The sequence below is a fragment of the Oryzias latipes genome, chromosome 21 (genome assembly GCF_053564925.1).
Source record: "Oryzias latipes strain Hd-rR chromosome 21, Olatipes_Hd-rR_3.1".
Lineage (NCBI taxonomy): Eukaryota > Metazoa > Chordata > Actinopteri > Beloniformes > Adrianichthyidae > Oryzias > Oryzias latipes.
The window spans coordinates 14330003-14587603 of record NC_136257.1 but is presented as its reverse complement, the minus strand read 5'-3'; the positions used below and the strand labels follow the sequence as shown (position 1 = coordinate 14587603).

Below are 257601 nucleotides of genomic sequence, written 5' to 3'. Positions count from 1 at the left end.
TTCAGAAAATGTCTTCTTGTGTTATATTCTTTTGTTACTGCCACGTTAGCACAGCACACAAGACAAACAGGTCTTTCCTTTATATTCATGATGACGCAGTGTGGTGTTCTTTTTGTTCTGTTTCCTGACTGCCTCTGTGTTTTGCAGGTCAACTGTTGCTCCTCCTGGATGGCAAGTCCCTTTCCTGTCTGGTCCTCTCGGTGGAGGAGTGCACAGCTGCCTGCACTTGTCAATCATGCCTATTTAAGTTGATGTTACTCAGTCCTCAGTGTCAGTGTGTCCCAGTTAGTTCTGTGGTTTTCATGCTCAGCGAATGAGGTCTGTTTGTCCTCTGAACTTTTCGTTGCTTAGTTGTTCCATTTTTACCTTTTGCTAGGGATGGGAATAGAAGCCCCATGAAGCCTCATTGGGGTTCGTGTAATTGTGCCGGAAAAATGAACCACCCATTCAGGGCTTCGAAACCACACAGAGCAGCGGCATCTGGTGGCGGACTGGATGTATATCGACATATGTTTCAACAAAGTTCCTTGTAACACTTCAATGTGGAAATAATAAGGAAAAAACGTAAAACAGAAAAATTTCTTAATGATGATTTAAAAAAAACAACACGTGACGCTTTCTGTAAGAAGTGCTTGACACAGCAAAATACATATCACATGAAGAAAAAAATACACGCATAAAGAAAATGTATAGTGCCAAACTCGAACCTAAAACCTCTCACTGAACATGCCGTTGACTATTCCACTGAGCTATCTCTATTCACAAGTCAATGGCGTGCCATCATAGATTCATTGCAGTGTTTTTTTTTGATACACAACGTTCGTGATGTAGTGTTTTATTAGGAAAAACCAAGTTGAAATGATCCTGAGCCACAGAACGTTTTTAATAGGAGCCATGGTAAAGTGCAATGAACTGATGCTGATTCAAATTTCGGGGAAACAATGGAACTGGTCGGGAAACGTTTAAGATTCATATCGCATTTCTAGAGAATAGCGCGCCCAACTGTTCAAAACACAAGTGACATCTGAAGCGTGGTTCGACCAAACGAAGCATTTGGCACGTCAGACGTCATCCACCACGTGATCTGCGCTAGTTGACACACGCCCCGAAACATTGTGCCGAAACACTCTGTTTCATGAAGGTGAACCGCGCGCCGAAGCGCCGTGTCAAACTGTCCATCCCTACTTTTTGCAGTTTTCCCTCTCTTGAGGAGTTTTTGTGTTTTCGTGATCCCACCTTGTGGCACTTTCTGTTAGTATTAAATTGCTCCTAAGCGCATTCCTGAGTCTCAGCCTGATTCCTCTCTGCTCTTGGGTTTCCTTCCTTTCAGCCGTGACACGTGAACAGATAATCTGCCTCCCGCGTGTTTGAAAGCTCCTGTATTCCATTTTTGTTGAAGGTGAAATTAATTTGTCCGACGTGGCTGAGAGTTGAGAGTTTTATTAGTAAATGTGTACAAAATACTTTCAATTAGGGATGGGAATAAAAGCCCCATGAAGCTTTCCTACGGGTTCATGTAATCGTGCCGGAAAAAATTAACCACCCAGTCAGGGCTTTGAAACTACACTGGACGTATATCGACATATGTTTCAACTAAGCTCCTTGTAACACTTCAATGTGGAAATGATGATGAAAAAACATAAAACAAAACAATGTTGTTAATGATGATTAGAAAAAACAACGTAAAAAAACACCACATGTGACATTTTCTGTCAGAGGTGCTTGACACAGCAAAATACAAATCACATGAAGAAAATAAACGCAAAGCAGCAAAAAAAAAAAATAGTAAAACACCTAGTGTTGAAATCAGGACCTCTGGATACAATCTCCACTGACTGTTCCACTGATCTATCTTTACTCATACCTATATGGCTTGCCATTATAGATTCATTGAAGTATTTTTTTATCAACAATGTTCATAGTGTATTGTTTTATTAGGAGAAATCGAGTTGAAATGATCCTGAGCCACAGAACGTTTTTTTTACCAGGAACTATGGTAAAGTGCAATGAACTTCTTGGGAAACAATAAAACTGGTCGGGAAACGTTCGGGATTCATATCGTATTTCTACGATATGAATATCGAAACGGTAGAATAGCGCGCCCAACTGTTCAAAACACAAGTGACATCTGAACCGTGGGTCGACCAAACGATGCATTTGGAGCGTCATACGTCATCAACCACGTGATCTGCGCTAGTTGACATACGCCCCGAAACATTGTGCTGAACCACTCTGCTTCATGAAAGTGAAATGCGCGCCTAGCGTCGTGTCAAACGGGCCATCCCTACTTTCAATAATACAGGATAGTAAATGGTGCAGTATATGTTCCAAACAAATTTACTAAAAAAGGAATTTCCAAACATCGTTTGTTAACACCAGGGCCCTTGTTCATCTGAGTTTGTATTATAAAATAAAATAATTGAGAAGATTGGATGTTTTTCTATATTTCTGATTGCATTTGGCACTGGCTCCCAGAGACCCACGAGCTGGGCGCGCATGCATGCGTGCTGAGGTTGCAGCCTGGCCTCCGCCAGGCTCTGTTGTCACTGGCCCCAAGGTAAATTGTGTTTGAGATCCCTGCTTTATAGTTTATTTAGATGGGAAAAATCCATTGAAGCTCACAGAGTAAGCTTAATTTGGTCCGGATTAGTCCTGAACCTTGCTTTTGGTTTCCATTCAGACTGCCTTCAAGTAGACTTTCTTGTTTCGACCCAAAGCTTGGGAACAAAACCATGTGACTAAAGATCACTTTAGTCATTGGCAAGTAATTACAAGGGCAGGCAAAGCAATGAGGTCGAATTAATGGAAGTACTACGTTTTGCTGTCCTTATCGGGATAGTTCACTGATTCCAACTTTATTTCCAATTTTGAACGCCTGTGTCAACGCCAGGAACTACACTTTTTACTTTTGCTACTTTGGTCTGGCTGAGGCATGCTGCAAGGCCATTACTGGTGAGACGACAGCAAAGAACATCTGCTGAGTGTATTTATGACATATAGATTGTTGGAAAAGCTTAAAAGTTGTTTCAATGAGTTTGCATTCATCAGTCCAAATGATAGTGAGTTGCTGTAAAACCCAGTTGTTCTTCTCCAAGCATTGAGCTCAGTCTGATTGGAAACAAACCAATTAAAAATCGAAAGATGGGTCCAAGCGTTGTTTCGTGGTCTCGGACTGGACTGAAAATTTGTTCCGGAATATCGGGTGAAACAAACTCTGGTTCACTTCAAGCAAACCAAATGTGTCCAATGTGAATACACCTTTAGTCACAACTGCAGTTATGGGTAAATAAAGGCTGTCTGCAGGTTAAAAATGGGTAAGCCTGTACATTGCAGGTGGTACATGGCCTGCAAAAATCTTTTTGGCTGTGGAGTGCTCAGTTAGCCCGTAGAGAGAAAATTTTCATGCACGTTCTTTTTCTAATAGCATGCAACTCAATGCAGGGAGCCAGTGCTATTCACGGTATAGGTGTGTGCTCCTTATGTGTGAACTGACTGTGATTATGCAATCAGAATGTACTGTTTTTTTCACACCGGATATAAGGTGAAATGTCAATGAATGGTTAATATTTTTAATTTTATGTCATACATAAGGTGCACTGAACTACAAGGCTCATTAAGTGAGACAATAGACTCAGAGATAAGTCTGTCAATCAGTCAGACTTCTCTAACTGTGTTCACAGCAATTGTCGTTTGAACTCGTTTGAAACATGCTACATGTTAGCCACATTAAAAGCGTTGCCCAATACCTGTAGCTCCCAATCTTGCTTGCAACATTTAAAAAACAGACTGTCACCGCTAAAATAAACGTTAAGTAACTATGTTAACTCCCAACCTTGTTAGTAACGTGTAAAAGAAAACACAGTCAAACGTGTTAGCTACGTTAGCATATTTACAAAAACACCCTAACAAACATTTTGACACAGTGATGTTAATCTCTTATAGTAATTTCAACATCAGTAAACAAAAGCAGAAATAATCCATATTTAAGGCGCTCTGGATCATAAGATGCACTGTCTACTTTTGAAAAAACTGAAGCTTTTAGGTGCGCCTCATGGTAAATGGTGTTTAATTGTATAGCGATTTTCTACCTTCCGTAACCCCTTGTGCCATCCTAGGCACTTTAACATTGGGAGTTGGGTCATCTAGACCCACTAGACAGTGCTCTGAACCTTTTTTCTTCAATGATTTGTGATCTTCGCTGGTGTCCATGGATTACGTGAAATCCTTCCACTTTTATCCACCTTTGTCGTGGTAGGGAGAGCACGTCAATGTAAGGGTGGGGTCATCTAAGATAGCACAAGGGTTAAAGGCCCAAGCCGCTTTACAGTCACAGTCCCATTCACCCATTCACACATAGATAGCGGCTCTGCTGCTGGGAGCTGGCACCAGCCATCCACCAGGGGCAGGGTGGGAGTCGGTGTCTTATCCAAGGACACTTCAACGTATGAGTGGGCAAGGCAGGGATTGAACCTGTAGTATTCCGATTAGGGGTCGACCGCCCTCCACCACAGCCGCCCCATTTCCCATCTGAATACACTCTATTTACCTTGGGGCCACTGAACACAGAGTCCAGCTAGGCTGCAACCTCAGCACGCATGCACGCTCGCCCAGCTCGTGGCTCTATGGGAGCCAATGCCAATTTGAAATCAGAAAAATGTAACAAATGTCAATCTTCTGAATGATTTTATCTTATTCTATTTTATGCAGCCTTATAGAGCAGAAAATATAATAGTTTGTGTGGGCATCCCAATGGTGTCTTATGGGCACTTGCGTACCACCTGCACATCCCATGCGTTCAGCATTTTGGCACGGTCAGTAGGGGACCAGTACTTGTACCTTACTATGTAAGTGTTGCATAAAGGGATTACAGCATCCCTTATACATCATGAGTGCATGTAATGTCATGATCGGACTACTAGGGAGACCCAGATGCTGGAACCCGGAAGAAACTCAGGAGGTGAGGTAGAATCAGGATGTTTAATTTGAGATGGAGTGGACGTCGTGGATGCGGGAAACTGCTGGAGGCGAGGTGGAGCACCGAGGATGGTGTAGACAGCCTGTGACGAGGTTGGGCACCGAGGTGAGTGGAACGCAGAAGCCGGCGTAACAGGAACGGAGCGAGGAACCAGCATGACCAGAGAGGTGATGACCTGAAGGCGTGAGACAAGAACGGTAAGTACGAAGCTTAATTTTGCTAGAGCGAGATTACTTAGCTTGAGACCAGGTGTAAGCACCGGAGAGAGTACAACGGACTGGCGTAGAATGCTGGAGTGGATTTCCTTAAGACTGGTCTGCCAGATGAGGTGATGAAGGCCAGCTGGTTCCAATGAGAGAGCAGGGAGGGGGAGGCAACAGCCGGAGGCACCGTGACAGAACCCTCCCCCTCAACGACCGGCTCCAGGCGGTCCCGGGCGACGATCCGGGTGGGCCCGATAGAAGTCATCGACGAGGGTACGGTCCAGAATAAGGGAACGGGAGACCCACGAGCGCTCCTCCGGACCGTAACCCTCCCAGTCCACGAGGAACTGCTGGCAGTGTAGGCAAGAGCGCCGTCGATGACCCGGGCGGGCGGTGGGGAAGCGGACGGCGGGCACAACGGACTCTCCTGGACGGGCTTCAGCTGCGAAACATGAAAGGTAGGGTGTACATTCAGGGCCGACGGGAGCCGCAGCCGCACACAGGAGGGGTTTATGAGCTTCTCGACGGGATAAGGCCCGATGTAGCGAGGGGCTAGTTTGCGGGAAGTGGCCTGAAGCGGTATGTCCCGGGAAGAGAGCCACACTCTCTGTCCTGGCTGGTAGGCGGGACTCTCCACCCGGTGGCGATTGGCTATACGGCAGTTCTTCTCCCACGTGCGCAGGAGAGCGGCCCTGGCTTGAGTCCAGATGCGCTGGACACGCCGCAGATGATGCTGGACCGAGGGGACCGCCAAATCCAACTCCTGAGAGGGGAACAGGGGTGGAGAGTACCCGAGGGATGCTTCGAACGGGGACATACCGGTAGCAGAGGATGGATGGCTGTTGTGGGCGTATTCGATCCACACAAGGAACGAGGACCAGCTAGAGGGGTTTTGAGCGGCCAGACAGCGGAGAGCGGCCTCAAGCTCCTGGTTGGCGCGCTCAGCCTGCCCATTGGATTGGGGGTGGTGTCCAGACGAGAGACTGACCGTGGCACCCAGAGCAGAACAGAAGGCCCGCCACACCTGAGACACAAACTGGGGACCACGATCAGACACGATATCACTAGGTATGCCGTGATGACGAAAAACGTTTTGAACCAAGATGTCGGCCATCTTGGTGGCGGTGGGCAGCTTGGAAAGGGGGATGAAATGGGCAGACTTAGAAAAACGGTTGATGACTGTGAGGATGGCGGTGTTACCTACTGAAGGAGGCAAGCCAGTGATAAAGTCCATGGCTAGATGGGACCAGGGGCGTTGTGGAATAGGCAGCGGATGGAGCAGACCAGCAGGAGGGGAGTTAGATGATTTAGAGCGGGCACAGATGTCGCAGGCAGCGATGAATTCTCTAACGTCCCGTTCCATGGAGGGCCAGAAAAAACGGCGTTGCAGGAGTTTAATAGTCCTATGGGCACCTCCATGACAGGCTATACGAGATGTGTGCCCCCAGACGAGTACATCTGAACGGAGGGAGGATGGTACATATAGAGTGTTAGGAGGAGCCGGAGGATGATCCGGTTCCTCCCCTTGGGCCTGGATGACACGGCTCTCGATGTCCCATGTCAAATTCCCTACAATACAGGTAGGTGGAATAATGGGGGAACTTTCCTGGTCGTCCCCTGAACTGTAGAGGCGAGATAGGGCATCTGGTTTAATATTCCTGCTGCCGGGTCTATATGTGATGGAAAAGTTAAATCTATCAAAGAATAGGCACCAGCGGGCCTGACGAGAATTCAGACGCTTAGCGGAACGGAGGTAGGCCAGATTCTTATGATCAGCACCCTCGAGCCAGTGACGCCACTCCTCTAGGGCGAGCTTTGTGGCGAGTAGTTCTCGGTTACCGACGTTGTAATTTCTTTCCGCCGTGGAGAGTTTTTTAGAAAAGAATGCGCATGGTTTTAGTTTTCCTGTATTGACCTCACGTTGGGAGAGGACCGCTCCCACGCCCGAGTCGGAGGCGTCGACCTTGACGATGAATTGGGGGGGGGTCAGGCTTAACGAGGATGGGAGCGGTAGTAAATAGGTTCTTAAGTTTGTTGAATGCAGAATGAACCTCCGGAGTCCAGATAAACGGTATATTAATAGAGGTGAGTTCAGTCAAGGGGGCAGCAATGCTGCTATAATTCCTTAAGAAGCGACGGTAGAAATTCGCGAAACCGAGAAAACGATGGAGTTGTTTACGGGAATTGGGAGGTTCCCAACTTGTGACGGCTGTGATCTTGGCAGGATCCGGACGGATGTTACCTGAATCAATTATGAAACCGAGAAATGAAATCGTGGGTACGTGAAACTCGCATTTCTCTGCTTTAAGGTATAATTAATTCTCTAGCAACCGAGAGAGGACCTGGCGGACATGGTGGATATGTTGTTCCTGATTCAGGGAGTAAATAAGGATGTCATCAAGGTAGACAAAGACAAAACGGTTCAGAAAATCACGGAGTATGTCGTTAACGAGATTTTGGAAAATGGCAGGGGCGTTGGTGAGCCCGAAAGGCATCACCAAATATTCAAAGTGACCGAGTAGAGTGTTAAAAGCGGTTTTCCACTCGTCCCCCTCCCTCATACGAACCAGGTGATAAGCGTTACGAAGATCCAATTTTGAAAAAACCTGAGCTTCTTGGACAGAGTCCAAAGCAGCATCAATGAGCGGAAGAGAATATATATTTTTAACGGTAATTTGATTAAGTTCACGGTAGTCGATGCAAGGTCGTAATGTTTTGTCCTTTTTCTGAACGAAAAAGAAACCAGCCCCCACCGGGGAAGATGAGGAACGAATGTGACCCGACGAAAGGTCTTCCTGAATATATTTCTCCATAGAGAGTTTCTCCGGACCTGATAGATTAAACAACCTCCCTTTTGGCAAGGTGGCGCCTTTCAAAAGTTCGATAGAACAATCGTAGGGCCTGTGGGGAGGTAGAGAACCCGCCTTAGTTTTGCTAAAAACAGTTCACAGGTCGTGATAGCAGGACGGTACCTTGCTACAATACCTACGATAATCTCAGGATCCGGATCATGACGAGGAGGGACAGAGGGAATGGCGGAGCGAAGACAGTTGGCCATGCAGGTCGTCCACCAGTTAGTGACGTGGAGATTAACCCAATCGAACTGGGGGTTGTGAGCGCGGAGCCAAGGGAAACCTAGAATGATGGGAGACTGGGGGGATTTGGTGATGTAAAACTGTATGAGTTCGTGATGGTTACCAGACGTGATGAGATGAACGGGCTCAGTGCGATGGGTGATCTGAGTGAGGATCTGGCCTCTTAAAACGGCCGCCTTGATAGGAAGATCCAAAAGTTCTGTGGGAAGGTTGAGATCAGAAACCAGGAGGTCAAAAATAAAACTTTGTTCCGAACCAGAGTCAATGAGAGCTTCACCCTCGAAGGTATTTGACATAAAACTTAGCCTGACAGGAATATATAAAAAAGACCTCTCAGTGGCGAGAGAAGATTGACCCGCCCGCGGCCTGTCGTCTAACGGGGGGTTCGGGTGTTTAAACGAAGCTTACACTGATGACCGAGGTGACCGATTTGGCCGCAATAGAAACACGCCCCTCATCTCTTCGTCTCTGCCGCTCCTCAGGAGTGAGCTTAGAATGTCCAATCTGCATCGGTTCTTCTGTGGGGCGTCCAACAGAATCGTGAGACATAACATGAACATAGTTAGCAGCAGGGGATGGAGGAAAAACACTGGCAACGGGTCTTCTGTCTTGGCGGAGTCGCTCGGCCTGACGTTCACGGAGGCGAACGTCAGAACGTAGGGCCGCTGTAACTAACTCCTCAAAGGATCTGGCTTCGGGCTGGGAACATAAATTATCCTTGATCGAGTCATTAAGGGATTGGTAGAACACCCCTTTAAGGACCAACCCGCCTCAACGGCTAGAATCCGAAAATCTATTAGGTGGTCACTCACAGATTTGTGGCGTTGTTTGAGGGCTACCAGTCGGCGGGTGGCTTCCTCTTCCTTACGGGGTTGATCGAAAACCAACCGGAACTCCCCTAAAAAAACGTTCAAAAGTGATTTGATAGATGGGATTAGCAGTTAGGTAAGCCTGTGCCCATTGAAGCGCTTTACCCCGGAGATAGTTCACTATAAGGGTGATTTTGCTGTGGTCTGAATGATAGTGTCGAGGTGCCTGCTGGAAGATCAATTGACATTGGAGAAGGAAACCCACGCAGGTTCATACGTCACCCAGGAAAGGCTCGGGAAGCTGCCGGATGTTTTCGTTAGCTGTATTGTCTGTAGCGGGGCCCGGGCTTCCGGTGGCGGACACCGTGTTGCTGGCTGTGGCGTTAGTGGGTCTTTGGCAGGTTAAATCCATCAGAGTCTGAGAAATACCGTCCAAGCGACGGGAAAGGTCCTGCTGGGCGGTGGCCATCTGGTTGAGGGATTCAGCTTGCCGTCCCAGAGCGACGCCTTGATGAGTGACGGCCAAGCGGTGTCCTTCCGGGTCAGCTGGGTCTGGGTAATGGCCAGTCCGTTCTGTCATGATCGGACTACTAGGGAGACCCAGATGCTGGAACCTGGAAGAAACTCAGGAGGCGAGGTAGAATCAGGATGTTTAATTTGAGATGGAGTGGACGTCGTGGATGCGGTAAACTGCTGGAGGCGAGGTGGAGCACCGAGGACGATGTAGACAGCCTGTGACGAGGTGGAGCGCCGAGGACGGCGGGACCAGCTTGGAGCAAGGTTGGGCACCGAGGACGGTGTAACCAGCTTGAGGCGAGTGGAACGCCGAGGGCGGCGTAACAGGAACGGAGCAAGGAACCAGCGTGACCAGAGAGGTGATGACCTGAAGGCGTGAGACAAGAAGTACGAAGCTTAATTTTGCTAGAGCGAGATTACTTAGCTTGAGACCAGGCGTAAGCACCGGAGAGAGTACAACGGACTGGTGTAGAATGCTGGAGTGGATTTCCTTAAGACTGGTCTGCCAGATGATGAGGTGATGAAGGCCAGCTGGTTCCAATGAGAGAGCAGGGAGGGGGAGGCAACAGCCGGAGGCACCGTGACATGTAAGTTCCACCCGCCTTACAGTTACTTCATAATACACTAAGCCAGTGACGTGGAGTCAGGGGAGGCAGGTAAGGTTCTGCCTCACTTGCAAAATATAGCTTAAATAAAACATAAATCAAATCAAATGAATATTATTTTGTATTATTAAAAATAAAATATTAATATTTAGACATGTCTATTCTATGATTAAACTCCTCTGTGTGGATTTTCAATGATTCTTCGGTTTAAAAAAAGTAGTGAACTCCTGGAATTTCTGCTTAAAATAGACGAAAAGCAGCAGGTGAGGCATCAGCAGGCCGTGCCGCCCCTCCACCCAGACTGCGCCACACACCCTGACTGGAGCTGCAGCTGATGCATGCGTTTCACTCTTTCTGTCTTTCTGTTGTCTTGAAAGGCGCTTTATTTTTAATTACTTATTTTTTATATTTCGCGGCAACTATCTGATCACATTGGTGCCAGTTTGGGACCCATTTAGTCTTTTTTATGTGCTAAAAATGTGCATTTGAAACAAACTATGTAAAGCCTGCAGTACACATGCCTCAGGGCAGAGGGCGCTCGTGATCCTAGAGAATAAAATCAAGTGCACCTGTCCAGCTACTCTTTATTATTGTTTAACCTTTTTTTAAATGGAGGATCACGTGTCTAAACTCAGGAATTTGTGGAGAAATGTCACTGGCAGTGTTTTCTTTTGAGACAGAGAGACTGTGAAAACTGAACACAGAAAAGAAACAATTTTACAAGCAAGTTATCTGTGTGTTTCATCAGAAGGAAGTGAGTCAACAATACCATTTTGGTGAGTTTTTTCAATACTACAGTTTGTATACAGAAAAAAAAGGTTGAAATGAAAATTTGAACAACATACTTGAACTGTTGCCAATCAAATGGTGAATAAGCTATGCTGTAGGATACATTTGTTTCTAAATCTGACTGATGACATCAGTGGCTCACCAGCCAAGAACCTCACAGCATGGTGGCCTCAAGGGAACTAGAAAACACACCAGCACTCCTGTGACCCTCTTCGGGCCAGAAAACCCAAAACCTGCAGCACCTGTATGGGTCAATACCTGTATCGGTGCATGTGTCTAAAGCATTACTCTACAATAATACTGCCTCTGAATGATGTGTTACAGGACGTTTGCTTAAATTTTAGTAACATTGTAAAAGCTGCAGAAGTAGACCATAAAATTCAAAGTGACAAAGGCACTCCAGATCATTTTACGTTGAGATGAGAAGAAATTACAGGACTACCAACCATATTTTTGAAAACATTAAAAATCACAAGACTAACTGAACTAGGCTTGGTGATATAACAAAACTTAAAAACGCTTACGAGACAATGAAATAAAAGTGTTTTGGATCCAAAAAGCCAAACAAATATCACTCAGTAATTAGATTAAAGTACATTTTAAACAACTTTAGGTAGCTGACAGAAAAAAGTGATTATTGAAAGTTTTTATTTTTAATCTTTTAAAACTTTGTTTAAAAGTATGTATGTGTTACACATATACCGTAATGAATGCCCTCTTCATAATAAATAAAAGATAATAAAGATAATATATTTTTAAATGCTTTTAAGAACAAGCTCAAAGTATTACAGCTTGAAACAATAACGTGCAGCTACTTTTTATAACACATGGTTTCAATAATTCTTGTTTTTACAAGTATTTTTTGTATTGAAATGTGATGCCTTTTGGCCAGGACTCCCTTGGAAAAGAGGGTTTTAATCTCAATGGGACTTTCCTGGTTAAATAAAGGTTAAATAAAGGAAAAAATATAAATAAATGAAAACAGGAATTTCAGTAATAGTATGAATATATCAAACTAAGGGATGTTTGTTTTTTTGTTTTTTTTCAATTAATTTTGTTGGGCGACAAGTAAAAATCAGTTTGCAAGTTTCTTTTCTTGACTTGTTAACCCTTGTGCTATCTTAGATGACCCCACCCTTACATTGACGTGTTCTCCCTACCATGACAAAGGTGGATAAAGGTGGAAAGATTTCATGTAATCCATGGACACCAGTGAAGATCACAAATAATGGAAGAAACAAGGTTCAGAGCACTGTCAAGTGGGTTTAGATCAGTGTTTTCCAACCTTTGAGCCACGGCACACTTAACCTTGACAAAAATCCCGCGGCACACCAGCATCCAAAAAAAAAGAAAAAGGAGAAACTCATAGTCTGCATTGTCGATCTACAGTCCCTCCACAATCTCACATGCATTTTTGTGACAATTGTGGCAGAAAAGCTGGAACTTGCAGCTGGTTTTTTTTCTAAAAAATGTAATAACAGTTAAGTTAGAAGATTTAGAAACTGTTTGATGTGTGTTCGTTGTTGTTTCAAGACGTTTAGAGGAGAGACTCGTTGTGCGCCGAGAAGTTGTATCTTTAACCCAATGCATCATGGGAGATGTAGTGCACATGTCCGCCAAACGCAGAAAGACAAGCATCTCTGCGCTTCATTGTTTTGTTCACTTGTTCCACGGTCTGACACCGGATTCGGTGGAAAACTACACCGCTAAAGATGAGCTTTAGCTGGTATTTTTGGTGGAACTGAGAGACTTTATGAGCTAAATCAGGACAAGGAAGTGAAGACTTTAATCACTTCTGATTGGTCAGACTGATGACATATGATTAAGCCACTAAGAATGATTGGTGGAGACAGTTAAAGGGGCAGGACTTTTCAGAAAACGGCTTTAGTTGCTGCTAAATCGTGGTACCCTCATTCTTATAAAAATGTCTTTAATAGAATCAAATAAAGACAAAGAAAAAAGTATTTTACGATCTTTCATATTCCTTATTTCTCTGTGTTTTATCAGGGCCTGTTTTGATGAACAAAGAGCTGATATCTTGGAGATGGAAAATGTTATCAGTTAATGAGGGCAATTTCCCACGGCACACTGGTTGAAAAACACTGGTCATGGACTGTATTTTTAAAGTTGACTAAATATTTTACCTGATTTAAAGTTTGCTGTGTGTGTTTATGTGTGTCCAAAATAACTCACCTAGGAGCAATTTAGAACCATCAATGAAACTATGAAGCAGTTTTTTGGACCGTGGGAGGAAGTTTCCGGAGAAAACCCACACATCCATGAGGAGAACATGCAAACTCCTCAAAGAAAGCTGGGAATTGAAACTTCTCCTGCTGTGAGGCAGGAGCGCTAACCACTACACCACCATGCAACCCTCATCAATGTCATAATATTTAGTTAAAAGTTTTTTTGCAAGATCAAGATTCAGATCAGCGGTCTTGTGGAGGAGAGTCCACACTGAGACTTGGAGATTGTGGGTTCAAATTCATCCATATCAAGGACTCTAAAAATGGGACCCGGCACCTCCCTGTTTGACACTTAGCATGCATTTTGACACTTAACAAGCATTTTATTTGAAGCATCACGGCAACTGTCTAGCATGGAAGTGGTACGATGGTCTGTCACAACCTCGGGACCTGGGAAGATTTTATTATTATGTGTAAGCTTAAACTCTTTAAAAAATGAATCAATTTCACACTATCTTAGTAGGTTTGACAGGGAAATTATTATTATTATTATATTTGTTTTATGAAATGTGGTCAATAAAAGTTTTCTCAGAAAAGGATGGGGCAGGGGAGGCATCACTTGGCATTTTAAATCTAAAATACAGTTTTGCCCTCCACAAAGTTATGAAAACCTTATTGTCAGTTAACAATCTCAGTTATTATTCCATACATTTCAAAATGGAGATAAATCCCTTTTCTTCACAGAAATAGATGCAACGTACCTGCTGGAGTGCTTCAGCAGCAGAGAAGAGAGAAGTAAATAGTTCTGTGTGCGTTTTTCCCTTTGCAGTTTGCCGAAAAAAGCCAGAGCTGCCCAAACTAAACCTGCAGTCATCACGCACAGCTTCATTGTTCTTAAGCACAGCCTGAAAACGGGGTTACTCTCACCCATCATTCTCCTTCAGTCCAATGTCTATGCAACTAAAGAGAGCAACCATCAAAGAGTTCTGAACACCGGAGCTGTATTACAGAGCTGAGTCGTGGTGGGCTTTATGTGTGCTTGGGAAGCCGGCACAGGTCAGTGATTTTAATCCATTATGCAGCACAGAGTCATGTAATCAAAAATGATGATTGCAGTGAGTGATAATGTAAAAAGGGTGGAGATTAAGCTTTATAGCTGACAGGGGTCAAGTCGGGGTCACTCAAATCAAAACGTCTGACAAACTCAGCTGTCATAAGCTGCATTTCCAATGACTATGAATGAATATAACGCAAATTGGATTTGCAATCATAAATTTGCCTAATGGAAACACAATTTTTTTTAAATCGCTTGTATCAAAAAAAAGTTTTTGCGCTTGGAGGTGGTTGTTTTTCAGGCGTATCGAAATAATTAAATTATTCTCCAAAACAGCAATGGAAACACTTTTTTCTAATTAAATGAGTCCAACAACCGGATGGCAATGCGCTACTTGGTAGACTGGGGTTTCCTTTTGAGCATTGCATAGCGGGCGCCACAACAGGTCCCACAGCATCACACAGCTCTTCAAAAGTTGAGCGTGTCATAATGAATTGTTGGATCCACAGATCCTCTGTAAAATCCCCACACTCCATTTGGGCTTCATCCAAAGCTGCTCCCACGTTTAAGGAGCTCGCTGCTTGATGGCCTGCATAAAACGCAGATGTTTCCTTTAACAGATGATGAGCGCTAGTGCCGTAGCAGAAATGGGAATGTATCTGCCGTAAATCATTGTTCCTATTCATTGCTGTGTTTTTGAATGACTTATCGCGTGAGTTGGTTTGTGTTTATTTGCGTAATTATGATTTAATGGAAACAGTGTCATTGCAAAATTGTGTTTTTTTCGACATTTCTAGAATTTTGATAAAGATCTCATATTGTCACGGTTTTAGGTTTTTCTGCTTTTGTGTTCCAGTTGTTTTTTTTTCTGTGATGTTTTGAGTATAACTTCCTGTTTTATTGTGTTGTTCCCTGGTTTAGTGTTTTGTGTATTTCGAGTCTCTAGCCTGCCGTATGCAGTGGTTTTGTTTTTGTAGTTTTGTTTATTAAAGCCCTCGTTCCCCTGCAACCTCCTGCCTCGTCTCCTCTCTGCGCCTGGGTACTCCCTCATCTTCTCCCCGTAACATTATGGACCAGCCTAATCTGTACCCAGCAGAGAGGACCTGTTTCTGGTGGACCCCTGAATGGTCCCAGATCCCCTCCTCTTTTTTCGACGGGAGTGGTATGGCCGTGAGAGGTGGCCGTCATCGCAGCCGCCGCCGTCCTCATCGCAAGTCCTCTCCTATTTCCTGGATGGAGCCAGACGTTCTCCGGCATCAGTCCTTCCTGGACCCTCTGGACGATGATTTTTGGCTCTGGAAGGACTTTTACCGGGAGGATGAGGGGGTCGAGACCCAGTGGGCCTTGAACTGCCCCCAGCTCCCTGCCTCCATCTTTGACAGGAGTCATCTGGCAATAAGGGGGGGACGCCGCCGACGTCATCGCCGCCGCCCTTCTCGACGTCCCGTCCCGTTGAGACACCTCAACCCCTTCCTGCACCAGACGTCTGGCCCGAGCCCCCTGCACCGGACGTCTGGCCCGAGCCCCCTGCACCGGACGTCTGGCCCGAGCCCCCTGCATCGGTCGTCTGGCCCGAGCCCCCTGCACCGGACGTCTGGCCCGAGCCCCCTGCACCGGACGTCTGGCCCGAGCCCCCTGCACCGGACGTCTGGCCCGAGCCCCCTGCACCGGTCGTCTGGCCCGAGCCCCCTGCACCGGACGTCTGGCCCGAGCCCCCTGCACTGGACGTCTGGCCCGAGCCCCCTGCACCTGCTGCGGACCCTGAGCCCCCAGCTCCTGCCGCGGACCCTGAGACCGAGCCCCTTGCTGCGGACCCTGAGCCCGAGCCCCCAGCTCCTGCCGTGGACCCTGAGCCCGAGCCCCCTGCCGCGGACCCAGAGCCCCCTGCCGCGGCCCCGAGCCCGAGCCCCCTGCCGCGGACCCCGAGCCGCCAGCTCCAGACTGTGAACCCGAGCCACCAGCCATTTGCTGGTCGGACCCACCTCGCCGGACTGAACGGCCTCCCGGCCGTCCCCCGGACCCGCCTCGCCGGACCGAACGCCCTCCCGGCCGTCCCCCGGACCCGCCTCGCCGGACCGAATGCCCTTCCAGCCGTCCCCCAGACCCGCCTCGCCGGACCGAACGCCCTCCCGCCCGTCCTCCGAACTCGTTCTCTGGACCCCCTCCTCATGGGCTTAGTTGTGGAACCTCGGTGCGGTTCCTTGAGGTGGGGGTTATGTCACGGTTTTAGCTTTTTCTGCTTTTGTGTTCCAGTTGTTTTTTGTTCTGTGATGTTTTGAGTATAACTTCCTGTTTTATTGTGTTGTTCCCTGGTTTAGTGTTTTGTGTATTTCGAGTCTCTAGCCTGCCGTATGCAGTGGTTTTGTTTTTGTAGTTTTGTTTATTAAAGCCCTTGTTCCCCTGCAACCTCCTGCCTCCTCTCCTCTCTGCGCCTGGGTACTCCCTCATCTTCTCCCCGTAACACATATCTGTGGGATGGAAACACAGCTATTGTCTCAGATAAAAATAATAAGTTAATCTGGACGCAAATTTAAAAATTCTTTGTAAGATTTAAGGAATTTGCAGTAAAGGGAGGTGAATAAATAAGGGATACTGCCCTTTAAGCTGTTTGTTATCAGAAACTAATGTACAACACGTAAGCCTGAACCATCCAATGCAAAGTGGAGGACGGTTGCTTTCACAAAGTCGATTCATTTCTGATAATGAACACCTCGTCAGGCATTATTCCACGTAAAACATGATCTCTTACAAAATAAATAAATATTAAATCCTTTATTAGTTCTTTAATCTTTTAGGTGTAAATTGTTTTTCAAAAATGGGGAGTATTTAATACGTGGCGCGACACTTTGTCATGGCAGCAGACGGCAGCAGAACATCATGAGAAGTTAAACAAAGCCTCATTTTGTCAGGGTTTGGGTTTTTCGTCATGTTCCTGTTTCCGCCTCCGCCTTGGTCGTCAGCACCAAGGCTACATGTCTGACCCGCCAGCCAAATGCTGGTCTGACCTACCTCCCCTCTCGGCCAACTACTCGGCGGAGGCCTATGTTTCTGTTCCTGCCTCCGCCCTGACTGATGACTCAGCCAACTTTGACGACTCGGCCGACTGGCCTGACCCACCAGTGCCCGACGACTGGCGTGACCAGCGGGCGCACCACGAATTTACCACGCCGACCCCTGACTCCATGCCTGACCCGCCAACTGACTGCTGGTCATGTTCCTGTTTCCGCCTCCGCCTTGGTCGTCAGCACCTGACGACTGGGTCAACAGACTATATGTCTGACCCGCCAGCCAAATGCTGGTCTGACCTACCTACCCTCTCGGCCGAAGACTCAGCAGAAGCCTTTGCTTTATTCTTTCCGCCTTGGCCGATTCCGATGACCAGTCCGACCCGCTGGAGGATCCTGACTTTTCCACGCCAGCCCCAGACTTTATGCCTGACCTGCCAGGTCTTCGTCTACCTCGCCAGACAGTATGGCCTCCTGGCCGTCCTCTGGACCTGTCTAGTCTGATTTGCCCGTAAGTGCAGCCTTCCGGCCACCCTCTGGAGCCACCTCATTGACATCTTGGACAGTTTTGTCGGTGTGCCTGGTCTTTGTGGATTTTGTTTCCCATCAATGGTAGTCTTCCGGGCCTCATCGTCCCTTCATGGGACTGACTGTTCTGGAGCCTTGGAGCAGTTCCTTTGCCCCCCAAAGGAGGGGGGGGGTGTAATACTGTCAGGGTTTGGGTTTTATTCCTTGGTTTTTGCTTCTATTTTGTTCTGTCATGATTAGAGTTCTGTTTCCTGATTTATTTTGATTTTATTTTAGTTTCCTGCATGTAGTTGTTTTGAGTTTTACTTCCCTGCTCCCAGTCTCTCCTGATCATTGTCACTTGTGTCTTGTCAGTTCTGTTTGTATTTAACCCTTGTGCTATCTTAGATGACCCCACCCTTACATTGATGTGTTCTCCCTACCATGCCAAAGGTGGATAGGGATGAAAAGATTTCATGTAATCCATGGACACCAGTGAGGTTCACAAATCATTGAAGGAAAAAGGTTCAGAGCACTGTCTAGTGGGTCTAGATGACCCAACTCCCAATGTTAAAGTGCCTAGGAGAGCACAAGGGTTAAGTCTTGTCTCTGCAATCCTCTTCTGCTGGTCCATACGTCTTTTCCCTGAGCGTCTTCTGCCCTGTTTGCCTGTTTATCACAAGAGTTGGTTTTGTTTGTTTACCCTGCACAGCAGTGCTTTTTGCTTGAGTATTAAAACCCCTTTGTGTTTGGAACCACCTGATTCCTTGTCTCTGCATTTTGGGTCCTTCGTCAACCCCCCTACCTGACACATTTCAGAGGGAAAGTTCACCTCTTCCCGCCTGTTTTTGTCCAGATGATCAAGCAAAGGTTTGTTTCAACGAAAAAAAGTTAAAAGTCTAAGTAGTTTAATTCCTCTGGTGTCACCTCCTCATCTCCTCCTTTTTATACAGTATTCTCAGCAGGTTAAAAGAAACTATAAAACCACTCGAGTCTTTTCTACACGTGTCATTTCTGTTGCTCTGGTTGCCAACTGTGGATTAAGCCAGAGCAATAATATAGAACATTCAGGCTATGTGACCAGAATTTCTTCATTATCACTTTTTAATAAACACCCTGCAGCCAATCAGAATCCAGTTTTTACCAGGACCATGATAAAAAAATCTGTTGGTTTTTGTTTTCATTTCATTTTAAGTTCTTACCAGGGCATGACGTTATTCTCAGTACAGCAGCTGGTGGGGAAAAGGACAAGTCTCCCAACTCCACAAACTTTTCCAACAGGACCCTGCAGTCGGCTCACGGCCATCAGTGGTTGCAAAGAGTCGACTGAAGGAGAATGAAATGTAAGGTTTAAAATCCACCACCTTTCATGAAAACTCCTTTCCACTCAGTTCGGTTCTCTTCTCTTGTTTTTGATGTTTTTGCAGACTGTGCATGTTCATGTTGACTATTTAAAATGCACTCAAGGTTGCAAACAAACCCTCATGACAAAAGCTGCTGTCTGATTGGCCGGCTGGTAGAATGGAGGTCATTTGCTTCTTCCTGAACGCCACAAAACTGAAGAGATAATCAAAGATGATCATGTGGGCGACTGGAGTAGAGCGTGTACGTGTGTGTTCCTCTAATGTATGCAGGTCTTTGTTTGTCTAAAGGCAGCATGAGCGGAGCAGGAAAACACGAGGACTCGGTTCCGACCCTCATCAGGCTCACAGAAGGCTGAAACATGGATTTTGGGAGACATTTATGAGCTAGAGTTAATTAAATGCAAAATGTAAAACTAGGGGAAGGGTTTTTTCTGTGGCAAAACTAGTCACGTTTAAGCTTGGGAATTGTATTATTATTTATAATTCAACATTTCACTGTACTGTTAAAAACAAGTAAAAACACATTTTAAATTATATGTATTTTGTAATGGAAACCACAACTAAAACCACAACTGTTTTCCATTATAAAATGCTAACTTAGATCTAAAAAAAAGTAAATACATATAAATATGTGGAATTAAACATTTTTTCTAGATGTTATTATTATAAATTGGAGTTTCATTGCAAAACATAATGCGGAAAACATTTTAATAGTTATGATGTCATTTAAAAAAAACGAAAGCCAAACTGTGGATCACAAGATTAATATTAAAGAAGCTCCACAGGAAAACACACCTGCGCCACAACCATCTGCATCAGAAAGTGTTTGACTATGAATGGGAAATGCGATGAACCGATTCATGTGATTAAGGTTTATTTAAAGGGTTTTAAATGGCAAACTCTAGAGGGAGTTCGGGATAAAGACGAGATGCATGTTGTCTGACCTGAAGAGTCTTCACATGGCGTCACAGTCACAACCACCATCTTCTTGTCCAGACCTGAGCAGAAGGAGCCCATGGTCAGCGGGAGAAGGGCGAGAAGGACTCCTCTGGCTTTCATCCGCACGCTGCTCACAGCAGTTCTGTTGTCTGTGGATCTCTCTCCTCCAGAGAGTTGAGGTCTCTTACCCTGTACCCTTGTGTGAGCTCATGTGCACACGTGTGTGCGTGTTTGGGGGCGTAGGATAATGACCTTCCTTCACAAAATGAGCATCATCTGAAGGGGGAAAAAAAGCTGTTCTGAAGGAAATAAATCTGAGATAGATTGTTAGCATCTCAGCTGAGGAAAGACAAGCAGCTGAGACGTTCATAAGTGAGGTTTTACAAGAACGTTATGGTTTGAAAAAAACTATTACCTACTGATTGTTTTTTTCTAAAACAAGCTGATGAATGCAGCATGCACTGACTGGAACTCACACCCTAAACACAATTAAAGCTAAAGATGGGGTTTGTCAGATTTCCCCAGTAATGTGATCAGCTAAAGCAAAATAAGTTGACAATTGTTTTTTTTTTTTTTTTTTTTTTTTTTATTGCTTTGGACAATAGTGTGCTCTTTGTCCAAAGCAGGTCTAACAGGTTAAATGATCTGAATGGATTTCACTGATATAACTGTGACCATTGATTGCATATGAGAACTGGACTGAGTGACCCCTCCCCCTCACGTTTATTCAAAACAGAAAGCAATTGGTGGTTTCAAGAAGCCAAAATCCTGTGGACCTCTATAGAGAAATAAACAGCTATTATTCAGTCATTCTATTGGTCTGAATAATTATTCTGACTCTAATACCTTTTGTATGGCTATGCCCATATTGCAAAAATATATAAATAGACTGAATTGAATACACTTCATTGGAATCAGAAGAAAGCCATTTTCTATGGGTGACATCGTATACAGCCAATGCTGCAGACTTTATAAATGATGACTACTAAAATGTATGTAAAAGATTCTGGGCAACAAATGCTCCCCTCCAGACAGCATGGAAAGCTTTTATTTCATAAAGCATTTTCTTTTCTTTTAAACTGAATTAAATGACTTTTCATTTGTATGTGCCTGTGTGTGATTTAAGAATGTCTTGTCCAACTACTTTCAAATATTCCTACTTACATTAGATTTTCAACAATAAAACACTTTAAAAAATAAACGTAACCCCAAACGTTTCTTCTTGTGAACTTGTTTAATCCTTAAATATTCAAATAACGCTGGTAGCTCCTAAAACAGTAATATGTGAGGGAAAAAGCAGTGTTTTCCTTAAAAAGAAAAGCCAAAAAACAGAAAAGAAATAAATTCTGCACGAAAAACTTCTAATGAAAGACAAAAGGAGATAAATGTGTCCTAAAATCTGCAACAACAGAATCTAGAAAAGAGAAAACAGTAATCACAAAAATGAAAAGAAGAAAACTGAACTCTAGTTTTGAGATAAAATGTAATCAAAATGTTTCCATAACAGTCAGAAACATCTTTACAAACTACCCAGATGGAATTATTTCTGTTCTTCAGTGTTTAGATCCATTTAGTGATGGTGATTTGTAGTTTCGGAGTTGATCAAGAAAGCCGGGGTTTGGGGCGGATGCCGGTCGAACAGATTTGACCAATGAGAGGGCTTCGTCAAAGGACTGGCCTTCACATGACATCAGGTAGCCGATGACCACAGCGGGAGCTCGGGAAACACCAGCATTGCAGTGGATCAACACAACCCCTTTCTGAAAGAAAAACAGGGGATACAAAAGTTCAATCACTTAAGAACAAAAAGTCCAATTACATTTTTCTGTGTTTGCGCTGTATTGACAAGTTAATTATCAACTATTCAAGAAATTACTGAGTTTTCCAGTAAAAGTTTTTACACTTGAAACAGATCAGATTTCTTTATTACAGTGAAATTATCAGAAGACAAAACTCTGTCTCCCCCTCTGCTCACCAGAGTTTGAGCCACACTTTTTGGATGCTGCACACTTGATTTTCATTCACTCAATCAACCACAGCATACTTAAGCTCTGCACTGGGGTCAGTGGGAAGCATTGTTTGTGCCACTCTGCTGTTCTTACTGAGCGTTATATCTGGACCTGATCTTCTGTCTCCTGACCCTGTTTCCCTGCCCACTGCCCTGACCCTTACTTGGATTTTAACCAACCTCTCTCTCCTATGATGATCTCATGCTGGTTTTTAACCCCTGCCTGCCTGACCCTGATTTAACTTTGTGGACTTTTAGCTGAGGTAATAAACCTGCTGCATTCGGATCCACCTGTCTGCCTGTTCTTGTGACAGAAATGCATGTCTTAAAGAGTAGTGTACAGATGTATCACAAAGGGACCACGTTAAAACCATGGAAGATGTCCAAATAAAATATGCAAAGTACATGTAAACCCGTGCTTCGTTGAATTTATTCACTTTGACATTTAGAGCAGTGGTCCCCAACCTTTTTAATGCCACGGACCGGTATGACGTCACACAAAGTTTTCACGGACTGGTGTTTCAAAAATAGGCTGATGAGTAATAGAGCAACACTATGATGAAGAGGGAACAGAGATGTGACAAGACAAACCATGAGCTTTTATTTTGACACGCATGACATTGTACATCGCACAGGTGTGATCATCCTCTCCCCTTTCGTCACTCATGGCGGAAAAAAGAAGTGCTGTCTATTAAATGTTTTATTTTTTTTTATTTTTTGCTTTCTTTTTTTTCCCGAAAGACGAAGGCTCCTCTTCTGTCTCCTGGCTGGGCGTTTCCCCTTGGCAAAGAAACGTTACAAAGACATTTGTTTTTTACTCATTTTGCTAGCTGCTGGGTTTGAGAAGAGCGCCTTGGCCTGCGTCTAGAGCAGGGGTGGCGAACAAGTTTGACACCAAGAGCCAAATTTTTTCGCTGTGAGAGTCAAAGAGCCACACCACACACTGACCTGACAATACGTACACACACAAACACGCAATTAAAGCTGTATTGTTTTCCATAAAACACTCCTCTCCCTACAACGCAACAGCAAGTATTGTACTTGTGTTTATTTCAAGTTTTATTTCAGTTGCGTGTAGCATAAATTAATTTTAAACTAAAAAAAAGAATTCTTCGATAATTTTTTATCTATAGTTTTATGGTGGATCTTTGTCATGAAAACCAATTAATTGATGACATTTTTATGAAAGTTAAAACAACACAGCTTGATCACCACAGTTGGAAGCAAACAGGTATTTACCTGCTTCCTACCAGCTTAGCAGTGCATTTACTTGAACTCAAACGCCAGTACCCAAACATCATGAACCTCACTTCGGCTCATAGCCCCCTCACTAATGCGTTTACACCCAAGATTCCCCATTTCCCATGAGTCTTGGGGCTGAAGGCGGGGGCTAACCCCCCGGTCTAACACAATTCACACAGGCATGCTCAGTCAGGTGTCTGTGCACTTTGAAAAGCTTTAACTTGTTAAAAAAGGGGACAATTTTTGTCAGATCAGGAAGAGTTTTAATTTTCTCTGGGATACGTTTTGTTCTTTTCTGCCATGAACAATTTTACTGCTTCCTAAAGCACATAATAATAAACATATTGACTTGCCATTCTGTTCAGTAAAAAAGTATTAATCTTCCCATTCTTCCAGAAACATCATGTGTGTATCTTTATACTCTGAATTTCACCATTTTAACCAAAGGGGGTAACAGTCTGCAGGCACATCAAATGCTTAGTAATTTTTTCCGGCATTGGGCGTGACCCGCGCGAATGATTGGCAGTCACTTATGTGTCGGGAGCAGAATCAAACCACACACACTGCCCGGCAGTCTTTTTATTATTTATTTTTAATACTCTTTAATGGATTTGAGAGTTGCATAAAAGTGAATTACCGACTTCCGGTTGGGTGAGCATGGTGTAGTGACATTGTTTTCCTATCCCGCATTACTTTACCTTTTTAACGCACAGAAACGGCTTTTTTATGTGAATCTCGTATTGAGTGTTTAATCCTAAACCTCTGTCACTCTAATCGGACCTAATCATGCCACCAAAACATGCCAAATCGACCGACAAAACCCCGGAGCTGGAAACGCCGGCAGCTGTTAGCAGAGGCGACATAATAGCACTGCTAACTGAGCACCGGGCAACGCTGGTTGCCGAGCTGAAAATAACTTTTTTTGACGAAGTTAACAGCAAACTGGATGGACTCCAAAAAGAGTCGGACAGCCACGGTGAGCGCCTAACCTCACTTGAAGAGCATGCCGATGCAATTGACCAACGCGTGGCTAGCCTTGAAGCTACGTGCACCATGCTAAAGTCTGCTAACGACAAGCAAAAAGCTAAGCTGGTGGATGTGGAAGGAAGACACAGACGTCTCAATGCACGCTTGGTAGGCCTGCCGGAGGGGATCGAAGGGCCCCAGCCATCCAAGTTCTTCTCGCAGCTACTTCAGGACGCCTTTGGCCGAGAAGTTTTCCCCACTCCGCCGGAATTAGACCGAGCCCATCGCAGCCTACTTCCCAAACCGGGCTCCGGGGAGAGACCGCGGCCTGTCATCATATGTTTCCACCGGTACCAAAACAAGGAGCTGCTGATTCGGGAAGCCAGAAAACGAAGAGAAGTGAAATACCAGGAAATGGCTTTCCGAGCATATGAAGACTACAGCCCTGAGGTGGTGGAACAGAGGAAAGTTTATAAAACTGTGATGTTGGACATGTATCAGAAAGGCTTGCGGCCCTCTCTGCTCTACCCAGCATGGTTACGCATCATCAAAACGGATGGCACCCGTGTCATGTTCAACTCTGTGGATGAGGCTAAAAAGTTTGTGGAAGACTTTGGACGAGATTAAACTGTCTACTTCAGGTGAAGTATGGAGCTGCTCTAATGCCAAACCATTAGCGTGTAGCTAAGCTTGATGCTGCATGCTTCACGCTACAATCTGCCAATAATTGTTTACAATGGGTATTTCATAAATACTCTTTAAGATATTACGTCCATTCCTTACTTGCTGTTTCTGTGTGTTTGTTTTAAAGTTTACCTTGTTTTCTTAAACTTTATTATTTTTATTTTTTTTAATAGTTTAACTTACTATTTAAGTATTTGTAGGATAGGTAGGTTGAGTATGGAAGGTTTGCATTTAGATAAGGTAGGTGTGCTGCAGACCTTTGCAGCTAGTTTCACCTGTTTTTGTTTTGTTTTTTTTGTTTGTTGTTGTTGTCCTTTTGGGGGGGAGGGGGCTGTTTGGGGTTTGCTGTCAATGTTTCTAGCTCGAACATTGTATAAATGGTCTGGTGATCATTTCGTCCCTCCCTAGCAACACAAGTTGTAATGGCTGGTTCCATTAATATTATCACCTGGAATGTAAAGGGCTTAAATCACCCCATTAAAAGAAAGAAGGCTCTGACACACGTAAAAAATTTGAGCGCGGATATAATCTTCCTACAAGAAACTCACCTCAACATCTCGGATCATAACCAGTTGAAATGTGGCTGGGTGGGGCAGCTTTTTCATTCGTCCTTTCAAGGGAAAGCTAGAGGGACTGCAATACTTATAAGAAAAAATATCTCTTTTACATGCTCCTCTGTCCTGGCTGATCCGGCTGGCAGATACATCATAGTTACTGGCTCACTTTATGATCTTGGTGTTATTTTGGTCAATATTTATGCTCCCAATTGCGATGATCCTTCCTTTTTCTCACGGGTTTTTGGTCAGATACCGTGCCTTAACTCACATTTCCTTATTATGGGAGGAGACTTTAACCTATGCCTGAACCCTGGGCTGGATAGGTCGTCTGTGAAACCTGGATACTCTGTACCTAAATCTGTTGCCCATGTTCAATCATTCCTCTCCACCTATGGCGTTTTGGATATCTGGCGTTTTTTACACCCACAAGACAGGCAATATTCCTTCTTCTCAAATGCGCATCAGTCTTACAGCAGAATTGATTATCTCTTTACAGATAACAAATTGACTCCAAATATTCAGCTATGTCATTATCAACCAATTGTAATATCTGACCACGCCCCTCTTGTGCTAAAACTGAATATACCCGCTTCCTTTTCTCCCAGGAGACACTGGAGATTTAACTCTCTTTTACTGAGTGACGAAACATTTGTAGATTTCATCTCAGACCAGATCTCCTTGTTCCTGGAATTAAATCTAACATCTGATGTCCCTATTGCAACTGTGTGGGAGGCTCTTAAGGCCTATCTTAGAGGTCAAGTGATATCTTTTAAGGCCAAAAAGAAACGTGATTCTGTATCAAGGCAGAAAGATCTGGAAAAACAAATAGCTGATGTGGATCAAAGGCACTCTCAAAACCCCACACAAGATTTATATAAAAAGCGCTTGGCACTCAGTGCCGAACATGACAGGCTCACCTCACACTCTATTGAATACTTGTTAATGAAAAATCGGAGCAACATGTATGAACATGGGGATAAGGCAGGTGAAATACTGGCGAGGCGACTGAAAAGTGCGAGGGCCAAGCAAGTTATTCATGGGGTTGCTGCACCAGATGGCACAGTTTTGACTGACCAACAGGAAATAAATGATGCTTTCCAATCTTATTACTACAAATTATATAGCTCTGATAATATGTGCAACTCTAACCTTCTTTCTGAATTTTTTAGAGACCTACCAATACCCACCCTGAGATCAGAGGAATTGTCGAGGTTGAATGCACCTATACAACAGCAGGAGGTCTTGAAAGCAATTAGGGCTTTACATCCACACAAATCACCAGGCCCCGACGGTCTGCCAAGTGAGTTTTATTCTACTTTTGCTGAAAAACTGGCCCCTTTGATGACCACAATGTTTGCAGACTCTTTCTGCAAAGGTACTCTTCCTAATAGTTTGAACCAAGCCAGTATGACTTCCCTAAAAAGGATAAAAACCTACTAGAGTGCGGTTCTTACAGGCCAATTTCACTTTTGAACACTGACTATAAAATCCTGGCTAAAGTCCTTGCCTGCCGACTCGAAACTGTCCTGCCTAGTCTTGTCTCGGTGACCAATCTGGTTTTGTTAAGGACCGTCGGTCATTTTGTTAGTATTAGACGGCTTTTCAATATTTTATACACCCCTAGTGTGACCGAATCTGAATGCCTTCTTTCCATGGACGCTGAGAAAGCCTTTGATAGGATTGAATGGAAATATCTTTTTGAGACTCTAAACAAATTTGGGGTCGGGTCATCCTTTCTATCATGGGTCAAGCTTTTGTATACTTGTCCATCTGCTACAGTACTCACTAATAATACCTACTCCAAACCGTTTAGTCTGCACCGTGGTACCCGACAGGGCTGCCCCCTCAGCCCACTACTCTTTGCGTTAGCCATCGAGCCCTTAGCAATAACAATAAGGAAAAATAATTACATTTGTGGCATTTCAAGATGGGGTACAGAATATAAGTTAGCCCTTTATGCGGATGACCTCCTGCTGTTTATATCTAAGGCTAAAGACACTATCTCTCACGTTTTAGAACTGCTTGGTAAGTTTAACTATCTCCGGTTACAAAATAAATCTGCAGAAAAGTGAGCTATTGCCACTTAACATATCTGATTCAGCCATGATGGAAATTACTCTCCCATTTAAGATAACAAGAACTAGCTTTGTCTATTTAGGAATAACTGTAACACAAAAACCCTGTGATCTGTTTAAAGAAAATTTTGGGAAACTGCAGGTGACAATACAACAGGACCTGGCTAAATGGTCTCCCCTTTACCTCTCGCTAGTTGGGAGAGTGAACGTGGTTAAGATGTCTGTATTACCCAGATTTTTATATCTATTTCAGAGCATCCCCGTATATATCCCTAATAGTTACTTTAAAAAACTTGACTCTATTATCTCAGCGTTCATATGAAACGGCAAAAAACCACGGCTGCGCAAGGAACATCTGCAGAAAGCAAAACAACATGGTGGTTTTTCACTTCCAAATTTACGTTATTATTATTGGGCTGCTATTCTGTGTTGTGTGACATACTGGGCACATTACTCTAATGATGTTGGACCGCCGTGGGTGGAGATGGAAAAACTTTCTGCTGGACCTGGTCTGTTACCCTCGGTCGTTGGTGCAGCACTCCCACTGACTAAACCTCTGACTATTGATAATCCTGTAGTACATAACTCGATTAAAATCTGCCATCAATTCAGGAAACATTTTGGTTACTTAGGGATGAGCCTGCAAGTTCCAATAGCATCCAATACATTTTTCCAACCTTCGTTGTTGGATGCTGCATTTCAGAGGTGGCGGCGACACGGTTTGACGACCTTTAACGATTTATTTTTTGATAATCAATTTGCCACTTTTCAGCAACTGGTCGACAAATATAATGTTCCTAACTCAGATTTTTTTAGATACTTGCAGGTGCGTCTTCTCATCATGACCTCCATCACAGGGTTCCCTATTAAACCTCCTCAAAATACTCTGGATAACATTTTGATCTTCAATCCCACCCGGAAGAAATGCATATCTAAATTGCTTGGCATGATCTCAGCCATAGAGTCTTCCTCGATGCTAACCATTAAAACATATTGGGAGCAGGATCTTGATGCAACCATTAATGAAACAGACTGGGAAAATATAGTGAGGAACATCAACTCATCCTCGATTTGTGCAAAACACTGTCTATTGCAGTTTAAGGTTGTGCATCGTGCTCACCTCTGGGTTTTGAGTTTGTTTGTTCTATGTTTTAAAACTGAAAACTTAATAAATATATAAAACACTAAAAGTGAATTACCTATGAAATGAGGCATAGTATGTTGAAATTGTCACAACACTTTCGTGACAAATCCATCACCCGATTTTACACGATATCAAAGAGGAATAAGCAAACTCATGGGTAGTTTAAATTGCCCCTTTCCAACAATACGCCCCGAAACAGTCAAAGAGCATGGCTGTCAATTCTGCTAACAGCCCCCTGACTCATGGTGAGGAACTTTACACCCACAATTCCCCACTTCTCAGGGGTCTTAGGGGCCGAAGGCGTGGCTAACCCCCGGGTCGCCACAATATGATGAGAGGCAAAGAGCCGCATGCTCATTGGCCGAGAGCCGCATGGGGCTCGAGAGCCGCGTGTTCGCCACCCCTGGTCTAGAGTGACATAGACAAATGTAACAGAGAATCTGGCAATTTTTCAAAATAAAACATCTTTCAGATTCCGAAATAAATAAGACGGACGTAATGTAAGTTATTTATTCTTTCTCTGTGGCCCGGTACCAAGTGACCCACGGACCGGTAATGGGGACCGCTTATTTAGAACAATGAGCATAAATCACATTTCATCAGCACCATGGTCAATGTCTGCTTCGGGCCTTCATAAGGCTTTGTTTTAATTAAACAATGGGATTCCCTTGATCCACACCAGTTCTTAGTCAGCTGGCAGGCGCCAGTCAAGGCAGTCCACCAGGGGGTAGAGGTGGATGGACTGACGGACTCCCACCGAGACGAGGGATCTCTAGCAGGAGCCGCAGCTTGATCCCAGCCCACATCCAGTCCCCCCCCCCATGTTTATGTTTCACAGCGCTTTGTAGTTGCTTGCGTCACATTGGTTGCAAGACCATCACAGCTGAATATCCCTGATCACTGGGGAGAGTGAAACCTGCTGGTGACGTCATCCGTGACTGGAATTTTTTGTATGCAATTTTTGAGGTGTTCAAAGATTTTGAACATCTCAAAATGAAATTCACATAAAGAACCGTCGGCCCAAATATTCGACGGACACCGGCACTAAAGACATTTTTTAAATGAAATATGAATTATTTTCAAAGTCCTTTTTCCTATCCGGAAGTAAGACTATACTCGATCTCTGGGGCACAGCCTTTCGCTCCTTGTAGATGTCACCCATTTCATGACAACCTAGAGTTGGCTTCGGAAGCTTGTCTGTTTTCCGCACACGAAAACAAACTACATCATAACTTTTGCAAAGATAAATGTGGAAATTGACTCGATCACAGCTAACTCGCGGCAACACAGACTCTTCCTGGAAAGGACTGTTCTTCACTTAGGTACTGTACCTCACAATGAGCCAAGTTTTTAAAGCATTTTGTCCATTTTAAAACAATCTCAAAATGTTAAATAGATTTAACATGTGATGGTATGCTTGTTGACACTGCTGGACTGCTGAGGAACTAGCTGCAAATGGGTCAAAAACAGGAATTAGAACTGGCACCCACAACAGGGACGGGAGGCCATAGATGGAACCAGAACTGGCACTAGACACATTGATGGGACCAAAGGCAGAACTGGTACCAGACATGTAAACTGGCATTAACCACATTGGGAAGCCTACAAGCAGAAGAAGTGCCAGCGATGCAAACTAAACATCACTAACCCTGTGAATAGGCCTACAGCCAGAACTAACACACAGCCACTAGAATCGGCACTAAACACATAACTAGAACCAGAACCAACACGGGATACATGAACATTTCAAATCATTGACCTACATCATGCCAACAGAAAGCTTGGTAAAATAATGAAAAGGTTTTTAGGCATAACATCTCAAACATGCAATTTTTTTATTAGAAAGGGTTAACCTGGTAGAAAATGTATTTTAAAAAACGATTTTTACACTTGATTTTTCAAAATGATATTTAAACTGAAAATTAGAAAAATAAAAAATATGCCAAAAGACATTTGATAATTTCAGACACAAATAAGGAAAACGTATTTTAAAAAAGTAAAAAAGAAATCTAAAAACATGACAAAGAAACAAAACATTGGTGTAAACCATTGTAGAGTTTTAGAGAAGAAAGTTTTTTTAATAGTTTTTCATACACTTTTTAATAGTATATCTGAATATTAAAATCAACAGGTTTTTGTTGTGACAACATTAATATCTAAAAATCATTAGAAAGCTGTTTACTACTTGGGTAACATGAGAGAGTTTTTCAAAATAAAGGCATCAGTTTGAATATCAGGGCTGGAATTACCAAGCGCATATACATACACACACACACATTTCCTGTAATCATATACCACTAATGACTGCCTAATCACTGAACGATTGTGGTGTTGTGTTAAGGTGAGCCTCAGGCAGCGCTGCTAAAAGCTTGTATAACTCTGAGATCTGATCTGTGTGGGGATCCATAATACATGAGCAAAACTTAACATCTATTATTCAAAACAGAGGAGGAGAAGAGGAAATGGAGTGAGGATGTGAAGGGAGGAACCAAGAAGAGATAGCAACACATGTGGCAAGTTTCACCTCATCCTGAAGCCTGTATATGGTCTCTTTAATGAACACAAAATATTCTTTTATAATAACAGAGTAAACAAAGCATTTGCCTTTAACAAGTGAATCTGGCGGTGTGAAAGACATACTGACACGTCAAACAAATGGAAATAAAGAAATATTTAACTTTGTCAAAAGGACTCTAACTAAATGAGTTGCATGAATCCACAGTTAGGTCTTACCAAAAACTCTAAAATGAATGAACTTTATGCCTACTGCTTGACATTGAGCATCAAGGGTTGGATTGGGGAGTTAGACCACCAACTGGCTCTTGAACAGCCTAGACTGCAGCTGACTGCTCCCTCAGGGATGGGCCAAATGATGGAAACAATTCTTGCTCAGGTTTGTGGACAGTACAGTAAAGTCATTTTTCTTGAGCTGAGTACTACCAAATGTCATTTAGTATTGCCAAATTAAAATAATTTGGCTTATAGACTCAAACATTTGGTTGCTAAGGTTCAAACATTGCCACATATTTATTATCTACACATATTAAAATTACCGTAAATTCCGGACTACAAAGCGCACCCGATTAATAGCCGCACCCACCCATTTTCACGTGTTTAACTAATTTTATACATACACAAAATACACAAGCCGCGTCGGGGTACAAGCCGCATGAATTAGGCAACATTGTCATCCTGACGGATCACTTCCTGACTCAGAGTGTAAGTGTGATTTATTAGCACACAGTGGGTGGAGTCATTTTTGCCTCAGGCTCATGTCTTTGAGTTTATCTGCATCTGCCAAACAGTATGCACCTCTATTCTGTTCACAAGTTCCTCAGTTATGGTTTTTATTTTTATTATTTTTTTTTAACTTATTGACAATCTAGGTATTACACATAAAATTACAAACAGTAACCATATAATCAACATTACATCCCTCAGTTATGATGAGGAAATTTACATCCCCGATCCCCCATTTCCCATGAGTCTTAGGGGCTAAAGGCGGACCAATGCCCGGCTCGCCATACTGTTGTACGTGTTTAAGAATGAGCAGCAGTGCATGGAGGGGTGAACGGGTAAAGCTCTCCTTCCGCTTGTGTCGCGGCAGCGTTATGGGAGTAACAGGGCTGTTTAAAAAACACGCTAGTAAAATAAAGCAGCGACGACTGAAAAGCGCGCGCCTCAGCGCGATACGCGCGCCTCCTCGCGGCGCGTGGGTCAGACGTTTCCTTCCACAACAAACACTTGCTCCGCGGACGCCTCGAGTAAGCCCTGGCTGCAGCCTGCAGAATGGCTCGACGCCTCTGCGCTCCGCGCTCCCGCGCGCTCCTTGTCTCCCCTTCCTATCTACTCCGACAGCTCTGGCCAGCGCGGCTACAGGGAGGAGCGCTTCGTCCCCATTGCGCCGGTGGACGGAGCAAATCGTGTCTGTGCAGAGCAATCGGACTTAATACTGTACGTTTTGTGTATGAGGGGCGGATGCGTTGTTACGTGTGGGAGCCTTCAGACTGCCATCGGCCCCGCAGCTCACACGACACGCAGTCTCCAGCTCACACGGAGGCTGTGAGCGTTTCAATGCAAATCTCTGCTCAGTCCTTAGAAACCGTTAACACGACCACGTCAATTTGTGTTTCCAGTCGTGTCCCGACAAAATAAAGGCTGATATTATTGCCACATATTTACGTGCAGCCAGCCGAGTCACTATGACTCAGAGGTAAATGCACTCCTGAGCATGCGCTGTTCTCTCCGTCACGCAGCTGACCGGCTTTTCCAAACCCGTTGGTGATTTTTTCACGCTGCTTTTAACGATTGCTTTTAACTTGAAAGCTTCATCATATTGTAGCGGCGATCACGTGCACGTTGGGTCTAATGGCACCAAAGGATTCTGGGATGCGGCTGGACATGCGTGTTTCGTTTTGTTGAACCATGACTGAAGTGTCTAAGACCTGAAGTCAGGTCCATGCTGTTTGGCTGCTTAGAGGTGTGTTGAAAAACAAATGATTTGTGTTTGATGTTAGAGAATTCAAACCATTCACTGTGTCCAAAAATACGTACACGGTGGCCGCCAATAAAATCCAATAATTAGCCGCGGCTTTCCGCAGGACTGTAAGCGCAGGAAAAAAGTAGCGGCTTGTAGTCCGGAAATTACGGTAGTTTTATGGTCGGTATGGACCATAACGTTCTTTAACAGAACTTTAATGTTTTTCAAATACTCATCTGCATTGCTGCATCTGCTAAGAACTTAGTACTCTGCCCAATATTTTCATTGAAAAGTATCCAGAGATGAAATAAAGCTGTCAGAGACAATGTTTAAATGCCAGCTATGCTCTCGCCAATCAAAAGGGACCTTATTGGAAGTCCGCACTCCTGCCACTAGAAAGCGGGCTTGAAAGAATCTGCCAATCAAACCGTCACAAGAAGAGGCAGACAGCTGGATCTAAATGCAGCAGGTTCATTAGCTCAGCTAAAAATACATAAAGCTAAATCAGGGTCAGGCAGGCAGGGGTCGATAACAGGCATAAGATCATCAGATGAGAGACTGGGTAGTCAGAATCCAGGAGAGAATAGGGGCAGGCGGCAAGGACAACAGAGTGAGACACAGGGTCAGAAGACAGAAGATCAGGTCCAAATATAATGCTCGGTAAGGAAGGCAGAGTGGCACAAACAATACTTCACACTGAGCTAAATTCAGCGGTGCTTTGGTAGGCTATGGTCGATTAATGAATGAGTCAGGTGTGCGGCATCCAGGAAGTGTGTGTGCTGGGATTGCTGGGAGTTGTGGTGTGGTTAGAACTCTGGGGACGGCTCCAGCTCGTGACCAGAGGGTGAGACAGAGTTCTGACTTCTGATGTTTCAAATGGTCCATGTGAGACCACATACTTTGAGGCATCTGATTGGTTAGCCAATAACAAAAATAACTTTCACTACAGAAAAAAACATGAAAAAAATTAGGATTATCAAGAACATGTTAAAAAGGGTATCAGAGCGAAAATGGTTATTCTGATTAAATAGAATGAGTAATAGCTGTTTATTTCTCTATACAAATCTATGGAATTTTTGCTTCTTTTGAGCCCACAGGTACTTCCTGTTTGAAACATTGGGGGGGTCACTTAGCCCAGTTCTCATATACTGTCCATGGTGGGGGGAAAAAAACACCATCACATGTCTTCTATAGCCCATTTGCAACAACTGCTATGAGAGTTGGGATTTTTTCCTTTTAAAATTGTAAAAAACTCAAATACGTATTGAAGAATATTTTTCTAAACAACGTCAACCTATATTTGTACTTAAGCATCTTACTAAAAACTTTGTGAACCAGCTGTCAAACACAGCGGTGGAGGAATAATTATTTGGCTCTGTGTTCTGCAGACTTGGGGGTGAGGCATCAATCAGTCTTTGAGTCAACAATAAACTCCGGGGGGGCGAAAGTCTGGGTCTCCTTGTGCCGGTCCCTAGCCCAGATAAAATACAGGGTTATGTTAGAAAGAGCATTTGACGTCAAATCTCTGCTAAACCACAAATGTGGATCAGTGAAAGCTGATTTGCAGTGGATACTCCTGAAGGGATATGCTGAAATGTGAACAACAACATGAACTCCTGTTCAACAGAATACAAAGAAATCTATCCGTTCCTTGCTGTCATATTTGTGCAGTGGGACAGTGGCCCAAAACTTCAAATGTACCCAAGAAGACTTTTATAAATATATAACTTCACAAAATTAAAAATAAAGTGGTAAATGGCGTATACTTAAATAGCACTTTTCTAACTTCCTCGAAGGCACAGTCCCATGTATCCATGTATTTACACACTGATGGCGACTCAGTAGCGCCAACCTTCCACCAGAGGAAAAGTGGGGTTCAGTGTCTTTACCAAGGACACTTCGACACAAGGCGGGTATTGAGCCGATCCGATCAGTGGTCAATAGCCCTACCACTGCACCACGACCACCAGTGGCACCACAGCAGGAAATTCAAAACAACATAGGTTGTTTTCACTTCACTGGAACAGTAAAGAGATCTTTACACAAATGCAAATGAAAGAGGATAAAATGATGAGCTCACATCTAAATAATCAGTCATCTTTGTAGGACTCTAATGAGCCGGTTTAGTGTGACCCAAACACTTGAGCCAGAGAGACTTTCCTGGAAGGAAGCGATAACATCATTTGCCATGAAAGAGACACATGCCAGTTCAGTTAGGAGCTACCATAGGAAGTCTCAGGTGTAAGTTTAGTAATTTCCACAGAAATATTACAAACAGATAGTTTGCAATGGTTTTGTAAATGACACATAAACTTTCAAGACCCACCCAGAGAACAGATGTCAGATGTTTTCCTTGGCATGCATTCATGCGGTGGCATTTAGAAGGAGCTTCATGTTTTCTAAGTAGTTTGTGGCACTCGTCTTGCGTAGCAGCTGCTGATGCGCTGAGTGTGACCGGCTGCCATCCGAGACCATGATGATATTATCTCCTTTTCAAACGGAAACTAAATGAGGCCTGTACAACAACAGGTTCTCTGTGAAAACCAATTTAACTAAAGCCTGTCTCTGAACCGATGGGTTTGCTCTGAGACAACGTTCAGAACATTTACTTTTTTAGATAACAAGATGACCATAAAGCATCCACCATAACTATTGAGTTACTTGTTGTCTAAAGAGAGATTGTACAGACCTAAAGACACTTTGGATCAGCCTAATTTCTGGTTAATGTTGTTGTTAACAGTTTTACCTCTTTGTGAGCCTGTTGGATAAAGTCACAGCAGTCCTTGATGTATGGCAGCAGATCTGTATCAGGATGATCCAAAATGCTGACAGTTTTGTAGATGAAGAGGTCAGGGAACACGTTCTCCACTCCGAAGGCTACATTCAGGATGTGAGACACCTGAGAGTGAAGACGAGGAGACGAATTTTAATGCTTATGACACATAGGCAATGGCAAACTAAAATGTTCTGAAACTTTTCACATTTTTTTACATTAATACTATTAACTTTATTATGAGTTTGTGTGCATTTAAGATAAAACCTGTCTGCTTTTTGTCAGTACAACACTTTTGAGGTGAAAGAAACTTTTCAGAATTCAGTAGTTTAAAAGTGAAATAAATCAAAAGTATAGTTTTGGATAATTGCTCTTTTTTCAGAACCTAATCAATCTCATGCCACTGCATTAAGTGTGGATTTGTTTTTGTAATATTGCTCAATCTCTAGATTGTCCGTCAAACTCTTACACTTAATCAAAAGGGGCGGCCGTGGTGCAGCGACAGGGCGGTTGACCCATGATCGTAATATTGCAGGTTCAATTCCCGCCTTGCACGCCCATGTGTCAAAGTGTCCTTGGACAAGACACTGAACCCCACCTTGCCTCTGGTGGGAGGTTGGCACCAGCATTTGGCAGCAGAGCCACCATCTGTGTGTGCATGGGTGAATGGGCCTGTGACTGTAAAGCGCTTTGGGGATTTGAAAGAGGGTCAAAAGCACTATATAAATATACGCCATTTACCAAAAAGGTGTTGCATTGAGCTTTGCTTGACTCTGTTTTTTGTTAAGCTTATGTTGAAAGGCAGTTGAAGAGGCACTTTATAAAATAATAAATATAGTGTCTTTTGGTGAAAAACAAGGAGAATTGGGTGAAACTTTAAACTGTTAAGGCTGAAAGATCAAGCAGTGATGTCTGAATGTCTTATTTGTCTGTACCTGAACTAAAAGATAGGGCGAACTAAAACAAAAAAGAGATGCTCACCTTATGTTTTCTCAGAGTGCCAAAATCATGTGCAGCATCCTGAGAACCTGTCCGTGCAGAAAACACACACAGAAACCAATATTTGTGCTTATTTGGATCAACCTAGTATCCATCTTTGCAAATGTTGTATCTATTTCAGGTCAAAGGTTCATTCAAGTTTCACCTGTGAGCCCTGAGGGGTCACGTCTCCCCCACGTTCATGCTCATGTTACCGTCTGCTCTAAGCCAGAAGGTAACATCCAGAACGGGGGGGGTATATCTAGACCGCAAGTAAAGTGCTGCAGTACACTAAGCTGTGAAAAAACTATTCCCTGTGAGAAAATAATCATATGAATGCCAAGTAGAGGTTGAAAAGCCACACTTCTGGCAAAAAGTTTTAGAATACTCCAGTGTTTCCATTTGTTTTGGAAAATTATTAAATGTACTGACTTGTTTCCCTCCAAAATTAGTGTTTAGTACAAATAAGCAACCGGTGTTACAAAAAAATAAAGTACTGGAATCAAATTGTTGAACAAAAGCAGAGCTTGGATTCAGGCTTTGGGTCTTTATCTTGTTGTAGGATGGCCCCTTGATATTCCCTGAAGGAATTGTAAAATATTCAGAAATTCTTTGTGATTTCATATTTTGATAAATTAATGCATACCACCCTCTTGCAGTCTCCAGTAGTTGAGTGTTTTTTGTTCCACCTTCACAGTGTCTTCATTACTCTAACTTTTCCTGTCAGCTAACTAAAACTGAGAGCTGCTTACAAAGACCTTAAAATGCCGCATGGATTCAGATCAGGGATGCCATTCCTCCCAGTCACATCATTTCAGGTATCCTTTTCCCACATGGGCATTGAAATCTACCAGTAGAGCAGGAGTCTCTGGTCAGAGCACTTTCTTTTACCCTGGAGACTCCCAAAGGGCGGATACTCTGGATTGATGTTTGGCACATAAGCCAAGACCACAGTAAGAGACCTGTCCCCAAATGGACAGCACAGGGAGGAACCCTGTCATTCACCAAGGTGAACTTTAACACGTGACAATTGAGTTTAGGATCTATGAGCAAATTCAGAAATGAGTTTCCTCCGCAAGGTTGTCAGATGGTCCCTTAGAGATAGGACAGGGATTCTGTCACCTGAGAGGAGCTAGGAGTAGAGCTCCTCTACACTGACAGAGGCCTGTTGAGGTGCCCCAATCATCTCTTCCGGATGGCTCCTGGATGTCTCCCTGGAGAAGTATAATGGGCTTGTCCCACTGGGAAGAAGACCCAGGACGCTCTGGGGGAACTATGTCTCTCTGAGAGCATCTTGAGGTTCCATTGGCAAAACTGGAGGAAGTTTAGTTGTGGAGAGGGGCAGTTTGGGCAACCTTGCCTAGGCTGCTGCCGCTGTGACTGTGATCCCATAATCCGAATAAGTGGGAGAAGATGGATGGATGGTCCTATGGACCAATACATGGATGGCAACTGTACTTTCTTTGAAATGACTGTGCAAGAAAGGCCAACCTTTTCCAGGGCCATCATGGTCTGTCTCTCTTCCATTATTAGATGTATATTTCTTGCCACTTTCCTTTCAGCTGAGCAATATTGTTCAAAAAAACCTCACAAAGTAACCCTGGTGTGTTCCATCTATGCATCTATGCAGACATAGGAGGTTGTGTGTAACCAGTAAAAGTTGAAGCACCTGCAAGAGTAACTTGCGAGGATTGGACATTTTTTATTGCACATTAATAGTTTTAAATAGTTCATCTGTTTTGGGTTCCCCTATTCAGAATATGCACTAACTAACTTCACCTTTTTAAACTTCTGTCAGTCCACAACTGTTGTACCATTTCTGACTATATTATGGACTTCTAACTGGAAGGAATGGCTTTTGACAACTTTTGACCGGTGATGCTTTTAAACAGTTTTTCGACAAATCACTGGCTTTTTTCAGTCAATGTAAAACACTTAGAGAACCCTCTTTTCCACTGTAACACCCCAGGGCTTTGTTGTTTGCTTTAATGCTGATTTGCATGTGTTTTCTCATCTGCGTTCTTTGTGAACTTGATTAAATTAAACCCAAAAAGATCAGACAGATATTCTTTACAAAGTCTATACAAGTTAAGGATTTTACCAAACTCCCAATTTTTCTTTTTTCTTTTTTTTTTGTTAAAGAAAGCATAATAGTTTCATTAAAAAAGAACATTTAAAAAGTTTTCCCCTGAGGTTTTTAAATGAAATAAAATTTAGAAAAAACTGACCTTTAAAACAACTTTAAAGGTGAAGGGCAAAATTATTTCATAATAATATAATATTTCCTAGGAATAAGACAGTCTTTAATTTCATTTTTAGGGAGAAACTGAATTGCAAAATACCAACAAAAAAGAAAAAAACAGAAAAGTTAATTCCTTTTGTTCACAGGGTTTTTACTACTTGACTTTTATTTTATTTTATGAGCAACTTAAGACTCCACCATTCAAGTTAACTTTCTTGTCTCCACATATTTAAAAAGAACAGCTCAGAAAGCAGTTGGATCAGAACCGATGGGAACTTTTGAGCCTGTTTTTTTTTTCATTTTTCTTTAAATTGTTGGAGAGTAGCGAACAGCAGGATGAGCTGACAAAGTTACAAGGATAATGGGAAAAGACAATTTGGAAGATTATTTTCAAAATCCTGCTCTAAAAACAATACTATTTTAAATGAGAAGTTGGAAGCCTTCATGTTGGTTTGGATGTTTTGTTGTGACTCCTTATCAGGCTCACCCAGCAGCAGGAAGGGCTTGACGATGCCGACCTGCAGGTCCCAGGATGTATCAGGGACGTATCCCAACGTCTTCTCTGAGGGGGCCTGGTCTTCCACCACTGTAATCGTTGAGCCCTTCCAGGTCTCGATGATGCGGCGGCCGCTCAGGGATGTCACACGGGTGCACTGCTTCCGCAGCCTCGTCCTGGAAAAACTCTGGATCTCAGCGGCAAGAGACTGCATGGTCAAACCGCACTCAGCCTAAAAGAAAGACAGATATTTTTTCCTTTTATACCATTGCAAAATGAGTCTTCCACAGCCGCACAAATCTTATTTGGCCCTCTTGTGCTATCCTAGGCACTTTAACATTGGGAGTTGGGTCATCTAGACACACTAATCAGTGCCCTGCAACTTTTTTTCCTTCAATGATTTGTGAACCTCACTGGGGTCCATGGATAACATGAAATCTTTCCACCTTTATCCACCTTTGTCATGGTAGGGAGAACACGTCAATGTAAGGGTGGGGTCATCTAAGATAGCACAAGCGTTAAACTGTTATTTATTCATAAAATAGTTGCTTCAATTCAAACTTTATTTTATTACTAATAATTAGTACTAGATATAAAAATGAAAACTTCCAAACCATTAATACACACAAAAAGACTGATTTCTGTGTTGTTGTTGTTGTTGTTGTTTTCATTTTTCAGTTAAAAAGAAACAAAATGAAGTATTTCTTAAACCAACATTATTATTAGAGCCAACAGGTCAATCTTCTGTTTGTGCACCTTCTTATGGTTCCACTGAACCCAAAAGGCCCTGTTTGCTCTGACTCATCAACTAAATTATGTAATTCCAGATAAGAACCTCAATCCCACTAGGGTTGGAAACAAATGAAACTCTGAAGAAATACTTATGTGATGCTTTTCTTTCCAAAGGTTCAAAGCGCTTCACTGCAACAAATCCCCTTCACTGATGGTGACAGAGGTGCCATGCAAGGCTCTAACTGGACCGGAAGGAGCAATGTGGTTTCAGGAACACATCAACACAAAAACAGGCCCTTAGCAGATCCGCCACAATAGGACTGTTACCCTTACCGGCCTCCAGGAACTCCTGTGGACAAAGATCTTTCTTTTATGTGCTCACTAAAGCTTGGAATTGGTTCCTACAAGTCATTAGATTGACAATTTCATAATAGACAGATGCAAGTGCTGTCACTGAACTCCATACTTCAAACTCCGCTTATACTGCTTCTTTTGTGGTGTCTTGATTGTAGGATTTTCTGTCTTGTCGTGTGTAATACCATCTGTGACGTTGTGAGAGTTTTATATTTGCAGAGGAGGAAACTTCTGAAAAACAGCTTTGAACTGACTCAGGCCAGAATACTTTTTAATCTTTTCGTGTTCAATAAATTAAATTTAACTAAATTAAGTCAAAAATTCTTAAAGTTTTCTTTCTTTAAACCACCAAAGGAATCTCCCCATGGAGTGAGGAAAAATGGTCTTACCAAGAATTCTTATTTTAAGACAAAAAGCCTTGTTTTCTCAATTTAGATTATTTGAAAAACTTCCTTAATAAGATTATTTTTCTTCAAGACAGAAAAAGAAGACAAATTTTCTTGAGGCAAGCTCTTTTTGCTCTCTAAATATTCAGGTTTTCCAGTGCAGGCAGGCAAAGTGGGAGCCTGTGACATTCTGATCAACCGCAGTTGTTTAATACCATTCACTTAGGGATTTAAAAGAGATAAAGTATAAAAAACTTTGCATACTTTTTATTTGTGGGTTAACCTATGATGCTTTTGGGAACCAAAACAGGAACTGTTCGAAAAACCGGTTGGAACCCAACAACTACACACAATAGGTTCTCTCCAACAGAGCCTAAGAACTTGGAGGATTCATCATGAGGCAAAGGCAAAGGAAATCAGTCTTAGAGTCAGGATGAGAATTAGTTCCTGCATGTTTTTTTTCATGGTTAGACTGCTTTGGCTCCCACCCATCAGGCTGCTCCAGAACGCATTTAAAAAGTCTCCAGCTGTTTGAATAGATTGCAGAGTTTTGTCATTTTAAAACCAGAATACAGTTCACTCACAAATGCACCCTGCAAAAACAGAAGTCAAAAATTCTTACCCTATTGGCAGAATTTTTTATTTATTTTTATTTTACTTGTTTTCAATTGTGGTCATATTTTTTTATGCAAAATGTTTTTGCATGGTCCAAAAAATATTTTTGAAAACAACTGAAAGTAAATCAACAAGTTTGCAGTATACACTGAAAGACAAAATGTATCCTATGTTTTACTCAGGCACCTATTCATACCCTCTGAAGGATTGTCACAGTCATGTTTGCAGGTATGATGGTTTTTGGGTTATTTAGCTTAAAAACTGAACATAGATTCAGTAAAATGACCCAAAAATAACTGCAGATCTAAACGAGGATTCTAAAAGGAAAAAGTATTATTCATGCTCTGCAGCTGCACTTTTTAACACAGTTTTATGAAAGGTTTTAGACCCCTGTCACAAAGTAAACAAGAAAATCACACATGTCATCTGAAGGTACCTGTCTCTTCGGATGTCTGCCTCTTCACGGCACAGGTACCTGCTCCACTGAGGGCAGATTATCAAGTTTCACACCAGAAACCAGAAACAAAGGTGACCCCGCTCAATCTATGGAGGAGAAACACTCCTCTCCAGTCATCCTTTGCTGTTCCTGCAGATGTCAGGTGTCTGCCACCAACTCCCCCTAATTCACCAGGTCCAAAACAAACCTGTCCAGAGAAGATCGGCTTCTAAAAAGACTACCTCTGACAGTACCAACCCGCTCCGCTGGAGGTGAGCTGCTGTTATGGTGTAATTTGAAACCTGTCTGCGTTCCTGAGTTTCCTCAAAGCTCTCCAACACGAGAACATCAGCCAGGAACATTCACCAGGTCCTTTTTTATGGTGAAGCTGAGTGAATATACAAAGATACAAACACAATACTTTCCCTGCTGTAAATAATAACAGAAAGCAGTTTGAATGATTGACTCAGAGCTGAATGAAAGATTTCTATTAAAACCACTAGAGGGCGGCATATTCTTATTTTGAAAGAGCAATGGACAGGCACCAAAGGAAACTCTTTCAATATCAAACAATCGTTTAAAGCTGTTAAAAATAGACAGGTTTATTTTCAACATTAACTTGAACTATAATCACATTATAAAATTAAAAAATTCGGTTTACTTTCACCTTGGTTGTAAAATGGCACATAAATCAAGTTATTTGAGTTCTACTCCTTACCAGAGAGAGTTTTTATATTTCCTTGCTACTTTTTTTAATGAGTATCAAACGGAATAAGTACATTCCCTGACTCATGAGCCCCATGAACTTGATACTGTTATGATTTGCACTTGGTTTGTGATTTTTCATTTTTTTTTCACTTGGTTCTTTGGATTGTTTTTGTACCGGCAGGCTGTGGTTTCTCCTGGATGTTCTAACCCCTTTCTGTGGTTCTCTGTGGAGCAGTCAAAGCTGTCTTCACACTTCTTCTCGATTTTCAGAATTTAAGGAGCTGTCTCTAGTGTCATGCGTTTTGGATGTGTTCTTCCAAGCCTTTACATCCAATACAGACATTGAGGACTTTCAACTTTGAGAGTTGTATTTGTTATTTTTGTTTTTAGAGTTTTTGCTACACTTGGGGCAATTTCTTTCCATACAGAAATGTTGGACCCACTTTCCAGCTTTGTTCATGTTCCTCCCTGCTTGCCAGTCATACAGCCAACAGACACTTTGGAATTCAACCACATCTTTTTACAAGTTACGTTTTGTTTTATGTGCACTTGCTGTTAAAATTCATGAATAAATCCATACAAACTAGAATTGTCAGAGGCTGTTTCAGTAGGTTCTACTGTTGTTGACCTCATCAATCTTTCCTTGACATCAAGATTAGTCCCTAAGTTCTTAAAGCGTGCTTTTATAAATCCTGTTCATAAAAAGCCTCATTTAGACTGTCAGATCCAAAAAAACTTAAGACCAATCTCGAAGCTCCCTTTTATTTCTATCTTGGAGAAAGTGGTCGCTGTCCAACTAAATTTGTACCAGGAAGAACACAATATATTAGATTCTTCTTAGTTTGGCTTCAACCCTTGTGCTATCCTAGGCACTTTAACGTTGGGAATTGGGTCATCTAGACCCACTAGACATTGCGCTGAACCTTTTTTCTTCAATGATTTGTGAACCTCACTGGTGTCCATGGATTACATGAAATCTTTTCACCTTCATCCACCTTTGTCATGGTAGCGAGAACACGTCAATGCAAAGGTGGGGTCATCTAAGATAGCACAAGGGTTAAAAAGAACCATTCCACTGAGACATCTCTCCTAGGACTTTCTAACGATGTGCTTATGGCAGCTGACTCTGACCAGTATACTGTCCTCGTGACTTCAGACTTGAAATCTGCTATAGACACTGTAGCTTATAACATTTTAATTGAACGTCTTCACAATGACATTGGTGTCTCTGGGTCAGTTTTAAATTGGTTTATTTTGTATCTTGGGGGAAAAACTTTTAAAGTAGCTGTTGGGTTCTCAAGCACTGAAATTGAATAAACAACTTGTGGTGTTCTGTAATTGGCCCTATTTCATTAATTTTATGATTCCTCTGGGAAAACGTATTGATCAGTTCAGCAACATCTCATATCATTTCTATGCAGACGATATCCAGCTCTACTTTTCTTTAGTAAATGATTACTAAAAAACTACAAAATTTGTTGAATTGCTTGGCGAGCATTACACTAAAACTTGGCTGAACAATAATCATTTACTCTTACAGTTTTTCTCAGTCGCTTTAGTACAACTCTCAGATCAGAATTGAAGTTTACAAATACGTGTGTGCATTTCTCAAAACAATTTGTACAAACAGCAAAACACTGGATTTCTTGCAAAAGCCTGTAACTTGCTCAAAGTCTTTAGTTCATCTCTCAAAACTAAGTCATGTCATTGAACATGTCAGTGCCATCAGAATGTCAAGTCCTTGTGTCATTGTCTACGAACAAGACAGTCAAATTACTTAGTCATGTTGTCAATATAACTGTGTACTTTAGAGGGAGGTTCTGGGAGCCAGTTTAGCTCGTGCTGGTATGCACTGCCTTCCATCCATGAAACCAGGGTTCAAATCCAGGCTGCTGTTCCCTACTCTGCTTCTGTGCCGGTCCCAAGCCCGGATATATTGAGAGGGTTGCGTCAGGAAGGGCATCTGGCGTAAAACAATGCCAATTTAACCATGTGACACATCCTCAACAGAGAGGTTGTTTCACTGTGGTGACCCCTGATGGGAAAAAGAGAAAGATGAAGGCGAGGTTCTGATGTAAACTATGGCTAAAGTTGATAAAAAATATTGTAAAATGTAATTTACACCTTTTTTGTTTGATTGCAAGAGACTGGACAAGATTCACACTTACACTTTTATTGTTCATATTGTAATTTGTTGACAGACCATGTCATAGCAACATAGAAAAAACCCATTGCAAACAGTAACACAAAGGGAAAAAAAGATAGGACAATATTCTGTACAACAGTACAGGCAGTGCAGTAAGAATTGGTGTAGTCACTGTAGACTCAGTGAATGAGTCAGTGAGTGAGCCTGGCCGGCTGTGTGTGTTCTGAACCATACAAATAATAGTTTCCTTAGTGCTCTCACTATGAGATACAGTGTGAAATACGGCTAACTGCTGTTTAGGGGACACATTGGTTTTATTTTAACCCTTGTGCCATCTTAGATGAACCCACCCTTACATTGACGTGTTCTCCCTACCATGACAAAGGTTGAAAGATTTCATGTTATCCATGGACACCAGTAAGGTTCACAAATAATTGAAGAAAAAAGGTTCAGCGCACCGTCTAGTGGGTCTAAATCAGTGGTCCACAACCCCCGGGCCGCGGACCGGAACCGGTCCGTGGGTCATTTGGTACCGGGCCGCACAGAAATAATAAATAACATACTTTACTTCCGGTTCATGTATATCGGAATCTGAAAGATGTTTTATTTTAAAAAATTGCCCTATTCTCTGTTACATCTGTCTGTCACCATTAACGCTCTTCTCAGTCACGTGATAAGTTACCGGTAAAATAAAACCCAGGATCTAGCAAAATGAGTAAAAAACAAACGTCTTTGGAAAGTTTCTTTGCCAGTGGGAAAAGGCCCAGCCAGGAGACAGAAGATGAACTTTCAACTTCCAAAAAAAGAAAGCTACATTTAATAGACAGTACTTCTTTTTTGCACCATGAGTGTGGGAAGGGGAGAAGATGATGACTCCTGTGCGACGTTGTATCCATGCGTGTCAAAATTAAAGCTCTGGGTTTGTGTTGTCACGTATCTGTTCCTCCTTCTGCGTGGCGTTGCTACAGTAATCCTCCGCCAACATCTTAAAGACCGGTCCGTTAAATTGAAAATGTGCAATAAAGTTTATTTATTTATTTATTTATTTATTTTTCTTTTTTTAACTTGTTCTGTCCAACAGCTGAGCAAACAGATTAGAGCTGAAGGCTTTTTGTGTTGGACAGGTTTTACTATCACAAAAAGACGTTATATAGCTTCAAGAAACTAGAGTGTAGATTTGTATAAACCCCTTTTTGTCGTATTATTTTTTATTTATTTGTTACATTTAGTGTGTGTGGGGAGGGAGAGGGGAAGAATGTGAGGGGAGGGTGGAAGAGAGTAAAAGGAAGAAAGGTGAAAAGGTGGGGGAGACAAGCACTGATTTGAATAAGTTATTATTTTAAGCTGTAAAAATTATACCAGATCTGCTGGAAAGACGAATGTTACATAAAAGGTGAAAATCTGACACTAAGATGAGCAAAGAAAAATCTGTCCATCAATACACTGTAGGTAAGGAGGAGGGATGAAGCAGACAGGGTGCAGTGTGGCAGTGTGCACGTGCACGTGGGGGTGGAGATACATGCATGCTGCCGACGTGAACCGTGTGTTCATAAAGGGAGCCAGATCCTACCCACCCAGACCAGCCAGACCAGGAGAGGGGAGGAGAGCCCCCCAGGCCAGAATCCCCCCCAGCGTCCGGATCCAGGCAGCCCGGGAGGGGAGGAGGAGGGGACCGCCCACCCCACCAGCCAGGCACAGAGAGGGCCCCCCTACAGGGGCCCCCCCAATGCCCAGAGGCACAAGTGAACCCAGTGTCCGGCCCCCAGGCCACAAGACAGGAGTGCTGAGCCGTACCAGGCGGCAGCCATGGGGGCCACCGGCCGCCGGACACCGAGACAAAGGCCAGGGACGAAGCCAGGGCCCCCGGAACCCATGAGCCGGCCACCACCCGACCGGCGCCCCGTCTCCGCAAGCCAGCCCAGGCACGCGACCTTAGCAACCCAGGGATCGCCACGCACCCACAGCTACCCCCCATAACCCTAAAACCCTACGCACTACAACCCCCCCCTGCCATAATATCTGAGCCCCCCTCCCCAAACCTCTCAGTGCCCTCCCCTCTCTGTGATGGGGAGGGAAAGCCCCAGAGGGTCCCAGCGAGCCAGCCCCCAGGTCCGTCCTACCCATGCACTCACACACACATACTCACAATCATCTGGTTACCCTCCCTACCCCCGCCGCCACGCAGTAACCCCCCCCCCCCCCCCCAGCCGGCCGACCCCCAGCGCCGTATGCCCGACCCTTCCCGCAGCCGACAGGATACCCATAAGCCCGGCCGCCCTGAGAGGACCAGGCGGGTGAAGACCGGCCGCCCCCCCCTTACCCCACCCATGTATGGAGGTGTGGGAGTGCTGTGTGTGTGCTGCAGGTAAAATAGGAGGTCACCAGTGTGGGGGGCTCCACCGCTGCCAAGCCGCAAAGCCCCCCACTCCGGAGTCCCTCTGTGAGTGGTGTGTATTTGCTGTGTGTGTGCTGCTAGCATGCAGTGTGTGTGTCTACAGAGGAAGTTAAAATTGTGGGGGGGGGGCCAGCAAAAGGTGAGCACGGATGTTTCACCGTGCCCCCCTCCACCAGACCCTCTCCACAAGGCCCTAGATGAATCAGAGTGTCTAATATGCAAGTAAAAAGCGGGGAGGAGGGCGGGTGCCAACGAGAACCCAGAGAGGAGCATCCCCAGTGAGCCCCGCCAGCATACCCCTCCCATCCAGATCCCGGGGCCCTATGTGCCTGTGTGCAATATTTGTTTGGGTGAGAGCGGGGAGGAGCGGGCGGATGGGTACAACCGGTGGAGAAGGCTCCCCCGAGCGGCCGGCCCCCCAGCCGGCCGCGGTAGGCGACCCCCCATCCCAGAGCGGCCGGGCAGCCAGAAACGGAAAGCCAGCCGCAGTTGGAGGCCAGAGCCTCATGGCGCCGAGAGACAGCCAGCAAGGAAGGGTCCCGGTGCCAGAACGGAGGGGCAGGGGGTCCAGCCCCACCATTCATACCCCGGCCTCCCTAAGGACTAGCACACCGCCCCCCCCCAGCCCCCCCCCCCCCAAAATAAATAAAATAATAATAATAATAATAATAATAATAATAATAATAACAATAACAATAACAATAACAATAATAATAATAAAATAAATAATAATAATAATAATGAAATAAACCCACCCAAGTGAACCCATTAACCCCTGCTGTGACTGCGGCGTCGACCCCCGGGGGGCCAGGCCACGCGCCAACTACCGGCCACGGGCGAAACACCGGCCATGGGCAGACGACCCCAGGGCCCCAAGCCCCCCCCCCCCCAGCCCCCGCCACGGCGACCAGCCACCCAGCACGGCACCCGGCCACCGTTCCCGGTCAGCCGCACTGCCTACCCTGCGCCCAGAAGGCACCCGCCCACGAAACCCCTGCCAAGTTGCCGGCAGAGTGTGCGCCCCCACCACCACCCCACCCAGGCAACCAGAGCCCCGAGCCGGGAGAACGACAGGCCCGGCAGAGCTCACCCCCCCAAACCCACCCCGGCCCACCCAACCAGCCAGGACCCGGCTCAACCTATCACCATCCCACCCCTACTAGGTGATGTGACTAACCAGCTGGAGCCAGGGAGAGTCTGAAGCCGACAGGTTTTTTTGTGGAGGACATTATCTCTAAACTAATATGCTCTGACATGAGGTTTCTGTAGTGGTTGATCCTAAGATTATTTTTAGATTTCCTGTTTAGGAGGATAGTGTCACGGTGTGGGGTGGCTTGAGAGCCGGTTGGACCCAGTAGCAGAGGCGGAGGCAGACGGTTCAGGGACAAGGGGGTTTAATGCAAAACAAAAAAGCGCTGCAGAGCAGGATTACAGAACAAACAAAAACTTACTGTGGCATGGCGAGGGACATGGAAACATGAGCGTGGAAAACATGGAACATGAACACCATGACAAAGGCTAATGGACCAGCACAGGAGGAAGGCAGAGACAAGACTTATATACAGACAGGGCAGTCAAGACACAGGTGGACACGATCAGGGCTGATGGGGACCAAAGGAAGTAAAACTCAAGAAACAAGACAGGACCTTTCAAAATAAAACAGGAAACAGAAAACAAGACAGAATCAGAACTAAGACGAAAAACAAGACAACAAACTCAAAACCATGACAGTACCCCCCCCCCCCCCCCCCTCAAGGAACAGCTCCGAGGTTCCAAAAGTCAACTGAGGGGGGGGCCCCGGAGGACAAACCTCGACGGGCATAAAGGTCCAAAGAGTCTGGAGGACGGCCGGGGGCGGAGCGGTCCGGCGAGGCAGGTCCGGAGGACGGCCGGGGGGCCGAGCGGTCCGGCGAGGCAGGTCCGGAGGACGGCCGGGGGGCCGAGCGGTCCGGCGAGGCAGGTCCGGAGGACGGCCGGGGGGCCGAGCGGTCCGGCGAGGCAGGTCCGGCGTGGAGTCGTCAGGCGTGGAGTCGTCAGGCGTGGAGTCGTCAGGCGTGGAGGAGTCAGGTGTGGAGGAGTCAGGCGTGGAGGAGTCAGGCGTGGAGGAGTCAGGCTCTGGGGGGTCGGGCTCTGGCGGGTCGGGCCAGCAGTCAGGCTCTGGCGGGTTGGGCCAGCAGTCAGGCTCTGGCGGGTCGGGCCAGCAGTCAGGACATGACATTCTATCTCTAGTTGTAATCGGGACACATGCGCATGTTTGTCACTTGATATACTGTACATGCCTGTGAACCAGTGACAATGTTTTGACAGTAATTTAACAGGAAAAATTTCATATTCAAAACAAAGAAAAATTAAATGTAAAACCAAATGTTTTATTCATATGTATATCTTTTCTTAAAGAGCTCACGAATCTGTCTACGAGCGTACATGTCTTTTTGACAGTTATCTCACCTAAAAGTTACTGACATTGAAAAAAAGCTGTTTTAAGTTTGATTGTTTGAGTTATGATGCATCTGTGGTGCATCCCAAAGGGTTACAGGTCAAACAAATCAGAGCCAGGATATGAGCGTTTCATAAATAAAATTCTGAATTTTCTCAAGTTGTTTTATTTTTAATGAAAGCTATGTTCTAAAATTAACATTGACTATCAATCCTACTGAAAGATTTTTTACTTGTTGGTGGTGAGTCAAAGTTAGGGTGAGGATGCTGGATGTTGTAGTGAAGGGCTGGTGAGAACTTCAAACAGAGGAACCTGAAAACCAGATCTATATGTCACGGTGCCTGTCAGTTCACCTCCCCCTCACACAGCTCTCCTGCTCTCCTGATTGGAACCAGCTGACCTTCATCTCCTCATCACCCTGCCAGCCTTCATAAGGGAGATCCTCACAAGTATCCAGCGCCAGTCCGTTATACTCTCTCCGGTGTTTATGTCTGGCCTCTAGTCAAGTAACCTTGTTCTAGTAAATCCAAGCCTTGTACTCACTATTTGTCTCATGCCTTCAGGTCAGCTCTCCACTGGTCACGCTGGTTCCTCGCCTCGTTCCTGTCACGCCGTCCTCGGCTCCACCTCTCGCTCCAAGCTGTGCTCGCCGTCCTCGGTGCTCCTCTTCGTCCACGACTCTCATCTCAACTCTCATCTCCCCTCTCAGATTAAAACTTCTGACTCTGCCTCGTCTCCTGAGTTTCTTCCGGGTTCCAGCATCTGGGTCTCCATAGAGTTCGACCATGACAGAACGGACTGGCCATTATCCAGACCCAGCTGGCCCGGAAGGACTCCGCTTGGCCGTCACTCACCAAGGCATCGCTCTAGGACGGCAAGCTGAACCCCTCAACCAGATGGCCGCCGCCCAGCAGGACCTTTTCCGTCGTTTGGACGGTATTTCTCAGACTCTGATGGATTTAACCTGCCGAGGACCTACTAACGCCACAGCCACCAACACGGTTTCCACCACCGGAAGCCCGGGCCCCGCTACAGACAACACAGCTAACGAAAACATCCAGCTCCTTCCTGAGCCTTTCCTGGGTGACGTAGGAGCCTGTGGGGGTTTCCTCCTGCAATGTCGTTTGATCTTCCAGCAGGCACCTCGGCACTATCATGCAGACCACAGCAAAATCACCCTTATAGTGAACTCTCTCCGGGGTAAAGCGCTTCAATGGGCACAGGCTTACTTAGCTGCTAATCCCATCTCTCAAATCCCCTTCGAACGCTTTTTAGGAGAGTTCCGGCTGGTTTTCGATCAACCCCGCAAGGAGGAGGAGGCCACCCGCCGACTGCTAGCCCTCAAACAACGCCACAGATCCGTGAGTGACCATCTAATAGATTTTCGGATTCTAGCCGTGGAGGCGGGTTGGCCGGACATAGCCCTTAAAGGGGTGTTCTACCAATCCCTTAATGATTCGATCAAAGATCATTTATGTTCCCAGCCTGAAGCCAGATCCTTTGAGGAGTTAGTCACAGCGGCCCTTCGTTCTGACGTTCGCCTCCGTGAACGTCAGGCCGAGCGCCCCCGCCAAGACAAGAGACCCTTTACCAGTGTTTCTCCTCCTTCCCCTGTTGCTAATTATGTTCATGTTATGTCTCACGATTCTGTTGGACGCTCCACAGAGGAACCTATGCAGATCGGACATTCTAAGCTCACTCCGGAGGAACGCCGAAAACGCAAGGAAGAAGGTACTTGCTTCTATTGTGGACAATCAGGTCATCATGTGCAACAATGCAATCTGCGTTTAAACCCCAGAAGCCCCCCGCTAGAGGACAGGCCGCGGGAGGGTCTTCCTACTACTATCCAGGAAAAGAGTTTCCTCTATGTTCCTGTCAAACTATGTCACCAGTCTGTAACTCATTCATGTCAAGCCCTTATTGACTCCGGAGCCGAACAGAGCTTTATTGACAGTTTTTTGGTTGCAAAACTCAGTCTCCCCACAGAACCGCTGGACCATCCTGTTAAAGCTGCTGGCCTGGGTGGTCAATTACTCACCCGCATCACCCATCGTACCAAGCCTCTGCAACTGATCACTTCCGGTAACCACCACGAAATCATTCAATTTTACATTACACAGACTCTTCAGTCCCCTGTCATCCTAGGTTTCTCTTGGCTCCACAATCACAATCCCCAGTTCGATTGGGCTAATCACCACATAATCAACTGGAGCACTCACTGCCTAGCTAACTGTCTTCGCTCCGCCATTCCATCGCTTTCACCCGATCTCGATCCTGTTCCTGAAGAGATTGACCTTTCCAAGGTACCCCCCTGTTATCATGATCTCAAGACCGTTTTTAGCAAAAATAGGGCTGGTGCCTTGCCTCCCCACAGGCCTTATGATTGCTCAATTGACTTACTTAAGGGCGCTGCTCTCCCCAAGGGACGTTTATTTAATTTGTCCGGTCCTGAAAGGACCTCTATGGAAAAATACATTCATGAGTCCCTCGCGTCAGGTCACATTCGCCCCTCCTCCTCTCCCGTTGCTGCGGGTTTTTTCTTCGTTCAGAAGAAAGATAAGACCCTACGTCCTTGTATCGACTATAGACAACTTAACCAGATCACGGTTAAAAACAAATACGCTCTGCCACTCATCAATTCTGCTTTAGACTCCGTTCAAGAGGCGCGTGTATTTTCTAAATTAGATCTCCGCAACACGTACCATCTCGTTCGTATGCGAGAGGGGGACGAATGGAAGACTGCCTTCAACACCCCCTTAGGACATTTTAAATATCTGGTGATGCCTTTTGGGCTCACCAATGCCCCTGCAGTTTTTCAGAATTTGGTTAATGACGTCCTCCGAGATTTCCTCAATAGGTTTGTTTTTGTTTACTTAGACGACATCCTCATTTACTCTCCTAATCAAGAGATCCACACTCTCCACGTTCGTCAGGTTCTCGAACGCCTTCTCGAGAACCAACTTTTTGTTAAAGCCGAGAAGTGCGAGTTCCATGTATCCTCTGTCTCCTTCCTTGGTTTTATTATAGAGGCTGGCAACATCCGCCCCGACCCAGCCAAGGTTTCCGCTGTGTCCAACTGGGAACCTCCCAACTCACGCAAACAGCTTCAACGTTTTTTAGGGTTCGCAAATTTTTACCGGCGATTCATTCGCAATTACAGTACTCTCGCTGCCCCTCTCACTCAGCTTACGTCCATTAACAAACCCTTTCATTGGGGTCCTGAGGCTCAAGCCGCGTTCGACCAACTGAAACGTATGTCCATCTCCGCTCCCATCCTCATACAACCGGACCCGCAACGCCAATTCATTGTTGAGGTCGACGCTTCCGACACTGGGGTCGGAGCCGTTTTGTCCCAGCGCGAGGAGTTTTCGGGGAAACTCAAGCCGTGCGCCTACTTTTCCCGCAAACTGTCCACTGCGGAACAGAATTATGACGTGGGCAACCGTGAGCTTCTTGCAATCAAACTCGCTTTAGAGGAGTGGCGCCACTGGCTTGAGGGAGCTGATCAACCTTTTGTAGTGTTGACGGACCATAAAAATCTCCCGTATCTCCGTTCCGCCAAGCGTCTTAACTCTCGTCAGGCCCGTTGGTGTCTCTTTTTTGATCGGTTTACTTTTACTATCACGTACAGACCCGGTAGCAGAAACGTTAAGCCCGACGCTCTTTCCCGCCTTTATAGTCCCCATGACCAGCAGGAGGTCTCTCACATAATTCCTCCCTCCTATATAATTGGTAACCTCACTTGGGATGTCGAGACGCGGGTCTTACAAGCCCAAAATGAGGAGCCAGATCATCCTCCTCCTCCGGCAGGCACACTCTACGTGCCCACCTCCCTCCGCTCTGAAGTCCTAGTGTGGGGCCACACTTCCCGCATATCATGCCATGGGGGCGCCCATAGAACTTTTAATCTCATCAAACGCAGGTTTTTCTGGCCCAATATGGAACAGGACGTCCGGGATTTTGTTGCCGCCTGTGCTATCTGTGCTAGGTCCAAGTCCTCCAATTCACCTCCAGCCGGGCTCCTCCATCCTCTGCCCATCACTGAACGCCCCTGATCCCACGTATCCATGGACTTTGTTACTGGGTTACCCCTATCCGAAGGTAACACAGTTATATTGACTATTGTTGACCGTTTTTCCAAGGCAGCTCAATTCATCCCCCTGGCCAAGCTCCCCACGGCCACTGAAATGGCCGACGTCCTGGTCCACCAAGTCTTCCGACATCATGGGATACCTAAAGACATCGTCTCCGACAGGGGCCCGCAGTTTGTATCCCAGGTCTGGAGGTCCTTTTGCTCCGCCCTGGGTGCAACCGTCAGTCTCACCTCAGGTTATCACCCCCAGTCGAACGGCCAAGCCGAACGTGCCAACCAGGAGCTGGAAGCCGCCCTCCGTTGTCTGGCTGCTCAGAATCCCTCCAGCTGGTCTAGATTTCTCGTTTGGATCGAGTACGCTCATAATAACCATCCCTCCTCTGCAACCGGTATGTCACCTTTTGAGGCTTCGCTCGGCTATTCACCTCCTCTGTTCCCCTCTGATGACATGGATCTGGCTGTCCCCTCGGTGCAACATCACCTCCAACGCATCCGACGCGTTTGGCGCCAGACCACAGCCGCTCTCCTTCGCACCCGGGAGGGTAACTGCCGCGTGGCCAACCGACGCAGGAGAGCGGGGCCGGACTACCAGCCTGGGCAAAAGGTTTGGTTGTCTTCCAAGAATGTTCCCCTCCAGGTCACCTCTCGTAAGCTAGCAACCCGTTTCATAGGCCCTTACATCATTGAGAGGGTCATCAACCCGACCTGTGTTAGGCTGCGGCTCCCGGCTGCATTGAAAATACATCCCTCCTTCCACGTTTCCCAAATCAAGCCCTTCCAGGAAAGCCCCTTATGCCCGCCGTCCGCTTCCCCACCGCCCGGCCGGCTCATCGACGGCGCCCCTGCGTTTACTGTCAGTCGGGTTCTGGACATTCGCCGCCGGGGCCGCGGTCACCAGTACCTGGTGGACTGGGAGGGTTACGGCCCGGAGGAGCGCTCTTGGATCTCCCGCTCCATGATTCTGGACCGTTCCCTCCTGGACAATTTCTTCAGGGCTCACCCGGATCGCCGTCCTGGACCGCCTGGAGGCGGTCGTTGAGGGGGGGGTACTGTCACGGTGCCTGTCAGTTCACCTCCCCCTCACACAGCTCTCCTGCTCTCCTGATTGGAACCAGCTGACCTTCATCTCCTCATCACCCTGCCAGCCTTCATAAGGGAGATCCTCACAAGTATCCAGCGCCAGTCTGTTATACTCTCTCCGGTGCTTACGTCTGGCCTGGACAAGTAACCTTGTTCTAGTAAATCCAAGCCTTGTACTTACTCTTTGTCTCATGCCTTCAGGTCAGCTCTCCACTGGTCACGCTGGTTCCTCGCCTCGTTCCTGTCACGCCGTCCTCGGCTCCACCTCTCGCTCCAAGCTGTGCTCGCCGTCCTCGGCGCTCCTCTTCGTCCATGACTCTCATCTCAACTCTCATCTCCCCTCTCAGATTAAAACTTCTGACTCTGCCTCGTCTCCTGAGTTTCTTCCGGGTTCCAGCATCTGGGTCTCCATAGAGTTCGACCATGACACTATAAGTGCAACTCCAAAAGAGTCTGAGTTCTTCTTTGTTCTTGTGTGGGGGGAAAAAAGTTCCTCTTGAATCTCACTAACACACTGCATCATCCAATAGCCAAGCAAAGCTTGTAACCATAGGAACAGGCCCACCATGTGATATTGCAATAATCAATGACTGGTTGATTTTATCTCAAAGGCTCCATGATCCCGCTGCAGATTTAGTCCTAAAGTATCAACCCAGGGGCAAAAAAGTATAGTCATCCACCAGTTGTGGAAGTTCTCCCATTTACAAGATGAGAGAGTCCTGTAATTTTCATCATAGGTACACCTCAACTATGAGATAAAATGAGAAAGAAAATCACATTGTCTGATTTTTAAAGAATGTATTTGTAATTTATGGTGGGGCCGGTTTGGCTCGTGATGGTTTGCGGCACCTTCCGTCCGTGAAACCAGGGTTCAAATCTGGGCTGCTCCCTATTCCCTTCTCTGCTGCAGTGCCGGTCCCAAGCCCGGTTGGATTGAGAGGGTTGCATCAGGAAGGGCATCCTGTCATGGTTAACAAGCGTGGTCAACTCAGGTGCTGGAACCCGGAAGGAGACTCGACAGGCAGTGCGGTGAGTAATAATGAGGTTTTAATAAGATAGTCAGGATAGAGTTGAGTTCCAGAATCTTTCCAGATAACCCAAGGAGAGGTTGGAGGGTCTTGCTGGCAGCAACCGGGTGATCCGTGACGGGGCTGGAGAACGTCAGAGCGGGACGGCGAGAGACGAACCGTAATCGGGTAAGTTCCATAAGAAGGCAAGGTCCTGGAATGAATGCAGAGACAAAGAGCATGAGACAGGCGAGGGCAAGAATCAAAGAGAGGCCAGGAGATGCACCGTAGGAGTACAACGAACTAGCGTCGGTTACAGGTCCGTGGTCTCCTTAAGAGGCTGCTGGCTGACGAGGATGATGAGGCGCAGCTGGAGGCATCAGGTGGAGCTGATGAGGAGGAGGGGTTCGCCGGAGGCACCGTGACACATCCAGCGTAAAAACACTGCCAAGTTTACCATGCGACTCATCCTCGAGGGGGGGTTGTTTCGCTGTGGTGACCCCTGATGGGAGAAGCCAAAAGTGAAAGAAGATTTGTAATTTATGGTGGAAAATAAGTATTTGGTCAATAACAAAAGTTCAACTCAATACTTTGTTATATTACCCTTTTTTGCCAATGACCACAGTCAAACATTATCACAAGATTTTCACAAACTGTTGCTGGTAATTTGGCCCATTGTGGCCATAGTGGAGTTTGGAGTGTGACTGTTTGAGGCCGTGGAGGTATCCATTAAATAGATAACAAGTTCAAGCAGGTGATATTATTATAGGTAACAAATGTAGGACAGAGGCTCTCTTACAGAAGAACTTACAGGTCTGTGAGAGCCAGAAATCTTGCTTGCTTGTAGGTGACCAAATACTTATTTTCCACCATAAATTACAATTAAATTCTTTAAAAAAAATCAGAAAATGTGATTTTCTAGATATTTTTTCTATTTTTTTCTCTTATAGATGAGGTTTACATATGATGAAAATTACAGGACCTTCTCATCTTTTTAAGTGGGAGAACTTGCACAATTGGTGGCTGAAGAAATACTTTTTTTCCCATTGTATGTTTTTCTTCTAAGCATCCTTTCTAAATGTAATCTTAATGTGTCTTCCCCTTTAAATAGAAAGCAGCTGCAGTTTAAGAAATTATTAGATAGATTGCCCTTAATATTAAAAAACAAATGTATGGTGCAATCTTCCTTTGTTTAAGGATTAATTTTATTATTAATTTGTTGTTTTTTACTTTAAATGTCGGCCACAAGCTCTTTTGAACACGGTCACTTATTAATTCAAACGGGAAGTTATTAGAATATTCCTGGAACTGGTGGGATAAAATTTTTTGGTGATACATAATGCATTTGCTGGTGAGGTCAAAGGTTATATTTGAGTCTTTCATGTCATTTTAAGATATTTTCTCTGACTTTTTCTCAAACACCAACCTCTGGGTAAAACAGTCCCAGGGTCCGTTTTGAGACTTGAAGGGGAAAAAAAAATGAAATAATCATCATGTTTTATTTTCACTCTCTCAATACTGTGTGTGTGTGTGGGTGTGGGTGTGTGTGTGGGTGTGTGTGTGTGTGTGGGTGTGTGGGTGTGCGTGTGTGTGTGTGTAGGTGTGTGTCCACAGCTGCAGTCTTATTTTTGTTGGAAAAGATTCTGGCAGTTTCCAAGAATTTTTCCACACTGACAGAGAAGTGGTTCTCTCTGAGGCTGAAACTGAACCTTTTTTTCATTCCTCAGCTCTTAGGTTTAAACCCTTGTCTGTGCAGAAGTGACGAGTGACACAAGTCAGTTCCAAACACATCAGAGTGAAAATATCATCACAACTGAAAACTGGAGAAAGCTAAACACAGAAGAAGAGAATGTGCGAGGAAACAAGGCAAGAAAATGTCAGAGTTAAAAATGCAAACAACAAGAGAGAGGCAGTGGATTTCTGCAGAGGTGGAGTCTGTATTTGTGTGTGTGTTTGTAAAAGTGTGGGTTATTTCCTTTGATAAGATGTTCTTGCCAGCTGTGAAAGGCTAACAGAGATGAAATCATGAGAACAAGTAAATGGTGCCAAGAGGAGAAGTTGAGATGGAAAGAAAATAGTGCAGAAAGTGTGGAAGCAAAATGCTGAATCAGTTTGCTGTATGTTGATCCATGAGTCAGAAAACCCAGGGAGACGGTGGGAGCATGTGTTAACTGGAAGTCAACCTTAACATGGAAAATCCTCCAACATCTGACAGCCATTACTGCTATATCAATACATCCAAAGGCTTGTAGCTTTCTGCATCATATTCCCAATCAAGAAACCAACAACAAAACTGTCAGTGTGATCAATTATAAGGGTCAGAGGGTCAATCAGGCACTCAACCCTTTTAGTGCTCCTCCATGATTCTGCAGACTCACTGACTGTTAATGAGAGCTGGATCGATTGAGTATGACGTCATCCATAGAAAATGACTTATTCCGACTCCAACCATTTTTTTGTGATATAGACACCACAATTTTTTTCAAGGACAGCCCTTCACAACCCCAACGTAACATTACAGGTGCAAAAAAAAGGCAAGAAATACAGTTTTGAGTCAGATACCAGCACAGACAAGGAAAATGAAAATGTGCACGGACATGCCCCCCCCCCCCCCCCCCCCGTATTTTCTACATCACAAGTATGCTCTTTCTCAAACAGCATATTTTCCTTTGCTTCTAATAGCATAGAGTATAGTTTTGAAAAAAGAAATACTCAGAAATCCAATTTTAAGCTTAATTTTTTTTTTTAAAATGACCTCACAAGAACATGTTAAAAACACCCAAATCACACTTTTCATTGGGAGTATTTAAAAAAGATAGCGAAGCAAGAATTTAAATTCTGATGAATATGACTGAGAAATAGCTATTGTTTTCTCTGTAGAAGTCTATAGGATTTTGGCTTCTTGGAGCCAGTGGGTACTTCCTTGTTTGGAACACCATGGAGGAGGGGTCACTGAGTCCAGATCTCATTTATGTTCCATGGCTATGTCCAAATTCCCACCCTAATCCCTAACTACTAAAAAACTATAGTGTGGGTCTATCTTGTGACTTGGATTTTAAAAGCAACGGGCTGGTGAAGAGATCCAGCTGTGTCCTTCCATAGCGGAGGGGAGAGGAGGATGCAGAACAAGTTTAAGTCCATCTCACACCTGCATTTGACTGTGGCCCTGAGCTATGGTGGCCCTGAGGTACAACAAATCACTCATTACAAAATTACAATGCATTTTAAAAATCAAAACAAAATTCCAGAAACCAAAACATTAAAAAAAACATATCAGAATAAAAAAGTCATTTTCAGAAATCAAAATGGACTTTTCAGTGGAAGTGTCTGCTTGAATGCAAGTTGCTGAGGGTGGTGTGAACATAGCTTTACAACCACGGTGGAGGACAGAGGAGAATCACAGCTTCTTTCCAACTGCTAGCAGACTGCACTGAATGCGTGAAGTATTCAGAAATGGTGTTCACTGATCCTTTTTTCTGTTATTTCCAACCCATTGTGCTGCTGCACCAACGTCATTTCTCCAGACTGCGAACATTAACATTCGCATTTCCTGCTTATGCCCCGCCCTTTTTTAACCCACTGAAACACAATTTAAGACACAATTTCTAAATTACTTTCAAAGTATGTACTGTACATAATACTTTATTTGCCATTAGATTCATTGCTATTTTATATGTTCTGCTAAGGTAGCATTTTAATTTGTTATCCTTTGTTTGACCTTTGTGCAGGCTGGAAAGATGGTACCAGAGGCCAAACAGGTGTTTCGTCAGAGGAGCTTTTAATCAGTCAGAGTTTTTGATGCATACCAGCAGCTACCTTTGCTTTATTTACATTACCAAAGGTTAGCAGCCTCATGAACTGTGGGAAAACAACTGTAACAAATATTTTGTGAAGTGCACGGAGTGTGTGTGAGTGTGTGAAGGCATGGAACACCCAGGCAGCCCTGCACATGGCTGCAGTCCCCCACAGCAGCAAAGACAGATTATAGCATTTCATCTTTGCTGTTCAGTGGAAATCCATGAGAATCAGGGGTTCAAACGATCGTTTTCTTCCCTAAAAGAAACCAGAGGCAATTTAGAGGCAGAATTAGAAGAATACCCTGGCAGTTTCAGCAGAGCCAAAGAAACAGGGTTTTTCTTGCGTTACTTTGGTGATGAAGGCTTAACTGTAAAAATTCACCCCAGTCAGACTCCTTCCCCACACACTGGGGGGTCATTGGAATGAAATCGCACAGGGTGGTGGATATTTAGGAAAGGTCTTGAATAATAGTTCTGTGTTTTCAAACAGAACTAAGTTTGCAGAACAAAAAACATCGAACAGTCAAGGCAAAAAATTAGAATAAGTTGGAAAAATGTTGATATTTGAGAGCTCGTTGAGATGCCTTTAAACACCCAGGTTTATAGCCCCTAGCTTACAGCCTCTCATACCTCCAAACTGACATCAGCAGTGCAACAAAGATGGCAGGTAATACTGGAGCCATCCATATGTACAGTTTTGAACCAGATACCAGCTCAGAGGAAGAAAACAAAGACGTCCATGAATCTATGTGCCTGCAAGTGGATGCATCAGAATGGAGTGGAGCAGGGAGCTTAAGGCCTGCCAACCGTATTTTCTATATCACAAATACGATGTTCTTTCAAACTGTATTTTTTTGTCTGCTCCTAATTCACAACAATTTGAATACAAAAAATAAAAATAAAATAATTTTAAAAAACTCAGAAATTCAATGTTAGGATTAATTTTTTAGGCTACATGGTGGTGCAGTGGTTGGCGCTCTTGCCTCACAGCAAGAAGGCCCCTGGTTCAAGTCCTGGCTGGGGGACCTGAACCAGAACATCAATGGGGGACCTTTCTGTGTGGAGTTTGCATGTTCTCCCGTGCATGCATGGGTTCTCTCCGGGGTCTCCGGCTTCCTACCACCGTCCAAAAACATGTTTCATAGGTTAATTGGTTACTCTAAATTGTCCTTAGGTGTGACTGTGAATGGGTGTGTGATTGTGGCCCTACAACAGAGTGGCGACCTGTCCAGGGTGTCCCCTGCCTTTGCCTTCAGCAACCCCGTGACCCCAAAAGGGATAAAACGGCAGAAGAAGATGAATGAATTTTCTTTATGCATATCCTCTTTCAGAAAACTGCCACAATGTTAAAAACCTTATCTGGAGTTGGTCTTTAAACCTCTGTGATGAGCCTTTGGGGGCTGGCAACCACAAAGTTAACTCTCAAAATAAAGTCTCTTGGATAAACTGCAGCAGAATGGGTGGAGTGGTGCTTGTTGACGTTCCCATGTGTTGTGAGTAAATCCAGCACCTATTCCATGAAATAACAAGACAAATGTCTAAGAGCTTAAGTGGCTTTCGCTCTGTTGACTTTTCATCTAAAAGGAATCTGTCTTAACACGAAGGATGATAAGAGGGGGAAAAGGAGGTGAGGAAAGAAGCGGGGGTGGAGGGTAGTAGAAAAGAAGGAGGGATCGAGGAAGAAGAGGAGGTGGATGTGTGCATAAGAAAGCAGCTCCACCCTCCAGCTCTCTTGGACGGGACGGCAGCTGCAGAAAAGCACCAATCAGCAGGAATCTTGTCCTGAACGGGATCTAACTTTCCGTGAATGACTGAGCCGTCCCCGGACAGCCGTGTCCTCGCCGCGCACCCACCCTGCGTGAAGTCATGCTCCCCCCTGCGCTCTGCGTGTCTCTCCTGGCCGCGTCGTGCGCGCTGTGGCTGCCCGCCTCGGTGCTGGCGGCGTCCTGCGAGCCGGTGCGGATCCCCCTGTGCAGGTCCATGCCGTGGAACATGACCAAGATGCCGAACCACCTCCACCACAGCACCCAAGACAACGCCGTGCTGGCCATCGAGCAGTTCGAGGGGCTGCTGGGTGAGTCCCGCGCGCGCTAGAGAATGAACTCCTCCAATGGAGCCAGTTCCTGCGCGCGGAAAGACGCTGCGGAGGAGGAGGCTTTCACCTTCTAACTTCAGAAGATACCCAATAAAATAAACACTAATTGTTATAAACTTTTTAGTAAGTAATTTGGATAAAGTTTTATTGATGACTCACCCGTTCAGTTGATGGTTTAGTCAATTAATCAATACATTCTCATGAGAGAAATCCTCTGACAAAGATTTTCAATACTGTGCTTTTTGTCATTTGATAACATTTAGCTAAACACCAAACTAGATCTTCTTTCCTTTATAACCCTTTTTACCACCATACTGTACAGTGACACCAAGCTGCTGATTGTTTAACACAAACATACCCACAGCATTTTAGTTAAATGCACAATAGAACTTCTACGTGGTAAAAATCTAATAAAGCAACCTCAGCTCTGAAAGGATTTGTATGGATGCATTTTTACACATTAAACACAGAAGATTTAAATTCAAACAACTTCACAAGTCCGTACATTGTCCCATTAGGCATCTCATTTTCCATTTAATTGTTTCCAAAAAGTTCAGTTTGTATGTGTGTGTGTGTTGTTTTTTTATTGTGTTACATTTTTACCACTATATTCCACATCCTCGCCCCACAGATAGTAATGCACAGACTTTGTGGGGGGTTGTCTTTAGTCAAGGTTGTTGCAGAAGTTACAAAAATTCAAATGAAAACTAAGTGATCGTTTTAAATAACAAAAATAGATATTATGTCCTCACTATAGGAAAAGACCTCCTTCACAAACAAATCTCATGGCTATGCATATTTCATTTTTATATTGATGGAACATCAGTAAATAAATGCCTACTAGGACCAACATTGTTTGCAAATATTTTATGACATTGTTCCTGTCTGGGTTGAAAGGTGGTCAGTAGCTCAGGGTTTGACTTAATGTGACTGACTGTGTGACTCAGATAGATTTAACCTTCATTTAAGCTGAAAGAAAATGTTTAAAAAAAGTCAAATGAAACTAGATATAAGCCTCAGTTTACCCATGATTCCTGATGACGAATGAACTTGTTTAAAAGCAAATTGTCAGAAGACTATTTAACCCATCCATTACATTAAAACTGGTTATAAAAATGTATTCATCATCCACTCCTGCAATATTGAACAACAATAGCGTGTGTGCGTGTATATATATATATATATCATTTTTTTCTTTTTCTAATTCAAAAATGAATTCCTAATCATCATGTTTGAGCTGGACACAAACCATGCATTTTTATATATATGTTTTACAGAGGGATAGATTTTATTGTCTGTTTGATGTCTGCTCATTCTACAGATACTTATCTTTCAACATGCTAATAAAATAAATGAAATAGAATTATTAGACTAGATTAATAAATACATAAAAAATCACTGACTATCCCTATAAGACTTATTTTTTATGCACCCTCAAGTTCTTATTCGCATTTGCAGCGGGCAGAAGTGGCAAGTTGAATCCAGAAAGAAAAGAACAACAAATGAAAACAAAAATTTGCCACTCCCAATAGTCCTTTTACTGTTCTTTGTTTGAAAGTCCCACTCCAACCATGTTTTTCTTTTTAAAATCGTTTCCAGTAGTCCCTTTGATTATGATTGTGCAGTTTTTAGTCAAAGTCAAAAATACTCTCTTATTTTTTTCAAGATATATTTTATACCCAGTCGCAGTAGCTCATTAGAAAATGCAATTCTGGTTTGTGGTTGGGAGCTTTGTTTGCGTCCTCACGCGCAGGCTTATAGTCCCAAAGTAGCATTAGTGCCGAAAAAATAATGACAAGCAATATCGAATCAATCCAGTCGTACAGTTTTGAGCCAAGCAGACCTAAGGGCGAGCAGGCCAGGTTGTGCACAAGGGGGCAGAGGAACGGCCATTTCAGTAACTGTAATTAGTCTTAGCTTTTTCAAGCATCCGGTTTTCTGATCCAACGTGATTCAATTAAGAAATACTCAGAAACACAGTTTTAATCATAAATTATTTTATCAAAGTCCTCAAGTATGAGAAAAATGGTACAAGAAAGTGTTAAAGACACAAAAAAGACTATTTTTATTGGAGTGGGTCTTTGAAGACATTTTCACATTTTCTCTACTCCACATTCACTATTATGACATTTTTGGTATTCTCTGGGATTTCTAAGAACCCAGACTCTGATGTGGATAAGTGTGTGTTCATTTCCATCTAGAAAGGCATAAGGGTGCTCCTCGGCAGGAGAAATGGTCTGGAGAAGTGAAGTGACTGAAAGACTTTCTTGAGCCAAAATAAAGGAATTGGTTTCAGCCGTTGGTATCGTCAGTAGTTTACAACCGTTCCTCTTCTTCTCCAGGACAGAAGGAAAATGTAAAGAAAAATAAATAAAATTCATGGATGGCACTCAAACATACATGGAGTGAGACTGCATTAATGAACCCCCCTCTCCCCACAGGACTGGAATGCACTGATTTCACAATCTGAAGTATTTAGGGTGTTGATTTGCACGTTCGGTACACACACTGCTGCGTCACTATCTGAACTCTCCAGGGTTTTTTATCATTTCTGTAGCTACTTGGTATTTACCAACTCCTTCCTCTTAGATAAGCAAATGTTTGGTTTTATTCCTCAGGTTTGTATTGTTGGTCTTGAACCAGCCAAGGTGGATGCGTGGAGTTGGTGGACACATTCTCCCATTTGCCTTGAACACTGGCTCTGGTCTGGATTTCCTGTCTGAGCCTCAGGGAGGCTCCATCAGGGAGTTTCCAGACAAATGGAATACTCTTATCATTTCAACAAAACTACAGACTAATGTATAATTATTGACCATTACCCTAAGGGGCAAAATCCACTATTAGGTTAAAGCTTTTTTTTTCTGACCCTGCAGAGAACACAGACCAATGTGGCTCAAATTGTACTTTTTTATTTTGTTGAAAAATTGACATGTAATGTTTGTATTTTTACAGACATGTATTCAAAGCACATAATACTGTAATTCCTGCAATACATTTTATTTTATTTTTTTGCTTTACAACACAGATATGGTGCAGAGGTAGCGCGGTCAGCCTCTGACCGGAGGAATGCAGGTCCGGTTCCTGCCTTGCCCCATGTACTTGAATAGCTTTTTTCTACCTTGCTTTTAGACTCAAAATGCTTTAGTCACAGTTCCATTCATCCACAAACACACACACTTACACACTTATGGTGGCTCCGCTGCTGCCAACCTATAATCATCAGGACAATTTGGGGTTCAGTGTCTTGCCCAAGGACATTTCAACACAAGGCAAAGCAGGAACCAAACCTGGGATTTGCAGATCAGAGGTTGACCACTCTGCCTCTGCACCACTGCTGTCTCTCGATGTGTCCTTGGGCAAGACACTGACGCTTTGGGTCTTCAAGCAAGGTAAAACATTTGTGTAATATGTCAAAATATGTAAGTACGGGTGTAATTTCATCCATTGCAGTACTTCCTAACATTGATCATGCTGGGCTTTTGACCTTTGGGCGACACCTGCGACATCTACTGGAGTTTAGACAGACGTTGGAGAAAGGGATCCAGCTCACAGCCAGATGAGGCTTTTTAACCAGCTAATTGAAATCGGCTTCACTTTACTTTGTCATTTAGACTTCTTTCTTTTAAGTTTTTTACCTTCATAAAGTACCTTCTCAAGCAACCAAAATCTTCAAACAACAGACTGTTCCTCTGCCATATTTTAGTTCCCATGAATTTAACATTAATTCTGAACTGTAAAACCATGAGTAAGCGTGCCACGTTTGTCTTTTAAAGTTCAATGACGATTCCTGATCCAGACGTTGAAGGATTGGTAGGACTCAAAGCTCAGCTGAGGGACAAAGTGAGAAAGCTGCAGACTTTGACCAGAAAAATGTCTTAATGAAAGACCTGCAGGCCAAAACCAGGTTTCAGTTCACAAGTTCAATATTTCACTGAGAAGCAGTACAGCCAAACCTCAAAGCCTCCTCAACTATAAGAACATTGGTTGCTTCTTCTGACCACCGTTGACCTCTGTCTCGTGTCATCCACTGTGAAAGAGACGGTCGTATGGCATCTACATTATCCATTCAGATGCACATCTAATGTGTGGTCAGCCAGAGGTTCCTGAACACGGCGTTCCCTCACTGATGTAAGAGGAGTGAGTCCTGCTGAGAAAAAAATAACAACTCAAGTTCAGATGAACTGAGCTGAGACTGAACAAGCATCCTTTACTTTGTTGAACAGATGTGAGAGTTTAATGCTGCTGGAAAATGGTCTCCTTGCATTCCACCTCCTAAAGTACAGGTTTTACGCTCTGAGTGCACTTCACAACCCACTTCAATTCAGTGGAAAATACTGTGACTACATGGTAATTCATTTAATAGCATGGGTATGCTGTGATGTGTTTTCCTGACCTTTATTGTTTTTCGTAGACAAGATTTTCTTTGGCAACTTCTTTCAGACAAAGGCTTTTGCAACAATGATAGCTGTCAGAAAACCCACAGAGCACCAGCTGGGATATGAGCTGATTTAAAGTTGAAAACTGCTCTTTTAAACATGTTGTGTCAATAACACCAAATCCATGGACATAAAAGGAGAGAGCTGAGATTCAATTCAGTTTTATTTACAGTATATAGTCCAATATTACAACAATAGTAGTCTCAATGACCACTTCAAATTAGTAATTGTATAAGAACATGAACTTAAGTCATACAATTCAATAGGAAAAAAAAGGAGGTCATAAAATTCAATAGGTAATTGCTAAACTAAACAGGCTAAACTGGGCATCCCTGCTGTTAGACCCTCCTTCTTGGTAAGGAAAAACTCCTTTAAAAATGGATTCCAAGCGGGAAAATAATGAAAAACTTCAGGGATGTCCACATGAAGGAGGGATCCTCTCCCAGGACAAGCGATGTACCATGAACACAATCAAATCATGAAATCGATGACGGCTCAATCATCCAAGATGGTTCCATAGCAGAAAAAGTTTTTAAAAATTTAAAGTTTTTTTAATTTAAAGAGCCACTCTAATAATCATTTGATCTATGGTAAAAGCATTTCCAGTTGTCTTTTAATTCTTAGCCAAAACCAAAAAACCCGTGTTGTTTTTTAGGAACGGGTTTCTGCAGAGAGACTGGAGTTGATTAGAAATTCACCTTTGAGTTGTGGGTGGGACTTTTGGCAGGGAGAAAGCCTACCCCCATCCCCATCATCCACCTGTTTACACTCTCTCCCGCTAGCTTACAACAAAAATGGTGATCGATATTAGAGCTATTCAGCCGTGCAGTTTGGATCCAGATACCAGCTCAGATGAGGAAAACAAATACGTCCATGGATCTATTTGTCTAAAAGTGGATGCATCAGAATAGAGCGGAGCAGGAAGCTTGTGGCGCACCCAGCGTATCCTCTGTGTAATAAGATATTTTTTTAAATGTTTGGTTGGTCCTTTTTCACTGTCATTTGGGTTATTTTATAAGTTTTTTTTTAACATAACCAAGAGAAAGTCTGAGACAAATTGACCATTTTTAATAGATATAGCTGAAAATATCCTGCAGTTTTCAGGGGTTTATTTTTTAGAGCTCAGTGGGTTTCCTTGAGCTGCTGGAATGATCAAGTGTTGCTGAATGTTATCAGTTTTTACACAGAAAAATCTGAAGCGTGTCTGTGTTATGTCGCCTGTCCAGGAACCGGCTGCAGTCCTGATCTACTCTTCTTCCTGTGTGCCATGTACGCCCCCATCTGCACCATTGATTTCCAGCACGAGCCCATCAAGCCATGCAAGGCGGTGTGTGAACGGGCCAAGTACGGCTGTGAGCCGGTGATGAAGCGCTACAACCACAGCTGGCCCGACAGCCTGGACTGCAGCGAGCTGCCGCTGTACGACCGTGGCGTCTGTATCTCACCTGAAGCCATCGTCAAAGCGGAAGGACCAGGTAGTCGTCCCGTTCCTGTAGTTGTTGTCATCATGTAGCAGATTTTCAAAAGAGTCTTATTTCCTGTTTTACGTTCACTGTTTGCTCTAAGTTTAAGTGTTGAACAAATTCAAAGTTGTCTTTATCTTGTCAGAGCTAGTGGAGGAGATGGATTTTAAACTTGCTTAATGGTTTGCAGAATTCCTGATTAGAGTCACTGCCTCGTTTTACTTACCAACACACGCACTAAAGAATAAGCAAAGCCGGGGAGATACAGTAGCAAAAGCTACTGGAGTGTTTAGAAGTTTCTTTAGGAAATAATCCTGTGATGCTTTTACCAGAACTGTTTTGTGCATAGAATATATCCTTACAGATCTAATATTTACACACTCCAGAGCAGCATCCTTGACAGATACTCCTATTTACAAAATCAGGCTTCTGACACAATTAAGACTATCTTTCATTTACTTAGATGGTGAACTTGATTTTGTTTCAACATTATCTCTCAGACCTTGACAATTATTTAAATGATTTAAGATTATCATTTGAAAATTTTCAAAGGTTGTGTGTTTCTTCATGTGGCTCTTCTTCTCTTACATTCTGGCTCTCTGGTTAAATGGAAATCTCTGCCAAACCACCTGGTTAGAGATTTTTACGCCGGATGCCCTTTCAGACACAATCCTGCTGCTACATAGGCAGTAGGCAGTAGCACGAAGGGTCTTGCCCAAGACCCATGGATAAAAACTCATTGCAGGTGCCAGTCCTGCACGTAACCAGCTATCCATTCATTCATTTTCTAAATCCGTTTTGTCCCTTTCGGGGTCACGGGGCTGCCGGACCCTCTTTTCAGCGAAGGCAGTGTACACCCTGGACAGATCGCCAGTCTGTTGCAGGGCCACAAGTCACATACCCATACACGCTCACATTCACACAGGTTAGCGACAATGTGGAGTAACCAATTAACCTATAAAGCATGTTTTTAATATTATTTTCTAAAATAATTATTTTCCTCTGGTTAAACTAAAAGCAAAAGGTTAGAATTTTTAAATATGGAAAACTTTTAGCTTTTGCCCAAAAATTACCTGTAAAGTAAAAAGTTAATAAGTAGTAAAGTAAATAAAAAAGAATTAAAGTGAACTTAATCAAACTGTATTCTTTTTCTTTTTTTTTTTTAATTCAAACTGTATTCAACTAACTCACAAACAGGTAAATGACAGTACGTATCATAAGTCGAAGAAAAACAATTTGGCTGTCATGTACCACAGAAAATCAATCGGAGGTCAGTAAACACAGTCTGGTCTGATAAGGCACACCAGATTTTCTATTTTTGAACAAATTCAAGGATTTTAAGTGCACTTTTCTTTTGAAAAATACAATAAAGGTCGTTTAATTAGCTTTGATTTCATTTTAGTTTTACAAATCTCTGGCTGAGATGCACCACAAACAGTAAATTATTTATAATTCCAATCTCTGCTGACATTGTATTACCTCTGTGACACATTTTTAAAACAAAGTATGTGAACCTTTGTCAAAAGTTAAAAACTATTTAATATTTTGAAAAAAAGCTATTTTTCTCCATCTCTTAAAAAAAACATCATTTGATTTATATGTATCATATTTATTAGGCAATAAAAATAACATAAATACAAAGTAGTGTATTGTGCTTCTAAATAGTGAAAAAAGACTTTGTGGCTCCTACTGGGTTGTTGTCTGCAGGAAATTGACCCGAATGGCTCTTTAAGTGTTGCAGAGCCCTGCACTAGTCTTTTAAAGGGCAACACAAACTGTCCTTATGGTTCCATAAAAGAGTGAAGTGACAGTATGCACGCTTACTTAAATAAACTGAAAACTCTAGTAATATTTAAGGCTGAAAAGACTCTGCATGAGTTTTGTAGAAAACCTGATAAATATGAAGAAGAAAGCATCTTGGAGGTCCCTTTATGATCGCCGGTAATGAGAGTAAGCGAGATAAAGACACTAAAATGTTATATTTCAGTAGCAGGAAATCCATTTTATGTTGCTCTGCAGCTTTGCACGTGTTTTGCCATAATGTAATTTTAAATGTAGTTTAACACATTAACATAAAAGAAATCTCCAAATCCTCTTTCAGGAAAAGAGCACAAACAGGATCTGAGTGTGAGACTGGAGCTCCTATCCATTCATTCCATTCATTCATCATATTGTCAGCTGTCAGATGGTTTAGAGCTGAGAAGGTTTAGTAAACTATCGGCTGTTTGTTAAAAGCTAAAAGGATTTTAAGCCAGAAGCGGATTTGGTTTGTTGCTGTTGATTTACATTGTTAAAACGAGTTGAGCAAACATAGAAATCTCAGTTGTGAACGAACAAAAACAAAACACTAACGGTTTATTCAGACTTGAAAAATGCTTTGAGTCTTGAAGCTTGTGTTTGGTCTGTATTCAGACTGGCATTAAGCGGACCATTCTGTTATGGACCAAAGCTTGAAAACAAAACCACGTGACTAAAGATGTCTTCAGTCATTGGCCAGGAATTACGAGGGCGGGGCAAAACAACAAGCTAAAGACAAACGTGCTGATCAATATAGTAAAATCATTTTCAGGATAGTAAACTTATTAAAAACGTTATTTTTGGATTATCAGTTTTGAATGTCGGGAACAACACTTTTTACTTATTACTTTGGTACGGCGAGCCATGCTGCAAGGCGGTTACTGGCAAGGAGATGTCCCGTTTGTACTTTAACTCAGAGAATGCTAGAAACTACAGTGATGAGGAGACGTCGGGTATGAAGGTACGCTGATAAGTGTTTATGACATATAGATTGTTAGAAAAACAGTAAGAAGCAATGTGCATCATCTTAAAAGCTGTTTTAACAAGCCTGCATTCATTCAACCACATTTCAATGAGTTGCTGGGTCTTGTGGTTGTGATTCTGTTAAGGAAACTACAAGGTAGATTTTAGGATGATGTCACAGCAGCGCCAGGCACATCCAGCATAATGAGAGACAGAAAAGCATGTAAGAAGCGTTTTCAGCTGTATTCAAATAAATGTTCTAACAAATAAGGAGTTGGACCCTTTATTCTTCTTTGATAAAATGACAATCATTGCTTTACATTTGTCCGCAGCTCATCTGTTGCTGCATTCTGACTGTGTTTAGATCATGTGACTACTGGCCACAGTGGACGTTTTGGACCATTTGTTTCGCTTCCAGCATGGATTGTGTTCAGACTGAGGAATCTCAGAGCGAACTGAAGCTCAGTCCTATTGGAAATGAACCGAGACCATCTCCAAAGATGAGTCAAAGAGCGGTTTCTGGTCCCGGACCAGGATCCACTTGGGTGTATTCAGACTGAAAATTTGTTCTGTATTATCAAGGGAAACGAATTCTGGTTCACTTTGAGAAAACCAAATGTGTCCAGTCTGAATACCCTCTTAGATTCTATAAACTCTTGGACAAAGCTGAAGCATATCCAGACCTAAACATGGCTTGAGTTTATCGTAGTTTCAGAATAGTAACTTAATTTTTCTTTTTTTATTGCTCAGTAATGCCAGCTTCTTCAGCTCATCAACTTTCTGCTTATTTCGTTTATTCCTAAGGACCACGAGGAGCACAGAAACATCATTATCAGGGAAGTCGTTTAAAGCGCTCTATATGGCTACTGCAAAGTTGGTATTTGATTACATTTATATGGTTTTATACAGAAAGAAGGTGTTAAATCATGCAAAACACTAAAATGGAAAAGGCACGTTTATAAGATGAGGTCCTTGTCTCTAATTAAGACCACACTTTGACAATAGTGGGCTCAAGTATTGTGTTCAGATGTGCTCTGTTGGTGTTTCTCCTGAATTGGACTCTTACTTACACAGTTTGTCCATCCCAACGCTCTCTCTCTTTGTTCTCTGAAATTAGATCTTTCTGCTTGATTTTAGTTTGACTTTTGGCAGACCCAGCTGACCTATTACATTATCATTTTTCGAGGAATTTAAAGCAAGCAGCTGCAAATGAGAGCAAAGTGAATAACTCAAACTGGAAATCTGTGTGAGCTGGCATCTGGCTCAAAACTGTAAATTGCCAAATACGGCAAAAAAAAACAAAAATTGCCATTTTTGTTGTATAAGCAATGTTAGGTTGGGGTTGTGAGGGGCTGTAAACTAGCAGGAGAGTGTGTAAACAGAGAGCTCTTCAGGTGAGGGGAATGGGGGTAGGCTTACTACATGTCACTAACCACTGCACCATTGTGCAGCCCTCACAATAATATCTAAACATGATATTGTTAAACTGTGCTCTCAAATAAAAAAAAAATGATATTCACCTTTCAGCATATCCTTTTAGGGGTTGCAACAGCAAATTCAGCTTTAACTGATTCACACAGAGGGTTCCAGATGCCCTTCCTGACACAACCCTGTATTTTATCAGCACAGGAGGGGCCCAGATTTGGGTCCCTTTGTGGCTAAATAGTTAGGCAGTAACTTGAAGGGTCTTGCCCAAGGACCCGAAGGATGAAGCTCATCACGCCCCCTGGGAATGAAACCCTGGTTTCCCATGAACCTGGGAATAACCAACTGAGCAATCCAGTCGCTCAAATTTACTGACCAGAATTTACTCTGCCCAACAATGTGCTAAAAAAAGACCATCAGGAGGGACAAAGTAAAGAATACAAAGAATACAATGCAAAGGTTTAAGTTCCAATTAGATTAGCCCCTGCTACCCAAAGTTTGATGGAAACAAAATTCGGTTAAAACAGTAAAATATATTCGATGCAAAACTGTAAATGAATTTGTTTTAGATGTAAAATCACTATACTAATCAGAAGGTCGTGAACCCTTTTTGAAACCTGTCTCTGGTGGACTTTGGAGAAAATGCAACACGTTTGGAACAAGTTCCATATTAAAAGTTAGGCCAGGATGATATCAGCATGATTAAATAAAATCCAACTGCTATGGCATGCATTCACAGAATAAGAAATTGGTTCATAAACAGAAAATGCTTAAATAATTTGAAACAAACTGTGTCAATGACCTTTTAAATTGCTACCAGTCACACTTTTTCCCTGACGTGCTGATTTAAAAACATCCAAAAAACCTTTCATCTTTCATCATCTGTTCTTTGAAGGGCAAACTCAGGAACCCTGAGCATGCTCTGAGAAGGAGAGTTTTGGCTCCCAGCCTGACTGGATGAAGGTTTGATTCCAGTGTCAGCCAGAAAAATTTGTTATTTTTTCAAGTCAGTTCTGGTGGTTGAGGATCCCCAGTGAAAGCATGCTAAAGCCATGAGAGCTGTCATGCCAAAAAAACTTAGGTATGTGTATCTCAGATGCCTTTACAGAATTAAGAACTGCTGAAGCAAGTGTTGAATAAAACATTAACTTATAACCACACAAAAATCTTTGAAAGGAACATTAAAATATGTTTCCAGGCCGTTCCCACATGATCCTCTGTGCTCCGTCTACCCTGCCAAGTTGAGCCCTGTCTGTGTGTTCGGCAGTTCCTGCTCCCTTACACTGTTGCCGTTCCCTCACGAACAGATAGCGTGAGTCATTTCCCTTCTGATTTCACTCCCACTGACTTTCTCAAAGAGCGCCTTGATGCAAGCGGCCCACTCGTTTTACACCCAATAAAACCTTCACTGTCCTTTGCTTCTCCAAACAGGACAAGGTCCTGAAAAAAACAAAAAAAAAACTCTTCATCTAAACCCTCGTTGACCTTCCTATTGGCACACCCACGCATCCCTGAGCTGTCTGGGCTCAATTCCAATAGTTTGGGAGTTTTTCCTTTAGTGTTTTTTTTTCTTCTATCTTTTCTGATATGCTGAGTTTCCGGTCAAAATGGACTGAAGTTGATTCTGTTTCTTGAGAGACTTTGACCTTAATGTTGTTCAAAAGGTTTTTTGTTTTTGTTTTTTGAAAGAAAATCCAAAATAGCTTTTAATGTATTTTTTCACAAAAGGCACCCATCTCTTAGCTGTAAATGAGGACTGGACTGAGTGTGACGTCACCCACTAAAAATGGTTTACTTCAATGTTTCTATGGCAACTACTTTTGCCAATCAGGAGCGAGCTTGTTGGAAGTCCACACCCCTACCACTTGAAAGTGGGCTACACGAAATCTGTCAAATGTTTTTGAATGTTCAACATGAGATTAAACCTGATTGGTCAGTTTCAAACTTGAATAACTTGCTCTACAGAAAAAATGTGAAAAAAATGGGGATGATCAAGAACATGTTAATTTAAAGGTATCAGAGCAAGAAGGGTTATTCTGACCAGTAAAATGACTGAAAACATTGGTTCATTTCTCTGTAGAAGTCAACGAGTGCTTCCTGTTTGGAATGGCACAGGGGGAGGAGTCACTTAGTCCAGTTCTCATATGAAGGTTAATTCACCAAATCCGCAACAGTGGAAAAACCTGTGAATCTGAACGAAACTGTTCAGTGGCACTCGTCTGAAGCATGTTTTATTTTAGCTCCCTCTGAGTAAAGTAGGACATCTTGAAATTTTCTGAAGATGGCAAAAATATTCAAATTTCCTTTTTTGATTTTAAAGTGCCCCTTTTTATTTCTCATATTTTATTGACATTTTACTTATTCATACAAAATGAACTTACATGGAACAAAAAACAAAACGTAAAGCGATCTGCGCAAATAAAAGCAAAATAAAAGAAGCTAAACTAAATACAACAATGCAGATTTGTATATTTTACAGTCTTCTACAAAACCTGAGAAATATCCTAGTTAAAACTGATATCACAAAGCACACATATAGCAGTGTAAAGGTTTCCTCATCCCAGCAAACCTGAACCCCTTTAAAATACTTTTTTTAATGTCCCTGAAATGGGATGGATGGTTTCTCTGTTGTCTGCATTTTTATCTTTGTTTTTAGTTCTAGCTTTCATTTTTTCTCCAAACACGTGTGATCTACTGTCATTTCTTTTCATCAATCTATCCCAAGCCATCTTTTAAAAAGTGATCCACGACACAGAAAGTCACAGTTCTGAAAATAAACATGTCATCAAAAGAATTGATGCACCAGGTTTCCTACATTTTGCTGAAATAAGAGAATAATATGGAAGCAATTCTGTAGCATTAATAAAAAGCAAAGTCAAAACCAGAAATGCTTTTTCATTTTCAAAATGAAACTGCATTTTTTGACTCAAAAATAAAATGAAAAAGCAATCCACCAAAATGCTTTTTCTTTTCCTTCCTCAACACAGCTTATTCTGTCACTTAATTAAAATGATAATGAAAATGGTATTTGACATTTCATTTTCAAGACGTTTTCTGGTAAATGTGTAGCATAATTCATTTAGAAATGTTTAATTTGACGTTTAAAATAGATTAATAGAAATGCTTTTTAATTTTCAAAATGAAGCTGCATTTTTTGACTCAAAATTTAAAAGAAAAAGCAATATACCAAAGTGCTTTATCATTTTATACTTCAACACAGCTTTTTCTGTCACTTAATTAAAATGACAAAGAAAATGGTATTTGACATTTCATTTTAAAAAAGGTCCACGGTAAATGTGTAGCAAAATTCATTTAGAAATTTCTAATTTGACAATTAAAATGGATTAACAGAAATGCTTTTTAATTTTCAAAATGTAACTGCATCAAATGAATCAAAATTCAAATGAAAAAGCAATATTTCAAAATGCTTTTTCATTTTATACTTAAAACCGCTTATTCTGTGTCATTATTAAAACGAAAATGCAAAGAGGGGATTGCATTTGCATTTTAACATCCACCCTGGGAAACTTGTAGCAATATTCATTTCTTAAAAGCATTAGCAGAGGGGAGGCGGGGCGATGACGTCACTGCTTTCTCCGTGTGTACGGCCGCTGTCGCTGAGAGACCTGGTGTGTCTGTGTTCGCATTGAGATCACCTAAAACCGGGTCCTGTTCACAAACCGCTGGACCTGGACTGCTCAAACCTGGATACCTGGATCTTAATGCGAGAAATGCAGCAGAATGTTCCTTTATCTCCCTCGCGAATCAGAAGCTGTGAATCGTAACCCAACTTCTTCAGCGTCGTCTGACCGCACGGATTTAAAAACATATGATCGAGCAGAGCAGGCCCTTAATAATAATCATGACAGTAATAAAAGCACATTATGAAGATAGTACACACGGAGAAAGCAGTGACGTCATCGCCCCGCCTCCCCTCTGCTAATGCTTTTAAGAAATGAATATTGCTACAAGTTTCCCAGGGTGGATGTCCCCTCTTTGCATTTTCGTTTTAATAATGACACAGAATAAGCGGTTTTAAGTATAAAATGAAAAAGCATTTTGAAATATTGCTTTTTCATTTGAATTTTGATTCATTTGATGCAGTTACATTTTGAAAATTAAAAAGCATTTCTGTTAATCCATTTTAATTGTCAAATTAGAAATTTCTAAATGAATTTTGCTACACATTTACCGTGGACCTTTTTTAAAATGAAATGTCAAATACCATTTTCTTTGTCATTTTAATTAAGTGACAGAAAAAGCTGTGTTGAAGTATAAAATGATAAAGCACTTTGGTATATTGCTTTTTCTTTTAAATTTTGAGTCAAAAAATGCAGCTTCATTTTGAAAATTAAAAAGCATTTCTATTAATCTATTTTAAACGTCAAATTAAACATTTCTAAATGAATTATGCTACACATTTACCAGAGAACGTCTTGAAAATGAAATGTCAAATACCATTTTCATTATCATTTTAATTAAGTGACAGAATAAGCTGTGTTGAGGAAGGAAAAGAAAAAGCATTTTGGTGGATTGCTTTTTCATTTTATTTTTGAGTCAAAAAATGCAGCTTCATTTTGAAAATGAAAAAGCATTTCTGGTTTTGACTTTGCTTTTTATTTATGCTACAGAATCGCTTCCATAGAATAAAAGACATATTCTCCTCTCACTATGAAGAACAAACTACCATATTTTAAAGATGTATATTCATTTTTCTTGAAAATCTGAGCCAGACTTTTAATTATACTGTGTTGGTATAGCCTTTTGGTGTCATGTTGTGGTGCTCTAGACCTCTTTTCTCACTCTGCTCGCTGAACTTTGTTTGATGCCAACCAGTCAAGTCAGATGGCTTATAATGACTCTGGTTGTGACAATTGCCCTCTGATTACACTGCCAAAAAAAGTAAAATACTCTTAAATGCAAAAAACACAACAACTTTAATTCCCGTGACTTCAGCAAGTGTCATAAAATAAAATGTACTTCAGCTAAAATTCTTATTTTCTGAGAACTTCTAGTTTCTGCAGGACAAGTATGGATCTTAAAATAAGAAAACCCCAAATTTCAGTTTTGAGTTTGTTTTTTCACATCTATAGTGTCTAAACTATTTTTTGAAGTTACATCTTCAAGGTAATTGCGGGTTAAACTTTACTCAGTAAGTTGGCCAATAATTTCGCATCAATAAACCTTTTTTCTGGCACTACATTTACTTTGCTTTTTCAAAACCTTTAAATATTTCTACTTAGAAATAAAATCTACCAAGTTCTTTAGACACATTGGCAGTGGCTCAGGTGGTTGAGCAGGTCGGCCAATAATCGATCGATCTGTGGTTCGATTTCCCCCCAGTGAACTGTCGTAATGTCATTGGGCGAGACACTTCACCCGCCCTGCCTCCAGTGTGGCTTCACTGGTGTGTGAATGCGTGTGAATGTCCCGGTGATGCGTGTACTGGCAGCCACACCTCTGTCTGTCTGCCCCAGTGCAGCTGTGGCTACTTTAGTAGCTTACCATCACCAAGTATGAAGTAATAATGGACACTTTGTAAGCACCTCAAGCATCTGGAAAAGTGCAGAAAAATCCAACCCATCATTATTATTAAAGTTTTCGATGTAAAGGGCGATTCTGCACGCTCAGGGAAGAAATTGTTCTGAAAACCAACTTTTTACAATTATTTGATTCCTCATCTTCACTTTTTTTCCCACTAATGCTGAAATACAACAGTTTGGTCTGAATTTGAACTGAAATTGGGCTGAATTGGACTTAACATGTTTTGATGTTTTTTATCTCGTTTTAGCTCCATGTAGGGATAGTTTTTACACATGCAACCCCATATACCTGTTACCCGTACAATCAACTCTCTGCATGAACTTAGCTTTTTATAGATACATCGTTACTGTCTTTTGTTTCACACATTACATGTCCCATTCTTTTTGAACTCTGTCAATAAAAGAGCAGACTTGTTGTCCTTCCATGTGTGACAGCTGTCCTTGTCTGTGTCTCTGCAGATCCCTACAACACTGACCTGACCAGATGTAATCCAGGTGAGACTTAGTCCTTTTCTCCTTCATCTTTCCTTGGCTGACAGCAGTTTCCAGGAATTGTTTTCTTTATTTTTTTTAGCATTTTGACATGCAACACTTAGCAGAAATAAATTAAAGTTAAGAATAGATTTGGGCCCAACTGGACTCTTCTGCTCATTTTATCCCATTAGCAGATATTTTTTGCCAGTGTTCTATAGATCCTTCCTACCAATTAAATATTCCTACAAGCACTCAAAGCGCAAGCACAATCTAAAATTACGTCATAATTTTCTGTTTTGGCGGACGGCCCATAAATTTGTGCCATCTCTTCTATCTAGTGGTTACTATAGTATTTTTTTTGCCGTATTTGTATCTTTAGGTTATATTAAATCATATGCTATATGCAACTAATGCAATGCTACACTTGTTAACTTAGCTCTGAACTTTGAGGCTAGCTCACTACTTAGCTTCTGAGAGTCATTGTTTTCACACTGCGCCATAACTCAGTGACAGATCTGTATCTCTCGGTCTGCGCAGTGAACACTTCAAAATCAGTAAGGTCTTTTGAACCGAACACCGTAAGTGCTGCACGGAATTTGAATTCAACCTTGGCTGAGCGGTTCAGTTCCAGCATAGATCCATATTCCGCTCATGGTGTCCAGTTCAAAAGACCCCACAGATTTTGAAACATTCATTGCGCGGACAGGAACGGATCTGCTGCAGATCTTCTGGATGATTTCATTTTAACACTGATGCCACTTCTCCATACAGCTCTGTACTAACAGCTGCACACATTTCTTTCACTCTCCACCTGCACCCGACACCACCGGGTGGACAACATACTATAACTCGTGAAACTGTGGACCCCACCCCCCACCCCGAATCTGTCCTATCCCCCCCGTGAATCTTTCCTACCCTGCTGTGTTTGTGACCCAACATAACATGACTGTTTATTCGTTTATACACAGTAGGTGGGATTATCTGATAAATTAGGACATTTGGATGACTGTATCTATCATTATGTATGATAGATATGTCATGATGGATATATGGGCAGGTAGGACTGATTATTAGAGCACCAGGGAATGTTTCTTACTTTGGAAAAATGGCGTCACAGAGTTTGGTTGAATGTCAAAGAAGACCACAGGAGTTTTTCTGATTGTAGCAGCAGAGTTCATCTCTATTTGGTAGAAGGTGGAATTTAGTGATATGGACTTTTACAAACACATATTTATTTAACAGATGACAGCATTAATCAAACTGAATTGCAAAAATATTTTATGCATAATGCTGCACGAGACCTTTTAAAGAAATAAAAAGAAAAGCCAACAACTGACCAAAACACCTGCTGTTTCTAAACTTCCAGTTTTTGTGTGGTGCCGTTTGAGACAAATCCAGGGCTTTGTCACACAGAGATAAACCAACTATTAAGCAATGCAGTTTTGGTCATGAAGAAGTAAAGGGAACTAATCACTATTCTCTTCAAGATAATTGAAATATCTGTAACCAGCAAACCAGCGTTACAAATTATTCTGGGTTTTTTTCTCCCTCCACAGAATCCAGTCCAGACTCTCCAATGGACTCCAACAGTTTCCACTGCAGAGGACCAAATGCAGGTGAGTTTAACTGTGGTTCATCCTTCCACTTATCAGTTCTGCCCGGCTGTGCCCTCCCCCTCTCCCACATCAGACTACTCTTTCTCCATGGTGGAACATGCACTGGGAAAAGGGATTACCCATTTAACGAAGCACAAACATCAAACTATTTGTCGTTTATTTGGCTTTAATACTCATTAGGTCCTTATCAGCTTTTTAACTGACCTAAACATATGTAGACTTTCAATGTGACAATCCCTTTCATACTGAACAAAGGAATATACTCAGAAACAGATCTGTTTCATTGAATAAACATTTCTGTTTTTTGGATTGTTTGTTTTGTTTTAGGCTGCAAATGTAAGACGGTCAAAATGAGTCTGAAAACGTACCTGAGGAACAACTACAACTACGGTAAGCTTTCAGTTTTTCCAAGAAAAAGCTGCATCATTACAGCTTTTGGCTTAGTCACAACTACCTTTACGGATGGATCCGGGCTGTCTGTGGAAGAAAAATGTACAAACCAGTATGGGGAGCATTGGTGACCTGCACGAAATTTTAAAATTGTAGACCACTCGGTGAACCCATAGAGCGAAAATGTTCATACACATTTTTCCTACGGGCATGCTGCGAGTGACACGTCATAGTGAAAGCTTTAGCAACATGTAAGGGTAAGTAGGGGTGAAACCCAGGCATGTCATACAGATTTTGTTTAGATTTTTACGCCCACCCCAATCCTACTCACTGCACAAGGGGCCCTTTACTGCTGTTCAAGTGCACGCTCCTTTGCGTGCTCATTGCATGCTTTGTGCTGCAGACTGACTGTTAGAAATTAGGAATTTAGGTCATTAGTTTGTAGTTTGTGTGGTATACTACGGACGTCTTATAAGCACTATCACCTGCACACCCCATGCATGCAGCATTTGCACACGCACCTCACCAAGCACTGGAGTGCGGCGCGAGGGCACAGTATCATCCTTACAAATACTTCACAGTACATTTACCACACACTCGACAATGGTACATACCGTTTTCCTGAAGTTTCTTAAGGTGGCTCCATGAGCCACAAGGGAACTGCAAGACACACCAGCACTCCTTTTAAGATGTTTAAGATGACCCTCCACTGACCCTAACAGCCCAAAAAAATCATAACACCTGCACAGGTCAAACCCCATACAGGTGCATGTGACTAAGGCCTAACTCAGGCTCTGAAGTTTTACATTCACAAGAATATGCTTACATGAAGAAGACGGTGCCCTCTCACTATCACCACTAGTTTCACTTTAGGGGCCTGCTTGGTTATATGTTCTGTGATCGTATCTGATAAGATGTTGGTCTTCTGCTGTCGTCCTCACTTTCTTGAAGCCAGTAAAACCAGCTTCTCTCTTAAAATGAGTCTAACCAACTTCTGTTGCTTTTTCCTTCTGAATTTCCTGTGTCAGATGTTATGAGTTAAATTGACTGATTTTATAACAGTCTAATGTTTTTTATCTGCATGTGTGGACCTCCAGTGATCCGCGCGAGGGTCAGGGAGGTGAGAAATCGAGGCCTGGAGCCCACAGCGGTGGTTGAGGTGAAGGAGGTGCTTAAATCTTCCCTGGTTAACATTCCCAAGGAGGCGCAGACTCTCTACTATTCATCCTCCTGCTTGTGTCCTCCTCTGGTACTTGGAGAGGAATACGTCATTATGGGTTATGAGGATGAGGAGAGGTCCAGGTGGGGGGCATTTTGCATTCTTCTACATTACAGCACTGGTTCAACATATTTTATTATTTATGTCTGTATTAAATATGACTTAGCACTTTACAGATGGAACCACGGCCAGATAGGTTTAATTTCACAAAATCTTCAGAAGGTATGGACATTGGAGCTGTAGAAAAAAATCCAAGAAATCTAACTGGTTGATTTTTTTTTAAAGAATTTATTTGTATAATGGAACAGAAAATAAGTATTTTCAGACTTTCAACTCCTTTCACAGATTTATTTAGCTTGAATGGCCCGTTTCATCCTCAACACTTATGGAAGGAGGTTTTTGTCCAAAATCTCACCATACAGATCAGTCATCCTGCCCCCCTTGCAGAAGACACGGGCAAAAACTATGATTTTTACCACCCCCCATGCTTCACAGTAAGTGTTGTGTTCTTGGGACGTAATTCAGCATTTTGTCTCCTTAACACGGCGAGCAGTGTTTATACCAGTTTTATTTTAGTTTCACAAGGCATTCTCCCAATCCTCCTCTGGATCATCCAGATGGTCTCTGAAGAACTGTAAATGGGTCTGAGCATGTGCAGGCATAAGCAGGTGGGCCTTTGGAGCACTGCAGGATAACAACACTGCAGAATAGTAACACTTCATGTTACTACAGTAACCTTTTTTTTCTGGGATCCCAGCTCTGGTCCCAAGTCATTGACCAGTTCCCCTGTATGGGCTGTTTATTCACCTTTCTTAAGATCATTTGTACCCCACTAGGTAAGATCTTGCGTTTATCTCCAGGTGGAGAGAGATTGTCAATGTATTCATCTTCTTCATCCAGGACTTCTCTCTCCCCGGCCACTTCCTCCCACTCCTCTGGAGGGGACCGTGAGGAGTCTCACTAGCATGTCCTGGGTCTACATGCCCGGAACACCTCCCCAGGAAGGTGTCCAAGAGGCATCAGGACCAAAATGCCCCAGCCACCTCAACTGGCTCCTCTTGATATGAAGGAGCCACGTAGAAGCAACTATTTGATAGTTCTAGAAACTATTTTCTAATAGTTGATTTCTTTTTATCAAGCTGCCTGGTAATTGTAGATTGGTTCATTCTGGTCTTGTCCAGGTGTACAATTATGACCCTGGTATCCTTAGACAACTCTTGTAATAGATACTTATTTTCTGCACCATTGTACAAATAAACTCTCCATTTGCCCCGCTGTATAGTAAAAATGTACCACTAAAAACAACAATTTTATCTTTTTTCTGCCATGGGTCTAAATGTGTTTTGAGTTAGAAATGTATTTGTGGTTTGTTTTTGTTGGTTGCAGGTTGCTTCTGATTGAAAGCTCCATAGCTCAAAAGTGGAAGGATAAAATGGGCAGGAAGGTAAAGGTGTGTATGGAATAATCCTCATGCATAAACACTGAAATAAAAGCACAGTGTCTCTGTAAAAAAAAGGACGGTTTTCTTTTGTTTTTGAAGTTATGGCGTTCTCAAAGCCTCTTTAGTTAGGCAGACAATGGAGCTTCTCAGTACCGATACTTTAATGCCATTGGGACAGAGGTGGAGCATAAATGTTCCCCGATTTATGAGCCAATATTTGTGTCATTATTGACAAACAAGAAATCATCAATACAAGCTTCTTTAGGCAATGCAAAAATAACATCAATATTTTTAATTCAAATCCTGAGCTCCCTAAATTTGATCCTTTTATTTGAAATGGCTGTCCACTGCTGTTCTAATTTGCCACCCTTTTCAAAGTCTTCAGCCCACCTCCCAACATAAAATGTAGCTCCGCCCCTGGACCAGAACTATATATTTGTCACCAGCTGGTGGTGCTGTTTCTTGTGTGTGTTAACAGAAACTGTCACCATGTCTTTCAGAGATGGGATCAGAACCTGCAGGGAAAATCCCGATCAGCTGTACGCCGGAGTCGCCCCTAAGACCTGATTGTGTGCATGAAGGTGTGTGTGTGTGATTGTATGTGTGTGTATGTGAAGGTGTGTGTGTCCAAGTGAGTGGATTAAAGTGTGTTTGTGTAGATATTGCACTATCGCAGGCTATTGTAGCTGAATGTAGTTCATCTCCTTACGTATCAAACTGTTGTAATCCAATTTTTGCCATCCTTTTTCTTTGCACAAACATGTAGTGTATTTTTTTTGTGTGTTGATATTTGTTTGTAAATACACTTTGAGCACCATGCTGACTGCGTGGACGCAAAGCCAAAAAGTTGATGGGGAGGAAGTGTTAGTTTTTTTTTTCTGCACTGCCTCTTTTTTGTGGTTTGTGTTTGCAATCATTCTTGATGTCATTAATGCGACTGTAAGGACATTTTTGCTTAGACATGAACATAAAACGTTCCTCTACTACAAACAAATGAAACTTTACCAAAAATTGCAGAATATTTTTCATCCTTCTGTTATTACTTCGAAATTTCAAAGTGTTTTTTATGCAAAAGAATATTTTACCAACATGACTGAGCTTTCAATGAAACAAATCTTTCTTTTTTTTTTCTTTTTTTAAATCGTAAATGACTGCAGAAACTGTGGCTGTTTTCTGGGTTCCCCCTCTGTTTTTGTTGTCCTGGGTAGCCTAATACTTTACCAACAAGTTAAAAAAAAAAGTTTAAAGTAGTTCCGAATAATTCATCTTATGCATTGTGTTATAAGTGATTAAAATGAATTCACAAAGACAGGTTTTCATCCTTGCTGTGCTTTTTTTTTGCAAACAGTAATCACGGACATTGGAATCACCTTTGTACGGCCACGGATCACGATCATCCCCTGTGTTTGAGCGCAGACTCGTGTGCCAAGCTCGGTTTGTGCTGTTTGACAAATGATCAATAGTTTGATGGAATCGGCATTCTCTCTATGGCCCAACAGGTGGCGACATCTCTAAACACAATGAGAAAATTGGTGATCTTTCGCAAAAAGGAGTCTATTTAACCCTTGTGCTATCTTAGATGACCCCACCCTTACATTGACGTGTTCTCCCTACCATGTCAAAGGTGGAAAGATTTCATGTAATCCATGGACACCAGTGAAGATCACAAATCATTGAAGAAAAAAGGTTTAACACACTGTCTAGTGGGTCTGGATGACCCAACTCCCAATGTTAAAGTGCCTAGGATAGCACAAGGGTCAAAGTCAGTGTTTCCAGTGGTCTTTTAATTATGATTATGCCCTTTTTAGGCAAAATGTTTAAAAAAAACAGTCATTTTCTAGGACATAGTTTTTGCAGAGCAGCAGGTATTCATTAAAAATTCACCTCTGTTTTGGGTGGGACTGTTGGCAGAGAGTAAGCTTAGCTTACAGCCCCTCACAATTCAACCTAACATTAGCGGTGCAACAAAAATTGCGAGTGATATTAAAGCAGTCCGGGCGTACACTTTTGACGAGGAAAACAAAGGCGTAAATGGATCTATTTTTCTGCAGGTGGATGCATCAGAATGGAGGAGAACAGAAAGCTTGTGATCCTACCGGCATATTTTCTGCATAACACAATGACAATCTTTTTTAAACTACATTTTTTGTCTGCTCCTGATTCACAACGATTTGAATAAAGAAATACTCAGAAATGCATTTTTAATCCTTATTTTCTTTCTATATGTCCTCCATTGTGAGAAGAATATTGTAATAACATATTAAAAACACCAAAAATAAAATTTTAATTAGAGTGCGTCCAACTATACTTAGTGTACTTGGCCTATGGGCTACTAAAAGTGAGTCAGTAAACTTGAAATTTACTTTTTATTTACTAATTGTAAATTTAAAATGTTCCAATTTAGTCTAAATAATTAATAGGTTGATATGCTACACATAAATGGTCCAAATGTGTAGTTAGACTTAAAAAATAGATTTCAAGTGTACTACTTTTAAGGGTAGAACTACCTTCTGCAGTTCTGTCAAGATTTTCAAATTTACAGATCGGTGCATAAACTATGATGCTGATACTAAAGGTTACATTTAACTGTTTACTTTTCAAAATTTTAGTCTTTCACGTTGTACACACAGTTGCATTCACTACTACTTGGTACAGGTGAATTTTAGTGATCATAATAAAGTTTCAAGCTTTTTTTTTATTGTTAACTGTGTTTTTAATCAAAATAAAAGTTGCTAAAATGAGCTAAAGGTAAAACTTTTTTTGTTTCTCCCACTCTTCATGTTTTTGTTCTCTGGGTAAAGACATTTAGGTGTGCTATTTTGACACACAACTTTCTGTTTTTATTCATTGCATCTCCCTTTCTTGTCATTCAAACCTAAAAAAATACCAGTATGTGTTTCACTGACACATTGAACTTGCTGAGTAGACCATAACAGATTACACCTGTTATCTCACTTTAATATTAAACTGAATGCTGATGTGATTTCAGTCTCATTCTGTTGTGCATTTGGTCCTGAATTTCACTTTCACCCAGGGGTTTCACTAGGCGGGGTTGAGATGAGGTTTCTGTTTTGCAATACCTCATTACAATATCTCAGTTTTCCAAGTTGTGTATTTTTTTTCCTTCATTATGGCACCACATATGGAGTTCCAGTAAAAAGAAAAAAATCCTCTGAAAGGCTTCTGCTGTTAGGTAAGGGGAAACTTCCCTTATGTGCAGCACATTTTACCTCACTAAAGTTCAGCAAAAACCTATTTTCTTTGTACGATAAAATAACAAAATCTGTTAATTAAAAGCCTTGCGCCAAGCAGCTACACACAACCATATTTACTAATTGTTGTAAATCAGTGTTTTTCAACCAGTGTGCCATGGGAAATCACCAATTTTCACTGATCTAAAAACTTTTCCCATCTCCAGGATATCAGCTCTGTGTTCATCCAAACAGCCCCTGATAAAACACTGAGTAGTTAGGAATATGAAAGATCCTAAATTACTTTTTTCTTTGTGTTTATTTGATTTTATTAAAGACATTTTGATAAGAATGACGGTACTGCGATTTAGCTGCAGCTTTAGCCGTTTTCGGAAAAGTCCCTTTAACTGTCTCCACCAATCATTCTTGGAGGCTTAATCATACATCATCAGTCTGACAAATTAGAAGTGGCTAAAGTCTTCACTTCCTTGCTCTGATTTAGCTCTTAAAGTATTTCAGTTCCAACAAAAATAACAGCTAAAGCTCGTCTTTAGTTGTATAGCTTTCGGTAACGCTTTCTTTTACAGTAAAGTACTTACAGTGTACTTAAGTGGTATTTACATGGTACTTATAGTGTAACTACTGGGTACTTTCAGGGTACTTACATGGTACTTTTTTATGGAATTTACTGGGTACTTACAGTGTGTTTACATGGTACTTTCTATGGGACTTTACTGGGTACTTACATGGTACTTTTTGTGTCTACTCTGTACTTACTGTGTATTTATATGGTACTATTTGGTTCATACCTATGTGGTACATACTGGGTATTTATAATATTCTTACTGGGTATTTACATGTTGTGCAAAGGTGTCTTTTATGGTACTTACCACATGTAAGAACAAGGTAAGTACAAATAAAGTACCTTGACCTTTAGGTCTGCACTCGCTGCACGTTTCATGGTATTTACCATGAATTTACCACAGAAACTACCCCTTAAGTACAGTGAAACTGTAACTGTAAAAGAAAGTCAGCCCTATTTCCACTCAACTACATGGTACTTTCATTACTAAATACTGGGTATGTTCACTTGAATAGTACTTGGTACTTACCCCTTAAGTACACTGAAACTGTAACTGTAAAAGAAAGTCAGCCCTATTTCCACTCTATTACATGGTACTTTCAGTAGTAAATGCTGGGTATGTACACGTATTACCATCCCGTACAGTGTACATGAACACACTTGGTCTTCTGTCCTCACCACATGAGACAATGCTAACCTGTTGGTAAGGGTAAAGTAACTACATTGTAAAAACATATTCTGGCCTGATTACTTCTTGTAACATGAGGCAAGTTTAAAGAGAAACAAGACAGCTGTGAAAACAACAATCTTTAATATGATACATGTCTGCAGCATACAAAGTGTCATCACAATGAAATATGTTTTAAGTACAAAACAGTACAAAGGAGAATTCTAAAAAACACATTATTGGCCTGAGGGTCGTGCTTTTTGTCCATCAAAATTCTTTCAGCAGAGTTTGGTAACGGTGCAGGACTTCTTCAGGGTTTGTAACTGCAAGAAAATTCACAATATGAGCTCAAGTGAACATAAAAAGCATAACGACTTTGATAAAATACAAAATAAATTGTACTTATTTAATCATTTCTGTAATGAGTTTGATAAATTTCTGTGAATTCTTTATAGCTTTGACTGTAATGCTTGAAATTAATCAATTATCCTCATTTATGAACATGACAATAAATTATTCACAACTTTATATTTTAGTTACATAAACAAGAACAACAAAAAAGAAATCAAAGAAAAAAAATCAAAATTGCCATAAAAAATCAAATTTGTTTAGACAAAGAATGACAAAAGCAATGTTTTAATTGGCAATTGCTGTGTGTATTTATTCTTTATAAATATTATTCGCACCTACAATTTGCATTAGCATGAAAAACATTGCAGTGTAAAAGAAAAGGAAAAAATAAATAAATAGGCAATTTCAAATTCAACACAGTTATTCACAAAAATATGTTTTAATTTTCAAACATTTACATTCACTGTTGGGTGGTATTGTTGTCTCTATCATATTTGAAAATAAATAAATAAATAAAAATAAAATAAAAACGGCGAAAGAAAAGAAAATGGGGAAACGGCATTTAAACTCTTCATTAATGTAAATAATATGTCCACTTGGAGGATTTAGCTTACTTTAGCTTACTCTCCTGTGGCTTCACGGATTCGTCTGGGATGTCTTCTTCACCATAGCTGATCTAAAGCGGTAAAAAGACGGAAGTACGTCATCATTATTTTAAATAAACGCCTTTCTTTGATTTTCCCAGAAAGACGTGCGCTCAGTCAAACGACCACAGAACAACAGACTTTATCATTTAGGCTACGTGCTTGTTTTACAGGTGCCTCTCTCCTGGTAAGTAACAAAAATGTTTGTAGATTTTCATTACAAACTTTGAAAATGTATACATGAAATAACTGAAATTATTGCAGCAAGGTAGACAGGCTCTTACGTCACGTTTCAAACACAGAGATAGCGGCTTGAAATCACGAGGTTAGCTTCTTTATAAAGTTTGATCAGTTTAAATATTTACATGTAATTTATCCAATATTTAAAAAAAAAAAAACCACTGGCTTACCTGCCAGATGAAGAGAAATTCAAACTGTTGCGCGCGCCTCGAGGTTCTCCGGATTAATCTGCACGTTCACTTTGGGGGTAGTTGTGCTGCATTCAAGTGCGCTGGGAATTTGCAACTTTACTTCCCCTGCCATACTTAACAAAAACACACACTCGGGGTGTTTTTAGTATTAAAACTAATTATTTAGCCTTGTTGTTTTACATATTTTCCTGACATTATATAATATATATTTAAAAAAGTTCATTTTTAGAACAATATTTAAAAAAAGTTAAGTTTTGAATAATTTATTATCATGTTTTTAAATGAGGATAGTACTTGATTAATTTCAAGCATTACAGTCAAAGCGATAAAAAAATTCATAGAGATTTATCAAACTCATTACAGAAATGATTAAATAAGTAAAATTTATTTTGTATTTCATCAAAGTCGTTATGCTTTTTATGTTCACTTGAGCTCATATTGTGAATTTTCTTGCAGTTACAAACCCTGAAGAAGTCCTGCACCTTTACCAAACTGGACAAAAAGCACGACCCTCAGGCCAATAATGTGTTTTTTAGAATTCTCCTTTGTACTGTTTTGTACTTAAAACCTATTTCATTGTGATGACACTTTGTATGCTGCAGACATGTATCATATTAAAGATTGTTGTTTTCACAGCTGTCTTGTTTCTCTTTAAACTTGCCTCATGTTACAAGAAGTAATCAGGCCAGTATATTTTTTTTTACAATGTAGTTACTTTACCCTTACCAACAGGTTAGCATTGTCTCATGTGGTGAGGTCAGAAGACCAAGTGTGTTCATGTACACTGTACGGGATGGTAATACGTGTACATACCCAGCATTTACTACTGAAAGTACCATGTAATAGAGTGGAAATAGGTCTGACTTTCTTTTACAGTACAGTTTCATTGTACTTAAGGGGTAAGTACCAAGTACTATTCAAGTGAACATACCCGGTATTTAGTAATGAAAGTACCATGTAATAGAGTGGAAATAGGTCTGACTTTCTTTTACAGTACAGTTTCATTGTACTTAAGGGGTAAGTACCAAGTACTATTCAAGTGAACATACCCGGTATTTAGTAATGAAAGTACCATGTAGTTGAGTGGAAATAGGGCTGACTTTCTTTTACAGTTACAGTTTCACTGTACTTAAGAGGTAAGTACCAAGTACTATTCAAGTGAACATACCCAGTATTTAGTAAGGAAAGTACCATGTAGTTGAGTGGAAATAGGGCTGACTTTCTTTTACAGTTACAGTTTCACTGTACTTAAGGGGTAGTTTCTGTGGTAAATTCATGGTAAATACCATGAAACGTGCAGCGAGTGCAGACCTAAAGGTCAAGGTACTTTATTTGTACTTACCTTGTTCTTACATGTGGTAAGTACCATAAAAGACACCTTTGCACAACATGTAAATACCCAGTAAGAATATTATAAATACCCAGTATGTACCACATAGGTATGAACCAAATAGTACCATATAAATACACAGTAAGTACAATGTAAGTACAGAGTAGACACAAAAAGTACCATGTAAGTACCCAGTAAAGTACCATAGAAAGTACCATGTAAACACACTGTAAGTACCCAGTAAATTCCACAAAAAGTACCATGTAAGTACCCTGAAAGTACCCAGTAGTTACACTATAAGTACCATGTAAATACCACTTAAGTACACTGTAAGTACTGTACTGTAAAAGAAAGCGTTACCTAGCTTTCCACAGAATCCGGTATCAGACCGTGGAATATGTGAACAAAACAATGAAGATCAGAAAAGCGATCTCCGACTGTTTTAGCACTACATCTCCCATGATGCATTGGGTTAAAGTGACAGCGTCTCAGTGTACAATGAGTCTTCCCTGTTAAACGTCTTGAAACTACAACAAACACACATCAAACAGTTTTTAAATCTTGATGAAATCAGAGGTCAACAGTTTAGTTCTCCTTCAAGGTTTGTGTTTATTAACAGCCAAACATCCCAAAGTTTGGTCCAAGTCATCTTTCTAACTGAAACACTTTTCTGATAATGTCTGGATTATTTTATATGTTAAACTTAAGAAGAAGTAATAACAACATTTAAGAAACAGGATTAAGGTGAAGTGGCCAACAGACACAATTAAACTAAATTGAAACAATTTAACCATCTAAAAAGAAATAAAACATTTTTGTTAAAGTTTTCAAAGACTTCAGCTTTGATTAAGACAAGAGAAAAACTAATAAAACGTCAACATGTTTACTTTTTGTGTAGCTACAGAAAACATAAATATAATGCTAGTCTTTTTGTGTAAATGTTATCAAACATATTGCGATCATACAATTGTTCAAAAAATTGCAGTTGTCTTTGCACTAACATTGAAATAAATATAATAAATAAATAAATCACTATTTAGAAACAATACTTTTGTTTTTTTGTGAGGTTACATAAAATCGCATGTTAATAAACTGAAGGGAAAAACAACTACGAGGGTAAAATTACAAATAATTTAGTTGAAAATGATCACGGAAAACTAACTTAACTTGTATTTCATCTTTTAGAAAAAACAGCAAATTCCAGCTTTTTATGCCACAATTGTCACAAAAATGCATGTGACATTGTGGAGGGACTGTCCATCAATACAGACTATAGAGTTTCTCCTTTTTTTCAATTTTTGAATGCTGGTGTGCCACAGGATTTTTGTCAAGGATAAAGTGTGCCTTGGCTCAAAAAAGATTGAAAAATACTGTTGCAAAGCATGCATAACCCTTGTGCTATCCTAGGCACTTTAACGTTGGGAGTTGGGTCATCTAGACCAGTGTTTTTCAACCAGTGTGCCGCGGCACACTAGTGTGCCGTGGGAGATGGCCAAGTGTGCCGTGGGAAATTGCCCTCATTAACTGATCTAAAAACATTTCCCATCTCCAGGATTTTAGCTCTCTGTTCATCCAAACATCCTGATAAAGCACTGAGGAGTTAGGAATATAAAAGATCGTAAAATACCTTTTCTTTGCGTTTATTTTATTTTATTAAAGACGTTTTGATAAGAATGACGTACCGCGATTCAGCTGCAGCTCCGGCTGTATTTTGGAAAAGTACTGTGTTGGGGGGGTTAATCACATGTCATCGGTCTGACCAATCAGAAGTGCTTAAAGTCTTCACTTCCTTGTCCCGATTTAGCTCGTAAAGTCGCTCAGTTCTAACAGAAATACCAGCTAAAGCTCGTCTTTAGCGGTGTAGCTTTCCACAGAATCCGGTATCAGACCGTGGAACAAGTGAACAAAACAATGAAGCTCCGAAAACCGATCTTCGGCTGTTTTATGCACTACATTTCCCATGATGCATTGGGTTGTGAGAGTGACAGCGCAAAAGGAGATCTGTTGTTAAACGTCTTGAAACTAACGAACACACAAACTGTTTTTAAATCTTCTAACTAAACTTTTATTGCATCTTTTAGAAAAAAACAGCTGCAGTTTCCAGCTTTTTCTGCAACAATTATCTCAAAAATGCATGTGAGATTGTGCAGGGGCTGTAGATCAATACAGACTATGAGTTTCTCCTTTTTTTTTTTAATTTTTGGATGCTGGTGTGCCGCGGGATTTTTTTTAAGGTTAAAGTGTGCCGTGGCTCAGAAAAGGTTGAAAAACACTGATCTAGACCCACTAGACAGTGCGCTAAACCTTTTTTCTTCAATGATTTGTGATCTTCACTGGTGTCCATGCATTACATGAAATCCTCTTCACCTTTATCCACCTTTGTCATGGTAGGGAGAACACATCAATGTTAGGGTGGGGTCATAAGATGGCACAAGGGGTATAGTATGAGCTGCGGAAGCCCACAAGGATAAATATTCCAGTATTCTACTGAAGGGTGTTGCATAATCCCTTGCCTAAATCATTAAATAATGCAAAAATATTAAATATAATAAGTAATATTAACTCAAGCATTTAAAAATATGTGAAAGATCAAGAGTTGAAGAAAAGTAACAAAATAAACTTCAGTAAAAGTAAAAACATGCATAGTTTATTTGTATATGCTGTTTATGCTGTGCGCTAAACCTTTTTTCTTTAATGATTCGTGATCTTCACTGGTGTCCTTGTATTACATGAAATCTTTCCACCTTTATCCACCTTTGTCATGGTAGGAAGAACACGTCAAAGTAAGAGTGGGGTCATCTAAGATAGCACAAGGGTTAAAACAACCCCTGATGAGGTTTTTGACAACAAGGAAGGAGTTTAGTGCAAAAGCTGATTTCACAAAAGATCGAGTTTAGTCTGCATACCCTGAAAAACAAGAGTTCAGACACAGCAATTTTAGATTTAATGGAATTAATCCTGAAAAGGACATCAGCTTGAAAGTTTGGATAAAAAATTTAGTTGCAACTGATTTCATCTCAAGAATTACTACTTCTTTTTGGGTTTTTTCTTCCTGCCAAACATTTTAACAATTATTTGGCCATGTTAACACTACAATAGCCGTTCAACTTCACGTACAACAAAGAATAATGAACACAACTTATCTTAAAAACAATCCAGTATCATGTCAATCTTTGAATTATAGTCTTTAAATTAGGTCTAGGGCAGAATTTAATTCTGCCTTTAACTAAGCCATTTTCTTTTCTTTATAAAAATACCAAGGTTTGCCACTGAACAAAAAATTGAAAAAAGGAAACTCTGTAGTCTATATTAACATTCCACAGTCATTCCTATCAAAGTTTCTTGAATGGGAATCAAATAAAGGATAAAGCCTTTCATATTCTTTCATATTCCTAACTACTCTGTGTAAAACATGGGCCTGTTTAAGCACTGGTGCTTTGATTGACAAATTGTCTTCATTGGTCAATCTGATTGGTTGGATGTATAAGTTCAAACCAACGTGGACCTAATTTGATTGGATGTTGTCCGACAGCGCACACGGATGCACACAGATGCACACATACACAGATAGAGGGACCGCTGCACGGTCTCTGTCAACATACTTTATAATCTTTGGGAGTTGGGAAAATAGCAAGTCCTTTCAAATCAAAGAGCTCAAGTCCGAGTCAAGTCTAAAGTCTTCAAAGTCATGACTTGAGTTGAATTCATGTGACTCGAGTCCACACCCCTGCTCGTAGGTCACAGTCTTTGATAAAGTCAGAAACAGGACCCAGACGTTTTCAAATGAATGTTGTTTTTCTTTGTGAACACACATTATTCTTTCCAAAAGAAGGCACGTTTTGCACTTTCAAGGGTGCAAAAAGGGAGGAGTTGTCAGAGTTAGCATGCAGCTCAGCTCAAAATAAAGTTCTGCTCCAAGGTTGCAGCACAATTTGTTGTTTTAACAGTATATCCAACAGCCAGACTCTTGCATCAGAAAAATATGAATTATAAACACCAGAAATCTTTTTTGGAGTACTGACTTAGACGCATGCGTCCCCAAGGAAATCCACCAATCAGCATAACATAAGATCCAGTCATCACAACTAGTTTACCCCTTAAACAATGTCAGCTTTGAATCAATGCACTATAACTGGTTTGATGTTTTAACAAGTGTATTTTATTTTTGTGACAAACTAGTAAAACGTTGAAGGTAAAACAAGCTCAAATCCAGATGCTGTGTGGATCTGTGAGACCAGTTCATGTCACTGATTAGTTTGGTCAATTAAGAAAACAGAGCAGCAGCATAAACCTGAGCCAGTGTGTATGTTTTTGTGTGTGAGAGCAATTTCTGTGTATGTAGGCTTACTTCCAGGGTTTCCTGCCTGCTAATTTCCAGCCGTGTTTTCTCAGCTGCAGTTTCCATATGAGAGGGCAGAGAAAATGTTTTCTTGAAATTTCTGCTCTCACACCTTCTTATCCTCCTCCGTTCCCTCAGCTGACTGAAAAAAAGCACACCTGGCTCTGGGATAAGGTGAGGTCTGTATCTGGACGCTGAGTGCCTCTATTCATATTCCGGAGTGCTGACACAGCAACAGCCACACTCTGGCTATTTTGGCTCTCCTCAGCGGTGAAACTGATTTAAAAAGATTTTTCAACACCTCCTCTTAAGACAAAAAAAAAAGCCTTTGTCTCACTCAAGGTTTTGTCCCCTTTGGTTGTTTAACCCGCAGATTAATGTGTGGACTTTAGCTGACCTGTTTCCAATCAGCTGAAGGAAATGTTTACTCACATGTCTCTTATGATGGCTTCCAGGTTTTGGACACTGAAAAAGCATGGCCATTGCTTGAAATGCCCAGAGACATTATAAATTCAGCAGACTAAGGCAAATAGACTGTTTTTGTTGCGTTAGATCTCTTTTCCACCTTTCACAGTCAACCATTACTTCATGGTTTAAACAACTGCATGATCTGCGTGATCAAAATGATTTTCCTCATAAGGTTGATAAACAGGGGTGAAAGTAGGTTTTTATTTTTGCCGGAACTATAAAAAATTACGTCAACGTGAATCTTTTTAATAGTAAATGCATATTAGGGGCGCAACCATATATTGATTCACCCAACCTGATTGATAATTGAATCTAATCAAACTAAGCCATTTAAAGATCATTTCAAAAGGGAATAAATCAATTATAATTGATTTTGTAAAATACCAGTTGGATTGAGGCACTGTAGGTTTATTTTACTATAAGGCAAAAATGACAAAGTGCATCACAATGGACAGCACACATGATGACATGTCGCGTATGCTCAATGTGTTTGTTTAGGGAACGGAGAGAATTAGCAGACAGCGTGGAAGTAGAGAGGGACAAAAATCCCTATTTCTTGTAGCGATGATAAGACACTAAAAGCCACAGAGATGCTAAAATGATGAAAGTGCTGCGTGGTTTATTGTTTTGGTGGCAGTTTTAGCCCGCAGCTACTTTTGTATGTGTTACAACACTAAAGAGTGGCCACACAGCTAATCTTCCAGCCGGTATGGCATACTTCCGCCAGATCTTATACTGGTACGCAGTACTGGACCAAACCAACTTACTTTCAGCCCTGGTGATAAATCAACCGTATGGAGTACCCCAGGATTTGGTTTTAAGACCAAGATTGTTCTTGCGGTACATTCAAGCAAAAAAATTGAACAATTCAGTGGTATATATCCTGCCTCAGCTTGGGTGATGATGTTTGGCTTTTCTCCTGTGCCTCCCTAGAGTCCAGGATCGTCTGCCTTTTTTTCCACCTCACATAAACAAAAGAAATTCCAGTAATTAACTCTGTAAAACCCAATACATAGATAAATTGATAGTAAATTCGACTTTTTTAACCTTGGAGAACCCAACAACAATTTTCTTGAGGGCTTTTGAAGTTAATTATACAAATTTGTCTTTTGTTTGTTCATTTTGCGACGCAGCAAATAACAGCAGCCAAAAAATTAAAAGGAAATTAAACAAAAAAATGAGAGAGAAAAAACGAGGGCCAGATTTGACCCCATGGGTTCTCAAGTGTTAAATTAAGATATTATTAAACCCTTAGATGAACCCCACATTTATGTGCAATATGCTTTTTTTAATGAGATATACAGTATATAGTATCATTATTTGAGACGTTAGGGAATTTTTACATTTTCACTCACAACAATATTAGAAGCTCTGTCTCCCCCTCTGGTCACTGTCAGGAACTGTCTCCAGAGTTATGGCCACACTACAGTTCCCAGCAACCCCAGCACCCGCTTCTCGGATGCGCCACACCTGACTCTCATTCATTCATCAACCACAGCGCTCAGTGTGAATTATTGTTTGTGCTACTCTGCCTCCCTTAACAGGCGTTGTATTTGGACCTGATCTTGTCTCCTGACCCTGTTTCTGATTCTGTTTGCCTGCTGCCTGCCCTGACTCTCGCCTCAATCCTAACTACTAGTAATGGGTACATGGGGCCTCGTGAATCATTTCGGCACATTGCCCAAACTGTATTAACATTACCCAAACTGTATTAATACTGTGTCACTCAATACTGACGCCTGCTAGACCAAAAACGTCATTGCAGGTCACCAAGTTAAGAAACTGCTGATATACTGATTAAATTTAATCTAAACACAAAATTTGTCATTGCAGTTAACTCATTCCCATGTCTCGCTCTATAATGCACCAGCATTGGGAAGGCGCTTTTAAATTTGACAGTTCTGCAGAACAAATGCCACATCTAACCTCCAAAACATAAAATGATTCATTTCAAATAAGAGTCCATTTGAGATGGAATTGTTTTCTGCTAGATCAAGCGAAAACTGAAAGGAACAGAAGAAACAAATAAGCCAAAAACATTATTAAACACTATTAAAACTATTTAAAAATTCCACGAACCTCATTCATCACAGATTCAGTAAAATAAAACGTCAAACACAGGTGGGAAAAGGGGGCACACGAGCACAAGAATCGTTCAACAGCTGGAGGCTGGGCGCGCATCCGAGGCATCAAAAATTGTTTTTTTTCCCCAACTCTGTTAAACTCACCGCTGGACTGATTTAGCACCGAAGTGACAGTAATACAACCTAGCGAATCCAGTAATTTTTCAAAATAAAATATCTTTAAAAATAAAAAATTGCTTAGAGACTAATGATAAAACTAACTGAAACCCTTTAAATTGAGGCGAAAACCGCTCAAATCAAATTTTCTCCTCAAAATCAAAATCAAACCCACCCAATTGGATGGAAAACCACATAATCTGGCAACACTGCTGATAGACGCGCTTTACTGTTTGGCTCATCTGGGACGCACCGACACAGCTGCAGTATCGGTCACGTGACTTCTCCTGAAGTGATACGCGCACCGACACGGGGTTTCACTTTGTAAGCTCGACGCGTGAGTCGACGCATCGGTGTTGCCAGACCCATCATTACTAACTACCCCGGTCTCCTCTCTGATGCTCTCATGCCCATTATTGACCCCTGCCTGCCTGACCCTGAGTTTAGCTTTTTGGACTCTTAGCTGAGCTAGTAAACCGGCTGAATTTGGAACCAACCGTCTGCCTGTTCTTGTGACAGATATGAACAATACTTCGCACTTAGTGAGGCTCAGTGCTGTGCTTAAGTATGCTTGTGAGTGATTGAGGCTCTGAGAGTCAAGTGGGCAGCCTCCAGAAAGTGTGCGCTGGGGTTGCTGGGAGATGTTTCCCGCTGGTGACCAGAGGGGGAGACAAAGCTCTGACTTCTGACAATATCTTTCAACTGATTCTGCCGCTCTCAGGAGCTCAGTGAATTCCAGTATGGAACTGTCATAGGATGCTACCTGTGCAACAAATCCAGTCGTGAAATTTCCTTAATATTCCACAGTCAATTGTCAGCTCCAAACTTTACGAGACCTTCTGATAGCCCAAGTACAGTACACAGAGAGCTTCATGGTATGGGTTTCCATGGCCAAGAAGCTGCATCCAAGCCACACATCACCAATTGGCGGCCACCAAGGCGGCCTCTTAGTTCCAGTGAAAGGAACTCTGAATACTTCGTGGTAACCAAAACATTTTGGACAATTCCATGCTCCCAACCTTGTGGGAACAGTTTGGAGTAGACCCCTTCTCTTCCAACATGAATATGCACCAGTGCACAAAGCAAGGGCCATAAATACATGACTGAGTGTGGTGTGGATGAACTTGACTGGCCTGCACAGAGTCCTGACCTCAACCCCATAGAACACTTTTGGGATGAATTAGAGAAGAGCCAGGCCTTCTCCACCAACATCAGTGTGTGATCTCACCAATGTGCTTTTGGAAGAATGGTCAAAAATTTCTAGAAACACACTCTTCAACCTTGTGGACAGCCTTCCCAGAAGAGTTGAAGCTGAATAAGCTGCAAAAAGTGGACCCAATCATATTGATCTCTATGGGTGAGGAATGGGATGGCACTTCAGTTCACATGCGAGTCATGGCAGGTGAGCCAATACTGTTGGTAATACTGTATAGTGAATCTGTATTTTTGACATCCATAGTACCGTAATAAACTCACTTTCACTAAGCTCTGTGGAAGCTTTTAACACCTTCATGTCTTTTTCTTTTTGCAAACCTGTTATTGGGAGAAAAGCTTTGTGACCACATTGACACTTTTGTTGTATTTTAGGTATTCAAATTTGTATTTTACAGAGTAAGCTCTTTGTGTATTGTTTTTTGAATCCGGTGCAGATAGTGTTGGAGAATTCACTCTATTTATGCCCAACATTAGGGAAAAAGTCCTTCAAGTTATGAAAAGTTCAACTGCAATCCCTACGATTCTTTTCACAGTTTATTTTTTTTTTAAAACTCCATAGATTGGCAATTTTGACATTTGTGAAAACAGTCTGCTCCGTCTGGAAAAATGCTTTACTTTACCCATCATTAATAAGAAGTCATTAAGGCAATCTCCACAGTCAACAAAACTACTTAGTGCTGTATAATCCTTTTATGATTAATTTATCGTGACCTATAATTAATTTATTTTTAATCAAACCTAATATTTGCTGTGAAAAGCCTCATTTTGAGGTATTTTCATTTAGGGCTAGAAGGTAAATTTCTTTAGGAGGATGGAGGTTAGATATGGGCAAATGGTTCACTGTGGTGATCCCTGAAAGGAGCCGCCAATATACAAAAAATAACAATTTTGCATCTCAGCATTTGACTTGCTTGTTGAGACCTGAGCATTGCTCCAACCTTCAATTGGATTTACCGTACTTGGACAACCATTCCTGGGAAAATACAGCACAGGCCCAAATGTTTTCCACTTTCTCAAAGTATAATAATGAAAACAGTTTAGAATCAGCTTTTGCATTTTTTCCTAGAGTGATGGGCAACAATGATTGCTTCCCAAAAATCATTACTGAAAACTTCGCCTTCTGGCATGAAGTGAACACACATCTGAGAGCTACAGACCAACCCTGTGCCAGTACAAAACCTACTGTTAGAGGTGGTTACCCCTGCTGATCATCACTTGATTGCAACAATTGATTAGCAGCTCCTGGCTGCTAGTTGGCCTTGTAATTCTGATGGAAGAAGCAAAATGTGGTTACTGCTTTCCAACTGAACCCCCAGAGCCAGACTTCCAGCCATCAAAACGCAGAAAGGGTTTTATTCTGACATCATCATCCAAACACACTCAGGACTCACGGGTTGGTTCCCACAGTTCTTCAGCCAGGGTTGCTGCTCCATTTCACATCATGAAACAATAGAAAACACACAGTAAGTTGTTTATGGGCCAGTGCTGCGTCAGTACTGACTTCCAACTGCCTACAAAACACACGGAGAAGTCCTGATCTCACAATGGAAAGTACTTTAGGTCATTTACTTAATTTCTGTTCAGGAGAAAAGTGAGTGTATTAATGCAGCAAAGCTTACTCTATTTGCATGATTGTTCAGAGCACACTGTGTTTGTGAGTCACACAGAGAAACATGTATATCACTATGTGTACGTTTTAAGTGTTTATCTGCCAAATATAATTGAGCCACAAACCAGTACAGGTCCGAGGGCCGTTTGGTACCGGGCCACAGACAGGAAAAAAATGCAAACGCCAACTTTGACTCTTTCCACTTTTTTGTTTTCTGATTCAGAAGGAAGATTTATTTTGGAAAACTACTGGATTCTGTTTACCACATCTGCCTGCCTTGCCACGTTGCGTGACATAAAGCAGCTGCTCGCTATGAGTGCTAGCTAATTTATAAGCCCAAAGCTAAAAGTTAACAAAAGCCAAACAAAAAGACATGTTTGGAAAGTTTCTTTGGGGATAAAAGAGCCAGCGAAGAAACTGAAGAAGAGCCTTCAACTTTAAAGAAACATGAAGCTGCTGTTTACAGACAAAACCAGAAGTCTTCATCGACGTCTGGATTTATGGAGACAGTTGTTTCCACAAACCAAGTCGCTCTGCTTATATCCAGCAACTGACTCGAATGTTTCACATAATCTCACAATAATAAAGATGCAGACACGATGGATTCACGCTTATTTTTATATTCACAAAATACCAATTATTGGGTCATTTTATTTTGCTTTATTTATCAGTAAAAAAAATCTCTGCCAAACCACCTGTGAGAATCCGTGAAAGATGATTCGTTGTGGCGAATCCCTGACAGGATGTGCCGAAAGGTGAACAACAACTTCCTCTAATGATGGAAAATATGCCTGTTTCAAGCTAACAGTGTGCTGATGACATATATAAGAAAAAACAATTATGTTTTGGTTTTAGTTTAATTTAATTCACTGCTTTTAGCCATTTGGGAAAAGTCTGAAGTGTCTCAGTTTAAAAAAAACGGTGCTGTGTTACAGCCCTGTCTAGGGGATGGTGTAACACAAAGGAAAGAAAAACAAATGAAATGTCCTAAAAACTCAAAAACCCTCACAAAGACATCAGGCATAAAAGTAATCTGGGATTTATTTAAACAAAAAACAACAATTTACACAACAATAACCAAATTACAAGGGCCAAAGTCTGTTTTGCATAATCCCTCATAAGGCTTATCTAGAAAGCAGTGCCTTCAAACTGACTGACACTGTTTTTGTAAACTGTTTTAATTCATGCTGAATCTAAAAGATCATTGCAATTATTTGACAACACCAATCTTTAACTTATTTCTATTAACCTTTGTGCTATCCTAGGCACTTTGACATTGGGAGTGAGGTCATCTAGACCCCACAAGACATTGTGCTGAACTTTTTTCTTTAATGATTTGAGATCTTCCCTGTTGTCATGGATTACATGAAATCATCTCCACCTTTATCCACCTCTGTCATGGTAAGGAGAACACGTCAATGGCCATCTTGACCCCATAAAATAGCACAAGGGCTAAATGCAGTTTTTCCCCCGACGGGCCTTTTAAGTGCAGAAAAATCCTTGTGTCACACTGCCCTCTAGTGGCGAAGAATGAACTGCGTTGTCTTGATGGACAACAATAGGTAAAAAAAATTAAGATATAGGGTAGTAACTACTGTAATGCTCTCTTATTATTTTTTTTACTTCACATTTTAATGTAAAATATTAAACATGGTTTGATAAACGTTAAATTTTTTTCTTTTAGGTTTTACTCTGGATCTAGTTAAAATGAAAACACAACAACACTAACAACACTATATTTGAGTAATATACAGCTGCACTGTACTGCAGTGTTTCCCACTACAGTACCTCTGTCCAGCAGATAGCAGCACTGTGCCTACTTTCTTCCAGTAGCCCGGGAGTATGGAGAGAAAAGAGTCTCACCGGATTTGTGTGTGCATAATTCTTGATTTGTATCTCATACGATGCATTTCGTGTGTAACTGTGTGTGCTTGCAATTGTGTATTCACATGTTCACTCAAATATCAAAAACAAAAAATGTATGTATGTATGTATGTGTGTGTGTGTATGTATGTGTGTGTGTATGTATGTATGTATGTATGTATATATGTATGTGTGTATGTGTGTGCGTAAGTGTGTATGTATGTACGTACGTATGTATGTACGTATGTATGTATGTATGTATGTATGTATGCGTGTATGTATGTATGTATATTTTTGAACCGGACCTGGTTTAAGGTGGACTCAGTGCGCAAAATGTGATAAAAACCATCCTATTTCACATTTTCACAAATCAGAGATTTGTTTCACAAATCAGAAACTGTTTAATGTATTCTTTAGTATCTAAATCTTAATTTATTCCAGGTTTGAGCTGTCCAGGTTCAGCGGTTTTTGAACAGGATCCGGTTCTAAGTGATCTTAGTGCAAAAAAAGCTGTGGAATGTTCCTTTAGTGCACTCATGAATCGGAAGCAACGAATCGGAAGCCAACTTCAGCGTCGTTCAAATGTAAATAACGAGAGGACGTCCTAGAGATCCGAGAAAATGGCGAATCGCAGTAAGGGTAAGGAGGCCTAAAGACACTCCGAACACATGAAAAGGTTTTGTGTGGATTGTAAAGCTTTATGCCTCAAGGGAAAGCCTCGGGCACTTGTTGTGCTTCTGTCCTAAATGGTTTAAAGCTTTACTGCTCCTTCAGAAAAAACGCTTGGTTTTAAAATCAGTGTTCACCTTTTCGAGAGTTAGTTAGCGTCAGTTGTCTGCTGCTAACTCCTGAGAACTTTACCAAGTTTTTTATCAAGCTAATTACGGATTTTTTACTTTTGATGACACCAATTTTTAGTGGTGTATGCTTAGCTACTATCGTGAACGAATGACGCAGATGATATTGTCAACCATTCTTGAGATTTAAGTGATAGCTATAAGCGAGGCTAACAGGTTCTGCCATGTTCTCTTTTACGAAGAACTGGAAGACGAGATTTACGACAAGGTCGTGGATCTAACCGAGTACGCCAAGCGTCAACGATGGTGGAACCGTCTTTTCGGAAAGAACTCTGGTCCCATAGCAGAAAAGTATTCTGTTGCCACGCAGATTGCAATCGGAGGAGCGAGTGGATGGTAAATATACAGAACCGTGAACGCACCGTGCTGCATTTAAGGACCTCACGTTGGGATCATTTGGTCTTCTTAATTCAATTTAAAGGCTGGTGGTTCGATTCCTGGTTTTAGAGTTTACATGTTGATGTGTCCATGAGCTGTATGTCTATTATAGTGTGAAAATCAAAATAATGTCATGAATAACAGGAATATTACCTGTAACATAATGTCAATCAATGTGACTGGTAAATCACAAATCAAAAATAAAAAGACACTTTAGTGTTCTTTGTATACCAAATAGATGTTTAAAAATAAAAGAGGCGACATAAATGGTATAAATATTCACTGTTTGAAAACCAAATTACTTCCATAATATAGTGTTTTGCAAAAAAACAAAGTTTTTAGTTTGTAAGACTTATATTGTGCCATTAATGATTATCAAATGTCCCATTTTTTAAAATCATTTAACACACTCCAGTGTAGGCCTGCACAATATACCGCAAATTTATCGTTATCGCAATATCCAGCTCTGCAATATGCATATCGCAAAAGACGGTGAATATCGCAATAAATCATAAACCCAAAATGTGATAAAACAATGTTATGGCAGCTTGAAGCATTTAACGCATTAAATAAATCCGTTTATGTTTTGACCAATCAGATGGACGCCTACCCATACTTTACCAATCAGATGTTAGACGATTGACACCTATGTCGATGAGGGTCATTTGGAGTATAATTTTTAAACTGTTGCAATGAAATGGGAATGATGTTTTTGGTTATTTTTCTATTTGTTTATATACCGCAAATTATATCGTTATCGCCATATTGATCACTTATATCGCATATCGCAAGTTTTCTTCATATCGTGCAGCCCTACTCCAGTGTTTGGAATCTAACTGTAAAAGATCCAGTCCGATGAAAGTACACTGCATCATTTTTATCATGTTGTGTGTGTGTGGGCGGGGGGGGGGTATTGTGTGAGGATTTTAAACAAGACATTTATTTGTCTTGTCCCGTTTTTTTTTTTTTTTTTTAAATATGACTATATTTCTATGCACAGCACTTTGAGTGACCTTAGTTGTAAAAGTGCTGTTTAAATAAAGTTTGATTTCATTTCTCTCATGTCGGAGGACACGTATGAAGAACATAATGATCAAAATCACATTTCTAATTATTTCTTTATTCTAATCGTTGTGAATCAGAAGCAGACTAAAAAAAATCAATTAAAAAAAAAGATTGTATTTTTGACAGAAAATGCACTGGTTGGGCCAAAAGCTCCCTGCTCTATTACGATGTATCCACTCGTAGACGACTGGATCCATGTGAATAGCAACAGAAAATCTGTGATACGATGCTTTTTAACATATTTGTCTGTTTGTAAAGACTGCTTCTCATATTAAGGACACAAATCAAAACTTTACCTTTGTCACGCAAGAACATTTGCTTCATTTTATTTTTTTGCTGTGTGTGTAATTCATTTGTTTCAAATCAAAAAAGTATTAATACAATGCAGAAATAATGACTAATGGCATTGAATGTAGGTGTGCAGGTTACCTCTTCCAGAAGGTTGGAAAAGTGGCAGCCACAGCTGTAGGAGGAGGTCTGCTGCTCCTCCAGGTAATTTCCAACCATCAGCAACATGTTTGGTTTACGTGGCGTTTCATCGATCTGCCTCTGTCCAGATTGCGAACAACAGCGGCTACATCCAGGTGGACTGGAAGAGAGTGGAGAAGGATGTCAACAAAGCTAAGAAGCAACTGAAGAAGGAAACGGACAGAGCAGCTCCAGAGCTAAACACAATTTTTGAAAAGGTAACTTTTCTGTTTTTTTTTAAGCCCACGTCAAGTTTAGGAGAATAGAATAGTCCGGTAGTGGTGCAATGCATTGACTGGGTGGGGGGGTTTGGGTCCTTCCGCACGAAAATTTAGAAAATAAGAGCCATTTATATTCATTTTCCAGTCATCTGGGGCATTTTTTCAGCGGATTTGATAGCAATAGAGAACAGGGATTTAATACTAAAATTCTACTCTGTCGCTGCTGTTTTCCTAAAGTAAAGCATCTTGATTAGCAACCCTGTTTTTAACTTGTTAGAAGAGTTTAAAAATCTTTATTTCATCAAACCCAATAGACATCATAAATAGTAATTAGTTTACAGTTTTACAGTCCTATGACATATTGTAATTTATGCCAAAATGTAAAGCTGCTGAGACCCTTAAGATTTCGACGGTCGCCATGTCAACACAACTAAAAAGACAAAAGCATTATTGACATTACAGTATTTATGTTGTATTTATCCGCCACATCTTAAAGTCCAGTCAGTGAAAATCTTGTCTGACATTGAAGTCTTAGCATCAGGATGTATGTAGTCTGTATCAAATGTCACCGCTGTCTGTAAATCAACACTTTTATTGAACTTCCTGTTTTCTGCTGTAAATCCAGCAGATTTATCCTCCTGTTGTTTCTGGATCCTGTTAAAATTAGCTGCATGTTTCCGTTGCTTCATCCGCCAAACGCTGAAATGATTCTTACATCAGTCACGGACTATTAGCTGCGAGGCTGTAAATAAAACTTTTGCTCATCATCAAAGAGTGCTGCTTCACTCTGAGGTGGTGAATTTTCCCTGGGAACTGGCTATTTTTGAGCCTGTCTGCAATTGAGTAATCTAATTAATTTATTTTTAATCTAACCAAATAATTGCTGTGAAATCTATCTTTACCAACAAACAAGATTCCTGGCTCTCACAGACCTGTACCTTTTCTGTAAGAGGATCCTCTGTCCTCCACTCGTTATGTTATAATAGCACCTGTTTAAACTCGTTATCTATATAGTGGACACCTGTCCACGACCTCAAACAGTCACATTTCAAACTCTGCTATGGTTAAGACCACTGAGCAAGTATTTAGTCAGCCACCAGTTGTGCAAGTTCTTGTGCTTTAAAAGATGACAGAGGCCTGTCACTTTCATCATAGGTAAACCTCAATTGTGAGAGGCAAAATAAAAATCCAAAAAGTCAGATTATCTGATTTTTTTTAAAGAATTTGTTTGTAAATTTTGGTGGAAAACAAATACCGGTATTTGGTTAATAGCAAAAGTTTAACTTAATACTTTGTTAAATAACCTTTGTTGGCAAAGACAGCAGTCAAACGTTTTCTGTAAGTCTCCACAAGGTTTTCACAAACTGTTGCTGATATTTTGGCCCATTCCCCCATGCAGATCTCCTCTAGAGCAGTGATGTTGCTGGGCAGCATGGACTTTCATTTCCCTCCAAAGATTTGCTATGGGGTTGAGATCTGGAGACTGGCTAGGCCACTCTAGGACCTTGAAGTGCTTTTTACGAAGCCACTCCTTCGTTATCCGAGCAGTGTGTTTGGTGTCGTTTATGTAGACTGTAAAGCTTTATCCTTTAAGGGAAAGACATTTGTTATGCTCATCTAAATTATTCTGTCTACTGTAAATGTAAAAAGTCTTGGCGCTCCTTTAGAAATGATTGGTTTTAAAGTCACAGTGTAACTGATTTTAATTTATTTCTTTTGGAAGTGATCATGGTGTAAGCGGGACAATGGCCTTTGAAGTGTGTGCATTACATACTTACATAAACTGACCAATCAAATGCTTCAAAAGTATGTGGTGTATGCTGGCCCCACACGCCCAACATTTAAAACGTTAGACAGATTCTCCTGAGCCCACTTTTAGTGACAGGGGTGTGGACTGCCAGCAAGCTTACTCCTGATTGGTGAAAGTGGTTGCCATGGAAACCACTCACTGGACCAAGCACAGCTTACTGACGTTGCCTGGCTCCAACATGGCAACATTGATATCATAACAAAGTATCGACTGAATTGTCTTCATTTAGCTGGATCCATTTTCTATGGATGACATCACACTCAGTCAGTCAGTCAAGTTCTTGTTTGTAGTCTATGGTTGTTCCTTAACCTCGCTTCTGAAAAATATTGGAAAATTAAAAAGCACAACTTTTTCATCCTTTAGTCCAAAACAAACTTCCCAAAAAAAGCTCAGAGATTTGGGATTTATTTACAACCATGCTTACTGTTAACACTACAGCACTCTAATTGGTGTTCAGCTAAAGAAAAACTGCAGGAAAAGCCCTTCATCATCAACTCTAAGGGGTTCTACGGTTAGTCAGCTTGTACGCCTTATTATTTAGGATAAAGCTCCACTTAGATTAATTTGAGTATGGAGGAAAGTCCCGTGTGATTCAGCAAAGTTAAAGATGTGTCTTTTCAGTCCACAGAGTTTGTGAAGAAAAACATTGTGGTGACCAGCGGCTTCGTTGGAGGGTTCCTGCTGGGTCTGGCTTCCTAGGCTGATCTTCTCAACTCCAGATCAGTGCTGGGGCGTTTCTACTGCAAGCGGCCACTTTCACTTCAGCTTTTGATGTCAGCGGGACAGAGCAACACAGCTGATCAATGATTGGGTAAAGGTTCCTCACTGGCAGGGGTTGCTTCAGAAAGTACAATAAATGCAGTTTTTTTTCTTTTCTTTGCATCATTTAAGCACGATATATGAAGGTATTTATGATAGACAGCTGAAGGACTATGTTTGATTTTTAAGGATTTCATATTTAACCAACTTATGTTCTCCATGAACTTTAATCGTTATACATTATTACAGGAAGGATGAGTTAAAGAGGAACCTGTTTAGACTATCAAAACTTTTACTCAACTAAAGGATTCCTGTCACACAGATTTAATTTTAAAATCAAAGTAAACCAGAATGTTTTCTATTTATTTATTTGTACCAAGCTGATATTATTCCAAACGTTTGCACTCCGTTTCTGCAGTGAGTGGCAGAGACCCTTTTACCCTGTTCTCCATTATCGTCATTGGATCTGCAGGCGTCAGTCAGCTTAAGAGTGGAAGCTTGAACATTCATGTAAAGTGCTACATGGGTCATCATGTCTGCCTGCTCTGCCTCTTGTGTTTTTTGTTGTTATGATGAATTTATGAAGACTGAAGACCTATAAATCTAAATAAAACATCTCCAAAAAACAGAACTAAGTTTTTTCTTTTACATTTTTCATTCCTGAAGGTTTTGGTTTTATTGGAGACCCACTCCAGTGTTTTTGGTGTTTTTAACATGTTCTTGTGGTATTTTTCTGATGATGCAGGACATGTGTAAAGAAAACTGAACCTAAAGTTGTATGAGTATTTATTTATTAAAATTGTTGTGAATAAGGAGCTGATGAAAAAATGTTTGATAGAGAGAATATTAGGTAGAAAGGCTAGCCATCAGCTCCCTGCTCTGCTTCATTCCGATGCATCCACCTGAAGACAAATGCATCCATGGACGTTTTTGTTTTCCTCGTCTGAGTTGGAATGTGATGGCTGAATAGCTCCAATATTGCTCGCCATTTTGATTGCACTGGTAATGTTAGCTTGGGACTGTGAGGGGTTGTAAGCTAGTGGAAGAGAGAGTGTAAACAATGGAATGATGGGATATCAGCGGAGGCTTATCTGTAAGCCCTAGAAAATAACACGTTTTGTTTTTTTTAAACAGCAGAATCTTTACAAATTACCAATGTGAACATTTTTTTACAGTGGCTCAAAACAAGGTTAGTGTGGAACTTAAACTGGCTCTGCACAGACTAGCGCCCTGTCCAGGATGTCCCCTGCCTTCGCCCACGAGTGGCGGCGTTATGCTCCGGCAGCCCCCTGACCCCGGAAGGGACCAAAACTGGTTTAGAAAATCAATACATGAATGGATCTTTAACGTCAGTTTTCTTTCTTTCCTTTATCTTTTAGTTTTTGTTTTGTTTTTGTGCGCATTTAAATATACCATACACGTTCGTTATGAGCCATAGCAACAGTTGACGTTTCCATAGCAACCGGCAACAACGGACAGCAGGCTTCTGCCCACCGCAGCTTCTAGAAAGAAAAGCGCTTCGTTCCTGTCGTCGTCATGTCGTCTTTACCGTTTCTACCCGGAAATTCATTCGATCTTCATGTAAGTGGATTCATGTCTGAAAGTTTTGGCTCGACTTCAGAGTCAAACGCGATGGTTAAGCACTCGGTTAAGGAATTCCACTACAGTACTACTGACGACCAAGGCAGTCATGTTGACCGCTTGGCGTTATTTGTATACAATCTGGATTATGATACTTATAAGAGGTAGTAATAAGTAAAAACACACCAGGATGCTAAATGAAAAGATGTAATTCCACTGTTACCAAAATATTGCAGCCTAATATTCATCTTATCAGGCCTTCTCCAGTTCATGGCATCCCCTGTCTTTTTATTATTTTTCACTTTTGTTTCTCTTGGGTTAAAAAGAAAACTATGTTGGTTTCAGAGAGCATAAACAAACAAACAAAAAGCTAGGAGAAAAAATTAAGAAAATGTTGTGAAATCTGAAACCCCCTGTAAAAAAAAAACATGGAACCAATTTGACTGCTACGGTCAATCGGGGTATAAATACTCAGATCTCTATTGCATTTAAAAAAAATTAAAATGATAAAACAACGTGAGAACAAAATATACACACGATTAGGAAAAGTCAAAGTCCTACTGGGTCATAGTTTTTTGTTTGGAGGCTCTCCATGCCATAGGAAAGAAAGGACTCATGGAGATACATGTGTGTTTACATTACAATGGACACATGTGTTGACCTCTTACTCACACAACGCAGTTGGTCAACAAGAGCTGGCTTTTTATGACCTTCCTGTGTGATAATGGTTGGATTAATACATTAAAAAAAGATTTTCTTGGTTAAAACATTTATTTTTTAAAATTTTGTTCAGTTACATTGAAACTGAAGGGAACTTGTATCATTTTAAAATATGAATTTTCAAAAACAGCTAAAGAAAAGATGATTATAGTAGTTTTGACAAACTAGCGGTGATTAAAGGGTTAATTATGTGGACCTCTGGAAGGTTGCTGGTTCAAGATCAGGCAGGATCATCCTTCACTGTGGTGCTGGGTATGCATGTCAAGCTGTGCACCAGCCAGCCAGGCTTGGTATGACTCTTTCTTCAGCTTGACGGCATCCCTTACTTCCGGTGTCCACCACGGGTTCGGGGGTTGCCGCCGCACCGGCACCAGAGACCTTGCGACCACAGCTTCGAGCAGCGGCAGAGACAATGGAAGTGGAAAACTTGGTCCACTCGGACTCAATGTCCTCAACCTCCCTCGGTATCTGTTTGAGGTTCTCCCGGATGTGGGAGTAAAAGACTTCACTAACGGAGGGCTCAGCCAGATGTTCCCAGCAGTCCCTCACAGTGCGTTTGGGTCTCCCAAGTCTTTGCGGCCTCCTTCCCCGCCAGCGAATCCAACTCAACACCAGGTAGTGATCGGTTGACAGCTCTGCCCCTCTCTTTACCCAAGTGTCCAAGACACGAGGCCAAAGGTCTTGTATCTCCTGATACAACTACAAAGTCGATAATTGACCTCCTGCCTAGGGTGTTCTGATGCCACGTGTATTGATGGACACCCTTGTGCTCCAACATGGTGTTTGTTATGGACAAACTTACGAGCACAGAAGTCCAATAGCTAAACACCGGTCGGGTTAAGATAAGGGAGACCATTCCTACCAATCTTGCCCTCCAGGTCACACTGTTATTGCCCACGTGGGCATTGAAGGCCCCCAGGAGGACAATAGAGTCCCCCATTGGGGTACCCCTTCGAGAGGGGTACTGGACACAAGGCCGGGCTCTCTAAACTGCTGTTCGGCACGTAAGCCCAAACCACAGTCAGAGACCTGTCCCCCACCCGAAGGTGGAGGACATGACCCTCTCGTCCACTAGGGTGAACTCCAACACTTGGCGGCTGAGATGGGGACTCACGAGTAAGCCCACAGCAGCCCGCCGCCTCTCACCATGAGCAACTCCAGAGTGGTAGACAGTCCAACCCCTCTCTAAGGACTGAGTTTCAGAGCCCATGCTATGTATGGAGGTGAGCCTTACTATATCTTGATGGTACCTGTCAACCTCTCCCACAAGCTCCGGCTCCTTCCCTCCCAGAGAGGTGACGTTCCATGTCCCAAAAGCCAAGTTCCATGACGGGGGTTTGGGCCGCCGAGGCACCCGCCTTTGACTGCCACCCAAGCAACATTGCACCGGCCCCTTTTGAGGTCTCCTACGGGTGGTGGGCACATGGGAGAGTGGTCCCATTTTGCTCCTTTGGGCTGAGCCCGACCGGGGTCCGTGGGAAGAGCCCCGGTCACCAGGCGCTCGCCTACGAGCCCCAACCCCAGGCTTGGCTCCAGAGTGGGGCCCCGGTGACACCAATCCGGGCGATGTAATTGACTCCTTGGTATTACTCTTCATCAGGGGCTTCTGAACCGCTCTATGTCTGACCCGTCACCCAGGACCTGTCTGCCATGAGAGACCCTATCAGGGTCTTAAGCCCCAGACAGCCTAGCTCCTGGGATCACTCGAGCTCTCAAACTCCCCCACCACGTTAAGGTGGCTGTCAACGGGGGAGCAAGCTGTGCACCTTTGTAGAGATGTAGTGGAGTCACTAGTCTTTTTCTTTCTCAATATTCAGGTACTTGTACTTCTAAATTATACTTCTTTTAGGAAATGTGTTGGTGCTGTCCATACAATTTTAAAGTCCCACTCCGATCATCTTTCGATCTATTGTAAGAGCATTCCTAGTGATTAATTATGATTATGCTGTTTTTAGCCAAAATAAAAAACATTGTTATTGTTTAATAAAGTTTACAGGGAGTTCATTAAAAACGTATGTCTGGGACAGTTGGAGTAACCCAGCCCACCTTACCCTCCTCATTGTTGAGAGCTCTCAGTTTACATACTTTCCCACTAGCTTAAAGGCCCCTCACAACCCCAACTTAACATTAGTGGTGCAACAAAAATGGCGAGCAATGTTGAAGTTATCAGCCGTACAGTTTAGAGCCAGACTGCAGCTGAGACAAGGAAAACAAAAATGTGCATGGATCTATTTGTCTAAAAGTGGATCAGAATGGAGCGGAGCAGGGAGCTTGTGGCTCGCTCAGCGTATTCTATAACGCAAATATAGTCTTTTTTGAAACTGCATTTTTTGTTTGGTCCTGATGCACAACTATTTGAATAAAGAAAAACTCAGAAATGTAATTTTAAGCTCAATTTTCTGTATATTTGTCTTCAATTATCAGCAAAATGCCAGAAAAACACAAAATGTTTATCTGTTTTAAGTTAGTGGAGTGGGTCTTTAAGGTTAAGGCTCATTGTTAAGTCACAGAAGTGAACAACAATTATTCACATTTTCTTGGTTAACGCATAAATATATTGTATCTGATTTTCTGCTGTTTCTGACGTCAGCTTCCGTGTTTCAAATCAATTTTCATGACAAGAACAGAGAAGTGCAGCAACATAATGAACTGGAGTGAATTGAATTAAGAAGTAATTATTAAATGATGTAACAGTGAACAGGGTTTGCTAAATGCCATGCATTTTGTGAGGTGATTACATGGGGTTGTATATAAAATACTGCAATCCGTCACATTTCTCTTCAGAATTCAAACTCCTCACTATTTTTGTCCTCCAGCTCTGCTGCTTTTGTGATGGATGTTAAGAAATGATTTGTTTTGTTGCATTACGCAGCTGGGGAGGGAGAGGTTCCACAAATCCCAACACTTTGCCCTTGTTGAGGGTTTGCCCAAGCTGGTGGGGCTGGAGAAGCCAGGGATTGGAGGAGAGCCTTTACCAGGCCAGAAGATAAAAGCAGCACATTCTGTGTATCCCAAAGTAGATGGCAGTCACGTCCCGTCATGGTTGGCCTTTGACAAACAGGTAGATTAATAAGACGTTTATGGTTCTCTGTGACAAAACCTGATTATTTTCAACATTTGTCCATTCGTGTGTCTCTATAGGTTCTTTGCTTTGAGGCTTACTTTCAGGAGAAGGAGCCCTACCAGATTAGAAAGTGTAAAGTCTACTTCTATCCAGAGGATGATACCATCAAGGTGGTGGAGCCAGTGTGCAAGAACAGCGGCATCCCTCAAGGTGTCTGTGGTGTCTGGTGGATCAGATTTGAAATGAAACAGCCTCAATGATACGCTGAAATAACATGAGCTCCTCTGCGTTTGTCGCATTGCAGGCACACTCATTTATCGCCATCGCATTCCCCTCCCTCCTCCAAATGATGACCAATACTACAAGGTGTTCCATTTCAACATCAACCAGCAGGTGGTGTTCTACTCTCGGACCTTCACCCTGACCAACTGTGACACCTTCACGAGGAACTTCCTCACCAGACTTGGGGTGCAGCTGAATGATCCTGCTCCAGTTCCAGATGATCCATACAGCAGACAGCGGCAACAGGTGAACCACCATGCAGCGACATAAACAATACAGTTAATATCAACACAGGGACTAACATCCGTCATTACTGTCAAACTAAGCTCTCTAGAAATCCATCTTTAGATCTTTTTTCTGAGTTCTTGATCTTGGTCAAAACACTAAAAGTTGCTTTTGATTTGTTTTTTTCCCTTACATGGTATTGTTTTTCAAATATTTTTCAGTTTGAGAAGAATACAAACCCAATTCCGCCTTATGAGAAAAACAACAAGCTGAGGCAGTTCCTGGATTATGACCGCCAAGTGCTTCGCTTTTACTGCTTCTGGAATGACCAAGAAAACCCTTCTGCAAAGCCACGAGAACTCATTCTGCACTACTTCCTGTTTGATGACACCATTCAGATCCATGAGGTGACGTCCGCAAAGGCGGGAAATAAATCTGCTGTCAAATTCCTGCAGCGCAGAAAACTACCCAAGGTGATAAAAAGATGAAGATGCGTGATGAAGAGCAGCTGTTTGTGATATGTTCTGTGTTTGATTCATCTAATTTGTTTAATGTCTGGTGGCAGAGTCTTCCTGCTCAGGTTGACCAGCTGGGAGGAGACACAGAATCCATATTGCTCAACGTTTTGGGCTCAGATGGTCTGGGGAATCGCTTCATGGCGGATAGGCTCAAAGTAGGTCTGCCTTAAATCGAGCGTTTAAATACAAACAATGGGATGTTTTCGGAGCTGTCAGCAAGGGATCTTAAAGAGTTGTTGTCCTCCACACAAGATATTATTCTACTGCTAACTTAAACTTCTCAATTTCACTGGTTAATACAATATTTATCTCCATCCATTTATCCATCATTGCATTCATCCATCCATCCGTCCATCCACTCACCATCCATCCAGCCTTCGATCTACCATCTATCCCTTCATCCATCCCTCCAGCTATTTATCCATCCATCTACCCTTCCATGCATCAACCCACCATTATATTCATCCATTCATCCATCCATCCATCCACTCACCCATCCATCCAGCCTTCAATCTATTTATATATGCATCCATCCCTCTATCCATCCACACTTCCATGAATCCTTCCATCATTTCATTCACTCACCATCCATCCAGCCATTGATCTATTCATTCATCCATCCATCCATCCCTCTATCCATCCAACCCTCTATCCATCCACTCTTCCGTGCATCCTTCCATCATTTCATTCATCCATATCTCCCTCCATCCATCATTACATTCATCCATCCATCCATCCATCCATCCATCCATCCATCCATCAAGCCATTGATCTATCCGTTCATCCATCTCTCTATCCATCCACACTTCTCTGCATCCATCCATCATTACATTCATCCATCCATCCCTCCATCCAGCCTCCCATCCATATCTCCCTCCATACATCTATCTTTCCATTCATTCTCCCATTTTGTCCCCTATAGAGGAACATGGTTGCTGGAGCCTATCCCGGCAACTGTTTGAGAAAAGCAGGGTGCCACTGTTTATCACAGAATCACGCAACGAAACACAAATTCACACCTATGTGACACTTTTTTTTAGAAATCACCTATTAACCTTTGAAGCATGTTTTTTGGCTGTTTTAGGAAGCCAGAGTTCCCGGAGAAAACAGTATATTTCAATTCAATTGAAAACATATCTAAAGGTATGAAGAAATGATGAGTTGTTTCACGGTCAAATATTACTGCTGAATGTCTCTCTTCTTCTCACATTAATGTATTTTAGGCCGAAAGTGGGAGAGCTCTTGACTATCTTCCTTTTTTTCCACAAAATCCATCAAATTCTGTTTTATGAGGAGTGAAATTCTCCCAGCTCAATACAGCTGTATAAAACTCAACAAAAAAGCAGACATTATTTTTAAAGTTAACAAAAAAATGAAATTTGAGTCAAATTCTTTTACAAAGCCCCAGTTCAACACTTTTGTCATCTCAAGACGCCACACAAAGAACACAAGAAATATCTAACTTGATCACATAAAGCAAACCACAATCAATTCACCGCAATCAATTCACCGCAAATTATTTAAGATTCCTTTTTTCTAAATAATTTTAGATCATCTGAATAATTCTAAATTCTCTTTACTGTATTATAACATGGCCTGGATCAAAGTCATTAAAACAAACAAGTCAAAGAGTTTTAAGTATATTCCTCTGTATTGAGGATGTAATTGGGCGACTGTGGAAAGAAGAAACTAAATCCAGAGCAGGTGACCATCTACGGTGACCTATGGAAGTCAGGTATCATTTTCATAGTGCATTTGGATTATTTCAAACACTCAATTTAGACTTCTGCTATATGAATAACATAACTTATGAAGAGTCACTTAAAATCCCAGACATACTCTCTACAAATCAAAAGCACTGCTGTTTGCTGTTTAATTGAAAATCGGTATTGACCTTAAATTCTTTGCAGTCTTTGCTGCTAATTTTTGTTAGAGCTTAGTAAAATGTCTGAATAAACCCGTCCAACGTTTTCAGGTTTCCTCCCACAACTTCCTGTTTAGCTCTTAACAGCAAAAATGACAAGAAGTGTCTGCATCATGAAGCCATCAAACTGATTTTATTCCACTGGAATGCTTTTGCAGACAATAATAAATCAACTTGAAAATAGCTTTGAACAGTGATCTTAAGCTGAAAATCTCTAGATGTTGATGTTTGTTTATTCTGAATAATGCAACACAACTCAAACAAAAAGAAAAATCACTGAGCCCGTTTTCAGAACCTTACGAGATCTTGTATCTGTTGCACCTCAGAGGAGGTTCATGCATGTCAGAAACATCAAGAAGTTGCTCTGAATGCAGGTTGTTCTCACTGACTGGTCCTGTCTTTGCTCTGTTCCTTTCCTGCAGACCGGAGCTGTAAAACAGGACTTTTACAAGGACTGTGACCTTCGTATTGGTGGGGAAGTGAATGTGTGGGGCAGAAGAGTTGTCATCGCTGACTGTGATGAGTTCACCAAACAACACTATCGTTTCAAATATGGCATAGGTGAGGCTCCTGCAGCTCCAGAGGCTGAGATGCTCAATTACTACAAAAGCTAAAAATTGTTTACATTAAGCTTAAAAATCATTAGGTTATAAATGCATATTTATCATTTCAAATTGATTGCTTCCTGACCTGTTCTTAAAGTGCAGTTTACATAATGTACTACCTTCTGTGAACACCAGGGGGCAGGAACACTTCACATTCCCACCTCAAACGCCTCAGAATAATTTTAGAGATCAGAGAAAGCAGGCATATCTTCAGATACAGATCTTAAAATGTTTTATGTGCTCTCCAAAACACCATAAAACCATGAAAGTTTATTTTTTGTTAATTTTTTTTATTCTATCCCTCTTCTTTCTCTTAGAGGACTTCACTCCAGTCAAGTACAAATTGCCCCCAACCCCCAAGCCACCAAAGACTTTACCCCCCTACAATGGCTTTGGCTCAGAGGAAGACTCCTTGAGCTCCTGTTATGGCATACAGCTGCGACGCCCCAGGAAAGATCTGCAATCCTTTTTGGAAAAAGACAGGTGCGATGGGTCACAGTTGTTATTATTTCACACATGTAAATGTTTCTGTCTGCGAGTGAGGTGACCCCCCTCCCACCACCTCCCTCACCATGGATGTGTCTCCATGCTTCTGGCCTTAGCAGCATTGTCCTGAAGTTCCGCGCCAAGATGAAGACCGATGACGGCAATGAAAGAAAAAGGAAATTTGTCATCTCCTTCTACCCCTGTGATGGTACCATGAGTGTTTACGAACTCTCACTGAAGAGCTCAGGTACCACCGTCTGCAGAACAGCGGCTCCACAAATACTTTGAGTGCACGTTTCTGGCTCTGACTTCTGGAGTTCAGCTCTAGAACTCTGCGGAATTGGCAGACTTTTAGTTGGTTGATGACATACAATACTAGGGTTCAGTCAACAGATTTAAGTGAGATGCAATTTGAAAACCAATTGTTTGGTTCTTAAAGTGAACTGTGCTCCTTCCCATCACAGTCAGTGTTTAACCTGTGAGGTGCAGCTGGACGGAGACAGAAATGTCAAGGAGTGAGCCAGTACAAAAAAAGTTTTCTTAGAAAACCTCAATATTCTTTACCTGTCTCATCTGTATGATACATACTGCTGCCAAGAAAATGTAAACGGCAATGCTGGGATAAAAAAAAAATGATTTCAGTCATATAAAGTAATGGTTTGCTGCATATTTAGAGTTGCATCTCTCTCACAGGTATGCCTGGGGGGAAGTTTCTGAGACGTAGTGTTGTGAAGAAGCCAGGCCAGAGCAAACCGTCTGAGCGCTACACGGCCCAGGATCTGTATGTCGGAGCTGAGCTCCATATCAGCGGGCAAACCTTCATGCTGGTGAATGCCGATGAATACACGCTGAAGTACATGGAGCAGCATGCAGAGGAGGTATAATGTTTGTTTTGCTCGATCTCAGCTGTGGTTTTTGTCTCCGTAAATGATCTTTTTCAAGTGCCATTTATGGTTTAAGAGCACATGTTTGTGTGTCGTCCTCCAAAGTTTTCCAAGGCAAACACAGGCAACATCCTCAGCAAGCTGCGGTCCATCCCTGAGGATAAAAAAAGTGAAATCAAGAAGTTTTTGACTCTCAGTGACCCAAACAACACAGGCCTAATCTCCTATGAGTCATTCAGGTACAGTCATAAAAAGGGGGGTTTGAACAGTTCTATCCCAAACCAAAGGCTTTTTTCCACTTTCAGGAACTTGTTTTTAGGTAAGAAGAAAACAATTCGTGTGGGTCTTTAAATCCTTTAAACAAATGTCCAGAACAGTCAGCACAGCTTAGATCTGCTGTATTATGGTAAACTGTATTAACCCCTTGATGCATCAAATCACTACAGCTTGAAGACTAAATTAGTTTGGCATCTACATGAAAGTATTTTTTTCATAGCTGGACATAAATGAAGGCATCAAGGGGTTAAGTTTGTGTTCATCATTAACAAAGAGGAGATTGGACATTAAGATTATCTACGATCCATGGCTCAGTTCAAAGTGATGAAAGGAAGCTGAAGACACCTACTAACATAAAAGATAAACAGATAACCTTCACATCAGAGTTTAAAGACACAAAATGTGGTAGAAAAAGAATTTGTTTGTTTAATAGAAAACTTCTAGTCGCCAATACATATTTTCTCAAACTATTTTCTATTGAAAAACTTTCTTGAAAGGATTATTTTTCTTGCAAGACAGAAAGTAAGACAACTTTATTAAACAAGTTTTTTTTTTTCAGATTCAGTTTTTCCATTGTAGGAACTGTAAAAAGTTGCCTGCTAATGTCAGTCAGAAAAAAATGGTATTATCGGCTCTAAACAGACCTGCCAATACAGGAACTAAAAAATAATAAAAATGTGCTTAAGGTGCTTAACCAAAAGCCAAATTTCATTCAGGTTTCTAAACAACTGAACTGACTAATGTCAGATGACCCTGCTCATATAAGAAAAGCTTTACCACATTTACCACAATGAGCGCTTTAATCCTTTTAATATAAATCTGTTTACTCACAAAAAAAAAAAAAAAAAAACCTAATAGGTAATTCTAATATCTTGACTTCAAAGTCGTGAGAGCAAAGACACTAACCGCCTGTGTTTTGTTGAACGAGGAAGCCTGCGGTTAGCATGGAAAACAACCAAGAATAGCTTTGTCATTGGAGAAAAATCAAGTGGAACACCAATCTCAGGATTTAAACAGAGCGTATAGTGTACAATGGTGTGTTCAGGTTCTAAGTCCCAGTTCTATGGAACTGGTTTAGTTTTGCGATTTCATACTTGACGCTACAAATAGCTTGCTGTAGGCTGTTGTTGTGAAGGCTGTTGTTACCAAAAGAGGGAGTACTGCAAATTTTTTTCCACACCTGAAACAGAAGCCTTCTGTCAAGAAGATAAAGGGCAGCTCTCTGAGAGATGCTCAAGCTAGCGGCAGCTCACAAACCTATGACAGCTTGTATTTCATTGCACTTTGAATTCAGACCAACTTCCAAAAGAGACCCTGAAATAAAACAGTCAAATATATCCCGTCATTTGTCATGTTTGTTAAAGAGTAAAAGGAAGGAGACAAAAAACATTGAAGTTGGACACTGAATTTGGTCTGGAAAAAAATGGGACATTTTATTTTTTGTCCATATCCCCCATCCCTGATTAAAATACTGAAAGAATCTGCAACCTGAATACAAATGAAACTGAATATAATTTAGTTTTGTCTCAGATTTTCTGTGCAAATTTCTTTCTGTGCTTCTATGCCTAGGAATATGCTGATGGATCTAGACTGTGGTCTTGTGGACCACGAGGTGCTGGTTCTGGGTAGAACTTTCTCCGAGCAGCAGCAGCCTGAGGATGATGTGGCCTTGATGTTGGCCGTGGCACAGGACACACTCAGGAGAAAGCTTTACGATGACTTCCAAAGCCTGACCCTAGCCTTTAACAAACAGGACCCACTCAAGTAAGTGATGTGCACACAGCGTCACTCACGTGCCTTTTAGTGTGAGGATAAATGTTTTCACCACAGAACACTCACCAACACAAAAACAGGGTAATTGCTCCACAACTGTAAATCAATCATGAGGCCAGTGGCGCTGTTCCTCAGAGCAGGATTTAATTCAAGTTTACATGAAGGAAAAAGTGGAACCAGATGGACGCAGAAGACCAGCATGTTGTTCTGGAGGACGTAAACACACACACCCTCCTTCATCTCTGCGTTCCTCTCTGTTCTACTTTTCTCTGTGTGCTTTCAGGAGGTCTGCAGCTTAGCTAGCATGGACAGCTGGAACACGCAGCGCCACACTGACGCATCTGTTAACGGCGCTGTTGACAACCTCATTTACTGCACATTGTTCTTTAAATTAAGATGGCATGACAACAATGCTCTGGGAAAACAACTGAGGATAAAAACAATTCTGCACTCCTTCTTTGAGACCACCATTAAAATATCAACTGGAAAAATGAGACTAAAGGGGGAATCAATTAGTTCTGCTGACACTAAACCAGAATCTTCAGTTAATTAAAGGAACTCTCCATTCTATCTGTTTTGGTTACCGTGGGAACTAATCCTGACTTCTTGTAGGGAACTTACAATGGCTTGTGTGTTTTTTAAATCTTGATATAAGTACAGTTAACATGGTGTAAAGGTTATGATTCAAATTTTGCTGAATCTCTAAATGTGATTTTGCCTCCCTCCCTCCACTCCCAAATCACCTTCTTCTTTGCTGGGGTTTTTTGGTACGACGTTCTGAACTTCTGGAAGAAGGAATCTCCAACAGTGAAGCAGCCAATACAGCAGCATGTGGCAGGTTTTGGTTGTCTCAACATTCAACCAATGAAGCCTCATTTAGGAAGGACATGTTTCTTTGGAGTCCTTCCTCCCTTCTAAATATTTATACCAAAAAGCAGTGCATGCATGCAGTTTATTTTTCAGTTTTCCTCCTTTTGTTCTGAAATCCTGGCTGTCCACTAATGAGACACTGAGCATTTTTGGCCAAACACTTTGAAAGCTGGTCTCGTCTTTGAAAAAGTTTTCCTTTCAACTTCTCCAAACAAATATCTTTCTGTCTTTTTAAATTTGTACGGTCATGAACCTCAACAATCAGCCTTCTGGCTGAAGTCTGTTCAGTCCATGATGTAGCTGTAGGGATTCTCTGTTTCTTCTCTGAGCTCCAGCCCACCTGACCCTGGGAAGAAATGCGCTCGCCTGCAACAACTGGCAGGTGTTTTATCAATCAGTCGGTTTTATCAGTCTGTGAATATTATTTTGAGTGAGGAATAATGGACCACAAACAGTTTTAGAGTAACACTTCCAGTATACACAAATAGCAGCAAAGATCAACACTAATGTGTCTCCAGACCAACTGCTTAAATATACATTTTTACTTTTGATAAATTATCCACATGTAATTTGTAAGTACACTCTAATTTTTCCTCTTAACTCATGTTTAATGGTCTCTGTTCATCCACATCTTGATGAATAAATGAAGCTGTAAGGTAGAATTAGTCTTGGACTGGGTGTGGTCTATTGTTGGCCTTTTTTCCTTTCAGGTCTAATCTTCTGTAAGTTTTTGACGACTGCATCTGTCCAACATCTTCTGCAAAGTGATCTGATTTAATTAACAGTTTGACATTTTGAGTAGATTTATGAGCTTTCCTTTTCTGTCTATAGAAACGGCCGCATTCCCAGGAAAATGGCGTGGAACATTTGTGAATCTGTTCATCTCCCTGTTTCCGAGAACCTGTTAGGAACTCTGCTCACCAAGTAAGAATCCATATTGCTCTGACCTACTTTCACATTTTCAGAGAGTTTTTAAGTGTTCATTTTTGACAAAGACACCAGCAGCTTGTGATGTGCAAACACTCAGGCCACAAATCTCCATGAATCGATCTGCATCACCTTTCTGAAATAAAACCAGGACTCCTTTCAATGCTCTAGACACACAATTGACCAGCTGTTTTTTTATCAAGTATTTCAGACATTATATAATCCTCTTCCAATCTACAGGTCTACAGTAGTTTTATCTGTCAAACTATAAGGGGTCGTGGGAGGACCAATTATAAAAGCAGTACTCAGAATAAAGTTGAATCGGTTTTCTTGGCAAATACTAGTACACTTGAGGTTTATTTTATTTAGTAAACTTGAGTATAAGTACAGCGAGCATACAGGACATACAATGTTCCCTCTTTTATTGGAGGAGATGGGTTCCATAAAGAACCTGCAATAGGGGAAATCAGCGAAGTAAAACGACACATGTTCTGAAAGTCCGAACCTTCGTAGAAAAATAAATCCAGTATTATAGAATGAAAACAAATATCTGATCACAACAGAAGATATATGTACATTTGGAAAGCTGCACGTATCTGTACAGGAGACACGGCACAAAGGAGATTGATTGGCAATGTCAAAAGCCAATCAGGATGCAGACCACAGTGCGCTGTAAGACAAACGAAAGTTAACTGCGTCATAGCAAGGGACCACTGTATACTTCATGAATACTTCTTCAGATTAAATTGGAACATTTTAAGTTTATAATAAATAGATGGTATATAAAAAGTAAAATTCAAGTGTACTGGCTCACATTTAGTATAGAATAAGTATACTAATAATACTTTATTGTGGGACTCAAACAGGGATGTGTCCTTGACATTTTCACTAGAATTGTCAAGATCAGTTATGGGTAAGTGCTGGGATGCTGTAGCTCAACAAACCTTATTTCAGTTTCCTTGTCCTGGTCCTCAGGGTACACAGTCCTGCGTTTTTAGTATCCTCCCTACTAAATCGAACAGCCTTTCAAAGGTCGATGATGAGCTGAATCAGATGCAATTGAGCAGAGTAGCATTGAGAACAAGCAGAACAGTGTGGCTCGAGGACCAGAGCTGGGAAATACAGCTTGGTTCATGTGATCCAAAGATGTGAGACAGGGAATAAAAGCACATCCCAAAAGTAAACAGCCACAGAAAAAGTGATTTCATAAAATATTTGTACAACAAACTGTACAGAAGTTCACACTGACAGGCAATAAATGTGCATCCAAATAAAAAACCTAATCCTAAAAATGAAAACAAACAATGAAAACAAATGGGGGGAAAAAAGAGCTATTCAAATAACGGATGTAACGGATGAAAATAAAGACAGCAAAACCACCCACCTACAAGCAACTGCTTTAGTCATTAATCTGTGAAAGACAGGGGACGGGACACAGACAAGCTTGGAACCTCCACCTTAGTCACCCAAATACCACTATGCACTCACAGAGACAAAAAAATTGTTTGTTTTTCATTTTTGTTATTGGTTGATTGAAAAATAAGAATTTTAACGTATGTTTGGAGAAGGCCTGGAGAAACTGTCCATGTTTCCTGATTATAGAGCTACGCATTTTCTAGCAATGAAAAAGGAAGATGGAGTTAGTGGTGTTGCAGGCAGTGGTCTTTCAGACGTTTTCTTTGATCTTTGCTGAAAACACAGATCTATCTAGGAGCAGATCTATCAGGGAGCAGCTCAGTCTCTGCGTTTTGGACATTTCAAGGAAACTGCGATACACACTTCTGCTCACTTTAATATGCAGCATCTCCTCTCTGCTACCCTCTATGGGTCTGGACAACCCAACAACCCGCATCACCAGTTTGGGTCAATCCCTGTGTGAATGCATATGACTAAGGCTTTACCGGGGAAGCAGCAGTCCTACAGTTGCCTTGAGGCTTGTATGGCCACCTCAAAGGAAACGAAAATGGAACATACAATTGTCACGCATGTTGTAAGTGTATCTTAAAGTATGTGTAAGACGAATGAGAAATCTTTACGTCATGCTATACCTACTGTACTTCATGTTACTTTTCTACAACATGCCTAGTTTCACTTTATGGTCTCACCTAGCGGTCTATGACCTTGATATTTCAAGTACTTTCAAAATTATTACAAGTTTCACCCACAGAAAGCCTTTATTCACCTGTAAGAGCATTTGTGACAAAGGCTTAATTGGAAATGGGCACAGCACTGTGGGTGTGAAATGTATTTAGTACTGATTGATCACACATCAAGCTCACCTCGACGTTGACCAACGTGGATAATTACCTTTTTCAAATGATTTAGAGAGGGAATGCAGAACAAAAATGTACTGGAATTCCTTGACTAGAACTACTCTATATACAGCTGTATCCTCATACCCATCTATTAAGATTGTAACTTGTATCTTGACTGTTCTAGGTTTGAGGGGGCTGATGGCATTGACTATCAAGCCTTCCTGGCTGGTATTAACTGGGTTGAACACCCTGCTTCACCAGTAAAGTATGAGGACATCTTAAGGGTAAGTGAGAATGGGGGCAATAATTCATAATGTATTAGCAGAAACGAATGGAAGAAATTGGAAAAAACTTTTTTAATGAGGGTCAGTCAAGAGGACAGAGTAAGTAGTTTCACTGTGTGCACAGATTATTAAATAGACCTAATTGAAAATCAATCTGCCTTTTATGCCAGACTGTGATGACTCAGACAATAAGCGAGCCAAAGGCAAATTTAAGCGAGTGGATAAAATGGTCAAATGGACTACAAAATGATTAATTGTGAGCAAAACTTGGTGCAAACCAACAATTTGCTATCTCAGAATTACACTGCATTGTGGCACATTCATTCGTAAAGTTGAACACAAATTCTTAAATTAGCCATTAAGAGACTATGCTGAGCCCACTCATAATCTAACCTTTACTCACACCTGAGCCCTCAAGTTATTCACCTTTGATCCCACTGGAATCAGCAAGGTCAAAGTGTGGACTGTGTGTGTGTATCATGTGGGCAGTGCTCTTACTGGACTTAATTTTTTTGTTTTATTTTATTTTATTATACTGTATTTATCCCGCAATGGGAAATTTGTTCTCTGCATTTGACCCCTCCCCTGGGGAGCGGTTAGCTGCAGCCGAACTGCGCTCAGGAGGCAGTATTGTTAAGGGTCATGCCCAAGGGCCCTCACTGGGTGATGTTAATTGCTCGCCATCTACCAGCCGTCAGTCACAGCTGCCTTAAATTTTCAGTTTCTTGCTCTGCCTCTGTTCAACATCTCTGCCCCTTAAACACATTAAAACATCCAGTGACCCCTCACTACTTTGAAGTGTTATGATGACCAAGCCAGGCTGGCAAATTTCCTAGTGAATTCAATGATTAAGTGGCCCACAGTGAAGACAGACTTTAAAAGTAAATGTCTTTAAAGGACATTATTCAAAGAAGAGCATCAGCCAGCAATGTGCGATATTAAAACTGCTTCTACCTTCAGAATTGTCCAATGACGTGTTTCTTTGCTGTCTCCAGTTTGAAGTGAACGCAAGGGTTGGCGCCGTTGAAGCGGGAAGAAGAAATGTCAACTACTCTGCCCTTCTTCAGGATGTGCTCAACCTCTCCTCCAACTGCAAAGACGCAGAATAATTTTTTCTCTCCTTGAATAAAAACACTATCTAACCTGCATTTCAATGTTTTTTTTTTATGAGAGAATCACAGTCTTATGCTTTTCAACGCAGACTCTGTTTCACAACACCCGTATTTTCTGAGTCCAACCCCAAATTTCCACTGGTCCATCTGTGGTGCATCTCTGTTGCGTTGCGTGAGGAAATCCCAATCAAGGCCGTCAGTTAATTTACATTGTTTGCGTTGCCTCTCTGGTCTCTGTTGTGCCTTAGTCACATGAACCCCTGTATGGATGCTGCTGGTTTTTGGGTTGTCCAGGCCCATAGAGGTTTGTAGATAGGAGATGCTGCATCGTAAAGTGAGCAGAGGTGTGTCTTGCAGTTCCCTTGAGGCTCGTGCATTTACCTTAAAAGTTATCATGAAAAGGAATTACAGAAGTTACACACACTTATGACATACAGGTGATGCTGTTGTACAGTGCCCTTTATGCAGCACTCCAGTCATTGGTAAGGTGCACGTACTGGTTCCTTACTGATAGCGCACAAATGTGGCACGTTTGGGATGCACAGGTGATACATACAGTACAGACCAAAAGTTTGGACACACCTTCTCACTCAGAGTTTTCTTTATTTTCATGACTATGAAAATTGTAGATTCACACCGAAGGCATCAAAACTGTAAATTAACACATGTAGAATTATATACATGACAAAAAAGTGTGAAACAACTGAAAATATGTAATATTGTAGGTTCTTCAAAGTAGCCACCTTTTGATAGGATTATTTGATAGGAACACTTTAATTTGCTGATCCGTCTGTGTTACTTTTTTGATGGACGTATAATCTTCATAAGCCGTCATTAAAATCTCCGACTCTGTCTCATTAAGGTATAGCGCTCTCTTTTTTTCTCTATGCGTTTTCATGGTGACTCCAGAAATCGGCGATCCATTGAGAATGTCTTTATGTACTTGCCGTGCATGTGCATTAACCCAGGGTTACCAAGTCGAGCGTAATTACGCTAACTCATATCCGGCGTTTTGGAACCGACATACCCAGAGTAAGCAAGTTCAGGCAGATTTCAGCCAGAGTTCAGAGTTAAAGTCATGGTAGTTTAAACATGCTTTCTGGAATACCCCCATGGACTACAGACATGACGGAGGTCATGTAAACATTCTGATTGTTTAATGACCGTTTCATTTTTTGTGTCAACGCAACACAACGGAGATGCAACACAACAGAGACGCACCGCAGACGGACCAGTGGAAACCAGCCTTAAGTCATTACCAGTGTAAATGGAGAGATGATGGAGGAGTGATTCTGGGCTTGATTAGAGCTGAAAAGTAAACATAAGAACATCATCTGACTTGAAACAATGGGCAGTTGAGATGTTGGGGCTCAGCTCATTATTTGCCTCCAAGGCACAGAAAAGAAGTCAAGCTTCACAAGGATTGTAATCACAGACTCTTATGTTGGGGAGAGAACTCTGCCCACACACTGATGAATCCCTCGATGTGAATCCTAAGGCTTTCCTGCTGTGCTGCTACAAGAGCTTATGGAGTATCTTTATTTGAAAAGTATTCTGCAGTTCTAAAGACATGTCCGCTCTTGAAGTTCTGCAAACTGAGTTTGTGCATCTGTGAAACGGATTTGCAAGTGTAAGATTGTTTTGTGCTTTTGCAATACCGATTTGTCCTTGAAGAAAAAAAGATTTACAGCTGCAAAAATGTTCTGCACACTTGCAGAGATGTTTTCTGTCATCAAAATTATTTTCGGAAAACAGCACACACACACCTGCACGAGTGTTTTCTGTACAAGAGCGCGCACAGATCTACACACACAAATTCATGTTACAATCTCAGACTTTAGAAACAACAATCAACTCAGCTGATTGACCAACCAGCAAAAAAAATCATCTGTCTGTCCTGCCACTGAGAAATAACTGACTGTTATATTTAGTCCTGTCAATGTGACAAAAAGGACCATTGTTTTAGAACGAAAGCTTTACAAAATCAAAATTTTTTAAACTTTTAAGTCCAAGACAGATGTTTATTTGGTAGTGTTCTTAACTCAAAGGAATGTGTTGGGTCTATTTACTTTTAAAGTTTTTAGTTTGTCCCTTCCCTTTTTGTATTTGTGACAATAACATTTTTTAAGAGTTTTAAAACAAAGTTTAAAAAAAATGATAGAAGTTATAATCACATACCACTAAGCATAAACAAGCATGTATAATAAATGTGTTTTTATTCATTGGCTTTAATTACTTCATCACAATATCAGCTCTGCGCACCAGACTGAAAAACATGAAATATTATAGTCATGTTAAACATTTGTCTTTGATTTTATTATTATTATTATTATTATTATTATTATTATTATTATTATTATTATTATTATTATTATTATTATTATTATTATTATTATTATTATTATTATTATTATTATTATTATTATATACTCAAATCTAGCAGGGGGTATTCCAGAAAGCAAGTTATGCTAGCTCCCACGGTAAGTTTGAGGCTAAAGAAGTGTACAACCACCGCTTTTGGTTCCAAGAACAGAAGTATGTTTCAGGGTATGCTTAGTTCCCCTGGCAACTCATGCTCTGAACATAACCTGGTCCGGAGCAGTGTCTCCATGGTGACTCCGGAAATCAGCGATCCATTGAGAATGTCTTTATGTACCTGCTGTGCACGTGCATTAACCCAGGGTTACCAAGTCGAGCGTAATTACGCTAACTCATATCTGGGATTTTGGAACCCACATACCCAGAGTAAGCAAGTTCAGGCGGATTTCAGTCAGAGTTCAGAGTTAAAGTCAGGGTAGTTTAAACATGCTTTCTGGAATACCCCCCAGGTTGTCTGGTTTGTTCTGAGGTTGAACATGCATGTAAATACCATGGTCATCCTCCAAAAAACAAAAAAAGATTGGTGGTCCCGCCAGAAAACGTGGAAATAGTGTAAAGTCTAAAGCTACCATTAACTTTGAATTGGCTACAAGATCAGCCCAACGTTCACTATTGAGATTAAACTCATTCAAATCTTCCTAAAATGTTTTCTATGAGTTCTACTGTATTAGCTCACACAATTATTTACTTGTGGAAAGTCATGCTGTTGTTTTTCCAGCTCTATTTGTGCAATTGGAGCTCAGCAGTGAACAGGCATCTCAACATGTCCAATATGGCATCCAACTAAAAACAGCCAGCTGATTGGTCCAGATTCTATCCAATCAAATCGCAATATTTATCTGACATGCTGTCTGCTACTGAGGCCCAGAAGCCGACCTGGCTCTTTTACCCTTGATTTTGCCTCTTTGGCTGAAGAAAAATTCATTTTTAATCATTTTAAAAACAGAGCGGACAATTAGAAAATAGAGCAAATTACTGGACATATATACCTTATATATCTGATATCTTGCAGCACTAGATAATGCAATTTGTCCCCCTTTTTTAATGTTACTTTTGTTTAGTGGACAAACACACCACCTCCTCACAAGGCATCATCTGTATGTGCGCGTTCACAGATGCCACAAGTGTATGAGGAGGATGTCGTTCATGTTAAAAAGAAATGCAGGAGACAATCATGTCGCTTGAAAACTATAAACGCCACTCAGAAGTTCATTGGACAGTTGTGATCAAAAACAGCCAACGTTAGTACTGTAATGTCCGGCTGGACGCAATGAAAAGTCGGAGACGGCTGTTTCCAAATTTGTACAGTAGCTTAAATAGTTGCTGTCGACCGCAACCATACCAAACACAGCACAAAATGGAAGACTTGCCCTGACGCTGTCTCCTCATTGGATTTCTTTGTGTACACAGTCTCACGACACTCCTTTATATTTACTTGGTCCTCCGCCCCCACCTATATTCTCGTTCATCTAACTGACTGGAGCACCAATGACAACACAGAACACAACAGAATCACTTAACGCTAACTGAGGATAGCAACACAGAACAGATTAACAATGGTCGCTACTGTCAGGTGTCGAGGCCGCCCTCGCACACCTGCCTCAGGTTCCCGCACCTGTTCTACATCTAATTAGTCTGCCTTTTTAAGTCCTTCACTCCCTCCGGCCATTGTCAGTTCGTCTGTTTTCGTCTATGGAAAAGACCACTGATCCCTGCTGGTTAAAGCCAAGCCAAGCCAAGCAGCTCAAATCCAAGCAAAGCAAAGCCAAGCCAAGCCAAGCAGCTCAAGTCCAAGCAAAGCAAAGCAAAGCCAAGCCAAGCCAAGCAGCTCAAGTCCAAGCAAAGCAAAGCCAAGCCAAGCAGCTCAAGTCCAAGCAAAGCAAAGCCAAGCCAAGCCAAGCAGCTCAAGTCCAAGCCGAGCCAAGCCGCTCAAAACCAAGCAAAGCCAAGTCAAGCTAAGCAGCACAACACCAAGCCTAGCCACTCCAAGCCAAGCAAATCAAGACCTTCCTCAGCCTTCCCAAGCCAAGTCAGACTCCAAAACCAAGCTGTCAAGCTTCGTATTCCGGATCTTCTGCCAGTTTCCTCTCTTGAAGATTCCATCGTCTTTTCAATAAACTGTTTCCAGTCTGCATTTGGGTCCAGCTTATTCAAAACCTGACAGCTACAGTATGAACTAGACCACGTGATTATCGCTATGAAGCATAAAATTAAAAATATTATTAAAAAAATATTTCTTCATAACTGCAGTGATTTCTTTGATGACAAATCATCAGTTAACCAAAAAGATACTAAGAGACCAACAAAAATGAGCTTCTCTAAGGTCAAATACACACGCCTATACAACCTTAGTCAATGATGCAGTTTGTTTGTGGCGGGGTCATATATATACAAAAAGAGGGACAACTGTGATCAGAGGCTGCCCTGCAAATTAAAGTAAGAGGCTGATTCAAACATTAGGTAATCAGTTACACAATCCCTTCTGTATAACCATGCACAATCTCTTCCCACTGAGCACAGAAATAATGCATTACGTCAGCCAGGGCATTATCAGGTATTCGCCGCCTGCTTTCACACATACCAAAATATTAGACTTCACGGTGATAGCGCCCGGACACAGGGGGTGACGCTAATGCTGTCACTGGAGTCATGGCGCATCCCAATCACACACTCTGTCTTTTTTTTCTTTTGAAGTAGGACATGAATCAGGGAGGGGAACCCCCACACACACACACACTCTGGACTGAAATGAATTATCAATATTAGTCTGTGAAATGAGGTTGCTTTTTAAAGCACAAACTCCCATAGAATACGCACAAATGACTTAAAGAATTCATTATTTTGTGTTAATTTAAGTACAAAGTTGTGTCCAAGCTTCAAAATGTCTCTCGTTCTCAGTCTATCACCCAATGAGAATAACAGTGTGGGTCAAGTCTGTGTCTTCAAACATTTTTCCAGAACAGTATCTGCTGTACCACACACAGAGAAAAATCCTTGGAGGTGTAAAATTTTGTAAAAGAAAACCAAAAAATGAAAGATTTGGCAATCAAAAAGTGCTATGGAAAACACATATGTCAGATTCATTTAGGACACTAAAATAAGCAGTCAAATGCACTTATGCTCAGATTCCAGAAACTCTTTGTTTCACAGGACAAACAGAAATGGAAATAACATACCTCTGTCGCCGGGGGAATTTTTTCATTACAAAGAAAAGGAAATACAAGTGAAACTTGTATTGGCCATCTTTCACCAATCTGAATCACAACAAGAAAATAAACATCGGTACTTGCATATATGTACTTGTACTGTATTTTTCAGACTTCAGGGCTCACCAGATTACAGGACGCATCATCTATAAGTGGTCTGTTTTTGAACTCATGTCATTTACTGTATAAGGTGCACCAAACTATGAGGCAGATTTGTATTGTATTTATATTGGACACATTTGGTTCACTTAACTGTTCAGTCTGAATACACCCAAGCGGACCCTCCTCCCAGACCAGGAACTGCTCTCGGACCTATCTTTCGAGACGGTCTCTGTTCTTTCTATTTAGACTGAGCTGCAATTCGCCCCGAGTTTCCTCAGCCTGAATACGCTCCGTGCTAGGACCAGATCAACTGAACCAAAACGGCCACTGTAGGCGGTCGTCAGATGATGTTACCACAGTAGCAGAGCAACAACAAGGCACAGCACTTCATTGTAATGTGGTTGCGCAGAGATGAGCAGATGATTAGATAAGTTAGTGTTGAGAATATACAGTATTGTTACTTAATGCAGAGGAGAAGGCTGGAACCCAGACCCCTGCAAAGAAATGGTGGATAGAGAAGCAGCACCCAGAGTAGAGTAGGGGGGCCTCCTCCTATTCACCTGGCCGGGTGGGTGGGCGGTCCCTCTCGCTCGGGCTGCGTTTTCCCCGTTTGTGCTCCGGGTCCGGGGGTCTCCTGCCCCCTCTCTCCTGGTCTGGCTGGTCGGAATAGGGAGGATCTGGTTCCTGGTGGTGTGGATCAGGGAATCAATGTCTCGCTCTTAGCATATAGCTTGATGTCATCCATATAGAGGAGGTGACTGATGTTGGCCCCATTTCTGAGTCGGTATCCATAGCCTGTCTTGTTGATTATTTGGCTGAGGCGGTTCAGACCTATGCAGAACAGCAGTGGGGACAGAGCATCACCTTGGTATATCCCACATTTGATGGACACTTGTGTAAGTGGCTTGCCATTGGCTTCAAGGGTGGTTTTCCACAGCTTCATTAGGTTTCCTATGAAGGCTCTTAGAGTCCTGTTGATGTTGTACAGCTCCAAGCATTCAGGGATCCACGTGTGCGGCATTGAGTCATAGGCTTTCTTGTAATCAATCCAGGCTGTGCACAGGTTGGTGTGTCGTGACCTGCAGTCTTAAGCGACTGTTCTGTCAACCAGGAGTTGGTGTTTGGCTCCTCTGGAGTCTCTACCAATGCCCTTCTGTGTGTTCCTCATGTATTGATCCATGTGCCTATTAATCTTTGTTGCAATGATGCCTGAAATAAGCTTCAATGTTGTGGAGAGACAGGTTATTGGCCGGTAGTTTGATAGGACTGCACCCTTTGAGGGATCCTTCTAGATCAGGATCGTTCACCCTTCCATTAGCCATTCGGGGTGAGTCACATCTCTTAGCAGCTGGTTCATTTGTGCTGCCAGGTGCTCATGGAGTGCAGTGAGTTTCTTTAGCCAGTAGGCATGTATCATGTCAGGGCCCGGTGCTGTCAAGTTCTTCATACCTGTGACTCTTTCTTGGATGTCTGCCACTGTGATGGTTACTGGATTCTGTTTAGGGAGATTGCTATGCTATGTTCTTTTCTCAGAGAGACCAGTCACTGGGCATTGCTGTTATATGCTGTTTCTTTCTCCCATATACTTTTCGAGGACTGTTCAGTTTCTTGCCTTGGTGGGTCTGATCGGCTCAGCGTACACTTTCGCAAGTTGAGTTGCGAAGAGCCTGTTTATCCGTCTGGCTTCATTATCTCTTGTGTACCTCTTTAGGCAGCTGCTCAAGGCTAGGAGCCTTTGTTTGGCAGTTTCCAGTGCTTCAGATATGGGCATCTGGCTGTCTCTTAGGTACTTGCTTTCTCATTGTACCTCTTTGAGCCTCTGTCAGTTTACTCACATCCCTCCGAGTTGCCTTGATTTTGGCCTCTAACCGTTGCTTCCATGGTTGGTATTGTTTTCTCCAATGGTTGCTCTTATATCCAAGCATCTCAATAATCACTGTTTCTGAGGTGTAAACCAGTTCATTGGTTTCTGTGTTTGTTGTGGTAGGAATTGCCCTCAATGCTTCATTCCCAGCTTCCACGAGACTTTCAGGCAGTACATCCCTTAACCGTTGTAGCTGGTGTCGGGGTTGCCTAGTGTTCATTCTAGACATGATCTTGTCTTTCAGGTCAGTTGCTGCCTCGCTCAGCATATCTGTAGTTGTTGGGGCTGTGTACCCAAGCTCAGGGTGGGAGTGTGGTATAACCTCCTCTCTGACCTGCTGTTCTGGCTCTCCTGTGGTATTGCAATTGTATTGTACCGCTTCAATCTCAAATTGTGATAGGAGTTGCTGTTTGTGGACATTGGGCTACCAGTTGTTTGGCAGTTATCCTTGATTGTTGATTTCAAAGCATCCATTAAAACCACTTTCTCTGCATGTAACCCCTCTGGGTGGGATTGCTTGAGTAGTATCATTCTAACAGAACCTTGTCCATTTCTAGTCCAGTAGCCCACCCATCGGTGTAATCTGGTCCCCCGGCACCCGCCGCAGACCTTGTTTGGCCGGGCGGTGTCTGGCAAAAATGACATGTGGTTCATTGTCTCTCATGTAGATAGATAGATAGATAGATAGATAGATAGATAGATAGATAGATAGATAGATAGATAGATAGATAGATAGATAGATAGATAGATAGATAGATAGATAGATAGATAGATAGATAGATAGATAGATAGATAGATAGATAGAATAATAAATATGAATTGGATTTATCTGTGCTTTACAAGTCACTCAAAGCGCTTACATTGTGTCCATTATTCATTCACTCCTCATTCATGCTTGGTGATGGTAACTACTGTTGTAGCCACAGCTGCCCTGGGGCAGATTGACAGAGGCGTGGCTGCCAGTTCGTGCCTATGGCCCCTCTGACCATCACTGGGACATTCATACACATTTGCACACTGGAGGCAAGGAGGGTTAAGTGTCTTGCCCACAAAGACACAACGACAGTTGGCTGGGGGGAGCAGGGATTGAACCGCCGACCCTTTGATCATTGGACGACGCGCTCAACCGCCTGAGCCACTGCCGCCCGCTATACAAGGCATCAAAACTATGAATCAAAACTATGAATTAACAAATGTGGAGTTATATTCATAACAAAAAAATGTGAAACAACTGAAAATATGTCATATTCTAGATTCTTCAAAGTATCCACCTTTTGCTTTAATTACTGCTTTGCAGATTCTTGGCATTCTCTTGATGAGCTTCAAGAGGTAGTCACCTGAAATGGTCTTCCAACAGTCTTGAAGGGGTTCCCAGAGATGTTTAGCACTTGTTGGCTCTTTTGCCTTAACTCTGCGGCCCAGCTCACCCCAAACTTGATTGGGTTCAGGTCCGGTGACTATGGAGGTCAGGTCATCTGACGCAGCACACCATCACTCTCCTTCTTAGTCAGATAGCCCTTACACAGCCTGGAGGTGTGTTTGGGGTCATTGTCCTCTTGAAAAAAAAATGATGGTCTAACTAAACGCAAACCGGATGGAATAGCATGCCGCTGCAAGATGCTGTGGTGACCATGCCGGTTCAGTATGCCTTCAATTTTGAATAAATCCCCAACAGTGTCACCAGGATAACACCCCCACACCATCACACCTCCTCGTCCATGCTCCACGGTGGGAACCAGGCATGTAGAGTCCATCCGTTCACCTTTTCTGCGTCGCACAAAGACATGGTGGTTGGAACCAAAAATCTCAAATTTGGACTCATCAGACCAAAGCACAGATTTCCACTGGTCTAATGTCCATTCCTTGTGTTCTTTAGCCCAAACATGGCTCTACTGCTTGTTGCCTTTCTTTAGCAGTGGTTTCCTAGCAGATATTCTACCATGAAGGCCTGATTCACACAGTCTCATTATAACAGTTGTTGTAGAGATGTGGCTGCTGCTAGAACTCTGTGTGACATTGACCTGGGGCCTCATTTATAAACGTTGCGTACGCACAAAAGAAGCCGTACGCCACTCTCTACGCAATAATTAATATTTATAAAAAGAAAAGTTTACGGGAAAATGTGCGGTCCTTCACGCAAGCTCTGACCCAGGAGTACGCACAAAAACGGGTGAAATGAGAAATGGCGACACCGTCGGCAGATGGGAGAAACATGTGAAAGTGACAATGACAATATTGCCTCTCATAAATAACATGAAGACTTCACAAAGCAAGTCCTACAGTTAACAGCATACACGAACACCCGTTTGATCGATCAGCAGTGAAACAAACAAAAAAAATTCAACGAAAATTACAACAGAAATTCAAATGATCACATATTTGCAAAAAGAAAAGTGAAATATGTTCTGCAATATTGGCATGTTGTGCAATTTATCCTCATAAATAATATGGTTAACAGAACGAAATAATGTACAAAACTGATATTCTCGTCAATGTGTCACCCGGTGCATCTGGTGCGTCGATGTCCCCCTCTGCCTCAGTCACCACTCCACTTAATAGGGATTCCCCAATAATTGCCGCCAGTCTCTCATCAAGAGGGGTCAGCTCCGGTGTCCCCTTTCCCTCACCCGTGGCAGACACACTTTGGCGATGGAGCGCTAGACGTTTTTTTTGCCTCGACTTTGATGTACGACTATTTCTTTTTTATTTCGGCCACGGTCCGAGGTTGTGAGGCTACAGCATTCATGGCGTCTGCCACCGTTTGCCACTCAAGTGCTTTTTTGGCATTAGTAATGCCCACACTGTGCCCTGCAAACAAAATTTTTCTCCTCTTTTCCACCTCGCCGACGATAACTTCTACTTCACATTGAGTGAAGTTACGTTTTTTTGATTTCCTCTCTGTGTTTGCCATGATTTTGCAATTAATGAATATTAACTTGTGGGCGTTTCACTAACTATTTATGGTCAACTATGGGCGTGTCATGAAGCCGCAAAAGCTGCGCTACATTTAGAATGGATTGTGATTTATTAAGGGAAAAATCCATAGAATGCCCGTGCGCACGGTTTTGTAAATCCTAATATTTCTGTGCGTATGCACGTCCTATGTTTCATTCGTACGCCACTTGTGACGCAAATCCTACGCAAAGTTTTATAAATGAGGCCCCTGTTCTCTAATTTGAGCCGCTGTTAACCTGCGATTTCTGAGGCTGGTGACTCAGATGAACTAATCCTCCGCAGCAGAGGTGACTCTTGGCCTTCCTTTCCTGGGGCAGTCCTCATGTTAGCCAGTTACTTTGTAGCACTTGATTGTTTTTTTTGACTGCACTTGGGGACACTTTCAAAGTTTTCCCAATTTTTCAGACTGACTGACCGTCATTTCTTAAAGTAATGATGGTCACTCGTTTTTCTGTACTTAGCTGCTTTTTTCTTGCCATAATACAAATTCTAAGTCTATTCAGTAGGGCTATCATCTGTCTATCCACCAGACTTCTGCACAACACAACTGATGATCCCAACCCTATTTATAAGGCAAGAAATCACACTTATTACTGTAAACCTGACAGGGCACACCTGTGAAGTGAAAAACATTTCACATGACTGCCTCTTGAAGCTCAGCAAGAGAATGCCAAGAGTGTTCAAAGCAGTAATCAAAACAAAAGGTGGCTACTATGAAGAACCTACAATATGACATGTTTTCAGTTGTTTCACACTTTTTTTGTTGTGTATATAATTCCACATGTGTAAATTCATAGTTTTGATGCCTTCAGTGTGAATCTACAATTTTCATATTCATGAAAATAAAGAAAACTCTTTGAATGAGAAGGTATGTCCAAACTTTTGGTCTGTACTGTATATAGCACAAGATTTAATGAAAAAATAATAAAAACGAGAACGAAAAGGGGTTTATACAAAAATACACCTCGGCTATCAGAAGATACATAACCGATTGTTGTAATAGTAAAACGTGTCTAATCCAAAAAGCTCTGATCTGTTTTCTCTGTTAAAAAAAAAGAAAGGATGTCACAGCCTCTCCAATGACTTTAAGAAAGTCTAGCTACTGCAAAAAGACACCATTAGCATAAACTGCAGTCAAGACCTTTTAATTAAATGAAAGGTGTGAAAAGCTGCTGTTTTTCCAAAAACCTCAATGTAACAAGTCATGCTTTCTTCATGCTTGCTTTTCTCTTTGTTTTTTTGGGGTATCACAGCAGTTGGTCTCAAAGCATGATCCTCTTTTGTTCAGTTCTCTGTGGGGCCTCATAGTAATTGTACCCCACACCAAAGCCTAAAACTGGGATTCAACTTCATTTAGCCTTTCTATTGTATCACTTAGTTTAAATTGCTCTAAGCCAAGGTTTTTGCTTAAAATAGCCACCCAATAGCTTTATTAGTTCTATCTAGCTACACTGACCATTCCTCTGAATCAAAGTTTATGTCACATGTTGTAATTTATTCCTCATCTGATGACATCTTTCCACATGTGTTTCTCTCTTCTAAAATACTGCAGGGTTTATTGTTTACTAAATCTGATTCTCCTGCTTTCTCCTTGTTCTGCTCAAACATGATGTCTCTCTGAACCACAAAATATGATATGCAGGAAATCTGTGCCTCTCTGGGGTGAAGAGCATCTGGGCGTGTTGTGAACATACAGATGTGCATGCACATGCGTCAGTGCATGCAACAAACCTGCGGGTTGGGCTGTAAATATCTGTGATGGTGTCATAGTTAATCTTTACCGTCTAAACACAGTTTAGTCCACTGCTCACATAAAGTTGTGTGTTTATTACAACAGATCATGTAAATCTTCCTTTTCTTAACACACTTTAGTGGTTTATGAGCATTTCATGTTCATTACCTCAAAAGGACAACAAAAGCATTTTCTCCAGCTTGTTGTGACAGGTGGTTGTCTACTTCTTTGCCTGCATTATTGTTGGTGGTACAGTATGTAATAATGTAGATCAGAGGTCACCAGGTCAGATCTGCAGGCTCTGTGTTTACAATATGACATAACAAAAAACAACCAGATTACCTCATTCAGGAAAGGCGGGTATGGTGCAGAGGTAAAGCAATCAACCTCTGACTGAAAAATCACAGGGTCGGTTCCCTCCCTGCCTACCCATGTGTCAAAGTGTCCTTGGGCAAAGCACTGAACCCCACATTGCTCCTGGTGGTTATAGGTTGGAGTCAGTGTTCCGCAGAGATGTGTGAATATGTTTAAATGGGTGAATGAGACTTGACTGTAAAGCGCTTTCGGCCCTCTGAGACAGTAGTGTTGAGGTAGTCCTCCGCTTGCCTCCCCAAGTTGGATGATGAGAAACAGAGTGACAAAAACAAAAATCTGAAAAATGAATCCAGTTATTAAAAGTTGGACGGAGATCCGGGTGTCAAGCAAAGTGCATTGCTGACCAAGCAATGAGCAGTAAAAATTAAGCATATTATATGGTAGCAGGGGCGTTCCCCGTCTGGATACACACATATAGTAAAAAGAGTGAACAACTGATTCAATTCCCAGCCACATGTCAGGAGGGGAGGAGTCTGCTAATCCCTTTATGGCTTCATATGGTCATAGGGGTGTGTGTTGTGCTCTACCTGTTTGTAATATGTGTGTCCATCTGGATGCAGTGTCCAATCAGTGATGACTGTTCTCTTCTCCTGGCTCCTATTACAAGGCCAAACAAAATCATCCTGCTGCACAGTGGAAAGATATCTAAACTAAACTTGTCCTTCAATTGTCATAACGAGGCCCTTGTTTTTCTAACTCAGAAATCAACCAGCGTGTTAGTCCATCTGCCTAAATGTTCTAGCTTTCTAAGAGGGTGAAGTTTGGCTTTTCAATTTGCAGCTAGTTAGACTCTGCTTACAAGTGCAGGCTCTTTTAAAATAACTGTTTGTAGGCCATCAACACTGCAGCTGGAAAAATAAGCCCAGGTGGGTGACACTGAGAAGGTAAACAAACCCTGGTGAGTGGCATCTTTACTGTCAGAAATGTGCTTGCACAGACTCTAGAGACAATGGTCAACAATAATCAAATGCCAGGTATAAATCCAGGCCATGTGACACCAAAACACACATGAAACTGCAGTCCAAGTAGCAGCACAGTGACACTTGGCTAAGCTAGAGTCAGCACTTGTCCTATTCAATGCTGCAACTGATTGTCAAGTTCTACTAATCTAGAACTAGACAAGCTATTGTTGTTACAATTACAATGACATGTTTTGAATCATAATTTTCTTAAAGATATTCTGGATAGTATTCATTTTGTCTCCAGTCCTGCTTAGACTAATGTGAGTAAAGACACATTAAATGGCTATTCTGTCATTCCAGTAATTCCTTTGTACCTTTGGGCATTTTTCGGTTTAAGGTGAATGGCTCTATTGGAGAGACTTATGTTTTACTGCAAAGGACCACCACCAGGTACGCATCAAAGACTTCTATGTTTCCTCGTCTCTCCATTTGCTCTCTTTATGCGCTCTCAACCTGTTGTTTTATTCTAATCCTAGCATTTCATTGTGCGTAGCATGTCAAAAATGGTTTGACAAATTGTTTAATTTGGAATGCTGTGAATCCATCTGTTGACACAAATTCTTTATAACCCTTGTTGTATTCAACTGCACAACATTATATCTCCTCTTTCAGTGTTTGTTCTGTTTTTAGTTCAGCTGTGCATGAGCAGATCTGCTATGCTCATCAGACATGAGTTGTCTTTGGCAACTGCTGCGATACTGCTTTACCTGGTCAAGTAAAGAGGAAACAATTCCACACATGCTGTAAATTACAGCTATGGGACTACTTTGTCAGATGTTTGGCTCCCAGTGGAGACAATTTTCAAGGCAAAGATGCCTTTTTTGGCATGACTTTCTAAGATAGATTTAAAAAAAAAAACAAAGGTACTTGGTTTTACACACCTCATTGTTTTTCAAGTAGCTTAAAATTAGGCAAAACATTTATCTTTGAGAAGAAGACTGAGCGTGTGTGTGTGAGTCAAAAACTTTAAGGTCTTTTATACGGAGCAAACTTTTATTGGAATTTTATTACAAGCAATCAAAGCAAAAAATTACAAAAAATAAACGCATGAAAACATAGACTCATCAAAGTTATAACTAGCCATTATTTGATTGGCAAACAAAAATATTGAGAAGCAAAAGAGGTTAAAGAAATACACAGGAGTATTAATACATTCACCTGTACATACAAATACCCACATGTATTGTATGCAGACATGTTAATGTTGGGGTTTTAGATTAATTGCTTGAAAGGGAGAAGGAGCAAGTGGATCTATATAATCTCACCACTGTGTTTCCAATCCAGTTCTATTTAGAGGTGTGTCAAAAGAGAGGCGGCAGACACGAATTTGAACCGCGAAACGCGTCCGAAGTGAATGCAGCATTAAACAGCAGCATAAATTTAACATTTGAATTGAAATAGATTGAAGCATTTATTTAAGTTTAGCTAAAAAGTATTGCATTTGATTAAAAAGATTTTTGTAATATTTTAGTTAGCCCCTTACCTGGCAGCTCCATCGCTGTCAGTGTGGGAATGTATGTGTGAGTTTGAGTTTGAGACGCTTTGAGTTTTGAAAAAGTGTTATAGAAGTTGACCACATTCAGCCTGAAGTTTGAACTAAAATTCATTTTTGGGTCTGAACTTATTTGATTTCCTCTCTTTTTTCAACTTATGTCATATATATATAAGGTGCATGGAGACAAAGGAGTCAAAGATAAGTCCATCAGTCTGTCAGACTTTATTAAATCCATTTACAGTTAATTCTAGAATTTGTTTGTAATGTGCTACACGCTAGTCAAGTTAGAAGTGTTAGCATTTTCACAACACCTGTTACTTCTAACCTAATATTCAACATGTAAAAAACAGACTAATACCGCTAAAACAACTGTTACTGTGACTACAATTACTCCCAACCACAGTCTGGCACCACTACATGCGTATTTACAACAAATGGTAAATGGCGTATACCTATATATATATTTTCTACCTTCCTCAAAGGCTCATAGCGCTTAACAGTCACAATCCTATTCACCCATTTACACACACAGACGACTGCTCCGCTGCCAAACACTGGCGCCGACCTTCAGTGTTACGGAAAATATGGTAAGTTGTATTGGAAAAATCTCTATGATCCAGAATGGGATTGAAATGATTTTAATTTTTAAATCCTCACTACAGTAACTTTTTTACTAAAGTGAGAGCATATAATAATGTGAATATTTAATTGGTTGTACCTGGACTTTGTTTTCCCTTTAAACTCAATTTGAATTGTTTCAAATGACTCAATTAATCTTCCACTGCTGTTCAGTTACAAGCAACATAAAATAAAAGAGAATTTGTCAGATAACTGCTTTTCTGGCACTTTGTCATTTCACAGAACCTCAGGCTTTTTTCTCAATATATCTTGTAGCTTGTTTCTCCTCTCTTGGCCTCTCACCCATCCCTCCTCTCTCTGCATATGGGATTCACATTTGGCTTCACTGAACATTTCCTTAATGTGATATTATGATACATTATCTGAAGCCAGTCACTCCCTGTCACCACCCCTCATGTGGACTCGAGTTCAGTAAGCTGCAGAGGGGATGTTAGTTTCTGTCCAGGTGAGTTATAGGAATGTAGTTTAACGCTGTTCACATCGGTGACGGTTTACAACGCCTAAAAGTGTTATCAAAATATAAACTGTGCTTGTGTGGGTCTCATGCTCTTTCTCCCTGGAAGCTTGTTTGTGGTTTTGAGTTCCCTCCTGCTGCTGGCTATAAATTGTTTCTGTTGAAGTGCACTTGTGTGCATGCATGTGTGCTGATGAGGGAACAAGAGGTGAGAAATTTGCAGGTCAACCGAGGTCTTTCAGGTAATTGTGCTTTTTAAACTTTTGACCCACTAAGCCTTACTTAGTGAGATGCAGTTTGCTCCCCATTTTTTTTTCCAGAGAGCTTTGACTTTACATACCAGGGCATGTGTGCATAGTACAGTGAGTGTATGAACATATGCTGTCAGCCTCACACAGCCCGTGGATTTTTTCACCCCTTTGTCTTGGCATTGCACTCATCATTATTCCCTCTTTGTCTTTTCTTTATTTAGTCAGGTGATGAAAACGGGAGTTTGTCTGGTTGTTTGGTTCCGGACCTGCTGTCTCACTTTATCTCACTGAGAACAGAAACAATGTGTCCTCAGAATTCAGGAGCTTCATGAAGTGACTTATTTGTCTGGTCGTTTTTCCAGAGACTGTTCCCCATTCCTCAGTTAAGGGATTTTTATGAAAGTAATTTAGCCTCAGTTAAAGAAAAAGACTGCAATTGAGTTTTGATGTTATGAGAAACATCTTTCTTTATTATTTTAAAAAACCCACTCTAATGAAAATTGTGTTTTTGTGTTCTTGTGGCATTTTTCTGACGATGGAGGATTCAAGATCAAAACTGCACAGCTCTGATATTGCTCGCCATATTTGTTGCACAGTTAAAGTTAGCTTGGGGTTGAAAGGGGCTATAAGCTAACGGATGAGAGTGTAAACCAATGGATAATGAGATATCAGTTGAGGTTTGCTTCTGTGCCAAAACTCCTGCCCACAACTCAGAACCAAATTCCTGATGAAGTCTTGCCGCTCTGCAGAAACCTTGAAAAGGTACATGTTTTTTTTTTTAATTTTGGCTAAAAACATTATAATCATAATTAAAAGACCACTGGGAACGCTTTTACAGTAGCTCTAAGTATGATGGATGGATGGATGGATGGATGGATGGATGGATGGATGGATGGATGGATGGATGGATGGATGGATGGATGGATGGATGGATGGATGGATAGATAGATAGATAGATAGATAGATAGATAGATAGATAGATAGATAGATAGATAGATAGATAGATAGATAGATAGATAGATAGATAGATAGATAGATAGATAGATAGATAGATAGATAGATAGATAGATAGATAGATAGATAGATAGATAGATAGATAGATAGATAGATAGATAGATAGATAGATAGATAGATAGATAGATAGATAGATAGATAGATAGATAGATAGATAGATAGATAGGAGGTGAATCTGGTGATGATGAGCTCCCTGTACTCACTCTCATCCCCTCCCTTTACACACGCCACAATAGCAGTGTCGTCCGAATACTTCTGGAAATGACAAGCTGCAGATTCATAATTAAAGTCAGCAGTGTAGAGTGTGAATAGAAAAGGCGATAGTACATTTCCCTGTGGTGCACCAGTGTTGCTCATCGATGTCCCATATACACAGACTCCTATTTTTAAGTCAAAGTCTTTGTATTTGAATCACAAAGTGAAACATGAAACATAAAAATTTGTATTTTAATTGATGATATAATTCAACTTTAGTTTCCTCCGATCTTTCAGAATGTGTTCCTTTATTATTTATTGTATGTTGTAATAAGAAGCAATCTTCCCGCTCATCACTGCTTTTGCTGTTTCCCAAAGAACACGTGGTGAAATGACAGGAGTGTTGTTAAAGTCTAGGAAGGCTGCCTGCTCTTTTTTAAAGAATTTAATAAACTCTTGGTCCTATAGCAGAGAAGAATTAAACCTCCAAATTCTAACTTTTGATCTATATTAAAAGCGTTCCCTGTGGTCTTTTCATTATTATTCCAGCTCAGATAAGGAAAACAATGTTGTACATGAATCTATTTGTGTGCAAGTATATTCATCAGAATGGAGCATCAAGTGTATTTTCTACGTCACAACTGCAATCTTTTACAAAGGCAATTGTTTTGTCTGGTCCTGATTTGCAATGATTTGATAAAGAAATACAGTTTTAATCTTAATTTTTTATTTCCATACAGAAATGTGAGAAGAGGGCTGCTCGCATTTATCCTTTAGGCAATCAAATGTGATTCTGTGAATTCTGTGTGAATTCAATTAATTCCGGTGGTGCAGTGGTTAGTGCTCTTGCCTCACAGCAGGAGAGCCCACAGCTAAAGTCCAGAAACAAAACATCACTGGGGGACCTTTCTGTGTGGTGTTTGCATGTTCTCCCTTGTAGGTTTTCTCCAGGGACTCCGGCTTCCTCCCACCTACATAGATTAATTGGTAAATCCCTAAATGGGTGTGTAATTGTGGCCCTGCTACAGTCTGGTGCTGTCAGGATTTTCCCTGCCTCTGCCCACAATAGGCCGGGATAGGCTCCAGCAGCCCTGTGACCCCAAAGGGGACAAAATGGCTTAGAAGATGAAAAGAAAATTGTAATTCCATCCATCAATTTAAACAAGAACTGGTATGATGTGGCTTAGATCAGTTTTCCTTTTGTGAGATAGTTTTGAAAAATTGGAATTTATGAAAAAGAACTAAAAGACATGAGTTACTGTCATTTGTTTATGAGCTCAGGTCATCACTGGCACCTCATGCCTCTTTGAAAACTATTGAACCAGAGCCTCAGTTCATGACTTCAACCCCAAAACTGCGGGTTGAAGTCACTGAAGTAACTTACACCGATCTGGCAACTGGTGTGAGCCCCGTGACAGCATCAACTTTCAAAGTTTTATTAGTTTTTTATTGATAGCAGTTTGTCCCTCTTTTGGTGTCCATCTGTTGATCCATGCAGGAATGATGGATGAGGCTTCTGTAGAGTATAAAATATTGTATAACTTCTGACTGTGGTTAACATGACTACCCTCAAAAAAAGGCATCCTGTACCACAAACATGCACCCTGCAGGGTGTAAAAACTGATCACAGATGAGAACATATGTCTGAGGGAGGAGAGCTATATATGTCTCACATTGATGACCTGTATTTCATCTTCTGCATTGTTTGGCAAAGTAACCTGACTTTTGTCCGAGATTTAAAACTTTTGAACCTTTTTTGTTGAGTGAAGCCCACTGTGATGGGGCAATGCAGCTCTACCAGCAAAACTAACAACAGTCAACATCAAGAAGGAAGTTCCATGGTGACTTATAACACCTCCCATTTGACTCCTGTCCTCCTAAACTGACCCCTATTTCCTTTTTTGTAGAGGGACAGAATGACGAGGAAGGCTACAAGCACCAGTTGTTTTTTCATAAACTAAATCTGTTAACACTTTTATAACCCTGACCTCATAAAACCTACTGCAGCTCTTGGTCAGCCATCCCCCTGATGGGACGCTCTGGGCTTCCAGGCCTGGAATTCCCATTTGCCTCCGTGGAGCGTGTCGGTGTGTCAGCTGCCTTGTTTGCGAGGGAGAAGGGGAGAGAAAAGGAGCATGATAAACGACTGCTCTGTCACTCTCCACATGTGAAGACCATCCTCACGAGCAGCGCATCCGGGCTGCTCCCTTGTTCTGGTGATTTCCCTGTTGAGGAAGGAGAAGTGAGGCTGTGTGTGTGTGTGGGGGGGGGGGGGGGGGGGGGGGAGGAGGTGAAAGTGAGACAGAGGGAGGAGAGAGCCATGCTCAGACGACCAGAGTGTGTGAGAGGGGTAGAAACAGGAGGACCTGACTGGGAAACAATAGAAGGACAAATCCACTCTGCTGTTTCTCCGCTGAAGGTAGGACCACCACTCTGGGTGTTTTACACCTGGATCAGCACACCTGCACCTTCAGTACATCTAACATGTTTTCACTTCTGCATTTCAAGCACCATGGGAGAATTTGAGTCCATGGAGTTGTTGTTTTCCAGAACTCAGGTGAAAACTCTCTTCAGCCGCAGTCCAAGAACTGCAAGTGTTTGCAATTAGGATACAGTGGGACTTTGTATGTAATGAGAGGAAACGTGTTTGTGTTGGCGCCGGTGGCTTTGCTAAGTAGGCATTGACAGAAAGCGTTTTCAGTGGGGAGTGTGTATGGATGAAAATGTGTTTCACAGCTCTGTTATGTCCTTGAATGAATGACTGACTTAGCCTGTGGTGTTGGGACCTGAGACCACTGACTTATAGTGAAAGGAGAATGATGACAGATATAATACAACTCTGTGGTAGGTTGAAGGAGGAGACGACTACGACTTCCTTTAAGATGAAAAACAGAGGTGTGTGTGTGGGGGGGGGGGGGTAGAAAAGGAGAAAGTGTTCAGATGAAAAATTAACTGACTATGAAGGTTCGGTTAATAATTATTGACCCAGAGGAATTAGTAAGTGAAAGGAAGAAACTTCAGATCGAAGGAGAACGGCTGAGTCAGAAAAAGACATAATAAAGAGGAGAAACGGAATGAAACTGAGATGTGTGAGAGAGGTGGAAAGAGCAGTGGTGGAGAAAAAAGGAGTGAGTTCAAGTGATGCAAACATCCCTGCAGACATCTCATTGTACGTCTGGCAACACCAGAGGAGAAACACTTTCTGGAGTCATGAAACCACCGTGGAACTGTTTGGAGAAGAGCAATGAGACCAAAGCAGGAAGAAGGTGTGTTTGAAACATGGCTGCCAGGTGCAGATGGACAGCAATGCTCTGGCACAGCCAAGCTTCATTTTCATGAGCTCTCGTGTTTCGCATTCACACACACCAGAGTCCTGCATTTGTTTAGACAATTCTGAAGCTCTCATAGGAAGTTCACAGTGTCGCTGTAGGAATGCACTTCTGACAAATGGATGCTCTGCACGAACTGCAAGCTATCGACAAGCTCCTTAAAGATCCACTCCCATGAAAATTGGGTTTTTAGTGTTTTTAACATGTTCCTGTGGCATTTTTCTCATATTGGAGGACATATAGAGAGAAAAATTAATCCTAAAACTTAATTTCTAAGTTTTTATTCATTCAAAGCTGTGAATAAGGAGCAGACAAAAAAATGCTGTTTGAAAAAGCTTGTAGTTGTGATGTACAAAGTACACTGGGCGGGGCACAAGCTCCCTTTTCCGCTCCATTCCGAAGCATCCTTAACGACAAATAGTACAAAGACAAACGTATACATGTTTGTTTTCTTCATCTGAACTGGAATCTGGCTCAAAACGTTACAACTAGTTAGTTCCGATATTGATCACCAGTTTTATTGCTCAAGTCATGTTAAGTTGAGGGTGTGAAGCTTGTGGGAAATGATGCAAACAGATGGATGATGGGAAATGGGGATGGTCTTAATGTGCACTAATTGTCTTGCCTAAAACTCAGAGGTAAATTCCTAAAGAAACAACTGCAGCTCTGCAGAAACTATGTCCTTTTTTTTATTTTGGCTGAAGATAGTTAAAATACAATTAGATATGCTTTTACAATTGATCCAAAGATGATCAGAGTGGGTCTTTAATACAACCCTGACCAGCAACTGTGTGACACATTTGCTGCCCAAAGGAGCCGGATCCCAAATGATAGAACTGCAGCTCCTCCTCTTGTTCACCTCGGGCTATAAACTTAATGAGAATTGATCCTGTTTCACACACTGTTTTTGCCCCCCAGCTCCGAAATTCCCTGGAATTTTTCTTTTTTTTCAGTCAGGAGAGTAGGTGTCTGTGAGGTGTTTGTGACCCAGAAAGATTAGGAGGATCTTATTTTTATTCTGTTGCAAGAAAAATGCCTGTGATGTTTTCAGAAGCTTTCTTCGTAAAGCTCAACTCTGGCTCACATGGCTGCCTGTCCGCGGCTTTCAAATCCGCACTGTTTGTCTTATCTTTACCGAAGGGGATATATTTAGTGAGGAGCTTAGCTTTTAGGAGGTTGGCACGTGGAGAGAATAGGAGAGTACAAAAGAGGAAGTTTGTGCGTGTTTGTGTGTGCGTTTCAGGCGTTGGCGTCAGTAGACAGTGGAGGAGCTTGGCACTCTGCATGCCAAACTGTGTTTGTGCATATTCTGTCAGTGTGTGTTTGTGTGTGCACGGCTAGAGGACAGGTCTGCGCCCTCCCCTCCCCTCCCCTCACCGCAGTCCGGAATCTGCCCTTTAGTTTATTAAAAGCTGGGGAAACAATGGAGGGGATGAGTCTGGGGATGAGGGCAGGTGGGGAGGTAAAACTATGACATAATCTCTGGGCACAACTTCTCTCAGCATTCAGGCAGACTCAATCCTCTGTGCTGACAGAGCAGAAGTTCCCTCTGAACATCTGGACCAGCAGCTTTCTGACAGCAGTTCTAGCTTCAGAAAAGGTCTCTCTGCCCATATGAGTGGTAACAACGCATAAGTTAGGTGGGCGGAAGATATGTATAGTTGGATCCCACTGGGGAGAACCAAACACTTTGATGGCTGAGATTTTGCACTCTACACAACAAATGGCTGCCACAGTGGGGGGCTCAACAGATTAGATTTAAACATGTTTTTCTGCACTTGAATAAAAGTTTCCCAGAGAAGATCATCTTGACACCCACTAAGTGTGCTCTTACAGTGAATGTTCTACCATGTTCGCCATTTTTCTGGTTCTTTATCAAACATACTCAATGAAGATAACTTTATTGGAATTCCCGAAATGTTTTGCAATTACACTGTTTCCATTAAATCAAAAATATGCGAATAAACACAAACCAAATCACGCGATAAGTTGTTCAAAAACATGGTGACGCATATGATTTACAGCAGATAGACTCAAATTTCTGCCACCGCACTAGCGCTCATCATTATCTATCAAAGCAGACGTCGGCGTCTTATTCAAGCCATGGAGTGACAAGCTCTTTACACTTGGGAGGGGCTACAGATGAAGTAATTTTTGAGAAATGGTGGTTGGTGATTTTACAGAAGAGCTGTGGATCCAACAGCATGACACGCTCAACTTTTGATGAGCTGTGTGATGCTGTGGGACCTCTTGTGGAAGCCAATGTGTAGTGCCAGGCAGCCAGTTCCTACCAAGAAGCGCATTGCCATCTGACTCATTTAATTAGAAAACAATGTTTCTATTCCATTCTATTCCATATCGATACGCATCAAAAACCACCTCCTCCAAACGCAAAATTGTCGTGTTTCCATTAGGCACATTTTTTATCGTAAGTCCAATTAATGCAATTTTATAGTTAATGAAAAACACAGCTCATGTTAAATTTATTACTTAATCATGATCTGAGAAATCTTCAGGATGAGAAAAATAGTCTTATTCACCAAAACAATGGGTACGAGAAAAGCCACAGGAGTACAGATTCTCTGTTTCTTGTCTGTTAGCAGACAGACAGTCAAAACAACATGATCTACAGCCATGTATTATGAGGCAAATGATTAATAACATGTTCAGGGATCTTGGATCAAGGCTTCCTAAAAGTGGACACTGGTATGAATGCACTGAGCTTTAGAGTCTGCTTCATGTGAATCCACTGATTAGCAGCAGAGAACTGAAAACATGAGCGACCAAAAGAGTCTTTTGGAATGACTAGGGCAGAGGTCTGCAACCTGAGGCTACAGAGCCTCTATGACCCCTCCTTTGTGCCTCTCTGCTTGAAGAAAAATAAAATGTTTCTAATTTTAAAAAGTAGCATATTTTTCAAACTACAAGGCAAATCAAGCAAAACAGAACAGTCAGATAAGTCAAACTTTATTCAATTCATTCGCAAACAGTGAACGAGTCCTCGAGACTTCTGACTCCAATAGCCGTGATGCTTCAAGCAGTTAAGTTGACCAAAGTCAAACTAAAACGGTTTGACAGATATTTGAGGGCTAGATACCATAGTAAATCAACCAGAATTCATATATTCTGTATACTGGCTTATATATCAGATTTTCTTTTTTGAAAAAAATAAGGATTGTAAGTGTACCATGTGGTCCAAAAATATATTTTAATCAGCTCATATTTAGTTAGTGGGTTTACTAGTTTATGGCTTAAATGCACCAACAACGGTATAACAAAGTGTACTTAGTTTTTCTTTTATAACTACCGGTACTAATATAACCCTACCAAGTACTACATTTGCTGCATTGAGATGATCCTATGTGACACAGGATGTCTTTTATTTTGAAAGGTAGTCATGTTAACCACAGTCAAAAGTTATAAAATATTTGATATTTAGAAAAAAATGATAGTTTTAATTTCTGTTTTATGTTTGCACAAATAACCTATTTATATTGATCATAAGAGTAACAGTAATTTCAGTCAGACAACTCTTGCAGAAGAACATTTATTTCACAACATCTTTAGGATGACATTCACAATTTGATTCACAACTTCGTTTTGGCATAAGGCTCCGTTCAATTCCTTGAGACAATTATTTTTCCATACACTTTCGGGTAACAACCCCCAACACCAAGATCATCCAGAAGAAGAAGAAAATGTAAATGTATAATGTATAATCAGTGTGTAAATAAGATGAGGTGTGTTTTCGGCAGCATTCCATTTTCACTTCATTTCATTTCATTTCATTTCATTTTCCAGTATGACTGCTATGTGTTTACCCGGCACCATTGACCGTTTGGCCGCTCCCTTCGAGAACCACTCTACGAAGGGAACATGCTATCTAGTGTATCTGCTATGTGTTTACCCGGCACCATTAACCGTTTGGCCGCTCCCTTCGAGAACCACTCTACGAAGGGAACATACTATCTAGTGTATCTGCTATGTGTTTACCCGGCACCATTGACCGTTTGGCTGCTCCCTTCGAGAACCACTCTACGAAGGGAACATGCTATCTAGTGTATCTGCTATGTGTTTACCCGGCACCATTGACCGTTTGGCCGCTCCCTTCGAGAACCACTCTACGAAGGGAACATGCTATCTAGTGTATCTGCTATGTGTTTACCCGGCACCATTGACCGTTTGGCCGCTCCCTTCGAGAACCACTCTACGAAGGGAACATTCTATCTAGTGTATCTGCTATGTGTTTACCCGGCACCATTGACCGTTTGGCCGCTCCCTTCGAGGACCACTCTACGAAGGGAACATGCTATCTAGTGTATCTGCTATGTGTTTACCCGGCACCATTGACCGTTTGGCCGCTCCCTTCGAGAACCACTCTACGAAGGGAACATGCTATCTAGTGTATCTGCTATGTGTTTACCCGGCACCATTGACCGTTGGGCCGCTCCCGTTCACCAGGGGAGCATACTATCTGAAGAGAGAGAGAGAAAAAGAAGACTGGAGGGGAGCCAACAAGATTACACAACCTGATTCAATTTAAACACCATGCATTTTATACTCATCATTTGCGGCTTCTACTTGAGGGAGGACTTCTCTTAAGATAATTATTTTCCTTACGCTTTAGGGTAACAAAAACCCCCAATGCCAAGATCATCCAGAAGAGAAAATGTGAATGTATAATCAGTGTGTAAATAAGATGAGGTGTGTTTTCGGCTGCATTCCATTTTCACTTCACTTCATTTCATTTTCCAGTATGACTGCTATGTGTTTACCCGGTACCATTGACCGTTGGGCCGCTTCCTTCGAGAACCACTCTACGAAGGGAACATGCTATCTAGTGTATCTGCTATGTGTTTACCCGGCACCATTGACCGTTTGGCCGATCCCTTCGAGAACCACTCTACGAAGGGAACATGCTATCTAGTGTATCTGCTATGTGTTTACCCGGCACCATTGACCGTTTGGGTCGCTCCCTTCGAGAACCACTCTACGAAGGGAACATGCTATCTAGTGTATCTGCTATGTGTTTACCCGGCACCATTGACCGTTTGGCCGCTCCCGTTCGAGAACCACTCTACGAAGGGAACATGCTATCTAGTGTACCTGCTATGTGTTTACCCGGCACCATTGACCGTTTGGCCGCTCCCTTCGAGAACCACTCTACGAAGGGAACATGCTATCTAGTGTATCTGCTATGTGTTTACCCCGGCACCATTGACCGTTGGGCCGCTCCCGTTCGAGAACCACTCTACGAAGGGAACATGCTATCTAGTGTATCTGCTATGTGTTTACCCCGGCACCATTGACCGTTGGGCCGCTCCCATTCACCAGGGGAGCATACTACCTCAAAGAGAGAGGGAAAGAAATGAAATGGGAGCCGACATAAGAAGTACTCCTACCTGATCTTAGAACGTAAAGCCCACGTCCGCAAAACGCTGGCGGAACTATAATTCTAGCCGCCATGGACGACCCTAGGATGACACAAACTTACATCCAACACAATGCTCCCGATGACATCCTATGCCATGAATGAAATAACCCCATATTTGAAGCTTCCATCACATACTATGACGGGGTTAACGGCCATAAACATTTCATCTGGCATAATATTCACACAAGCTTAGTAAAATCCATTATTCTAAGCTGCCATCACACTATGACGGGCTCGACGCCATTATATACACATCATGCATGCTACTAACGCAGGCTTAATAACTGCCATTATTACGAACTCCAACGACAATACCACAACGAGCTTAACGGCCACAAAGTTTTCTCCCATTTGGCATACCAATTAAAATGATTGAATTGATACAACTTAGAGCAACCTAAATTTTGAGGCTTCCACCTGACAAATAATTTTCTTTCAACATTTATAATCCAAGAATTTCACACTCATTCTGCAGCTGACATAGATTGATTCAAGCCAGAAGTGTCCTTGGAACGCAGAGGAGGTCCACCACCCCTTCACTTTCAGTGCAGCAATAGGTACGTTGAGCAGTCATCGTTGCAGCACCAGATCAGGGAATGCATGGGTGACATCATTTCCTGGAAACGGAGAAGCTGATCGGGGCGTGAGGGTTCGCAGGCTCAGGATGCGATGCATAGATAAAAAAACAAAGCAGTATTAGTCTTGACAAGAATATATAAATAACCCAGAAACTGATCAGTTTCAAAATGATTGAGATAAATTAAATAACAGTGCTTTTAAAAACAAATCTGAGAAAGTGAAATTTAGTAGATAGTTAAGGTAAAGACCCATTGTGGATTTATCGCACCCTAGAAACCACCATAATTACAAATTCCAACAGTGAAATAATAGTGAAATATATGACCTGCACGGAATCTTAACACCAATTTTTTGTTATATATATTCCAATGATAAAAGTAACCTTTGACAGTTTCAGAGGGACGCACCTTCAGGAGGCCATCGAGGAGTAGGAGTAGTAGATGGGAAGAGTAGCCAAGGAGATTTGTAGATGAGGAAGGTCAACATCCCACAGCTCGGCTGGATTTGATGCCTTGTATATGATATTAATGGTTCTCAAATTTTTTATTTAGCCAAGGGCGACTGGATACTGCAAAAGAGAACTTGAGAGCCATGAGGGATCATGGTTTTGATATTATTTTTGCTAGACTGAACCTTAAGCATTCAGAGGCGGAGTATAACAAGCCTCCAAATGGGGATGCATCTAGCAGAGTGCCATCTGCTTAGAAAAGTCAGACCGAAGACTGACTTGTGGACACAAGATTTAACTCTTGAACTAAGCTTGAGAGCGCAAGTGATATATTTCCTATGGTCAGGGTAGAAGTTGCTCAAAGTGTTAATTAACCAAGTCAACCGATGACACAATACTATCATTCAATATTGAAACAGCCTTAATATAATCTCCAAGGATGAAATAACCGGACGACCCCTTAAGAACCATCAGAGCTGTAGATTCTGGCGGCCGGTCAAACACAAACCACTCTTCTTTAATCCTTTTCCCCCAAACCAGAAGGCGCAGACACAGGAGAACAAGTGGAGGAAGCCTGAAGACACAACATTCATCACAAAACCACTCCAGGCATAGAGAGGGAAAGATCAAACGCAAAACACGAAAATCCAGAACAGGAACACGCGGCCCAGGATCGAACTACCCCCAGCCGAGAAAACAAGGCCGCGACGAGACCGACACACTCACTAATGCGGCCGACGCAAGTCCCTGAGGACAGGGCAGGACCCACTGGGGTACACAGAGCAGGGAAAAAACAGGCGGAGCAGAACGTGCGGGGCAATGAATGAGGATCGCTGAGTGAATAAAATGAGCCATAGACGCTGCATAAGAGAGACCAATCATAAGGGAAAATGTCCATAGCGCAGAGACGGGTCCAAGAGACACTGATTCACATTCCAACTAACCAGCAGCTACAACAACGAAGAAAACAAACAGAAGAACCGCCATAATAATAAAGCCAGCATCAAATTAAAGACAATCAAGATTTACACACAGCTCCCAAAGAACAAAACAGCAATAGAAAATAAATGCTAAAAGCCACGATAAATTCAGCCAGCATGAGAAACCTGTCCAAACGAGGACTGCCAGCCTTCACAACCACAGAAAGGACCCCACAACCCCTGAAAAAAAAAAAAAAAAAAAAAAAAAATAAAACAACCGGACGACGCAGAACTACGCAGCAGAAAAAGAATCAGAAGTGCATCATAAAGGACCCGGAAAAACTACAATTCCCAGGGTCCTTAGGGGCGTGACGTCACCGAAGTAAACAGGAAGCGAGACGCAGCCATAGAAAACCACATGGGAAAAGTACCGCACGACGCTCACCGTGGATAATTGGGGTGACCACGGCAGACGAGAAGACCCGACTACCCCTGATCGGGGGGCACGGACATCCCGAACATTGCGGAAAGCACACCCCCTGCAGATGCACGCGACCGCGGCGAAACGAACGCGCTGTGCGCCGTCAGCCGCCCGCGGATCGGCAGCCGCCCGCGGAGCGGAGGAGAAATTAAGGAGAGCAGACGCGGCGAAACCAAAACCCCACATCAGAAAGATGGGGATCATCCTTCCCAAGGACGGGGGAACATGGCAAGACGCCGAAAGAGAAGGAGACCCGCGGGCTCGGAGACCGGCGAAGAATGAGCGCTGAAGGTAAGAGAGAATGAACAATTGTACACCTGACTTAAATAGGACGCTAAGCAGGTGGGTTAATTAACAGACCCGCCCTAGGGGAGTAACCTGCAATTCTGCCGAGTGTCTGCCCGAAATGCGACGAGTCGCTTATTTAAATGCAAATCAGTGTTTTAGTTTTCTGAAAGGTGAAAAACGACTTTGTAGATCCGGCTGGGTTGTGATCAGTGAGAAATGGATCCTGATGGATCTTTTTTTGTGTTGAAGGTTGCAGACCCCTGGACTAGACTGATGAAACGGCAGGAACGAAGGTGCAGGTTTTGGTGACATGAAGGATTTTTCCAATAAGGACATGTAAATGAATAAATCATCCAAACTCTTCTCTCCAAGAATAATATTAAATTATGGACTGATGCTTGATGCTGCATTTGCACACAAATGAAAACTTCTGCCTTTTATCCAAAAAATCTTGGTAAACATTTAAAAATTAAGAATACTCATGAGAGCAATCACTTTCCAGACCAGGACATATTTTGTTATCAGTGGTCAAAACATGGTTTCAGGTTCTCATCAGCCTCTGATGGTGTAACAGTCAGAAACATGTCAACGGATTAATCACAGCGGTATTCGTTTACATTAAGCTCCTTGTTAGGAATATGATGTGCATTTGAAATGGTCGTCTTTAGTCAAATCCCTGCCTATTACTTCTGTTCATGATCGAACACACCAGAGTCAGATCAGTGTGACTGAAAACAGGCCTCTGGGTTTGATTAGGCAGGAAATCACACAAAGCACAGAAAAATGTCAGTCTTGGTGCCTAAGAGTTGTAACAGACATGCTAAATTAGCAAAACTGTCCCACTTTTTGAGCAACTCCTTTGAGCTTGGATGTCTCTACTAATAGTTCTAATTTAGCTGGATCCTGAAGTCCAACTTAAAACATGAGATGTGTTAAACTCCACGTGAATTCATAGCTAAATTTAGCCTGGGTTTCCAAGCATATTCTGCAAGTTTTCGTCTCACTCCCTCACTGTAATAAATCCAACTTAAATTTTTTGACTTAACAAAATCTTTTATGTTGTAATAACTCTATAATCTAAGTTCTACTAATCAATTCAACAATTTAAGTCAGTTCAGCAAGTTAAGGTAGTCGTACAGTTCAACATTATTTATTGAGTTGTCTGTACTATATCTAAGTTGCAGTTCATTACAGTGTGATAAAGTTCTGTGAACTTATCTTTTTGGATTGTGAAATGCGGGAATGCCAACTTTTGGAGTTGGCATTGTCCACTGATTGAGTGGTTTGTCAAGAAGCGTCTGCAGAAGTTTTAACTCTTATTTAATGACATAAGTATTAGCAAGTACATAAAGTACGTTGTATCCCACAATTCCTTGCGGTGCCGATCTAACAGCAACATCAGAGTTACACCTACTTAATTGAATTAATTTGAATGAAAGTAAAATAACTGTGTGATAACTACATGTTATTTTTAAGATAAAATTTAGTTAAACAAAAAAATATATTTATCTTAACTCAAGCAAATAATTAAGTTAGATCAAAGTAAAAAAGTTTATCTTTCCAACATCCATATGTGGTCTTATCACCCTCTCAAAAATAATACTGGAAAAAGTATTATCTGAGCTTCTTCATCCACTAAATCATCTTCAAATGAACACGCCATGCTGCTTCACCTTTCTGAAAACAAACTAACCTTCAACTAAACCTGCTCGAGACCAGGTTATGTTCAGAGCATGAGTTGCTATGGCAACTTGACATACCCTGAAACATACCTCCATTTCTGGAACCGAAAGCTGAGGTTATCAACTTTCTCAGCCTTAAACTTACCGTTATAACTATAACCTGCATTCTGGACCCCCCCCCCCAGGGCTTCAGCCATTTTGTAAACGACGTTTTGGTGAACCGGGCCTTAGCCCCGCCCATGGCAACTAAGACTCATGGGAAGTGTTGATTCCCACACCTTGAGTTAGGGAGCTGTGAAGAGAAGTTACACTCCTCATGTTGTTGCAGTTATAGAATATGGTCACATTTAAATATTTGTCCTGCTGCACACATGCAAGTAAGCTGTGACTGCTCACCTGTGCCTCAATGATCTTGAAAAGATCTGGGTATGTGTGATTATGAAGCTGAATTCAAAGTCAAGAACAGAGGTGCTCTTAAAGCTCAACTTAAATGATTTCAACCTTTAGTCAAATCACCAGTAATTGGCATTTACAGTTGTTACAGCCTAAAAAATTAAGTTTGTACACCTAAGCCTGAGTTCTGAAAATTTAAGATTCAGAGTTAGGATTACGTGACATTTTAGGTCACTATAACTTACATCTGAGTTGGTCAAAATTACGATTCAAAGTTAATCCAACTTGAACTTTTAAGTTCATACAATTTACAACTAGTTAGAAGAACTTAGATAAATGAGTTTGAAAACGCCAACACAAAACTTAAAATATTGAGTTTAGGTCCTTAACTCAAAATTTTACTAAAGTTTGTTGCCTTACAATTTTAAGTTCTACGAACTTTTCTTTTTTTGCAGTGCTGATCATACAGTATGATTTTCCTTTTTGTCTCCAACCAAATAAATGTAGTTTTTCAACACATAACGTTTCACTAAATAGTGAAAACAGTTTCTTTGTCATGTTCAGTCAAAGGGTTTTCCATTGTGTTTCTATTCCACAGTTTAATGACCTATTATGAATCAGATTATTTTTGAATCTAAATTTGTCATTAAACTATTATGTACATTTGAGGATGTGATCGGTTAGTTCAAAAAATGAATTCGTTTCCTAAGTCTTATTTCATTCTTTTTCAGCTCCAACCTGTTTATTTACTTAGGGTGTCTTCAGACTGGACACATTTAGTTAGCTTAAAATGAACCAGAGTTAATTTCCCCCGATGATCCTGAACACATTTTCAGTCTGAACACACCCAAGCAGACCCTGGTCCACCCTGACCCTGACCTCTGACCCATCTTTTGAGGTGGTCTCAGTTAATTTCCAATCGGTCTGAGCTTAGGTTCTCTCTGAAATTTTCTCAGTCTGAATTGAATCTGTGTTTGGAGCGGAACTACTAACTTTAATCACATGCTTTGGTTTTTAGTTTTTTTGGATCATAAACAGAATTGTTTCCATCAACTGAGTTTGCTTCTTGCTGTATTTCTGACTCTTCTTTACTCCTCACCTTGGGGGGCTGCACGTTTTTGTAATCAAAGCCGAGAAAAACAGAGACGAAACACACAAGAGTCACAAATACATGAACAGTCAACGTGCAGTAGATTACTACTGGAGTCCACCAACATTTTGACCACATTTTCCATATTTTAAAAGACCAATAAAAATGTTATTGCTAAAAGCTAAGGTCTTAATGAGCTTGTGAAAGTTCTCTGTTAGTTATGTATATTTTTGGAGTTCTTATATTAGTTGGGTCTTAATTTTACTAACTCCTGAAGTAAATTCAGCAGTAAAGCAACATTAATGTAATTGTTGGCTCACAGATTTGCCAGGGCGTGTTCAGGCAGGAGGCTTGTTTCCCATCATGGCTTTTAAGAACGTAATCATCAAACTGTCTTCAAAGCTTAGCTTTTAAACCATCAATCAATATTCCATAAGTCCACAAATCCTGAAACTCTCAGACCGAAGCCAGGCTGGAATGAGAGGATTGGGTCGTATTGTAGTTGGAGCCTTCAATCATGAACTAATCGCCCCTCAGCAAAACTGAACAAAAATTTACCTTACTTTATTGGATTTGTTGGAATTTGATATAAATATGAAAAGTGATAAAATCAGAGCAGAGCTACAGCTTCTTTTGGGCTTAAATGAAAATTAATGTACTGTATATTAAAGGCTGACTCTCCTGTTTTAGGTGTATCACTTTACAGAGGAGTCAGCTTTAGAGTTTAGGAACATAAAGTAGGAATAAAAACAAGATTTAGAACAAGAAATAAAAAAATAATAAGATAAATTTCCTTTTGGTAAAACAGAGGGGAGGACTGCCTCATCTGCATGGCAGCTTTTTAGAGTTCATCTCAAAGTTCCCCAAGTATGGCAGTGTTCTTTATGACCTTTATTGACATATGCTTTCTATTGCTTTTTATATTCTTTTTTTTGATAAATGTTCTAATGCAATGTTTTAACTTTAAAATAAATATGACCAGACTATCACGGTGGGCTTGTTTCTAAGAAGATTTTGCATTTTTTAATGATTTCTTAATCTATCAAGCACATTTACACCAGAGGATGTTCAGAGCACCTTGGACTGAAGCAGCAAAATAAGTCTTTATTATAACAAGAGTTTAAATTAGAATTTTGCATGTTGATTCGAACGTTTTATTTGATCACTTTAATTATTTGTAATTATTTTCATTACTTACTTTTGACAGTTTTGATTAGTTATGGTAAATGATAAATGGCAGTAACAGTAATCAATCCCTCATTTATGGCAGAGGTTAGGTTCTATAAGACAAGTCAAAGTCAACTTTATTGTCAATTCTACACGTGCTTGACATAAAATGAATCGAAATTCTATTTCTTACTCTCTCGTGCGTAGACAAAAAAAAAATTAAAAGTACAACATTAACCAACAAAGTGCGATTCCAAGAAGACAAATTTACAGTAGACACAATTTTATAGTAAATATATGTGGGGGTCCAAAGTGGCATGTAGTGCAGGGATTGTGGTTCACGGGGGATCAGGGGAAGGATTCGACTGAGCACTGTTCATGGGGGGAGATAGATGGTGGATAGGTGGGTGGAGAGGGAGGAAGTTCTTTAGCATCCTGACGGCCTGGTCAATGAAGCTGTTTCTGAGTCTGGTGGTGTGGGAGCAGAGCCTCCTGTACCTCCTCCCCGATGTCAGGAGGCTTAACAGGTTGTGTGCAGGGTGTGCGTCCTTGACAACTGTCAGCGCTTGTGTCAGCGGGTGAGTCGGGTGGTGTACATGTCCCGGAGGGAGGGGAGTGGTGCTCCAATGATTTTCCTGGCTGTGTTCACCCCACACAGTGATGTAGCTGGAGAGGAGGCTCTCAATGATTCCTCTGTAGAATGTGGTCATGAAGGACGGTGAAGCACTTGACCTTTTCATTTTCCACAGGAACTAGATGACTTGCTGGGCTTTCTTTGCCAATGAGGTGGTGTTGGTGGTCCTGGAGAGGTCCTCACTGATGTTTACTCCCAAGAATTTTGTGCTGCTCACTCTCTCCATAGCATTACCGTCGCTAATCAGTGGCAGGTGTTGAGTGTGGCCCCTCTGGAAGTTGACAACAATCTTCTTGGTCTTGCTGACATTTAGCAGGAAGTTAATGTTTCTTCACCATTTTGTCAGCAGATCTACCTCTTCCCTGTAGTATCTCTCATTGCCCTTGGTGATTTATAGGAATGGGGCGCTACATGAACTATACCATGCCATCGGTGAACAACAGACAGCACATCCATATTGCTTCATCATTCTTACCGGAGATTTTAACCATGCTGATCTCAAAACAGTGAACATCGAACCATCAGACCACATCAGTGTTAAGGCCTGTTCACACCGGGACGAATTTCGCCGGCGATTTTCGCCGACGTTTAACGCCTCGTGACTAAACAAAGGGCACCAATGAGAGTGTGCACACCGACGCGAAAAAACGCCAGGCGTTAAAGCGTCGAAAAAAAAAAACGCCTCGGGTTCGTTTTTTTTTTTCGAAGCGTCGCGTCGAAATCTACTCGACCAATGAGAACGGCGCTTTTGCTCACGTGTCTGGAGCTTCTGAAGTTACAGTAAAACACAACTTGGGGGCGCTCAAACACAAAACTGCCTTGCTGAGCACACATACCAGCGAAGAAGATAGACGCCAAGTAGCGTCTACACTGCCGCGAAGCAATAATGACGGACATTCTAAAATATCCCCGAACCAAGCACCAGTTGGAGCAACTGGTGCTTGAAATATTCATGTTTTCTTTGTTTGATTCTGACAAGCGCGTAAATACTTGCTCTCTTCTTCTGAGTGAAAAGCGACTTTAAGAAGCGTAAAGTTGCGCAGCGCCACCTTGTGTACAGGAGTATTTCTGTTTTACATTAAGCGCCATCTAATGTCAGGGAATGAAATTGCATGTTCACTCCACTCATCGTCAGCGAAAATCGCCTGGGTGTGAACACAAAAAACGTGACGAAAAACGCTGGCGAATAACGCCTGGCGAATATTCGTCCCGGTGTGTACGGGCCTTTAAGCTTATGCCTGCATACAGACAAAGGGTGAAAGTCTCCAAACCAGATTTGAAGAAAGTAAGAGTGTGACCTGGACTGCTTCGAAACAGCAGACTGGGGCATGTTCAAACAAACTGCCACCTACAACAACCTCACAACAGTCAATGAGGTCACAGCACACAATGCAATGTAGCAAAAAAAACTGTCAGACTGTGAAAGGTGAACTGCGACATATCGAGGGACCATTGTACTTAATATTTGTACTTGCTTTAACCCTTTTTTATTGGAGCTGTTGCAAATAACAGATGTTCTTGAAATGACTATAACTCTTACGCAATTAACATATTCCATGACTCTCAGCTTTAGTATCAGCTGGCCTACATTTATTCCATGAATACTAAACCACTCTAAAGTATTGCACATCACTGCATCGCTGCTTTACAAGGGTTCAGCTTCTGTTGGAACTACGTTAATCGAACCTCTCATTGAAACAGTAAAGTCTGCCCAATACAGAAGGCCTTCAGCTCTTTTCTGTTTGCTCAGCTGCTGGACAGGACGAGTTAAAAAAAAGGACTTTACCGTAATTATGTAAAAAGAGTAAAGGCTAATTTGTACTTGTCCATCAGCGGTGTGTCTCCGTTGCGTTAAATCAAAAAAGTAGAACGTTCATTAATCTATCAGAATGTTTACATCGCCTCCATCATGTCTCCATCATGCAGTCCACGTCCAACCCAATGCAATGCACAATCGTATCAACAATCGGAATAACCCACCTATCTCGATCGGAAGGAAATTTTGATCCGAATGAGTCTGATCAGGGCAGACTGTTCTGAACGGCGTGTTTACAAGATGCATTTTTATTCTGATCAGGCGTTCCTTCTGATTACTTTTGTCCATGTAAACTCAGCTATTGACAAAGAAGACCACTTAATGCCACCAAAGGTGTTCTTGCCTTAAACTGGTTTCGCTCAAAATGCACCCAAATACCATCTGTATTTCTCCAAACCATATCGATTTAATTCTATATATACCTAGAAACAGCCGCTTTACTGCATTTCACAATTAGACTAAAACAATGTGCAGTTTCTGCACTGAATGTACAAAAATACTGAGCTTGTATCTTTTTTTTATTTAGTTCAAGGTTTATTAGTTTTTTCAGTCGTTGGAGCGAAAATACTGAAAATAACTTTGTTGCACGAATAAAGATCTCATCTCATACTGGAGATGGTACAAAGGTGTTATTTCATCATACGGTAGATGCGGCGTGTTTGCCAATTAGCAACAAGCCTATAATTATATCTATTTTGAGTGCTCTTGTCAAATTTACCATCTTTACTTTATTTAGAATTTACTTCAATACAAAAACATTTTTTTCATAATTGGAGACAAAAAATTCAGGTGTCAAGGGTTTAAGAAATCCTCAATATAAGCTTCTTTACGCATTGGAAATAGCACCTGAGCTAAAAGAACAGCAGTTTTCTCATTAATAACAATAATAAAAGTATTTGAAATATGTATTTTTTATCATTTCCTTTGTAATGGCCTTCCACTCTGCTGTTCACATTTGCCACCCCTCCATATATATCTGGCCCTCCCGCCACGCCATATAAAATGTTATAGCTCTGCCACTGCATGGCTGGCTTGTTGACACTGACTCAGTCTTGGAATATTGTGGAAGAGGGGGAACCAGCACCCACTCTATTGTCAGCAACCTGGCTGCTGAACAAAAAGCCTAAATCATGCCAAACTTCTTTTTTGTTTTTAAGAGTGTTATTATGTTAATTCCTCACAAAAACAACCCCAAAGCGGTATTTTGATCCATTTACGCATTTCTAAGAATTCCTTTGAAACCCTGCTAACTGAGCACCAGTTTTTGTGGGAGAACCGCAGACACGCTGCAGAGGCCGGCTCCAGGTTGATGTCATGAAATGGTCAGCACCCACACGGAGCGAAAGCCGGAGTTGTTGTGTTCTGGGTAGGAAAAGGGAGCTGCGAAAACAACTATTATTTCATTTGAAAATCATACTTTAGTGCGCCAAAGGTAAGATGTTTTCATGTATATGGATAGAGTTTACTCTGAAAGGCTTAGGAAAAGTATGATATAGCCCTTTAAAAGTGCATCACATTTTTGTATTGGTCTTGAGGGTTTTAATAGCTGGGGACATCTCCTTCTGTCAGTGTTTCTCAAGAAGGAACACTTGAAAAACAGGTTCCTAGTTTCAGTTCTTATGAATGAAGAAACTTGGTCTCTTGTAAAAAAGCTGGATTACATTGGATATTTATAAGACTGCCATTATGCAAATTTCATTTTTGTCAGATTTCAGATTGATGTCTGCCTTCTCTGCTTTTAGTTGTCAAAAATTACATTAGATTTTCTCCTTAAAGTGACAGTTCTAAAAGCTTTGTCCCCCCTCTGATCATCTTTTGATCTATTTTAAAGTGTTCCCAGTGGTCTTTTATTTCTGATTATGCAGATTTTATCCAAAAGGCAAAAAAATGTTTTCTAGGACTTAGTTTCTGCAGAGCAGCAGGACTTCATCAGAAATTCACCTCTGAGTTGTGGTAGGACTATCGGTGCAGAGTAAGCCACTTTCACCTCTCTGTTCACACTCTCTCCCTTAGGTTTACAGTCCCTCACACCCCCAACCTAACATTTACGGGTTAACAAAAATGGCAAGCAATATCTGAGCTATCTAGCCGTACAGTTTTGATCCAGACTCCTACTGGGACAAGGAAAACAAAGACCTACATGGATATGTTTGTCTGCAAGTGGATGCATCAGAATGGAGCAGAGCGTATTTTCTATGTTACAAAAACAACTTTTCCAAAGGCTTTTTTTTTTACCTGCTTTTGATTCACAACAATTTAAACAAAGAAATACTCAGAAATGCAATCTTAATCTTGTTCTTCTTTATACATGTCCTCCTTCATGAGAAAAATGCCACAAAAACATGTTTAAAACACCATTTTCATTGAAGTTGATCTTCAAGCATTTTTGTATGTGATTATGTGTGAAAAGAGGGCCAACATTGTCATCATACACAGTACAAAATGAAACGGAAGTATGAGGGGCCGTATAAGACATTATTTATTCTGAACCATTCACATTCATACATTCTTGCTCTCACAGTCATATATACTCTCTTTCGCATACATATATTCTCTTACGCATCCATATATTCTCTCTCACATTCATACATTCTTGCTCTCACAGTCATATATACTCTCTTTCGCATACATATATTCTCTTACGCATCCATATATTCTCTCTCACATTCATACATTCTTGCTCTCACAGTCATATATACTCTCTTTCATACATATATTCTCACTTGCACATTCATATATTCTCTCTCTCGCATGCATATATATTACTTTACACATACATACATTCTCACTCTCATTGTCACTCTTAAAAAAGAATGTATGTATGTGAAAGACAAGTATATATGAACGTGTGAGGAAGAGTTTATATGTGTGTGTGAGAGAGGAGTATGCATGAAACGGAAGTGACTTTGGATGAAAAGGAAGGCACTTTGAATGAAAAGGAAGGCACTTTGCATGAAACGGAAGGCAGATGATTTCTCGTGCTCTGATTGGACGAGAGGCCGCCACCTCCCATTTTGAACACACTCTAAACCCTATCACTTGTACTGACTCATAACTATTAAGGTTACACAACTTAAATGTCATTTTGTAGTTGATTCAACTATAAAGTATTAAGCTCTATCAAGATTTTTTCAAATTTAACTTAACAGTGCTAAATATTTTAAAGCTTATTTGTATCTAGCACTCAAAAATTTTAAGATCCCTGAAGTAGCGTCATGACGTCATCACGTACTGGTGGGAGGGTCTTTCGTTTTCTCTACGTTAGCTCAGGTGGCCATGTTGGATTTGCCGAATGCGAGTATGCGACGTTTGAAATTGAAAGTCGAGCATTTTATTTTTCTGCAAATTGCGTTGCGATTTCGTCCCGCTTCAAGACGCCCCAACCTCGGGTTTTTTTTTTCATCCGCCTCATCGCTGATGGTGCCGTCTTGTCTTCAGCCCTGATTTAATTTGGTAAGTATCGTTCATGGTTTATTTTGAATGAATGCTTTAAGAATGCTCTTATACTACCGTAAATGTGGTTTACTGTTGTTTAAACATATGTGTGTTACGATTGTTTTAGAGCTTAATGTGGCAATGCATACATGATTAGTTTGTCATAGCAGACGTATGGCGAGCCAAACCCAAAATGCATTTCTGCCCGTAAGTTACGACAGTGATGAGGTTTTTTTTTTTTTTCAGAGGTAGAAATGATCTGTTATGCTGCAATCACACTAAACATGATCCGCGTGTGAAATTCGCGTTGGAGGCCTCTGTCTGTGGCTAAAGTTTGCTGCTGGACATTTGTCCAAAAATGTCACTCAAAGCCTCTAACGGTTGTGTGGGAGGAGCTACCGCCAACAGTTTTAAGCCTGGTTGCTACATGGAAGCATTGGGTTTTGAATGCAGCTTTAAGCTTTTATAAATCACTGATCTCCGTTATAAAAAAGGTTTTTGTAAAAATAAATTAATCAACGTGCTCGTGTTGTGTTCAGGTACCGAACTACAGAGTGTTCAGTGTTTCACCTCAGGTAGACGCCAAGGCCAGCCAGGTAACTTGTCTCCTGATCAGTTATTTGTCTAGAGCTATTTTAAAAAAACAAAAAATGCAATAGGTTGTGTAGTGCAATAAATGTTTTTTGATCAGAATATAATTGAAACATTTTTTAACATTGAAAAATCTCTTTTGGACTTTTTCAGATACTGAACTTCAGAAACTGAACTTCAGAAAGTTCACCAGAAAGTCACCATTTCACCAGAAAAGAGGTGTCAGTGGGTGAGTTTTATACTTATTTAATATATTCATCCTGAACTATTACCATTATTAGATTTATACGGCAGCATGGAAACATTTATGCACATTTTAACTAGCCAAAGGTCTAAATAGAGCTGAAATTATTTACATTTGAACTAAACATATTTAGATTGCAGGCTGAAGGTGGCACAATGGAATGGAGGTGCAAGTTGTGTTCTGTTACTTTGGCACTATGCAGTACTACATATAATACTGCAGTACTACATAGCAAATCTTCCAAAGTGTTTCCACTGCCATGTATGTGGAAACACTTTGGAATATTGTCATGTCTTTATGACAGTATATTACAATAATAAAATGATGTTGCATTAGCACCATTCCATCATTTGAAACCATGAAAACTCATCTGTCAAGATCTGAAATGGATTTATGTAGAGTAGATGCAGTCAGAGGAAATTGTGCAGTTTTTACATGTTTGTGTAACTTAAAGCTGCCCTTTTCTGAGACTAAGTCCACCAAAACAGACAGGAACTGGCCAGCTTGGTTAGGATTTATGACCTCCAGGTGAATTTCTAATGTGCATAATTCAAAAACGGATAACAGCTGTAAGAAGCCAAGGTGTAACTTGCCTTAAAAATGACTTTGGGTCTTTGACCTGAAGTGGATCATGCCATGAACACTGTATTGTACTCTCACTAGAAATAGACATCTAGAAAAGGTATCATTTTATTATTTCTTAAAGTTCTTTAAATAAATATTGGAAGTGTTTGCTCTGCATTTGCTTCAAAGGTAATGGATATTTCTTTTTATTCTTTTAGGACCAGCGTGACGTGAACATGAGACGGGCACTTGTCCTCCTTGCACTTCCTGTTTATCTGCATGAAGATGCCTCCAACTTCTTAGAGACCTGTACAGTAAGTGCAAACGACTCCCTGTCAATGGTTTTCACTAATCCTTTAATATTGATTGAGATTTTATTGAGTGACATAATAAATAGGGCAATTGTTTGTAGTTTGTAAACTGAGTGATATTTTTAAATGGTTTTAAAAATGAGATGGAAGATGAGACGAACATCAGGGACTCCTGATTGGAAGGAGTGGGAACATTTTCGTTTACCTTTTTCTGCTCCTGATCCATCATTATTTGAATAAAGAAAAATGAAGCTTTAGTCTTAAATTATTTTATAAATGTCCTCCTTCAGAAAAATGCTAAAGAACTTTTTAAAAACACAATTTTAATTGGAGTTGGTCCTTAAAACATCATAGCCAGTTGATTAAAAGCTAACAGAATGTTAGCATGAAAAGATTCCCATTGACAGATGGCAGGAATGTCAGTTTTGGACATTAGTGTGATGAATATCTTTGAGGGTCTGAACTCATCTGTGTTTTTTGTTTTGTATTTTCCAGAATACCAGACCTCACAGACACTGCTGTGGGTATCTTCTCAGTTGTCGTGGTGATGCTCCTGATGCTGCCGTCAGTGGTCCCACACATCTGGCTGACTAATCTCTTCTAACTCTTCGGGGACATCTATGCTCTTGACCTACAGCACCCCAAAAAACTTGAACTTGCCTTCATATTTATTCAGAATGCTGTCTTGAGCCTTGAGGACAGCAAACCACTGAAAGGACCTTTATTGACGCTGAAGAATGTTTCGTTGAGTGAGTCTTCCAGAATGGACTATTTGTTGGTTTAAGTGTTATGTAACTAATGTGTTTTGTTGTGATCATATGCTTTTTCTGCCGTACAATACAAAACCAACTCTTTTTGTCAATATGTTGTGTGGCACTCTTATAATGCAGTTTTATTGCACTGATTGTTTCTTCATCCTCTTGATATTTGTGCTTTTTTTTAAAGAGCAATTAAAAAAAGTGTATTAAGCAATCACTATTGTGTGGCCTTCACGTTTGTTGGTTTTTATCAATGTTAGCCTTTAAAATGTAGTGGGGCAGTATCAATATCTCTGTTTAGAATACATTTTAAGCTGAAGAATTTTAAATATTTTCAATGCTACACATTTAATGAGTTAAAGAATTTATAAAGCATTTGAGTGAATTTTACATATTTTATGAGTTGAGTAATATAAAAATATAGTTAGTTAAAGCGTTTTTTAGTTGGAAAATATTAAAAACTTTAAGTAAATAATCTCTCTTTTATAAATTGAGGAATCTTAATATTTTTTATATGAAATAATACAAATGTAAGCCAACTGACAATATGAATTTTAATAAATATTAACTTAAAAGTTTTAATAATATAACTTAACTGTTGCGTAATCTGTTACACAATTTTTAAGTTCAGTCAACTCGCTAGGGATTACAGTGCAGACGCTAACATGAACCAGCAAGAAATCCCAAATTAACAGACTTGTGGTGTGGAAAGGTATGTTTTTCAGCTAGCAGGAATAATCAAAGTATCCGTTCTCTGTTTCAAAATGAGATTGCCACAAAACCGTATGTTATCTCATACTGGAACAGCTTTGGATGTAGAATTCAGTGGGAAAAGGTTTGGACCCTGCCACAAAAGTATTTCATCACCAATAAAATCAGAGAAATTTCTTTCAAAATTCTTCACAAATTTTATCCAGTGAAACATTTCTTTACTAAGTTTAAAAAAGATCTGGACATAAACTGTTCATTCTGTCATTCCTCACCAGAAACTGAACTTCATATTTTTTGGTTTTGCTCTTTCACTCAACTATTTTGGAAAGATGTGATACATTTTATAAGAACGCATCTATGTGAAGATTATAGATTATTTTACGAGCATATTATTTTTGGATATTTTACACAAGAAAGACTTAATGCAGAAAAAATATATGTAGTTAATTTACTTATAATTATGGCTAAATACTTTATACACAAGTGTAAATATGCCAACAAAAAAAACGTGTTTTATGTTTTTCAGAAAGAAATGGTTTTGTATGTGAACAGTATTAAATCTTCCACTAACAAAAAAGCTGTCAGAACAGTTGAAACATGGTCTCTCCTGAAACTTTAACAGATTCCTTTGCCTTATTATTTTTGTTTTCTTTTTGCATAACCTGTTTTACATGGTTATCATTATGTTTTTTTTGTTCATTCTCATGGCGAACGTGAAGATTGTATTTTGCACACAGTGGAGTTTTGTGTTTGGTATTTTGTATGTGCAAGATATTGTTAATAAAGTTTATTTTTAAAAAAAACGAACCGGCAAGAAGTAGCCACGGGGGTCCTGCAGCCATCGGAACCTTAACAAATATTTCATCTCCACCTCACCGTTGCCTTTTTTAAGAAATGACAGCTGGTTTTCCCACATTTATATGTAGTTATGGATCGAAAACAAGAGGAATTTGTTTTAATGTAAATGCGTGTTCCAGCGTCTACAGGAAGTGTCGCCCATAATTCACGCAAAGGCTCATGGGGGCTAGGAATAAGGTGGATACGGATTTTCTGTTTCGGTGGCACTTCTATTACCATTATTGGTATTTGAGACATTCCTTTGTGTCTCTAGAGATGCAGACAGATTTGTGACCACTTGAGGTGAAGATAAAATATTTCTTAAGGTTCCGATGGCCTTCTTATTGGTTCGTGTTAGCGTCTGTTCAAAATGGGAGGTGGCGGCCTCTCGTCCAATCAGAGCACGAGAAATCATCTGCCTTCCGTTTCATGCAAAGTGCCTTCCTTTTCATCCAAAGTCACTTCCGTTTCATGCATACTCCTCTCTCACACACACATATAAACTCTTCCTCACACGTTCATATATACTTGTCTTTCACATACATACATTCTTTTTTAAGAGTGACAATGAGAGTGAGAATGTATGTATGTGTAAAGTAATATATATGCATGCGAGAGAGAGAATATATGGATGTGCAAGTGAGAAAATATGTATGCGAAAGAGAGTATATATGACTGTGAGAGCAAGAATGTATGAATGTGAGAGAGAGAATATATGGATGCATAAGAGAATATATGTATGAAAGAGAGTATATATGACTGTGAGAGCAAGAATATATGAATGTGAGAGAGAGAATATATGGATGCGTAAGAGAATATATGTATGCGAAAGAGAGTATATATGACTGTGAGAGCAAGAATGTATGAATGTGAGAGAGAGAATATATGGATGCGTAAGAGAATATATGGATGCGTAAGAGAATATATGTATGCGAAAGAGAGTATATATGACTGTGAGAGCAAGAATGTATGAATGTGAATGGTTCAGAATAAATAATGTCTTATACGGCCCCTCATACGGAAGCAATAGTTTGTGTTTTGTGGTTTAGGAAAAAAGCTAAAAATTTTTGAACATGTACCAGAAATAAGGAATGTATTTGTGCTGTGGACACGTTTAAAGTTGGTTCAGGTCTCCCAAAAACTAAAGGTAGTTTAGGGAAACATTCCTTGATTTGGAAGGACGAGCTGCATTGTGACATTAATTGATGGCTTTCCACCAGATTATCTCACAGGAAATTTCCTTCGAGTTTTTCCCATTAATTGACTCAAGAGGTGTTGAAATGCTAAAAAGCAGCAAGGAAAACCTTTGAACAGGAGAATAAGTAGGGTGGTTCTTGGATGTTTAAAGCATATAATGTCCTGAATAAGATTCACCAGTCTCCTGGAATATTAAGTGATGGGAGTGGAATGGGAGTTACTTTCAGTTTTAGAGAAATTGTCCCTCATCTGACATGTGCCCATTATTAAAAGGTCAGTTTGAACCCAGCTTCTGAGGTTTCCTCTATGTTTAGTCACAAATAAAATGTGATTCCAGTCCACTGACTCTCAGCCTGAAAATCTGGCAGACTGAAGCCGTGTGAAACAGAGTAATGAAGATGCTTGAGAACTTGTGAGGGGTTTTTCTAACCATTCCAGCCTGTGCCTCCTCATGACCTGGAGCCTCCTGAGGGACTAAAAACATTTGTTGGGTTTCTACTAGAAGGCAGCTTCAGACCCAGGACATCTCTGTTTATTCAAGTTTAAACATTTATACATTTGTTTCAATTGAAAGAACAAAAGAAATGGAAAAAATAAAAAAACAGCCAAGCGGAAAAAATGCCCCTCTCTATAGTGGTTTATTAGATGGAGTCTGGCCCTGCGGCACTTGTTTACTTTAATAGAGGTTCATGGATAATTCAGAATGAATGACTTGTTGTATTTTGTGGGCTTTGCTGCCAGAAAAGCTGTGTTTCATAATGAAAACAAGTCAAGGTGACACAGTGAGTCACAGTTACTGAAGCTTCGAGCTCCGCAAAGGCAAATTGACTGCTTGGCGCTGACTCAGGGAAGACGGAGGACATAATGGACAGTGGCGAGAAGAGAGACTCAGACTGGATGGAAGCTGATGACCTCAATTGTTGAACACTATACCCATTTATTTTTCTAATCACAGGGATCCGTGTGGTTGAAATAGATGATTCCAAACATTAGAACAGAGAACAAAACTCAGGATGTGCTGGTCATTGGACTTAGACATCAACCGGGGTGATTCAATTCAATTCAATTCAATTTTATTTATATAGCCCAAATTCACAACAACAGTCGTCTCGATGGGCTTCGTATAGGTAATTGAAAAAGTTAAGCATAAAATCAAAAGGATCATAAATACATAGAATTCAATAGGAAAATAATAAATTGAACTAACTAAACAGACTAAACTAAACTGGACATCCCTTCCCTTTGACCCTCCTTCGCGGTAAGGAAAAACTCCTAAGAAAACAGATTCCGGAAAAAACGAAGAAACCTCAGGGGTGCCCACATGAAGGAGGGATCCTCCCCCAGGACAGACAGGCGGTTTACCAGAACTCATGGAGAAGAATTAACTTATCTAACCCTACAACTACATATTTAAAGTCCAGCAGACGAGCTTCATCCAGATGGAGTTGGGGGGAGTCGGGGGCGCGAGTCGAGCCGGAGACAGGATTCACAAACAGGTGTAGGAGCAGGAGCAGAGACGAGGTACACGGCCAGGTACAGAGCAGAGTAAACCAGGGAAGTCCAAGGTTTTTTGCAAGAGGGACCAGATTTGGCAAAGTGAAAATGTGTGAGGGCCATCCAATCAGCAACCTTATAATTACATTAACCCCTGTAAAGACCACAATCAAAGACTTGACAGAAATTCAATTTGTTTTAAACATTTTCATGAAACACATAGACAGACAAAGTTGCAATGTACTTTTTTTTGGGGAGAAATAGATAGTACCAATTATGATACATTGGGTGATTAGATAAGTAATTAGATGCAAAAAAACACGAGAGTTCTGGGGGGGAAAAAACATTATTTACTCATTGTCTCAAATTTGATCCACACATTTTTAACATGGTGTAACTGTGTTATAAATAAGCAAGACATTATCAAGTAGTCATTTAAAAAAATGAATGACAATAGATATATTCATCTCACCATAAAGTTTTGAAAATGAGTAAAACTAAACACTCACTCGAGCACAGGTGCTATTTCACGTTTGAACAAATAGTTTGCATGACTGAATGAAATGTCTCACATGTGTTGGTCTGAAGGCGTGTGTAAACATTAGTTGTTTTAGGTTGACATGTTTGTATGTGAACATTTTTGGAGCCAACAGGTTTGTTTGTAACATTTTAATATGTGTGTGGACAGGCCCTTCTCGATTTGTGTTACTTCTAAACCTTACTGTAGTGATTATAAATATCCGGCAACTTGGCAACTTGTTGCTTTATGCTGCGTCATAGCTTCAACCCCCCCCCTCCTTCTATAATCACCCTCCTATCCCACCCCCTTCTAACATCCCTCTCTCTTCTTCCCTCCTTTTCTTTTCTGTCCAGTCCAACAAAAAAAAAACAATACACCTAGTGTGTCAAAAGATTCCTAACCTCAGTTGTAACAGTAACGTATGTCTAACACAAGAGGCTTTCAGCTCTCATCTGTTTGCTCAGCTGTTTGACAGGAATAGTTAAACAAAAAGAAAAAAAATTGAATTGAGCAGGAAAAGCATTTCTACTGCCCCTAGTGGAATGATGATGAACGAGGAAACATGGACCAATATTTTAAATAATGGATTTTAAAGGAAAGTATGGATCAGGCTGAAGAATTTTAACATACAAGTCTATCTAAGAATAAATCTTTTGTCAACATTGACTTTGGGTTCATATGAAATGTTACATATTATTTATTATTTAAATGCTCACCGTAAACCTTTAAATTGAAATAATGTCAACAGGAAAACAACACAAGTAGTTATCTAATTCCGAAGTACAAACCACTTTGGTTTTTCTCACAGAAACAAATAAAACTGTTTCTCATGTTGGCCCCTCAAGGTTCAAAGGTCAAGTAGCCACAGGTTTTTGTGATTTTGCCAGTTTTGCAATGGCGTTCAACGTCATTAAGCCAATCACAGTAAACAAATCATACACACAGTTATAAGAAAGTCTTATTGATTTTATGACAGGAGTCAGACGGGCAGGTAGAAATTTTAACTCAAGAAGCATTTGGCCCATGGGCCAGACTTTGGACAACCCTGTTAAAAACTGTCAGGACTCTTTGGCTACGTTCACACTGCAGGGCTTAATGCTCAATTACAATTTTTTGAAGAAATTTTAATTTTTTGCAAGGCCGTTCACATTTCCAATTAAATGCAAACTTTTGTGATCTGCTGTGTGAACGTAAAATGACCCAGAAGTGACCCGCATGCCCAGAAGAGTACTCAACGGTGAACGACGTCACTTGTTGCATTATTACATTTATTTTCACAAAGGAGCCAGCGCAATTACAATCTTCTCATTTTAAGAAGGCATTGGAGCCAGGATCGTCTGTACCCACTGTTGCGAATGTGAATGTGCTGGGGCCGTGCGTGCATGTGTAAGAGAGGAGAGAGTGCGTGCAGCAGAGGAGGGAGTGAGAGGGGGCAGCGGAAGTGTGTTGGGGGGCACATTCATGTTGTGTGTTACGAAGGAAGGAGAACGATAACAAGAGAAGGTTTCCCCCAGAATAAACGCTATTGACTCTATTACCCACTCTGGAGAATCTGAGGGTCCGAATGGGGAAGTGAACCCCGAAGGAAGATCCACCTTCGGCCCTGGAGAAGGTCTCCCTCGCGCTTCCGACCACGGTCGGACAGGGAAAAAGTCATCGCGGGAAAGGTTCAACACCATGTTCGGTTGGGATAAGAGCCCTTGAGTTTGGCCTGAATAGAGCTGTCACTCCAAATATTAATCCAATCGGTGACCTCGCTTCCCTTCCACTGACTGGTCTCAGCAGCATCGTCCGCCATGGTTGATGTTTATGTTCTCGTTCCCGTCTACTTCAACGCAGAATTATGATGTTTGTTGCGTGTCAATGACGTACGGGTCGGAAACATGTGGCCTGGCCGTTCAGACGGCGGTCGCATTTGAAAAGATTGGTTACGTAACGGATTCAGGACCACATACCCAAGTGGCCTGTGTCACATTTGAAAAGATCGGATCTGGGTGGTTCAGGCTGTCATGAAAAGATCAGATACAGGTCGCATAGGGGCATAAAATCGGAATTGGGTCGTTTCAGCCTGTAGTGTGAACGTAGCCTTAGAGTCTGAGCAAAATAGATGAGGATAAACTCATGAATATGAGCTCACACTGAACTTTACGTTGCTCCAAACTAGCTTACATTGTTTACCTCTACCTTGTGGCATTACAAAATGGGTAATTTCTCACCCTTACTGTTGAGTAATGAACTCATTTGGTGGGCTGCTCTGTCCATTTATTATTCTAAAAGACCCCATTATCTGTCATCCATGGTTATGGCACTGAAATCCCGGGATTTCAGAGCTCCAGTCTGAGCCGTCAGAGGAGACCATCATAATGATGTGTGGCCACTTCGTAAAGAGCGACGTCTCCTCTGCCGTTCAGAAAGAGCTGACAGTATCACAGCAGACAGCAATCAGCAGTAGAAGAGGAAAGGTCCCGCTCTATTGACTGCTCCGAGTTACAGCATTTCCGTTAAAGGAAGATTTATTTAGTTTGTCCCGGTCTTTGCTAGGCAGTCCGCGGCTGCCATTATCTTTGTTTGCTTTTCCCTCATGGTAGGCCCAGGCTCTGTTATCTGTTTAACAAAAACACATGTTATAGGCGAACTGTGACTTATGGGGAAATGCCAAAGGTGTTTTCTTAGCGTTACCATAACCACATTTAATTTAATATGTTTTTTGGTATGAAATCCATTGTGTGTGGGGGGGGGGGTTCTTCAATCTTACATTCACATTCTGTTCTTGCAAAGCGGAGTGTCGTGTAACTAAAACTGGCAGAGATGTTTGGCTTCTAACTCCCAAACTCATTATACATGGAGATTCTCCACAAAGTATTGGAAGTCAGAGGTGGGATTTTGCTCCAGCCTCACGTGGTAATTGAATTTCGATTCAAATGTTAATTTTACAGACATGGAGTCCTCAAAGCCAGAAACCCACGTTTTGTTTTTACCAGTGTGGCTGGACAGCCCTGTTCTGGGAGAAATAGAAACTCTGACTTCAACTGTGCATCCTCTCATTTTATTTCTTTTTATTTGTTTGCATATTTAAAGACCCACTGCGATCATCTCTCGATCTATTTTAAAGGGTTTTTAATTATGTTTATGCTGTTTTTGGTTCAAATCAAAATACCTGTGTCATTTTCTAAGACAGTTTGTGCAGAGCGGCAGTAGCAACACTTCAGTGATCAGTAGCAGTAGAAATTCACCTCGCCGTTGTGGGCGGGACTGTTGTAAATAAGTAAGTAAGTTTTATTTAAAAAGGGACATTTCTGTCAACCAGAAGTTGTCATGACTTGAAGGATTGATAGACCCAGATGCTAAAACCCAGAGAGAGGACGAAGATAGGTGAAAGGTAAGAAATGGAAAAAGAAATGTTATTTCCTTCCAGGAAGGTTGGAGTGACTTGGTGGGCAGCTGGAGAGCAAAGCGGCTTGTGGCGTGGCTGGAGGTAAAAGCGCGGCTTGGCAAAGCTTGAGGGTTCCACCGGACTGCTGGAGAACTCGAGCTGACATCCACACTGGGGACTCTTGGAGGCTGGAATCCTGAGACAGAGAGAGGCAGGTTAAGCACAAGGCCAGACTTGAACAAGGAAACATGAACTAGACTTGAGACCAGGTAGAGTCACCATAGAGGGTAACGAACTGGCGTTGGCTAATGGGTCTGGATCTCCTTAAGAGCAGAGCAGGTGATGAGGTGAATTGGTCCCAGCTGGTGGAGTCAGGAGCAGAGCAGGAGGGGGAGGGGGAGGAGACTGACAGGCACCATAACAGAAGTGGGTGTTTGGCTCCTCTGGAATCTTTGTATTGCTCATGTATTGATCAATGCATATATTACAAGGAACTGTCATTAAAAATTAGCATTTTGGTAATAATTTGAAATAACACTAGGGTCAAACACTTCCATTCAGTTTGTCAGTGTCAGAACAACCAAAAAGAAAACAAAATTTTGAAATTGAACTTTTATGATCTGTCTCTGCAGCTCAAACATTTCATGGTTATGTAGTGACCAGTATTAGTTAGTTGAACAGTTGGTACCAGGCCACCGAAGAAAAAAAAACACAATTTACATATTTTTTTCATTTTATTTATAATCTGATTCTGAAGGAAGTTTTATTTTGGAAAACTACTGGATTTCTCCAACACCTTCCTCATTTTTGACACATCAAGTCATTCTGTCACATGTCAAAAACATCATAAAGGTTTTCTTACAAGTCAGAATTTTACCTAAACAGACCAGGAGTTATAAATCGACATATTCATTTAATAAAAGACAGAATTTCTATGGAAGCACCACTACGGCCTGGTCAGGTTTGTCTCACCTGACAGCACGCCCAGCCCACATCAGCTAATGTTAAGTTGATCTCCTTCCAAGTTAGTAACAGATCCTAAATTAAATCAAGCTATTTAAGCTCTGAAAATGAATGCTACTTCTTTTTAAAGCTCTGGTGCTGTAAGCTCCCTGACGCCATTCCTGTCTCTTCAGTGTGCCTGACAAATGTGGATTTGGCTCAAATTGATGCCTTGTTTGTTCTGGACAGGTGTTTCCTGCTGCTCCAAGGGGGATTGGGGGGTATTTTGACAGGTCATGTTAGAAAGTTTAAGGGACAAGAGTAGTTTATGGGCAGGTCTAAAGCTACATTCACACCGCCCTTGTCAATAAAAAGTCTATGAAAATGCACGTAAACCCGCAATTTGGGCTTCCGCTTTTAAAACCTTTGCATTCACGTGTAGCTTCTCAAGTTTCTTTGAACCATTTCAAGAGCTGTGTACAAAACATGCAGCCACCAACTTCAGGCTCATCCAACTTTTAAGGTGTGAGAAATAAATGCAAAAAAAGAAAAGGTCACTAAAATTAATATCTAATTTAAATCTAATAATAAATCTAATAATAAACATAATTCCACAGTTTGAACCACTTTATTGGCAGCCTCCTTATAACATGAGACAGTCGGTTGCTAAATATTATGCATTATTATTATTCTGTAGGGGAACAACTGTTGCAATAAATCCTTATCCTCATGACTTCAACAGAAAAAAACTTTTGTCCAAATTTTTTTAAATCTGCTAAAAACACAATTCATTTAAAAGAGGTTTAGGTTTAGAAATGTCCTCTACAGAAGACTAATGTGCATTGTTGGTATTCAGGAAGACATTTAAGGTAAAGATTTTATTTGATCCTCAGTAAAGTGAAGACCCAATGCTTCATTGATGGCTCTGAAGATGAAACCATCTGCAGGTTTGGGTGCGCAGACAAAATCTGGCTGCATGCAAGACCATCCCAGAGGTCTGCTGTGTAAACCCTGCGGGACATATTTGATGGGCCAGTGAAACATCCCCACAAGTATTTATGCTAGCCGCCCCAGTTATATCACAGTTCATCCCAGGAGGAATGTTAACAATAAATGATTGAAAAGAAAACATCATGGCTCACATCTTATGTTACTGTTCAAGACTAATGAAGTCTTTTTGAATTTGATCAAAGAAATATAAGACCTTCCTGTTTATTCAGAGGGAACCTAAACTTAGGAACGCTGAACACTGCTGGATTTGAATGCGACGTCATTACAGCTAAAAACCCGGAAATAACTGACAGAAGTCCGAGCTCTGTCTCCCCCTCTGGTCACCAGCGGGAACTGACCGCAGAGTTCTAACCACACTACATCTCCAAGCAACCCCAGCACACACTTCCTGGAGGCCGCACACCTGACTCTCATTCACTCAATCACTCTCAGCATACTTAAGCACTGCAGTGAGCCTCACTCAGTACGATGTATTGTTTGTGCCACCCTGCCTTCATTAACAAGCGGTGTTCTGTCTCTGACCTTCTGTCTCTGACCTTCTGTCTCTGACCTTCTGTCTCTGACCTTCTGTCTCTGACCTTCTGTCTCTGACCTTCTGTCTCTGACCTTCTGTCTCTGACCTTCTGTCTCTGACCTTCTGTCTCTGACTCCAGTCTCTGACTCCATTTGCCTGCTGCCTGACCCTAATCTCGCCTGGATTCTGGCTACTCCTGTCTCTTCTCTGATGCTCTCGTGTCTGTTATTAACCCCTGCCTGCCTGACCCTGATTTAGCTTTGTGGACTCGTGGCTGAGCAAATAAACCTGCTGCATTCGGAACCAGCCGTCTGCCTGTTCTTGTGACACTAACATTTGTTTGTTTGACTAAATTCATGGGCTTCAGCAGTTTACCTGGTTACCTGATTAAGAACAAAGACAACACTAAAGGCTTTTACAATTTATGAGTGTTACCTTGGGGGTTTCACTGTTAAGGTTTTCTGTTTCCTCAATCGAACTCTCACCAGGGTTCACTTTTCCACCAGAGCTGTAGTTAGCTGAATTTCTGTTTGAAAGTCTGATTTTCAGTTTGTCTTTGTCAGGTTCTGGGACTTAGTGAGTGTCATGTCAACCATAGAAAATGGTTTATTTCCAACTCCAGTCAAATGAAGTCAATTCAGTCGCCATTTTGTTTTTGTTTTTTTGATATTGCTGTCACCATGTTGAAGCCAGACAACATCAGCAAGCAGTAATTGATTCAAGTTAACCGAGTCAACATTTCTATGGCAACCTCTGCCACCAATCAGAACAGAGCTTATTGGAAGGCCACACCCCTACCACTTGGGAAAATCTGTCAAACATTTTGAACGTTCAACGTGAGATCACAAAATCTTATCGAGGCATCTGATTGGTCAGTTTATAAGTTGAGTAACTTGCAATACACAAAAAATATCATAAAAAAAATCAACATTGTAAAGAACATGTTTAAAAGGTAGCAGAGCAAGAATGGTTATTCTGACCAATGAATGACTGAGTAATAGCTGTTTATGTCTTTATAAAAGTCTATGGGATTTTGTCTTCTTGAAGCCAACGGGTATTTCCTGTTTGGAACGTCAGGTGAGAGGTCACTCAGTCCAGTTCTCATTTATAGTCAGGGGTTTTTCATAGTTTGAGGATAATATTTTGATGAAGGTCCTGCTCCCGAGCCAGTCTCCGGCATTTGGCTCCTCCACAACCAGCCCCTGACAATGTAAAGCTTCGGAGAGTGTTTTACCTAGATATCTCATTACTTTAGCTATAATTCAGAGTCAAACAGACATGGTACGGATATGGGTGCTTGTACAGGAGATATTACATCAGTGTAATAAGGGAAATTTTTCCATGATATTTTAAGGGCATTTTATTCAAAAAAAGGATTCCTAAACTGTACTAAAGTTGGCTCCCAAGTTTTTTCACAATTTACTATTTTTTAGTGAAATCATATCATCCATCCGTCTTCAGAAACCACTTAATCCAGGGTTGTACACACTACACAGTTCACCGGTCTGTTGCTGGTGGAAAATGCATCGGTGTACCAGAAATGAAGCTTGCTAGAAACTATACTATCTTCTCTCCTGATTAACCTATGGGAAACAGGAAGTGCTTGTTGAGGTGGTGTGGTGGGTGACATGGTCTGTAGATGTGATTGTTATTTCTTTTGTCCATGTTGTGCTGCTGTGGAGCAGTCGCTGAGGCTCAGTACTCAGTACAGACCAGATTATACGCTCCTAAACTTTGATGTGTGTAACAGACACAGCGGATTTGTAAGGTTCCTGACTTTTGCTTGTGTTCTTTCTGTAGTTCAGATACCTGACAGCTTGACTGACAACATTTCACAGGATAAATCATACCCTTAAGCAAACTGTTTAGACAGACATGCTCAACACCAGTAGTAATGACTGTTTGGAGCTTTCTGCATTTCCATCATACAGTTCGGCTGTGGCATGATATGACAGTTGTGTTGTACCAAACCATGAGCCAGACTCCCTTAAGTTCTAAAATTATTTCTTTGATGACTTAATATATTATCTATTTTAACATTCACTTCAAATCCAAATTTAATTTAGGATTCCCCAAGGGGAAATTAGAAATGATGAGGCCCTGGTGAGTGAAGCCCTTTAAATACATCCTCTGGTCTGTCTTCAGTTGACTGAAGCCCACACACTAACTTCAACTTTAGATAAATGCCTGACTTTCTGTAGAGCGTTATTTATTTATTTATTTTTCAGAAATGTTTAACAAATGTTCACTTTGCTGTCGGTCTCGCCTCCAAATGAGACCAAACAGAACAAAAAAAAAGGATCACAGTCAGCAAGGACAACCATTAACACAAAGTCAAAGTCCCAATCCATTCATCTTTTGATCTATTGTCAAAAGCGTTCCCAGTGGTCTTTTAATTATAATTATGCTGTTTTTAGCCCCAACCTGTGTCGTTTTCTTGGACATAGTTTCTGGAGAGTGGCAGTAGTTCATTTGAAGTTCACCTCTGAGTTGTGGGCCGGACTGGTGACGGATATTGAAGTTATCTAGCCATTCTGCAAGATACACCTGTGCTCCTCTTAAGATCCAGCCCCTCCTTTTTACAACCCTCCATGGGTCCAGACAACCCAAAAAGACACAGCGCTCATAAGAATCAACCCATGTATAAGTGCATGTGACTAAGGCTTTACTCTCTCCAGTTCTCTTATGCAGTCAATGGAAAAGTCACCTATCTGTCTTAAATCTTAGCCATCATAAAGTACAGCAAAACAGAATGGACACATCAGCTAAACACATATTCTTTCACTGTATAGATGTGGGATCATTCAAGTATCTACAAACTATTTACAAATATTGATTATTGCATGTAAAGCAGTCTTTTATGGAGTTTTTTCCATAGTCCTAATAATAACATATATAACAAAGTCCCTAAACTTCAACCACGATGCTCCTCTGTCTCTCCAGTGCCCACCTTTCTCACTAATTCACAACACATTAACGCAAAGCCGCATTGGCCAGATACAAACTCCCCCTGAACCCAAACCCTATTGTCAGGAGGACTATAAATGTATGAAGTTGGAAAAAAGACACAAGGAAAAACATAAATACCTGTGAAAATATGCTCCAGGACTGGCGGAGCCATGAGATGCTTGTTGGGAGAGCAATTTATTTTAATGAAAAACTTGTTCCTGTGGAGGGGTGTGCAGGCTGTTTGTGCATGGCTTTAGTTTCACCTCTGTAATAAAAGCACCAGAACTTGTGTTTCTGCATGTGTGCATCCAGTGTGTGGGTGCTGACCGCTGTGATTGTGGATAACAGGAGACAGTGTTAGCAGCCAGCTTTAAAAAGATATGCACTCAGACAGTCAATCACACAGAGGCTAAGATTTCTGTGAGAGCACTTTGGATGTTGCTATGTTTTTCACTCACCTGATTGAATGACAAATCGACAAAACACATCTCCTGCACACAAAGGATGTACTTGTCCTCCCTGATTTTGCTGCTCGGATTCTGTTTGTCTTTTTCCAGATAGTGATGGATTAACAAGGTGGGGAATGGAGCCACCCTGCTGCCAAACTTCTGCCTGCAAGTTCTTCAGTTTAAACCTCTACAGACCACGTGGGAACAGAGACGAGTCTAAAAGATCTGCGCTGTGAGAAACCAAAGTGGACTTTGTGGCTCTGAGGTACGAGACTTTGGAGCTGCACATCCTGTGATCAGGATCAGGAGCCTCAAGGTGTCCCGATCATGAAACGAGCTATCTTAGTGGGTCCTCACTCAGGCCTCCTGCTGGTCCTGATGTGTTTCCCCCTGCTGGGCTTGGTCGAGTCTGCCACCAACAAAAAGGCCAAAGACAATGGACACCCGCATCTGGGTGACCCAGACCCAGAGCGCTGCGTGAGGCACCACTTTGTGGAAACCATCAAGCACCCAATTTACAAATGTAACTCCAAGGTAAAGCCCAGAAAACACTGCACATAGCACTTTCACTGAGTTAAGTTCACAAATTCATCAGAAGTATATGGAAAAGCCTTTGTTCGACATTTGGTTAGCTTAAAGTGAACCTAAGTTCATTTCCTCCGATAATCCGGAACAAATTTTCAGTCTGAGTGCACCCAAGCAGACCCTGGACCAGGAACCGCTCTCGGATCCACCTTTCGAGATGGTCTCGGTTAGTTTCCAATCGGACTCAGTTTCAGATCAGTCAAAACAAAAGAGCCAAAATGGCCACCATGGCAGGATACAAACACGATAGCAGAGCAACAATAGCTGTGTTTCCATTACACATATGCACAAAACGTGATCGAAATTCTAGAAATGCTGACAAAACAATTTCGCAATAAGACTGTTTCCATTATATCATTAATTTATTCATTCATCTTCTTGCTAATGCGATAAGTTTTTCAAAACTATCACGACAGATAAGAACAAGTATTGATTTAAGTTGATTCACAAAAAGGGAGCATTTGAATGATGTCACAGCAGTGCTGTGCGCCTTCAAGGCAGCTAGACCATTAACAGTCTCTGTATTGAGCCTGACTCAAAGACGCATGTAAAAAACCCATTCAGCTGTTTTACAAAATAAACAGACATAAAAGTAAGCAGTTGGACCCTTCTTCCTGTTTGATAAAATGACAAGAAACATTCAAATTTCTGCCACGGCACCAGCACTTCTCATCATCTATCAAAGGAGACGTCTGCGTCTTATTCAGGCCATGGAGTGGCGAGCTCCTTACACCTGGTAATGGCTCTCAATTAACCAATTTGGAAAACAAGGTTGGAGACTTTACGGAGGGGCTGTGGATTTAACAATTCCACATGACATGCAGCGTTTAATGAGCTGAGTGATGCCGTGGAACTTCTTGTGGTGCCGACTGTGCAGGCATCAATGAGACCAGTTCCTACCAAGAAGCGCATTTAATTTGAAAGAAGAGTTTCCAATTCAGTTTTGCAAAATATGTCCATTTTGATCCACCCCAAAAACCACCTCCTCCAGGCGCAAAGATTTTTTTTGAGAAAATAAGGGTTTTTTTCTAAATTGAGCTGTTTCCATTAAGCATATTTATTATCGCAAATCCAATTTGCGTAGTTCATAGGTAATGGAAACGTGTCCAGTGAGACACAGCAACTTATCAAAATGTGGTTGGATGAATGCAGGCTCATTCATTCATTCAGTCATTTATTTTCTTCCATTTGTTCCCTTTCGGGGTCACAGGGCTGCCGGGGCTTATCCCGGCCACTTTTGGGCGAAGGCAGGGGACACCCTGAACAGGTCGCCAGTCTGTCGCAGGGTTACAGGCTCATTAAAAGAACTTTTAACATGACACAAATTGCTTCTCACTGTTTTCCCTAACAATCTATATGTCATAAACACTTATCAGTGTACCTTCATAGTCGTCACCACATCAGTAACTGCCTTGCAGCATGCCTCCACCAAACCATAGTAGCACGTATATACAGGCGTTCATAACTGGTCAGCGAAATATAAAGTTTGAATCAGTGAACTATCCCGACAAAGATTGCAAAGCAAAATGACTGCCATTATTCTTTCTCTCATTGTTTTGCCCCAATCTCGTAATTCCCTGCCAGAGTGAAGAGATTTTTAGTCACATGGATTTGTTAACAAATATCCAGTTGACAGCAGTCTGAATACAGACCAAACACAAGGTTCAGGACTCTATCCGGAACATATTAAGCGGACTCGGTCTGAACTAATGGACACACCTAGAACACACTAAACGTGCATTCTTGAACGTATGGTTAGCACATGGGGTTCACACTGGACAAGCAGGGAGGGGCTTCTTCTTCTTTTTTTACTGTTTATTTGTGCATGTCCACCACCTACAGTTGGTGAATCTTGCTCCAGGCTTTTTCTTTCACAGCTCTATTCTGACATATAAAAGACTTGGTGTCATGGAATTCCGCCCGTAAACAAACTGCTATTATTAATGTCTCCTTCATGATGAATTTTCAAATGCTTGCCAATTCTGTGGGGGAAAAAGGATCCCATCTAAAAGTTACAACAAAATCCAACTCCCTCATAGGTCAAAGTTTGACCTGCTTTAAATTTCAATGGCTGCGCATTTTGTGCGTGGAGCCCGAAAACGAAAAAACTTGTATAGCAACGCATGAATGCAAGAGTTCTGAATGCAGAGGTCCGAAACGCACATTTATATAAACTTTTCATTGGAAGTGGCCATTTGAATGTGTGTTGCTGACAGCGGTGTGAAATTAGCTTCAGAGGGACTCGGAAAACACAGGAATGCTGGCCTAAAAACTGCTTTTGGTCTGACCTGCCCCTAACAGGTCATTTTTCCATCTCTCCATCATTACCTCACATCATGCTTCATTTCTCGTGTCTGTGTCCTGCAAACTTATCAAGTTTCTCAGCTGGCAATGGTTTTTGGTCAAAGCAAACAGCTAGCTGTCAGCCTGCTGTCTCCTGTCTCATTTAGGGCCCCATGGAGGAGAGAAAGCAGAGAAAAGTATAGAGAGTGCAGAGTGAAGGATGATAAGGAAGCGCAATGCTCTCTGGGAAGTATCAGACAACTGAAGGACAGATTGAAAAAAGACAGATAACTCTATAAATTGCATCAGGCTTGAGAGAAAATTGCGTTTTTTTTGTTTTGTGCCAGGTCAGTTGGTTCTCAAGCATGACCGATTTCTTCTTTGTTCTTTTTAAATATTGAGACCCACTGAGCAGGTGGCAAAACCACAGCTTAGCTGGAGCGAGGCCTGCCTGTACAGCAGAAGTCTGTCTTTCTGTCACAGAGCTCGGAGCTGACAGGGGGGGGGGACTAAGAAGACATTTCTTCTTATCATGCGAATTGCAAAATGTGCATCTACAAACCCCTCTCCTTTGTGAATCTCCCCACATCCGTGAGAGAAATCTCTACGGTGAATTTTGAGACACTCCTAATGCAGCACGTCAACAAATGTCATTATTGGCTACTGAATCTGTCAAACACATCGTGCACATTTGTGAGAAACAGCATGCATATGTATGAAACACTTATTGTGCATTTGTGAAACATTTAGTGTGCATGTGTGAGACACAACGTGTGTGTTTGTGAAACACAGGGTGTGCATTAGTGAAACACAACTTGTGCATTTCCAAATTTATATTGCACGTTTGCATAAAATTACAGTTGTGAACCAGAGTGTGTGCATTTGTGACTCAGACTGTGCATTTCTAAATTATGAGACTGTTCTGGCCTCATAGTATTGAGGATGTTGGTGAGATTCCAAAGATGAACAGTAAACACAAACTATGACAAAAGCCGGTTTTGGAGACATTGCTTTTAGATTCAAAGTGTGGGAAGTGGATCTGCTGAACCGGCTTAACCCAAAACCTGTTTTCTGAGTTTGAAGCTCCAATGAAGTTTAAAATGTTGGATGAAACGTCGTTTTTCATAGTTTGGTTCCGCTTACAGCTGGCTTCCTCGGGTTGTCAACTTTGTTTGGGCAGGTGTGAAGGCAGGTCTGAATCCTGGTGTGGGAACTCTGGCCCATCTGAAAATGTGATTCACCTGCTAAGTGAAGTTTTTTTGTCCTTGCAGTCTGGATGCAAATGTATCATCCAGCAAAGGAGAAACTGTGAAGCAAAAGATCAGAGGTTTTGTTTTGTTCAGGCTGACAAATTATGTAAACATAGCAAATTTCAAGGAATACAATTTGTAGCAGTGAAGAGTTCTAATGCTGACCTATATATGGTCAGAACATTGTACACTATAGCTAGATTTTGTTCTATGTGATTTTTGCCTGGTCAGCAGAGTTGTAACAGCAGGAAAATGTCTAGAAGTATTGGTCTGTTTCTTAGAATGGAAATGTGGGAGGAAACAAAAACCAAATGAAGATGTGAACAGGTTTTCAGGCCCAATGGAACACCAGTAAGTCCATACTAAAGAGATGCAACCATTGTCTTCATAGAAATGTACTATCTTAGCATATCTGTTCAAACTGTACATGCAAAATAATTAAGATAGATATCAACATTAGTTATGCCTTGGCCACAGCTGCTCTTATGGGTAGATACGGCGTCTGTAAATGAAAATTAGCAAACCTTTATGGGGCATGCAGGTTTCCCTCAGGAAACATCAAAGTTGTAGACCACACAGTAAACCTTTAGAGAGAGAAAATGTTCACATACATTTTTCCCTTCGGGGATGCTGTGAGCGACAGGTCGAAGTGAACACTTAAGGGGAATTATGGGCACTTAAGGTGGCCATTTGACGCTCAAGGAAACTGCAAGACACATCTGTGCTCCCCTTAAGATGCGGCCGACCCTCTACACTCAACTCAAAAACCAGCAGAACCCATACGGGTCAACCTTCCCTGTACAGTTGCATGTGACTTGAGCTTTATTGTGCATTGTTTCTGTGATCATCTCATCTACAAACCCTTTTTCTGAATGTTGCAGCTTTCACACTTTTGTTGAAAGAACCTGAGGAATCAGCAGGTTATTGCAGGGTTTCCATGCACCATGGGCCCCAACAATGGTCGACCCACAATTAGAGCTTGGACGCCAACCAGCATGGTTCCACAAAGGTTCTGGTTCCGTAATCTGGTTCTGAAAATTCAATTAGCCCATCTATGGATTGGAATTTTACTAAAGTGATGTGAAATTAAAGAAAATGTTGTGACTGGAAAATCCATTTTTGTGTGAAAATTTGTCCTAATGGACCTAAACTTTTCAAATTTGAAATACTTTTGTCAAATTTTACAAAAGCCGCTTCAGTTCTGCTGAGCTAATTTCTTCAGTGTTTTTTTTTTTTTTTGCTGTATTTACTCAGTACATTTGCCAAAACCTATCCTACTCTCAAAGCAAAGATCAAACCAAATACTTTACATTTATTTGAAATGTTACTGGAAATAATTTTCCATTCTTTGAAGTGCACGGCAGACAATCCTCTCATGTTTTTAAAAGATAGGAATGCTAATCCACTTCATCTGTTTTATAAATGCACTGGGCATGAATGGAAGAGGGGGGTGTAGGAAAAGAAGGAGAACAGAAGAGGGGAGTGTTTGATGCCGTGATCCCTGGCCAGGACAAAGACAAATGGTCTTAAAGTGGCGACACACTTCCTCACATGCATGTGTGTGCATGTGTGTGTCACCCTGCCACGGCCCCAGACAGGCTTTTGTCAAAGTGGGTACATGGGTGGCGACACAGCAGCTGACAGAAGGACACGACACAGAAGGCTGTTTAGGGAGCAGCAGGAATGTTGTGACCCGCAGAGGAATGTCCGTTGGATGGTCTCAACACTAATCAGCTGGAGGTTTGTGTACACGAGTACATGTAAGCGGACGGGTCACACTTGGAGAAGACTGGAGGCTTTTATCTTTCCTCCCGATGTTACAGAACGCTGAGATTCAGCAGTTGCAGGAATGTGTCTGTTCTCTGCTATCTCTCTGTTTTGCAGGTGCAAGGTCGCGGAGGGCAGGCTGACACGAAACAAACCCCCTGCTGTCAAGAATCAGATAAAGGCTGAAGCTGATGAGAGCCTGATGATGATTTCCTGTTTCCTTTTGTCTGCAGATGGTGCTGCTGGCGCGCTGCGAGGGCCCTTGCAGCCACACCTCCCGCTCCGATCCCATCATCTCTTTCAACTCAGTGCTCAAGCAGCCCTTCAAGAACTCCTGCTCCTGCTGCCGACCACACACCTCCAAGTTGAAGGCAGTGAGGCTGCGCTGCTCTGAGGGGACTCGCATTACGGCCACGTACAGATACATCCTCGCCTGCAACTGTGAGGAGTGCAGCTGAGCAGGCGACAGATCCTTCCCTGACCTTCCAGACTGTCACACATTTTCCCCCAAAGATTTCCAGAGTGATTGATAGATGAGGAAAACGCAGCAGAGATTCTAGCGTAGGAGGTTTTGGAGAATCTTGATTTACTCCCTAAGATTGAGCGGCAGTTTTTGGGACTGGGGCGTCTTCTTTTCTCACTGCAGAAACCATTCAAAGCACATTTCTCTGAAGGTCAGATGCTGCTCCGACAGAGCAGAGCGACTCTCTGTAACTCAGAACTCACTCTCTCACCGAATGACTATGGGAGATCATAATCTGCATCAGACTTTGAGCTCCATCAAACACCCACCATGCATTTGACAACAAAACAACACGCCTCGTTAAAAAGCGGCATGGGAAAAGACGAGGGGGTCCGCGAGAGCCCAAACATATGGTGGACTCATAGAAGACCAGAACTCATACTCAGTCCCTGCTGACCTTCATGTGGCCGTAAAACATGACAGGAGAACTCATTCCGCCAAAAGAGAACTCTGAGAACAACTGACGGGTGAGCCGCCGCCTTCAGCTGATGTGGACTGTCATCAAAAATACCAGTGTTTATTTAAACTATAATCTATTTGAATCTTCATGATGTCATCGACGTAACTTCAACTGCTTTCCTGCAGGACTGATCAAACTGCTGCTGTGCATCACTTTTCTTGAAACTCTCATTAAAACACATGTACAGTATTATAGCCCTGTAAAACGTCAAGCTCTCATGCAGTTCCTTCTGTCTGTGTGGCTTTTTGTCCTCCAGAAGATGTAAGTCTGTCTGAAAGTGAAACATGTCAGCACTGTGGTCCATGTCCATTAAATCTCTCAAACTACAACAATTTGACAGTTCTTGCCATTTTTATTAGAAGCAGAGAAATGAAGCTTAACCCCACATGAGCTCTTTCCTTTGCTGGTGGATGTTCGTCTGTAAACAAATCAATCAGGATTTACTGAAATCTGGAAGCTTGGCCCCAAATGTCCCAATGTATCGATATACTAAGGTGCTTCTGCCAAAACTCACAATCTAAATTATTGGTTCAATCATCTGTGAGTGAGACGGTTACTAATGAGGGATGTCAAGCAAAGCTAATGATGCCAATGAAATGTTAGAAGCAGTTTGAAATGTAACAGAATTAAAAAAGCATCGTAATTTTCCTTACTAATAATTAAAAAAAACACATTTGTTGAAGGAAATGAAGAAAAATTCAAATAAATTTGGGATTTTTTGCTTAAAAATCGTTGTCAAATTGGCCAATTTGATCTAGAAAACGAGATGAGTAAATGAAGAAGGTTTTTCAGGACTGTACTGCTACCTGTACAAATGTGCGAGTTACATTAGCCTTACGGACACTTTAGCACATGCCGGACAATTGTATGATCCATTTTCTTGACATCCCTTATGCCTTACATGCACCTGTACAGGTACTGGGGGTTTTTGGGTTGTCCGGGCCACTGGATAGTCACGTGTCCAGGTATGTCCTGCATCTCCCTTGATGCTTGTGTGGCCACCTCAAGGAAAATGTAAGTTTTATGCACTTATGACGTATGAGCAATGCTGTTGTACTGCTGTTGTGCCCTTATGCCAGAGTCTAGTCATTAGTGAGGTGCAAGTTATGGTTATTTACAGACTGCATGAATGCCACATGCATGGGGTGTGCAGGTAAGTGCCCAAAGGACGCCTACTGTATACGATAGCAAACTACACTCTGATTGTCCAAATTCCTTATTTCTAACAGTCAGACTGCATTCAAGGTGTGCACACTTTTCACTTGAACAGCACGTTGTCTCTGCCAAGTTCAAGTTTGGGGAGGTTGAAAAATTAAAAATATATATGATATACCTGTGTCTCACCTACTTTCCCCTTACCTACCCTACACATTGTTCAAGTGGTCACTACCATCTGTTGCTCACAAGCATTCCTCTTCAAAACAATTGTGCATAAGCCTTTTTGCTCTATTTGCTCAACAAGTGGTCTACGATCTTAAAATGTCTCGTAGGCCACCTGTTTGCCCCATACATGTTTACCATTTTTATCCACAGACAGCCTGTATCCACCCGCAAGGGAAGTTGTGACAACGGAGTTAAGATGGATGAACAGGCCTCATGGGAACTCTGAGACACACTTGTCTTCTTCTTAAGTTCTCTGTTAAGTTCAACAGATCGGACAACCCAAAACCCACAGCAATCTCCCGTACGCGTCCATGTGACTGAGACTTGAAGACCTTCTCCAATGAAAACTGTGTTTTTGGTGTTTTTAACATGTTCTTGTGGCATTTTTCTGATGATGGAGGACATATTTAAGGAAAATTAATCTTAAAATTGTATTTCTGAGTATTTCTTTATTCAAACTGTTGTGAATCAGGAGCAGACAAAAAAGGCAAATGAAAGCTTGTAGGTGTGAGTTGAAGCTACTGTGGTAAGGCACAAGCTCCCTTCGTCCATTTATTCTGAAGCATCCACTTGTAGACAAATAAACACATGAAAGTCTTTGTTTTCTTTGTCTGAGCTGATATCTGGTTTAAAACTGTATGACTGGATAGCTACAATATTGATTACCATTTTTGTTTCATCACTAATGTTATCTTGGGGTTGTGAGGGGCTGGAAGCTAGTAGAAAAATGTGTAAACAGATAGATGATGGGAAATGAGTACAGCATAATCAGAATTAAAGGACCACTGGGAATGCTTTTACAACACATCATAAAATGAAATCCAGAGAAACCACATTTGTCTTTGGATCTTTGGGTTCTTTTGGAGCTGGTCAGTGATTTGTGGAGGAAAATTCACAGGAAAATCTGCAGTTTCACACAGACATCTAACAGGACTTTTGCTAAATCTCAAAAGGCTCAAAGGAGAACTAATCCTGAGCAAATTAGGCTTCAGAGTGGTTTCACCCTGACTGTGTAAACATAAGCATTAGCTTGTATTTAACTTGAAAACATAAATTGACAAGACATTCTTTTGACAAACTGGTTTCCGGTTCAAAGCCTTGTCTGAGACAGATTCAGTCGTCCGTTATAAGCCCCAGTGATCGGCCATATTTTCCTGCTTCAGACATCAAAGAGGAAAAAGTTAAGCTTGAACATCTGATCTGCTGAAGGATCATTTCTACAGATGGAAGGATTCGACATGACCTGTTTTTACAGCTCACCTGCTTTCTCACAGGAAAAAAAAGATGGAATGACTCGAATTGCAAAGTCAAATATTTTGATGTAATCAGGGGTGTGAAAAATGGTTGTATTTACCTTCATCTAAGGTCTAAAACAGCTGTAGGGAAGTGAAAATGAGCGGTGAAGCTCACATCAAAGGCAAATTAGAACGAGTTTCGCCAGCCGGATCAAACGCACGCTCATTCCCAAAGCTCAGCTGAGCATGTGAAGGACGTCTGAATCCAGTCCAGAAGCTTTACAAACCTGCTCCACGTGTGGGCCCAGTTACATCATGTGAATACTAAAGTGGCCTGTCATAAATGGTATGAGACACAGTCTAATGTTCTGAGGAAACAGCCATAATGAAGCTTTTGCTCAAAAGTATTATGTTTTACCTCAGACTTTCCAGCTAATAGTGTTTTTCATCAGGGATATAAAGCAGATCTTGTTATAATTGAGACTGTATAGACTGCTCTGTAACCTTTTATGGAAAACCAGCTTGTGAAGTTCTAGTTTTAGGCTCATCTAAGCTATGGCAGAATATGAATCCAGGGTGGATGAACAGGCTCTCGTTTCAGGATTCCTGTCACTAATGGATGGAGTAAATCAGCCTGTTTGCATGATCGGAGGATCAAATTAGTTTTTTCCCCCCAAATTATGACAAAAATGTTAATCTGGGCACGCCTGGGGCAGAACTCCAGAGCCTTCAGGTTCTATGGTTTTCATCTGGACTCACACGCTCCACACACAGATGTTCCTGTGGTCTTCTGAGCTTTCCCTCACTCTGAGAAATACAATGTTCTGTGGACTTTTCAATCCAGACTACAACTGACAGCAGGGCTATCTGCTCCACACATGATCATAATGAAATCCTTTTTCCTCCGACTCAGGAGATTAATCTGCCTCTCGTGCTGTCTCCTCTCACTGAACCTCTCCTTCATCAACAGAGCTGGAGTTGAGAAGAGGCATTTCCTCGCTCCAGGCAGAGAGGGGGTAATTAACCAGGTAACGAGTGTGACACTGACACGATAATGGCTTTTGAGCTGATCCGAGCTGCTCTCTTTTCAGGCTCCAATGGAACAAAAGCATAAAGAGGCCGTCAAATTGTGGACCCTCAGATTAAAAAGGAGAAAATATGATCAGAAACATATTTTATATCTTTGCCTCCTTCCAGGTGTGAGGCGGCCTGGCTGACAGATGTGGTCTTTTTATGTCACATGAGAAAACACACTATAGTTATTCCTTCTAGATGCTAATCATAATGACCTGCATTTAGTAAAAAATCATAGAGAGGCCAAATATCAGTGGACTGCACCAAAGGTGCCTGCTCATTAACCAAAACTCACGTCTGTGTGTTTATTATCCCATCATAATCCCAGACATGGACCACAGCCATGAGCTGCAGGCCTCACAATGTGACCATTGAATGTTTTTCACGTCTACCACGGTGAGGTCTGCGATCATGCTTTTCGCACACACTACACTGAGAAACAATCATAACACTTATGAAGCATTAAAAGTTCAGGTTTGCAGTTTTTCCAAGTCTGCCTTGAAACAATAAGCATGTGCCAAAGAGAACAGAGAAATGAGCTTTGCTTGCTATACGGGTTTATTTATTCATTTATTTTAATGATGGTACTCCATCAACTGAAAAAGGAGAAGTACATGAGCCAGGGTTCTCCCTGATCACTGACTTTCAGGCGTTATACCAGCCAACCTTTAAAGAGGTGCCGGAGTGCAAAAAGGTTTCTCAAAGTTGTTTTTTTATAATGCTGTTTCACAATTTTAAATGAATTAACCAAAGATAGACATGTAAATAAGCAGTTAAAATCACTGACATCTTAAAAACCCAGTCTGATGAGTTGTTTTTTGATTTGATTGTGTGTGTTTTTTTTAACATGCTCTTTATTCTATCGAGGAAAACTATTAAAAAATGAACTTAAAATTGCATTTCTGAATATTTCTTTATTCAAAATGTTGTGAATCAGGTGCAGACAAAAAAAATGCAGACCTTGTAGGTGTAATGTCAAGGCCTCTACGGCAAGCCACTTGTAGACGATTAGATCCATGAACTTCGTTGTTTTTCTCGTCTGAGCTGCCGTCCGGATCAAAACTGTCCAGCTGGACAGCTCTTGTATTGCTCAACATTTTAGTTGCACTTCTTAAGTTAACTTGGGGTTGTGAGGGGCTGTAAGCTAGCAGGAGAGAGTGTAAACAAATGGATGTTGGGAAGTAAGGGTAGGCTTACTCCCGCCAACATTCCCGCCCACAACTCATAGGTGAATTTATAATGAACTACTACTGCTCTGCAAAAACTACGTCCTTGAAAACGAGACAGATTTTGTTTTTTGATTTTGTCTAAAAATGGCATCATCATAATTAAAAGATCACTGGGAGCCCTTTTACAAAACTTTATCAAAAGATGAATGGAGTTAAAGCAAAGTAAATGGTAAATGTTGTGTAGTGATATAGCACTTTTTGACCTTGCTTTAAGGTCCAGATTGCTTTACAGTCACAGCCCCATTCACCCAAACAGTGGTGCGTTTATGTTTTATCTGGACCATTGATTGAATATGACTGGCCTGAGTGACCCCTCCCCCTTGGCGTTCCAAACAGGAAGTACCCACCCTGCTAAGAAGCCAAACTCCCATAGACTTCTATAAAGAAAAAAACAGCTATTCCTCAGTCATTCTATTGGTCAGAATAACCATTCTTGATCTGATACAATTTTGTTTTTAAGAATCGTGACATTCTTTCTGTATCACAAGTTATTCAAGTTTATATACTGAACAATCACGTCTCAACAAAAGCATGTAGTGCCTACTCACCCCATGTCCAATCGAAATCTTTGATTGACAGATTTCCCAGAACCCACTTTCAGAGGTAGAGGAGTGGACTTCCAAAAAGCTCACTCCTAATTGGACAGAGTGAATGCCATTGTCTGGCTCGTCTGTGCAGTGGAAAAATGATGACTAAATCGACTTCATTTGTTTGGAGCTTGAAGTAAACCATTTTCTTTTGGTGATGTCACACTCACTCAGTCCAGTTCTCATGTACAGTCAATGATCTGGCCATCATTAATGTCTAGTTTACAGAGCTTTTTTTAACTTTATAATGATTGAGGAAAAACAGCATAAAATGCCATTTTGACTGCATGACAAGAGTTTAAAAAATAACTCTTAATTTGAATGAATGAAAGTTTATTCTGGGCTGTGCAGTGGTGCAGTGGTTAGCACACTCATCTCACAGCCAGATGGTTCTGATTCAAATCCCTGTTGGAACCTTTCTGTGTGGGATTTGCATGTTCTTCTCATACATAGGTTCATTGATGTCTCTGAATTGTCTCTAGGTGTGCTCCTGAGTGTGTGGCCCTGTAACAGACTGGTGACCTGTTCAGGGTGTTTCCCGCCTTCACCCAACAGTAGCTGGGTTGGCTTCAGCAACTCCGTGACCCCAAAACAAATTCAGCAGGATCTGAAGATGGATAGAAAGTTTATTTAAGTTTTTATTTTTAGGAACTTGGGCAGAACTTCTCCTAACTACTGCTGCCCCCTGCTGGTCAGTCACACGACCTGCACCTGTGGTGGACTGATGCACTATGCAATGAAAAATGTGTGTGCATGTGTGACCGCACAAGAAAGCATTACAGTTTTACCCAAATGTTAAAACATCAAGTGCTTTTTCCAAACCAGTCGATCAATTTTTTTAACTCTTCTCAAAAACATCAGTCATTGGTCTAAACCTGAATCAATAGTTAACTCACAATTTGCAAAACTCTAATTTACACTTGGCAGAACACATGACGCATTCTTGCTTTCAAAACACAGTTGGCATTCACAACACAAGATGCAAAAAGATAACACAAAGAGGCAAAACTCAAACTCTGTTCCAACACAGCAGTCACCATCAACACACTACTGATCAAAACTGAAGGCATTTCTTGCAAATCAACTGCAGTGAATATATGAACAGTTCTAAAACAACTGAGCACCTTTTCAAATATGAATAACAGAGCAAGACCCGCACCAAGACCTGAACCTGCACCGAGACCTGGGCCTAGACAAAGGACAAGAGTTTCTGCAAAGATCCAGGCCATAGTTATTGACCATTTGTCTGTTTATGGAATGAGCATGAGGGAATCGGGTCAAAGGGTCAACCCTCAGCTCAGCAGATCCAAGTTATTAATCATCATCATTTATATGGACAGTCAATGAGAAAATGACGGGGAAGACTTTGTTATGGCACAATGTCAGTTTCTACAAAAGTTTGCTCATCAGACAACACAAAGTTCAAAGTTCAACACAAATCCCCAATTTGTATTCGTTTTCTTCCACCTTGTTCTCCATTCCTTGACCCAATTGAAAAATGTTCTCTACTTGGTATTGGAAGGTTTACGAGAGACAACCATACACTCGAGAAAACCTGTTTCAGGCCACGGACACAGCTCGTCCTGACATTTCAGTTGTGTTTGTGAAGGCCAGAGCAGGCACACAAGACCGTTTGTTCCTGTTGTGTGGCTGTGATGTGCATGAAGTCCTCCATTCTGGGCGGCCGTGGTGCAGTGGTAGGGCGGTCGACCTCCAATCGTAAGATTGCGGGGTTGACTCCCACCTTGCCCGCCCATGTGTCGAAGTGTCCTTGGGCAAGACACTGAACCCCTCCTTGCCTCTGGTGGAAGGTTGGCGCCAGTGTTCGGCAGCGGAGCCCCCACCAGTGTGTGACTGTGTGTGTGAATGGGACTGTGACTGTAAAGTGCTTTGGGACTTCAAAGAAGGTAGAAAAGTGCTATATGAGTATGTGCCATTTACCATTTTATCATTTGGTCTGACCTGCACAGAGATAAGATGGTGAAGTGCGACCCTGGACTTACAGTAAAAATTAAAAAAAAGAAATCCTGAATACTGTTTTCTCTTTTTGGGGGGTGGGGTGAGCTTTATATCATTTTGTGAACAGTGTCTAGTGTTTTGTTGTGTAGTGTGATGTGTTTGCTGTGTGTATTTGTTAGTTCTGACGACAGAGTAGTCATCGTTGCCTCAAAGTGAACTTTTGACTGTAGGGTTAATAATAATAAATAATAATAATAATTTTTATTTGTTAGGCGCCTTTCTAGGAACCCAAGGTTGCTGTTCATAAAAATGAAAATAAAAATAAAAGTAATAAAATGTACTATAAAATAAACAGTTAAAATAGGCCAGGTATAACAAGTTATGGAGGGTAATGGGCAAGTTGGAAAAGGAGTTTTTAATTTCTTGGTGAATTGTGGGAGAGAGCCAATATTTCTGAGATCAGGAGGTAGTGAGTTCCACAGCCGGGGGGCAGAGCAGCTGAAAGCTCTGCTTTAAGTATTTAGCTTATATTTAGATTATATCTTGAAAATTGTGTTTGGTGTTTGTTTTAAATTGGTCTAATGTTTCAGAAAATGTGTTTTAGCAATTGGGAAATACCTTAAATACGTTAACGTTACAGTTTGTTTGTTTTATACATTTAAATCAGCTTAAAATCATGTTGAATCTGTGTCAGACAAAGCTTTCAGTGATAGTTTGCCTAAAGACCTGCTGGAGCTCCACCACTGTCTCCTGTGTCGTTTGTCAACTTTTTCATGCATACATTTAATTAGTTTTTATAGTTTGAGGTGCTTTAGCCCAATGAGAAACTACCCTTTGGGGTAAATGCACAAACAAAACCAACCACAAAAACTGTAAACATGTGTGAGAGCATTATCCTTCAGAGTGAAAGAGCTGAACAAAGGCACAGCAAAGACAAAGTACCCAAACCAATGGAAATGTTTCTTACAATGGTCATCAATTTTTTTTAACCAAGTAAATTGCACTGTAAAATGGGTAATCCTAGCATTGTGTTTGTGTGTGTGTGTGTGTGTCGGGGGGGGGGGGGGGGGGGGGGGGTCCTATCAAAAAAGTAGCTCTCCTTGAGGATTGAGCTCCTTCAGTCTTCCAGCTGCTTTGGCCGTGTGGATTTTTCTGCTTGTTTCTGTTAGCTGTTTTCTGCAGGCTAAATGAAATTACCAAAAGCTCAAATTGCCACAATCAACAGTTCTGTTTTTTTTTACCTGCTGTGTCTTGTGTGCAGGTTTGCTGTGGGTTCTCCTGGAGGGCTCCACCCCCCTCCTGTGGCACACAGCTGTCTGCACTTTAGGCTAACTTGTTTGTGCTCTATTTAGTGTGTCGGTTTCTGCTCTCTGCATCGGTGTGTTGCAGTGGGCTGAACTTTAGGAAATTAAAATGTGAATGGATTTCCCATTCATTCTTGTTTACTTGTTTGTACAAAATCAATTATTACACCCATTTTATTCATACAGAAATCCATTTTTTTGTGCTGTTTAGAAACATTATGTTGTTGGGGCCATTAAGCCAATCTTTATAATACGGAACTTCTAAATCTTTACAAGAAAAGAATTATAACAGTTATATTTCTATGTAATACTTTTGACAGCACATACAAGTTCCTTTCAAAATAAAATACATCTTGCTTTAAATAAGATCCTGATACAGTAGAACTTTGTTTCGGAATAGCAACTAGACCTCTTACCATCATTTTCCTCAGTTATTTGACCTGAGCATTTTGGAGGAAAGGGAAAGCTCTCAATGCCTCTTGATTTAGTACATCAGCGGTGGTTAAAAAAAGTTTTTACTCCTCCTCACTGCAGTTTAGAAATCTAAAAATAAATGACAAAACTTATATTAAATTAAATTGTTAGCATTTTTCTTCAAAGCTAAAGAGCCTCAATGAAAGAATAAAAGGGTCAGAAGTGGCTCCAGAACCTCAGGTTACAGACCCCTCTTCTAGTGCTTTTGTGAAGCACTAGACACAAGCAAGCAGTCGCAAAATGCAGGACTGCTTGTGGTTCCTAGAATTAGTAAAAGTACAGTTGGAGGTAGAGCGTTTAGCCACCAAGCCCCTGTCTTATGGAATAAACTCCCAGCTCATGTAAGAGAGGCCGACTCAGTTTCTACATTCAAAGCTAGACTGAAAACATTCCTATTTGGACAGGCTTATTGTCAGACTAGTTAGTATTAAGAGATTATTTAACTTAATGTTAGTTTGTTTAAATTAAACTTAATAATAACTATTTCTTTTAAAAGGCTGCTAGAAGTTGAAGCTGGGGTAACTATGGTGCACTGGGGTTCTGTCCTCTTTCCTTTTTTACTTCTACCCTTCCTCTCCTCTATTCTTGATCATAATTTATCATTTAGTTCTCCATGCCTCTGTTTGGTGCAGTGCGATTCATGTATTGTCCCTCTTTTCCTCTCCCCTCCTGGGGAGTGGGAGTGCTTCCAGACTCCAGTTGTTTCATCCGTGCTCCAGTTCCTGACCGTTTACCTCGTCTCTGCTCCCGCTCCTACACCTGGCTGTGGATCCTGACTCTGGCTCATCTCTGGCTCGTCTCTGCTCTGTACCTGACCGAGTACCTCGTCTCTGCTCCTGCTCCTACACCTGGCTGTGGTTCCTGCCTCCGGCTCATCTCTGGCTCGTCTCTGCTCTGTGCCTGACCGAGTACCTCGTCTCTGCTCCTGCTCCTACACCTGGCTGTGGTTCCTGCCTCCGGCTCGACTCGCGCCTTTGACTGTCCCCACAACCACGGCTGGATGAAGCTCGTCTGCTGGACTTTTATATATGTAGTTGTAGATTTAGATAAGTTAATTCTTCTCTAAGAGTTCTGGTAAATCGCCTGTCCGTCCTGGGGGAGGATCCCTCCTTCATGTGGGCACCCCTGAGGTTTCTTCGTTTTTTCCGGAATCCGGTTTTTTTGGGAGTTTTTCCTTACCGCGAAGGGGGGTCTAAGGGCAGGGATGCCAGTATAGCTTAGTCAGTTTGTTAGTTCATTTTAGTATTTTTCTATTGAACTCTTTGTATTCGTGATCCTTTTGATTTCATGTTTTACTTCGAAGCCCATCGAGACGACTGTTGTTGTGATTTTGGGCTATACAAATAAAATTGAATTGAAATTGAATTGAATTGACAGCCTCCAAAACAATGCAAAGGGGGGATTAAGAGCAATCATTTTGGAGGTTTGTGGAAAATAGGGCTACAGGGGAAAAAGGCTAAAAAATCCAATGCAGCTTAATTTGAGGAGAAATAAAACAAGGCGAGGAGTTTTTTAACAGCAAACCTGAACTCCTAAACTGGGCTAACTGCAAGAATGAATAAAATCTGGATCCTTTAAGTATTGGGAAAGCTTCTTAGAAACAATATCAAAGGGAAACCATGGCCAGCTATTTCTATGTTTTACACTGTAATTAAGTCTTTAAAGGCAGTCAGCTTTATCTGCATCAAAGCTTTTCAATCTGAGTCTACTCATTGCTACAGTCATGTTTTAACTACAACAACATCATAAAACCTGATGCTGAAAATCTTCCCACAAACCCAAAATTGCAACATTGTGATAAAACAGCATTTCAGTCAGACAACTCTTGCAGTAAGAAATATTTATTTGACATTTTCCACATTCTTTTAGTTGGCATTCACATATTTTCGTTTGGCATAAGGCTCCGTTCAATTCCATGAGAAATTTCCATAACACTTTCGGGTAACAAAACCCCCCCTTTACGGAGCCCACAGGTGGAAGCCGGGGAGGAGGGTGGGGCGAAGAATGAGCGCTGAAGGTAAGAAAGAGAATGAACGACTGCGCACCTGGGCTTAAATAGGACGCTGAGCAGGTGAGTTAATTGACTGAACCGCCCTAGGGTATTTACCTGTAAAACACTGCAGCGAGTATCTGCCCGAAATACGATAAATCGTCATTTATGATGGTTTATCAGGTTACAATGTGGATTTATGCTCCAACAGGTCTGTGTGGGGATTGCCTTTTCTTCCACGGTCTTGTCCACAGTGCCACTGAGGGGATGAGGATATGCTAGCATGGGCTTTAGCAGTTTATTCCATAAATGAGGATTAGGATTAACTACAGTCATGGTCAGGTTAACCCAGAGGGGATGCCATACCATAAGGCTAATTTAATATTTTTCAACTATTACCCATTTTTAAATTACATTTGAGAATGATTTGGTTTAGTGTAATCAGTTCTTCATTGTCAGGTACTCTCAGGATCTAGTGGTGTAGGAGCCAATAAACAGAAGACAGGATGTGTCAAAAACCTAAACATTTAATAAAGTGAATCATGAAAAAACAATGAAGAGACAAAAAGGGGACAAAGGAGATGCCCTGACAATTAAGAACTGAGAAGCAGACACTGATAAACATTGAGGGTCATTAACAGAAATGAAAATGGGTGTGGATGATCAACCTGAACCTGCTGTGACTGTGACAGGAGGACAACTCAGAACAGAATACCAAGAAATATCCTCACAAACTGTGCACAAATAAGAAAATAAAATAAGAAAATGACAGAAAAAAAGGCAAATCAATGATAAAAGAATCAATCAGATTCCAATCACTAAAATAAGGCTTTCTTTTCAATCAAGTGAGGAATAAATCCTGAAGCTGACCTCACATGAGCACCAGAGGGATAGGTTGTAATGAATTTATGAACAGAAATGAAAAAGTTGTTGCCATAGTGACGCCTAAAACCCCACAACAGTTAATGTATTAATCTGAGAATCTGCAAACAGCCACAAGAGGGAAACAAAAACTGCACAATGAAAGAAGAAAGGAAACGCATGTGTGAGTGCAAGCCTGTGAGTCCACAGCCTGAGAGCTATAGATGTAGGTTACTGTGTCAGGAGAGGAGAGCTATAAATAGTCACCAGATTGTTTAGTTCTCATCTCCGTGGGCTATTTTAAATCAAATCACTTGATCACTGAAGGTGCTGTGGAAAAAAGAGAATCTTTCTGGTCAGATTGTTGCTGTGTTTTCATTAACCCCTTTAACTCGTTCCTGCATCTCCTATTCCTGTTTAATCCTGGAGCTCTGATCAGGGCAGAAGACATCCTGAACAGATTAACAGTCCTCATTGCAGGTTTGGACTCACCAGTCCATCCACCTGCATCCTTTTGAGCAATGATTTTTGAGCCAGATATTCTCTTAATAGGTCTAGACAGCTAATTCCCAGAACAGCCCTTTTGCACCTTGTTGTTTTCTGTTTGCTTTCAAATCATGTATTCAGTTTATGTTTTTACATTGCTTTATGTTTCTGAAAAACCCCCCAATGGTTGGCTCTGACAGGTACTAAGACCCACCTTCAACAGTTACATTAGGCATATTTAAATTAGTGGCTCTATAATAGGTTAATTATCAGTCAAGAATACTTTTTATTCTTGCTACAAAAACATTGCATCTCCACCCATCCATTCATCCATCAATTTTTTAAACCAGCTGAATGCCTTTCAGGGTCAAGGGCTGCTGGAGCCTATCCCAGCTACTGTTGGGCTACATCTATTCACTGTATCCGAGAACTGGACCAAGCAATTGCGAGGTCATCCATAGAAAATGGTTCACTTCCAGCTCCAACCAAATGAAGTCATTTCAGTTTCCATTTGTTGCGATACAGACGCCACCATGTTGGAGCCAGAGGACATCAGTAAGCAGTGATTGGTCCAAATCAGTCTGGGTAAACATTTCTATGGTAACCACTCTCAGACTGGACTTGTTGGAAAACCACACCCCTTCCGCTGTAAGTGTGTTACATGAAATCTGCTAATCAAACGTTCTATGTAAGACCACATGCTTTTACTGAGGCATCTGATTGGTCAGTTTATAAACTTGAACAACTTGCGATAAAGAAAAAATATCATTAAAATAAATTAGGATGATCAAGAAATTATAAAAGTCCGGTGCTTCATATTATAGCATTTGTAAGCTATGAACTGGTGCTTAATCTGGGAAAAGTATTAATCATTTGGTGTAGCCTCCCTTTAAGCTATGCAATTAAAATTATTAAAAACCAAGTCCAACAAACCTCTTGGACTTGGGCCCCTTTTGAACTAACCGATTTAATTCTCATTGACAGTCAATGAACCATCCAGCCTTGACAGGTCAGTAGCAGGGCCACACCCTCACATTTAAACCTAAGGACAATTTAGAATTCAATTCAAATCAAGGACATTTTATTTATATAGCCCAAATTCACAACAACAGTCATCTTAGTGGGCTTCGTGAGTCTTGTAAGTTAAACATATAATCAAAAAGGATAATAAATACATAGAATTCAATTTGGAGAAAACTCCTAAAAAAACCTCAGGGGTGCCCACATGAAGGAGGGATCCTCCCCAGGGACGGACAGGCTGAATTCATAGAGAAGAATTAGCTTCTCTAACTCTACAACTACGTATTTAAAGTCAAGCAAAAGATCTTCATCAAGTTGAAGTTGGGGGACGGCTGGGGGCGCGAGTCGAGCCGGAGACAGGATCCACAGCCAGGTGTAGGTGCAGGAGCAGAGGCAAGCCAGAGACGAGGTACACGGTCAGGTACAGGAGCACAGATAAGCCAGTACATGAATCGCACTGCACCAAACAGAAGGTCGGAGAACTAAAGGATAAATAAATGATCAAGAATAGAGGAGAGAAGGAGAGTAGAAGTAGATGAGAATAGAGGACAGAACCCCAGTGCACCATAGTTTCCCCAGCTTCAAACTTCTAGCAGCCCAGTGACTTTATTATTATTGTTAAGTTTACTTTAAAAAAATTACCAGTAAATTAAATATTCTCTGAACACTAGCTAGTCTGGCAATAAGCCTGTCCAAAGAGGAATGTTTTAAGTCTAAGTTTGAATGTAGAAATTGTGTCAGCCTCTCTTACATGAGCTGGGAGCTTATTCCATTAGACAGGGGCTTGATGACTAAAAGCTCTACCTCCAACTGTGCTTTTATAAATTCTAGGAACCACAAGCAGTCCTGCATTTTGCGAGCGAAGTGTTCTGTTAAAACAATAGTCGATAGGAAGTCTGAAAATTCAGTAAAAAATTCTGAATACGGACAGGGGGGGGGCGATAAATAATTATGAATAAAACAGGTTTTTGAGTCTTCCTGTTTGGGTGATTTATAGACAATAAAATGCTTTCAAAGGAGTTAAATACATGTTTGACTTTAGGGCTGAGAAGTAAGCCAGACTGGGATATTACTGCCAAACCACCTCTTTTCCCTGTCATCCTGTTGGAGCCAAGTTACTGTTAAAGCTAGTAGACTAAGTTTGTTATCAGTTAATTACTGATAATTAATTAATTAACTCATTGACTAAGAGGGACTTAGAGCGAATGGATCGAATGTTCAATAAACCACATTTAATGACATAATTCTGATTGTGGGTACCGCTGTCTGTCACTGTAAGGTTTCTGTGCCTCACTCCTTTCACTTGCCTTTCAGCACAGAAGCTAAAGCTAGGTCCTGCTTGACTTTCCCTGCATGGGTTTTGCACCAGCACTAAGGGAGGCCCAGAGGAGAGTTTTACACTTCTGCTCTGCACCCGGGTCTCGTCTCTTGGTTGTTAGGTTGCACGACGAAGCCTAACAGAAATGTTCCTACAAAAGAAGAGCGGCACCGTCCAGAGTAGGATGGACGCCATCTCTCCGCATGAGACCGGGCTTCCCCCAAAACGTGCCCCAATTGTCAACAAAACCAACGCTGTTTTCTGGGCACCATCTAGAAAGCCAGCGGTTAAGTGATGAAAAGCAGCTGTACATTTCATCACTAAGTTCGACAGGGGACCAGAGAAAATGACAGTGTCTGACATCGACTTAGCAGGTTTACACACCAAAGCTACGTTTTACTTAAGAACCTATGATTGTCTCCGTCGGGTATCATTACCGCCTGCGTGAATCACGACTCGACGGAACCTGGACTTACTCTGAGCTAATATCCTAAGGTTTCCCTTGATGTAACCAACTCTGGCCCACAGATAACGCCTGACTGTTGCCGCTGGGAGCTCTACGTTTCTAACTACAGAAGAACCGCTAACCAGAGTTGAGGGTTCAGTGAGTGTGTCGCTGAGGGGGGAGAGCCTATTACTAACGTGGAGTCTCGGGTGTTCTAAGTTTTTGCGTTTCCTCCAAACCGGTTCAAACCCTCCCAGTGTGCTTCTGGGCTGCTGGGAAGGCGCTGGGGTGCTAACTAGATTAGTCCTGGCAGCGCACCCCGCGCTACGAGTAACAACCTGGCTAGCCGGCTTACCTTCCACTCTGCGGAGTCGCACTCCTAACTGCTCAAGCCTGGCCTCCAAGTCTAACACAAGACTACACTTACCACATCTACCGCTATCTTCACTAAAGGAGGCAGGATCCTCACTTAACATATGGCACATGGGGCAGGAAAATCATCAGTGAACCTATGAAACATGTTCTTGGACTGTGGGAGGAAGCTGGAGTACTCAATGCATCTCTTTTTTACAATTTATGCGACCTGTAAAAACAGGCTGAGATATTTCATCCTTCCACCACTCTCCCTTCATAAACTACATTTCCCTCTCAGGTGTTGGCCTTTGACCTGTGGAAATGTATTATTGTTACAGGGATCAATACAGCCTACAGTCCATCAAGAACTTCATAAAAATGCTTCAGTCTTCTCCGTGTGTCTCTCCAAACTTCCCTTTCAGCTTTGGACAACACTGACGAAGGTTGGTCTGCATCCAGCCATATAGGTGTATTTCCACCACCCACAGTACTGGGACATGGGACAGTGTAAGATCACACACAATTTTAATAGACACTGGAACGAAAAACTGTTTGGCATCACGGTTTCTGCTCTGAAACCAAGAGTGTATTGCTGCGCTTTGGCGCAGTGGTTTGCTAACCAACAAAATCTCATATTTTTCTCCTTCTCACTTAAAGAATTCCTTAAATTGAAATAAAATCGTTTTTTCATGCTTCTTGAAGCATGTACAGCTGTTTCTTCTCCTTCAGTCACACAAACCCGAAGCTTGTTTTTTTTCACATACATTCTTCTCTTCAGTATTGTTTGTCTGTCTGCTATAACTCCACACCGTTTTCTGTATTCCTGTTTCTTTCCTTTAGTGTCTTCGATGTATTTACACCAGAGGGTTCTGGTGTTTACACAGTTTCTGCTTCCTGGCTGCTCCTCTCTGACAGAGTTGAAGTCAGACACTTGATTCTACAAGTTTCTTCTGATTAAACACTCTCTTCTGTCGCTTCATGAAGATTCATTGAATTTACCCTGTTTGCTTTTCCGAAAAATAACCTTTTCTACAATAATTGCGACGTTGCACTGTGAACTTAAGTGCATTAAAATGACAGAACACTGCATTTAGGACAATAACCAGACTGTGTGTATATTTACATATAATTTAAACTGTTAAAGCTCAGTTCTGGTCCATCATGTCAGCATTTTATTTTTTCATTTGAACTCACTGACTGCTCAATAAATGAGACAAAAACACATTAAAAAATTGGCAGCTATAGAAGCAACATAGTAGATATAAATGTAAATGTTCTACTGGTGGAAAGTGGATTCTATGTTTTGAGTGATGTATATCTTAAATCCCTAGTTCACAAAAAACTGCACAAAGAAAACAACTAAAAATGTCAGAAATTTACTCTCAGTGCCACAAATAAAAAGAAAGTTGTAACCCACAGTACAGATTAAGAAACATTAGTGTTATTTTGATTTTGGTTGTATTGTGATTACATAGAGGTACAGTAGACACATCACCCAATTTTTTACTTTCCAGCAATAATAGTGAGCAATTTTTGTTTTAATTTATTTATTTTTTTAACTTGTCTGTCCAACAGCTGAGCAGACAGATGAGAGCTGAAAGCCTCTTGTGTTCAACATCTTTTACTGTTACAATGAGGGTTATGAAACATTTGCCTCACTAGGTGTATATTTAAAAGAACCTCTTTTGTAATTTAGGCTAAACTTTATTTATCTTACTTATATCTGTGACAGTCTGTTGTTGGACCGGACGGAAAAGAAAAGAAGGGAAGAGGAGAGATGGATGTCTGGGGGTTAGGAGGGGGATTAAATAGGGTGGGGGAGTAGAACCGTGAAGCAGCATAAGACAACAAGTTGCTGGATGTTTATAATCATTACAGTCAGGTTTAAAAGTAATCCAAAAGGGGGCGGGGCCTGTCCACACGCACACCGAAATGCCACAAACATACCTGTGGGTTCCAAAAATGCCCACATACAAAACATGCCAACATGTACACAACACACAATACCCCCCTGCAACACCCGCACGGCAGCAGATAGAGAACAACCGCCCGCCGGGCAATCACATCCGCCACCCAGGCCAGGGCCAGCAGGACCGCCACGGGGGCCACCAAAGCCAGAGAACGGGGAGGCACCAGGGGACAGAGAGTGCAAGCTCCAGCCCAACCAGGAGAGCAGTCCCCCGCCGCGCCGGTAGGGCCCAAAGCAGGGCCCCGCCCCAGTAGAGCATGTTTCATTATTAAGTCAGACGAAACAACACTCTTAATACTTGTATCAGTTAAAAAAAATTCATCTGGTGTAAAACTTTCAAGTGACGAAGGTCTAGATCAGTCGGTGTTCAGCATCCAGACCATCAAAGATTCTACATCAGATGCAAACAGGAGAAATTCCCTCCACCAATAAAAAAAACCCAGTACAAGAAATTTGGAAGAACCTATAACGTGATTGGATATTTGTAGGTGTTTATTCTACATGTTGATGTTTATCAAAGAGGTTGAAGATTCATTGATGACAATGTTGTTTTTGGTGCTTTTAACAGGTTCTTGTAGCATTTTTGGAGGACATATATAAGACAATTTAGCTCCTGCATTTCTGAGTATTTCTTTATTCAAATCATTGTGATTCAGGAGCAGAAGAAAAAAAGTTTTATTTTTAATGTATAAACTATAAACAGCAGGCCACAGACTCCCTGCTCCCCTCCGATCTGATGCAACCATTTATGGATCCAAGTACGTTTTTGTTTTCCTCGTCTGAGCTGGAATTTGGATCAAAGCTGTGCGACTGGACATCTCCAATATTGCTCGCCACTTTTGTTGCACCGCTAATGTTGGGGCTGTAAGCTAGCGGGAGAACATGTAAAAAGAGAGCTATTAGCAATGGGCAGGGGAAAGGGGGTGAGGATGTTCCGCACCACTGGCCCACAGGTAAGATTTAAATTTCTAATGAACTGCTGCTGTGGAAACTATGGTTGTGTCCAAATTCCCTTCCTAATGCCTAACTAAAAAACTATATAGCAATATATCTATAGTAAGCTAAAAGTATAATAATTAGTTGTTTGTTACCTTTCGGCATTTCCCTTTTGGGGCTGCCACAACAAATCAGCTTTAACTGATTCACACATGTGGTTTGGCAAAAAAATTTATATATATATTTATAAGAGAGATGTCCTTCCTGAGACAATTCTGTATTTTACCAGGGCTGGGGACCGGCACAGGGAGGCCCAGATTTGGGTCCCCTTGTTGCTACATGGTTAGGCAGTAGCACTAAGGGTTGAAGCTCATCCCTCCCCTAGGAATCAAACCTGGATTTTCCATGTGCCAGACATGCTCTGCGTTCTCTGCAATGACAACTAAAAATCATAATTATCAGAGGGGGAAATAGATAGCGATTTGACAAAATTGAAATTGTGATTGGGGGAAAAAAACTGCAAAAAAAAAATGAATTTAGACTAGTGAGAGTTAGACTGATTCTTTGGAACAGGAAGGCAAGAGTTCATGAAATCTGCCTCTGATAAGATGACAATGTTATCTTTACTACGGGGACGTGGTGACAAGCAGGGTTTCAGGTGAAATTAATCTCTGCTGCATAATCCTTCAAATCTACAGAGCCACGCCGCTTCACTATGAGTGGGCGGAGCCTGGGGCGGGGGTGGGTCTGCCCGTGCGCCCGCCCGGCGCCTTTAACGCAGATGCGCTCCTGCGTGCGCCCTGCCTTCAGCGGCGAGCGGACACTGTCTGACGGATCTCCGAGCACCATGACTTCCTCCAGCAACACCTACGACGTCATCGTGGTCGGCGCCGGCATTTCAGGTAGGCCAGATCTCCCAGAAAGTTGGCTCAAAGTGCGCGCAGAAGCAGCCGCTCCCTGGAAGCAGGCGCGGCTACAGAGTCTGACCGGATGCGCGGACAACTGTTGCGCAGCCGCCGCGGAGCGGCTGCAGGAGGCAATTCACGGTGCAGGAGGCTGGTTCTGCTGCTCCCTGTTTTCCTTCCTCTCCTCCGTTAGACTGCTCCCCTCCTCCTCCTCACAGCTGCTCCAGTACAGCTCTGTGTGTTAAATAACAGCTAATCGGCAAGCACACTTTGTATTACATAAGAGGAAGCAGGGGGCATAAATCATCAGTGGGAGCATCTGTTAGGCTGTTTGTATTTGGGAGCCTGTATGAGGGGAGAAATGACAGCAGCCAATTACCTTCATGACCGGCAGCTGTAATGCTGGAGTCCAGAACCAGACGGGAAACAGCTGGGTCTGCAGCTGGTTCTGCATCATTTGTTTGGGAGGAAAGTAAATGTGCTTTTTATGTGAGAGGGAGGCTGTAGGGGGATCCCTGCTTATGCAACTTGAGATTGCAGCAAAGACCTTTTTTTTTAGTTTTTTTTATTTGAAAATGCTTATTGACTCATCTGCCATACAAGGTTTTCTTAGGGAAAGAAAGGTCATTTCAGGGCAGAATGCTGAAGCCAGACTTTTTGAGTTGGCTCAAGTTTAAGTTTGTGAAGGATGATTTCCAGGCAATGATGTGTCTTCTAAAGATTGATAAAGTTTTCAGCTGAACTTATTAAAGGTTACAGCATGGTTTGGCTATCTTTGGTTTGTGAGACAGTTCAGGAGGCAGAATAACACACAACCCCTCCCTTATGCAGGTAGGGCCTCTGTTGAGATATAGATTTGTGCTGTTTCTTTTTTCATAGTACAAAAATGCACAGCAGGGCTACATATGATATAGAGCGCTGTTGCCTCACAGCAGGATGACTGGTTCAAATCCCGGCTGGGTCCCTTTCTGTGTGGAGCATACTTGTTCTCCACATGCGTGCGTGGGTTTCCTGTGGGCGCTCCGGCTTCCTCCCACAGTCCAAAAACATGCTTCAAGTTGATCGGTGATTAATTGTCCCCAGGTGTGCTTTTTGGGGTGTGAATGTGTTCCTGCAACAGACTGCTGACCTGTTTAGGGTGTAAAAGTTTATTTTGTAACTACAGCCATGCCAATATTCATTGTGCTGTCAAATAAGTCGGCTGGTTTTCAATTTAACGTTTGGTAGCTACAATTTATTAAGTCTGTTCGCTTATTTTTACCTGTAAAGTGGTTTGACCTGCTCAAAGCACGAAAACCACTTTTTTAAGTTTAGTTGGATTGGCCCAAGCAACCTATAAAGGGATTCAATGGGTTCAGAAAATGGATGGATGGATGGATGGATGGATGGATGGATGGATGGATGGATGGATGGATGGATGGATGGATGGATTGTTGGTGGAACAAAAACTTCCAGGTTCTTTTCCTCTATTTCAAGGCGTGGAGCTTGCAAATCCAGAAAAATCCCAATTTCTTTCTCTCGCATTTCTCAATCATTTCAACCCAAAGACACTTCAAATATTCCAGCATATTTAAAGATAAAGTAAATTAAGCCAGACTGTTTTTATAAAATACATATTTAAACAAAATACTTTTTTTTGTGCTTAAACCCCCTAAAAATAACACAAATGACCTTGTGGTAGAGTGTTAGCCATGTGACTCGAAGGTCGTGAGTTCAAATCCAGGCTGAGTCATACCAAAGACTAAAAGTGGGACCCAATGCCTCCCTGCTTGACATTCAGCATGAAGTGGTTGGAATGGGCGGGGTTAAACCACCAAATGGTTCCCGGGTGTGGCTGTGTCTGCAGCTCACCACTCTCCCAGGAGAGTGGTCAAATGTGATTAACAAATTTCACACACCTAGATGCGTGACAGCTAATGGGACAATTTGACTTTACATTTATGAACCATCACTCAAGCAGGAAAACTGAACCTTTCCTATTGTTCATTAATCTACGACTCCTTTTTAGTCCTGTAGACATTCAGACTGATGGCGTTTAGCCCAGCTGCTTTGGCGCAAAGGCTGGGTTCACCTTCGACAGTTAATCCGTCCATCAGCGCCTTTGCAAAAATTTAAAGTCCTATTGTCAAAGTCTTTTTTTCAAATTGCATATTTTTATGTGCTCCTGATTCACAAAGATTTAAAAGAAGAAATTTTCAAAAAATGCAATTATGAGCTTAAATTTCTACACATGTCCTTCATCATCAGAAATCAGGCTATAAGAGCATGATAAAAACACCAAAAACATTATTTTCTTTGGAGTGGGTCAAGTATCTTGGAATTCCAGTTAGCAGTGCATCAGCTACAGTGGAGGCCTGGCAAAATGTAACCATCTGCTACTTAAATTATAAGCCTAATTATGAGACCTGAACAATAAATTGCATATTTAACTGTATCGCGATATTGAGCTTTGCAATATGCATATCGCAAATAGCGACAAATGGCTATCTTAAATGTGCTAAAACAATATGGCAGCTTGATGTATTTAACTAATAAAATAAATCCCTTTATGCATTTGACCAATTAGATGGACGCCTTCACGTTATTGACCAATCGAATAGAACTCTTTCATGTTAGATGTTGGCCTCCTAGTTAGACGAGGGTTAACTCTCATTTAAATAAAACCGTTGCAGTCAAATGGAAATGTTGTTTTTGGTTGTTTAGCTATTTGTTCATATATCGCAAGTTATACTGTCATCACAACATTGATCATTAATATCGCACATCGCAAGTTTTCCTCATATCGTGCAGCTCTACTAATTACAGAGACCTTGAGAAATGTTTTTTTTTAGTTTGTTTATGTAGAATGTACTACCACCTAGTGTTTGGGTAATGTGGTAATTGAGCAACACAGACAGCAGAGGTGTGTAAACCTTCTTCATATAGATCTCTAACCCGGACTACAGCTGGTAATGTCTTTGCACGCCTTCATTTGATGTTCTGCTCCTGTTTGCTGGATGGACTCCGTGTTCCTGCCTTTGATATCAATAAACAACCCCCCTCCTCCTCACATAAGCCTGGAAAACAAAGGACAGAGCTAAAAAGATCCGGCTCTGTAAGGACGCGGCGCCCAGCAAAATATGAGCATCACATGACCACATGTCATTGACCCAAAGCCAAATTCATGTTTTCATTGACAGAAACAGTGTTTGATTGTTGTCAGATGGATTTTTTTTCCATACAATGTGTGAAGCTTGGTCGTCTCTTTCACTGCTGGAGCATCAGCCTGTGTCGGAAAAATATTTAGGTCACTGTCAGGTCAAATGCTAGTCAAACAGACAAAAAAAAAAAAAAAAAATTCTGGAGAGGAAATGTTAATTTAATAGACCCCGCTGGCTTTCTGCCACTCTGCCTACCTTTGCTTGTGTCAAATTAGTCTGGTAATTACACAATCTGTTTATCCTGTTGCCCTTTACCGGCATCCACCAAGGCCACATATAACAATCACCGTAGAGAAAATTGACAGATCTCCCTTTTCACACCTTGTCCACGTCTCTGTTGATGACACGCCTGTTGATGGGAGCACATTGTTTTTGGAGAAAACCTTAAAGGCTCGCGACAGCCGCTGAAGAAGAGGCCAGAGGAGCGGAAATGATGGGAGAGAGAAGGGCAAGGAAACCTCTTCCTGGTTTATTTGAGAGGCGGTGCATGTGGGAAAATAATGTCATGGATCACAGAGGAGAAGAAGGAGACCAAGAGGCAGGAATGTTTGAAAAACATTGAAACAAAAGAAGGAAATGAGAGTTGATAAAGAGAATAAAGAAGGAAATGGGTTCATGTGTGGAGTTAATTCAAAATGAACAGACACATTAACCAAAACACAGTTTATAATGTAAGCTTTATTATTTATAAACTACGTTTGTATTTAAACATTTGTATTCAATTTAAGGGTCTCGATATGTTAAAATCACAAAAACATATTAAGTATTTTTAAAAAGTGTCTTTCCGAAATGGTAACAGTGATGCCTAGATGCAGGAGCACAGCTTGGCAACAGTAACACAATATATAGAAAAAACACTTAAGATTTAAAAGCTAAACAACAAAAATGTTGCATCCAATGATTTTATGTAAGAACTGGACTGACTGTGATGTCACCCATAGAAAATGGTTCACTTCCGGCTTCAACCAAATGAAGTCAATTCAGTTGACATTTTTCTGCGGTACGGGATCGCCATGATATCGTCAGTAATCAGTGATTGAGTGTCGGTCAGCGATTCAGGGAAGGTTGAGGGTATTAAGTGTGTTTTATAAAATACATTTTCATTGTTTTGAGTCTATAAAGCAATGGGACCCAATGCCTCCCTGCTTGACACTTAGCAGTAAGGGCTTGGATTGGGGGGTTAATCCACCAAATGGTTCCCGAGCGCGGCTGTGTCTGCAGCTCACCGCTGCCCCAGGGGAGGGGTCAAATGCGGAGAACAAATTTCACACACCTACGTGTTTGACAGATAATGGTGCTTTAACTTTGCATCACTATTGTGTGAAGAGCCCAGCTGAAACTAGACCTACTGTATAAGAAGTGTGTCATAGGTGGATTCTGAATTCACCTTTGTTACGCCATGTTTGTTAGAGCATAGAAGAAAAAGGTATTTGATGGGTTTGCATTTTATGTTATGATTAGTTGGTTTTATTAAACTTGCAAAAAATAGAATTTTTGCTTTTACATCTCACCTACATGGTTTTTCGAACAGCATTTCTGCTCCTAATTCATAGCAGAAAATACTCAGAAAGGCAAGTTTAAGCTCAATTTTTCTCAATATATTTCCTCCATAATAAAAAAATGCCACAAAAACATGCTAAAAACACCAAAAAACAAGATATTCATTGGAGTGTCTTTAAACTTTATCTAAGAATGACTGATTTGATCACAGGGCTCCAACAGCAGAGCCCACTGAGAAAGCACAGCACTCACAGTTTGTTTCTTCCTTCGGTCTGAACAATTACTGTTGTCAAGGTAACTGCGTCCGCCCCTGTCCGTCTCCCTTATTTGCAGCATACGAGATGGAGCACGCATGTGTGCATCTGTGTCCATGCATCGTTGTTTTGCACACAAACAGCATCTACTTCTCTCTTAGACATGTTGCTTAGACAGAGCTTTTCAGCTTACATGGAAGGCCGTGTGTGCTACAGACAGCACAGCTGCATTCATTCAGATACACCTCAGAGGTCGTTAAGGCTGGTGGGTCAGCTGAGGCCTTGTGGAGCTGCAGTACAAAAGTAGAGCTGTGGGCAAAAGGAAAAGTTGGCCTAGCTGCAAAAGTCAACAACAAAGTAAAAGACCCACAGTTTGACTTTTAATGATATTGCAATTCATGTTTGCATTTAGTATTCAATTTGAAAATAAATTATGATTCATTTAAACTCCCCCTCCGATGAAATCGTTTTTTGAGTTTTTGGACATGCTCGTGTGGCATTTTTCATATGAAAGAGAACAAATGTAATTTAAGCCGCAAGCAGCGTTGTGTGGCCCGCAGGCACTACCAGCCCTCGATGCTCACCTCTATGTGCCCACCGCTACCCACCGTCCGCCCTCTCCGCCTATACGCTCCGACCCCCCCCTTGTCGCCCGGGTCATCACTTAAAATGATTGTACTTGTAAGAGCTACATGTGACAAGTTGCTAGAAAATTCGCTTTTTTCAAAATGGCGGCTTTTCTGTTGATTTTATCTCCACAGTAACTATTTTATGTTTTAGTCACCTGGGGATGTCGAACAGATCGACGTCAGTTTCAGACTAATCGGAAAAGTAGATTTTGGAATTTCCTTAGCAACAATGGTTTTGGCTAACCACGCACACATTCCTTAAATGTCCAATGTATATCAATATTCAGTTAGGTACTCAGTTCCAGCCATGGATGCATGCATTCAATTTTAGTATTCCATTGAAAAACATGCAAGCTCACCACGCAGAGAGCTTTTTTTTTTAAAATTCAAGATGACGGCCTCTTCTCGAGGTCATAGGTCAACGAAACTCCATGTGTGGTGGTAGACTTTTTTGCGTACCACGCCTACATTCCTGTATTGATATTTAATATGTTACATTGTTTTGTTCAGCTTGGGGCAGGGAATCGCATATTCATTTTTTATGACATTACGATAAAAAATGTGCGAGCCAGCTAAGACCGAAACAGTTGCAAATTCGCCACGTGCACGTCGTTAAAAATATACAACTTCTAATTCCAACATTTTTTCCACAGTAGCATGCGATTGAAGCCCAAGAAGTTATGAGACGATCGATAAAAATCCCTAGGACGAATTTTTGTTTGTATCTGGTTCTGAAGGTGCTTTTTTTTTTTATTCAAGATAGCAGCCTCTTCCCAAGGTCAGAGGTCAACGAAACATTTGTGGTGTTTGTAGACACGGGTTGGCGGCATGCGTGTCTAATTTTGTATAATTGCTGCTATTCAAAACTTCCTTGGGATATCCCCGGCACGTGTGATTTGGTTTCATCACTGATTTTTTACCCTTTTTTGTGACTCCATTTGCTTTTTTTTAAATAGGTTTAAATAGGCCAATCAAACTGTCGCAAAGACGCTCTTTTTGAATGAATGAGCCGTTGTGATGTCACAGAAGACATTACAAGAGAATATGGCACATTGCTGTGTTGCCCGCACATATTTTAAGTGTGTCTAAGGCTGGATTTTGTTCTTGGCCGCACGTATTTAAAATTAAACTTAAAGACAGAGCAACTATTAGTAAGTTCTCTCTCTGACCTGGTTTAAAGGCTTTCTGTCCCGCATTAACCAAAGAGGGTCAAAATAAAAACAAGAATAACATCAGGGGAACTTTTTTTATTATTGCTTTGATGAAAATAGGAAAAATATCATAAAATTCAGGAGGCCCTTGCAGGCTGGCTCCCCATCCTGCAGCGGGTCTCTGTTTGGCTGCCAGCTCGCCTCATGGAGCCGCATAGTGATCGCGATTGCTCCAGCTCCATGGGCCCTGCGAAAGACTGTCCAGGGTCTATCTGTCTGCAGTGTTGCCAGAGTAGGCAAAAAACAGCCCAATTTGAGTAAATACCCACCCAATTTGAGTTGGAAACTGCACAATCTGGTAACACTGTCTGTCTGTGTAAACACAACGCCTCCCTCTCTCTTTATTGACCTTCTCTCTTACTGCTGCTCACACCTTGCCCTCCCCTTCCTGCTTCATCGGAGAAAGGAGTCAGTAAAGAGTCACATATTTGCACCAATGGCAGGATAGATGGTAAATAGCGTATACTTGTATAGCGCTTCACTACCTTCATAGTTGGCTCAAAGCGCTCTACAGTCACAGTCCCATTCACACACATTCACACACTGACAGCGGCTCCGCTGCAGAATATTTTTGGTACTATAACCATCAGAGGCAATGTGGGGTTCAGTGTCTTGCCCATGGACACTGGCATGGTGGAGGTCGAACCTGCAATTTTCTGATCAGAGGTTGACCGCCCTAAGCCGTATTGTGTTGTCTTTATTTTTATATTTATTACAGTGTTGCTTTTGTTTAATATTTTCACCACTAACTTTGATATTTTATAACTCCCTTTATTTATTTATTTATTCATTTATTTATTTATTTTTATTTTTTTTGCGGTGCTGTTATACGTACATTTTTATTAAATTTTTCCCAGTCATAATATGCCATTATTAATATACATGTTTTATGTTTGATGTATGTTCAGTTCTGATTGTTTTATTCAATTAGTTAACATTTTGATTTGCCTAAAGTCTCTGTCTTGTGTTTTATTAGACACTAAATTGACAAGAAATTGTGTATTTCCAAAAATATTCTATAATCTTTTTGTACCACCATGCAAGGTTCAGGACTCGGTCCGGACCAAATATAGGAGACTCGGTCTGGACCAACAGACTTTTCCAGTCTGAATACACCCTAAAACATAGAGAAAGAATGGAAATCCATTCCTTCCCATCCCCTTTTCAGGGAGTTGGACAAACTGAGAAGCATTTTTAGCGGCAGACTTCTACACCCCCGCTGTGCTAGAGAACGATACAGGAAGTCATTCCTGTCATCAGCCATTAGACTTCAGAAGTCATCTGGCAGACTTGGATGTACATAAGATTTTTGAGAGTTCTAGAGTTTTCGACTGTTTAGTTATTTTCTTTTCTTCCCTGTATATTTTGTGTCTTGTGTTTATTTTTATCCCCCATCTTATTTCCGCGGTGCTGCTACTACAACTACATTTCCCTTCGGGGATTAATAAAGTTGATCTTGACTCTTGAATCTTGAAGCGTAACTGTTCGGTTTCAAGCTTTTGCGGGATTTAGTCACTTTGAAGCAAAGTTCAAAGGATTTAAAGCATATTTTATTTTAAAAACTGTCACCTTTAATCATTTCCAGTAAGAATGCAGGAATTTCCAATCTTTGAAGTGTACAAGGAAACACTGACTGCTCTAGCTAAATGCTTTTGGCAAATGCTGATGTGAGCAGTTGTAATTGATTTGTTTGTTTCAGGTGCAAGAATAACAGACACCATCACATCATAGATGCTGCAAAAATGCATCTCAGGGTTAAATATGTTAATACTCTAGTCAATATTTCCACAAGTTTCTGTAAAGTTGTGTTTTTCCAACCTCTGGTGTCACGACCTGGGAGGGAATTCAAACAACAGAGAAATGCTCAGCGTGTACCCTTTAAAGGGGATTGCTTTAGAAAATAAAGAAGAGAAGAAAGTGAAGCCTCAATTACAGTGAAGCAGCTCCCGGATCAAAGCATTGTACTTACAGGAAACTACTTTTTTCAGTAATAGCTGTAGGCTCTAATGAGACCGGCAAACAGTCGGTCTTTGTTTTCAAAGACAGAGACTGACCTTTTGAGCTGCGAGCAGGTAATAGCATCAATTTAATGGTGGAAGATTTGTGAGCCTTCTCTGTTAAGGTTTAATGCGTCCTGCAAAGCCTGGCAGGCTGGATGTGTTTGTGCAGGGAGTGGAAGCTGAGGGGAGATAATACAGAAGAAACTATGCTTAAACTTACATAAGCCAGGCTGGTTTCAACAGGACTTAGCAGGCTTTGGGAAGAGAGAGTTAAGAGGGGGATGAATAAGCTGAGGAAAAAGAGGAATCCCTCTCTAAGGACAGTGGGAAGATTGTTGGGGAAACATCAGCAGAGAAGTGGACTCCTGCTTAGAGAGCACTCATGATATCATTGGTCATGTGCCTTGTCTAGTTAACTCCTGGGTTCATGCTCAGTTCCTGGTTAAATGAAGCAACATCAAAAAGAGGAAAAACTCAGCATTTGAAGGGATGCAACACGTCACTATAGAAAACAGCCAAGCATAAAATAAAGACAGTAAATATTTGATCTACAGTTTTTTTAACATTTGCAGGCTCCATAGTGGTGTGGTGGTTACCGCTCTCATCTCCCAGCAAGAAGGTTCAAATCCAGGCTGGGACATTTCTGTGTGGAGTTTGCATGTTTTCCATACATGCGTGGGGCTTTTGTTCAGCTTCCTCCCACAGTAGGTTGTAGTTTAGTTGGTCATTTGAAATTGTCCCTCTGTATGAATGTGCGTGAGTATGTGACTCTGTGTGGCCCTACAACACAGTAGCTGGGATAGGCTCCAGCAACCCTGTGACCCCAAAAGGGATTCAGCGGCTTCTGAAAATGAATAGATGTAACATTTACATGACGCAATTAAATGAAGATAGCAAAAAACAAACAAATATATAAATACATTTCACTAGTTTATTTCTTGATGTATTTTTAATGCCAACTAGTTGGATCGATCTGTTTTCTTTCAGCTGTTCAAGAAATCATCATCATCATCAAATGTGAAAATGTGAATGGGAAAAAAGAGAAAGATATAAATTGCAACATTGTGATGTGTTTGCTTTTTTAAAATTGTTGGACGGAAAAGTTTACCATCATGTTGCATCTCACCTTTTTTTTAGGAACAAGTAGAAGGTTTGGGGGCTTCAAGGTTAACAATTTCTGTGTTGGAATTCAGTTCCATGGTTGCCTGGTGTCCTGTAGGTTTCCAGCTGCAAAGTTTGTGGCATTCTCTGATGTATTTCACAGTCAATAATGTTCCTCTGGTAGTGAAATGTCCAGACTGCAAACAGAGTTTGTGGTTTTGCAAATACAGAACATTCCAAATTATTATGCAATTGTTATTTTTCAATGATTTTTCTAAATGGTCAAATCAAATGACAGTCGCCCTAATTTTCAAGTCACTAACCATTAGAGTACATATTAAATGTTATTGAACAAACCTCCTAAACGTAACTGCTGACTGGATGTGAACTAATAAATATTTTGCCTGAAGATTCTCCAAAGGTTCTCAGTAGGGTTGAGGTCAGTTCATCTTCTTTTATGCCCATAGCAGCCAATGATGCAGAGGTATTCCTTGCAGCATGAAAGGGTCCATTGTCATGCATGAAGATGATTTTGTTAAGGAAAGCACAGTACTTTTCATACCACGGAGGAAAGTGGTCAGTCAGAAACTCCACATACTTTTCAGAGGTCATTTTCACACCTTCAGGGACCCTAAAGGGGCTGACCGGTCCTCTCCCCACAATGCTGGCCCAAAACTCTGCCAGCTCCTTGTTGACGTCAATGCCTTGTTGGACATGGTGGCCATCCACCAACCACCCACTACTCCATCCATCTGAACCTTCCAGGGTTGCACGGCAGTCAGCAGGGAACAAGACTGTTTGAAAATGAGTCTTCATGTATGTCAGGGACCACTGCAGCCATTTCTGCTTGTGAGTGTTGTTTGGGGGTTAGAACACATGTGTCAAACTCAAGGCCCGGGGGCCAAATGCGGCCCTCCATGTCCTTTCATGTGGCCCGCGAGAGCATAAAAGCTTTTAAGTAATAACAAAAATTGGTGTGTATTTATTTATATCTAGGGGTAATCAGACTTGAAATATGGGAAAGATACATTAAAACTTAAACACTATCCATGTAACCTAACCTGACAGAATCAAATGTAAAAGGATTTATGCTAGAGTAACAAGCAAACGTATGTTTTCTATGCAACTGTAATTTTCACTTTAAAAAGTTATAATAAATAGATAAATGAGTAATTTAACATTAAGGACTAGTTACATTTATTTTCATTACATTTAATTACATGTATAAGTTATATCTGGCCCTTTGAGGACAGACACTATGTTGATGTGGCTCTCGGTGAAAATGAGTTTGACACCCCTGGGTTAGAAGGTTAATAAACGTTTCAAGTTAATATAAAGTATGTGGGTGTGAATGGTCTTTTAAAACAGCTTTTGAAAACAAGAGATTCAGATCTGCAGATCTGGTACACATATGACACATATCTCTGTTTGTAGGCTTGAGTGCGGCCAAACTACTGAAAGCCAGTGGGCTGAATCCTGTGGTGCTCGAGGCCAGGAACCGGGTCGGTGGTCGTACCTTCACTGTGCGGGTAAGACCAGGAATGACAGCACTACAGCAGACAGGCTTGAAGGTTCTGTTCAATGTAGTAACATTTTAATTAAATACCAACTTTACAAGCAGAAATAGAAGTTTAAACACAACTTATTTCTTTTTATAAACCCATGGGGGGTTTAGGGAATCAACTGCATGGGAGTAAAGTCCACAGGCAGATTCTATGGGGAGCAAAAAATAGCTTCTGCTGTTCCTTGATTGTAGCTAGATCAAAGTATAATGATTTGTACATTAAAACTTAAACATAACAGGATGAAAAAGATGATTAGGATTTACAGAATCTTTGTAAGTTCTACAACTCAAGTGTTTAGTTTTCACAACATGTGGCTCTTTGAAGACATTTTCCCTAAAACCTGCTTTATTTGTGCCGAATTTTAAGATAATAGATCAGAAATGTTATAAATATTGTTTTTTCTTGCAAATTCTTTTTTTTTGTGTTAAAAGTTAAAACATTTTGTTAACTCCACGAGACGTTCATGCCATGTCAAAGACCCACTCCAATCATCTTTTGATCTATTGTAAAAGTGTTCCCTGTGGTATTTTACCATTTTTAGCCAAAACAAAAAACCCACTCGAGCTCTTTAGAAATTCTCCTCTGAGTTTGGGTGGAACTGTTGGCGTGTAGTAACCCTGCATTCACTTCCCACTATCCACAGGTTTACACGCTCTCCTGCTAGCTTGCAGCCCCCTCACACCCCAAACCTAACATTACTGGTGCAACAAAAATAGCGAGCATTGTTGGAGCTATCCAGTCGCACAGTTTTGAGCCGGATTCCAGCTCAGACTGGGAAAACAAAGACGTACATGAATCTATATCTCTTATCACCCACCCAGCATAATACAATCTGTTTCTAACAGCATTTCTTCCTCTGCTACTGATTCCCTATAATATTAATAAAGAAATGCTCAGAAATGCAATTTAAGTATTATTTTTATGCATTCTCCATCATCAGGAATATGCAACAAGAACATGTTAAAAACTCCAAAAACACCATTTCAACTGGAGTTGGTCTTTAACATGTAGAAGTTGAGAAGTGATCCTGAAGCACAGAGTTCCCTCATGAGTTGGAAGCTGCACTGATTTTCTACATAAAAACATAAAATGTTCTCTGTTTTGGGTTGTTAAAACATGTTTCATTTTGAGTTGTGTGGTTTATGTTTTTAAGAACAAGGAAACCAAATGGGTTGATCTGGGCGGGGCGTATGTGGGACCGACTCAGAACCGCATCCTTCGCTTGGCCAAAGAGTACGACATCAAGACCTACAAAGTCAACGAGCAGGAGAGCCTGGTCCATTATGTCAATGTAAGTTGTGTTTTTCTGCAGATGTTCCTTTCAGCTAATTCAGTACTGAAACACAGACACTTTCCAGAAGCCACCACACTCAGCCCAACCTTCAGAACACAAGAACCTCTGGCATTGTTCAATAGTGCATGCCACATTTAACTCGTCATCTGATGGGAATGGTTTCCTTTTGTTCTTCTAGTTTGTATTAGGAACCTTAAGTGTCGACAGGAAAAATATCTGATTATGTTGCAGTTTTCCTCATGAAACATCCACAGAAAAGCTCTGTTTCGTCCCATTGTAGACCAAACCAGGGGGATTAGCAGCCAAAAGAGGAAGAAAATACACCAAGAGAGAAATGATCAAGATCTTTGCATTCATAGATTATCATGCTGTGAGATGTGATCTAAATGCCTTGATGGAGAAAGAGATTCTGTCAAAGACATAAACATCTTTAAAAAAGAAGAATGCATTGGAGTCTAACGACGGAGGGTAGCAGTGGAAGTCTGGTAAAGAAAAAGATTTATGTTTCGGATAAACTAGACAAAAGGTGATGGGAAAAAACTAAAGGCAGCAAGCAACTTGTGGTGGAGATTCCTTTTCTGTGCTGCGTTGTCCGTCACAGCACCATCAGCCCTCTCCTCTGCAGCATCAGTGACTGGAGATGCTGATCTCTGCCTGAGGGCTTTCTGTAATGCACTTTCTCATCTGTCTGAGTGATTTAAGGGCAAACAAGGAGACACCTGGGCCATTTCTTTTTTTTTTGCTGCCATTCTTTTCTCCATATGTCATTGGGGTACACACAGTGCTGTCTTTAAAACAGTACTGTTCCTGCAGCTAATTTGATTTTCCTTAGCTCCTGTGTACTCTGGCTCAGCTTGTACAGTTGTAAATCTAGAGTTGTGTGGCTTTGTGCATGTCTGTGGAGCTTATCTCGATGCTGACAGTGCTTTTGCCAAAACTTGGACGTGGACTTTAAGCTTTTTCTCTTGGGGGTGTGGACATAAGCACATGCAAACACCATTTTATGACTTTTTTGGGGACGTTGTACCAACGTCCACCCAACACCTGCACTGTAAGCACTGTAAGCGACTTTGCACTGAGGATACATAGTAGATTTATTGCAGAGCTGCATAAAGGTTATCCCTGGTGTACCGAAAAAAAAACTGCACTTTCGCCTGATCTAAAGTTTCTCTGGTTTGCATGAAGTTATATAAGGGTTGTGTCACTGAAGCTGCTGATTCAAACGATGGTAAAAATCTTCCAACTCATCGTCTAACTGTCAAATCCTGCAGAATTAAGCTGATTTTGTATTGGAAAAAAATAAAGGATGATCAAGTCAATAGAACTGGAGTAAATCTGACACAATTATGTGGAGGAAACTGACGGCATGTTTTCAGCCACAAAGAAACAGTTATATGAATTAGATTCATATAAAAAAGAAAAATTGGAAACTGAAGTTGTCTTTTTTTTCATATGGAATTATATGCATAATTATATGCTCAGTGTTGTTGCAAAGGCAAATTTGGCCTGCACCTGTAAAATTCATTATTTGTTGCACATATTACGGTAAAGCATTAACTAAAACAGTAAATTCAATAAAACTGAAGCTGTAAGAAATAATGAACGGCCTCCACTGCTGTGTTCTTAAGCCTTTTAGAGTAAACTAAATCCATATATATATGATCAAATATTATCTTTGGCACACTAAAGAACGTTTTTTATGAAATATTAATTATTTTTGCGGGGTTTTTTCTTACACAGAAGTATAACAACAACTCGATCTCTGAGGCACAGGTTTTCTATCCGTGTGGGCGCCGCCCATTTCATGATGTCATCCTAGATTCGGCCTCGGTGACATGTCTGCATTTCGCCCACGAACACAAACAACATCCAAACTAGTGCCAAGGTGGTTGTGCACATTGTGCATAGAAAATGAAAGCTTTTAGCCGATCACCGCTATAGCTCCGCTGAGAAAGTGGGTGTGTTAGCCTGGAGGCGGTGCTGGCAGTGCAGACTCTTCCTGGAAGGGGCTGTTCCCCTCTTTGTGTTTTCACAATGTGAGAACCCTCGTTTTTGGGGATTGGGAGGGGCTGGTGATCAGAGAGCAGGTTTTTAAAGGAACACTCAGAAATGCGTGAATGGATCAAAATACCACTTTGGGGTTGTTAATAGTGAGGAATGAACTTTAAAATATACTTAAAAACTCCAAATTTTGCATGATATAGGTCATTTAAGGTGTACTTTGAATCAAATTTACTAGCAGCTCTAGCATATGTGAAAGGGACTGAGTAAAAGCAACCACATCTGCGGCTGCTGGACATGTGCAAGGATTTCATCTGTCCACCTACAGACCCTTTCCCTTAAAATTAAGTGTTTTCATTTCCCAATTTCCAGTAAAAAATGACATTTTCATAGAATATTGATTCTGGCCCCACTGTTTATATTAACTTCAAATATTTGTTTTGTTTTCATTTTTAGACAAATTGGTGTTGCAGCTAATAAAACCCATAAAAAAACAGAACAAACAAAATAAATTACAACATTCTGTAAAAATCTGCCCAATTCTGTATTATATGAAAGTTTGCTTTTTTTAAAAGGAATGAGGTAAATGAATACACCATTTCATGATATTTTACTTTTTTGGAAAGAGTCTGCAAATCTATTGGGCTGGTTTGAAAAAAACCTAACTAAATTAACCCTTGTGCTATCTTAGATGACCCCACCCTTACATTGACGTGTTCTCCCTACCATGACAAAGGTGGATAAAGGTGGAAAGATTTCATGTAATCCACAAATCATTGAAGAAAAAAGTTCAGCGCACTGTCTAGTGGGGTCTAGATGACTCAACTCCCAATGCTAAAGTGCCTAGGATAGCACAAGGGTTACAGTGAAATTCCCTTTTACTGAACAACATTAACTCATTAAAAACTATTCCTTTCAAAGAAATTAGGACAGGATGAAGAAAATGCCAAAAAAGAACTTTTCTTTTAGTGAATATACTATTTGTTTTATGAAAAGTTCCCGCTTTGACTGATCAAATCAAGTTATGTGAAAACAATTTATTAACTATGTTTTAGAAATTCATAGAAATTTGACAAATTATTCTTCATTTAGTCCAGTTGTAAACCTTCAACTTGTCCATTTAGTGTTTTGGCTTGACGAGTTTAAACTCCATTTCAAACCTTATCAGTGATGCTCAGCAGGTCCACATCCTTCATCTGATTACAGTGGGGGGGTTTCTAAGTGGGCGTTTACAGAATTCTTACTGCATTGTTGACAAAGTTTGATTGAGTTTTAAGAAATGATTTTCCAACCATAAGGCTAACATAATCTTTTAAGTAGTTAACATTTCTTAAGCATACATAGGTTTTGCTGTCATTTTGACTACAGGTGGCTCCCTTCATATCAGAGGTCATGTTGATAATTAATCTTTTCCTTTTCCTTCCATGGTCGAAATCTGCTCTGGTTTATATTATTTTTTTTTAAGTTTATCAAATCAAATGCAGTAATCGTTGCCATGGAAACAGACCTTGGGATAGCAGGTCAATGCCTACACAGCACTTTTAATGAAAATCTGTAGATTTTTGGTAAATATACAAAAGATTTGTACGGATTTTTTTATGTTTTTTTTTTCACAATAAGACTATATTTCAATGTGTTCAGGTCGCCTGAATCGCTCCAATCTGATTTGCTTTTTACACTAAGTTTCAGATGTTTTTTTTGTTTAAATCTGTTTTTTCTATGTTGTTTGTAATAATGTCGTTTTTGCAGCAGGATGGGGAAGCGTTCTCCGTCTCATGTCTTGAATTTACAAAAGCTCTTTCCTAAACTTGGGAGTGTTGTAATCTTGTGCTGGATCAAACCATTTTTTGACATAATTCCTCATGCCTCTTGCCCCGTTCTAACCAATACGAGGTGAATGTGTTGCAAGAGTGCACCGGTGAGCTCTCTGTATCAACATCACTGGTGTTCTATTGACCTACTTGAGCAGTGCTGAGAAAACGCTGGGCTGAGGCCGCAGTCACAGCAAAAAGCTGTCAGCTTTGAATGCTTACGCTCTGGTAGTGGGTTTGAGCCTGGAGGAGGGTGGTGGTCCAGAGCAAATGTGTCTCCTTGACTACTATCTTTGTAAGATCCATGGAAATGTGCACACGGCCCCGGTAGCATCCTGGCTGGTTTCCATGGCAGCACGCCTTACATCAAACACCTCAGCTCTCAGACTCTGGATCTCTAGCAGACGTGATGAGGTGTTTTCTACAAGCACTGAGGGAACATCTGAACCGCCTTAAGGGTTTTAATCCAACTTAAATTAAGCTATTCTATAAGGTGGTAGTCTTCCCATAATTCCATGTAAAACAGAGCTCTGTGATCAAACAGACATTTATGGTCCGCGTGGTGATCAGTGTGAAACTGCGAATGACCCAACACGTCATATCATCCTCGACAACGTGCGTTCAAGCGGCCAGTATTAATAAAAAGTTATTTAAAGCGTGTATATGCTCGTTTCAGGCTCCCGCGTTGTTACACAAGTTTCTACAACTGTTTTTGGGCTCTACGTACAAGACATGCAGCCATTGAACAGGTGTTGAAGTTTAAACCAGGTTAAATGAACTTTGACCAATCAGGAACATGGATTTGGTAGAGAAGTATGGATGGCGTCCCTTTTCATTCACAGAAGTGCCAACCGTTTGAAAATTGATCGTTGAGGAGAAATAGTAGTTTGTGCCCGGCTGGAATTATATGACTCCAAGTCTTCTAAACCTGTTTAATAAAGTCTGGAGCAAGATTCGCATCGCAAATTTTTGCACCAAGGATTTTCCAACTGTTGGTGGCAGACATGTGCAGGTAAACAGGAGAAAAAGAAGGAGAAAAAGAAACCCCTCCTTGCTTGTCCAGTGAGGGACAAGCAGGGAGAACGTGTTCTTGGCGTGTTCTTGAAGGCACATCCCATGCTATGTGTGTCCGCTGCTTTGGTGGCACATACTTTGAAGTCTATGGTGTTTAACATCCTAATAAGGATGAAAGACCATTTTTTATCACACTGAATAACTATCTTAAAATAGTAAAAATTCAGAATCTCTGAACATCGAGAGGAAATTCTACAAATCCTGAGACATTTAGCATTATAAAACTGAAGACTCTCCCCCTCTCCTGATGTTGCCAAGGAACCCGCTCAGAATTACATCAATTGATCATTTAGTTCTCCGATTTTTTCAAACAAAAGTCAGGGAAAAAGCATCTAACCTGCCCAAAGAGTTGGAAACAGCAGCTGCAGCCGTTCCTTCACTCTTTAATCAGAGGCCTGACGGTCTGATTGACTACACTTTTTCTGCCTTCTCTTCACCTGGTATCTATTGCAGGTGTGGGATAATACAGACCAAAACATTTGAATGCCATGAAGCGACTTCATCTTGGTTGGTAGTTATCAGAAAGCCCCTTCTCCACATTAACAGCTCATTATGAATCAACACATTTTGTTAAATTCAGCCTTTAAGCTTTCACACTTGTTTATTTCTACTGTATTACAACCCTGTTTGGTTGTAAGTAGCTTTGGATTAGCAACAGGAGCCCTTCAAAGGAAAATCTTTGGTCCCAAAGTGAAGTTTGAGGACATTGCAGCTTGAGCTTTTCAAAGAAAAAACTGAAACAAACAGGAAAAAGTCTGAAATTACGCCCCACATGACAGTCTCTGCTGTGGTTCCTGTAATCATGCAGGTGTAATTGAGGTTAGCTTTCCAACGAGCTCCAGAGCTAATCAGCTTTTCAGAGGGAGATTTTAATCCAAAAGGCCAGAGCTGGCTTCACATATCAGCTCGGTCCTGGTAACAGGCACTGCAGATATCTAGAGTGGATTTGTTAATGAGTTATGGCTGTCAGAGAAGCTGAGCAACAATCCTCTCCTCTATCAGAGATTGTGAAAGAGTGAGAGATTGCCAGGTCCTGCAGCATGGAGATTCTGCACGTATTCAAAAATAGTGATAAGGAAAGGAAATAGCTTCAAATTAGCAGTTTCTTAGTCAGTTTATAGCACTGTTGCACCTTGTTAGCATTGTAAACATATATCTATATATATGCAGCCAAGTGATATATACATATATATACATATATTCATAACTTTGATCTACAGTCTATGTGTAAAAAGCTAGAAAAGTCAAATATTTCTGTAGATAATTGCAGATGAAATATTTAAAGTATTTTTAGAAACAGTAGGATGTGAGTTGGTGGGTTTTATATAAATACAAACTTTCCTACATGAAGTTTTTTATCCATTTTAAACTTAATTGCACTTCCTAAGTCTGATAAAAGACCTATGTTCTTCAGGTCAAAGTAAATGCAATATGATGCTGAAAGATGCTGAAAAGATGCTGAAAGTTGAACATACTGTGTTTATTCCACAGTAAAAAGATCGTTTGCGATGTGATGCAGCCAATTTTTACACACACCTGTAAAATGGGATTCAATTCAGACACTTAAACAGGATTTTTGCTCTTTTGTAGACAAAACGTGGAGTCTGCAAAACCGACTCCACGAGTATGCTTTTTTCAATAAAACCTTCCATAGATTATGGATGCTTTTACTGGGCTTAATAAATAAACCAGTGATAAGATATTGCACAAAGTCTTCCTCTGCTGTCTAAACAACTCTTGGAATCATGTTCAGTCACTCTGACCAAGCAAACTGGAAATTCAACAGAAGAGCTTTGGGAGTTTTATTAATGTTGTTATTCTTTTACTTATTTTCCCCTCCAGCTGTTGGAGCAAATCTCAGAAATTCTGATACGGAAAGGAAAACAGAATTTTCCAGGAAGTTCCCACCTTGTCTCTACAGCAGGGCTCTTGGTTTCTTCCAATGAGTCTCTGCGCCTCATCATGGTTTTCCTGAGATTTAAACACTGTTAGAACTTTTGTCCGATTGAGTTTCCCAAACACTTTGCAAGTCTTTGCAGATGGCTTTGACTCATATGGACTCTTCTTTGCTGTTAGATTGGTTGGTCAATGTGACTAAGTGATGAAATATGAAGGCAAAAGTCTGACTCTCTGTAAAGTGTTGCAGATACTTTTTAGCATAAATGTACATTTTTGTAGAGTCTTAGCTGAAATTCTATAGAAACTGTGCAACATTTACACTAATGTGGTAAAAAAAAAAAGGAAAGTATTTCTGGTGGTTTTATGCCTCCTGCTGGATGAGCTTCTTCTTGTAAAATAATTTGATCAGATTTGCATACATAATAATTAAAAAACATTTTATGTTTTGTGCACTTTTCTTTAAGGAAACTTCAAACTCAAATAAATTGGATAAAAGTTCAGTTAGAACAAAAAAATATAGACAATTTTGACAGGATAAAACAGTATAAACTTTTTTTTTTCATCCCTTAATGATGAAGGGAGACCTCAGCCAGGAAGCAGCAGAGCAGATGGTTCCTGTCGTGCTCAGTTTAGTTCTGGGGAGTAAAGGAGGTGGCAGTGGAGGGATTAGAGGCTAGTCTGGGGGGTGAGGAGTGCCATTTTGGTTATTTACAGATGTGCCTTGATAGAAGATGTTTAACTCCCTCCACAACTAAGAGCCAGTGAAGCGATGGAACAATGGGCATGGTGGGCTCATACTTCTTACTGAAAAGGCAAAACTTAGCAAAAACATTTGTGTTTGTGCTAAATTTTGCTTCCGGCCTCCTGGTGGTGCAGTTCTTCATGTTGTTGAGACTTCCAGGTCAAACCACAAAGCTTTCATCTTTCTAGAACCTGTTCATGTCTCAATCCAAGGTTGTTGTCACTTATAGTCCATGGTTCCACCTTTGTGTTCTACTGCTGATGCAGATGCATGTTAGACCAGAGCAGGGAATGAAAGGAGTTCATTTCAGTCAGCAGCTCCAAAACTCTGCACATTTTCTGCTGTTCGCGCTCCGAAGCACCAAAACAGTTTCCACAAACACTGGCAACCTGTGAAATCATTGCTTTCTAATTCCATGAACCTCAAAAACCAAACTAATATATTTTTATATCTGCATCATATAAAAAAATTTATTTATTTTTTTTAAATGGACCAAAACATCAATGGGGGAACTTTCTGTTTGGAGTTTGCATGTTCTCCCCGTGCATGCGTGGGTTTTCTCCTTGGCACTCCAGATTCCACAAAAAAAAACAGCCCAAAAGTGGCCGGGATAGGCTCCGGCAGCCCGTGATCCCGAAAGGGACAAAACGGATTAGAAAAATGAATATCTGCATCATCACAAGACTATCTTTTTATGGAAGTTTTGAAGAAAATGCTTTGACTCAACAGGGGAAGTCCTCCCCGTTCAAAGGCTCCTTCCCTCCCATGTGGAACCCCATCGTCATGCTGGATTTCAACAACCTCTTCAGGACTATGGATGAGATGGGAAAGGAGGTGAACCAACACGAATAATCTCTTTAGCCCGGGTTTGATGTTCCATATTGCTAAAATGTCTGCATGTATTTCAGATTCCACAGGAAGCGCCGTGGAGAGCCCCCCACGCTGAGGAGTGGGACAAGTTGAGCATGCAGCAGCTCTTTGAGAAGATCTGCTGGACCAGGTATCCAACACTGTTTTCTCTCCCAGGTTTTTCTTTCAAAGCTTTGTACTTTGGGATACAAGACCATGTTCATTGTACATTGTACAATGTTCATGTACATTGTAGGAATTAAGTAGCTCCATCAAAGGAGTTGGAGGTTTTTGACATTCACTCATTTGGAAGCACCCTACCGCTTTGGTGCTCTTCTTAGATCTTCCAGTTTGAAGAGCACATCCCTTGAATTTTGTCTACATATTAATGATTAGCAAAGTGTCAACCATTGACTGTATATGAGAACTGACGTGAGTAAGTGTGGCGCCAGCCAAAGAAACGGTTTACCTCCAGCTCCAACCAAATGGAGTCAATTCAGTCGCATTTTCCACGTTACTGGCACCGCCATGTTGGAGCCAGAAAACACTTATCACCTATCAGAAGTGAGCTTGTTAGAAGGCCACACCCTTAAGAGCGAGCTACATGAATTCTGTCAATCATACGTTTCGAACGTTCAACATGAGACTTCATGTTTTTATTGAGGCATCTGATTGGTGAGTTTATAATTTAAATGAGCAGATATGAGTTCTTCGGACGTGTTGAAGGAGACTCTCCATCTCTGTCAGACAGTAATGGTCATTTCTGTGGCCTCACATCCTCCCCCAGTGCTGTTCGCCGCTTCGCCACACTGTTTGTCAACGTCAACGTGACGTCAGAGCCCCATGAGGTTTCAGCTTTGTGGTTTCTTTGGTACGTCAAACAGTGTGGAGGAACCATGAGGATCTTCTCAACCACAAATGGAGGCCAGGTATGTTTATAAGCCAAGTATTTTGTTTTTGTCCAAACTTATCTCCAGAGTGCATCTAAATCAAAAGCAGCACTGGACAAGAACAGAGAACTTATGGCTGCAGGAAATCCCTGAGCAGAGAGAGCAGACAGAATTGGCCAAAAGGGAACTTGAACCTTCTCTCCTGCATAAAACTTTCCCTCCTGCAAAGCAGAGAGCTAAGCATCAGTTGAAGCTCCTAAATCAACCTCAGTATTTTTGCAGCGACAGTATGTTTATGAGCTGCACAGAAAAACAGCTTTCTTGTCGAGCCGGCAGACCCCATTCTGCTGCCGTACTTTCCAAAGCTAAGTGACCCTGTTGCCATAGCAACTGGGAACTGGGCTTGTGTATGTGTAAACACATGACGGTGCAGCCAGCTTTGGTAGCATTTCCTGCTTTGAAAGCTGTGCACTGGTGTGCGCGCTTGTCCCTGCAGGGCTGTTTGAAGCGTGTTACACATGATGCAGAGCGTTCAGATGCTGGTTTGGTTTCAGAGCATTCCTTCCAGCCAGAGGATTAAAAAAAAAAACTCAACAAGCATAGGTTCCTTTTCTATCTCTGCCTGGAAAGATTTAGCTTAAACTCATAATTTAGAAGTCTCTGGCAGACGTTTTCATCTAAATGCCACAGTGAAACGTGCACAATGTCTTTGCAATCACAGAGAACAGAGGGATGCTGACACGAACCATACGGAGAAGGTCACTGGTAATTTATTTTGTGTATCAAACCCTTGGCAGCGCCTAATCTCCCCTCTCAGTCTCTGTTTATCGCTCTGCTGGATGCAAACATCAGCTGCAGTGAAAAGGGAGAAAAAAAAACTGTTGATAATTCTCCAAAATATCAGATTTGATGCTTCTTAGGCCAAGGGAGTCATCTGTCTTTGATGTTCTCTCACTACCTTTTATATGCCTGAGTAAAAAAAAAAAAAAATGTTTTATTGCTCTTCACTTGCAAATGCAACATCGGTTTTTAACATGAATGTGTATCTAATGCCTCTCATTATAGCTCTGTGGGGGAAAACACCTTCCCTGTTCGTTTTAAAGACCCACCCTGATGAAAATGGTGTTTTTGGTGTTTTTAACATGTTCGTGGGGCCTTTTTCTCATGATAGAGGACATGGATAAGGAAAAGTAATGTATTTAAATTTTTATGAATCAGGAGCAAATCAAAGAGCTGGCATCTGGCTCTAAACTGTACGGCTTGATAGCACGAATATTGCTCACCGTTTTTGTTGCATTTGTAATGTTAGGTTGGGGGTGTAAGAGGTTGTTACTAGCGGGGTAGCGGGTAAACAGAGAGTTCTAAGTAGCATGAGGGTAAGGGGGCAGGGTTACTCCGTCCCAACAGTCCCACCCGCAACTCAGAGGTGAATTTGTAATAAGATCCTGCCGCTTTGCAGAAAATAAGCCCTAGAAAACAACAGTTTTATTTAATTTTGGCTAAAAACAGGATAATTATAATCAAAAGATGACTGGTAACACTTTTACAATGGATGATCAGAGTGGGTCTTTAATCCAAATACTACGTTATTTAATGTTAATCCTCAGTTATTTGAAAACTCTTTTTTTTCGTGTAATAAAAAGGTAGAAAGTAGATCAATGTGAAAACAAGTCGTGTTGTGAATCGGAACAGTTTTGTAGTTTGGCTCCGACTGATGCCTCTCTCTATCTGAAGGAGAGGAAGTTTCTGGGCGGATCTGGTCAGATCAGCGAGGGCATGGCCAAAGAGCTGGGTGAGCGTGTGAAGCTGGAGTCACCGGTTTACAGAATCGACCAGACTGGAGACCTGGTGGTGGTGGAGACGGTGAACAAAGAGACCTACATGGTGAGTAGGTAGTATTGAATGATTCCACTCGGCTGTACTCTGTGAAATGCACGGAGCAGTGAGGCGTTCAGCTCCACCTTTGTGATGGCCCAGAGGAGACACCAGGGCTGAAGACTCCTCCTCAACATGGCAGCCTCTTCTGCCAGTTCAAACTAACATATTTAACGTGTTTGAGTTTAAATATTTTACTAAAATAGACCGTTGAAGCTGCCATATATCAAGAAGTAACCCTATATTAGTCCACAGGATGTCTTTTGTCTGGATAAGGTGTTTCTTAAAGGTCCTTTTTTCTGCCATCTTCTGGTTGCTAGGTAACTCACCAAATTATTTCAGTTATTGTGCACGAGCTAAGTTCCTGCTTTTACCTCGGTCTTACTGTAGGCCAGATATGTCATCGTGGCGACTCCTCCTGGTCTGAACCTGAAGATGCACTTTAGCCCCGAGTTGCCACCACTCAGGAACCAGCTCATTCACCGCGTGCCCATGGGCTCCGTCATCAAGTGCATGGTGTACTACAAAGAGAACTTCTGGAGGAAAAAGGGTATACGGAAGATGGACTATGGGAGGAGCCAGAATGCAGTGCTGGTTCTAAGGTTGCGTGATGTCTTCAGGTTACTGTGGAACCATGGTGATTGAGGAAGAGGGTGCTCCAATTGGACTGACACTTGATGACACAAAGCCAGATGGGACTGTGCCTGCTATTATGGGGTAGGTCAAGATTCATCAGGGGTCTGGATTGTTGACTGTAAACGAGAACTGGACCGAGTCAGTGTGACGTCACCCACCGAAAATGGCTCACTTCCAGTCCCAAATAAAGTCAATTCCGTTGCCGATTTTTTGCGATAGGACCGCCACGTTGGAACCAGAAATTGTCAAAAAGGAGTGGTTGGTCCGAGTCTGTCTTAATCATCGTGTCCATGGCAACCGCTGTCACCAATCAGGAGTGAGCTTGTTGGAAGTCCACACCACTGCTACTAGAAAGCAGGCTCAGGAGAATCTGTCAATCAAACATTTTGAATATTGGATGTGAGACCGCTTAGCTTTAACCAGGCATCTGATTGGTCAGTTTATCACTTGAATAAATTTCACTGCAGAAAAAAACATGTTTAAAGGGTATCAGAGCAAGAATAGTCATTCTGACCAATAGAATGACTGAGTAATAGCTGTTTATTTCTCTATAGAAGTCTCTGGGATTTTGTTTTCTTGGAGCCAGTGGGTACTTCCTGTTTGGAACAACAGGGTCAAAGGGTCCGCGTCTCATTTACAGTCAATTATCTCGATGCATTTAGTACCTTTGCAAAAGGTCTTTAGAAATAGAGATGGAACTATAGCAATAACTGATCATTTTTTTATTTGTGATTTATGCCTGACATCCATAGAAACAGCTAAATTCACTCGTCCACAGCTGGATGCTCTCTTTGCCTCAAACTCAGAGTTTGAAGCATGTGATTGTTTATTAAACTTTCCTTCTTTTCCAGCTTCATCCTGGCGCGGAAAAGCAGAAAGCTGGTCAGCCTGACTAAAGAAGAACGGTAAAAAGCTTGACAGAGACATAGCAGAAATACTGTCCCTCAAAATGAACCAGTTTAATCCAACTCCTGTGTCATGCTTAGGCTGAAGAGGATCTGTGAGATCTACTCCCGAGTGCTGGGCTCAGAGGAGGCTCTGCATGTGAGTCTGGATCTTATTGGCAGCCGAACATCCAGAGTTCAGCAGCTGCTTTGAACTGGCCATGCCTGCACTCTTGTGTCTTTCAGCCTGTTCATTATGAGGAGAAGAACTGGTGTGAGGAGGAGTACTCTGGGGGGTGCTACACTGCTTATTTCCCTCCTGGAATCCTCACCCAGTTTGGCAAGTAAGTCACACATGAAAAGATAAATTAAATGTATTATTTTAATACTTTTTCTGATCACTGTCCTTTTTTTCATAAATGATAACAGTTGTGCGTGCAGATTATATACCAACATTCTACTGCGACGTAATCTTTTGTATTTCCTGTGAATGAAAATTCTTATGATTATATTGATGTGGATGAAGTATTCACTCATTTGCCTTTACACACACACACATTCAGGTTCTATTGGGTTTAATGCTACGTTCACACCAGATGTTCAAGAACATGCTAAACTTAAACTTGAGTATAGCCCATGGTGTTCACGCTATAAAAGCAGAGAAGGGCTTCTTCTTCTTTTTCTACTGTTTACTAGCGCATGTCCACCGCCTACATTTGGAAGAGCAGTGTATTCCGATAAATGAAAGACTTTGTGTCATAGAATTCCAGGTGGCCACAAACCGGAATGATTCATTTCTCCTTCATAATCACTTTTCCAACAGTTGGCACTTCTGTGCATTAAAAGAGATGCCATCCATGTGTCAAAATGGTTTTAGAAATGTTTGTAGCAATGTGTGAATGCAAGAGTTTTGAACGCAGAGGCCCGAAATGCGCATTCCCGTGCGCTTACATAGACTTTTCATTGGAAGTGGTTGCTTGAACGCGCGTTTCAGAGGCCGGTGTGAACGTAGCTTAGTATGACTTTGGTCCAGCTTCTGCTGTTGGAACAGCTTTTATTCTTCTGAGGACGTTTATGGGAACGCTTGATCTTCCAGAAGGCCAAAAATGAGCTTAGACTCTGAGAAAGTCAGGTTCTCAGCAGACCAGTCCAGTTTTTCACACTAAACTGACACCTGCATGTCTTTATGAACCCTCTTTGTGCACTGGTGGGCAGTCATGTTGGAACAGGAAGAGGTCATCTCCAACAAAGTGGGAAGCACAAATTGTTGAAATCTCCTAGTATGAGGCATCTACAGTTCTGGGCACTTCGTTCAGGATTTGCAGCACTTGGTTTTGGTCAAAACCTTCTTCCATGACATCCTCCCAGTGACATGCGGTCAGATGAGGCAATTGAGGCTCAGCTTCACATTTCATGATTGTAATAAACTAGACAAAGGTAAATAAAGTAAATATTATTTTCCATGGATCTGCGTTGGAGATCCATGGAATCCATGTAACGTGTAAACTCAACACGTTTTCCACAATTTCTGAGGTAAAAATCGCCAAATTTGAGTATTGCGTGATCACAGAGGGAGGCTCGGGAGTGCGGTACCTCGTGTCTGACGGCTGGACTCAATGTTAACAGAGACATGTGGTGAGAAGGCTGCTGTGTGCCAGCAGCAAATGGAGCAGGCCTCATCAGCAGGGGGCAGACGTGAGCTGACAGCTGTCTGTAGCTACACTGGTGCCGTAGAAACAGACTAAGGACGACTTTCTCCATTGAGAAGAAACTCATTAAACTAAAGAAAGATAAGGAAGACCTTTCTAACACAGCTTTTTGTGAAGAACAATCGGCGGACTCAAAAAATAAGGCTACACGTGTTTTTCAATTTTTGTTTTTTTTTAAAATAGCATGGGAGTAAGTTGGAAAAAAATGTGAGTAAAACAAAATTTAAGGCCCAAAGAATTATTTTTACGATCATTTTCACAGACAACATTTGATAACATTAAAGCACCAGAATTTGAACTTGGAAAAATACTATAAAGAGTTACTTGGGGTCAAAATGAAATGTGTGCCGAACACATTTGTATACTTTAATTTGATTACAGTATATATGAAGAATTTATACACAAGAAGAGGTTTCTATCCATGTCTATAAAAGAAATATTCTCTGAAGGACAAATATCTTCTTGTGTGTATCTTATATGCTGTTACCTGCTGTTGGATGAATGGTGAAATATTCAGTTCTTACAATTGTAAATCTGACTCCAGAGGAGTCAGTGCCTCACCAGCCATCAACCTCACAGCACGTCACTGCATCCTCCACAATGTTTTTGAGCTAATCTAAAGGCCACATGAAGTTAGGAGGCCTGTAGTGACTGACAGCAGAAGGTTGGTGACCTCTATGCTGAACATCTGCTGACTTTGCTCTGTCAGTTTACTGTATGCGCTTCACCACTTGACGGCTAAATTGCCACATAAGTGGTAAAAGCTAATGTCCAAAGTTTTTTGCCTCATCCCTACAGGGAATCATCTAAATCAGGGTTCGGGAACCTTTTTGGCCAAGAGAGCCATAGACGCCACATATTTTGAAATGTAATTTCGAAAGAGCCATACAAACGCCGTACAATTAATTCAGCAACTCCTGAATCTCTCCCGCCGAGACGAGAGAGCTTCTACCAACTTTATATTCCCCTGCTGCCGCTCCAGCCCTCCCATTTCCCTTATTTGGCCCATAGCTGAACCCCATTGGTCCAAATTACCGAACAACAGGCTGAGCGACAGAACTGAGGGCCAATCAGATCTCTGCTTGATGCGTTTAATGAACTCCAGAAGTTATAACGCGGCCCAACACCCACCCAGTCCAAGTCAGTAAGCAACGATATGTTTCAAACTAAATATACAAATGAATGTGTGCATTTGATGTAATTTCAACATTTTTAAAGTACAATAAGTCTGTGGATTCTTTTTAATAACATTGTTATGCTGTTGCTAATAAATGATGATAATTTCTCGTGGTAGTTTTGCTGATTGCCTAGTCTAGTTGATACGTGGTGAGTTTCTGCTTCACGCAGGCGTTGAGACTTTAAACATGATCTTAGGTTGGTCTGAATGTTCTGTAGATGTGAGAAAGACTGCTCACATGCAGACCTGGAGCCAAACACACACACTCACACGCTGCAGTGAGTGACGGGCAGCGGGTTTTACGTTATTACAATCCCTGCGCGATTCACCTGCTGCCTGTCCCCACAACCCCTCACCCCCACCCTCTGCTTTCTTCCTCACACATCCCGTCCCCGCAACTGTGCGCTCTTTCTCAGAGACGGGAGCGCACAGTTTTAGGCACGGCAATTCACAGGTTTCCAGCTGGTACAAACTCTGTGAAATAATAGATAATTGTAAACTGATAGTGCTGGCGCAGATTTTTTTCTCTAAGCACCGCTACTACTGCGCGCCTCTGGCATCGCATGGCGCCCGAGGAGGACTGGTCTAATGGAAAAAAAAAAGTATAATTAAAGATTTGTCTGCGAGCCACATGTGACCATCAAAAGAGCCATATATGGCTCGCAAGCCATAGGTTCCTGACCCCTGATCTAAATGATGGCACTTTTAGCAGTACTTCCATCTCTCTGTGACCCAGTTTGACGACTTTCTGTCCCACTTCAGTCAGAGGAAAGAAAAAATTCAAAACAAAATTTTTCTTGTTGTTTTTATACAAATAAGAAAAACATAATAAAGCCCAGGGGCAGAATGATCAGATTCTTTCTATGTTGGTTTTGGACTCCGCCCACTGATCACGCCATCACCGTATCAACTCTGGGTCCCTGATTGATTGATGTGTCTTTTTCAACAAGGCTCAAATATTTGAACTCTGGATGCATTTTAACGCCCCAAACGGTTTGCATTGATCGAAATGTGCTACAGCCAGACCGCTGCACCATTCCTGACGTTCAAAACGCCCTGCAAAACCTCTTATCGGGTCTGTCTTGACTTCATATGGAAATCTTACGTCCCATTTGGTGGGAACGCAGCCACGCGCTGGAATTTACCCATTAACACAAGGATGTGTGCTCAATGCACGCAGGACACTCGTTACTCGTTTTATATATGTGTGTGTGTGCGTGTGTGTGTGTGTGGACACTGTATATACATACACACCTTGAAGTGTTACCAAATGAAATATATTTCTTTCTCCTGTAGAGTTCTGAGGGAGCCGGTGGGGAGGTTGTTCTTCGCTGGCACAGAGACGGCCACAGAGTGGAGCGGATACATGGAGGGAGCCGTACAAGCAGGAGAGAGGGCAGCCAGAGAGGTCAGAGCCCCACAGCCAGACCCAGAGCGCACGCTGCACTGTTCACACACTTTTTTTTTTTTTTTTTTTTCATCTTCTTGACCGTTTTTCCCTTTCGGGGTCACGGGGTTGCCGGAGCCTATCCCGGCCACTTGGGCGTAGGCAAGGGATGCCCTGGACAGGTCGCCAGTCTGTCGCAGGGTAGAATATCCTCAATCACACGTCCATTCACTCTCACACTCATACCTATGGACAATTTTAGAGTTGCCAATCAACCTATGAAGCATGTTTTTGGACAGTAGGAGGAAGCCGGCGATCCCGGAGAAAACCCACGCATGCACGGGGAGAACATGCAAACTCCACACAGAAAGGTCCCCCATTGATGTTCTGGTTCAGGTCTCCCAACCGGGACTTGAACCAAGGGCCTTCTTGCTGTGAGGCAAGAGCGCTAACCACTGCGCCACCGTGCAGCCTTGTTCACACACTCCGCTCAGTAATTTATGTCTGGAAAGTTGAGATGACTGTACATTATAGTAAAATTCCTGTTTAAAAAAACAAGAGCATTTGCTTAACTATAAGACTCACATAAAAGTTCTCCAAAAAGTTGACAGTCATTAGTTTATAATTGGGCTTAATGATGATTTTAATTTTTGTTTGTAAATGTAGCTCCTCCACTTTCAGTCACTCAACAGATGTTTGGTTATTAAAAGTCCCACTCCAACACTTGTAAAAGTGTTCCCAGTGGTCTTTTAATTATGGTTTTGACGTTTTTAGCCTAAATCAAAAAACCTGGGTTCTGTCCCAGACATAGTTTTTGCAGAGCAGCAGGAGTTCATCAGAAATTCACCTTTGTAGGCGGGACTATTTTCCTGTACTAAGCTCGCACCCACTTCCCATCATCCATAAATATAAACACACTCCTGCTAGCTTACAGCCCCTCAAACCAGAACTTAACATCACCGGTGCAACAAAAATGGTGATTAATATCAGAGTTATCCAGCCGTACAGCTTTTATGTAGATACCAGTTCGGAAAACAAACATGTACATGGATCTATTTTTCTACGAGTGGATGCATGCAATGGAGCGGAGCAGGGAGTTTGTGAGCTGCAGATTGTCACTGCTATAATCTTTTTCAAACAGCATTTTGGTGTCTGCTTCTGATTCACCAGGGTTTAAAAAGAGAAATATTCAGAAACGCAATTTTGAGCTTAATTTTCTTTATGCGTGTCCTTCATCATCAGCATAAAAAAAACATGTTAAAAAACACAAAAAACACCTTTTTCATTGGAGCGGGTCTTTAAAGGTATAAATATAAGAGCTTTACCAAACCAATGCAGCTTTGAAAAGTATTTTATTCATGACAACTATTTTTGGTTTGTTGTGCTGGAGTTGTTCACATTTTTTTTCTTTTTTCGTAAAAGAAAAAAGTGCCTCTTTTCCTCTACAGCAAAAATATGTTGTTATTTACTTACGTTGATTAATTCCTATTTCACATGTTCAAACTACTAATCCGAAAAAAATAATTCCTATTTTATGTTTTCAAATACACTAAATGCTCAATGGAAAAAATTCAAACTCTTTTGATGCCAATGGTTGCCTTATATGTTTATTATCATTAAGGTTAATTTACATTGAGAAAGTATATTATCTGTATTTATTGAAAAAGTATTTATCTTTTTAACTTTAACAGCAGTATTTCAGGGATATTCACCGTGTCAGAATGTTGGGTATTTTGCTGTTGTAAAATATGTCAAGCGTAAAGTCAGACACACTTTAGAGATAAATGTTTGATTTCTTAAAAATATCTAATGTTTTTACAGATTATGTGTGCGATGGGTAAAATCCACCAGAATCAGGTCTGGCAGCCGGAGGCTGAGAGCATGGTAAGAATGTTCACCTCAGGACTGTGGAGGCTGGTTCCTCAGCTCCTGACTGTGGTTGGCACACATCATATCTCTGTTTTTAAGCCACGTTAATATGTAAAAGTCCATTCATTCAATTGAATACTTTATTTTTAGTTTTACCTTTCAAAGTGCAGAAAAACCTTCAACCTAACTTTGCTGATCTTCCCATGCAGGACGTCCCAGCACTTCCGTTCCACACCACCTTCTGGGAGAGGAATTTGCCTTCAGTCGGCGGTCTGCTGAGGTTCATGGGGGTCTCCAGCTTCCTGTCTGTGGCCGCAGCAGCCGGCTTTGTGGCCTACAAGAAAGGCCTTCTGCCCCACAGTTAAACCCCCAGCATCCGTTCTCTCAGTCGTCTGTGTCTTAAGCAGACAGAGCTCCATATGAACTGTATTCTCACCCCTCTGGTGCACTATTTTGAGGCCTGAGCTACAAAGTAGTGAAAAATGTAACGTTTAGGAGGATTTGTTATCGATTTTTCATGAGAGACGCAGTTCAGCTGATGCAAACACTTCTGCAAACATGAGGTTTCAGAGAGACGAGCAGTAGTGGGCTGAAATGACACTGAGAATTGGAGCAAATAGATCAGTCAAAAGTTAATCAACGAGTCAAATTTGGAAAGACATGAAAGAAGAAACCTGACGGTGTAGGAAGAATCGGAGAAGCCACTTTCCATGAAATGCCAATGACATTCATATTTTTCATACATGTCCTTGTCTGATCTTGTCTTGCTGTGTATGTGTGGGCTTTGACTGTACGTATGCATTGATACTCTGCTTTGGATGTGCGTTTGTCAAAGAAGTGCACACAGTGTTGGTGTTGATGACTAGCTCTGCAGAATTGAGCTGCTTTTTGGCTTCAGACAAAAGGCTGTAAATGTTTGAGCCAACGCAGAATCATCCGTGTTTGTCCTACAGTAGCTTGTCTTACAATCACAGCAGAGGCTAAACTGAAAGGATGACATATTTGGTCAGTTTATAACCAAGTGTCAACAAATCCCATGAAAACAGTCACTACAGAAAGCATTTCCACATGACTGTAAGGCAGGCAGAACCCCAGCTGCTAAACACAATGCTAACTTTATTATCCTCAACTCTTTCCATTCAAGGCTGTGTTTGAATCCATGTTTGTGATTTAAGTTGCAGATTTCAAATAAACACAAAAGAAAGAAAGAAAGAAAAAGTCTATTATCAGTGAGTTCTTTATAATAAACCACGAATGGCCTAAATTCATAGTCATTCTTTACTCATTTACATTAATAAATATGCTGACATTTTGCATTTTTCTTCAAATAATTGTTTATTGAATCAATTATAGTCTTAATTAAAGATTAGGCCGAGATATTGAGATTTTGTTTTTGGGTTTAACAGCACACATTCACTTCCAGATCTTGTAGATAGCGGAAAGCTAGCAGATAGCAGCAATACGCGAGATCATTTACATATTTACAGAATTCTAAATATTTGAGGACCTAATGTAAAAGCTCATAATGTACAAACAAGATCAAACTAGCCATTTATGTAAAATTTTGGCTTTGTGGATCCATTTAAGCAAAACAAACATTTTCCTGCAGAATTTGGGATGGCAATGACTTAATGATGCAGAGACTTTGGAGACTTTGCCAAAACTTAAACCATCCTCAAGGAAAAGATGTGTATTTAAAAAAATATATTAACATACTGACTGAACACACACTGGAACTATAAATAGGATCAAATCCTGTCAAAGAAAAGCCATCATAAAGCTCATTGAAAACTTGTGTACCATAAAAAAATCTTTTGTTATGTGAAGAGTAGCTAATGAAGGACTTTTTTCTGCTGTCGGAAACATGTCTGTCTTCAGTTTTCATGGGAGTTGTTTACAGTGATAAATAAAAAAAATAAAAATTGCTGTTTAATAAGTCAAATCTTTGTTTTGATGTGAAGAAATAGTGCTTGAAAGCTAGTTTGTATGTTTATTGCTTGATATTTGTTTTGTTGAACGCTATTCATCAGAATAAATCACACATTTTATGTTGGTAAATTAGTATTTTGGGCTTTTTTTCCTTTTCAAATGTTTCCTCGTAGCATTTTAGTTGTTTAATTTTTCTGTATTAAACTTTCAAAACTTTATAAAACATGACTTTGCACAGTGAGAGGGCACTATACCAGGTAAGCATGTTAAAAGTGAGGCTTCACTTTTAATAAAAAGCCATTTTAGGACAATCTGTTCTTCAACTTTTAATGAGATAGTAAATGCTATTCCTAGTATATGTTCTCTTCTTTTTGTGTTATTGATTAAAAAAAAAGATTTAAGCTCTTTCTTCTAACACGATGTAACTTTTATTTTGTATATAATCCTAAGTATTACTTTCCCCAGGGAAAGGGCAAAGTGGTGCAACAAAGCCTAAATTTTGCAGCAGAAAAGTCTCATCTGGCTCCTAAAGTACAGAAAAAGCCACCATCCAGCCTGCTCTTTGGTGTTAAATGTCAGCTGTTGTTGTAGAAATCTTTCTTTGTAACCGTAGAGTGATTTTGTCTGCAGATCTGTACACTGATGTCTGTGTGTGCTCACAGAGAGAATTACGTTTTTGTCCCTGCCGCCTGTTGTTTGTGACTGTAGTGTATTTGTTGTGCCTTAATGGACATCATGGTGTTTGATCATTTTTCTCAAGTGCCTGTGTTCCGCTCACACTGTCTGCCCTTCTGTCTCTGCTGAGATAGAGCAAGTCATTAGCTTTTGAAGTGACTCGGTGAACAGGGGATGTCTGACCTCTGAGACCCCACTCACTGGTGAGTCCAGAAGTTTCCTTTCTAGATGTCCCCTCTGTTACCTGAGTTAAATCCTCTCTGTGCAACAAACTCAGGTAAAGCCAGACTTAAAAACTACTCACCAACCAGGAGTAACAGAGCTCTGACTGTTAGAGTGATCAAACTAGTCACTCCAGGTAAAGAAACCCTGGTGTTGTGTTGTGACTGCAGTGTCTCTCCTTGTTGTGCATCTTTCTGGGTGACTTCAGCGTGTCTCTCCACAAGTTCAATCTTTCCTAACTCACACTGGCTTGTCTGCTCTTTCCAGCTAACTCAAAGCCAGCTTTAGACAGCGAGTTCAGTCACTCTAGAACATCATTGAGTGGGTTCTTGTAAGGGATATTATCCCAGAGAGTTTCTGTTTTTCCTTTGACCTGTTCTTTGACGTCTTTGATCCCCACAACAAAGCTGGTGACGATGTTCAAGAAAAAAAAAAGTGAAATAAACCCTTTTAATCGTCTGGTTTTTGGTTCATCATGTGTTTCTCTTTGTTTGAAAGTAGTGGAAATCTGATTAAAATGTTCATTTGAACACTTTGCAGCAAATAACCAGATTCATTTGGGAGTTTTGTGTATCCCTAAGACCCTCTGAACCTTTTTAACCTTAGGTTCATGCCTCTACTATGTTCATGCCTTTAAGCTCCATGTTGAGAAACAGTGGACTGGCTTTTACACAGCAAGCATCTTTCCTCTATCTCATTTTCTCCCATCATATTGTGACTGCTTCTTCTCCATTTGCTACAATGTTGGATTACTCTGTATATGATTCAATAATCGCTAATTCATCATTTTCAACCTTCTCAATGTGTTAGAAAGCTGGGTGTACTTTTTGACTCAGAGCTAAATTTTATCCCACACATTAAAAATGTCGTTAAGACAGGATTTTATCATCTCAAAAACATTACCAGAGTCCACCCGTTCCTCTCTCTTCCCAGCACAGAGGTGCTCGTGCATACTTTTATTTTTAGTCGTTTAGATTATTGTAATGCCCTGTTCTCTGGTTTATCCAAAAAGTCTATTTCAAATCTACAGCTACTGCAGAACTCAGCGGCACGAATTCAGACGAGGACCAGAGGGCGGGAACACATTACACCGGTTGTAACCCTTGTGCTATCCTAGGCACTTTAACACTGGGAGTTGGGTCATCTAGACCCACTAGACCAGGGGTGGCGAACAAGTTTGACAGCAAGAGCCGAATTTTTTCACTGTGAGACTTAAAGAGCCACACCACACACTGACCTGCCAAGACGTACACACACACAAACACGCAATTAAAGCCGTATTATTTTCCATAACACATTGAATACATTACATTTCAGTTGTGTGCCACTTAAATTGATTTTTACCTTCATTAGAGTATCTTGCTTTTATATGTTTTTTTATTTGAAATTGAATGACTGACTTTTTGCATCAAAAGCAAATAATTTATTAAATGTTAATACATTGCAAAGACTCATTTCATCCTTCAACGTAGTTAGCAAACAAGTGCTAAGTTGCCATTAAACTGGCTACATCATTTGCGCCCCCCCCCCCAAAATCCACATTGAGAGCACATTAACTTAAGCACACACACAAACAGCCAAACGGCATGCAAGTCACTTCTGCTCATTCCTCCCTGGCTTATGGTTTTACACTTAAGATTCCCCACTACCCATTAGTCTTAGAGGCTGAAGGCGGGGCTAACCCCCATCTTTCCGGCACTGGGCGTAACCTGTGCAAATGATTGGCGGTCACTTATGTGTCAGGAGCGGCATCAAACACTCATACTGCCAAATTACTTTTAGTATTATTTAGTATTTATTTTTAATACCCTCTGATGGTTTGAGTGTGGTTTAAGAGGGAAAAAATTATGAAATGAGGCACAATATATATAGAAAATATGATGAGAGCCGCATGCTTGTTGGCCAAAAGCCGCATGAGCCGAGAGCCGCGTGTTCGCCACCCCTGCACTAGACAGGGCGCTGAACCTTTTTTCTTCAATGATTTGTGAACCTCACTGGTGTCCATGGATAACATGAAATCTTTCCACCTTTATCCACCTTTGTCATGGTAGGGAGAACACGTCTATGTAAGGGTGGGGTCATCTAAGATAGCACAAGGGTTAAAGTCGCTGCATTGGCTCCTTTCAGGATTGATTTTAAAATACTTTTAATGGTTTATATATGTTTTTATGGTCTTGGGCCTTCTTATTCAAATGATATATTATGTTAAAATATGAGCCCTTGCGGACCCTGAGGTCCTCCAGTGCTGGCCTCTTAGTTGTTCCTAAGGTGAGGACCAAAACTTATGGTGAGGCGTAGTACTGCCATTACGGTCCTCGCTTGTGGAACAGCCTGCCAGAGAGCCTCAGGGCCGCAGAGACTGTAGAGGTTTTTAAGAAGAGGCTCAAGATCTACCTTTTTAATTTAGCTTTTACTTGATTTTAACTGCTAATTTATTCTATTAGTTTTAGTATAGGCTATTTTATGTATTGAATTTCATTTTATGCATCTTAATCTCAATTTTATGTTTTTATATACATCTTGTGTCTTTAATTTTAGTATCTTATTATGATTTTAGCCCCAGTGTTTGTGGGGATCTTTTCCTCCAGGGCTCGCCGGCTTGGTCGGTGGTTGTTGCAGTGGTCGTCGCCCTTCCTGGGGCAGCTGAAGTCTAACTTTGCAGCTTCACGGCTGTGAAGTGGACCCCGTTGTTGTCCCAGTCTGGGTGGGCTCTGTGGCGATGCTCCCATGGTCAAGCTGGCTCTTGGTATGAAGAGACTCCCATATACTGTTTGCTCACTGCAGAGCCAAGCCTTACTTGTTTGTTTCTTTATTTATTTATTTATTTTTAATTGAGTTTTACAGTTACATAGTCATTATTCTTTGTACATGGGGGCCATGGGTCATATGTTTTAGCAGAGGGGAGTGGGAAGGATGAAGGGTGGGTTGGGTTTTTACTCTAATATTGTGTGTTTTCTGTTTTTAATGTTGAAGCGCTTGGAGCTGCACAAATGCATGAGAAGTGCTATTTTATAAATAAAGTTTAATTTGATTTGATTTGATTTGATTGTATATCGGGTAACTCAAGATATTTATAAAAGCTTTAGTATTTGAAAACTCTTATCCAGTTTCCTTTTTTTAGTTTGTTTTTTGTCTTAACCCTTGTACTATCTTAGATGACCCCACCCTTACACTGACGTGTTCTCCCTACCATGACAAAGGTGGATAAAGGTGGAAAGATTTATTTAAATCGGAATCTGAAAGCAGTTTTATTTTGAAAAATTGCCCGATTCTCTGTCACATCTGTCTATGTTACCAGTAACGCCTATCAACCTATCACGCTCTTCTCGGTCACGTGATAGGTTACCACTAAAATAAAACCCAGGAACTAGCAAAATGAGTAAAAAACAAATGTCTTTCTTTCTGGCCCAGCCAGAAGACAGAAGAAGAACCTTCAACTTCCAAAAAAAGAAAGTTATATTTAATAGACAGTACTTCTTTTTTGCACCATGAGTGTGGCAAGGGGAGAGGATGATGACTCCTGTGCGATGTTGTATCCATGCGTGTCAATATTAAAGCTCTGGGTTTGTGTTGTCACGTATCTGTTCCTCCTTCTGTGTGGCGTTGCTACAGTAATCCTCCGCCAAAATCTCAAAGACCGGTCCGTTAAATTGAAAAATGTGCAGTAAAGTTTATTAGAAAAAAAAAAAGACCGGTCCGTGAAAACTTTGTGTGACGTCATACCGGGTCAAGGCGCTAAAAAGGTTGGGGATCACTGCTCTAGAGGAGAGTAACATTTGAGGCCGTCTTGTGAGGTTTGGCCCATAAAGTGTGACATGGTGGTGAAATAAATCTCAACCTTGGCCCTGGAACTCCCCCTAGCTCTTTCCCCCCTCCCAGAGTCTGCGCCCTATGGTCATCAGAGGGCTGCAAAAGCTCATCAGTAAGAACTTGAGAATCCTCAGAGGAGCTGTTCTCAGGTTAGACCAGCCTCTCCACTTCAAAAACAGCTCCCACTGCAGTCAGGTTCATCAGTAACCCCTCTAACACCCCCACCCCCAACACCCACAATCCCACTTGCTGTCTATCTGTGCTCTTCTTTTCTCTAACACCTAATTGTAAATCTGACTCCAGAGGAGTCAGTGCCTCACCAGCCATCAACCTCACCGCACTTCAATGCCCCCCAACCCCTGTGGTCCGCGGTCATGAAAGGGTGGGCAGGTTTTTGCTAGGTCTGGCGGTTTTTCAGATGACTTTTGGGCTGGAAAACTGTGACACTATTTGGCAACACTGGTTGGAACCATCATAATACAAACCAATGCAACCAATTGAGAAAAAAAGAATACATTTACATGACATACATGTCCAATTGGTATTTCAACCCCACCCTTACATTGATGTGTTCTCCCTACCATGACAAAGGTGGATAAAGGTGGAAAGATTTCATGTAATCCTTGAAGTGAAGATCACAAATCATTGAAAAAAAAGGTTCAGAGCACTGTCTAGTGGGTCTAGATGACTCAACTCTCAATGTTAAAGTGCCTAGGATAGCACAAGGGTTAATTAAATCCTAAACTATTCTTTATCAACATAGAATAATCTTTAAAACTTTAGAATAATCTTTAAAACTTTAGAATAATCTTTTTTGGAATATTATTTACTTTGATGTTTCATGTCAAAGTCAAACAATTTTCAAGGACACTGCAGGGAGTTGAACCCCGTCTAGCTGAAGCCAGAGTACCATCTACCAGTGCCTTTGTTTTTTTGACTGAACATGGAAGGCAAAGCAAAACCTGCAGTCCAACCGGTATGCGACTTTAAATGATCGAATACATTTGGAATAATTGTTAGTCTATTAACTTTAAAAACTATCACACATTACCTGTTTTTGTATCACATGCTTGTTAAAATACTTATAAAACAAATCTAGAGTGTTTGTACATCTTACAAAAAAATCCATTCAAATAGTTCATGGAGTGGATTATGGGACACATACAAATGTATTGTTTTTAAAGTTGGGTTTATTGAAATTATGGGAACTAGTGAAACTGTAAACAGCACTTATTGTGTATAAAGCCAGAAGCAACTTACTTCCAATAAACATATAGCAAATGTTCAGAGTCAGAGACGGGAGTTACGATCTAAGAAACCAACTGAATTTCAAAAAGCAGTGAATTTGTACTAAAAAACAAAATGTTTTTATAAAATTGTGGTGTGGATTTATGGAACAGATTGGATGAAGGTTTAAAACAAAGCAAAAATGTACATGTATTCAAAAAAACCTAGAATAATTCCCTAATAGAACTTTATGGAGTAAGATATGATTAATAAAAGAAAAAGATGGCATGCAGAATGTAATGTGAATGTTCTGTAAATATCTGTAAATAGAAATAGATGCATCATCAGGTGTTGTAAAACAAGTGGTGGGATCAGACAAGATTTCTCTTCAACCCACTCCTTTTCAAGCCCACTGTATTATTTTCTGTCTTTTTTTAAACTACTGTGTTTACTTTTTCATTTGTGTTTGAAATAAGGAAACTGAAACTGAAAATACAGTAAAAGAAACCAAAGATTTTACAAAAAAATGAACATTTACAAGGAAAGAGGATATTTCCAAAGGAACACAAAAGACAGCCTAAGAATTGAGTGTGGGGGGGAACCAGAGTCCCTGGTGAAAACCCCCTAAAGTTTTTTTATTTTATTTTTTCAAAGTAAAGGTTTTACAGAAAAGAATAAAAGAAAACCTAAGAATTTACAAAGCATGGGGGGGGGGGTTAACCAGAGTACCTGGAGAAAACCCCCCAAAGTTTTTTTTTTCGAAGTAAAGGTTTTACAGAAAAGAATCAAAGAAAATCTAAGAATTTACAAAGCATGGGGGGGTAACCAGAGTACCTGGAGAAAACCCCCCAAAGTTGTTTTGTTTTCAAAGTAAAGGTTTTACAGAAAAGAATAAAAGAAAACCTAAGAATTTACAAAGCATGGGGGGTAACCAGAGTACCTAGAGAAAACCCCCCAAAGTTTTTTTTTTTCAAAGTTAAGGTTTTACAGAAAAGAATAAAAGAAAATCTAAGAATTTACAAAGCATGGGGAGGTAACCAGAGTACCTGGAGAAAACCCCCCAAAGTTTTTTTTTTTCAAAGTAAAGGTTTTACAGAAAAGAATAAAAGAAAACCTAAGAATTTACAAAGCATGGGGGGTAACCAGAGTACCTGGAGAAAACCCCCCAAAGTTTTTTTTTTTTTCAAAGTAAAGGTTTTACAGAAAAGAATAAAAGAAAACCTAAGAATTTACAAAGCATGGGGGGTAACCAGAGTACCTGGAGAAAACCCCCCAAAGTTTTTTTTTTTCAAAGTAAAAGGTTTTACAGAAAAGAATAAAATAAAACCTAAGAATTTACAAAGCATGGGGGGGTAACCAGAGTACCTAGAGAAAACCCCCCAAAGTATTTTTTTTTTCGAAGTAAAGGTTTTACAGAAAAGAATCAAAGAAAATCTAAGAATTTACAAAGCATGGGGGGGTAACCAGAGTACCTGGAGAAAACCCCTAAAGTTTTTTTTTTTTTTCAAAGTAAAGGTTTTACAGAAAAGAATAAAAGAAAACCTAAGAATTTACAAAGCATGGGGGGGAACTAGAGTCCCTGGAGAAACCCCCTAAAGTATTTTTTGTGTGTGTGTGTGTGTTTTTTTTTACAAAGTGAAGGTTTTACAGAAAAAAAGGATTTACAAATGTACAAAGTGTGTGTCTAGGGGGAGGGCAGAGTTCATGAAGACCCCCCCCCCCCCCCAAGAAAAAATACAACCTTGTCTTTTTCCAGAAAAAAATATTTACACAAAACAATAACATAAATAAAAATTTAAGAATTTACAAAGTATGTGTGTGGGGGACAACTCCCAATTTTCATTTTCACACAAGAAAAAAATTTCACAGAATAGAATTAAAAAAAAGTCATGAACCTATAAACTTAAACTCACTATTTCTTTTTTTTTATATACAAAAAGACTGAAGTCACTTCCAGAATCCCCATTAAACTAAAGTGCTACAAGAAAAGCTAAACATTGTGAACCTAAAGTATAGGTCTTTTTTAATCCAAACAAACATGTCCTTACGATAAAGAAATAATAACCCACACGAAAAAAAATTCTGATTACATAAGCTCATCATTTAATCTCCTGTGATCATTTGGTTCACCCAATTTAGAAAATCGCTCTCACTAAAATCATCAAGAAAAGAAGTGATCAAGTCTGGTTGTTCTTCTGGGAGTAATGTCTTGATGGCAGTCCAAATGTTATTTAAAAATACCTGACTCCCTCTTTTGGTTAAATTTACTCCATCGGGTAGATAAATGTTCTGTTCAGCTGGAACCAAATTTTCATGTTCAACCACCACATCGAACAGGTCAGTATACTCCTTGATCATTTTGTTGACAGAGGTCCGGAGTTTATTCATATGAGCAGGATTTCCAAATCTCCAATGTCTTCTTGGGATGATGAGGGATAAAGCTACATTCATTTGAGGATACTTTTCTTTTAGAACCCTCAGGTCTTCTGCCATCTGACTTGCAATCACCGCTGGAGGAATTGTTCCTAATTCCTCACCTTCAGTATGAATGACCAAAACTTCAGGGGGACCACTTTCCTTAGAGATTGTTTGATGGACTGCTTTAACAATATCCTTCCAGGCCGAGTGTTTACTTCCAATCCACTTAACATTGGAGTTGGAATGAAGGCTTTTTCCAAAGGACTCATCAACCGCTGCATGCTTTGCATTGGTAATGTATTGTGAGCCTACGATCCAGACATCAGGTGCTCCTATTAAATGATGTGTTTGGGTTGTTGGTGAGCTGTCCGATGTAATGCTACATGTGTCCTCTTCCATCTCCTCAGGTTGGATCACAGTTTCTGGTGAACTGGCAAAAGGACTTTCAAAACCCAGTTCATCCTCAGAGACATTTTCATAGATTAGCTTGATCTTTTTTACTGGGGAAGGGGGTTCCTCTGAACTTCTTTTTCTCTTCAGTAAAGGCTTTTTCTTGTTAGGCCAGTGTTCATCCTCAGGTGGTGACTGTGCATTTTCTGTTGTGAATTTCAGACAAATCTTTCTTATTATCTTTGGTGCAGGTAAGTAGCTTTCTAAGTCTGATTCTGAAATGTGTTTCCTTTTCAGATTACACTTTTTGTGCTTTGGCAAGGATGTCTCCATTTCCAGCTGTCTCACTGTTGCAGACATTCCATTGACAAACTCTTTTGAAGGGGTTTCTTTCTCTGGTGTTGGTACCTGCACCTTTGGAAGGATGTGTGGGACTGAGGTTGACTGAGGTTGGCCTCTTGAAAAGGTCGAGTTGAGAATTTGCTCAAGCGTGTCATAGATAGAGCTTACAAACATTTCAAATCCTTCTATGGTGAAATGTATTCCATTCGATTTAAACAGATGGCTAAATGGTATCAGTCTTGGATGCTCTATCACAAAGCCATTGAATAATTCGACGCTGGATTGAATTGTTTTGTTGATCCTGATCCTGTCCTTATCTATTTTCTCTATTCCCCGTGTTGACGTTGGAGTTATGAAGGAATACCCAATTTTCATTGTGGGAAAATTGTCATGCAGCCATTTCAAGTCCTTCACCATTTGACAGAGAAGATCAGACACATTTGTGTTCCCCAAGTCGTTGCTGCCAACATGGAGAATTAAAATGTCTGGTATACTCCTTTGTTGGGAAACCTCACTTTTGAAATGATCGAATACATCCCTCCAGCGCATGTTTACTTTTCCAATCCAATTTATTTTTGAATCGAGTCCAAAGTTTTCTCCATAGCATTCATTTGCTGTTTTTTGTGCTCCGTTGATGTAATATTCTGATCCCATGATCCAGACCGTAGGCAGTTTTCTTTCTTTACCAGAATGGCATGGTGTGTCTTTCTCTTTTATCTGTTCTGATGAAGACAGATTTTGCTGGCCAGTAAAACTGGTAACATTTCCTACAGAGCTTCTTGGGAGATCCATGTTACCTGCTACAAATGGATGTTGAAGCACCTGATGAAGAGCAATACGGTTTGCAGGATCCAATAACTGCATTCTCTTGAACAGACCAATAAATTGTTCCAGTTTCATCTGTTTGGTTTCTGAACAGATTCCCGACTTCTGTTGGTGTTTTCTGAAGTCATCTGCTGAAACAAAGCTGACATCTTTAAGGATCCTGTTTCTATCTTCTTTTGGTGTCCTCAGAAGCCACTGCTTTTTCAAGGTTTTGAAGTAAAAATCTTTGGTTTTGGATCCAGCATTTAAGAGATGGTCTGGAAAGCGGCCATGAGTTTTTGTTATGTTCCTGATCATCTCAAAATCACTATTGGCAGTGTAGAAAGGAGAGCCAAGGAACATCTCAGCAACAATGCAAGCAAGGGACCAGACATGGGATTTTTCAGTGGTCTCTAAACCAAGAAGTGTCTCTGGGGCCATGTACCACCTGAAATGTTGGCATGAATCCAGAGGAAGATTCTCAACTCCACTAAATTTAGTTGAAATGACCTGTTGTCTCTGGTTTCTTTTAACAACCAACTGAATTCTTTCTGGCGTCAGAATTCCATCAGCGTATTGAGGGTCCTGAAAAGCAGTTGCCACTCGACGCAGAATGGATCTGATCTGATTCAGTTTAAAAGAAGAAACTTCTTTTGTGTGAAGAAGTTTCCAAAGGGAACATTTTTCCGGTTGGTCATTTGTGATGCAATCCATTTTAGTTTAAATTTGATGAAAGGTAAAAATAGTCTGCTTGGTAAAAAATACTCTGGTTCTTGAATTGAGTTTTTGAAAACGTAAAGATTTCAAACGTGATCACTCTTTACTAAGAAAGACCAGAATAAACACTAACCTGACTCCTACCGGTATATATAGATTTTGGTCTGATGATGTAATCTGTGGTCACACCAATCGGCTCTTGTATGATGACATCAAATGACATCAAATGATATCATCCTGATATATCATGCTGATATATCAGGATGATATCAAATGACATCATCCTGTTATATCACATGATGATATATCATAAGATGTCATCATAAAAGAGCTAATCGTGTCACCAGAGATTACATCATCAGACCAAAATCCTATTTGTGGTTGGGATGGCAATGTCTTTCAATGCAACTGTTCTTTTACTATGTACTGTTCATGTCTTTTTGGGCTTATACCTTTCCTTTGAGGGCTTTTTGAAACTTTGTGTTTTTTCGTCATTTTTGCTATAACAATGTGGACGCTTTTGTGGTGATGTGTGTGTGTGAGTGTATTTTTTGCTGTGCTACACATCTATCATGTCGTTTTGGGCTTTTGACGACTTCTGACATGTTTTTTTGGCGTTTTGAAGCGTTTTGATTGTTTGACCCTCGTGGCAAAAACAAATAGGTCTTTGCAGTCAGTGACTGCCGCTGCGGGCCATAAACATTAAGACACGTTAAAGAAGATTGTTTCTCTGATTTTCATATGAGATGTGCAAATCAAATGTGTTGTTTTGTTTTGAGCACTTTTGGCTAATTTTGATGCCACCTCAAAAACATTTGACTTCTAACTTCTCGCCTTAGTTTATAACAGTGACACAAAGAAAATTCCCGTCTGTACAGTTACAATTAAATCATTTTAAAAAGTGCTCTGCTGTATTACATTACAAATTACTTATTAATGTTGTTCAAAAGAAATCCCTTGCCTTTCAATACTAGTCTTGTAAATTGTATTGTGTTACATCAGTAGGGTATTACTTTTACATTTTTTGTGTATTATAGCAAAAATAAAAGAACAAAACTTCTGTAACATATGTACTGAAAGGTATTTCTCTTTTATGCAAACGGTGTTTACATATTTGTTTTTAACATGTTTGTGGTATTTAGCTTTTAGCATTTGCCAATCAACAACAAGCAACAATTATGTTAACAGCTTTTTTTATCCTTAAATGCCTCACAGTCTTTCCTTAAGACTTAATTTTGGGCAGTAAATCTGTTGCAAAACACAAGTTACTGGACAAGTAATGGGAAAAATCTAACTAAGCCGTACTGCTTTTTACAGTCTGTTCAGTTTTTTTTTTTTAAATATGTATTTATTCCTGTTTTTTTTAATGCCTTTCTTTTTTATGTCATTTTTAGGTAAAGAGAAAGTGGCTTACTGGTAAAATGCAATGTTGAAAATATAGTTTGGGATTTTATCGAACAAAGTCAACTCGGGTAATCTTTACCCATAATGCAAAGCCAAAAGCAACAGCAGCAGGAGGAAGAGTGCAGTAAAGCCATCATCCTCAGGGCAATTTACCCAGTAATTTTGTGTTTTGCTATAAATGTAGTGGTAGTTAAACACAAGAGAAATTCCGAGAGATGCAAAGAATTTGTAAGGACTTTTTCACTCTTTGTATAATTACAGCCATTTCCCAAAATCAGAGAAGTTCATTTTATTTCTCTATAATGTACACTGAGAGCCCTGTTTTGACAAAAATATTGTTTCGTAAATTTCAATTTCTGTAAATGTATAAAAGAGAAAAACAGAATAACATGTGGTCATAAATATTCAGCTCAGTGTTGAGTAGAAGCTCCCTTCTGAGCTAGTAAAGCCATGAGTCTTCTTGGAAATGATGCAACAACATTGTCACACCTGGATTTGGGGATCCTCTTCCACTCTTCCTTGAAGATCCTCTCCAGCTCAATCAGGTTGGAAGGCGAACGTTGCTGCACAGCCACTTTCAGATCTCTCCAGAGGTGCTCAGTTGGCTTTAGGTCGGGGCTCTGGCTGGGCCGGTCAAGAACAGTCCCGGAGTTGTGCTGAAGTCACTCCTTTGTTATTTCAGTGGTGTGCTTTGGGTAATCGTCTTGTTGGAACAAACCATGATGCTGAAACCACCATGTTTCCCTGTTGGAGAGAGTGGAGTGTTTCCTGGTTTTCTCTATACATACCGCTTGGAATTAACACCACAAAGTTTAATTTTGGTCACATCAGACCAAAGACAAGGGTCTTTTACAGAAAGGTGTGTGGCCTCCCTAAGCAAGTCCAATCGGTTTAATTAAACACAGCTAGACTCCAATGAGGAAGTAGAATCACCTTAAGAAAATCATAGGAAATGGACAGCATGAGTTCAATATGAGAGTCAAAGCAAAGGTGTCATGGTGGAGGGAGGCTCGAGAGCCGGTTGGACCCAGACGCAGAGGCGGAGGCATGAGGATCAGGGCTAGTGGGTTTAATTCACAAAAAACAAACAAAAAGCGCTGCAGAGCAGGATGTCAGAACAAAAACAAAAGCTCACTGTGGCGTGGCGTGGCGTGACGAGGAACATGGCATGACATGAACACCAGACAGGAATAATGGACCAACACAGGAGGAAGGCAGAGACAAGACTTATATACAGACAGGGCAAACAAAAGACACAGGTGAACACGATTAGGGCAGATGGGGACCAAGGGAAGTAAAACTCAAGAAACATGACAAGACAGGAAACCTTTCAAAATAAAACAGGAAACAGAACCAAACAAGACAGGACAAGAACTAAAGCGAAAAACAAGACACAACAAACTGAAACCATGACAAAAGGCTCTGAATACTGATGGGATTTTTTCAGTTTTTCTTCTTTTGTAGATTAGCAGAAATTTGTTCACTTGATTTTCTGTCAATGTGGACCCTTTAGTGTACATTATTGAAAAATAAAATTAACTTTTTGTTTTTGGCAAATGGCTGCAATGATAGAAATAGTGAAAAATTTAAAGGGATCTAAATACTTTCCATACTGTATATACTAAAACTTCTACAGGTTTTCCCCTAAGAAGAGCCGGAAGCGCTATCCGTAAAGTTTGTAATGGTTTTGAATAACTGGACAGCATTCATCAAGCCTAATAAGTATCTTCAGGATGAAAAGAACTCCAAAATGTCATCCAGCACAAGTGTCAGAACTCCTACCTGCTCGACAGATCCAATAAACGTTACCTGCTATAAAATTACCCTTGTGAAATTTACCATTTGAAAGGATCAAGCATAAGAACATAAGAAAACTTAGAAAGAGGCAGACAATTTTTGAAAGATCTGTAAGATCTATACTAAAGACTTTATTACAAATAAACTCATACATTATCCTTCTGCATTGTAAAAATGTCATTTCAGTTAGCGAACCATGTCTTGCTGCAGTACCATACACCAACACAGGAGGGCAGATTGCAACCGCCAAAACAGTTCAATATGCTGTGAAACATAATGAAAGTGTGTCATTCAGACTCATCTTTATTTCTGGGTCCTGATGTTCTGGTCTGCAGAGTGAAGGGGGAGCTGTCACACTAATCCACAGCTGGGGTTAGTCATGTTGTCTCGAGGCTGCTTTTGCTGGTTGACATATGGCACTCATGTTGCTGTCATCACTGCCCGCGTGAGCTGTGATAGCCAGAGGCTCGTCCAATCCCAGATTGACATACCGGGTTTAGTCACTGTGAAGACTTTTCAGTCCCTGCTGCGTACCTCCACCGGGGTTGTGTAATGGTGAGGCTGCAGCTGCAGCACAGGGAGCAGCATCCTCACAGGCTGGTGCTGATGTTGCTGTTCACACTCATGTTATCAGGGCATTAACACATGTGAGGGCAGCTGCTAGATTAAGTGTGTTACATACTTGTGTTCCTCTTTGAACCTGCCTCTGCTCCCCACCCTGGTGTGGTTTGAATCGGTCAGCTTGCTTCCCAATTTGTCAAACTGGACTCTGCGGCTTGTGTTTGTGGACTTGTAACTCGTTGCTAGCTATCCATAAGCCCAAAAACCAACATTTTGAAATTGCTGCCGTTGCTGGATTGATTTTTCTCAGGAGTCGGCATTGGTTACAACTGAAGGGAAGAACAAAACCAAACAGAAGTTCAGCGTTTAATGTTACTTTGCTGAGTCATCAAATGCTGAAAAAGTCCAGTTTTTTTTTTCAGGTGATATTTATTTTTCATAAACCGGCCCAAACCACAGTCATTCTAGCTCCAAACACAGCCAGGGTATTCTAGATAACATATTTATGATGTCCACACTGCAAAAACAGAATCTTAGGACAGTAAAAAAGAGCTTTGTTTTAAAAAAAAAACTGTCTTATTTTCTGTCTTGCAAAAAAAAGTTGGTAACACTTTATAATAAGATTCCTTAACAAGCTTTGTTAACACATTAACAAGCATTGTAATGGAATTTTTAGGGTACTAGTAAGAGATTTATTAGTACATTAAGTCTAATAAGGTTTATTATTATTTATTATTATTATATATATTTATTTATTACTAAGTTAACACATTTACAAACATTATTATTAGGATGTTTTTAAGATGCTAATGATACATTTATTGGCATTATAGATTCCTAACAAATTTGTCAGTGTTAATGAGCTTAATAAGATTTATTAACAACTTTTGTTAACAAATTAAGAAGTATTTTTATTGATTGGGGTTCTAGTAAGACATTTATGAGCATTATATATCCCACACAAGCCTATGTGTTAATCAGCTTATTAAGTTTTATTAACTAACTTAACAAATTAATAGGCTCTATAAGTGCATAAGATGCTATAAAGATGTTTAGGAGCATTATAGATATCTTGCAAATACCTGAAATTGTTAATAAGATTTATTAACATCTAAAGTCAGACCATTGTCTTCAAAATCCAAATTACTAAACTGCTTACAGGCTTAACAAATGTATTAATTAACTTTGTTATTACAGTCTATTAAATATTTTGCAGCACCTCATCTAAAGTGTGGAATGCTTTTACCACAAACAACCACAAAGCATAAAGCTTGTAAAAAGAACCTTAAAACAGACTTAACATGCAAAAATCTTTCTGTAAAAGAAATATAATAACTTAATTCAGACTAATAAAAAATAAACATAGGGACATTTTCAGGGCCTGAAAAAATCCAAAAAGAACAGGAATTCAGCCAGTCAAGCTACAAACTGTAGCTGAATTGGAACCAGCAAACATGTGATCCCAAAAGGGATTCAATGGGTTCTGAAGATGAATGGATGGCTGCTACTTTGCAGTTTTTTATTTTTATTTACCGTACTATTTGTTTAAAATATTAATAGCTGAAGATAGTTCTGTTGATCAGCCAACAACATCAGCATCTATGCTGCAGGTTTTAAATAATGTTACACAAAACTCGCTTGATGGAATGTGTGGCTGTCATGACACCAGCCGCCCCGCCCTCGCAGTGGCTGCTCATTAGGTCTGATTCTCCCCACCTGTTCACCTCAGTATAAATTACTGCCACGCAGCTTCTGTCATTGCCGGAACGTCAAGCTTTTTCTGCCTGACTACCAGCCACACTCACTTGCTATGTTCATGATCTCAAGCTTATTCTCGTCTTTCCTGCCTGTGTAAATGCTCCGAGTTCTCAAGTCAAGTCTCCAAGATTCTGCCATCCCAAGCACTGTTTCTAGAGAACCTCCACATTCAAGATTTACGCTGCCCCCCTGCCGCTCCTCTCTAAGAGACTGAGTTTTCGCCTTCCTCCTCTCACCGTCTGCTGGCTGCTCACATCACCTGCATCGCCCTCTGGTGTCAATTCTGCAAACTACAAGTTCCAGCTCCTCAGTCTGCTCAGTTACTAAATAATAATAATAATAATAGTTGATACTTTATTTATCCCACAATGGGGAAATTCTTCTTCACATTTTGACCCATCCCCTGGGGGGCGCGGTGATCTGCAGACTAGCCGCGCTCGGGGCCGACAGCTGGCTGGGGAGAGTGGTGATCGATCCGCCGACCGTTCGGTTGCTGCTCTACCACCTGAGCTAAACCGCCACCCATATCAAATATCAAGATCCTGCATTCCTGTGTCTGTCGTTTTTGGTTGGTCCTCAAGATCTTATTCTACCAGAACGTTCCGGCCAAAAATGGACCCAAAGACAGCTCAGGATTTCCAGTCCCAGGTAGAGGGAGCGCTCAGGAATTATGATATGCGGATGGCCGAGTTCTCTTTCAATCTGCGTGAAATAACCGAAAGACTCACGTCTATGAGCGTTTCACAAGGAATACCACCCTCTATCATTGTGCAACCCATCGACGAACCCAAAAT

The 257601-nt window shown here is 41.1% G+C and overlaps 6 protein-coding genes, 2 long non-coding RNA genes and 1 pseudogene across 9 annotated transcripts; 6 read left to right on the top strand and 3 right to left on the bottom strand.

Annotated features, from left to right (window-relative positions):
- Positions 1-21451: 21451 nt before the first annotated feature.
- Positions 21452-42354, bottom strand: LOC101168659 (dual specificity protein phosphatase 19-like). Its single transcript, XM_011489501.4, has 5 exons — positions 42216-42354; positions 39684-39924; positions 36958-37004; positions 35950-36102; positions 21452-21807 (listed from the first exon to the last, which is right to left on the bottom strand). The coding sequence occupies exons 2-5, from the start codon at positions 39904-39906 to the stop codon at positions 21601-21603; spliced, it is 630 nt and encodes a 209-aa protein (XP_011487803.1). The 5' UTR covers positions 39907-39924; positions 42216-42354; the 3' UTR covers positions 21452-21600.
- Positions 42355-61562: 19208 nt separating this feature from the next.
- frzb (frizzled related protein) lies at positions 61563-84051 on the top strand. Its single transcript, XM_011489500.4, has 8 exons — positions 61563-61952; positions 67636-67884; positions 78060-78095; positions 79631-79690; positions 80018-80080; positions 81178-81382; positions 82686-82749; positions 83241-84051. The coding sequence occupies exons 1-8, from the start codon at positions 61745-61747 to the stop codon at positions 83298-83300; spliced, it is 945 nt and encodes a 314-aa protein (XP_011487802.1). The 5' UTR covers positions 61563-61744; the 3' UTR covers positions 83301-84051.
- A 3257-nt stretch (positions 84052-87308) lies between these two features.
- Positions 87309-88707, bottom strand: LOC111946742 (uncharacterized). The gene is made up of 3 exons (XR_002872484.2): positions 88587-88707; positions 88147-88208; positions 87309-87504 (listed from the first exon to the last, which is right to left on the bottom strand). It is a non-coding gene; the product is annotated as an uncharacterized LOC111946742 (long non-coding RNA).
- LOC144988695 (uncharacterized) lies at positions 88232-89240 on the top strand. Its single transcript, XR_013652667.1, has 2 exons — positions 88232-88363; positions 89064-89240. It is a non-coding gene; the product is annotated as an uncharacterized LOC144988695 (long non-coding RNA).
- A 12915-nt stretch (positions 89241-102155) lies between these two features.
- Positions 102156-107860, top strand: fundc1 (FUN14 domain containing 1). Its single transcript, XM_004081608.5, has 5 exons — positions 102156-102310; positions 102711-102864; positions 104388-104463; positions 104529-104657; positions 107092-107860. The coding sequence occupies exons 1-5, from the start codon at positions 102292-102294 to the stop codon at positions 107167-107169; spliced, it is 456 nt and encodes a 151-aa protein (XP_004081656.1). The 5' UTR covers positions 102156-102291; the 3' UTR covers positions 107170-107860.
- A 313-nt stretch (positions 107861-108173) lies between these two features.
- efhc2 (EF-hand domain (C-terminal) containing 2) lies at positions 108174-125051 on the top strand. Of its 2 annotated transcripts, none has more exons than XM_011489499.4 (15): positions 108174-108810; positions 112403-112591; positions 112672-112804; positions 112899-113122; positions 113323-113574; positions 113667-113774; positions 115966-116104; positions 116466-116631; positions 116754-116881; positions 117328-117512; positions 117624-117757; positions 119364-119558; positions 121269-121361; positions 123804-123903; positions 124899-125051. In XM_011489499.4, the coding sequence occupies exons 1-15, from the start codon at positions 108766-108768 to the stop codon at positions 125010-125012; spliced, it is 2205 nt and encodes a 734-aa protein (XP_011487801.1). In that variant the 5' UTR covers positions 108174-108765; the 3' UTR covers positions 125013-125051. The 2 variants fall into 2 exon arrangements, with proteins under 2 accessions (XP_011487801.1, XP_004081684.1); XM_004081636.5 differs by having other exon boundaries at positions 116751-116881.
- Positions 125052-144799: 19748 nt separating this feature from the next.
- On the top strand, positions 144800-187998 carry ndp (norrin cystine knot growth factor NDP). Its single transcript, XM_004081607.4, has 3 exons — positions 144800-145057; positions 180908-181333; positions 186918-187998. The coding sequence occupies exons 2-3, from the start codon at positions 181127-181129 to the stop codon at positions 187140-187142; spliced, it is 432 nt and encodes a 143-aa protein (XP_004081655.1). The 5' UTR covers positions 144800-145057; positions 180908-181126; the 3' UTR covers positions 187143-187998.
- A 14105-nt stretch (positions 187999-202103) lies between these two features.
- On the bottom strand, positions 202104-204253 carry LOC144988834 (uncharacterized; annotated as a pseudogene).
- A 2780-nt stretch (positions 204254-207033) lies between these two features.
- On the top strand, positions 207034-242038 carry mao (monoamine oxidase). Its single transcript, XM_023950509.2, has 15 exons — positions 207034-207193; positions 218526-218620; positions 219810-219947; positions 228207-228311; positions 228386-228477; positions 229114-229255; positions 230951-231100; positions 231482-231641; positions 231712-231808; positions 232579-232632; positions 232714-232771; positions 232858-232955; positions 236794-236905; positions 238706-238768; positions 238963-242038. Exons 1-15 carry the CDS (start codon positions 207073-207075, stop codon positions 239116-239118), a joined length of 1641 nt encoding a protein of 546 aa, XP_023806277.1. The 5' UTR covers positions 207034-207072; the 3' UTR covers positions 239119-242038.
- The last annotated feature ends 15563 nt before the right edge of the window (positions 242039-257601 follow it).

Excerpts from the sequence above, each read along its gene's own strand:
- LOC101168659 (XM_011489501.4), bottom strand. The coding sequence starts at position 39,906 with ATGCAGTCTCTTGCCGCTGAGATCCAGAGTTTTTCCAGGACGAGGCTG. Across the intron at positions 36,103-36,957 it reads GCACTCTGAGAAAACATAAG|GTGTCTCACATCCTGAATGT; the intron begins GTGAGCATCTCT and ends CTTCACTCTCAG. Across the intron at positions 21,808-35,949 it reads TCCAACAGGCTCACAAAGAG|AAAGGGGTTGTGTTGATCCA; the intron begins GTAAAACTGTTA and ends TTTTTCTTTCAG.
- frzb (XM_011489500.4), top strand. The coding sequence starts at position 61,745 with ATGCTCCCCCCTGCGCTCTGCGTGTCTCTCCTGGCCGCGTCGTGCGCG. Across the intron at positions 79,691-80,017 it reads CTGCAGAGGACCAAATGCAG|GCTGCAAATGTAAGACGGTC; the intron begins GTGAGTTTAACT and ends GTTTTGTTTTAG. Across the intron at positions 81,383-82,685 it reads GAGGATGAGGAGAGGTCCAG|GTTGCTTCTGATTGAAAGCT; the intron begins GTGGGGGGCATT and ends TGTTGGTTGCAG.
- fundc1 (XM_004081608.5), top strand. Across the intron at positions 104,464-104,528 it reads GAGGTCTGCTGCTCCTCCAG|ATTGCGAACAACAGCGGCTA; the intron begins GTAATTTCCAAC and ends GCCTCTGTCCAG. Across the intron at positions 104,658-107,091 it reads TAAACACAATTTTTGAAAAG|TCCACAGAGTTTGTGAAGAA; the intron begins GTAACTTTTCTG and ends GTGTCTTTTCAG.
- efhc2 (XM_004081636.5), top strand. The coding sequence starts at position 108,766 with ATGTCGTCTTTACCGTTTCTACCCGGAAATTCATTCGATCTTCAT. Across the intron at positions 117,513-117,623 it reads TGGAGCAGCATGCAGAGGAG|TTTTCCAAGGCAAACACAGG; the intron begins GTATAATGTTTG and ends CGTCCTCCAAAG. Across the intron at positions 121,362-123,803 it reads TTAGGAACTCTGCTCACCAA|GTTTGAGGGGGCTGATGGCA; the intron begins GTAAGAATCCAT and ends TGACTGTTCTAG.
- ndp (XM_004081607.4), top strand. The coding sequence starts at position 181,127 with ATGAAACGAGCTATCTTAGTGGGTCCTCACTCAGGCCTCCTGCTGGTC. Across the intron at positions 181,334-186,917 it reads TTTACAAATGTAACTCCAAG|ATGGTGCTGCTGGCGCGCTG; the intron begins GTAAAGCCCAGA and ends TTTTGTCTGCAG.
- mao (XM_023950509.2), top strand. The coding sequence starts at position 207,073 with ATGCGCTCCTGCGTGCGCCCTGCCTTCAGCGGCGAGCGGACACTGTCT. Across the intron at positions 228,478-229,113 it reads GAGAAGATCTGCTGGACCAG|TGCTGTTCGCCGCTTCGCCA; the intron begins GTATCCAACACT and ends ATCCTCCCCCAG. Across the intron at positions 231,101-231,481 it reads TGAACAAAGAGACCTACATG|GCCAGATATGTCATCGTGGC; the intron begins GTGAGTAGGTAG and ends GTCTTACTGTAG.